The following is a 284,273-nucleotide window of genomic DNA, read 5'->3' as shown; positions in this document are numbered from 1 at the left end:
CAATGCCGCGAGATATGTTAGGGATTATATTGAAGACTGCGGCTGGGCCCGAGTGGCATGGTGGTAAGATGCTCGTCTACCACCATGAAGGTTGTTGTCAGAGTCCCGGGAGGATATAGATAAGATATTTTCCCTAACGAACTCGAGGCGACCACCGATAGACAGCGCCTTCACTTCCAACCCATCTCACTAATGGCAGTAAATTGCGATATGGCCAGAGTTGGTGTTTGGTGAAGTAGTGACGGGGCTGTGATTCCCGAATGGTGAGCCACATCATCTTGAGATGCCATTGCTATTTGTACTACAAATATTCTGCTGATACTTTTATTGAAACCCGTCTTATTACTACACATAGGAGTACGCAGGATTTTCCCAAGGGCTGGAGTCAGGGTTTCATTTTCATTCCCCATCACCTTTGCGCACGCGAATGTTGCTATATGCAATTACTACGTTTAATGCTTTAATACGTTTGGTTAAACCTAGGGTGCACAACTTCCGGCCGCCAGGGCCGGAATTGGGCAACTACGAAGGGTGCGATCGCACCGAGCCGCAAAATATTAGGGGCCGTAAAAATGGGTTTTACTGCAAATGCATAAATATTATACATTATGTATAATATTTATACATAACATAAATATTATACATTATGTATAATATTTATACATAACATAAATATTATACATTATGTATAATATTTATACATAACATAAATATTATACATTATGTATAATATTTTACGCTAACTACATACTTTAAAAAGTCAGAGCTTGAAATTCTATTGAATCCATTGATGAAAAATATGTCGATTTATTAAAAGATACACACATATGGTAGTGAATCAGCAGCCCCCCACATCCTTGGATGGGGGCCTTAATTTTTGACTAAGATTTTTATCTGGCTTCTTTGGTTGAAATTCAAGAAAATTTATATTTTTATTACCTACAGAGGGACATAGACTTGGTTGAAGGGGTGCAGAGAAGAGCTACGCGTGTCCTTATTGGCACACACAGGGCTTGAGTTATGAAGAGAGAGACTTCATTTTTTGAATATGTTTACATTGGATGAACGCAGGTGTCGAGGAGATATGATCGAAGTGTTCAAAATTTTCAATGGGATGGATAGGATGGACCATGAACTTTTAGTACACCGCCAATCGACTGCTTTTACAAGGGGACACCAGTATCGATTGGTGAGGGACGATGCAAGGTTATGGTGTCGCAGGGAATTTTTCTCTAATAGGATTGTTAATAAATGGAATAGCTTACCCCCGGAGGTAGTAAATTGTAACACAATTGACACGTTTAAAAAGAAATACGATAAACATGTTGGGGTAAATCGAGAAGCTATCCATACTTAGAATAAGACAACCATAAGTATTCTTTATGGGCATTGTATAATATTTTATCACGTGTATATATTGTTTATAATTTTTTTAAATTGCATTTTTAATTGGATTACTGTATTTTTGAAATATATGACATCCATATTTTTATGGGCATCTTTTTCTCAGCCACCTCGTTGGGCATTTTGCCTGTTGTGGCGTTGTATTTGTATTTGTATTTGTATATTTATAGATATAAGATAACTAAAGCCCCCTACAGCCCAGTCTGCCTTTCCCTTAAATTGGCCATGGCCTTAACACTGTGATGAGCCCTCGGTGCAAGGGACTCACATTATCAGACTTAAAGCGCCAGTCATCCCGATTCAAAATCTTATTTCACAGTATTAGACATCAGGGTCGCAACTAGATGCTTGGTCAGCCGGGGCAAGCATGCATTTTGGCGCCCCTCATGAGTGCCTTCTCAGTACTGCCAAGGCGGAGACCGCTGACGTCATACTCCCTCCAGTAATATAAGCTCGATGGTATCTGCTCTATTTCTCGGGGGTTTTTTATAAGGGATCATCAGGTAATTTCAAACTTTATGAATAATGTGATCACACATCCTGTATTTCCGAAACAGCCCTGATTTTTCACGTATTTTAAACGTTGCCAACTCAACACATTTCTTCATTTTATACTTCAAGTCAACGATTAAAATGCTGATTAATTAAATGATCCCAACTCAGAAGTTCCATCACAATAATAACGACTAAAGGCTTTTTAAATAGACGTCAGAATTATCATCAGCATCAATTTGAGGGACAGGTACAGGATGATCCCCATACACATCAATGTTAAAATTGCCGATTTCACTGTAGAAATGCAGAAATTTTGTGGGGTTTTCCACCACATCGATAATTTCAAAAAATTGAATTCAATTCTCGATTTTTGAAAAGTTTGCTAACAGATACGCAAAGCGCAGAAAATTATATATATAAAATAATTAGCCGGACCTACTTTAGAGTTGGATATCCATGCGACTGATTTCAACTTTTTATTTATGTATTCTCAAGCACGAAAATGAAAATTAATGAATCCGTATAGTGGCATCTCCCTTAACGGACAGATTTCTGTTCCCCGGTCCCGTTGAATAGGGCTTTAATGTACTTCACTGTTAGCGGACAGTAAAATCAGGCAAACTCTAATTTTTTTACAAACTCTAATTTGTGAATTTTTGTTCATAAATTTGGGAATTTATCATATTCAACGGTGATTATGTATTCCCAAACTCATATTGGTAAATACGATAATCCGTCAATCAATTACTTTATTAACTGAACATACCACGTTTTTCGTTGGGACAGAGAAGAACGTGTTTTTCCACCTTGATAACGGCACCCATGAGTGCCGAAACATATGTTGGTGTTATAAATTGTTATTTGTCCTCATCACGTTGTGAATATGTTCTATAATGTTGGTTTTGTTTGCACATGTTGATACGTGCGTAGAAAGCCAACATAACTGATTATGTTGTTTTGAACGTTTATTTCTTCTTCACACTTATTTTAATTTAATTTTTATTGCAAAATGTATGTAGTGCACGTATCATGTATGGGAAAAAATAATTAATTGAAGCTACCTAAAAAACAGGTTATAAATTTTTCTATATTTATCAGACTTTCCAACTTTATTTGGGAATTGTCCATAATCGCTGGTAAAAGTAATAAATTAGTTATTTTGGTGATTTTAGCACGAGTTGGCAACTTTGCTTATTTTTGGCATCATTTTTGGCGGAAATTGACAAATGTGCTGTATTTCGAAGCTTAATATCCTGTATTTCTTTTCAAGCAAATATGTTCAGCCTATTTATGAAGCTCTGAAGAAAACATTTTCAAAGATGTTGCCAATTGCAAACAAAAAATCTAACGTAGAACTAATGTAGTCAATAACTTCTAGAAAAATTATTTTATCCTACAATTGCATAGTTCTTATTTACAACGCTTGACAACAAGTGTCTTATAAAACCAATGGGGGGTCATGGGGCATTGCCCTCCTCCCAGCGTCAATGACTGAGCCGACTGATCTAATGTACATGTATATATGAATTGACATAAATCATCCTGCCCCTGGGTATCAATAAAAATTTGTAATTTTTTTTCATCCCACGCATCTTCGATTTTTTGGTTAATTTTCCATAAGCGTGGTGACCACCAACTGGGCGACTTTTTTCCGCGCCAAGCAATTGCAGGTCAATTTAAGATGGCCGACAAAGAACACAAAATGGCACAAAAAATTCAATTATATGAAGTAAATTTAATATGCGGTAATGTGCGATAATCAATCGAAATATGTGGGATGTACGGAAAACTACAAAGAAATTATACACAAAAAAATTGATTTTCGAAATGTGCGATTAATTAGTGTGGTTTGATAAAGGGTTGCCAAATCTAGCAAACAATATCAGCTGACAAGGTTTCCAATTTCGGTGAGAAAAAGTCGGCACATTGGCGCTGACCACGCTCATGGAAAATCAACCGATGTTTTTACGATTTTTGATTTATTTTTCTTCATCGTGTATTTTTTTAAACCGTTGGGCAAGTTTTGTTTTTGAACTGAACATTTATCCACAACCAGCGGGTGAAAAAGTTCCAGAGTAATTTTTCCATAGTTGAGCCCATGCATTAGCCCGTCCAATGTTTCTCACGTGATATTACGTCGGAAGTTCTATGAAAGAAATACAAACATCATTCTTTCGCTTACCAAGGTATGTGCGTCGATTTGAGATAAGAAGGTAAACTTGAGAATTTTTGTGTGTTGAAAAAACACGGTTTTTTTCACTAGAAATCTTCCTTTTTTTTTTCTATGATTGTCTTTGCTTGAGGGGTAGTACATTAGAATAATTTCGTAGAGAGAGGATTTAAAACAGACTAGTGCCTCATCAAATTAGAAATGGTATCAAGTAAAATATGCATAGGCGTGAAGTTACTGAAAATACGGGAAGGGCTCAAAAAATATTGAGCACGAGGGGGGGGGGGGAAACCAATATTTTGGATGTTATCGAGATGGTGGCAACACAGGGCCGGATTAACCATTAAGCAAAATAAGCACGGGCATCAAGAGAAAAGGGGCACCACAAAAAGTTGCCAAAATGTTTTTTGTTTATGTACAATTTTTTTCCAGCATCAAGCATCCCGCAGAAAATCCTAAAATATTCGATTGATTGTATAGTTGAAGATATCCATCAAAAGAATGGCACAAATACAGAAAAACTGATAATATTGCAAACTAGGGATCACGTTAATGCTTAGTTTTTGGAATGAGATTTCGTGCAATTTCTATAAAATTAGCTTCAGTCATTTTAACAGCATCATGGGGGTGCTTTGACAAACGGATTTTTCTGAGTGGCCCTGTTTACCAGTTAAAAATTTCTGCCTACCAATTTGCATACTAACTCTCGCAAATTGTAAACAGATCTACTTGTCACGAGGTCCTTGGGTTGTATCCGGGTGAGACCCACGCATTAATAAAACAAATCATTATTATTCCCAACCAATATGATAAATACTAAATCAATACAAAAATGACAAATTTAAGAGTATGTATAAGCCAATAAGTTCTACAAACTAAGGACGTGAAGTTAAAAATGCTCAAATCTGCGAGTCATTAGTGGATCGACTGCATGGTTTCTGGGGTTTTATCTTATAGTTAATAATTATTAACCGTGCGCCTCTCTGGCGTATAAGTCGCACCAGTAAAATAACCCCGAAAACTCACTGCTGTATTCCCAGACAGATGAAATGCGTCAAAAATTGTCGCGTGGCAGTTCAGTGGTTACGGAACTAGCCTCTGATTGTCTTGATTCAAATCCCGGTTCTTCGATGTCTACTAACATTTTTCTGACAGATCTTACAGGCCTCTTGGGAATGCGTGAGGATTATGTTTAAAAAAAATCATGGGTTTCTCTGCGAATCATTCAGTTCAGTACGCTCATAGTTTGAAATTTTGCATAAAAACATTCAATTTTTTTTTTGCTTCTGTATAGGCTACACAGCCTAGAGAAACCCTTTTGTAGTTGGATCTAGAACTCATAGAATATAGGTATGAAGACGCTTTAGTTCGATCTACCGTAGAAGTAAAAGAAATGCCAACAGGTTGCAACTCGAAAATGCATCTGAAAGAACATGTACCCAATGATTATGGTTGACGAAAAATAATGAAATATCGGCCATATCAAGATTCAGTGGCTGCGTTTGAAGCCACTTTGTGAAATCTTAACAAGTAGTCGATGGGAGAAAATATCTTTAAATGTTTTTAAAAAATTTTGAAGAAAGATCTAAAAATTTAAGGTCTGTCTTTTAGGGAAATGTGAAAGAAAAATTCCAAAAATGTTCAAAGATGTCCCAAAAATGATCCAAGAGATATTATCAATGATTTGCAAGTTGCCCCCTTTTTTTTATGTTCGTGATTAAAAATATTCAAATCAGATCATTCTGCCTTAGATTAGTTACTCCTGAAATATAAAAAATTTCATTTTATGTTTTTCACTTATATATATACGGGTTGATTACAAAAAAACTATCCAGACATATGGGCCCCTAACTATCATACCATTCACAGAAACTGAATGAAATTTTGGCATAAGGTATTTTGAGGTATGCGCTCAAGAATGATATGGAAAACAATAGTGTCACTCTAACAGTTACGGTTACAGTGAGAAAATTTCGAAAATATCAAATGGCAACACCATGTTTTTTGTATTGGAATGCGATCTCCATACTGAAAAACACTAAATAGCGTTGGAATGGCACCTGTAGCACGAAAATCCCCGGAGCTAGGCAAGGAAAAAGTAAAAAGGACTTTGCCGTGCACCAGAGCATTAATGTTCGTTTCATTCATCACACCGTTTCTTCGGCTGAGATCCCAGCCTGATTAGTCCTCCACAAGGTCATGTGGAAAATTTGTGAAACACAATAAAATGCTTTATTTTATGCTGCTTCTCTGTCCTTATTGGTTGTCCTCACTTTTAGCCTATCTACCGCCGGTGATTTTCATGCTACAGTTGCCGTTCGAACGCTATTTAGGGTTTTTCACAATGGAGATCACATTCCAATACAAAAAACTTGGTGTTGCCGTTTGATATTTTCGAAATTTTCTCACTGTAACCGTAACTGTTAGAGTGACACTGTTGTTTTCCATATCATTCTTGAGCGCATGCATCAAAATACCTTATGCCAAAATTTCATTCAGTTTCTGTGAATGGTATGATAGTTAGGGGCCCATATGTCGGGATAGTTTTTTTATAATCACCCTGTATTATAAAATTCAATGTGTTTAATTGCATCTCCACCCAGTGCCGTCTTAATGCACGGCCCGGGGGCCTCAAGAGAAGAGAGGGCCTCACAAAAATGAGATCTGGTTGAAATTTTCGAAAGAATGACAGGTAGGACAGCAAAAAAATCACTTGACCTGGGAGCCCATGATGCTCTTCAGACGGCCTTGCCTCCAACGTTAATAAAAAAATATTTCAATAACACTTGAGGGAAAAATAATTAAATCGAGCATTTCAAATCACTTGGAGCATTATCTTTGCGGTACGACAGAGGGTAAAAAATAGCAACAAAATCTTCTCGACTTGGGAAAATTTCTTATCTTGTACTCTCATTTTTTTGGCAGTAGATGATTTGCAACCAGCAGCTTGGCCTTTGATTTTGTTTCTCTGCTTTATAATCGTTTTCAAATTCAAAGTTGCCACAGAGATATTCAACTGTTTTGCAAGATCAAATTTTTTCATGAATTAAATTTCTTGTTCCAAAATTTCCCGTTATTTTTTTTTTAAAAGAAAGCACTTTTCGTTTTGTCAACATTATGAACGGTGGATTTGACACAGCCAGCAAGCACAGCAATTCCACAGGAAACGATCGAAAGAACTTATTGTGTATGTGTACCGTATGTGTCTCTTATCGGCAGACCTGTACCCTCCAAATGCTTACAATGTGTGGACTTTCTTACACTTTGAGGATAACGGTGAAAACATTGGAAGAAGAAAAAATTTGAAAAGACATATGGCCGTCAAAACAATTGTAACCCGTTTCTTTTGGACTCATTGCGTCTGCATATTCCCAGAAACAAGCAATAAACAAATCACTTAAGAGTTCACTCTAAATGACCATCAGCTACTATCATTTATGGCTATTGCGGTGACAACATGAAAGAAGAACTGTTACAGCAACCAGTGCCGTCTTAACGCATGGGGCTACCTAGGCACGGCCCGGGGGCCTCACAAAAATGAGATCCGATTGAAATTTTCTAGAATTTACGAGGTAGGGCCTCAGAAAAATCAATTGGCTTGGGGGCCCATGATGCTCTTGAGACAGCCCTGGCAGCAACGCGTTTTCACTGTATACAAAAATTGCGCGCATTCGATGGAAGTTTTCTCAAAAGATTCGGTGTGCGAGTCAGTGAAAACGTCCAGTAATTGAGGTTTTGTGGCGAATAAATTAATTATTTTAACATTAAAATGTATAGGAACATATTGCGACGGAAGTCAAACGTCGTATAAACGTGAATGTCCTATAACCGTATACCGAGAGACGTATAAACGAGGTTCCGCTTTATTTTATTTTTTTCTTTCTTTCTCTATCTGTGAAGTGCCTAATCATGTTGTTTGAATGACGTCACTCGGCGTTTTCGGAATTTTTAATTTCATTCTTGGCCTGTATTAGCATTCAAAATATTAATATTTACAATTTTTTTTGAGTGACCCATTATAATTCTGCCGGATATTTTTATGTTGTTGTGCATATTTAAATGAGTAGAATTAGTGGTAATTTTTTCGAAGCTTTTTGAGGATGACACCTTCCGACCCTTTCCTTGTTATTGCCTTGCATTGCCTCTGTAAGGAAGCTTATCGCATTGCACTTTTGTGTCGTGCACAGAAAGTAGCAATGGCAATAACTTCCTTTAGCTTCCGATGATCCTTTAGTGCAAAAGAAGTAAAATTGTTCATAAGAGTTCTGTACGGCGCTCAGTGCCATAAGCGAATAGTTATGACACAGAGGACGCATGTGGATGATTTTTTACGTGGTAGAATTATCAGCCGCCTAGAATGTGGGCGTACTCAGATGGAAGTATCCGAGGAACTTGGAATTGCCCAAAGTGTCATCTCTAGGCTTTGGCAACGATTCCAAGATAACGGAAATGTCAGTAGACGTTACAATACAGGTCTCCCCCGAGTTACAACGCCGAATGAAGACCAGTATTTGGCAGTAACTGCCAAAAGAAGCAGACGGAGCACAGCATCTGACCTGTCTCGTCAGCTATCTGCAGCCACGGATACCACAGTTTCAAGGCAAACCGTGTACAGACGTTTGGGAGATATTCGTCTATATGCTCGCAGGCCTGTCAGATGTGTTCCGCTGATTAGCCTGGAGTAGAGAACATGCAATGTGGACATCGTCACAGTGGGCTTGTGTGATGTTTTCCGACGAGTCCAGGTTTAGCTTGCAGTCTGATTCACGTCGGACTTTCATATGGAGAACGCCAGGTACCCGTTACCACCAAGATAACATCATTGAACAACACCGTTACGGTGGTGCAGCATTGCTCGTTTGGGGTGGAATCATACTGGGTTCCAGAACAAATCTGCATGTTCAAACCGGAACCATGAAAGCCCAAATTTATCGGGACATCATTCTAGAACATGTACGTTTGTTTAGGGGTACCATGGGCGCAGAATTTGTGTTTATGGATGACAACGGCCGTCCTCACCGAGCAAACATCGTAAACGAATGCCTTGAATTTGAGGATATAACCCGTATGGAATGGCCAGCATTCTCACCTGACTTGAATCCGGTAGAGCATGTGTGGGACATGCTTGGCCGACGAGTTGCAGCACGCCAACCACCTCCTACATGTGTACCGGAACTTCGGAGAGCATTGCTTGCTGAGTGGAGTGATCTTCCCCAAGATCAGATCGATAATTTGATACTAAGCATGCCTAGGCGTTGTACGGACTGTATTTCATCGCATGGGAGACATACCATGTAATATTAAGTTTTTGTAAAGGAGATATTTTTGAATAAGTAGCGTTTGTTTTGTTTCTGAACCTTTATTTGCCGGAGCTGGCATTATCCTCAATTTGTGGACATGAGTGTATATAAACAATATTTATAAAACTTATCAAAAGGGACCGACCATTTCGATGAGTTTTATAAATTTTGTTAATTATTTGTTATCGCCAGTTATTCATTTTCAATAACAACTGGCGATAACAAATCATTTCCGGATTATCACTTTCACCGAGGCACATATATGTAATATTTTTATGAATAGCATAAATGATTGAACAAATTTTCATATCTGTGCGTATATTTCATGCTATGTCACTTTTAAGTAGTACTCAGTCTCGATGCACTCCAGCTGAGCAATGTTAAAATGAGCATTCAATTATCAAAAAAAGAGTAAAGGAAAAACAGAATTTTCAACCTTTTATTAGTCTTTAAAAAAATTGTTGTTTAACAAATTGATCGAGGAAAGTAAAGTCTGACTTGTAGAATTTTTCCAAACTAAATTTTCTCACACAAAAATCATTCTTTTTTCTCCCTCCAACTGCGAATTATGTAAAATATTCGAATAAAACAAGAAATTTTAACATTGAAATAAGAGGGGAGTTCGTAAAAGTTCGAAGTGAAATCGTTAATTAATCAACCCTGGCGTTTAGCGTAGATAAGCAGCCGAAGACACTTTATTTGAAGAACTCGCCTTCTCTCACATTAAGCATGCGTGTTACGATATGTGCAATCCAGCCATGGGTCTCTCATTTTCGACTGAGCCATAGGGGCAGAAGCAACACCAGCTAGAGCAGACTGCTCCAGATGGAGTTAGCACAGGCCAGGCATATAGCCAACATCTTCTATAGCAAAAAGCCTCCACGCGAAGCTTTGACGTAACTGAAAGTCGTTCATTTCAGCTGTAGCCATTGGATAATAGCAGTCCGATGTATTCGAAATCTTTACCTTTTTTGCAGTATATTCAATGACTAGGTGAAATGGATGACTTCAGTGACGTCACGAGCTTCGCGCGGAGGCTTTCTCCTATAGGTGTAGATAGAAGGCCCCCGCTCGCTGCTCGTGATGTTAGCAAGTAGTCCATTTTGCCTCAGAATATTCAGGGAAAAAAATTCCCCTGCTCGTGCCAGTGTCATCGTTGTGTGTGTAGACCTGAATTGTACTCGGTATGAAAGAAAGAAAAGTATCATCGTTGTGTGAAAAAGAAATGATCAGGCTCAGAATTAGCGATTTCTATGCCCCACATCCAATCATCATGCAGTATTTGTGAGTCAACCAAAGATTCTATGCCAAAATAAGGAGAAACGAAATAAGATGCTGTGGTTCAAAATGTGGCAAACTTGCTAGGTAGTCTTAATGACATTACAGATGAACTTGGCAACCCGTGCGGAGGCCTATCTCTAGGAGGTGCTGATATAGCAAAGTAGTTGTCAAATTTTTTGTCACTTGCAGCTTCTTTGCCCTATTCATGATTCATCTGCGGCTCCTCCAGAATAGTTTAGTAGATATTGTGAATTCATGAAAATATCACTTCAAAGTATAATTGATCACAATAATTCCAGCTCGTCGCAAATTCCGCCCACTTTAAAAAACACCGGTATAACCCTTTATAAATACAGTGGAACTTGGTTAACTAAAATTTTGGATAATTCAGACTTTTTCTTAGCTCCCCTTAAGTGTTATGTCTAATTTAACTTTAATATCTTTGGTTTTATTCAAATTTTTTTTCAAATGTTTTGGATAATTCGTAGTTGGAAGGGGAAAAAAAATCTTGGTTTTTGTACGAGCAAATTTAGTTTGGAAAATTTCTATCAGCAGTCAGACTTTGTTTCTCTCGACCAAGTTGTTGTTATACAACAAATTTTTGAAGACCAAAAATACATAATTTGGAAATTCTGGCAAACTTTCAGAATTTCTGAACACTAAATTCACACGGAATCAGTTCTTTCTATTTTAACTTCTGGGTCGAACTGCCATGCTAAAATTCTGTCTGCTGAGCAACATGAAAAGAAATGTAAAGTCAGCCCTGAAAATATAACCCAGGTTTTATGACACACTTTTGACAAAAAATGAATACTTCTTTCTTTAAAAACGGCACCCTTTGTATGCTAAAAGGTATGTCAGAATTTAATTTGCTTTTCGAGCATTAGATTCATTCTTTTAGCAACTCAGTTCGACCAAAAAAAAAAAACCATTGTTGATAGAAAACTCTGGCAATACCGGAGTGCAGAGCACTCGTCCGGCAAGCGAGAGACCGGAGTTCAAGTCCCTGTGGGGCCAGTGATGAATTTTCTTCCTTGTAATCTTCATCTCCACAAATAACCAGTCTCTCAATGAATCTTGTATTGAAAAGAGGAGAGGACATTTCTATATACTCTAAAATGTTCAGAATTCCATGGCTATTCGCAACTTTTCATTCTACGCATGCTAATTGAAGTTTCTCAACAGTGCTATATTGTAAATGATGTCAGTGGTATGTGAAGTGGAAATAAAGCAATGAATTACATGAGTTCAAAGAATCACTATCAAAATATTTTTTGCATTAACAAAAAACAGGCGGGGGCAGCTTGAGAACAAACCTCTACCCGTGCTGGACCAATTTTTGGCACCCCTGACAATGGTTTTTTTTGATAGACAAAGCTTCTTTTCACACTTTCAACTCAGATTTGGCACCTCTCTTAGGGAGACTCCCCCCCCCCCACTGTGTTGCTGCCCCTGAACACAAGATTAGTGTTTACCATGCAACAAGTCATTATTTTGTCAGAAACCCCACAAAAAATGGTGCATGAAAAAGGGTTTATTGCAAAAATGCATTAGAGAAACTTAATAAATGCTGTTTTAAGACAAGTAAAGAGAAATAATTTATGTTGAATTTTTCCAATTGCTGTCAAAATGACTGCTCTATGCAGTCCAACTCGATGTGCAATAACTTGATTTTTTAGTTTGATAAAAAAATTCTCAAAAAAAGATTCAAAATCTAAATCAGTAAAAGCTAAATACTTGGTCTTTTGAAGTCATATGAGATCACTTTGGGTGATAAATGTCATAGAACATGCCATGAGATCTTCAAACCCCTTGATGCCCCAAGAAAATTAATTATTTTGAATTATGATATTGTGGTTTTACTGAATATATATAGCTATGCAATTTTTGGTATAATATTGAATGAATTTGATCAAGAAATTTAAGTGATACTTTTAGAAATTGGTATGATTTAGAAATATTATGCGCAATAAATTATGCTATTTGTAAAAGATTGATGTGAATAAGAAATGTCTGCATGAATGTCAGTCAACTGAACTGAGCAGCTGTAAGAATAATGAAGCATACCTAAAAGAGAGAAAACAGTGCTGGATTTAAAAAAAAACAAACTGATTTGCTTAGTGTGTGTTTTATTATTGCTCAATGCACGAGAATTAATGCTAGAATGAATGCAATCAGATAATTTTTTAATTAAAATCTCAGCAAATATGTTCTTTTGAAATATTTAGAAAAAAAATTTTCTATGGTGTCAAAGTCCATTTCATGTTCATCTTTTTGTCATAAATCAAGTTTGGCACTCTAACACACCTCAAAAATTACATTGAATGTAATATACATAGAAAGACATAGTAGCATATCTTTAGCCTAACAAAAAATACTGCTCTGTGATATAAATATGAAAAATAAATATATTTTTTTAAACAGCCTCAACACACACACATAATATTTATACAAGGAATGTGAAACATGCGCTTCACATATCAAACATGAGGATCAGTTCCCCAATTGCTTTCAGACCAACCCATTTGTAAATATTCCCTGAATAAAGCTCGAGCCTGATGGAGAACTCTGTCCACATTATGTTTACGCACCATTTTATCGAAATGCATAGCTAATTCATTGTAATCCATATGACTTTTCATTATAATATCTCTATGCTGCAAAAGCAATGTAAGACACAAAAATAACATGAATGGATTACCACTCCCTAGTTCATAAGGAGGTGGAAGAGCAGATTTAGATGCTTTACTGCTGTATTCTAAGGCTTCTTCACAAGAGTTGGTCATGACAGATTTTGAGCTTTCTACTACAGAACTTGCAAAATCATCACTTTTCTCTACTGATTTATCATTGATTCCTTTCAAGTTCGTCTCAGATTTTGATTCATCACTATTACTAACTGATGCAAAACTGATTTGGTCACTTTCAGTTCTTCCGGAAGAACTGTCAGACAATGATTCAGAACTATCACTATCACAATGTTGTTGTTTGCCATCAATTCCTGGACTATGAACCAACCTGATAGGAATGACAGACTTTAAATGACAAGAACAGCCATCTACATCTTCAGATTCTTCATTTTCAAATATTTCACCATTGCAAGGCAAGTCTGATGGATTTCTTTCCTGATCTTCAAATCGTAGTAATTTTTTATCATCTGAGTTGCTGTAAGAATAATAAATAGGTTTCATGTTTCTATTCCCACTGGCAACAGGTTCTGGCACCTTCTTACGATGTTTTTTTGAAGATCCTAGCCTACATATTTGGTCAATTCCTGACAAATCACAAGTCCAGCTTTCAGAAGCATCATCTTCCAATGACTGATCCACATTTTGTCTTGCGACTACTGCTTCAATTGAAGACTGACAAAAATCAGGTGATCGTGGCGAGTCTAAATCTTCTGAATCAACTGTTATTGATCTTTGTAAAAATGAACAGGGTAATTGTCTATTGAGATTTTCCAATTCCATTCGTAGCTCTCTGGTCATAGAAGTTGTCATTGGAAGATAATCTTGAGGATCGTCCCCATTTGATTCAGAAAAACTATTTTGACGACTCAAAATTGTGCTGCTGGTTTCATGTTGGGCTAAGACAGAACCACATGTATTTTCATTACTTACAGACTGTAATGATGAACACTTCAGTTGACTAGATTCATTTTCGATTTCTTCAATATTGAGTTCTTCCTTAGTTTCATGATCAGGTATTTGAGAATCTTCTTTTTCCTTGCTACATTCACTTACTAAACCTCGAATGGATGATGCTGAGTTCTGTTTGCGAATAGCCCTGACTTTGGTATATGGATTTTCTCTAGTTTTGAAACGAGGTGATGGCATTGATGATGTATTGTATGAATAGAGTTCTTCAAACAATACAAGTTCTTTCTCAGGAGGTGAAGGAGGTATTGAACTCCATAAAACTTCTAACATTCGTAGGGCATCTTCAAAAGCAAATTCTCTTTTCAATTCTAGCAAAAGCCATCGATAGCAGAATAACAAATCATCAGCACCTTGATTTTTGAGGTACGTAAAAAACTGTGGGTCATAATGTTGCAAAAGTTCGGACAACTGTTGAAAATTTGAAGACATCATTTTTCCATCCAACTGAAAATTTGGTTTTAATCGTTCCATAAGAGCACAAAAACAGACATAAGCATGTGCTTCATCTTTCATTGTCACTAAAATTGGTGATGCTAAATCACTCATTCCTTGACAATATGAAACACTTGGGTGATTCAAGGCATAAGTAATAAGGATATTAAAAAGAGAAACAACATTCTTGTTATCATCAGATCCTGCATAGAACTTATGAGTTCTGTCGGTGCGAAGAACATCTTTTCTAACCATACTAGTAATGTAACGAATCTCCTCAGTCACATTACCACTTGCAACTATGTCTTGCCAGGTTTGTCGTAATTTTTCATATTCACATGACATTTTTTTCATATAAGATATGCGTTCTTTAGCTGTCAACCCTGAAGGATACACATTTAATATGTGCTTCCACACAACTTTTCGTAATGAAGGCTCTATTCCACCTTGATAAACTGACAGACGTAATTGTCTGGGCTTTGCTAGGCGTCCTTCGACATCTAAGAAATTGTGGAATTCAGTATCTCCCATGGGAGACTTGGGAGGCTTGTATTGTTCTAAATTATTCTCACCATCTCCAAAGTTGAAGGCTCTTTGAACCATATTAATAGTTTTTTCCATCTGAAAATCATAATATATATTGTTAATTCAACTAGCTGTAACTTAGTTTAACCTTCCGTCGGGCACAACCAGCCTGACAGGCACAGTTCGAAGGTTTATGTTCCCACCTCCACTCATAGTAAAATGTCTTTTAAGGTTTTATGAATAATAAATGTTTTTTTTGCAACAAATTTCTTTCTTCCTTTTTTTGTCTAAACATCCCCATGGAGGTCATTACTTTTAAAATACTAAAATTAATATGTATAAATTTGCAATTGTTTTACCTGCACCCATCAGGAGCATTGCACCCAAACTCATTGGTTCCAATATAGTGCCCGACAGAGGATTAAGATTCATATATATGAAAACTCAACACATAATAATAATGATTAAAAAAATTTGGGTACTTTTAAAACGCTTCATTTCAATCTGATGGGGCGGGGGACCCAAAAAAATTAAATGATTTTTAGTTTTAATAAAAAGCTCTCTCCTAATACAATACCGATTTAAAAAAATCAGTTATGTCATCTTTTTTGATTAGCATTACACTACCATACTCTAAATTAGAGAAAACACAAAAATGATTAACATAATTAATAATCATGGCAATGATACACTATGAAACATAACTGCTATCTTAGTAGAATGAGAATTAGGGAAATTTTTGCATGAATCCAAATTCTTCAAGAAAAAAAACTTACCACCCAGACAAACATAAGAGATTTTTATAAACACGATTACTCAAAATTTCTATGGTTTTCTCCTAATTATGAGAATTTTTTTTTTTGGCTTCAAAAGTAGGAATTTTTCCCAATTATGGTAAAAAAGTCAGGAGCTAGGACAAGAAATAAAATCAAAGAGACTTGACAGCTATGATGAAATACAAAATTATGATCTCTCATATAAATAACAGAAATATCATATACAGTTGAATCCGCTTATAACCAGGAGTTCATTTCAGCGAAAATACTCATTAAATCCGGTCATTCGCTAAATCTGTTTTCAAGTAAAACAACACAAAATTCCTAAAACTAACTGCGAGTTAGTATATACAGGGTGCATAGCTAGCTCTTTTCATCACAAATTACGGGAAAACTGTTGATCTCGAAGGCATACTTTCAATTAGGAAAAGTATCCAAATAATGTGTAGAACTCAAGATGTATCACCCAAGTAGCAAGTTATTAAAATAAAAAATAACTTTTTATATAGACACCCTGTCCACAAAAACCCAATGAGATAGTTGTTGTCCTGTCTCTCCTGAGGCGAGCAAAAATTTTCATGTTCAAAAGTGCAATGTTCACTGAGATATTTGAATTCAAAAACTGAAAAGTTGGGAAAGAACAGCATGAATGGACACCACATCTTTCCCTTGCTTATGCTGTTTCTTTTCCAACTTCTTTGATTTTTGAATTCAAATATCTCATCGAATATTGCAATTAAAAACATGGAATTTGTTTTTGCCTAGTGAGAGACAAGGCAACAACTTTCTGAGATGTCTGCATAAAAAGTTAACTTTCATGATAATAACTATACAACCCTTCTTGCAATATGAATGCCTTATCTGAGGTTTACACGTTTATTTACATAGTTTTATATTGGAAGTCTGTGGCTAGTATTAATGGTTCTCCAGTAATTCGCAGCAAGAGAAGTTAGCTATGCACCCTGTATTTGACTATATTAATATTTGATGCATAAAACATTTTTCTTTACCGTTTTCCAGTAACTTGATGTGAATTTTTTTAACTTTGACAGTGAAAACTTTGATTTTCGCCATCCCTCACCCCAAAAAAAATAAAGAATACACCACACAGGAAAGGAAAAATTCTACTGATGATCCTCACACCCAAACATATGGGATCTCTATTGGAAGTCGAGCAAGAATTGATGAATTGATCATTTGATTTTAAATTTTGATTGGTTAGTTATTTATCTTCATTTTCCACGCTGATTCCTCCCTTCTAAATGAAGTACTGCTATTCCTGCATGTTGACAACAAACCTAAAGGGGTAATAAACCTTTTGTTGAACAATTTTATTGATAGTCATCCCTCATGAAAAAGTAAAGCTCTCATAATCTTCATATTGTGAGTGTGGTGGAAGAAACTCAGTTTTGTTGTCCTTGGATTTTTTTTTTCATTTTCTCTTACATTTTTGTATTTGTTTTTAAGGTTTTCTTTTGAATCTCTTCTTAAATCCAAGCTACCATAAAAAACTGGCTCCCTAAAAATGACAGAATTGCTGTACAAACTGTACATTATTGCTGTAATTGCTGTACATTGTATCAAACAAAATGTATTAATTTGTGTATTATATCCAGACTCATTAAAAAGCAGCTAGTTATAAGAGGGTCCAAATGTATTTCTTTTAAGAAATGTAAAAGTGTGTCACCAAATATTTTTGGTTCCCAACAAAAGAAAATAATGAATCAGAAATAAGTGAATATTGTTGCCATGAAATACTGACTGGGTGCTCCCAAAAAGATAATTTTCTTAAAGCTACAAATTTATAAATTCATCACCGAAAAAATAGGTCAAAAGCAAAAAAAAATTAACACTACACCATAGAACTCAAAAAGTGTTTTAAGGGGATTAGGATCGAATGTTTTTTTTTTCTTTTTCATAACATTTTGAGATCAAAGATAACATTTACCTAATGCAGCAGTTAAGATTGACTGAAAATAATAATGTTAAAAGAATCGCAGTTGCTATAAAAACTAAACTATTGCTAATATGTACATATATGGGGATCAAGTATTTTCTGAACATTTTTCACAGTATGTCAATGACTGGAAGAAAAAAATTTTGAGGCTATTGAAAAACTATTGACAGATTTCAATTATTTTGCTACAGCAGCTCCAATTTTTTTTACAATTGGTCAGTGGTCTAGTGGTCATAGTGACAGACTTGCATAGCAAGGATCTGGGTACGAACCCCACAGTCGCCACAGTGGTGTCGGCTGAAGTTGGTTTCCTGTGGCTCCCAACTTCAGGGCACAAATGTGAGCTGATCTCCCCATTAAAAAGTCTCTCCACAGAAAGCACAACAGGCCTACAATGATAAATTATTTAATAATCACACTTCACTCATAGTTAGAAAAACTGGTGGCAGATCACAGCACTACACATAACAAGCATTACACAGAAACAAACTTCACGTCAGGTTTCACTACACGTACACGCATATTCCAACATGTACCAATTCATTAGAGGTTCCGTAGAGGAATATGCACAGGTGCATGTGTGGTTTAGTAGCTCTTTGCCCAGTATTGTATACATTGTTTATGCCTCTGCGTGCCATGGGAGGAGATACGGGAAAGGGACCTCAGCATCAAAGGTGGAGTGGACTGATACAAATACAACGAGGTGGCTGAGAAAAAGATGTCCATAATAAATATGGATAGAATATATTTCAAAAATACAGCAACCCAATTAAAAATGCAATTACAAAAAATATATATACATGATGAAATATTATACAATACCCATAAGAATATGTATGATCTAATGTATATGCGTATATATATGAATTGACATCTCATCATCATTGTGCCCCCAGCGATAATGACCGTGTCCCCCCCCCAGACTTTCAACTCTATCTCCACCTATGCTGCATGCCCTAAAAATACAGAAGACAATGGAATGTTATTGGGTAGCATCAGAATCACCAAACCTAGAATAGGCATATGTATCCAACTGCTTTGTAATGCAAACTGTTGTTTCACCTATATACAAAATGTGCACTATAATTTTGAATGATGACTGCTAGTTACTGTCCAAGACTGTGAAAAGTATATACAAAATTATTTTTTCCATCCAGACAGAAGTTTTTAATGACTACTCTACTTGTTGAACTCTCAGATTAAGCAAAAAAAAAAATTAATAAACGAAATATATGGTCCACATACCTAACCCATAAATAACATTAAAAATGGTACAATTTCTGCTTTGGCAGACTCATTGTAATCTACAACATTTGTACTATTTGGCAATATATCAATGATTCCCTGCTCAGTTAAAACCAATTACACGAATTTTGTAGATAGGATTTAGTAGGAAAAGTAGAACAAAAACTAGAAAGTAAGACAAAACCGAGAAAGTAGGGCAAAGGTAGGACGTTTTCCCAAAAAGTAGGACGAGTGGGAGCCCAGTAAAAAGCTTACAGACTTCCATCATTCATGTCATTTTCTACTTTCGAAAATTTTTTTCAGGATTGAAAACATTAGAATTAAATTTCAAAAAAACTTTATATATACAAATAAACTAAAAATATATAATGCAAGAGATACTGTATAAGCAAAAAAAAAAGAAAAAAGATTAATAGACTTGTTTGTTATTTTTTAATTAATTCACAGATTTTCAAGGATTACTTTATTTTTAATTTTGCAACAACTTTGTTCAGTTTTTACAGATTAACAATATGCATTTACTTCTTTTTGGGAGAGTGAATTTGACAAAGATGATGTAAAAAAATATACAGGTATTATAAAAAAAGTTGGAAAAAAATCATACATGATTACGGATTGTTCCTGTAATTGAGGATCGCTCAGGAAAAAAACTTGTACCACTATTCTGAGTAGCATCTGTGGGTACCATGAGATCCCAGTCTTCTAAACCTTGGAAGAAATATTATAGAAAATGTTGAATCAATGAAAAACAAAGCTATATGAATACAAATAATGTGTTATATAAATAGAAATATTAAAGATATTTTTTATATTTACACAAACTAGTGGGCACAAAAAAAAAAAGACTAATTTATTTCATTCAACTTTTTTTGGAAAACTGAAACCTGACTGCAGCATACTAATTCAAACACATAATGTGTACTTGTTAAAAAGTGTAGATGTTTCAAAAAGAATGTATAAAAATCTTTCCAGAACTTCAGCATTACTATCAAAAGTTAGTTTTTTTTATATACAGCCAGGCCTTGGTATAGCATTAAATCCTCAGAAATAAATAGAATGACTTTATAATCAATGCGACTTAATAACAAGTAGACTTAATTGGTCAATTACCTTTAAAAACTGATGTCACAAGGCAGGTTGATATTAAAAGATATAAATATTATATAGATCTCTGACTGTCACATTTCTTATCATTGGACCACTCTATAGGATCAGTCATTTTATGCATGGATGAGTTAGCTAGACACTCATAATTTATAGCTGATTCCAAATCACAATGCTTCCATTCACAGGAATTCAAATCAGAAATGTATTTAACTGCAGCAATTAACAGCATATTGGTGCACTGACCACTTTGCTGCTGGACAATTCTCATAAAAAAAGAATGTTCTTTAAAATATCTCAGCAAATAATATAGTGCACCATATAATTTCTTATGCTTTTGATACAGTGCATGATGACTGTCATGTAACTGTAAAATCCCGTGCACAAACTCAAAGATGTATTCATATGAACGAAGTACCATTACATTTTACTCAAGAAAGTACAGCTGACTTCTACCTGCAGCATATATTGGTGAGATATAAGTGTGCGACCAGTTTTGTGATGTTACAGCACATTATAACATGCCTAGTAATCAAACACAAAGACATTCACATGAATGGGGTACCATTGAATCTGGGCTACAAAAAATCTATTCATAGACAATATTTGAGTGAAGTAATGTTCAACGTTTCAAATTTGCAGCTGTTTATGGTACCCAGTTTTAAAGAGGTGATCATATCATTCTCATTCATGGAAAAAAATAGAATAAGAGCCATTCTCTGGGGGGGGGGGGGGTTAAAAGAGACAGCATCTTGAGATTGAAAAATTCAAAAACTTTTATCCCCTCACATTACACGAAGCATGGAACTGTTGAAATTCTATTGTGCTCGTTTTTAATTTCCTTCATATTATAATGCAATTTTTTTTCTTGCTGCACACAGACACTTTCCTACATAAAATTGCTGTAGCAAAAATGTTATTTAGATTGTAATTACAGTAGTCTCAATAATGTAGGAACAGAGACTACCTCAAATTACTGAAAACTTTATCTGAAAAACAGCTGTATGGTTCACCCCCTCAAAACGTATTACTTATTTTTTAACAAATACGGATGTAAATGGGTGCAGTTAACATATATTTAATTTAAAAACATCACACACCAATATGATTAATTTGAGTGTTGCAATTAAATAGCTGGGGTTGAGCATGAACACAGCAATTTAATTAATTGGGGCAGATTGATTTCTTTGGACATTTCAGTTTCTTCTCTAATTTATTATGTAGTGAAGCTATTAAGTCTTAGTCAAACTAAAAGTAAACGCATTCACGGAAAATATGAAACAAGATACATTCTTAAGTAAGGGGAGGGAGAATGAGTAAGATCATCTTGAGATTTGAGAATGAACTTCATAAAATTTCAGCTCATAACTAGAGTGACCATATGTCCCCTATTTCCCGGGACAGTACCGATGTTTTTACAAAAATGTCCCAGTTTTTCAAGTATTTTCAATGAAGCCAACTTGATCTTTTATTCTTCAAATCAACAATTACAATTTTCTTTCCAGCTCAGAAATTATATTACAATAGTTGTGACTACAAACAAGGATATTCATTTCACACACTTGTATTTTTTTTTTTAAATTCACTACAATTTGAAGTGATGCATCACTTCCACGATTGGTGACTTTTCTGTGATTTTAGCATGAGTTGGCGACTTTGCTTACTTTTGTTTTCAACAGATCAGGTATTTGCTATACTATACTTTACAATAGTCAAAGTTTATAAAATATTGGGTTCCCTCTTCAGTAGTAAAAAAATGAACACTAACCCTCCTCTGAACCCCGTTTACATACCACTAACTTATAGTTTTTACTGTTTTATAAATTCAAAAGTTTATAAACATGGTCGAAAAGTTATGTTTAAGTAATGAAGTATGTATTTTATTACATTTCTTTTTGAGTTTTTTTCTCTTCATTATAAGTGTGCTTATTAACTTGAACACAATTGGCCATTTACACATTATGAATATCAGTCAACTACATACTGTTTCAAGTCTATTTTCTTAATCAAATCATTATTTTGTCTGTGGCCCCCTTTGGCTTCCTCTTATCAATGTTAAACTTCACATAGATTTATAGATTATATCATCTCAATAAAGATAATACCAATAAGATACTGTAATATGAAAATTTTTTAACCTCACCTTCTTCGAAAGATTTCAAATCAACCTTCAATAGTAAGCAAGGTTCAGAAAACCCACGAAATGCATCTTCCAGATCCCAGTCTGAAAGCAATGGAATGTAAATATCTCTACCTTCTTCATCTTGAGCCAAGTAACTGATCGAAAATTCTCTGTTGATTAAAATTAAAAATGAGAAGTGTTAAAAAAGTGTGACTCCTATAAAATTAACTCTGAATTTGAACACAATAAGTATTAATTTGAACACTAAAATTATTTCAATAAAAAATGATTTTTCATCCACGCCAACGCTTTTTTCTTTTGTTTAACAAAAACTCAAAATTTATTGTGTGGAATCAGAGATCAATAATCATTAGAGGCCTGGAAGTTTAGGCATTAAAAATGGTCAAAATAGGCAGGCAAAAACACACTAAAAAAGGCATAATTTTTGAAAGGAAGAAAAAATAAATAAAAACAAAGGTATTAAGGGTCTAAAAACTAGCTGAAAAATCGATTGCATTTAATCCGTCTACTGTTTTAATTTTAGTTTCCAATAACTGCATTATTATCCAAGTTAAATTGATTTCAAGTTCAGTCAAATAAAATGTTAGTAGATCCTCAGAATTAGGCCAATTCCAGGGCCACCATTACCAGACGAGGAGTCAGTAGAGAAAATTATCTGTGGGGCTCACTCGAGTTGCGAATAATTCTTGTTTACTTGTTGCATTATATTTGGAATAATCATTATCCTTTCTATAGTTGAAACATGGCTATCTTTTTCTACTTTTGTAATATAACCACATATGAAAAACTCCTTCAAACAGGAGACCCTGTGTAGCCACATCTGTCACACCCTCTGAGGAAAACTTGTCAATTCAATTGAATACTAAATATGTATGTTTAATAAATATTCATGGTTGTTTGCAGTGCATTTATGGTGCAAAAAAAAAAAAATGAAATCAAAACATGCACCCCCCCCCCCCCAAAATTATGGCCTCTGAAATTCACTAATAAATTTTTAAACTATGTTAAAATAGGCATTTATGTCATGAAAATGTCAAAAAAGGCATTTTCCAAAAAGTTTGAAAATAGGCAACAAAAGACATTTATGGCATTTTGCCTGAACTTCCAGGCTCTAATAATCATTTTGTATCTTATTTGTTGGCTGAAGTTTTACTCAATTATATTTTCTAATGAGCCAGGTAATTATATAATAAAAGCAAATAGGCTTATCAAAAAAAGGGAAATGGGAGAAGTATTTAATACCTAATGCATCTTTTAGTTCTAGACAGTTTTCCTAGAATGCGGTTTGTACGTTCTCTAGTCCAATATTCTCTACCCTTTTTACAACTGCGGACAAGTGAAAATAGTTGAAACATTGAGACTGGTTAAAAAAGAAATGGGAGAAATTTTTTTCAAACGGCCAAAAAGTAAATAAATAAGGGAAATAACTTGAGGACCAGCAAAAAAAAAATAGATAAAAAGTAGGAATAAACTTTGGATTCGAAAAAAACACAAACAGGAGAAATGATTTGCAGACAGACAAAAAACATAGTGGAAATAATTTGAGGGCTGGCAAAAAGTACATAAATATGAGAAACAATGTACGGATTAGTCTACATACTGTTTATGTATTTCTTGCTATTTCATTTATTAAATCCCAACTTATATGTAGTAGCTACATGAATTGGGTAAAATGTTTCACAGACTAGGCACCGGTCTGCCAACCAGCTGTTGAAGAACACTGCTATCATTACATTTTGCAAAATTTTTTACGAATTGGCCGTAGTCTGAAATATACTAGCATTTCTGAGTCTCCTATGCTCCACACCTCCATTCTGTATACGTATCTAGCACTGAAACTTCAAGCTTTGGCCAATTTTTCTTGTTGCTTACTTTCTTAATTGGCCAGCTGAAGTTTAAACTAGTAGGAAATTTTCATTTTCAGTGGAACCTCATTTATATGAAATCCACAAATGATATGTGGATTTTTAAAAAAAAAAAAATTATATTAAGCGGTGTCATAATGTCATATCAATGTGAAAATCACACAATGGAAACTTCTTTGAAAAAATAACTTACTTCCCTCCATATACAACTCAAAAAAAGTATTAGAATAATTGTATGGTTTCAATTACATTTTAAATTGTTACATGAAACTCAAACTCAAATGATTTCAATGGGCTTTCCAAGAATAATGCTGTGGATATTAAAGAAAATCTAAACAGACATAGGTGGCCACATTTCAAATAATTTAAATGTTTCTTTGGGGCTCGCTATGTCTACTGAATTCTCAGAAAAGGTTGTTTGTCACATAATGTCCATTTTAAAATTGATATAGCCGGTCCAATGCTTATTTTTGTATCTGCCACTCTAGAGTTTAGAGCTTTTCTGATGACAATATGCGTGAAAAATATTTCAGTCATGTGTTTTTAAAATCTAAAAAAATTACATGGATCAAATTTGATGGATAGAAATACAGTTTTTCAAAGATTTGGAGTCCAAGTTGACATGAAAATATAAAATAATTTAGGTTGTAGGACAAATAAAAGATATTTCAACACTAAAATGATGGAGAAATCATGACTGAAGCAAACATTGTATAAATGTGAATGATATTGGTACATGTCGGAAAGTTTTGTGTGTATATTAATGACAACAGAGCATTTCATTACACACTGTCATGGACTATATATTGAAAACTATGGTAAATAAAAAACAATCATTTTTACATTACATAAATATGCAAAAAATTATCACCCTTTCATATCAAAAGCCCTTGCTAACAAACTTTGCAGAACTTCAAAAGAAGTAATCTGTGGATCCACGCTAAATTTTCTGTAATCTGGTGGCAACAGACCTTCATATTTCTAAAAAGAAAAAAGAAATCACAAAAAAATTTAGAAAAGGCAAAAAAAAAAAAGACAAATAACAGAGGGACGAGTTTCTCTTACTCTTAGGGGATTTCTCTTTCTCTCTCTCTCTTCTTATTTTAAGATGTTTCATAAAATAAAGTTGAACTTACCCACCCTATATAAAAATATGAAATATTCTTAATGGCATCTTACTCAGTGCCCAAAAACGAGAAAAACCCTAACATTCTCCCTATTGATAAGTCCCCTACTGAGCCTTAGTGATCTCTAAATGTTTCGCAGATCCCAGTGATCTGGAAATGTGTCACAGGCCGCTTACGTGCTCTAGACCTGTGTCGCACATCATAGAAGTAATCCGTGATCATGTTGCGGATCACTTAAGTAATCTTGGAATGCGCAGTGAGTAACTTGAGTGATGTAAAACTGCACTAGTGCTCTAAAACGGTGCCATGTCACTCAAGATATCTCTAAATGGGCTATGGATTGCTTAAGTGTTCTGGAACTGTGTCCCGGTCACTTAAGTGATCTGTGAATGTGCCACGGGCTTACTTGAGTGATCTGAAAATGTGCCAAAGGCTGCTTAAATGGTCTGGAATTGTGCCACAGGTCACTTAAGCAATCCGTAAATGTACCACTTAGTTCATTTTTACAAAATTACATTTGAGCCACATCATAACCCCAAGGGCCACATTTGGTCCACAGGCCAAGGGTTTACCATATATGGCTTAGAGGGTGGGTAGCAATGAATTTCTCAAAAAGAAATTTTGAGTTCTTAGCCTTCAAATAGCATGATCATCTGGGTCTCCCCCCCCCCCCCACACCCCACTACTGCATATGTCTCTGATCCCACCAATATGCGTTAGAAGGTAGGAAGCAGATCTGACAAAATTTTGCTGACAAGGGGGAAGGGGTCAGAGTTTTGCTGATGTTGGGGGGAGGGGGGTTAAAATTTGCTGACGCCCTAACTCGAAAATGGTTTGAGATAGGACAGGGTTAGTACGTTGTTTCATAATCCCCTTGAGCTCGTCTATCACCCCCTTTCGTTTGGCAGAATACATCGGATTCACCCTGTACATATATTTTTTATATCTTCATATATTAGAATGTGAAACATTTTTTTAAATTAGAATACAGAGAAACCTCCATATAACGATACTCAGCAGACTAAGAAAAAATACTGTTGTAGAGAGATCATTGTTATATAGAGAGGAAGCAGGCTAAAATTAGAGTGTAGAAATTTTCAAACAAGATTTGAAAAATATTGTTGTAGTAGGATTTATCATTATATCGGGTATTGCTATAGCAAGGTTTCACTGTATGTTGAAAGAAGAGAATGAATTTTTGTAATTTGCAAGAAATGATTGCGAATGGCGACTGCGGAACATAAGTGATGATTTTCAATGTTGTTAAGTTCAATGTTTCAATATCGGTTAGGCTTATTACACAAAAAATTTGTGTAAATGTTGCGTTGTCAGAGCATTAACATTTTGGAACTGCATAGATGTACAGATAAGGAGAAAAATAATTTGGTAAACAAAAATAGTAGATTACCGGTATCCAGGGCCCGATTTTGATTTCAGTGGGCCCTGGGCAAAGCAAAAATTGGTGGGGTGTCCTACAACTGGGGTCAAGATATTTGGGGTTAATCAGTAAATATATTTGTTTGAATTTGAGGGCCCCAAAAGGTCCACAGCAAATACCCCAATTGCCCATGTGTAAATCGGGCCCTGCCTGTATCATAAAACAATGCAAAATGATTTTGGTGCCCTCTCCCCACCAGAAGTTTTGTGACGCAGTGCCAAGCTGTTAATTTAAAAATATATTTCATAAATTATATAATATACATGATCACTTTTTGAAGGAGTTAGGTTACAAACTTAATAATATATATAATATATTTATGAAGCAAAAATGTCAATCATTTTTCTAAAATCACCTATTATTGGGGAAAAGAAAATTTTTTTAAATGTTTCTATGGACATGGAACAGTCCAGAAAACAGATTTTTTTTTTTTCAAATTTCTCAGTTCATATCGCTAAACTGAATGATCTTAAGAAGTAATAAAAGAAAAAAACAATGAAAATCAATCCAAATTTGAACTGTAAAAAAATAAACTTTATCAAGTCTCATATAACTTGAGGGATAAACATTTTTCTCAGAACGAGGAAGCCCTTTTATTCACTATCTTATTTTGGGAAGAAACATCAGACAACACACACACACACACACATATTACTATGAAAGTATAGCAGTCCTTAACCCATCCAATGTTTCTGACATAATATGACGTTGGAAGTTCTAAGGAAGAAATACAAACACTGCCCTTTTTCTTGCCGAGTTATTTGCACTAATATGAGATAAGAATGTAACCTTGAGAATTTCTCATGTGAGTAAATAAAACTAAATTTTTCACTTGAAATCTTCATTTCCCTTATTTTCTATGTCTTTGCATGGAGAGTTGTACATTAAAATAATTTCATAGAGAGGATTTAAAACTGACTAGTGCATGTTATCAAATTAAAAATGATAAAAGTACAATATGCAAAGCTGTGAAATTATTGAATATATTGGAGAGACTAATTCGGCATTGTATAGTTCACTAGCAGTTTATTGCATTATACAGTTGTCAGTCCATTATATTACACCCAATAGTTATTTTTTGACAAGATATTACATTTGAGAATAAATTTCTCATTTTGTATTTTTTAGTCAATAAACATTTCATTCCATGTCATTGATTTATACACGGTGCTAGAATCTAAATGCTCAGTTTAAGTGGAGGGGATTAAGGAGCATTATTATTAATTTTCACATTTTTATTCTTTCACAGATTTCCAGGGTAACAGCTAATACAAGCAGTGGCTTGACTTAATCACTTCTCATATTAACCAAGCTAGACTACTAATAAACTGTTTATGCATCTTATAAATCTGCGGGCCTGATTGCTCTCTGTAGAGAAACCTTTTTAAATGGGAGATTGGCTCGTATATGAGCCTTTAAGTTGGAAAATCAACTTCAGCCAACCACCCTTATTACATCAGCATAAGTGGTGATACCACCTTTACCCCCCACCTATGTTAATAATACAATTTTTCAGGGGGAGCGACCCCCTTCCAAACTTTTTAAGATAGAACTGCTTGCAATGAAAGAAATAGAAAAACTATGAAGGAAAGACTTCTTTCAGGATTTTATGCAGAGGTGTACTCAGAAAGAAAAGTCTACTAGTCTCTGCCAGGAATTGAACCCAATCCTCTGACAATCCTGGTAAGTGCACTATCAATATACACCACACGAGACATGAGCATTCCTTCCTTATTTACACTTTGGAGCATGACGTGTTCAAGAAGAGACATAGTATAGCCCACCCTCCTACAGCAAATGGCCCCAGGGTGACAAAAAAAAAATATCAAAAATCATCTCAAAGAGAAGAACTGTTGGCTCAATTGCAGTCACTCTTCTCACAAGAACAGTTCTCTGTCTAAGAGGCTCTGGTACATATATTGCAAGATATTGCTTATTTATCAAGTCAAAATTTATTAAATATAACTGCACTGCTCCATCTTGCAAAACACTCATAATACGAGACTTTCCTGCACTTGTCAGTGGGCTGAAACAAAACGTGAAATACTCTATCACGATTTTCAAACTGATATGCTAATACAGAATATTGATAAAATTGATCTATTAAATATGTAAAACAACACTAAAGTTATCAAAATAACAAACAAAAGCAAAATGATCGTTATTTTCAATAAAATTCTAAACTATTCCGTGTGCAATAAAAAATTTAAATTCCATTATACAGCTTTGAATCTTATAAAAGAAAAAGTTTACTTCCAAGTAAGTAACCATGTAATAAAATAGAAACTAAAAGCCAGATACAGCAGCAACCGCTAATAACACAATTAAAATCTTCCCACCTATAATTGAAACAGTGTCTTAATACTGAGAATAATTTGAAATAATCTAATATGAATTTTTTTATTAATTTCTAAAAGTTTTTCTTTGCATACTTTAACTTTGACACGAATCGCATCTCCTGCTGGAAAAGGTGAAATCGACGACATTTTCACTTCACACTAGTTCTAGTTTTTTACACTTAGGAGGAGAAATGGACATCATACGTTAGCTGACCACATTTCTCGAGAAAAATACGGAAAATTTGGTTCGGAAAATACGGGACATTGGTAATTGTCACCAAACAGTCGCCAAATTACAACGAAATTGCTAATTTTAGCACTAAAACTGTTCAAAGCTTTCTAAAATACCGCAAATAGTTGTTTTAAATCCCCAGGTTCAAAATGATTTTCAGAATAAGCTCGTTTGTGATCAAAGGCGTATCGAGAAGGACTTGGGGATCTGGTCCCCCCGTAATGTGAGAAAATGAGCGAAAAAAGAGAAAAAGATGGCCAAATCTATTGTTCTATCAATTTGGTCCCTCCCTCGAACGAAATTTCTGGCTACGCCCCTATTTGTGATGATTCGAGAAAGGGCGGATCAAACCTACCTGCGGCATTATTCGCAAGTGCCCTGCTATTCCGCAAGAGATTACACGATTTTTTCGTAATTTTTTCCACACAGCCAATCACGTTGCTTGGTTGCTTTAGATGAGCATCGTTGGTTTTAAACTGTTCAATACAAAAGCATATACTCTTTTTAGTGAAGCAAAAATTTCTCCTTTAAATTAAAGAATGCTTGTTTGGCTTACAGCGTGTTAATCTGTCAGAATGCAATCCAGTAATTACATAAGGAAGCCGCCTTATTACCAACAGATCGTACGATATTACGATCATTGGCATACGCAAAGGGGGGTTTTGGAGTTCTAACCCCCCCCCCAGCAGAGTATAGAGTTATTTTGCAGGAAAAAACGTTGCCCCCTCCCCCTTGAGAAGAAAAAAAAATTGAAACCCCCCTCTTGAGAAAATTCTGCTTACGCCTATGATTACGAACCAAGAAGAGACGTAATTGGCTAAAATCGTGTAATTGCGGAATAGCGGTGCATTCGCGAAATTAGCGCCCCGATGCAAAGCCTCATTGGCCACCCTTAAACACAATCCTGAAGCGAGAAGTACGAAGCCTTTCTCGCTTGTCGCGGAGAACCACGTCCGTTTAACCTCAGAAGATGGCTACCACAGATGTGGGCGAAACGTTACGAAGAAAATTTCCTAGACCATAGTTTCTCAAACTTTTTGTTCCATCGCCCCCTTCTTCAGAATTTTTTTTCTCTTACCTCCTCTCAACTCAAGTGAACCCACAGGATCCTATATTATACCCGTAGCCACTATCGCTCCCCCCCCCCCCGGAACATTCCATCGCCCACCAGAGGGCGATATTGCCCACTTTGGGAAACAATGTCCTAGATCAGTGATTCTGGGATATTTGAATGGGGCCACGGGAGAAAATGAAGAGGAAAGGGGGCCATAAGAGGTGATTTGGGGGACACAGAGTTCAGAAAAAAATTTAGGTGTGAAGAAGTGAAGCTTTTTAGTCAAAGGTGCTCAAACTTTTGAAGTGCACGGACCACTTCATTGGTTTGAAAATGTGCCAAGGGACAATCAAGTAATCTGGAAATATGCCGCAGGTCACTTAAATGATCTGTAAATGTATGATCACTTAAGTGGTCTGAGAATGTGCCTGGGTCACGTAGGAATCTCTGGTTATGTACTGCTTCATCCATTTTTGTGACTCCAAGGGCCACATTTGGCCCGCAGGCCATGGGTTGAGCATATATGTCTCAAATATACTATGGTGGGGGGGGGGGAAGTGTGACTACTTACAGAATCCAGCATCCATAAAAACCGGGTCATCTTAAGTCCCCCAGGCCTAACCCCCCCCCCCAATATTTTGCAACAGGGCCCTCAGGAGGGGTCTTTCGCAGATCTCCTGGCTAGATTTTTCATGGGTCCCTCTATATTAAATTTATAGTGTAAAAAACAAAAAAATTATGAAAATCATATTGGGCCCCCAGGCTGCTGCTCTGTTCTGTCAGTCCCACTCTTGTGAGGGGCCACGCCCAGGTGTCTCATGTCCATTAAGTGACCTCTCTTCATGAGGTTTTGTACATTACAATGACTTTTTGAAGATAAAAGTGGTAAATATGTGAGTTGTGTTGCTTCCAGCTAATTATGGGACTACCAGCACATCATTTTGCCTAGGGCCAATGACGTTGAGACAGCCCTGAATAGAAGTCGGATTAGAATTAGAGGGGAATTCAATAAATTCTAGCCCAGTGGTCTAGAGACCAATCTTATTTAGAAAATTTTTGTTCAGTATAAATTTACTGAAAAAATAATTTCAATACGTAGGAAGGATCTCGCTTCTTTATGAGGGTCGAAGACCCTGGGTAAAACAGGGAGAGCCACGAGAAAAAAAATGGTCTAAAGAGGGCTGTGGCTAAAAAAGGTTAAGAAACAATGTGTCCTAGATCAGCGGTTCTCAACCTTTTTTTGCCCATGGCCCCCTTTCAACCATTTCTCATTCCTGTTGCCTTCTTGCGACTATGATTAATTTCCTACCCCCCCCCCCCCGTTTTGCCGTTAAAAAACAATTGTTCAAATATTGTTTGACGTATAAATATAAGTTTGAATTTAATTTATTTTTAATTTATGAAAATAACGAAAAAGCAAAATAAACATAATACAACAGAGTAAAAAAAATATATGTAATCAATTTTTTTCAATCAAATGTGAACATTGCGCTTGAAGACGGCATCAAGTTACTGTACAAGATGAAGTTTGAATTTACAAATTAGTTTTTCTTGGGTAAATTTGAATTTGGGTAAATCAAAATTTCAAGCTAATCAGAAATCATAAATAATCAGATTTCAAATAAGAAAATTATGGGTTTATTGATTATCATTTTGATACGGTGAAATTTACATTCATCATGAAAATCTGTCTCGTTAAATTACAAGCTATCTCCAAGTGGCTTTTTGATTCATAATGTGGCCTCTGTCTCGCAGGCGAACAAAGCAACGTGTGAGTTTAGCTTACACAATATTTCACACAACAGACACTATTACATATAATGTACAGGGTGCATAGGTAACAAGACGTATGGTATTTTACTGGAAAACCGCGTTCACACTACAGGAATAATTTCAATTAGAAAAATTATCCAAATAACGTGTATAGTACTCGGATATGTCGTTCATGTTGCAAGGGGTTGTACAGTTATTAAAATAAAAATGTTAACTTTTTATACAGACACAGTGTGCTCAAAAACCCAATTACAAAGTTGTTGCCCCATCTCTTCTGATACCAACAAAACCGTTTTATCCGCCTTTAACGTTGTTTTTTTGGTTGGTTGTCTTCAAATAAATGTTACTGTCAATCACTGTCAATAAAGTGACACTATGCATATATACATTCATCTCGAAGCCATATAATTATTGATAACAAATTCATGACAAGGGCTCTGATTTTTATGACCTAAAGAAGAAACATAGTTGCTAATAACTTATCAGCAGAGCAACGACGTTTCATCTTTAGGTCATAAAAATCAGAGCTCTACTTATGAGAAATTGGTTACATACACGCAAAAAAATCATTGTTCTCATGAAACTCTTAAAAATTTTGATATTTCAAGTGCTAAATTTCATCTTTCAACTACTCAGATCCTTATTTATGCTCGTGATTGAAATATCCTGCCAACCAATCAAATCTTTATGTTAATGTTACTTAAATAGGGGAAAAATAGCGAAAAAAATATTCTATGCATTTTGTTTGAAATTAAATTTTCTTGGTCACTCTTTTAATAAATTTCTTCATGGCCCCCTTATCAGCAGCCATGGCTCCCCTTTTGCGATATTTTCCTCCATGGCCCCCCTGGAATATCCTAGGGCCCCCTTGGGGCCATATAGCCCCCGGTTGAGAACCACTGTCCTAGATCATGGCCTAATAGCCCGGAAACCACTTGTAAGTCATTTATGCAATAGTTAGCAACTTTGCTCAAGGAGGTTAAAAAAACAACTGATTCATTCAACTGAGGGATTCATAACTCCATGAACTTTGTTTACCTTTGGCATCACTCTCTCTCTTTTGGCAATAATTAGCGATTTCCCGCATTTTCCTGTATTTGGAATCTCAATTTTCCGTATTTTTCTCGAGGAAATATGGTCATCTCAGTGATCGCTAATTATAGTAATACCAGAAAAGTTGCCAATTATTACTTGATTCGCTAAAAATTTGCCAATGAAGGCAGAGGCGGATTAAAGTCGGTCGAGGCGAGAGCTTAACATGGAAAGAAATCAACATACAGTTTTTAAGAAACAACGACTGAAATTAGATCAAGGTTTTGTATCGAACCAATGGAAATATAGGCCTGGTGACCTCTGGTTGCAAACGTACTTCACTCAACCAGAGTATTTCAACAATAAAAAAAATCCAGGAAGATCTTTTGGAACAATTGTGGTACGCGTTTTTATATGACAAAGTTGTCAACACTAAACTTCACAAGAATGGCATATCCATACTTTGTCAATCTCAAATAGCACTGCAAGCCATTCAAGACGAAGTGGCGAAAAATTTCAAATTGAAATTTAATATATACACGCTTAATAAAGATTTTTGCTAACTTCAATTTCTATCGTCATTCTACCATCCAATTCTACAAGTCCAATTCAAATTTTCTTATGGCCAGTGTTTTTAAAATACTTCAATTTAACGCAAATAAATGCAGAAATGCAATAACACTTCTCTCCCTCCAGGCTGCAAAAAACTCTTGGGATATTTTGCTCCTACAAGAGTCGTTGGTTGGAAACAACAAATTACGTGAAATTCCAGCACATTGGCAGAATTGGATATCAAGAAATAATAAAGCTGCTATTGTGCTGACGAACAAAAACATCATTGGAGGAGTCTTTGCAATCTTGGACAACTGTGTAGCCATCAAAGTCAGCACACACAAAGAAGAGGTTACATTCGTATCAGCGTATTCCTCTCCATCCCAAAAACTGGAAGATACAATACTTGAACTTAATTTTATCTGCAATAAGGCTAAATCATCCCCAATTTACACCTCTGCAGACTTAAACGCCCACCACCAGAGCTGGGGATACAAGGATATTAATGCACGAGGCTGGACTTTGTTAGATTTCACCCGAGCAAATCACCTGATTTTTCACAACGACAAATCAACCACATATGAGCATTATGGAGCTACCGGAGCACCGGATGTCTCCCTCTCAAACAGCCTCCCACCCTTGGATAACATTCATTGGCATGTTAGAAAAGATGTGACACACAGTCCGCATTTTTTCATAGAAATCTCAATCCACGAATCCCCAACTCTGAACTTCACTACAAAATTCTCAAATTCTCGTCGTCGTATCCTAAGATTTCTCGATGCTCTTCAAGAAAATTTTGGAGCTCACGAACTGGATATTCGGGAGGCTCAGGATAGACACCATCTCGATCTGGCTACTAACCATCTTTTCGATAACATCACATCCAAGGGGAATAAATTGCTCCGAGTTTACAGAGCCAGGAAGAATTATTTCGACAATTGGTGGTGTAAGGAACTCGAAGTAACCCGAAGGAAAACAAGAGCTAGCAAAAAGAAGTTTCTTAGAGCAAATGATGATAACAGAGAAGTCCTAAGAATAATTTTCCATCGAAACAGAGCAATTTACTCAAAGCTCATTCGGAAATATAAGAAAAACTCCTGGGAAAAATTCTGCACCTTGGCCACAGATCCCTTTGGGACTTTTTATAAGGCGACGGTGAAACATTCACCTTTTTCCCCCCACAAATTTTTGTATCACCGGATCAAAATCTTTCCATACGGGAACAGGCAAAACTTCAACTTCAACATTTCTTCCCGAATGACTCAGAAAATCATCAGGACTCTTCACCTGACTCTACACGACAAAATTTTCACCAAAACGTCTTCTATCCGGATACGAATGAAATTTCATTCGGAGAGGTGTGGAGGATAGCTTCATTTCTTAACAAAAAGAAGGCACCAGGAATCGACGCAGTTAATAACGTTGTCCTTCAGGCTCTGTTGAAACGTTTTCCGACGATCTTCACTCTTCTCTTCAATAAATGCATCCAGCTCTCATACTTCCCACGGCATTTCAAGAAGAGTCATGTCCTCTTCTTCCTTAAAAAGGACAGAGATCCTTCATATGCTTCGTCATATCGACCGATCCACCTTTTGTCGACAATTGGCAAACTTTTGGAAAAAATTATATGTCAACGCATCTCATACTATTTGGACAAATCTAATGTACTCAGCCCTTATCAATTTGGCTTCAGACACGGAAGATCCACTGAGCAAGCGATGATGGCTATTAAAAACGAAATACTATGCCAAAAATCCAAACGCCATAATATCGCCATCATAACATTGGATATCCAAGGGGCGTTTGATAATATTAATCATAATATCATCACATCTCAACTTCATAATCTTCCAATTCCTACAAACCTAGCTGACATGATGACCAGTATTCTGAGTGATCGCACAGTGCAAATTGATACACCTGAGGGTCCAGTTCTCCATACAATCACAAAAGGTTGTCCTCAGGGGTCATGTTCTCGACCTTTACTTTGGAACATTTTTATCAATGATCTTTTGCAGCAAAACTGGCCAAAGAATGTAAAGGTTCAAGCATACGCTGATGATTTTATCGTGATTGTTTCAGGACCAGCCGTGGAAAGAACGGGCACTACGGCGACAATCACCTTAAATTCCATCAACACCTGGCTTCAACAAAGGGATCTAAAAATAGCAGCGGAAAAAACTTCCTTCCTCTGGATCTCGTCAAAACGACCTCCATCAATTAAGATTGGAGATCAATTCATAAAGAAAAAAATCCCAGGTTAAAATTCTTGGAGTATTTTTGACGATCAACTCAACTGGTACGGCCACATAGCAGAAATATAAAACAAAATTAATGCTCTTCTACCAAAACTTTGGTGCTCGGCAGGCAAGAACTGGGGCATTAATATGCAAATGAGAAGAACTCTGTACCTCGCGGTTGCTCAAAGAATCATCGTGGAAAAGCAATGGAGCTCGGTGGAAAAACTATATTTTCAGACTCTCTCTTATCCAGGGGCGTCGGAAGTGTTTCGAAACTGTGGGTGCTCGTCTTTAGTTTTATATCGGAAATTTTAATTTCTGAATCAATTCTGGGGGTGCCCGGATGCGTGCCACAAATTATCGTGGGTGCTTGAGCACCCACAGCTCCGACGCCACTGCTCTCATCCTTACACGCGGTCAAGGATCCCCTCTCAAGACATCTGGTCGCAAGGCAGGTCAGATCCTCCTTGTGTGCCAGCCCCAATATTAGTCTGGCATGGATAAAGGCTAACACTGGTACTCGAGGAAATGAGGAGGCTGACATCGTGGCAAAATCTACAACAGAAAGAGAATCTTCAGACTTTTCATTATTTCTTCCCAAATCTTGGGCTACGGGAATCCTGAAGAACGAAATGGTGGACAAATGGCAATAGAGATGGTCTAATGAGAGAAAAACAGGACGTAAAATCTTCGCTCTCATTCCTACAGTCAAGGCAAAATTAAGGAGATGGACCAGAGAAGTGTTTCTCTTCTTCTCAGAACACGGTTCATTTCCTTCTTATTTAGCTAGATTCCATCGAAGAACGGACAAATGTAGGTGTGGTGAGGAAGGCACAGTATTACACTACGCCACGTCATGTCCTCTTACAAAAGCTTATCACGTCTCTTCTCCACCTGTCAATGTACATCAGTGGAAATTGCATCTTCTTGGGAACCAAGAATTCCATCGAAAGATCAATAAATTAATTAACTACATAGAAAACAATAAAGACCATATCATCGTTCCTACTTTCAATCCGAAAGTCCGTTGAAACTTTTAAATGGGGGTAGATCGGATCGCATTCACTCCTCGAAGTTGGGAACTACAGAAAACTAACTTCAGCCGACCACCACTGTGGTTACGGTGGGGGTCGAACCCGTGTCCCCGCGATGCGAGTCCGTCACGATGACCACTAGATCACCACGGGGACCGTTCCAGACACTGCCTAAAATATAAAGATATGTTTTTTAACCACTTCGCTTACAAGCGAATTGGCAAGAAATTCGGATGCTCTCTATTTGAGGAATCGGCAATAAATATAGTAACCTTGTGTCCTAACCTAACAGTACGTTAGAAAAAGGGAAGGAAAAAAACACGAATAAAAGGGCCCATGCGTTAAGACGGCACTGCTTATTGCAAATCACAGTAAACCAAAATGTATTTCACGAAAAAGAAATACACACACACACATTCAAATCAAGGGCGTAGCGAGGGGGGGGGGGACTTGGGGGTCTGGTCCCTCCACCCCGAAATGTGAGAAAATGACCGAAAAAAGGGAAAAAGATGGCCAAATCCATTGTTCTGTCACTTTGGTCCCCCCCCCCGAACGAAATTTCTGGCTACGCCCCTGAGCTTCTCGATTTATCTCACTATGTCTATTGTACTTCTTTTTAAACATATCAATTGTGTTAGAATTTACAACCCCCAGAGGTAAGTTATTCCATTTATTGACAACCCTATTGGAGAAAAACTCCCTGCGACACCACAGCCTGGAATTTTCCTTTACTAAACAATACTGGTTTTCTCTTGTCAAAGCAGATTTTACCAAACATATGCTTTTGACTGAGCAAAAAAAAAAAAAAAAAAAAAAATTCAACGGTGGTAAGCAGAAAAATGTAGGTCTTGAGTACTATGCACACACAAAATTGATATTGCAGACAAAGGAAATCTCTGCCAGAAATAAAATTTTACTACTCTACTAATGAGTGTCAATGTTTTTGACACAATGAATTCATTCAGTGTTCACTTTCAAATTTTTACGCGGTTGTTAATTATTACAATTTTTTAAGATTGCAGGGTTTTTGAGTTCATCTGTAAGATTAAAAAAACTACTGCCACCCCAAAAATTCTGAAATTTGCTAAAATTTATAACTCGCCTTGTGTTAATAAAATGAACCTCAGAGAGATTTAGAAGTTAACCCAAGTATTTTTTTTTAAACAAATATTGTCAGATTTATATCTCAGATTTTTGAAATTTATATTTTTTCAAACTTTAAAATTCATAAAATTGTAACGGATGATCAGATATCGAAGTTCGAGGTTTCCCATCTTGCTAAAACATGCCGTATAAATATCTCTACAAAATTTGAGAATTTTTGGTGTTGTCACGTAGGCCTATATATATATATATTTATATATATACTATAATTCATTGATTTTTAATTTTATTTTGAAAAAAAGAACGAATTCACCCGATTGACACGAAATTTTTTGCATTTCATTTTCACAATTGAATGAAATATTTTTCAAGCCATGTTTGAAAAATTGACTTCAGGGGTCATGACAGCCCTTAAATGAATAAAGTATCACCAACAATTCTGAGATGAAATTTTTTTTCCAGTTCCAATTCAGAAGTTTTGGAAAATTTATATGTTGAATCACAGCTTTTGATTGTAATTCTGCAACACAGTCGACTTGAGTAAAACAATAAGCATAATGAATGAAATCAATCATAGTTACAAGTTATCAGAATGAAGTCCAACCAGGGGCGTAGCCAGAAATTTCGTTCGGGGGGGACCGCTTTCATTTTGGGGGGGGGGGGACCAAAGTGACAGAACAATGGATTTGGCCATCTTTTTCCCTTTTTTCGGTCATTTTCTCAAATTTCGGGGGGGGGGGGGGAACCAGACCCCCAAGTCCCCCCCCCCCCCCCCGCTACGCCCTTGAGTCCAAAGATTAGTTTGAAATTTTTAGTGCGTCTCATTTTATTTTATGAACGTATGTATAAACAGTAGGCCCTAACTCAAAACCATATTTGGAACTACAGACAGTAAAGACGGCTTTCATTTCAAAAATTGAGAACAGCGGGGATGGGTAAGGGCATGATTTTGCGGGAAAAAATTAAGAAACGAAATACACATATAAGAGAAAAGGGGCGGCAAGTTAGTAGTGCCTAGGGCGGTGACATCCTGAAGTCCGTCTCTGTTAACAGGGGGCCCGGGGCTCCTTTATAAATACGCTTCTTTCTGACATGACAAGCACAATTATTTTTAATTAGTCATTTGTTTTTGCGCAGTTTGACGTAATTGGTCCTTGCGCCACAAAAATCAAAATCCAATCCAATAAATAAGCCTCAGAATAAACCTTCATCTGAAAAATGACCAAGTTCTGCGCGAATCATGCAGGCTGGAATAAAAATTTCAAAATAGTCCAAATCTTTCTTGTGAAAAGGTAAATCAAAAATTTATTAATATTGCAGTGCGATAAAAATCAATAGCAGTCAAAATTAAATGAAAAATCTTCATTGCAACATGCAGAAATCGGTATGAAAATGTGACTCGATGAATAATCAATAGAAAATATCCGAAACCACGAATTATTTTGAATATGTCAATTCTTAAAATGACTAGTTTAATTGAAAGTTCTGATCGAATCGAATCGTTATTATTTTACTGTTTTCACCTTCATCAAGCTACCATATTTGCAATCTTCGTTGAAGTTTTTTAAACGTGACTGTGTGTGTTTCTTTTTGTTTCGACTGTTTATTGAATTTTAAAATAATTCAAAAAATATTGCATCGTTTCATTGATCAACATGCAATCTGATTAAAACGACAGCGTATAGAAACGATCGCGTAGTAAACACAACGCACTGTATGCACGTTCCCTCAAAAAATATAGCTTGATAGTGAAAGAGAACAAATTACCACATTTTGGCAAAAAAAGTGTGGATTTGATTTTAAAAAAATTTCAATTAGATCCTCATTTGGCAAACACTTCACAAATCTGGTGATAAATTTACATATATAGAGGATGAAACTAACACGTAACTACAGTAACAACAAGGTTATACTTATACTATCACACTACATTGAGGGAAACGGCGCCAATCTTGAAAGAAGAAGGTTGAACTTGGCTTCTAATGGGATTGAATATATATTTCAGTTCATTTTCGAGAAGTGGCAACCCGCTGCTGGCGGAAAAATTTACTTTCGTTAGGTGTTTGGCTCGTAACTGACCGTTAGAAAAATGACATCACAAAAATTCAAAGCATTTCATAACTCATTAAATATTCGTCGGATCCTGAAACAGAAAACGCTTTTCTATATTAGTTTTTCACAAGGAATCACGTGTGTAATTATTGGGCGGTCGATAGTTACCACCCTGTATATCTAAGCAAAGCAGATAATGAATTGAATCTAGCTCTTTAAAAGTTATCTAAGAGAAAAGAATCGAAATACCGGGCATCAGTGTTTCTGAAACCATGCGTCGCGGCTCTCAGGGGCATCGCCAACCTTTGTCAAAGGCGTCGCGGCTAGCTGTCAACATTTGCTGATTGCCTGTTTAGTGCTTTGAAGACTATTCTGGACAGGGGTTGCAATTGGGGGGGGGGGGTATGTCTGATGACCCGGCGCCGGACCAGAAGGAGCGCAAATTTCACCCTTTAAACCTCTCCTTCAACATTAAAGAGGGCTAAATTGCGTACTTGCCCCAGCTAAGTATCGAGTAGCGGCCTTGATACCGTATGTGTACCTGTCAACATTCAGTCAATTAGTTAATCATCAAAGTTTAGGGCTTTTGATGTGGCGATATGCAATGAAAAACCATTATAGCGACACATTTTGGTATTCTACAATAATTACATTGATTCAATGTATAGAAATGATAATTTTCCAAACATTGTGGGGGAGTTCGAGTTGAAGTGAAAACATCGAGTAATTGAAGTTTAGCCACTCATAAATGACCTGTTGTCCACTTTTTTTGCTCCTGTCCTCGTCTGTAAGGGACTCGAGTCATTTGAACCACATGAGAAGAACTCGAGAAAGGCATTGTGATATTGAACTGCATTTTTTTCTCCCAGTTATTCTTTGGTTTAATGTTGAACAAAAGCGTAAAATGAAAGTGGGAAATTTCTTACATTGAACAATGAAGGACCGGACACACCCCGCTTCCCATCTCAAGGAGATATCAAAGCGATCGGGAAATTTCCTACAAGTGACTATCATTGTATGTGGGTGAGTTCAATGAAAATTTCAAGATTCTGTACCCCAGTAACATGGCTCTCAATGTGCAATTAGTGCTGGTCATGTAACATCACGGTTATACTTTCGTGTGGGTAAGCAGCACCTCCTAGAGATAGAAGGCCTCTTCACGCTGCTCGTGAAGTCAGCAAGTAGTCCATTTTCCCTCAGAACATTCAGGGAAAAAATTCCCCTGCTCGTGCCAGTATCATCGTTGTGTGGAATAGGAATGATCGGGCTCAGAATTGGCGATTTCTATGCCCCACATCCAATCACCATACAGTATTTGTGAGCCAACCAGGAAGATTCTATGCCAAAATAAGGAGAAACGAAATAGGATGCTGTGGTTCAAAATGTGGCAAACTTGCTAGGTAGTCTTAATGACGTTACAGGTGAACTTGGCAACCCGTGCCAAGTATCAACTCGTGTCTTCTATCTCTAGGAGGTGCTGGTCAAAGATGGTAAAATTCTAGTGAAAACAGCAAACAGGTGATCGATCATTTCGCGTAGTGAATTCGGATGTATTGAAAAATTTGTAACTCACAGGTATGTGATTGTGTTTTTGTTTATTTTTTAAATGGATCAGAACTTGACATTTTCCACAATTGATGATTTCAACATGTTTTGTTATGACAATATTAAAAATCTTAGCATAGCCCGCTAGAATATACGTAGTTTACTTGAAAATGTTGACGTCTTTCTAGCATATTTAGATCAGCTTAATGTATATAAAACACTCAGGAATAATACTCACTCAGTGAAATCTGGATTTCTGAATGCGAAACTTATTTTTACAAGATACAAGGGTACAAAAGTTAATTTAAATGTGGAAACATAAATCGCTCTCGTGGAATATGTAGCATTATTTTTTTCTGATAGTACAATTTTCAATAAGTTGCATTCAAATGAGATGACGTGTTGATTCGTTGTTGGTTGATTGAACTTACAAATACAAATACAACGCCACAACAGGCAAAATGCCCAACGAGGTGTCTAAGAAAAAGATGCCCATAACAAATATGGATGTCATATATTTCAGAAATACAGCAACCCAATTAAAACATAATCACAAAAATTATAAATTATGGGCCTTATACATTTATTTACACAGTATTTATAGGTACCACATGTATTCTATTGTTACATTCTTAAACGAAATTAATTATTTGCTTGAATACAAACAAGATAAAGATATGTATTTGCTTAGTGACTTAAATATTGATATTTTAAGATGTGAAGACTTGAATATTTCTTCTTATGTGAATTTGATGTCAAGATCTGGATTTCAGTCTTTAATACTCTCCAACTAGAAAAACTGATGAAACGTCACCTTGCATAGATCATATATACAGTGGATCCCGCTAATAAAGTTTTTCAAAAAATCGTCATGAAAAACGTTGTAAGAAAACGCTTTAAACGGAAAATCCTAATGAGAATTTGTTAGAGTTAGGACCACAAAAATAAGTCATACTAAGCTGGAAAACGTTGTAAGTGGGAACGTTATAAGCGGGACCGACTGTTTCCAGAAATTTAATTTCGGAAAAAACGCTACTTTTTGATTTGTGCATAACTGATCATAAAATGGCTTTATTTTATTTAGAAACTACGATTACATGACAACGATTCAAATTGTGAAACAAGATGCTCTACCTATCTTGATGAAAATAGATTGATCGATTGATCTTGTAAAAATGGTTTCGTGCGATATTGTTTACAGCTGTGAATCTGTAAACTCGGGAATGAATACCTTCTTGGATTAATAATTAGGAATTGTGTTGATGCTTCTACTCGAGTAACGTGTAATAAAAGAATAAAAACCCTGGATTACGAAGGAAATTTATGAAAAAATTAAATTAAGCACAGATTATTGAAACAAATTAAAAAGAAACGTTTGATACCGAGTTGCAATACTATTTCAAGACTTTTAAAAATACGTTAAACAACGAGATAGAATAAAAGTGATTAATATATTAATTAAAAGTGATTATTGTGCTGCAGCGTTTATTCAAGCTAACGGTTACTCGGTTAATGGAAAAAAATCAGGATAAATGTAACAGCATTGACACAATTTTTACCGAAACAACTGGTGAAATAACGAATTCAATTGATATTGCTGAATATTTCAATAACTTTTTTTTCTAATTTTTGTACAAATGATTAGTAATTGTACTTCATTCAATTGTTCAAATTTAAGTTTTTTGAGAAATCTTTTATTATAGAATAAAAATGATTACATATCAAAAATTCATTGTGTACAATACTAAAATAATGATCACTTTTCAATATTGGGATACATTTCTAAAAAACATGAAATAAAATCTTCCCAAAAAATAAATAACAAAACAATAATAAATTACAAAAATTTTGAGAAATTTATGGTAAATACTATATAAATCGTAACATATATATATGAAGATAATGATATTTGCAATAAATGCAAACAATTCCATTATATTATTACGTTGAATTAAAACCTATGGTTAACAGAAAAACCTATAAAACGCAAAAATGATAAAAATTGGAATAAACATTAAATAAATAAAATTATTATCAAAGAAAAACTACAAAAAACATAAAAAATACCCATGTTAAGTACTATGAAGATAAGTATAAAAATTACGCGCGCGCGCGCGGAAAAGGTCTGAAATAGGAGATCAAGGTAATGAAAACGAATACATAGGAAAAGTTTTTTAAATTGTAATAATGATATTCGTAACAATGGCAATTTATAGACCAAACTATAACGAAGAAAAATAAAAAAATTACCCTGCCACAGATGCAACAAACTACAAAAAGTTGGCTGAAAACTTTAATGCATATTTTATAAATCGAAACTTAGGTATCGAACATTCCAATATATAAGAGCTTCTCCAAACTATTACAGCAATGCATCGATATCTTCAATGATGATATCTGGCATTGGGAAACAATGATCTACACAAGATAATATCTGAACTAAATGAACATGAAGCGGCAGGATATGATGGTATAACAGTAAAAATGATCAAAATCATTGCCGAATATCATAATGACTTGTTACTGTACGTAATAAATACATGACTAATCGAAGGAATTTTCTATCCCGAAATCAAAGTATCAATTGTGTACCCAATTTTTAGAACCTTCTAGCAAACTATAGACCTACTTCAGCTCTCCCGGTTTTTTCAAAAATAATTGAGAAAAGTATGAAAACAAAATTAGTTAATTACTTGAAACGTATAGACTTCTTCGCTGAGTATCAATACGGTTTTCAAACAGGAAAAAGCACTGAAATGGCAATCGCAGAAGTGAATGAATACCTAAACCAGAGCTTCAACAACAATTATTCAATACCAATTTTTATCGACTTAAAAAGCGCTTTTGATTATGTAGATCTAAATCTGTTATTACATAAGATGGAGACAGCTGGAATCCGTGGTAAACTTTTGCGGTGGTTCGAGATGTACTGTTATGGACGAATGCAGGCAGTCCATATAGAAAATGAAAAAAAGTAATTATCTTGAAATATAAAAAGGAATACCTCAGGGAACAGTACTCGGCCTCACTCTCTTCCTGATTTATATAAATGAATTATATATGTCTTCTAAACCTGCATGGTAGAATAATATCTTTCGCGGATGACACTGTATTACATGTTGAAGATAAAAATATTTCTCATTTGATAATTAAAGTTGAAGATGATCTTAGACAGATTAACACGAGGTTAGCAAAAAATAAATTACTTCTAAACGTAGAAAAAACAAAATTAATAAATAAAACCAGAAACATCAATAGCTCTAACATGTTTGTAAATACCCCTCTCAAAGCTGTTCTTGCAGTCGCATAGAACGAGAAACAGAATATACCTATTTAGGTGTAATTACACAAGACGATCTGAAATGGAATAGCCATTCTAACAATATCTGTAATAAGATAAGAAAACAGATTGCAGCTTTCTATAGATTAAGAAATATTACAAGTCCGGAACTCCTTAAAACAGTTTTCCATGCTTGGATCCAATCAAGAGTAACTTACGCTATTACAGTGTGGGGAGGTGCCTACCACGATAATATCGAGAACTTAACTAACATCTATATATAATTAATAATTAATCTATACATAATTAATTTCTTGCAAATGATATAGATAGTAAGTACGATTGCAAATGATAACGATAATAATAACCTCAAATAGATGCGAAAAATTTCTGCTATTCAACTCTAAAAACAAATAAATACCTTGTTCAAAAAGTATAAATTACCTAAAACTAACCATTTGTAACAAATTCGGAAAAAAAATTATCAGAATAAGTAAACGTCTCAAGAAAGCAATTTTTATATTTTCAAATGCTATAACGAAGGCAAAATTTTAAATACCTTTAAAAAAAACTGAAATAAATCAAGACCGTGCTGTTTATTGTATACGGAAATTTTTTTATGCTCTAGTACGGACCAAGTGGGTTCCTAAGAGCTGCATAGTGTATGTATTGTTTTGTTGTGTTGCCTTTCATTTGTATTTTGTTATTCATGGTACGGTGTATGTGTTGTTAAAATAATAATTAAAAAAAATTATATACCCCTACGGATGGTCATGAAGTATTGAGTATTATAAATTCCTTAGATTCCAAAAAATTGTCAGGATTTGGCAAAATTGATTCTTTAACATTGAACTGCTTCGCACCATATGTAAGTGATGTTTTATCCTTTATAATTTAAGTTTTATTACTGGTGAATTTCCAGAGTTCCTGAAACTTGCAATCGTTTCTCCAATACACAAAAAAGGGGACAAAAAGCATATTAATAATTACAGACCGATTTCTTTACTATCTGTCTTCTCAAAGGTCATAGAAAATATAATTAAATCCAGAATAATTAAATTTCTCGTCAGCGTTGATTTTTTTAGTGAGAATCAATTTGGATTCAGAAAGGTGAAAGTACAAACGACGTTCTTGTTAACTGACACATTTTTCTTTCAAATGTGTATATAGCAGGTAATAATAACTGTAAAGTTACATTATTATTTTTAGATATCAGCAAAGCTTTTTATACTGTGAATTATAGTATTCTTCTAACCAAACTTGAATATGCAGGAATTCGAGGTTTGCCACTTAAATTTTTCAAAACATATCTTACTAACAGAGCTCAAAGTGTGAAAGTAAATTCAGTTTTGAGTTCTAAAAGACAAATTACATCTGGTGTATCTCAAGGAACAGTACTTGGACCCACACAATTTTATTCCTAATATACATAAATGACCTAACTTTAATTTGAAAGGGAAAAGCACTGCTTTTGCTGATGATTTAGCTCATGCAGAATGATCTTAACTCCATAAATACCTGGTTTAAAAATAATAAATCAAAATTAAGTGTAGATAAAAAAAAATTTCATGTTATTTGGTTCTAGTACTTTCAATGATTTTCGTGTTCTAAAATACCATAGTATGACAGATGCTTGTATCGCGGATTGTATGAACACAGTTGTCAATAGAGTAGATACCTTTAAGTATTTGGGGATTTTTTAGATTCAAAACTATCCTGGAAAACACATATTAATTATTTCAGCGTAGAATTAAATCGAAACATTAGAATATTTTATTTATCATGAATAAATGTTTCTAGTCCATTTTAAAACTGCTTTATTTTGCCTTAGTAGAATCTAGATTGAATTATGGCATTACATGCTGGGGGGGGGGGGACATACTTCAACAATCTTTCGTCACACAGAAGTCTTTCATCTACATCATTCTGAGTAAAAATAGACTCAAGAGCATACATTTCCACTTTTCAATCAAAGATACTCCATCTACAACAATTGTATGTTTATAAATAATGCAATTTAGACGTCATACTATCCAAAAATTTCTCCTTTATTTAGCTCCTAAAATATTTAATTTACTTCCTCAGTTAATAAGCGAACAATCTTCATGTGTATAACTTTTTTTTTTAATTTTACATCTTGATTGTCAACTCAAAAAAATTTAAATTATCTATTTGACATTGTAGTGTAATCTTCTTTTATCTTGCACACGCCGCTAAATGACGATTTTTTTTTCTCTATTAATTCCATTCCTGTTGCCACTTATTTCTTATTACTGTATTTTATATATATATACTGCACGTGAATTTTTTTCTTTCGTTATTATTTGTATCAACAAACGTGCATCAATTACATAGGCGGAGATAAACTTGAAAGTTTGGGGGGCACGGTCATTATTGCTGGAGGAGGGCACGATGATGATGGTGTCAATTCACATATACACATATACGTTAGATCAGACGACTCAACCTTTGACGCACCCGTGCCTCCCGTATCTCCGCCCATGATCAATTATTGTTTTTGTAGGCTCATAAGATTGCTTAGCCCCTAAATGTTTTGTGTCTGTTTTTCAACTAAGTAAAATTATCTTACCTATCTTAAATTTAATTAATACTCTTTTTACTTCTCTTTGTCATCACTACTTCTGATCAGCTCTAGTGAATGTTATCTTTCCTGTAGAGCATAGTTTCCCAACCTTTTTTGTCCCATCGCTCCCATCTTCAGAAATTTTTTTCTTCCATCGCCCCCCAACGCAATTTAACCCATAGGAGACTATCTTATACCCGTATCTTCTACAGCCCCCCTGGAACATTCCATCGCCCACGTTGGGAGCCACTGCTGTAGAGCCTGGTGTGATGGGCTGATAACTTTTTTTATCGAAAAAGTCGAGATCATGGGCGGAGATACGGGGGGGGGGGATTGCCCCCCTGCGTCAATAGTGGAGTTGATTCATCTAATGTATATATGTATATATAAATTGACATCATCATCATCGTGCCCCCCCCAGGAATAATGACCGTGCCCCCCCCCCTCCAGACTTCCACGTCTATCTTCGCCTATGGTCGAGATTCAGCTGACAAGCAGTATTCTTCGTCTCTATTAAAACTTGAAGATTCAGAAGTGTCTTAAAAAAAGTTAATATGTCTTAAAATTAGGTATGTCTTTAAAAAAAGTTGAAGAGGACCTATTTAAGATATATATATGGCTAAATAGTAACGAATTGAAACTAAATACTCTAAAAACAAAATACATTTGATTAAAAACTAAAACTATCAAACCATATAATGAAACTGATATATATACACAAAAATACATAATCACTGCTTGTGCCAATTGAGCTTACTATGTAATTGTCAAGAAATTGAAAGAGTTTATGACTATACCTATTTAGGAATTCCAATACAGGATGATCTTAAATGGAATCTGCAGTGTGAAAAAATAGTTAAAAAAATTATAATATATGTGGCAATCCTATATAAACTCAAAAACAGGATTGATAAAAGCTTTCTAAAGGACATCTTTTAAGCATTAATTTATTCAATAATAAGATATGCAATTTGTGCCTGGGGTGGGGCGTATGATACAAACATACAAAGATTAAATAGCACTTATAATAAAATGAGATCACTAAAATAACAAGTACTAATAGAACAAAATGTCAACACTAAACATAAGACAAATCTGTATACAAATAGAATTTGTAACAGTAAATAATACGGGGCTGACATTGAAAAGGAGTAAAACATCTACTTGATATAGGAATATTTACCAAGTCAGTAAAACATTATTTAAAATGAGTTTTTTTATTACATTGCTTCAAAAATTCTAAATATTTTTCATACGCTGAACCATACTAGTAGTACTCAATATGAACTCAATTTCAACATTTACTCATTTGCAAAAGATATAAACTATGAAGAATTCATGTAATTAATACAGATGATTGATAACAGTAACAAAAGCTGATGTAATTGTTTTTCATCAATATTGATGAATAGTTTTGATTATTGTCAAAAAGTTCTTTGTTCTTTCTAAATATTATTGACATTTTTTGTTATATATTGCAAGGAATTGTCTTTTGGGAATTTGACCATTTTGGATATACATACTGAAGTTGATTTTTACAATCACTGCACAGTGAAAATATAATTATGCTGTGTGTTTGTTTTTTTTCCTCCTTTTTTTGTATGTTCGTATATGAATATATTTCAAACTTCATATATTGATCAAAAAAAGAGGGAGGAAAGAAAAAGAAATGTATATGTAATACCGATTACACTAAGAAGATAGAATGTAAATGTTACGCATAAATTGCTATTACCTAATTCATTGTGCTACTTTATATTAAAATAAAAAAGGAGAAAGATTACTTTAACAATAACATGAATTAAAAAAAATAAATGAAGGTTGCCCTGTGCCAACAGACAATAGATTATTTTTTGTAGACCTACTGGAAGGACACCTTAGTCCCTTGGGATGAAAGAGTGAATGTTCCTAATCTATGTATTTATGTGTTTTTTCTTCCTGTTTTGGTCTTTTTGTACCAGGTTTTTATTGTGTTTTTGTCTTTTTGTACCAGGTTTTTATTGTGTTTTTGTCTTTTTGTACCAGGTTTTTATTGTGTTTTTGTCTTTTGTACCAGGTTTTTATTGTGTTTTTGTCTTTTGTATCAGCTTGTACTTGCTGTGTTTCTGTCAAATAAAAAAAACTTTAGGAGCAAAGCTAGAGAACTATGAATATCCCTCGCAAATATGGCATTCTAGATCCATTAGGATCGTTTTCTTCAATCAAAATTCTGATGGCATTGTTGATGTGTTACCAGAAGTTGCTCATTAGTAAGATCTGGTGCGATAAATTTGAGCTCTTTTTCCATATTTTTTTCACCTAACTTACATCAATAAATCCAACGGATTTTGTCATTTTAAATATGTTGTAACTCTAATTTGCAAACTCATTTTCTGGACTAAAATCAAACTGCAGATCAAATTTTGCGGGTCGCTGTTTTTAAACTCAACTTTTCAAAATCGCGTTATAGCGAAATCGCGTAAAGCGAGGGATACCTATACTGTATTTTTTTTTTCTTCTTCGCTTGTTTAGGCGTTCTATAAGGCATCTTGTAAAGAAATCAACAAGAAAAAAAGTGCCATCAAAATGAAAGCACTTGTTTCTTTCACCACGAAAGTAAACGATAAACAGACACACACAGATAAGTTTTTCTTTTCTTTCCTAGGGGAGGGCGTAAAAGTTGATAAACTGCTTCGCACGTCTCGTGTGCGGTTAATTTAACAACAGTCAAACCCCTAGTAAAGAAATGCCAGCATGAACTTGCTCTTGTTTGTTTCTTTTTCTTTTGTGGTTCTTTTTTTCATTTTTTAACTTACTTTTTTTTTTTGCACTATCTTTAAATACGGCGACGAAAGCTCCGCCTTTTAGCAAGCTTGTCTCGTTTTTCTCCACCTGGAAGTTTGGCGAGAAAAAGAGGAGTTTTGGCCATGACGTCAACTTCTTCTTGTTCTGGGATATTCGAGCCACCATCTGGGTGAGGAGGGCCATCATCATCAGTTTACAGCAGCTGCTACTGCTGGCTACTGTCTCAGTAAAAAAGCATGGATGATCAATTGGCACTCGTCGCCATGTGAATTTTCGACCTATTCGGAAAAGAAAGGAAAACGGTTACAAGATTAGTAAACAATCTCGTGTTGACAGCGGTTTGTTTTTTTTTTATTTACGTGATGCTGCTTTTTTCCGAGTTTCATTTTTTTTGTTTTTTCTACTATTTTGTATCTTTATTTCCTAAGGAAATTTTGTCACATTTTGCTCGGAAGAACGATTTGTCTCTGTTCATTGACGAAAATCAGGTCCGCGAATTTTCCAGTAAGTTTTCCTTTTTTTTGTTTTCATTTTTAAGAAAAAAATTTCTTTTTTTTTGTATTTGTATGTATTTTTTTAAATCACAGCTAACTTTGAACATATTTACCGGTGGCTCTCGAACCCAGTTCGTGCAACTGAAAAGTTCAATATTTGTGATTAGAAGATTATTTTCGTTACAAGAAAAATTAGTGTTTCTTTCCGTGTGAAATCCGAATCGAGTTATTTTATCGTTTTTATTGATATAATGTATGAAATTAAACAGGGGAAAATGCATTCCATTGTGTTGCATGTTTCTGAATGTTAACGAGTTAAAAATGTTAATAAATCGAAAAGTTATTTGAGGCGCGCTATAAAGCTATTTATAGCGCATGGAATAACCCTTCAAATGCAAAAAAAACGTTCATGGTACAGTATCTTGATTGATTACATCCCAGAATTTTAAGCATGATGTAAAACTTTTTTTTTGTGTGTGTGTGATTCATTTTTTTTTTTTTTTTTTACAAATATCGAGACTTGAGAATTGACTGATATACTTGAAATTGAGTTTTTCTCGATTGTATCGGTTTATTTGATATTCATTTTGATCAATGATGCCATAAACTCGAAACGCGTTCGGGTAAAAAAATTATAAATTCGTGATCAATTATTTGTGGACGTAAACATATGAAAAAATTTTTAGTTGGCATTATTAATAATCAGGGCCACAACTAGGGGAGAGCAGTCGGGTCTGGTGTCCCGGGTGATGGATCAGATAGGGCGCAAATTTCACCCTTTAACCTCACTTCAATATTACAAGAGGCGCCAAAATGTGTGATTGCCCCGGCTGACCAAGCATCTAGTTGCAGCCCTGTTAATAATAATGAGAAGACGTCACAAAATTTAGCTCCGTCTGTCAATTACAGATAGAACTATCTTATAATAGAACATATAGATGGCAGCACATATTGACATTCATTTCTTTTTAATAATCGTACAATAAACAAGAAAAGAAAACTTTCTTACTATTTTGATTGACGAAAATATTTATTTTATGGAATTTTATAAAATATCAATGAAAACTTTTTTACTCTGAGACTTATAACAAATGACATTTTTAAAATAAAAACCATCATTTATGATAAGTTTTGAGACCCTTTGTTTATTTTAAGAACTGTAATAAAAAACTTCTTAGAACGTATATAATATTTATTTCATCTTTTAAATAAATCGTTTACCATTCGCAACACTTCGTAAGTATTTAAATTGAGAAAGGAATCCTGTCCCACGAGAATTTTTTTTCTGACTTGGAAGGTTGTTGAGCCCCCCCTTTTCTTCATCTATTTTTTCAAGTGCCTCAGACCACGTGCATAGTAAGTTAATAAATCATTAGTTAGTCAAGTGATTTCATGTTTTTTGCGACCATTTACGATCACAAATCAATGATCCCCTCCCTGAAACTACCATTTATCTCTTTAACTAATCGCTTTTCTACTACTCTTTTGATGTTGAATGTTAAAAAAGTACAGTGATACCTCGGCTCATTGCCCCGAAGCAGACTTTTTCTTGGAGCCCCTTGAAAAGGTTATTCGTATGGAAAATAAGCATAGGCGGAGATAGACTTGGAAGTCTGGGGGGGGGGCGGATGATGATAATGTCAATTCATATATGCATATATACATTAGATCAGTCAACTTCCCCTTTGGCGCTGGGGGGGGGGGGGCCGTATCTACGCCCATGAAAAAAAGTGTATATTTTTTTGTGAGGCCCCATTCGGCTCACGGGCCCGGCGCAGACGTTTCTTGGAGGCCCCTTGAAAAGCTAATTAAGCTGGGATCCCACAATGACTGGGTCCTGACGCCGGGCAAGATAATTAAGGTAAAAAATAATAAAAAATCTTTGTTGGACACATAGGCATATGCAGAATTTTCTCTGGGGGGTTTCAACTTTTTTCTTTTCAGGGGGGAGGGGAGTTTACGTTGTTTCCTGCAAAATAACACTATAATCTCGGTTTGGGGGGTTAGAACTCCAGCCCCCCTCCCCTTTTGCGTACGCCAATGGTTGGACATAAACCGCAAAATGCTATCGGCAACCGCAGCCGGTGTCAAGAAAAGACGTACTTTTTTGGAAATTTCAAGGGAAGACTCTTGGTGGGGAAGAAAAACCTCCCGTTCCGTCATTATTCTGTGGCCTTTGTATTGAAAGCCATAAATTATTACTTCTCCGAGGACGATGCCTGGACCCAGTCATTGTGAGATCAAATCTTTTAGTGTGCAAAATAAGTGTATATTTTATCACAAAAATGAGAAACTTTGCCTGGTTTTAATTTATACAAAAATTGCCACGTTTTTAAGACAAATAAATTCAATTGGTCGACGCGTTTCGGCAAAAAAACTAAACACTGAGAAATAATTGTGCGATACACAAAGTTGGGTTGAAGAGCCGAAACGCGTCGACCATTCGACCAATTGAATTTATTTGTCTTAAAAACGTGGCAATTTTTGTATAAAAAAAAAGTGTATATTTTTTGTAAGGACCCGGGGGCAATTCCCCGGTTGCCGCAACCTATTTATGGACCTGACTCAGCTAACGAACATAATCCGTTCCAAAATGACGTTCATTTGCCGAAATCTTAGTATGCCGAAACGTAATTTCTCATTGGTTTTAATGGAAAATGTTTTAATTCGTTTCAAAAACTGTCCAAAATTTGAAAATACGTTTTTTAAAACACCAAGAAGTGCTATAAAAAATAGAAAAACTGATCGGAGGAACGAACAACTTTAAAATTCGATAAATGAGAATTTATAGGGAGAGAGATATATGAGAGAGCATTTTATTTTACACTTATGTACACAACTAAGGTTACCAGATTCGAAAACTGAGAAACTTGACCCATGGTAACGTCACTTTTCCCAATTTCCACAACAGGTGCCGATATTGACACCAATATACTAACACAAAACTTCGGTGAGACGAGAATAAATTATTTCTACAAATCAATGTATTAGTCCTTCAAGATTTTTCAATAACAAATTAGTAAACAAATAACTATTAATTGATATTAGTTAATAGTTATTTATTTAATTAGTTATGTTCAAATATTAACTTTTTAATATTAACACTTTTCCTGTTAATAAACTACTTTAAATTTACTTAAATAAGGTCTGGACAAATCCCAGGTGTCAGTTCGCCATGGCGACTAAAAAATTGGTATTGGCACCTGAAATTTTCTTTCTGTAGTTTGTAGTTTTTATGTAAATTGCAGGCTGAAAGCGGCACAAAATGTTTGGAATTTATAGCAGCATATCTGCCAACATGAAAGCGCATCATTTTATGCCCCGAAAAAGTCAAAAGAAGCATTGTTTTGGACCTTTTTTTTCGGGTAAAATTTTTTGGTGGATCCTGGGATTCGGTTGTCGTAAATATTTGAGAAATTTATACAGGCTGGTAACTATCGACCGCCCAATAATTACACACGTTATTCCTTGTGAAAAACTAATATGGAAAAGTGTTTTCCGTTTTTTGATCTGACCCATAATTAATGAGTTATAACTCTTTAAAAATTGATGACGTCACTTCAAAATCCTGCCAAATTCACCAAACGTATAACTTGGTGTTTTTAGAAATGCTTAAAATGCTTAAAAACCACCACAAGGAAATTCAGGAAACGAAAGCGATACAAAAACTAGTTTTTTTCCTCGCACACTTTTCAGGAAACAGAAAAAAACTTTTTTTTACAAGTCAATCAGAATATGTTCTCTGCATCTCACAATGCCAGCTTTACAGCAGAAGCTCCGACATGAAAACATTGGGGGGGGGGGGATTGAAAGAGTTGCTGGTCGTCCCGTATATACGGGACTAAAGCCCGTACGCAAGAGAGGAAAGGTACATTGCATTGTTTTTCCCAGAAATTATTGGGGAGGGGGTTAAGACCTCTTAAAAACTTTATTGAGGAGTGACCCAAATGGCCTCAGCCCCTTGGTTCTGGCTCCTGTTCTTTACTGAGGTTATAGATAAGTGTTAGTAATTTTGTTTTATTCTCCAGTAAGTACTGCAAAAAGTTGTTTTTTTTTAATTTCTTGATTCCATGGCATTCGTCATACAAGAATATTGTGACATGCACTTTTTACAGGTGCGCCTCACTCTCACTCACTTCGTAGTAAATTTGCCATGGCGGTAGATCGAAGTTGTGCTCGGTTTGAAAGAAAGAAATCAAATCTCTTCCTTTTACCAAACCTACACTTAGAAAATTTTGAGAGGCATGAAGTTATATTCTTCAAAGTTATTTTTTTGAATAATACTGGCTCTAATAACTGTCATAAAACTAAACGTTTGTGAGTAGATTACAATAGCCAAGTTTTAGGCCAGAAAGAAAAAGATGTATTGGCGCTGCTGGTTTCAAAACTGGTGTTCGTTTTGCCGAATAGAGTTTTTTTTTGCACAATATCAATATTTTAATACAGTCTGCAGCCACTAATTTTTGCGTACAAAATTTTCTTTCAATTTTTTATTTATGCACACACTTTCCTATTTTATTCAACCACATTATCGCATTTATATCATTACCAGACAACAGTGATCTTTATGTATTAATATTGAGGTTATTAATGATTTATGCATTTCTCGCACAGTTTCAATGTGATTTATATGCTGCTTATGGCTTGAGCGAATCTAGAGAGCGCTGTTGGGAGGAGTGATTTTGCAAAAAAATAAATAAATAAAATGAGTTAGTCACTGTGAATATAATGTGATCATACGTCCTTCATTTTTTCCCGTATTGTCAGGATAGTCCCGATTTTTTAATCCCATCCCGAATTTTTCGAAAAAACATGTATTAGTTTTTCCTATTTTTCAGTCGAAATTTTCTTGATTTCGTTATCAAAAACGTTGATACAGGTAATTTTCAACGGATTGATTAATTGCAATATCGGCATATAAAAGTTCCGAAAATCTCATGAATCGCATTTTACATTTCCTTGGGGGGGGGGGTGGTGATCGGTGTGATACCCTTCCCCCCCCCCATAGCTACTCGTCTGGCTTATCACCATTGAAATTCAACTTTCACTCAAACTCAAAAACTAGAACCGATCTGATAAAACCAATGTCAGATCCTGAATCAGTGCCCTAAAAGCCCCTCAAATCAATGAAATATCTTTGAGAACAAAATCAGTGCTGAGTAGTGTAATCAATAGAAAAATCCGAAGCTAAAAAATAATTTTCAACTAGGGGGGGGGGGGGCTCTACCGCCTTTGGCGGCCAACCCCCCCCCCCCTCCTCTTCACAACATATCTTGTTTATTTCGTCCCACTTCATCAGCGTGCTATGGAAAGGGACATGTGAAAGCACCAGCTTACTGAGAGGGAGAGAGAGAAGCGAATTTTTTACAATAATAAAACAACAAAAAACAAATGTGATTCATCAAGTACTCCCAGAAAACTTGCCCATGGGGGTCCTCGGACTCCAATTCGCTGAATTTTAGTAGGGCCCAGACTGGATTTATCTCAGGCTACCGATGTGTTGCAAATTTTACAATGTTAAACAACAAAAATAAATTTCATCAAGGGACACCCAAAATGAAACCTGTCAACATTTCCATGGGGCCCCGACCTGGAGGCTTGTCGGACATCTCCCCGATGAAGGGCCACGAAAATTTTAAATTTTTATCAATTTTACAACGAATGAAATCCAGGGCCCCATTCAGTAGCGGGGACCCAATACTCAGATTTTTAGTGGGGACCCAGACTGGATTCTGGATTTATCTCGGGCTTCCGCTGTTGCAAATTCTACAATGTTAAACAACAGAAAAGAATGAAATTCTTCCAGGACCCCCAAAATGAAACGACCTATCAATTGCAATTGATAGGTCGCTAAAAAACAATTTGACAGACAACTTATATTCCGTATTACAGAACATACCAGTAATTTTCGTTTTTCCGACTTTTTTTATACATTTCTTCCGATTATTCAAACATACTTAATTGAATTTGTAATAATTACTAAAGTCGTATAACACACACAAATATCTTTTTCGTAATATGAATTATAAGGCGTATTATGATAATTATGGCAAAAATTCTAAATATTCTTCTCACATATTTGTCAGATGTTCAATTTTTTCCCCGCAATTTCTCAGCAATTTTAATTACGATCGGTGATTGTGCCTACTTTTTTTATGACAATTGACGATGCACCCATATTTTACGGATTATTATTAAAAAAAAAAAAAATTCCAGTTTACCGTATTTTTTCCTCAATGAATTATGGTCATTAGATCATTTGAATATTTTTTTTCGTGAAATACTGTTTATTTTTGTTAACTGAGATTTGTAGCAGCCCTTTATTTCCACATCCTTCAGCAATTATATCAGTAATTAGCAAATTGCATTTAAAGCAATAAATTGCAATTTTTGACGAAATTTTGTGATATCGCAATTTCCTGCATTCTCCTCGATGATGTATGTTGAACCTGAGTATGATAGTACAATTTTATTTGAACCCAATTATAATATATACTAATATAATTACAACGGGTGAATAATTTTATCAAATCTGCCTGCCGACCACTTATGTAACATAGCCATGCCATCGTCACGGACCATAGGTTGAGAAACGCTGCTATAATGGTCCACCACACTCGCTCAGATTGCGAAGGGGACTGCGCGTCTCCACAGAAGAAGTCAAAAAATTTTTTCTTAAAGTTCATTTCCGCATCACATCCAGTTATCAGTGCTTTGCGTGAATATGGAGTGACATCTCTCTCACTGTTGTTTATCTTAAACTACAAAAAGGACCGACCTTTGTGTGATAAATGCTAGTTCGTATTTTTGAGGGGTTAGAAACCCTGTTATTTCACAGAGAAAAAGATTAGAATATGTAAAAAAAAAGAGGAAAAAAGAGAGGAAACTCTCTGCAGTATCGTCAGTTTCCAACAATCGCGGTAACTTTTTCTAGTTCGAGACAACTTATATATTAAGTGTACGTTACTTTTCTACCGCTTTTTCAAGAATATCTCCCAAAAGTACAACGTTAGGAAAAGGTCATTTTTTTAGTGGCCTTTAAGGTTAAATTCCCTGTCATGTATAAATCAAGTTGTTTTTGTGTTGTATTGAAAAGAATAACGTTGTTTCTACAATTTGTCAGCTCCAGGTCTCTAGTCAATTTATTTTAAACTTCTGATGGAGTGTTTCAACAACGTGCGTCTTAATCCTGCGGTAGACCCTGATACAACTGACTAATGAAACTAATGAAAACGTGGATTTTAATGACATCACTAAATAATGTCACGCAAAGCGGGTTAAAGATGAGGGAGCTCTTCGAAATCACGGAGTAGAGCAATATTTCTCAAAGTGTGTGTCGTGGCTCCTAAAAGTCAGGAGCTTCGCGGTGAGCTGGAGATATTCATTTGTGTGCTTATTTATGCTTTGAAGTAGTTCTTTTATGAGTGAAAATATCTATTATGTTGTGTGATTTTAAATAGAAATGAATCTAAAAACTTTTGCATATGGAAAAAAAAGAAATACAAATGCAATAAATATGCATAAAGTTATTAAAATATACTTTTTTTCACAGTTGTAAAGGAAAAATCATTGTCTCTCATTTGCAATGAAACTGTGGCAGTATTCAAAGTACACAACACATTTCTAAACACAAAAATTGCAATTATGAATCAATGTCCGAATATGTCTGGCCTGCCAAAATTTTTTTATATTTTTTTTATCCCGCTCCTACAAAAGTTTTTCCATCACTGCACTGAACTATTCTGGGAAGCCGCAGAAGAACCATGAATCGGGCAAAGGAGCTGCAGATGACAAAAGTTAGAGAACCACTGAAGTAGAGGTTTCCTTCTCAGCGTTTGAAGTAGAAGTTTTGAGTATTCACACACACACACTGAAAATACACTGCCCATTCTTGAAAACGTGTGTCACCAATGCAAGAGAAATTAGTCATTTTTCCAAAAAAATTTAATTATTTATTGAAAAGATTAATTAATAGATCACATTTTTTATTTCATATTTTATTGAATATAAGATAAAATTTAATTTCCTACGCAGCTCAACCATATATTTCTCACAATACAATTGAATAATCGTCGTAGATGAACCCAAAATTCCAAAAAAAACCACGGCTATACGCGTTTCGGAACTATATGAAGTTCCTTCATCAGTAGCAGAAACAAAGAAAATATTGAAAAACTCTTTATAGTGGGAGTTACTCGCTGTTGTAGACAAAATGAACCGGCAACAAAAGAGTAGAGGACGGAAAAAGAAAAATGGCGGAGCCAATCGCAACCGAGAACGTGATAGTGATGCTGATGGAGAAGAATAATTATTGTAGAAACTGTTGCCAGATTTTTTAGAAGGGTGGTGTGCTAGATAGGTCGTTGACGAACTGGTTTGTGTTTTTGTTGATGTGGAATGATTCGAAGAACTCCAAGTCAGACGGTGAGGGGCATTTTTGAATGATTTTGGCAGAAGAGAAGTCAAATTTATGGTCAAAGGACCAGCAGTGTTGGGCTATGGATGAGCGGTTGAAGTCTTGGTTGCTTACGTATCTTCTATGCTCATGTAAACGGTATTTTAGGGCAAGTTTAGTTTTGGCCTATGATAATCCGCATCGGCATGAAATGCTGTAGATGCCCCAGTTTTTGAGTGTGTCAATGGGATCTTTTAGTTGAGAGAAGCGAAGTTTATTAACGGGGGGTGTAAACCACAGAAGAACTGTATTTTCGGAGGATTTTAGCGATGCGTTGGCTTTTTGAAAAACGTTATCAGCGGGATCCACTTTAGTTAAAAGTTAGGCGGAAATATTTATATATTTACTAATATAAATCAATCTATAAATTCCCTTTTGATTGATTTTCCTTTTCGTTAAAAAAACCTTAGCTCTTTCAATAATATCTTCTGATTAAATTTTAAGCAAGTGAGATTCTCTGACACTTATTATCTTCTGATTCCCTAATCATATAAATCCTTGCGAAGCTATTTCCTGGTGGAATGAATTTACTTTCCCTCCCTGTCGGTCCACCAGTCTGATCTGCCTTAACTGCCACATATTTTCCCACCTTATCTGGGAGCTGTGAGATTTGTGTTGATGAAACTTAATAGTGTGCTTGTGTGTGTGTGCCCAGCGTTTGGCGTGTTTTGTGTTCAATAGGTGTTGCCATCTATCCAGGGTCGCAACTAGATACTTTCTCAAACGGAGCAAGCGCGCATTTTGGCGCCCCTGTGTAATATAAACCTTGTAAATTATTAATTTTAATTTGATAATTAATTTTGCTTTGTCGGGGCTCCGCGGGCCAGCTCTTGATCACCCCTGCTGCCATGAAGTATGAAGGTTAGAGAGAGATCCGAACTTGTTATTTCTCCCATATACTCTGGACCCAGTAAACTCGCCTCGGGAAGAGGTTCAGTTAAATAAACAATAATACTTAAGTTAATGTAATAACTTTCTCTGTTAACCCCCTTCGCTTACACGAGATCGGCAAGAAATTCGGGTTATCTCTGTTTGACGAATCGGCGATAAATATGGTAACCTCGCCTTGAGGAAAGAGGAAAGAAAACAGAGAGGACGTGTTTGAACTTATTTCAATGGCGGTGGACGCAATATTACGTCTTTGATCGTAAAGTGGTTAATTAATGATGTTTATAGTCAATAATGAATCTGTTGAATAGATTTCGAGGAGGGGATTGAACTTCAGATCACGAAATGGATGCATGCCAACTGTAGGGCTAGTATGGTATTTACCTTTAATGGGTTTTTGTCGCCTTTGGATAAAAACCAAATGTAGTCCTAGTGTAATTATTTCATAACTATAAAAAAATATCTTGATTAAGTTCTTAACCAAAAAAAAAAAAAAAAACGTGGTGTGAGAGAGAGAGAGAATATCGTCATCTTTTCTCCTAACTACTAATTGATGTTGAACGATTCTCTCAATATTTTCAAATTTACCAAATTACCAATTTCAAATTTACCAGAGTATCAAATTTAAGTTTTCAAAAGGAAGTTGACAAATATCAATTTCTGTTAATCAATAAATCAGCATCTTCTGCCTCTCACAATCTAATTTAAATATTAATTCTACACTCGCGGAGGAATTTTCTGCTTCTCACAGCCGGTTTACGTAAAGCGGCGACATGCTATGCAAATGAACGGAGTGTTTCCCCGGATTGGTTCGATCGCCGCCGATCGTCAGAATCGAAAACACAAAGAAAATTTTTCGTTAGTCGTTCGAAAGTTGAAATTCAGGTTTTTAACCAATCAGAGACGACGCGGATTTTCAGAATCGGCAACATGCGTGCACTATGTCCATACCCTAACACTGCAATTCGTGGCTAGGCTCACCAATAAAATCCTGATGGTGCTCAAAACTCTTTATTAACCAGTTTACGATCAAAGACATAATATTGCGTCCAAACGCCAGTGGAATAAATTCAAACAAAAGTCTTTTCTTTCCTCCCTCCTCATCATAACGAAACTTTGTTGCGACCCTATGAAAAAAAAGTAGTTCTTTTACCTCTGTGATGTATCCTTCTACTATACACATTTAAGAGCGAAGGAGAACAGGAAGGCTAGGGTGAAAAGAGAAATATACTTCGTACCTACTCTATTATCTGTAAGTATTACACGGCCTTTATATCTCATCAACCGCTTTCGTAGAGGTATGATTCCAATTTAAAAAATGCTCAACGGGCGTTCAAAAATTGCCCTGTGCCAGTTTTAAGAGTGAAAATAGTGTGTAACAAAATGAAAAATCTAAATTTCGATACGGTCCCCCTGTGCTCTAACTTCCAATTAGAAAGTTGTTTCCCTGTCTCTCCTGATGTCCACAAAAAACTTCCATGCTCGAATTCGAAAAACTGAGGAAATTTGGGAAAGAACAACGTTAAATGCGGAAAACCCGTTTTACCCGCATTTATAATCCCGCATAATGCTGTTCTTTCACTAATTGCCTCCGTTTTTTTAATTCGAATGTCTCTGTGAATATTGTACTTAGAAACATGGAATTTTTTTTTTTTTTGGCCTCAGGAGATACAGAGCAACAACAACAGGTGCAAAAACACAGAGGATCTTATAAAAATTTAGATTTTTTATTTTTTTACACACTGTATTTTCGATCTCAAAATTGGTAGGTCTACATGGTAATTTTTGAGCGCCCGTTAAGCATTTTTCAAATTTGAATCATACCTCTACGACGGATGGCAGCCGCTCGAGGTAAATTAAAAAAAACAGTAAAATTAAAAAAATAATTATAAATATTTTTAAATAGTAAAAATAAGTTAGTAACTTTGATGAATAATTAAAAAATTGTCCTACGGGTTCTGCCATAGAATTTTTTACTAAAAAGGGCTCCGCGAGTCAAAAAAGGTTTAGAACCGCTATATTATACTGTTTTCCTTTCTCATTTGTTTTTTTTCTTCCTTTTTCTAACATGCGGTTATTTTAGGACAAGGTTACCATATTTATCATCGATTCGTCAAACAGATCAGAATTGCTTACAAATCGCTTGTAAGCGAAGCGGTTAATACATTAAAACTGTATGGTTACAAAAAGTAATTTGTAATAAGTTCAGGGCGTCGGAAGCGTCTCAAACCTGTGGGTGCTCGTCTTGAGCTTTATGTAGGAAATTTTTTATTTCTGAATTGATTCTGGGATTGCTCGGACCCATGCCACCATAAATTTCCATGGGCGCTCGAACACCCCCGGCTCCGACGTCACAGAATAAGTTTATAGGAGAAAACATCTAGAGAAAGATTTTAAAATTTTGTCCATTGTTTTTAAAAAGGACTTGACCAAAATCACTCAAAAACAACAGTTGTTATTACACTGTTCATTGATTCACTTCAAAAATGATCAGAAATCATTATCATTCAAATTACCATCACTGGACACCAACGACTGGCAGAAAGCGCTGCCACCAAGTGACCATATGTCGAACCAATTTGGTGCAAGCAACGAGACAGCTCTAGGCAGTGGCATCTTCACGGTTGGGTCCACCCGGACACGACCAACACCAGCTATAGTAGCCAAACACCATGTACTATAGTACAATGGATGGTGTTGGGAAGGGCCGGGGGGGGGGGTTCTCAAGAGAAGGGGCCTCACAAAAATGGGATCTCGTTGAAATTGCCGAGAATTTGCCAGGTAGGGGCTCCGAAAAATCAGTTGGCCCGGGAGGCCATGATGCTTTTAAGACGCCCTGGAACAGTGATTGATGTGTTGAGTCGGCCATGTCCCTCGTTCCAGGAAATGTCTTATACCTTAGAGTGCTTCTTGATCGCAATTTTACATATTTTTATTGTCTTGTTTCGTTTCTTGTACAGTATCAAATACCAATACAGCTTCTTTTCCTTTATATCTCTAAAGCCGTTGCTTAGATCTCTATGGTTCTTGCACCAATTGATAGAAGATATTTTAAATGATAAAATGAAAATCACAAAAGAGTGGAGCTGTCTGGTTTTTACACCCACGTCTTCAATTACGGGAAAATATGCGAGAATGTATCTTAATATACGTTCTTATAATCACCCTATGCTGGCAGAATCTGTTGCGAGTTTATAAACGTGGCTCTAAGGAGAGCGGGTTCGTCATCTGTTTTGAGCTAATAACAGGTTTGCAGCTCCAAATGATTTCTCAGAAATCGTTTAAAAAAGCGGGATAGTGAAAAGCGATTGGATGTAATAATACCGTGTAGTCCGCCAATTCAAACTTTTATTTTTATTTTATGTATTTGCCTCCCCCCCCCCCAATTCTTTATTTATTTTTTGACAAAAACAAATATTTAATTCAGAAAGATAATTTTTCCCCCTTTTTTTTTAAAAGACCTCAGTTGAGGTGCTTATTTTCAAAAGGGAACATTTCCACTTATTTCCGAAATGCGCTTTTCAACGGTTTATGAATCTTTGGGGTAAGGTCTGTCAAATTATGCAATCGGGATTATTCGAACAGGTATATTTTTGGTGAATGTGAAGTTAGTCGTTTCTATCAAAAGGGAACATGTACACACTTTTTTCATGCACTTCGGTATTTTTCATCTTTCGATAACGGACACCCATGGGGACCGAAAATTTTGTCCGCTAACGAGAAGTGTCCGTTAATGAATAGTAAGATACATTGAGTTCCGTCGATGTAATTCAAAATAATATATTGTGTCCGTCGCTGGAGGCGTCCGCTAAGGCGTCCACTGGAGGTGACCGTTGTGTGAGGTTCCACTGTAGAGTGATCGTGTTTATGTTAAGTATGAGAGGGCAGTAAGGGTACCTTCCTGGGCTAGCTAAAACCTTCTGGTGAATCAACAGGTGACGTAGAAACTTCCAATTTCTCAAACTTGACCAGCTCAAACTTTATAATCAAAAGGTAACATTTTCCCACTAATTTTCTTTCAAAATGGAACATTTCCAAAATTCAAATGTTGATAACTCTCTTGAATGTTGGTCAAGAAACATAGTATTTAAATATTTTTCTATCATTCACACATGCTACCTGTTGGGTTATTTTCTACTTTTGTTCAGCGTACGTATTAGTTAGTTTTTTACTTTTACTGTAAATTTAGCAAAAGTGGAAATAAAGTTTCTGTTACCCGGGGTGGGGGGGGGGGGTTGCAACAATTGCAACTTAGGCGGGTATAAGATAATAAAAGAGGGTGGGGTGCAAACATGAAAATTTAAAAATATATGAATTCAACCATTTTAGTGGCATTTACGAGCTTGACTTGATGTTTTGTATTTTGGCAATTACGAGATACTTCGCCTCTTTAAAACATGTTTGTAAATTTAGCTGCTCCTGAGTACACATTTTCCTCATCCTCAGGTCAGATCAACTGCCAGTGAGCGGAGCTAGCGTTCGTTCTCATTTTGATAATAGAAAAAAAGATTGCTTGAAATATACGTTTTTTCCCTCGTGGTAGCATAAGAATATGCGGACAGTATATATGACAGTATATATATGAATAATCTTTATATTCCCAGTAGCACAACGATATCGTTAGAATATCGTACTGATACCGTTCCGACGTAGAAACACCGAATGAACGTCGGAAAGATGTCGAAAATTTTTACGTGTCCGATATCGAACGATATAGTAAAAATGTATTCACTCCATAAACGATAAAATATCTTCTTTTTCCTCTAAAATAGTTTTACTCTCATTTTTACAGCATTTCGTTTTGAAGACGAATATCTTGTATGATAATTAGTCCCTTTTGAAATAATCAAAATTTCTCTATGTCGAACTACGTCGACAAATGTAGCCTATGCCATTTCTATGTCGAACAGTATCGAAATTTCTATGTCCTTCTATATCGGTGTGCTACTGGGGTTATAATATTAAAAAGATATTTTGTATATTATTATTATAATATGAAAAGATAGCGTATTTCTCTTCCTGGGGCTATTGTTGTGTTTTGTGTTCTAGTGGTGCTGCCATCTGTGTTTCACATTTTAAAGTGAAAATGAGAGATGCCTTAATTTTCGTGCCACGAAATTATTGTGTTGAAGGTCTGCCTGCTCACTGCAGAGAGACCTCTTCAAATGGAAGACCGGCTTGCATTCATGCCTTGAAGTGGAAAACCACTCTTCACAAAGATTGTAGTTTACCTGTTATCAGGCCTAATCCACACTTTGCAAAAAGAGACACTAAATTGTACTCAATATGATTCGCCTGCATTGCATTATTTCATTTCAGTGTTTTCACATCTATCAATTTGCTCTGACCTAAACTGTATTCCCCAATTTATCAAATAACTGGACAGGCAGGGCCGCAACTGGGGGGTGCAGGGGGGTCTGGTGCCCCGAGCGCCGGACTAAAGGGGGCATAAATTTCACTTTTTAACCTCTCCTTCAACATTATGAGGGGGGTGCCAAAATGCATTTTTACCCTGGCTGACCAAGCATCTAGTTGCGGCCCTGACTGGAGGTAAGTTGACAAAGAGTTTTGCAATAAATGAAATCCATTAAATTTCAATTACTGCAATGTTAAGTGCAATAACACATTCTAATCAAGCTCTGATAATTCCTGGGGAGTTACTACATGTGTGTGTGGTCAAGCATGCTTGTGAAAAAACACAATTCTTTTACGACTAAATAATTCTGAAAGTCTCTCTTGCAAAACATAATTTAATTTAGGGAGAAAGGTATCATTCTCTCTTACAATCCCTCTAAACTTATGACCTTACATCCTTTTGAAAATCAAAAAAACTTTCCATATATCCCAACAAAGAATTTCTGAGAGGCAGTAGTGCGCACTTATGACATATTTGATGTAGGCTATGCTTAAACTGTGACCCTGGGGATGTACCACTTTTTGATTCCTAACAACCACTCGTCTATAAGTGAGTCGAGCGTGGGGATGCAGCTAATTTTTTGTTTTCAATAATTTTGTGTGTGCATTGCATGTTATGAACTATGAATAACCTTAAAAATATATTAATACTGTTATGTGCAGGCTTTCCAATGGAGATCTTTGCTATTTTGAATGGAAATGTGTTGCCATACATATTAGACAAAAACTTCGAGCGATATTTGCCAATAATACCATCCGATGTCGAAAAAGTTAATTTCACCTGGCGAGCGGGGGACCATAAAGTAGGTATATTGTTGATATAAAAGGATTTTAAGTTATTTGGACTATCGCATGAAATATTCAACATACTCGATGTTTTGCTCACGCAAATGAGGAAAATATTCAGTATGTTGACTCTTTCTCAACAACCAAACATCTTTTGTATTGAATATAAAATGACCACAAAAGTCAATACAACATGTTTTACAACATGTTAAATGTAGTAAGATGTAAGTAAGCAAAAAAGTCAACCATATTTTATATATTTTTTAAGTGAGAATGTAACAAGAAATTTCAATGGCACCTATTGCAGGATCATCTTGAGAGCACCACAGGCCCCCATTCCAAGTGGTTTTCCTGAGGCCCTACCGGCAAATTTACATGCATACCCATCATTTGATCATTTGATCATTTTTGTCACACCACGGTCATTTTCTGCACACGAAGGCTAATTAGACCGGGACCTACAATTTATTGCCGATTCCGAACGGCAGGCTTGTTTTTCATACTCATCGAGAGGTTGGTGCGCTAACCCCTCGATGGGGGACTCCCTGCGGTAGCAGTTTTTGCTGCGGTCAAGTCGCCGTTTTTTTGTTGTACCCCTGTGTCAGGAAAGTTTTCTGACAAGGACGAACTGGGTATCGAACTCGCGACATCTCTATACATCCTTTGGTACTTTAGGCGAGCATCTTATACATGCATACCCCTTGAAAATTTCAACTATATCTCATTGTTGTGAGACCCCTCTTCTCTTGAGGCTTTTGTGGACCCATGCGTTAAGACAGCACTGGCCTATTCTTGCAATAAAATAACAAGCAATCTTAGTGAAGTTTGCTCATGTGGTGGGTGTGATGTTTGTTATCACATGCATTTGTCTGGATATGGAATGAATATTTCTCTACTTTTTAAACTGACATCTTCATCTATTTTGGAGTAGTAGCATTTATAACATAAAAGCAGCATATTTTCAATGAATACTACAATCAATATTTACTACAAATCTCAATGAGACTAATGCATACATTTATCATTTTTATTATTTTCACTATATGCTGAACCAATAACTTTTTTTTTCCGTCATGACCCCCATTAAATTGCTTGCTCAAACGTTTTATGTACCTTATCAACAACATAACTAAAAATTTGCATTTCTATGAATGATATTTACAAGACTGCAAGCATGAAAAGTATAAAAACTGCATTTTTACATACCCTCATTTGGTTTTTTTTTTGTATTTCAGTACTTCTATGAATTCAATGAGCTCAAAAGTTTCAACGAAACTATATTAAGCGACCCTCTGATCTCCATTGAAGTGAAAGGCAAAGTTCCCAGAAGAGCAAAAGGTAAGACCTCACCTAGCTAAATGAAATGCTCACAGAGACCTCAAAATTAGTTCTAGATGTTTTAAACATTTGGTATAGTAACTTTTATTCATGCTTATCTGTCAGAACAACCTAATTTTAGGCAATTTCACAGTTAAAAATAAATGTAAAAAACATAAAATTCAAAATTCAGAATCTTTTTTTCACTTCAAACATGTGTTAGTGTACATTAATGCTATCAATATATCTCATGTGCATAGAAACAACTAGAGTTTGAATGCTCTATAACTTTTTCAAGTAACAGGAAACAGAGCTAATTTTATTTACTCTTTCAGTTGACCATAGCATATATTTTTGGATTTTACATGCTAAAATAGAGATATTAAGTTTTTCAGATATTGCTACAATGTCGGCCAAAAGAGAGTGGCATTGCTTCTTTTGCAATCGGCTTGGGCATAACGAATGAAAAAGGACTACATTTACCTGGAACACCGCTCCGACTGAAGCTGAAGAAGATGTGCGCTGATCATGGTTGGTGCCCTTTATTTTTTTAAATAACTTTCTAACTATATCCAATTCCTTCTACCCTAATCATAGCTAGAAAACTTTACTACCTGGACATATAAGAGTCTTATTCTTTCTTTCAAAGAGTGTTGTAAATCTATGTGTATTGAAACATTCAGTCCACATCTGTTCCGTGAATAACAATTAGGATGTTGTAATAATGCATGTCATGATCTTAAAAGTTTGTGAGTTTGCTTCACAATGAATAGAAGCTATGATGATAATGATGAAACTCAGAATCATTTCATGTAAGAAAAAATGTTTTTTCCTAAAGATTATCTTGCCAAAGTTATGTAACCATTGATAAAATTTTATAATGCAAATACTTATTACCTGTTTTTCTGGTTGTATAAAATGCCCCATTCTCAATCAATGAGGTGGAAATACTCGAGTATGTAGTGATTGAGTGTGTTCACATATCTAGTACGCCTAAAGAAGAAAAGTTTCAGAATGTACAGAGCTGGTTCTGGATATTTTTCAAGTGTAAGTGAATGATATTTTGGTGATAGAAAATCGCCCCTCCAGTTAGTTGGTGCACTAAAAAGTTGCCTTCTTTCAGCTGGCATCCTAAAAAATTGTATCCTTTTCAGTTAGTGCCCTAAAAAAAATCGGTCACTTTCAGTTGGCACCTTCTTCAACTGAGTAGTCTGCAGGATTCAAGATCCGGTCCTGTGAATACAATCTGTCAACACCAACAGAATAACTGGCCAACACACTCTTGTCGGACACTCGGATACAGAAACACATGTCTTTTTAAAGCTATTCAGAACTAAATATATTTAATAAAATATTTTGTACATGTCTATATATGTATTTTGTTCTTTCAAGTAATGCATCAAGCACAGTTGTAAATATGAAAAACTTTAAAACACACAACCTGAAAAATAACTTAGAAATAATAAATAAATCCTTGTCTGCATGAACATTTAAAATTTTAAAAAAAAGTTAGCCATACAACAAAAGTAATCGAAATATAGGAACTTCCAGATATAGTGAACCAGAGTTCGTAACCAGAAATTTATTTCAGAGGGAGGGGGGGGGGGAAATGTGAACCATACTACACACATTTGCCAACTAATACAGAATGTCTTTAATTTCTATGGATCTACCCAAAAAAAATTTAATTGCGACAAATTTTTGTGAGAAATTATAGGTGTTTTATTTTTTTTTGGTTGAGGATTTCCTTGAACTCTACTATTTTATCAAGCACCAAATGAAATGTTACAGCATCACATCAGTAAGAAAAATAAATTATTGAGCTAAATTTTACGTGAAGCAATCAGATTATTATGGGGTTCTGCGGTATGTAAAAAGCAGCAAGCATTTGATTTGATGTTGCATAAAAGAAATATTTATGTTTGTTTGGATTTTGTTCACAGTCGGGTCTAGGTCAATTCGTCGCGCTACAAACTCGTCGCGGTATAAATTTGTTGCAAACTCATTCCGTCGTGGTACAAAGTTGTAGCAGAGTCAGTTCGTCACGACAAATTTGAATTGCTTAAATATTCAAATGCTTGTTGTGATCTAATAAATAGGGTAGTTGCTTTAGGCATAAAAAATGGAACTAATTTTTTTCTCATTTATTGGAAATGTTCCCCCCTTCCATCTCTATTCTAATTTTTAACAAATGAAGGAAAGTATTCATTGAAGTCATTGAGGGACATTGGAAAGTACACCAAGATAATAAATTGAGATCAAATTAATTTTGAAAATTTAATTCTCACCATAAAGCCACATTTCCCGCTCTCTGTCGGGTTTTCCATTTCTTGCAGTGAGGGGCGCTGGGGAGCTCACCAAGAAATAAAATGGATATCAAATAAATTTTGAAAATTTAGTTTCCATCATATAAGCCACACTTCCCGCTTTCTATCGGGATTTCCATTTCTTGCAGTGAGGGGCGTTGGGGGCGCACATCGAGATAATAAATTTGGATCAATGTGCCCACCTCCCAGCACAATTTCCGTAATTCACTATTGAATATATCCATGCAGAGAATATAGCTTTGAGGAATTTTTTATCGACAATGTATCCAAGTTTTATGTATAACAGCTGCGAAAAGTCTTATTTTTAAATTATTTTTTTGCAATGCAATGTACATTTCAAATCACTTCGTATTATTACACCGAAATAATATTCAAATACTCCGACCAAAATCTGGGGGCTGATGCTATTTGAGTCCCCCACTCCAATAAATCATGAATATACAATGCAATGCACCATTCCGCCTCCTGAGTACGGGTTTGAATCCCTTATATATGGAATAAACCGCCATTCCCCCCTCAATGTTTCCTTCATGGCTGGGCCTTTGACTGGCTGAGGGTGCCGGAAGCGTTTGGAACTTGTGGGTTCTTGTCTTGATCTTTAAGTAGGAAATTTTCATTTCTGAATCATTTCTCTGGGTGCTCATACCCATTTAATAAAGTACCGTGGGCACCCACAGCATCCCCGTCTCTGACACCACTGCAAATGCCAATTGATTTTTGATTGCTTTTTTTTCAACTCTGAAGTAACAACTCACAAGTAAAAGGAATAAAATCAGACTTTTTAATTAGCCCATTGTTTGTACCTTCATGTACATGACACTCATACTTTTACGATTAGTAAAAATTTCTTCTTACAACACAAGTGAATCAACATTAGGGTATGCGGGCTTTATCCCAAGATGACAAGTTCAAGCGAAAGGGTGTAACCAAAATTGAGTAATTGTGATCAAGAAACATGAATTAGAAAGGGAGAAGGGAGGCAAGGTTTGAATAGCCCACAGGTGGGAAAACTATAAATCTGCCTCTGATTATAGCCTACATTTATCAGGATAATTTTAATTTTAAAAACAATTCGTATCGTATATATAAACACTCCACAATATCTAAACCTTTACTTATTTTCAGTACCTTTGAGTAACATTTTATTTAAACAACTATCTAACGTGAATATCACAATAGAAAGCCTAATGATGATTAATAGAATAAGTGATGCTATTTTAAGCTACCATAATTTTTTTCTTTTTTTCCAACGATGCGTAGGAGACTTCAATTTATTGCAATTTAAATTGAATTCAAACAATTTAATTTAAAAAGTACTACATTATTTTTGTCATCCGTATAATCTGTATCTCTATTTTATGATACAACAAAAAACTCAAATAAAGAAAATTAATTATAGGACTGATTCATTCAATTGCATTAAAAGTTTTTCTAATTTTGGAACATGAATTATGTGGGAAAAACTTTGAAACGCACACACAAACCAACATATCATTTCCACGTTCGGTTTTGCAATATTCCATGTTTTTGCCAACAGAAAACTGTAGACCAGCGGTTCTCAACCGGGGCTCTTTGTGCACTCTCCAGGGGCTCCGCGGCCGCTCGAGGAAAATAAAAAAACAGTAAAATTAAAAAAAATAATTATAAATATTTTTAAATAGTAAAAATAAATCAGTAACTTTGATGAATAATTAAAAAATTAGCCTACGGGGCTCCGCCACGGAATTTTTTTACTTAAAAGGGCTCCGCAAGTCAAAAAAGGTTGAGAACCGCTGCTGTAGACTAAGCACACCAGCCTTGTACCAAAAATTTAGACGCTAATGAAAACTATGTGAAAATATTCAAACAAGCCAGCCTAAGATATTCGACTGACCATAGACATAAGATTAAACGCACTGTACATTTCTACCCTTGATCTGTGCCCAAGTCATAGTATTAAGTGTCGCAATACAAGATAATATTGGTAATTTCTGTGCTGTAAACAGATTTTCCGAATTTTATAATGCGCTTCCTCAACATCTGGATATTTTTCATTCGTCTGTTACCGACTTTAGAAGATTTTTGCTGTGATTGCATTGTATATATCTTTGTATAGAATTTTTGTATTTTGCGTAATTCTTTGTTACTTTTTATTTGTCTTTTGTGTACTTTATCATGTTGTTTTTTCTATTTTGTGCAAATTTTTATTTTTACTGCAAGCTGTAATTGGGTTTAAACCTGTAGCTTTGTTTTATAAAAAATAAATAAATAAAAGTCCTTTTGCTGCGAGAAATAGAAATCCCGACAGAAAGTGGGAAGTGCGGTTAATACAGTGAAAAATTAAATATGAATTTAATTGAATTATTAATTAATTAAATATTTCAGGTTCTTATGGAGATACTGTAGTGGTAAATGTTGGTGACTCTCGGAAGGGAGGGGGGAGAAACTCTTGAGCCCATGGAGCAGATAGAAGTTTACAGTTGAAAGAGGCTCCACTGTTTAATTTGGGGAATATCATACAAACCGAAATTTTTCCACATGATATTGAAATTTTATCACAGCAAAAATTAATTAAAACATTTCAAATTTTTAATAACTGAATTTTCAAATATAATTAAATTTTTATTTGCAGTTAAATTTTTAAATGTAATTTATATGGTAATTACAATAATAAAATATTAATATCAGTTGAAATTTTAATTTTGATGACCTTTCCGCAATGACAAAAAAATAATTATTTTTAGTAAACTGCATGTACACTTTTGTTCATGTTTCTTATTTCACGTATAAGACAAAACCTACATCCAAGCTCGTGTAGAACATGTACAGTGAAGAATCAATGGTTCGACGAATTGATTCTGCGATAAATTGACATTACGACGAATCAACACGGCGACAAACTTGTACAGCTACAAATTGGAGCTGCGACAAACTTGTACTGCGATGAATTGGAGCTGTGACGAACTTGTACCGTGATGAACTGACACTGCAATGAATTTGTACCATGACAAATGAGGCACGATGAGTTGAGTGCGACAAATTGACCGGACACTTTACAGTCTTACAACCATCAAGGATATCATGGAAAAGTCTTGTATAACCATCAAGGGTTTTACACTAACCAAAACTTTGGAAATCTTTGGTTTAAATATATGAACTGCCAGATAATCAAAGTACAGTAGTCATTTATGAGAAACAGGCTGAAACACGTATAGAGACTTTACTAAAATAGATCTCATTAGTATTGTATTTTCAAATTTTATTTGATCCTTTTGGGGAGTGAATGGCTAAAGTTATTATTGTAAAATAAATTTGATTTTGGATGGTTATTATTTTCAATTCTTATTGCAAGGCCCAGATCCAGAATGTGACAATCTTTGTGCCAATGGAGGTCGATGCAATGATGAAAAAATTTGTCAGTGTGAGAAAGGTTACATGGGAAAATATTGTCGTTCGGGTGAGTAGTAGATTATTATCTTATGCAGAAAAATATGTAGTGAAACGAAAATTGCTAGCAAAAAAGAAAAAAAAAATCAGTATATTTTTTTCTATATTCAATTCTCCGTTAGTGCAAATTAAAATGTATAATTGAAACTATTTCTGTCAGATACATCATGCCAAATGGACAGTTAAATTAATATAAATTCAATCATTACTATTTACTTAATTGTGTATTTTTCATTTCTATACTTATGTATATCATAAGAGGCCATTTCAGTCAATAACCATAGAACATGGTGTGTGTGTAAGCATTTGATTTTGTGCTGTATTGCTTATAAAATACAATATAAGAATCTACAACAGGCAACAGCCTATCAAACTATCAAAGAAACCTCAAATGAAAGCAACCCTAAAAATAGTTGTACAAGAATAAATATTCATAATTAAAACTAGAATAAATAAACAAAAACTTAAATATATATCCATAACAAAAAATAAAATAAATAAAAAATGCTCACATTCATCACAGATAACTTACAACAATTTAAAACATGTCAATCTGCACATTAACAAATAATAGTGTTTCTTGAGTGGAGCAGCAATCATTGAGTTTCCCAATTTTTCAGGCAATGGATTTCACACAGTTACTGCTTCTTGGAAAAAAACTCCATTCGATGTCTCAATTGATTGTGAAATTGTTCAGAAAATTATAGTCATTTTTAAATTTGTTTTAGTGCTTATATTAAAGTTGATTAAATTAAGGTTAATGAAATTGAACCTTGGATGACTTTTAGTAGAAGATTTTGATTCATCAGTTAAAATCAATTGTAGAGTACACAAAAATGAAAAGTATCAATAATTTACCATGTACATGATAGCTAAAAATAATATATTTTCCTGCAAATAATCCACAGACTAGAGGCCGTTCAAGTATTACGTCAACAGATTTTTAGACATTTTTGACCCCCCCCCCTTGTAAACAAAATATCGTCATCAGCTCTGCCCCTCTGAATCCTAATGCATATTGGTGGGATCAGAGACATACACGGGGAGGGGGCATAGGGGGGCTCGCCCCCCCCCCGACAATCAAAAATTTATTTTTTTAATGCAAAAAAATATTTTTTTAATTGAAATTTCGGAAGAAAATATCTTTATGTGCTATTATAATCAATTTCTGTTAATTTAAATGCTATTTGAAGGCTCTAAACTCAAAATTTATCTTTAATAAATTCATTATGACCCACCCTCTAAGCCATATAATGATAAATCGCATGAAGTGCCTTGGCCCGCGGACCAAATGTGGCCCTGGGAGTTATCTGATGCGGCCTGCCCTCCTCAAACCTAATTTTGTAAAAATGAACTAAGCGGCACATTTACAGATCGCTTAAGTGTCCTGTGGTACAATTCCAGAGCATTTAAGCGGCCGTTGGCACATTTTCAGATCACTTAAATGACCTGTGACAGTTCCAGAACACTTAAGGGATCCGTGATGCATTTAGAGATCCCTTGAGTGACATGTGGCATAGTTTTAGAGCACTTAAGCTACCCCCAGTGTGGTTCTACATCACTCAAGTTACCCGTGGCACATTCTCAGATTATTTAAGTGTGTGATCTGCTGCATATAATTACGGATCACTTGACTGATGCGTGGCACAGTTCCTGAACACATAAGCGGCTCAGACACATTTCCAGATCACTTGAATTCACGAAACATTTGGAGATCACTAAAATGCTCTGTAGGGCACTTATCAATTGGAGGGAATGTTACTTCAAGTGCCCTCAAACTATCGGAAGGTTTGTCTCGTTTTTGGCGTACCGAGTAAGATGGCATTAAAAATATTTCATATTTTCATAAAGGGTGGCTGATGACGTAAGCATTATCCAAACCCACCCCCCCCCCTTGTCATCAAAAGCAAGCAAATTGGAAACCCCCTCCCCCCACCAATGCTGACGTAATACTTGAATGACCCCCCTACATGTTAAAAAAAATTTTAATGAGCATTTTAATTATGGAATTAAGGAATTTTTTAATGCACATTAAACTCTGTATTATCTGTAGCTATATAAATTTGTAAAAGTAATTTATTAGATGTGAGTAGAAAAATTGCTATTTTTCTGCAAAAACTTGACTATAATAACCCCTTCCATTTCTTAAGATTACATTACTGATGGAAAAGATTTAATGATTAGATGAATTAGATTAATTAGATTTCCGTATATAAAGATTATACAATGATACTTTTTCCATATTAGATAAATTCACATCCACGGATTATATACTGAAAATTGCAGTACATATTTGATATTTGCTTTTACATTAAAAAATTACACTTGTGTTCAAGTTTTCATAAAATAAGTGTTGTGTGTACAAAGAGATTTTACCTGCATTACTGTTAGTAATTTTTCATGGAGTGTTATTTATCATGCATTTACACCACAAAATGTTTCTAATTTTTCCTATTTTGCTACAGAATTTGTGAGTTTATGTTCTGTATTTTCAAAATTGTGAAATAGTTTACATAACAGTGGTTCTCAAACTTTTGATTGAGTTACTAAAACCTGTATGTGTTTATGGCTGATATCTTATCGTATTTTTTCATGAGAATTTTATTTTTATTTTTTAAGCATTATGCTATCCAAAATGCATGAATGGTGGCACTTGCATCTCACCTGGAGTGTGCCGATGTGTGGAAGGCTTTCATGGAGAATATTGTGAAGGGGGTAAGGTATTGAAATATATATTACAATATATATAAATATATATACATAGGTAAGTATAGTAGGAACAATAAATATGGGGGGGGGGGAGATCAAGAGATATGAACATAAAAAAAGAATGTTTTTAAATGACAAAAGCATTTGTGCTGCTTAATTGTTTATTCAAAAAATATATAAATAATGATAAGATCATATAGATAGTATATATACAGGGTGGGCAAAAAGTCTGTAGAAAGTTTAAAAATTCATAAAAACCGGAAAAATAACTGAAATAAAAAATGGTTTGCAGGGTTAGCATCGCTAGGTCATGAGAATTTTTTTAAGATAGGAAAAAAATATGGCTAAAAAGCAGCCGATAGGTGGCGCTGAAGTACACAAGTCAAGCCACTGTGGTGGTCGAGTGGTCATAGTGACGGACTCGCGATGCGAGGATCCGGGTTCGAACCCCACAGTGGTGGTTGGCTGAAGTTGGTTTTCTGTGGTTTCCAACTTCAAGGTGTGAATGCGAGCCGATCTCCCCGTTGAAAAGTCTCGCCACAGAGAGCAACAGGCCTACAACGTTACAAAATTCAATCATTACACTTCACTCACAATTTGAAGTATAGAAAGTATAGATGGCAGCACTGAAATATCATACACAACACTAGCTACACACTCAGACTGTTAGGTACACTCACTTTGTTCCAGACTCTGCCACGAAGCTGGGCTGGAAGAGATCTCGGCAACGGGATAAGTCCGGTGGCAGAGACCCTGGCGTTCATACCATTCAGTACACAAGTCAAAGAAAAGTGTATCAATCCGGTGCATCCAGTCTGTCGGAACTGAAAGATGCGATCCGCCGAGAGGTGTCATGTATACATTCAGACCTGCTGCATTTTGCCATTGCTGGATTTATGACTCACCTGCAATGTGCTATCTCCTGTGGTGGTGATCATGTGGAACACATACGAACGATTTGGAGGCATTCTGTTCGTTATTTGCTTATCTTTTCTTTGACTTTGTGTACGTCAGCGCCACCTATCGGCTGTTATTAATTTTTTTTTTCCCCTGTCTTAAAAAAGTTCCTGTGACCTAGCGATGCTAAAATTTGCCACCCCTAAACTTTGCTGCCAGGGCAGTTGCCCCCTTTGTCTCTTTCTCTAATTAATTCCTGCCCTGCTCAGCCTTGCGATCACAGAATGCACACAAGCTTGCATAGAATTTTACTACTCTTGCATATCATTTGGAAATTCAACCCTAACACTGATTTCTCCCATAGAAAAGCCTGATTTTCCGAAACATTTTGTTACAATTTCAGAAAGCAACTGTTTTACTACATATGGCTTATCAAAACCACAGCATCAAGTACAGAAATGGTTTTTGCTAATCTAAAGGAGGATGATGTAGTACTTGCAAGCATAGATTACTTAAAAAAATTTGATGGAGCACTTTAACATTTTGTATGATCCTTCGATCGCCAAACACTCAGTGTTTGTCAAATTTTCCATAAAAGGGTAAAATTTTTTTCCCGTTTCCATATCAAGATAGGTTCCATTTTATCTGGGTTTACTACGTATTTTGACATTCAAATTATAGGACCATTATTTTTTTCCATTAAAGACAGGTTTCTGCTTAATACAGGTTCTGTTAAAGGCAGGTTTTACTGTACTATGATTTATGACTCGATGAGCTCTTTGTACTTGTAAAATCACTTCAATGTCAATAATTTTAAAAGTATTTTTTGCAGAGAATTTTCTCTATTTTTCAAAGTACATTCCAAATTTTTCCTTGTAGGAAAATGCAGAGTTTTTAAATTACCAGATTGTGAAATAATGTATGATATACATAGGCTAATATGTTTATGCCACACCTTTCAAGTCCAACACACTTCAGTTCATATTTAGTTAATTCATTTATAATTAGCACATGTATAGCTAAAATGGTCAACACCACAGAAATTTATGACAACTTTAACACATTAATGACTGTTTGATTCATTGTGTAAATATTTCACTCACAAACAAATTAATTTCAAAGAATTCATCATTGAGATAAATCTATTTTTCTATATCTTTAAATTACTATATTTATGTATCTAAATCTTTATTATATCTATGATTTATCCAATAATAATTTTTTTCAATGATCAGCATAGCTATTTTTCCTTGCATGGGCGGAGATACAGGGGGGCGGGGGGGGTCATTGCCCCCCCCCAGCGTCAAAGGTGGAGTCGACTGATCTAATGTATATATGTATATATGAATTGACATCATTGTGCACCCCAGCAATAATGATGTTGCCCCCCAGACTTCCAAGTCAATCTCCGCCTATGTTTCCTTGATAGAAACACTGCCTTGATTAACTCATGCTTATACAGTCAGAGTCACATAATTTACATGGATATTATGAATTTGTACACAAAACAAAGCTTTTCCATGTCCTATGAATTTGGTATTGCTTATCTATGCTATTTCAATTACTTATAATGAATACAAATTCTAGCAAAATATGCCTATAATGAATTTTCAACTAATTTTAAAACATGGAATTGCCATGAATTTCTTTATAATCTTATCTTAATTTATCATATCTATGAATCTTTGTAGTTTCCTACATTGCATTTGCTGGTACAATGTCACACAATAAAAAGAATTTTAATTTTTCACAATTTTACTCATAAACAGAGCTTCAGCCCTGGGATCCAAGATGATTTTTATCATATATCACCAAAAAAAAAAATTATGTATACACTGCCCATAAAAAAAAATTATGGTTGTCTTATTTAAGTATGGATAGCTTCTCCAAGGGCGTAGCGAGGGGGGGGGGGGACTTGGGGGTCTGACCCCCCCCCCCGAAATGTGAGACAATTACCGAAAAAAGGGAAAAAGATGGCCAAATCCATTGTTCTGTCACTTTGGTCCCCCCCCCAAACGAAATTTCTGTCTACGCCCCTGAGCTTCTCGATTTATCTCACTATGTTTATTGTACTTCTCTTTAAACATATCAATTGTGTTAGAATTTACAACCCCCAGAGGTAAGTTATTCCATTTATTGACAACCCTATTGGAGAAAAACTCCCTGCGACACCACAGCCTGGAATTTTCCTTTACTAAACAATACTGGTTTTCTCTTGTCAAAGCAGATTTTACCACACATATGCTTTTGACTGAGCAAAAAAAAAAAAAAATTCAACGGTGGTAAGCAGAAAAATGTAGGTCTTGAGTACTATGCACACACAAAATTGATATTGCAGACAAAGGAAATCTCTGCCAGAAATAAAATTTTACTACTCAACTAATGAGTGTCAATGTTTTTGACACAATGAATTCATTCAGTGTTCAATGTGATCTGCATTAAAAAGTTATCTTACGTATATATTTTACATTGCTTGGGATTGTGAATTGTGTGGCCATTTTCATGGTTTTTCATTTTACATATGCGATCTCTTCTCAAATTTCTCAAGCATGTTATACTTCTAACATTCTCAGCGTACTGCCAGGTAAGAATGAAGCTACGCATTTCAAGAGCTCAAAAAATCATAGTCGAACAATTTTTAAAGTAACAAAAAATAGGATTAGTATTTATCATAACAAGCCCTTTTGTCTGAAATTCTAAAAAATTAGTACATGAACAAGAGTTTATTGTAAAAATAAGTCAGAGATGGAATAGATTCTGTTTTAAGAAGTTCTTGTAAAAAAAAATAAATTCCATGTGGATTTTTCCCTATTGTGGTCAAAATGAATGTTATCTGTCATTCTAGGTAGTTTGAAATTTCTGTCCTAGTGTTAAACTCAACAAAAGTTCTTTGCACAGTTAGGCTGGTGTAATATTTTTCCAATGTAGAAACGTTTATGAAAGACAATACTCACCTCAAAACCAAGCAAAATTCTAATAATAATTTAAAATTTGTGATGATCTTAATTTGAGCAATGAAGTTTAAGAAAAACACTTATCTTCACTCACAGCTACAGTAACTCAAACACAGCACACATTTTTGACATTACCTGGCAGTGGAAGAAACAGCTGTTCTAGTAATAGCAGCATAACAAAAACTGAGTAGAATGTTTTGATTTGCTAATTTTTTTTCTGCATAAAGTTTACCAAATAGATTGGCAAATATCATATGAATGTATTGATATATATTTAAGCAAACATAAAAGACAAAAAAAAAATTATGAAAAAATTTTCTAGGAATATTTTGGAGCAAAATTAGATTTTTTCTACACTCGAAAATTTTCAATCCATTTAACGGTATATTATAATTCTTTCTATTTTCTTTTCCTTTGTTTGTATCATTTGTTCCCTTTTTTCTATTTTCATTTCACTCTCTAAATCATATTTAATAAATTTATTGCATTTGTTTGAATAAAAAATTTTAAATCTTTTCTTAGGAATGTGTCGTGAAAAATGTCTAAATGGTGGCAAATGCGTTCAAAAGGATATTTGTCGTTGTCGTAGAGGCCATTATGGAAAGAGGTGTGAATATAGTAAGCGAGATCTTGTTTTATGTACCTTAGTTTTAAAGTACTAGAACACAATGGCAGACCAAGGTTGAGGAGTCCAAAATGTGTGGCAGAAAATAGCTAAACAAGTCCCATCTCAGTAACAAAAGGTGTAAGAAAAGGGAAAAAAATCTCTCCAGTTGACCAAAATAAGGTGCAAGTACATGAACAAGCAATCTTCAAAAAATCACAAAAACCATTTAAATGAAAAAAAATTTCTTGGAAAGTTACAAGATTTAATTTTTTATATGGTCCACAGGTCCTGTGTTGAAATTTTTCATTAAACAATAGGCCAAAGCCCTTTTTGCTAACAACCACACAGTCATGTAATCACACTCAAGACAAACTGAAAAAAGGGGAAAAATATGCATAGGCCTACATGTTAAATTGAACAAGTTGGTTATCTGAAAACAATGGTATATTATAATTAAAAAGATCATACATATAAAACACATCAAGAAAAAACATCAAAATTAATTTTTCAGTTGAACATTAACAAAGTTGACGGTATTGGTTAAACATACTGGCTCACGAGACAGAAATCATCCAACTAAAATATAGGCAAAGGGGAACTCGTGTGAAAGAACAATTTATTTCATACTTCAACAAAATAAGTACAGCTGGAAAAGACAATAAAAATCGGGAATGTACTAATGCTCACAGAAAGGATGATGTTCAAATGAGCTTGGAGCAGCATGTTAGCATTATTGCAGCTGTTTAACCACTTTACAATCAAAGGACGTAATATTGCATCCAAACGCCAGTGGAATGAATTCAAACAAGTTTACTGTTTTTTTTCCTCTCTACTGATCATCCCAAAGCTTTGTTGCAACCATACAATTTTTTCCCCTTTGGTTTTTTGTATACCCTGATAGTGATTTTTTTCCTCACATATGATGTATCTTATAAGAGAAAGAAAACAGGTAGGGTGAGGGTGAAACGAAATATAACTTTGTACCTACATTTTTATCTTATTTTTATATACTGTCTTACTCTTTTATTTACGTTTTTTTTCCTTCCCTTTTTCTAATGTGCGGTTAGGTTAGGACACAAGGTTACTACTATATTTATTACCAATTTATCAAATAGAGAGCATCCAAATTTCTTGCCAGTTCGCTTGTAAGCAAAGGAGTTAAGTAAGGTTCAGTAATGAAGTCATTAAAGTATTTCTAGTATACATTGAATTCAATAGATTTGATTTTAGAATAGAATTCTTTCACTGTAGAATGTGTTAAGAAGACAGACAAGAGATTGCGGTCTTAAATAGTAATTAAAAGGTTAGAAGATTCTCCAGGAAAATTTTTTTAAAGAAAAATAATACTTTCACTCCAACCCCCATTGGCATATCTATTCCACTGAAAATGAATCTTCAACAGTTCATTTGTTTTGACTCATGCATTGTTTAGAAAGCCAATCATTTTTTTGTTTTTTTTTTCAAAACATCAAGTGTCAATGGAAGTCTGCTGAATTCAATATAAAGTGTGTGAGAAGGTATATAAAATATAACATCTTTAGATAAAATAAAGTTGCAAATGGTCAAATGTGTCCGTACCTATACCCCAAACTTCAGCACCATAAAGGATAGCCGGAAGCATTCACATTGAAAGGTTTGTTTTTCTTTATAGTGAATAAGATAACGGATGGTTGAAGAACTTAAGTTGAAGTTTATCAATCTTCATCTGAGCATTTGCTATTGTATTCTAATAGGAAATTAATTTCCGCAGACCAACCCTAGCGTCTGCCAAAAGGACTAAATGGTCAGCATAAGCCAAAACATTTACTTTTGAGCAAGAAATATAAATTCTTGGAAGATCAGGATTAGAATGTTCAACTAGGTCATTCAGGAAAATATTAAACAATATCTGACTTAACACAGAGCCCTGTTTTATGCAAATTTGGATTGAAAAATGATCAGTGAAGCCCCTGTCAGTTGGTACTGTTCGATGAATGGAATTGTATAAGGCAACAATATCATTGACACAAACTTATAATTGAGACCAAGACAAAAGCTTTAAGAAAAGAATGCTCTATTAATAGGATCGAATGCAGCCTTGACTTCAATGCATGGGTGGAGCATTGCCCCCCCCCCCCCAGCATCAAAGGTGAAGTTGACTGATCTAATGCATATATGTATAGATGAATTGACATCATCATCATGCCCCCAGCAATAATGACCCTGCCACCCCCCCCCCAGACTTCCAACTCTATCTCCACCCAGGGCCGTCATTTCAACTTTTTCTAGGGGAGGGGAAACATTTTCCAGGGGGGGGGGCAAAGCTTACGTACTCAATGTATGTATATATACCATTTTTAGTGTATTTTCAAAAGCCAGGGGGAGCAACGCCCCCCCCCCCCCTAAATGACGGGCCTATCTCCACCTATGATTCAATGAAAAAAGCAAAACTTTCTATCCTTTCCTTGAGATTTGTTTAGTAATAAGGCAAACTGAAATGAATATATTTTCAATTGTTGATGACTTTTCTCTGCAACCGATTGGAGAGGGAAATAGAATATCTTTTACAGAGAGAGAGAGCCATGATTGAAGGATAAATAAGACAAGTTTTCCACATTTCAGATAATGAATTACCATCATATAAGTGATTTAAAATTTCAACAAGATAGGAGATCATGACACAGGATTTAAAGAACCCAACCGGTACCCCATTGTGTTTGGTTGACTTACCACTTTTTGTATACTGTAATCAACCTCATTGTGACTTATAGGGGCATCAAGAAAACTGTCACACCAGACCATACAATAATTAAAAATAGAGTTAGAAAAGGTATTCAAACAGGAAAAAATATTTTTGAATAATCACTCTATTTTATATTAGAATTAATTGTCTGTGGCCATTTGTGCTTTCACATTACATGATAAAAGTCCAAAAATTTAAAAAAACGATTCAACATCAAAGATTTCAGAAAATTTGTTTTTTTTTATTTCTACAAAGATTCCTAGCAGCATTGCAAACAATTTTGAATTCAATACAAACATTTCTATCACTGCATTAGTGAAGTTAGTTTCATATTCTATTGCAATGCCTAATAAGATTTGACTTCACTTCCCATTGAACCATGAATTAGGGTTTGCATCATGTTATATATAGGACATATTTAATTCCTTGCTAATCAATGGGACAGTCTCAAATAACAAATTTGTGCCAATACTAGTAATCTGTGATAAATGGATCTGAATTATTGAATCAAAAATGCAACCCCCAATCTGTGGATCAAAAGTATCTCTATAAAATCTCTTTTAAAATCCTTATGATTACTGTTTACCGAAAATTTAAAGTTCAGTAGGAAAATGATCGGAGTTGAATAAATTCAACCAACTATTAAGCAGAGATCATGTGGGCATAAATCATAATCAATAACTGAGTGACCATTAATGCCAATAAAATTTAGAGAGCCATCTGGATGACCATCATCATGACCATTTAACACAATCAGATGGAAGTTGTGATATAAATCAATTATTTTTAGGTCTCTTTCATTTATGATGTCATCTCTAGAATTTCTAAGAGAATCCCTATATTCCACCACTAATTTCTCTATAGTCAACATTATTCCTGCCGATTCTAACATAAAGAGCACATCACAAAAAAATTATGGTCAGAGGAGAGAAAAAAATAAATGCAATTAAAAATGACATCCCATGAAGAGGGGTTAAAATAAATGAATATTAAATTAGTTTTAACTTCCAAGATCTGGTATTCAACTGCTAAAAAATATTTTGCTATAATAACTAAAACAATATTCCTTTTAAGGTCTATTAGCCAACCATTTACACACAAACCAAATTTTGACACTTTTGTTGCAGCAGAAAAAATGAAATATGTTAAAGTATTTAGGCCTACATGTTTGCTGGTAATACATTCATCCATGTTCTTAACTTTCTTGGCACACTATGCACACATCATCAACTAATGAACAAAGGCATGCAAATGCACAGTTTTTCTGATGGAAACACTCAAAATTTGATACATTGATTGGAATTATAGTACTATTGTGATTATTAGCCATCACAGAAAATATATCATATACATTCAAAGTTAGATTCATGCCAAAACCTTTTTGATACTGATTTTGAAATTATTCAAAGTTTGCATTCTTTCAGAGAATAAAAAGTATCCATGCTTTTTAATTTATCACATTCTATTTATGTGCACTATAAAATGAGGACTGGAACACTCAAAATCTTAATAACCAAGTTTCTATCTTTTGAAGAATCAAAGATTCTATTGAAATTCTATAAATAATCTATCCCTGAGATAAGTCTATAGGTACTGAATGAGATGTTTAATATGACATTTGAATGTAATTTTCTTTTCACAATTGCTAGGTAAATGCCATGCAGTTCCATGTTTGAATGATGGATTCTGCGTTGGTGTCAATCGTTGTAGATGTCGAAAGCATTATACTGGAAGACAGTGTGAAAGTCTAATTAATGATGCAAAACAGCATACAAATGTTAGCGGTAAATATTTTGAAAATGACTTTTTTTTGAAGCTGTCGATTTTTTTGTGTGTATTGTTCCCACTGAAAAGTCATTATCTAATTTTAATGTTGTATATATACCAAACCATTATTTCAAACCCATTAAAAAAGCATTTTGTTTTTTGGGGATACTGAGGTTTCAATTTCATGACATGCCAAAAACTTCAATAAACTTGAGTATGAAAGATGATACTTCTATCGCACACACACATTACAATGTGATGCGGAAGAGGTGACATGAAGAAAACTTTGAGGGGGCTGAAAGTTGCCAGTCATCCGGTACATACAGTGAAACTTAGTTAATTTGAATTTTGAATAATTTGAACTTTTACAAACTCTCCTTGAGTTTTCTATCTAATTTAATGATGATAATTGATAATTTTTTGGATAATCTGAAGTTTGAGGGAAAAAAATCATGATTGTTGTATGAGCAAATTTAGCTTGGAAAAATTATACAAGTCAGACTTTGCTTTCCTAGATCAATTTCTTAAACAACAAATTTTTAAAGACAAATAAAAGCTTGAAAATTCTGTTTTTCCTTTACTCTTTGTTTTGATAATTTAATGGCCATTTTAATATTGTTCAGTTGGAGTGCGTCAAGACTGAGTACTACTTAATACCTATTATGCTTTTCAACCTAAAGATCAAGGTGTAACATTCAAAATATTGTAGGTCCCGGTCTAATTAGCCCTCGTGTGTAGAAAATGACCGTGGTGCGACAAAAATGATCAAATGATCAAACATTCAAAATATGATTTTTTTTGTTGTCATTAAGAGTATGGAAAATATTGGAATGTTCAGATTGTGTAATACGTTAATGAAATTATATTTTCTTGCTAGCATAAGAATAATAAGCAAAATTTGGGAAACAGTTTCATAATAGATGATCGATGATCATGAACTGTTTCCGTAAATCAGGCTTTGAACATGGTCAAGAAATTCTGCAGTGATGTTGATTCCAGAACAGTGGAATAATGTAGCAGCTAAGATCAATTATTATAATTATAAATTATTAAAATTTGGGAAAAGGCTTTTTAACTAAATGATAAAATTTTAATAATTGATTATCCTATGGGAATTTTGATGATTCATTTTCAATTCGTAATCATTTCATGGATCCGGGGCAGATTAATTGGATAATTCAAATTTTATGTGAAGAAGTGAAGTAAAGAAGTGAAACTTCTTTAGCCAAAGGAGTGAATTTTTGTGAGGGAAAGGAAATTCATCACAAAAAGTAAAACTTTCTTTTTCCTCAAAGCTCATTCCATAGAATAACTGATTGTATGATGCAGCGCCGAGAAGCAGATGGACTGTGGTGGTGGCGATGGGGAAGAGGGATTAATAGACATTTGGCCATATAAGAAAATAAAGTTGGGTGGGGTTTGGTTTGGACAGTTTGTGTCAGACAAAGACAGTTTATTACCTTTCCCTGCCCCCAGGGCCATCTTAAAAGCATCATGGGCCCCGAGCCAAGTGATTTTTCTGAGCCCTGCCTGGCAAATTGTAGAAAATTTCAATTATCAACTATTTCTGATTTTTTTAGCCCCTCCTCGCTTGAGGCCCCTGAGCTGTGCCCAGGTGGGCCTATACCACAACGTTCCACCCCCTGGTCACATGAGAGTATATTTTGCAGGCAAATGCAAGTTTTGTGATGTCACAGTGAAAGCTCCTATTTCGCTGCAGTCATAATGCAGAATACACCCAGAGTTCTTCACTTTTTTCTTTTTATTCTTACTCATCACTCCTGTACTAAAGTCCCCCCCCCCAGCTCCTCCCCCTCTGATTTAGAGCCAACCTTGATTATCCCCAGAAATTTTTAGTGAACAAATCTGCCACACGAGATGACAGCGGTTTCAATTATGATTCCATATGACACCAAACTCATTAGAATTCTATGGTGGATGGTATCTTGGGATTTAAAGGGTCAATTAGCACAAGTGGGTCAAGTTTAAGAGGAGGAAGGTTTGAGAAAGATAAGGGGTCAACAATCAATCTTATTTAAAATTAAAATTTCTAAATTCAATTTTAAACAATTGAAATTGAATTTAATTGAAGTGAATCCAGTCATGTGTCAAACTTAGAAGTTTCACTTCTGTTACATAAGATTCTCACATTGATTTTGTTCCAGTGACCTTAGACATCAAATTAACCAAGTTTGACTGTACATACACAAGCTTGTGTGTAGGGGAGATACATTGCATTGTATATTCATCAATTATTAAGGGGCCTCAACCTCCCTCACAGAATGTGTTGGGGAGGACCTGAAGCATATAGTTTCAGCTCCAGGTTCTGGCGCCAATAATGTGATGTGTTTCTGATTATCTGACTTTCATTCTTATTCCTTTTTTTTTCACTTACTCTGTGTGCATTGCAGTGCAGTTTTAGTCTGTTTTCTAAAACTGTGTATTACTAGTGAAAAAAAGTTAAAAATAAAGGGGTGGGATAATGGATCAATAGTAAGATTTTTTCCTTTTATGAAAAAATTTTCAGTCACTTTAACACTTTGAATTTCAACTTTGACTTTAAAAGTTCAAAATCTTAATTGGGGATATCATCATCTTTAATAAATAATAATGGAATTAGAGAGTAGTTGTTTTACAGCATGAATAAATCAAGCAGATGAATTTACACATTACTCAATATTTTTCATTCACATACTGAAATTTATCCAAAATAGCATAGATTAATATTTGCTAATATACACATTAGTAGCATACCTCAATGGTAGATATTTTGTATAATTTCAATGGCTTGTCCTGTAGTAAAAAAAACAACAACAAAACATCATTTTTAATTCTAAAATAATGTTAATGCTTTGATGGTTTTGAATAAACAAAATTACTTTGCAAGGTGTGAAATATTTATAGTACTTTTAGAGCAGTGGTTCTCAACCTTTTTAGGCCATGCCCCACTAAAGCCTCTCTGAAATCCTGATGTCCCCCTGCAGGACTGTAATTAGAACTTTTGTCAGGAGAGGCACCCTGCCCTCCCCCCCCCCTCCCTCCCTCCATGAAAATTCATAATTCCATGAAAAAATTTTTTTTTTGTTATGCAAGGTTGATAAAAATAAAATAAAAAATCATATTTTTTAATTTAAATCAGATGTTTTTGATTTTCAGCTTAAAATATGAACTTGTGAAGAATAAAACATTATCTAACTTTTATTATACCAAGAGTTAAAGGTTTAAATATTGTGTCTTTGAAAATATGACTGAACAATATGAAATTCTAATGTGTATTTTCCAAATATAGAAATAAGACTAACATTAATTCAATTTTTTAGACAATATTTAACTCATAAATACTAAAATAAGCACATAGTCATACATGGAATAGACATTTATTCATATGCATAGAAGGAAAAATTAGTATAAAATTTCTGCTTTGTTCAGTCTTTCGAAAAGAAACACAAGTTTAGCTGTTCTTTCATTCCCCAATCTGTTTCTTGAAGCTGATTGTACCAAGCCATACATGGAAAATACCCTTTCTACTGAAGCTGATAGGCAACAGATGTGAAAATTTGTATGAGTGCCTCTCTATAATCCTCCTTTTTGAAAACAATTGTAATTTATTCCACCTGAGTAGCATTTCCTCTTTTTTCCCCCTTTACTTTCACCTTTCTACTCTTACAATCAAACAAAAGGCAAAAAGTATATTTGAATGTGCTACAAGAAAATAAAAATCATGATTTGAATCAGTGACTTTTTTTCAAAAATCATTTAGTATTTAAATCAGTTTTTCTTTAAAAAAATCAGTTTATTTAAATCACTACAATCCTGCTGTTATGTAAAAATGTTTTTGCTTTACATCCTTATATAACTTTTAACTCTTTTTGCATATCAGAACAGAACAAGTCATATCATTCAAATATTTTTTTTCATTTTATATTTTTTTTCATTTTTGAATCAGTTCTGTTTTTCTGAATTTTGGATTAACTTCACCAAGGATTAATATCTTATTTTTTTTATCTGTATGAATTTTTATTTTTGGGTTTATCCTATGCAAAGTTTTGGTATCTGTTGTACCAATTCAAACAATAATAATGAAATAAAAGTAACATTATATAGAATATATGAGTTTGTAAATAAAATGTTATACAGGGTGAAAACTTGAGCATATTTTAGCCCAAATAATTTGTGAACCATTGTTATAAAAACATTCTTTCAATTAGAAAAAATATCCAAATAACACATGCTTATTTTAAAATGTCATTTATTTTACTAGAGACTATACATTACCAAGATAAAAAAACTTTTATTTTTCTATACAGTCCCTCTGTCTTCCAACTTCTAATTAATAAGTTCTGTCCCTGTCTCTCCCGAACCCAACAAATAAAAAAATGTATCCATATTTCTAAGTGCAATATTTGCCAAGATATTGCTGATTGAAAGTTAAGGGGACATTTTAGAATTCAGAAAAGTTTTAATAAATTGCAAAATAATGTTTAAAATTTTTTCTTGAGTTTGTACGACTCTTCAGTTAGTACACATACTAATATTTTGTGGAGTGATAGAAGATTATCATGGCCCCTGCACAAGGATGGCATGCAAAAGTGTGAAGCGTTATATATGACATCCACATTTGTTATGGGCATTTTTTTCTCAGCCTCATTGGCCATTTTGTCTGTTGTGAATGTTGTTGCCTTGTATTTCATTTATATAATATATGCTGCTCTTTCCCTCATTTTCAGCAGTTTTTGAACTGAAATATCTTGGCTAATATTGCACTTTGAAACATTGATTTTTTTGTTGGGTACAAGAGAGACAGAGCAACCAACAACTTTTCAATTCAAAGTTAGAGAATAGGAAACTGTATAAAAACATTAAAAAAAAATCTTAGTACATACATGGCTTATGGTTAAAAAATAATGTATCTAAAATTGGCACATTTAAATACATTTTCTAATTAAAAGTATGTTTCTTTAACCATTAGGTTTTCACCCTTTATGTATGTTACATGTTCAGAAATGGTTTGTATAATGTCAGAATTATATATATAAAATAAATCTAAATATCAATATGTACGGAAGAGTAAATAATCCTTTGCTTGATATAATCTCAGAAAGAATCAACACAGAAAATGAAAATATAAAGAAAAACCATGAAATTACTAACACGTTTCGACACACAATGGGTGCTGCCTTCAGAGGATAAATAGAATCGCTATCACTCTGACCAGGAATACCACTTGGGTTGGTTACCAAATCTCCACTCTGGGTTGCTCAGCAGAAAAAATATGCCTGTTCAATTCACGTCATGGTCATAACAAAGCTGAGTGCCTGCATGTAAGTCTAAAGCAATTTTCTGGTCGGTTGACGCCCAAGTAGCGGTGTGGTAAGTCATCTACAACCGTGAAGGTTGCTGTCACGGTCCTGGGTTCGAACCTGGGGAGGATATAAATAAGATATTTTCCTTAATGAACTTGAGGCGACCACCAATAGACAGAGCCTTCATTTCCAACACACCTCATTAATGGCAGTAAATTGCAATATAGCGATATGGCCAGAGTTGATGTTTTGTCTAGTAGGTCGGTTGCTTGCAGAATGGAGCTATTTGATTGGTCTATTAGAATTTTCTCAAAATCTATGTTCCTAATGAACCTAAGCCATGGCCACAATATAGTGATAAACAATGATAAATCAACGCCTTCAATTGCAGTGGCAAGGCTCATTACGAGTGGGAATTAAACATTTTTTTGAATAGACTAATCAAATAGCTCTATTTCAGAAGCAACCAATCAGAACGTTGCTGTAGAGTTGCATGCAGGCACTTAGCTTTATTCTTACCATGAGGTTTGACTTGAACAGACATTTTTTTCTGTTTAGCAGCTTGGAGTTAAGATGTGGTAATCAACTCAAGTGGGATCCCTGGTCAGCGTGATAGTGGTTATATTTATCCTCTGAAGATGGACCCATTGTGTGTTGAAAAACATTAGGAATTTCATGCTTTTCCTTTTATTTGCTTTCTTTATTGGTGTCTTCTGAGATATAATTATCTAAGTTATGATCCTGCTGAAATCAAAAACTGAATGTATGATATAATGTAATATGATCAGGAATCGTTTTGAAATATTAAACAAAATTGTGATAATCATTGCTAATTAAATTGTTGAAAGCATGGAAAATGCACAGCAGAAGCATATCATAAATATCTGTTATCAGCCTGCAAAATGCAAACAATTTAGTCCCTTTTGTTAAAAACAACTCCTTACTCTATTTGTTCATGCTTCATTCACTAGACAATAGCAGCCATTCTGTTTTTTCCGTTTCCGTTTTTTCTCTCTATAGAGAACCACTGGTATTTCCAACCAAGTATTTCTATTTACGTAGATCACACATATCTAGGCAAAAACAGTATCAGGATGGCCAAGGAGACATCACTAATAGCTGAATTGCTATTTCTGATATTAACCAATTTAAGACAAAAAGTGGTTGAACTTTCAGTGCCATATTTATTTTAGACTAATTCAATAAATATTTCCCATTCATAGATATGCACAAACTATTCATATTCATGATATCTGTGAAGTTCTAATAAGAATAACCAATTTATGATCAAATGAGTATTTTCATCAATTTTTTTTATGGGATGTACGGTCACTTCTCTTATGTTTGTGTATTTTTCAGATTCAATTAGTTATTATCAGAAATCTTGACTCCCAACATAATCACATTAGGACTTAAAGCAAATTAGGACTCACATGAAGTTGTATCCAGTGTATTTTAATACATAACACTTGCATCAAGCAAAACATTTTTATGTTTTGTTTGATGTCGATGTTCACCCTATTGCCAAAAATGTAGGCATTGGCCTATCAATCCATACTTCATTTCAATAACTTGCAACATTTTTTCTATATTGTTGTTGTTCTGCTAAATATATTTTTCAAGCTTTTTGCTACATATTTTTAAGTTATACTTTATTTAAATGTTGCACTTTAATCATTAATGACTATTAAATTCTGATTTGATATTTCAAACACAATTCATGATTATATATATTATATACATACAATATGTATATATAATATTATAATTATAAAATTCTACAATACATGCTGAGAGACCTTAGGGTGTCTTCTGTAAATGCACTCATTCTTTGGTACCATAAAATATGGGTTCACAAAAGTGATAAGATGCTTCTTAAAATTTAACACTATATTGACCTGTTGGTTCCAGAAGGGTGTAAGAAGAAATGTGTCCATGGAGTTTGTCAGCAGAAGCAATGCATCTGTGATCAAGGCTGGTATGGTAAAAAGTGCAGTCGCCGTAAGTGAAAGCTGCTCATATAGGTTCAGCTATATATTCCATTGTTTTTTTTAGAAAATCATCTCCATATGCTGGCCGGTGATTATGTTCTGTCTTTCCATATTTTTCCAAAGCAAGGAAAATAAAACTTATTCTCTTTGTTTCATCTGTTTCTATCCTATGGGTGATATGGAATCACTTCTAAAACTTTCATGAATTTCAAACAAATATCTTTAAATACTTTGGGGACTTTTGTTCATTAGCTGATTAGATAAATCTTATATTTTTATTACATACTTTTTACATAGTGTTCTTGTAAAAAAATATACAGTGTCTACTCTTATCATTGTCCAAAAGCTATTTTTTAAACTGTTTGTTTTAGATGACACTTGAAATTATCAAAAACGTTTCAAATGCTACCTATCGCCCATTATCCTAGAAGCTGTTAAAGTTCAAAAAATATTTCTAAAAAAGTTATCTAAATTAATTTTTTATTTGGTCTCTGGGGGTCACATACATAAGTCACACCTAGCAAGAACGTCTTCATACACTGACACATTAAACAAAAAAAATCATTCACTTCTTACTTAAATTGATTGAGTTATGGAACATTGAATTTTATGAATTTTAGGCAAAAAATGGAAGCAAATCAAACTTTATTCATCAGACAACTGTGTTGCTAAAACCTAATCAGAGACTTGGTTCTGATGACATTCAAGGGAAAGAAAATTTGTATCGCTATGACTGAGGTGTTATTGAACTTGAGATATATATCTCAAGACACTATATAGTGTCAGGTGCTATGAAATAGTTATTTCTTTCTCGCCTTAATGAAAATAATGTAGAAATATAATCAAAGCTTGTCCCACCTTCAGGACACATTTTTTGATCCTGCAATAATCCTAAGTAAGGCTTGAAGTTTTGAAACAGGGCTGTGGCATATAAGTATTTTGTGGCAAGCTGCAGAAATTAATTTTAATGCCCTTTATGATAGCCTTGCCAAAGTGGGGGGGGGGGATGTTGTAACAAAAATACCCCTCAAATACAGGTGGCACTTGAAGTTTCAGTAGTAACCTTAATGATTACATTGCATATAGGATCAAATAACGTTTCATCCCAGTGGCTTCATTTCTTCTCAACTTTTCAAACTGCACACAACCCCAGTCTACCTTCAAAGAGGTTTCAGTACCATTCCACCTCAGAAGAGTTGTCTATTTTGGTCATTATTTATTGTAGAACTGAACTGTGCGTAAATGTTTGTGTAATGTCCGTTCTATGGTCAGGTGCTGCTTGTATGTTCCGAATTAGAAGTGAGAAATTAGCTACAAATGTTTATTTTCTTCAGGGCCGTGTCAGGCATGAGGCGACGGGCCGCCATTTTTTATTACAAATTTTTTATGATGGTGTTTTCACTCTGGGGTAGGTGCTTTTGAAATGATTTTGATGCGTAAAAACCACATTGAAATCATTTCAAAAGCGAGAGTGAGTAAATAAAAAAGTACATGTAAATACAATATTTTTGAAATGATAAAAACTCTACTCTTTGCTATTCAATGCTCAAACTCATCTCAATATGCAATGCCCCCTTTCTTGCACTTTCAAAAAGTGTCACCAGTCTCTTCGGATATGCCAAACAGTTGAACTATGTTTTCCAGTTGCATACATAATTCAGGAAGTTTTGATGTCGCATAAGTGATGGAAACCTGAGTGCATCTAGCTCCTCAGGTTGAGGTCTCTATAGAAGCTTTCTTAAAAAGATTGTTTCATTCTCTTCTTTGTGAAGGGTTTTTTCACCCTTTGTCAACATTTTTCCGGTTGACTTTGCTTTCCGCCGAACCCCTCAGCAAGTTTGGATTCCTTGTTGATCTTCTGAGAAATGCCCCTTTTATCCAACACCATACTAGAGATAGGCCTATCTGTGTGTGTTGTTTCACCTCAGGAATGTTTTGACTGCTCGTTTTTGCATACCAGTGGTTCTCAAAGTGCACATCGTGGTTCCTAGAGGCATCTCCAACCTTAGTCAGGGGTGTCGCGGTAAGCTTGCGATATTCATATGTGGCTGTTCGTTGCCTTGAAGTGGTTCTTTGTTATTCTGCTCTGGGGAGCAGTGGATAAAAGTTGACTAGGGCAAGGAGAATCCGCAGGTGAGGAAAGTTTGAGAACCGCTGCTGTATACTTTTTTTCTGTTTTCGTTCACTCTGTTTTCGGAATCGTCTGACAGATTCTTCTTGCAAACAAGGTGTCAAAAAACCACTAGCTTTATGTTATTTTTCTGCAGCAGTTGTCAGGATACTTCAAAAATAATATTGTTTTGCTTGATTTGTGTGTGAGACCAGATTTATTCCCTTATTATAATCTGACAGCCCAAAATATCGCCAGAAACATTGACACTATTTTTGTACTAAGTTTTGTCTCGGACAAAGAATGCCTTCGTTTTTTTGGGTTATTTATTGTCTATCTTTTCTATGGGATTAGACCGGTGTGTGTTTCTCAAAGTATCAAAGTATGCACCGCAGTTCCTAGGGGTGTCTGAAACCTTTGTCAAGAACTTCGCGTCGGGCTGTTGACATTAATGATTGCCTCTTTGGTGCTTTGAAGTGGTTTTTTTAAGACAATTCTGGAGAGCCACAGATAAACATAATCATGGCAAGGGAACCACGGAGGGCAAAAGATTGAGAACTAATGCCCTAAAATTTATGGGTCTTCAACCCGTGGCCCACGGGCCAATATCATTCAAAAATAGGGTAAAACGAAGATTTTGGCAAAAAAAAGTCACCCAGCTTCATATAGACTTATAACAAGGACAGGCTGATCAGTGTAGAGTATTTAGCTTCTTAATAAGGCCTTTAACGCAAAAGAAACCACACCATAAATAACTTAGAGTACATCCCATTCTCCTTGAGTGAGAGAAAGCAGAAGTGAACGTAATTTCCATGGTATTGTATTTCTCGGGTGCATTTGGAAAAAAAGGTGGATGTCTATAACGTATGGGTTTAACTACTACTTTAGAATTTGCCCTCTGATTTTGCTGACAGATTTTACATCTATTGATGTAGTTTTCCACATCGTCATTTATTTTCAGCCAGTATAAATATTCTCTAGCTTTCAATTTGTAAGCAATAATACCTCGATGCGAGACATGCAGTTTTTCCAAGACTTCTGGTCTTGCAACTTGTGGCACGACAAGTCTCTCTGGCCTCTGCATATTATTCCTTCTTTAGAATAATACAGCTCATCTCTACAGTGCCAGTAAGGCTGAGCTGCTGTTCTGGTTCTACTCTTTTCTGGCCATCCCTTTTGAACATGATGAAGCACATCCTGCAGCTCTGCATCACTCGCTGTCATCAAAGCATATTTGTGCCACTTATTTGGTGTAGCACATGCAAGGAGATTAATCGAGACAGCTGCTTCTTGCTCGTAATCATCTTCAAATTTATCATTTGGCGATTGAGCTATTGACAAGGCGTCTGCAATCTTTAGCTCTTTACCAGATATGAACATAAGTTCAACATCATATTTGTTCAATCTCAACAGCATGCACTGAAGTCTGGGAGAGATTGTGTCATATTGCTTTTTACTTAACCCTAGAAGGGGCTTGGGATCGGTTTGAACAACTACTGGTCTTCCATAGGTGTAATAATTGAAATGTTCAAGTCCATAGATCACAGCTAACAGTTCTTTCTCGATCTGTGCATAGTGTGTTTGAGCTGCTGTAAGTGTAGCAGATCCATATGCAACTGGTTTGTTATCTTGTAGGAGAACTGCTCCTAATCCATGCTGGCTGGCATCCACTGAAACAGTCACTGACTTTTTCACATCAAAATATTGTAGATATGGAGCTTGCTCTATCATTTGTTTTAATTTGTCAAAATCATGTTGGGTATTTTCATCCCACAGCCACTCAGTATCTTGTTTTAATAGCTGATGTAGCGAGTGAGTTAAACTAGACAAGTGAAGAGTGAACTTGGCTAGATAAGTTATCGTTCCAAGAAATCTTTGTAGATCCTCACGACATTTGGGAACAGCAAACTCGTTAATGGCCTTAACTTTTTTGGGATCTGGAGTTATTCCAGTATCAGACATTATATGTCCCAAATAATTGACTGATGTTAAAGCTAATTGTGTCTTTTCAATATTGAACGTAAGATTAGCTTCTCTGGCTCGTGTCAGGGTTTGACGGAGTAACTGACAATGTTCTTGCATGGATGAAGATCCAAGGGCTATGTCATCAAAGTATGGATTTATTTCTGGATCATCTTCAAAAATTTCATTCATGGCCCTCTGAAACTCTTCTGGGGCATTGTTTAGTCCAAATGGTAAAACTAAAAATCTATATCTTCCCCGAGGTGTTGTGAAAGTTGTTGATCATTGATCATTTTTGTCGCACCACGGTCATTTTCTGCACACGAGGGCTAATTAGACCGGGACCTACAATTTATTGCCGGTTCTGTGCAGGCTTGTTTTTTTTCCATACTCATCGAGAGGTTGGTGCGCTAACCCCTCGATGGGGGACTCTCTGCGGTAGCAATTTTTGCTGCGGTCAAGTCGCCGTTTTTTTTTTTTTGTTGTACCCCTGTGTCAGGAAAGTTTTCTGACAAGGACGAGCTGGGTATCGAACTCGCGACATCTCTAAACATCCTTTGGTACTTTAGGCGAGCATCTTATCGACCGAGCTACCGCGCCCTGTGCGAAAGTTGTTAAAAATGACAATTCTTCATCAAGTGGTAATTGCCAGAATCCATTTTTTGCATCTAAGATTGTAAATACTTTACATCCTTGCAGCTTTGTTATCAGATTATCAGCTGCTGGTATTTGATAGTGAGGTCTTTGTATGGCATAATTCAATGGCCCTGGGTCTAGACAAATGCGTAATTTTTTGGATGTATTCACCACAACCATGTTGCTGACCCACTCAGTAGGTTCCTCTACTTTTGCAATTATTCCATTATCACTCATGCGTTTGAGCTCCTCTTTCACTTTGCCATGAAGAGCCAATGGCACTTTTCGTGGAGCTGCCACATTTGGTGCATAATTTTCTTTCAATTCAATTTTTACAGTACGTTTGAGTCGTCCCACACCAGTAAAAACATCTGAGAATTCTTTCATAACTTCTTCCGGTGTATCACTCTTATGTGAATTTATGTTCATTTTCATAAGGACATTCAATCTTTTAATTAGTCCCGATTCATTGCAAGCAACTAGGTCTAATATAGGGCAGGAGTTCAGAGTTGTTACAAGAAATTTGAAACTTTTCTTCTGATTCTCTTGACCTCACAAGTTAACGAACACTCACCCAATATTGGAACTACATTATCACTGTAGTCTAGCACTGGTTGTTTAATTTTCTTTACAGTTGGCTTTATTTCCCATTTTAGCAGTTCACTCTCAGGTATAATGTTCACTTGTGCTCCAGTATCCAGCTTAAATTTGACTTCGTTCCCATTAACTAGGATCTTCTGAAGCCACACAGAGTTTGGTTTTTCATTATCTAAGGTATCAATTGATTTTAATCTTGTTATTTTGGACCTGCTGATATATCCTTATTACTAATGATGTGTGTGAGTGTAAGTAATTATAACCAGAATATTCAATTGAAGACAGACACATATTTAATAGAGATTTAAACACTTAAAGTGAGAGACAACATCTGTTGCTGTTCAGACTTGAGCAGCCATGTTTTCTGTACTGTTGCCAAAACTCTGAAACTAAATGCTTGACTAATAATGAGTTGCCAGATACCAAAAACAGAAACAAATAAATTGTTTGTCCATTAACATAATATTCTAACATTTAATTCACCTAAATAAACAGTATCTGAGCCGCTGTCTTCACTGGTGCGATCTACTGTGTTAACTCGGCGAGTATTTGTTCTTTTATAGAAAGTTTTTTTTCTTTTATAGAAAGTTTTTTTTCCTACATACTTTGGCCCAGTGATTTTTTCCACCGCACTTGCGGCACTTACTTCCGAAGGCTGGACACTCTTTCCGACGGTGTTTTTTTTCCACACTGTTTACAGTCTCTCTGCTCGGCGCTTTCGTTGTTTGCTGGCCGCGACCCTGCTGTGTGGTGTTGGTTTCTCCTTACGGCGTCGACCGTTATTTTGCTTTCACCCATCTCCGTTGCCTGTGCCTTACTATGCTCGCACGTTTTGCACTCGCTAATGATGTCCTGCAGTGTTTTTGCTGATCTACTCGTTTCTCGGACCAGAGATGCATAAATCTCGTTCTGATAGTCCGAGAAATATTTGGCGAACTCTCGAAGGATTTGGCGGGCGCAATATTGAAGGATCGCAACTGCTTCTTCAATTCCTCTCCACACACATGACGAAAAAGAGCAGTTTTCGTAGTTTCTGCCTCCGAGCTGTATTTAAGCGCTTCTAAATAATCCAAGAAATCTTCCTTCCAATACCTCCATGCCTCGGACGGGTTTGCTCCGGCATTGAATGGCTGGATGGTCGGCAGGCTGTTCGCCATCTTTTTCAGATCTTTGAAGCGTAAATTCAAAAATACGTGAGTATTTCTCTAACTGACACCATGACATATATTGATGCTTGGCTATTTACTGTTTGGTCCACTAACTATAGCGATGGACATGGATTGCTACAACCAGTTAGCATCTTACAAGGCAGGTCGGTGCTGCCATCTATAAATGGTATTAAGTAGTAGATATATTGCAGTGGGAAGCCCTTCGTTGATGGAGAATTCGTTAAAGAATGTCTTCAGTCGATGTTCTTTGCCATGGCCGCAACTAGATGCTTGATCACCCGGGACAAGCGCGCATTTTGACGCCGCCTTGTAAAGTTGAAGGAGAGGTTTCAAAATGAAATTTGCGCCCCCTCGAGTCTAGCGCCCGGGGCACGAGATCCATCCTGCACCCCCCCCCCCCTCCCTCTAGTTGTGGCACTGTTCTTTTCCAATCACAGGCTCAAGCTGTTTCGAACGTTAGTTTGGTATAACAGTAGCAAGACGTGTGGAGGATCTGGCAGCAGATGTATTCAAGACCTTCAAATCCAAATGTGAGGAATTTTTGTTTTACTCAGTAGCTATGGATGAATTGAAGGATACAACAGACACCACGCAAGCAGTCATTTTCATTCGTGGTATTGACAAAAACTTCAAAATTAGGAGTTAGCTAGTACGAAGTTCGACTTATATTCACGTTTGGCAGAAACATTGGCCAAATGTGGACTTAGGCAACATATCTGCCATAACTACAGACGGTGCTCCCTCTACGACCAGTCAGAAGACGGGTAATCGCATTGATAACGCCAGATGCCGAAAAATGCGGAAATAGAAGATGATGGCTTTCCACTGAATGAAGAATACGAAATAAAAAACTAGAACACGTCTGACTGATCGGCATTTGGAGGATACTTCATGAAAAGCAACAACACTAATTTTACCTAACATTTAAGCTTTAGTCAATCAAAAACAATGTCAAATTTCACATTAATTTAGAAATTACATCCACTCGCATTCGTAATGCAAGCAACTAAAGACTTTTTTTTTATTTGGTGCGTAATTAATTCAACACATACATGTATAAAATCATCCATTTTCATTCTGTTTCGTACAATGTAAAAAATACCTAAAATAATTGGTCTTACTCCAATTCCGCTTAATTTTTTAAAACGAAAATGCTACACATAATGGAGTCATAAAATTTGTAGTACGCGTCGCATTTTAATTTGTCGTATCTGAGCGTAATGTAGGATCAACCTTGGGCGGGGCCTGGGACATACTGAGATTGATTGGAGGCACACGAAATCTCTGAGAAAAATTTAGATTTACCAACTTTCAAAAGCATTTTCAAGTAACAGAAATGTGTATTAATATAGCAAATATTTTTTTTAACTATAATTTGAAATGTTTTTTTAAATCATTCAAAATTGATATTTGTTAAAATTAATTGAATTGAATGTTTAAATTTTTAAAAATATTTTGAAACATATATTTTGTGATCGTTTTTGGGGGGTCCCCCCCCCCTACGCCGTTAATGAGTGGCCCGTGGAACGCCAGAAATGTTTCATGTGGCCCTCGAGCGTAAAACGTTGAAGACCCCTACCCTAAATCATCAGTATAACCCGCTCCTTCCCAGGGGTTCGCGATCCACAATTTGGGAACAACTTTATTAGGGGTAATAGACGTGAAGAAAGAAACTCTTTTCAGATACAGTGGACCCTCGTTTATACCACGTTCAAAAGGACGAGTCAAAACGTTGTGCAAATATGTAAGTTGAATAACAGACTTTTTTTAAAGGCATCAACAACAGACATACAAAATATTATAAAATTCAATGTGTTTAATTGCATCTCCAACTCCAGGGCCGCAACGAGATGCTTGGTCACCCGGGGCAAGCGCGCATTTTGGCGCCCCCTTGTAATGTTGAAGGAGAGGTTTCAGAATGAATTTGCGCCCCCTCGGGTCTAGCGCAGTCCTAAGGGCATCATGGGGCAGGGCCGCCCTAAAAGCATCATGGGCCCCCTGGGCAAGGTGGTTTTTCTGAGGCCCTACCTAGTAAATTCTAGAAAATTTTAACTAGATCTCATTTTCGTGAGGCCCCTCTACTCTTGAGTCTTCCGGGTCGCGCCCGGGTGGTCCCATGCGTTAAGACGGCACTGGGAAGGGGTTGTTTTTTTCTCTCTAGATTTTTTTTTTTTAACCTCAGGGACTTCGGCTTTAATTTCAGTGATAACGCACAATTCTTGGCATGTCATTTTATAAGAAATTTTCACTGGTGGGGCACTTGGGAAAAATGGGCACTCACAAAGAGGAATCATCTCCAGTCAGAGGCATACACGATGGGGGAGGCATAGGGGAGGAGCATACCGTTTCACTCTTTCCCCCCCCCCTTCCCCCGGAGATAATCAAAAATTAAAATATTCTTAAATATTTTCGTAAAAAAAATATCTAATGAAAATGTCTTTTGTGATGCTACCTTAACAAATTTTTGATTTAATATTATGCTTTTTGAGGTTAGAAACTCAAATTTTTTGAAAGAGATTACTTGTGGCCCTGGATATGAGGGGCAAGCGACAGTGTTAGCATGCTTCGCTGGAACACCTCTGAAATTTTCTGAGAAAAAAAAATTGAAACTCTGTGATTAGCTTTTATTTAGCATTACAGTGCCTTTATAAATAGATTTATCATATAAAATAGATATGATAAATAGATTTATTAAGAACTTTGCACAGTGCATACAGAGGGGCGAGAAAATTTCGGAAGCTCGTGGGAGCCATAGTTGTAAAAAGTTGGAAAACCACCGATTCAGATCATTTGAGATAATTACTGTCTAATTAGTGCTCTGCGGAAACCTGGTGTTCCGATTTTTTGGGGGAGGGGGTGATGGTGGGATATTATACAATACAAAGGTCAAACAACAGGCAAATTGCCCAACTGCCCATTTGTGCAGGAGCAATCTAGATAGTATTTGTATTAAAGAAATATTCATGTTTGGTTCGGCTCCGTGGGGCAGTCATCAATGGCTCTATGTGGCTAAACACGTTGGAAACACTGGCCAATTAATCAAACGTGACACATTAATGAAATTTGTATCTGTAGGCTATATAGTACTCAAAAATTTTGAATAAATTTTGAGAATTATATTTTCTTCTTCATTACGACAAAACTATACAAAATAAATATATGCATTCTAAAATAATAGTGGAACATCGATATATACCGTGGAAGTTGAGAATTTACTGATTTCTCGGAAAATTAAAAAAAATTCAGTAAAAAAATTATCTCTTTCGATAGAAGTGAAACTTCTAGGGTTGACATGACTAGATTCACCTCAATTGAATTTAATTTCAATTATTTACAATTGAATTTAGATATTTTAAATTTAATTAAAATAAAAAATAAAATAATAAAATAATTCTGTCCTGTAATAATCCCATAGTATGTCCCATGTGTGGCATATTTGTTCATTAAACATTTCTGGCGATAATCGTGGTTGGCCCTAAATCAGAGGTGGGGGGGGGGGGGCGTTTTTATCGGGACTGAAGAGGTACAGAGTAAGAGAAAGAAAAAATTAAAGATGAAAGATTAAAAAAATTGCAACAGATGTGACGAGCCGGAATCGAACCCATAACCTCGGGATTGCGAGTCCTACGCTCTATGGGACCATACAAGTATTACGTCAGCAGATTTTTTGTCATTTTTGAATTTCTCCCCCACTTGTCAGCAAAATATCGTCAGCTCTGCCCCCTACCTCCTAACGCACATTTGGATCAGAGTCGTACACAGAAGGGGAGAACGAGCCTTCCCCATGGCCCCCCCCCCCTCCCCCAGACGATCGAAAATTTATTTTTTTTATGCAAAAAACATTTAAAAGAAAAATTAAATTAAAAAATAAAACTATTTAAAATGCTCAGAAAAAGGAGGAGTTACAAGCGCCCCCCCCCCCCCAATTCGGCTCGGGGCACCGCCCAAGTTGCCTCAGTTATGGGCCTGCTCAAGTTGCACGGCTCGGTGCTTTAGCTGGTGTTTGCTTGCCCCTTCTGTTTCTTAGTACTGGGTCTGAAAGGGATAATTTCAAATGAAGTTCATGAGTTTTATAAATATGAAAGAAATCACACACACATACGGAAATATCACTTTAATTTAACCACTTTTATTATCAGCTTTGCCCGTACGTGATGCGTGCACTACATGAATTTTATCATAAAATTCAATTAAAATAAGTATGATGAAAATAGATCGTTTTTGTGATGAGTATCCTGCATAAATGCGTTTTGCTTTTTTAAATCTCATATTTAAATCATAAAAGTTGGGGTTTTATGCTTGTTTACTAGTTAAATAGCAGCAATCCCATTTTAGAAGAAGCTTTTCCGACTTATCCAACCAAGAGGTGGGGGCGATCACCACACCTAGTCTGATAATATGGTAGAATGAATCGGTCCCGTATTTTACGGGACGGTAATGACTAGCAAAAATTGCCTCTGACACATCACTCTGGATTCGCGCCTGGGGGGGGGGGGCACCTCTAGGTCTAAGACCGGCCCTGATGAAAAGTCTCAAAGTGTCCCCGGTGCTGAACAAGTTGATATCGTCAACCACATCTAATCGATGGGTTGATTCTAGCTAACCTCAACATTTGCCTTGTCACTACCTGACTCCAAGCCTCCTGCAAACCGAGTCCTTTGGCATTCTCTGAGCTGACGTCCGATGATCAACGTCTCGCCTACGGACTTGCATCACTTGCTACGCCAGATTCATTACTTGGTTCCGATGTTGTGCTAGTTTCAGACAGTGCGCCTTGATATGTGGTGATACGACCTCCAGCGTGTTTCATCCACTTCGGGACTATTGTGAGTCTGCCTCCGTCGGGTCTACTTCTCAGAAGACGTCCACCTGGAAGCTGTTGGACCTTGGAAGTCGCGTGGAAACGGAGTTCTAGTCGCATGCCGAAACCCCGTCCGGTTTCAGATAAGTGCAATAATGATACGTGAAAAAGTTTCAGTGATATATATATTCGTCATTTAATATTTTACTAAATTTTAATAACGTTAGCAAGGTCTTAACTAAATTTTGTAATCGTGTGTGTGTGTGTGTGTGTTTTTTTTTTTGTGATTGAATAAATGTCTTGATTTGAAATATGACGTTGAGTCGTTTCCTTTTTCTGTCAAAAAACTTCTTCTGTCAAAAACAGAAAGTTAAAAGTAGAATCTGGGAGTGCATTATATAGGTTGCACAATCACACTCTAAAAGTTATGGCTTTTGCGGTGACAATATGCAGGAAGAACTGTTGCAGCAACGCATTTTCACTGCATAAAAAAATTGTGCACATTTGATGGCTATGAATGACGTTTTTTATAGGCTTCGGAGTTTGAGTCGAGGTGAAAACGTCGAATAATTGAAGTTTTGCGTCTAATAAGTGTGTGTGTGAATTATTTTTACATTAAAATTTATAGGAACCGATTGCAACCGAAGCCAAACGTCACATAAATGTGAAAGTCGTATAACTGTATGATAATCGAAGTTCCACTGTAGTTGCAGCCAAAGGGCGTCAAAATTTCTAGGACCTGGTTTTCTGTGTATAATATAAATGCTTATGGCTACCCAAGATTTTTTTTTTTTTTTTGAAGGAAGACAAACCGGCTCGCATTTGTTGAAATAACAAAATTTTACAAAATCAACACCTACCACCACTGTGCCACCTGTGGAAATCGCTATGTACACATGATGACATAACATTAGCTGCCTAGTTACTTGGACACTTATATCAGTTACTAGGATAAAAAAAAATCAAGACCTCTATTTTCGTTATAAGAGAAATATTACCATAACTACATCACAACTTCTGGGTGTCTGAAAAGAAGACGAAGACTTTTCAGCCTTTAGCTTCTTCTGTAGTTTCTGTTACAATTATTATGGTTTGAAAGAGAGAGAGAGTGAGTATACACAGGAAAATTGCTGCCCTGGTTTTTTTTCTGAAGCCCTTAGCTCGTCTAAGAACGAACCGTCTTGGTCTGAAGTGATTTCTAGGAATTCCTTCTAATTGAACCTTGAAGAGATAATGAATGTTAGATTAGACAGAGTAAAGATCCCATCCCTTAAGCAATGCTTGTTGTTTATGATGTATCCTAAAAGAAAAGAAAAAACATATTAGTAGGGATCTTCAGCTTCTGGGAATTCTGCCAATGTGCCTATGTACGATTGATGGAAACTGAACAATTATTGGCAACCATGCAGTGAATCTGTTTTTATTGTAATACTAATTAGTTATCAATTGGAAATTGAGACGAACATTTCATATCTGTGTTAAGCTCTAATTTTCTAATAATTTCTTGTGGAAAAAATCACTAAAGTGAAGGCAAACGTGCAGAAAACTGTTTTCACATCAGTGCTTGTTGGACTTTGTTGACGTTAAATTGGGTAAATTAACATCAATCTTTATGTTAAGTTTCTTCCAAGACTTACCGTTAAAGAATTAGCTATTTGACACGATGATAAAGAGTGGACACCCTGTATAAATGTGTATAAATACGTATAAAAATCATGAAAAAAGGGGAACATATATTATTTCTGTCACTGTGTGTGTTTGCACAAAGAACTGAACTTTACAAAAAGTAAAATAGGTGTATAAAATTTTTATACAAATAAATTGACACAAAACCTAATAATTTAGACCATTCTGAAAATTGTGTTGATACGCAAAGTTAACGCATGAATAAGTTTTACAGGAAACAAAATTTCTGGGCTTTTTTTTGCATTATCAATGTTTGTACAATGTGCGGAAAAAAATAAGTATTTTTTAAGCATATTCACGAAAAATCACGTGAATTACTTGAAGATTTATTTTCAACTCATATTTCTTATTCCAGGGAGACCAAGGCACAGGAGACAAAAAAAGATGAAATATTGATCTCATTCAAGTTACACTTGTATTTTATACGTATGAACATTGCATGCTTATGTGTCTGCGGCAAGAACATGCCTTCGCGCTCTCATATTCAGATTTCATGTATCATGCCAAGTCATTCTTCGTAAGAGTTCTATTCATTTTTCGCTGTGCTATATGATGGATGTTTTTGTATTTATGTAAGTTAAATTGTTTTAAAGGCATTAAATGCCATGTTGATCATTTTGGAGTGTCATTTTATTGCCGATGCTATACCAGCTAGCAAAACACAAGCCAATATCCTGTAAGACCAGACAAAGCCCGGGCTCTCTCCCTTCTGGGATATTAGTCCTTTATCAGTGTGGGTTGGGCCATGCTGGGGAAAAATGTTGTTTTACGTCCGTGACAGTATAGACGAATATCCTAGCAACACGCAGGGCCGTCTTAAGAACCTCGTGGGCACCCGGGCCAAGTGATTTTTCTGAGATCCTACTAATTGAATTCCCAGAGAATTTCACCCAGATCTCATTTTTGTGAGGTCCACCCGGGCACGGCCATAAGGCACATGCCTTAAAACGGCACTGGCAACACGAGTAGAAAAGAAGTTTATTTATCTCTGTCTAGAAATACAGTCCTACAACGGTAGAGAGCAACAGTCCTACAACGGTAAATCATTCAACCATAACACTTCACTCATAGTTAGTAAAACTGGGGGCAGATGACAGCACTACACATAACAAGCATTACACAGAAACAAACTTTACGTCAGGTTGCACTACACGTACACGCACATTCCCGCATGTACCGATTCGTTGGGGGGTTCCGCGGGGGGGGGGTGCATGTGTGGTGTAGCAGTAGTAGGTAGGGGCTCGGGGATCCATGATGTTCTTAAGTCAGCCACCTCGTTGGGCAATTTGCCTGTTGTGGCGTTGTATTTGTATATTTCCGCGAATAAAAATATTTAGATATTATTCGTGAATCACACACATAAAATTGATAAAAAATTATCATTGACTATAAAAATACATCGTCTTTGCAAATTAATGAAAAGCATGAATTGCTGTCAAGTACATTTGATGAGATGGAGTATCAAATTTGTGTGGGTCAAAACAGTCAATCAAAAATGAGTTTTTTTTCTTGCCTTCAGTGCTGCAGTCTCTTTGTAAATTCGAAGTAATGCCACTTTCAAATGAACGTACTAAAAGTTTGTCTTGACCCAGTACGGTTCTTAGGAAAGATCTGTCTTTTCAAAAGGGAAAGACTTTGCACAATTGCTGATGGGAACAGTCAAAAAAATTTTAGCGCAGTCTCAATATTTGGGAATGTTGCTCAAGGTTTATGCAACTTCTGTAAAATTTCGCTGGGGTTTTCTATTCCCTCTTTAATTGACAAAAACTGCTGGAACACTTGAGTTTTGTGAAAGACTTCATTTGTTTGGAAATTTAAAAAATATATAAATTTGCCAAAATACATTGATATTGAAACTTTCCTTGATGTCAGTTGCAATATCAACGCATAATATAATACAAAACGACATGGTACTCTAAAATTGTCCCTAGGACAAGGATCTACAAAAGCAGAATCCCCACCCAGTGCCGTCTTAACGCATGGGCGCACCCGGGCCTCAAGAGAAGAGGGGCCTAACAAAAATGAGATCCGGTTGAAATTTTCTCGGATTTACCAGGTAGGGCCTCCGAAAAACCACTTGGCCCGGGGGTCCTGTCCCCCCACCATCAAGGAACCTTCTGCTCCTGGATGCTTTTCTTTTTCTTGGGGTATCATACATTGCATTAGGATTGACTAACCTCGCTACTTCCTGAAACACATTAGAATGTTTTCTGACTGTATTCTATGAAAGGAAGGTAAATAACTAAAATACAAAAGACAAATTTTTGAAACCCCTGAAAATTAGTAGGCCCTGGCCACGTGCCTCGTTTGACCATGTGATAAACAGGCCCTCTGTTTATCACATTTTCTCTGTTGCCCCAACAGTAAATTTTCGTTTCTAGTTTCTGCCCTGACGCCCACATAACTCGTGCGATGCTATAAGCTGATTGTAATGTTTGTATAACCACACACCTCACAATCGCAGTCACTGATCAGACCTACTTAAATTTCAGGGACTGTAACTACTCATGGTCAAATAGTTTACGGATTCGGGACGTACGAAGTCATGACGGTATAACCATCATGGTGCCGTTCCAGAATTTTTCATTGGCCCCCCCTCTAGAATAAATTTATATAGTGTAAAAAAAATAAGATTGAGCACGAAGCCCGCAAGGTTGGAGTACTGTCAGCTTCTCCCACGGAGGGGGGGGGGTCATGATAATCACACTGTCGCACAGAAATACGTCGCGATGTCAGTTGTCAAGCCGGGATTTCCTAGCAGCACTTTTTTTGCGCCGCGTGTACCCAGCAGGGCCATTTCACGTGTGTAGAAATGATTTTTCAACATTTTATGTTGCGCGTGCAAGGACGGGCTGAGTTTGGGCCCTTTCACACGGAGCGGATATGTGGATGCGAGTACGGATACGCATACCTTTTCATACGACCACATATTTGCGGACTTTTCGCCCGCATTTTAAGCCTGATTTTGTTTTCACCCAATGAATGCCGTACGTGGATAGTGTTGTTTTAATAACAGTATTTAGTATTTTTTTCTTTAAACGTTTCATTTTATTATTTAAGCATAAAATTATAAAGTATGGACAAAAGGAAGTTGCGGTTGCTATATCTCCTTATTAGAAGGAAACGGAGAGATAGCCGTATGTTGGTACGCATCTCCTATTAATGAACAGAAACCTTCATATGGTGTTTTTAAGGGGATTTACGGCAATCTTCGAGCAGAGTCACCCTTAGAGGTGTGCTACAGGTGAGGTCGCACCGGGCCCCGCGTTTTGGGAGGCCCCGAACTTACAGTAATAATAATAATAATTCCTTTCATAAATTCCGGAATTCTGCATTTTCATCTAGAAAGAAATAATTCTGAATTTTCATCAATTTCTGGAATTATTTATGGTACTGGAATTATTTTTGCATTACTTTTGAATTTTCGATTCCCATCTCCCAATATTATAATTATAAATTATTAGAATTTGGGAAAGTTTCGTAACTGATGATGAAATTTTAATATTGGATAATTAGTATCCCATGTGAATGTTGATGAATAAAGTTGCAATTTGTAGTCATTTTACAGATCCATGATAGATTTAATTGGATGATTCGAATATTTTGATAATTTGAACTTTTTCCAGTGATTTTGGACTTCAAATTTACCATTTAGTATTCGACTGTACTTCAAGCATCCGACAACTTATGTGAGAAATGTTATGCGGGTTAAAAATTTTTTATTTATTATTATTATTTTTTTGCTCTGTACAAAATATAAACATGTAAAGAAAAACAACCAAGGAGATCGAAGATGCCATACTGGTTGTTACAAAAAAGTTACAATCTGTTATAATATAAGTTCAGTAAGTTTTCAAAATAAAATAAGACTTCTTGTTAATTAAAATTCAATGAAATCAAAATTATACAAGATGAATCCGACATATTCTTTGCCAAACGAAGGGAGAGTGATAGACGATCCCAAGTGGATCACGAAACACCCCACCTACCTTGTCCTATCTCGAACCGTTTTCGAGTTGTAGTGGATGATCGATTGTGGAAAAAAAATGCGTGAGGTCTGAAATAACCCCAGATTTGTGAAGTTTCTGTGAGAGACTTAAGCCTGGTTTTCCTAGGAGCAGGTTATCTGCACCGTGTGCAGCGTGAAAACGCTGATTGGTTAAAAAAACCTCAATTTCAGGTTTTTAACCAATCCCCTTCTTCACGCTGCATACGGCGCAGAAATTCCACTCCTAGGAAAACCCGGCTTTACACGCAAACAAAGCACATATTTGAAAAGAGCAAAAAAAATCCTGTAAGGTCACACCAATGTCATTGAAATATCTGGATTTAATGGTGAGCTACAGGCGCTGAAAGATTGGCAACGTTCACAACTGAATTGTCGCCAAAAGTTTTAATTGCCAGTTCCACAAACACCCTTCTAGCTAAAATCAGCCAAATTTGCCAAAAACTTGTCCATTCTACCAACTTTTGAAAGAGCTTAAAAAACCAAATTGGTTATCTAGTTCAGGAGAAATTTAGTCGTTTGTTTGCAATATATCACTGAAATCTGCATTCCTTGAAGTAATTTTATTTGCCGCCTGTCAGTCGAGTGGTTAGGGAACTAGCTTCTCACTGTGCAGGTCTGGGTTCGGGCATGGCTGTCTACTAACACTAACAAATTCCCTGGACGGATCATTCTGATCCCTTGGGAATACGTGAAGACCACGTTATTTAAAAAAAAAAAAGGTTTTGGCGACAATTCGATTTTTCACTTCACCGATCTCTCAGCGCTTGTAGCTCGCCATTAAATACGGATATCTTGTAGATAGAGGTAGTGCCATCTAATAGGATATTTTGTGCAAAATCAAATTGTCGCCAAAATCTCTAACCGCCAATTCCGAATTTTCTCGTCGACTATCTACTAATACAAATACAAGGCCACAACAGGCAAATTGCCCAACGAGGTGGCTGAAAAAATGATGCCCATAACAAGTATGGATGTCATACATTACTAAAATACAGCACCCAATTAAAAATGCAATTACAAAAATTACAAACAATATATATATACATGATAAAGTATTATACAATGCCCTAAAATGTATTTATGGTTGTCTTATTCTAAGTATGGATAGCTTCTCGATTTACCCCAACATGTTTATCGTATTTCTTTTTAAACGTGTCGATTGTTTTAGAATTTACTACCTCCGGGGGTATAAGCTAATCCATTTATTAACAAAAACGTCGTCGTTTTTGTTAAATAATAGACGTCGAATATCTACGACAAACGCCGATTTCAGTGTTGCAAACCAAAGGCAACCGCTGTGGTGGTCGAGTGATTATAATGACGGACTGGCACCGCGGACCCAGGTTTGGGCCCCACCGCCACCACGTCGGCTGAAGTTGGTTTTCTGTGGTTTCCAATTTCGAGGCGCAAATGCTAGCCGATCTCCTCGTTAAAGTCTCGCCACAGAGAGCAACAGGCCTACAAACAGTACAAGTATTCAGTCATTACACTTCACTCACTTCACTTCTGAAATATAGATGACAGCAATGAGAAAAATAAGACACAACACTAAATACACATAAAATGAGATACGCACTCAGAGTGTTAGGTACACACACTTACACTGCCGGCACAACTTAATGGGTAGTGAGTTGCCCATGGCGATAGACCTGAGTTTTGACCAGTTTGAAGAAAAAAAAGACAAAATATTTCTCCTGAATCAGAAAACCGAGAACGTTAATCTATCTGTATCTGTTCTGTTCAGAAAACCGATATGGTTTATTGTAAGCTCTTCTGAAGTTGGTGGAATGGACAAATTTTTGGCAAATTTGACCGATTGTAGCTAGAAGGGTGTTTGCAGAACTAACAATTATAAAAAATTTGGCGACAATTCGATTTTGAACTTCGCCAATCTTTCACGCGCCTGCAACTCACCATTAAATCCAGATATTTCAATGAAATTGGTATGAACTTATAGGTTTTTCCTGCGCTTTTCAAATATGTCCTTCGTTTGCGCGTAAGTCTCTCAGAAACTTCACAAATCCGGGGTTTTTTTTAAACCTCACGCATTTTTTTTCCATAATCTATTATCTACTATAACTCGAAAACGGTTCGAGATAGGACAGGGTGGGTATTACCATTTTAACCACAGACATCCACAGTGAAAGGGCGTAAGTGTGGGAAAAGAAATTTGTCTTAACCAAGCAATTACTTATATGAACAATGATTTGGTTCATTAAAAAAAAAATTAGGTTTCAGGTCACTGGACACATTTGACCCGCGGGCCATGGGTTAAGCATGTGTGTTGCAGACCCTTGATGAATTATGAAGGGCAAAAAAAAAAATGGTGATAAATTTCCGTTATGTAAAAAGAGTCGCGTGCTTGAAAACGTATGCGCCACCTTGAATGTGAACGGAAGGCTGCATGTAATCCTAACAGGTGAATAAACACAGCAAACGAAAGGGTCTTGATCATTTGGGTTGCTCACTTCCAAAATGAAAACAAACCAAAATCTCGCCGTTTTATACTCTTTGGCTTCGGAAAATATTTCGTGAATCGAATGTTTCTCATTTCTTAATCATTATACAGTATTTAAAGGATCAGACGTTTTTAACCACATAAATATGCAAAATATACGACCACTGGAATACGAAAATACACACATACTGAATAAATTTATTTTTCCATCATTTTTACGATCATGCAAGCAAATACGTAGTTTAATAATTTTTCTGTGTGTTTCATTGAAAATATTTCTTTTAGTTTATTTTTTCGTCCTATGTCAAAAATTGAGAGAAGTTTACATTTTAACTCCTCTGGTCCACCCACATAAAAACGTAATGAAAAAAAAAAATTACATAAACGGGATGTAAATTGGTTTTTGTTAGCATATTTTTAATTCAAAAAGAATACATCGACATACCAATTTAATTGATTTGAGTGGATTGTTTAATTATCTAAAATGGTTAATTAAGGGAAAATATACAGTTTAACTTGATTTAATGTAAAACCTATAAAGAGATGCATATAAAGTTCTTGCTTAGCAAAGTTGAATAGTTTTTGCTTCGAATTTTATTTCCAGTCCCCCTCTATTTGGTGCGCTTTTATAAATCTCTGATCACGTAACATTTTAGCAGTTTTTGAAAAATGGCACCGACAAGGAGATTGAAATCTTTTTAGATAAAATACCAAAAAAAAATTGAGAAAATAAATCGGTTTAACGGGTTTTTTTACCTTATATTTTCTATTTATATTCAAATAGAGGCTTAAAGTAAATTTTAATTATATCAAATTTAAATATGCAGATACGAAATTACGTATTTTCGATGATTCAATATACGCTGCATATCAAAATGATACTTTACTTTAATCGGTATAATAAACCGTGTATATAATATATAAAACGTCTTAAAACTTTTCCGAGTAGTGAGCACTATTAATGCCCAGAGTCAGAAGAAAAGCACCGATATGGCACCTCTGACATATGCTCGACACCACAACTCTGATATGTCGCACCACGGTCATTTTCTGCACACGAGGGCTAATTAGACTGGAACCTGCAATTTATTGCCGCTTACTAGCTTTTATAGCAACTGCTCTCTTCCCTGTCCCAGCTTTCTTCATCACGTTATAAATTAACTATTCTTACCGCGTCCATTCAAATATAGTTTTTTATTTCTCTCCTTGTATTTTCTTTCAAATATTGCAAAATATGTAATCTAATTGTGAACTTTAATTTTTATAGTTTTATCTTGTAATTGACTGGGGGCAAATAAATTATGTTATGCTTCTGAACAGCAGCGTTCGACATTTTGCCTTTTTTATATTCACCGAAAGATTGGTGCGCTATCCAACACACCCTGGGTGTTCGCTAAAGCCTCAGTGTGGGATGCCCTGCGGTAGCAATCTTTCTCTGTTGTCATGTTGCTGTCGTTTCTCTCTCTGTTGCACCCCCCGCGTCAAGAAAGTTTCTGACGAGGAAGAATCGGGTATCGAACTCGCGACACCTCTAAACCTCCTTTGGTATTTAGGCAAGTATTTTATAGATCTTTAGGCTACCGCACCCCATGCTCAAATAAAGATTAGCGTAAGGTGACAGAGCTTTGCATAGGATGGTTAAATTAGTGTTTGTGTCAAGGCCTCGAGAGCACGAAATCGAGCAGACTTGGGTACTTCTAGTACCCATTCTTCTAGTATATATTCTAGAAACCTTGCTTCTAGTGAGCACTTTTTCATGAGCCAGGCCCATCATTTGGGGGATCAGGGGAAAGGGGGTGGCAATGTTCTTTGTCCACTCCCCCCGGAAAAAGTTGAAATGAAGGGCCTGTCACGAGCATCAAGTTAAAGAGGTGTTTAACAAAGGGTGCGAAAGAAATAAAAATTCTACAGTTTATTTTAACATGTTAAAAAATATCAGTAAAACAAGGTAAATTTGCTATTTGTGCTAGCAGTCCCGTAAAAAATGTCAGCAACTAAAATTTGCTCTTCTCTTTATTTCACTGAAAAAAAAAGTAACATTTGGGTAAATAGTGCGTCCGTTATGGGAGGTTCCACTGTAGAATGATCGTGTTTCTCATGTTAATGACGAGAGCGCAGTAAGAGTACATTCCTGGGCTAGGTAAAACATTCTGGAATCAACAGGTGACGTAGAGATTTCCAATTTTTCAGACTTGACAAACTCAAATTTCAATCAAAGAGGTAACATTTCCACTAATTTTCTTTCAAAACGGAACATTTCCACTAATTTTCTTTCAAAACGGAACATTTCCAAAATTCAAATGTTGATAACTCTCTTGAATGTTGACCAAGAAACAAAGTATTTAAATATTTTTCTATCATTCCTATATGCTACCTGTCGGGCTATTTCCTATTTTTGTAAAGCAAACGTATTCTGGAGAAATACGTTTTTAACTTCTACTGTAAATTTAGCAAAAGTGGGAATGTTCCTTTTTGAAAATAAGCTCTTCAAATAGGCACAGAAAAGTTGCCAAAGGTGATAGCCTGAACGAAAACGATTTTCAGGTGGGCTCATGCAAAGCATACAGCTGAAAAAGTTGGCTTAGCGTGAGCAGACGCGAAATGTGAATGGCGAACGAAACGTACCAGCCACCCGTTCGGCTGCATTATTCTCCCATGAAACTATTTGTTGTCGCTCTTCTGTCCAGTCTTCAGGACATGGACAACAGCACTAGTAAGTACGATACTCTATTACCACAATGGTGGTTTCACTATTATGATAGAATGTATTGGGGGAAAAACCCTGTGAATATTGATTGGCAACATTTAGATGAAGCTATGTACTTATTTATTGCATCAGCTGTTTCCTCGAAATTTGCTTTTGAGCATTTCCAAGAAATTTACAAGTTGATACGAAGTAGCTGCGTTGTTCCCGAAATTACTCCGCATAATGTTATCCTTTTTCTTTCGTCTTTTACCAAATATCTTGTGTGTGATCTAGACCGTGATTCCTAACGTGGAGCCCATACCCCATGGGGGGAGGGGGGGGGGCAATCAGGATTTCTGAAAAATCATATTTAATGAAAAAATAATTTCTGAAAAATTCATATTCAGTGGGGAAATGATTTCTCAGAATTGAGGAATAATTCATATTTGATAAGAAAATAACTTAAGAGTTAATGAAAATTCATATTTAATGAAAAAATACTTTTAGAATGAATGAAAATTCATATTTAATGAAAAATGCTTTTAGAATGAATAAAAATTCATATTTAATGAAAAAATACTTTTAGAATGAATGAAAATTCATATTTAATGAAAAATGCTTTTAGAATTAATAAAAATTCATATTTAATGAAAAATACTTTTAGAATGACTGAAAATTCATATTTAATGAAAAAATACTTCTAGAATGAATGAAAATTCATATTTAATGAAAAAATACTTCTAGAATGAATGAAAATTCATATTTAATGAAAAAATACTTCTAGAATGAATGAAAATTCATATTTAATGAAAAAATACTTCTAGAATGAATGAAAATTCATATTTAATGAAAAAATACTTCTAGAATGAATGAAAATTCATATTCCTTTCAATTCATTATCCTTTTTTTGTCTTTTACCAAATATCTTGATCTAGTCCAGACTTAACTTTTTGTGTAAGATTTCGATGTATGGATAGCATTCATCTTTATTAAGTTCATTTTAAGGTCTCGTACCTTTCAACAGGTTTAAAAACTATACTCTAGTAGAAATATCATAAAAAATATTATTTAACCATTGATTCATTTCAAATTTGTAACACGTATATTTGATTTTGTATGCTATCCTATGCTCTCAGAGTGTGTGTGTGTTTTATATTTTTCTCTAATACTTATTTTTCTGCAAATTAAAAAAATATTGCATTATTAACACTTTGCACGTATGATAAAATATCATGATATCAATGCAATTGAATGAAATTGATTCAAAGGAAAGAAAACTGTTCAGTTCATAAAATGAATAAAAACATTTGAGATCCATTGATACATACTTCGTTTATAAAAAGAAAAATATTTAATTTTGTTTTTACTTTTAAAATTTAAATAAAATTGAGTCAATGAAAAATCTTTTGCATCAATTTATGAATCGAACAGTTTTCTTTATTTTGAATGAATTTTTATTCAATTATATACACTGATGTCATGCTATTTTATCATGTCCGAGCAATGTGTTATTAATGTATCTTTTTCAAAATTTGAAAAAAATTAAATATTAGAGGTATATAAAACTTTGTACTGGCATAGGATATAGCATATACAGTGCAATCAAATAGATGTGTGCTAAATTTGAAATACATCAATAGTTAAGTAATATTTTCAATGATATTTTTCTTCTAGAGTATAGTTTTTCACCATGTTAAAAGGGGTATTAGACCTCTTAAACATAAGCTTATGAATTAAATGAGGGGAAAAGAGATTTATTATTTTAAATCGGAAGAATTTGAGTTAAAAAAGTAAGATTAACTTTTATTCTTTATTTTGTGCACGAAATGCATTATGTAAATATAAATTACACATATAATATTTATCACTGAGTGTCGTCACGTTATTTTACTATTTCACATAGTGAGTGACTATTTAATTTATTTTTCTCATCGGCGGTTGTTAATGGCTGAATTTTGTATCTGTATATGTAAACATTATGTTGCGGATTTCTGTGATGGTATATCATTTTAAGCTGAGTGAAATAGCAAAAGTACCTATCACGTTAAAGCCAGACACGGATACGGCCTGGGTATGAGATCTTTTGGTTAAAATTTTCGGCAGTAAGCATGTAAATTGATAGGCAGACATTTCTAGCCAGGTATGGGCTTCAGAAAAATCCCCTTGCCCGGAGCTCTACGAAGCTCTTAAGATGGCTTTTTCCTAGGGTGCCCAATATTAACCATTTTCTCTCATCTATCATTGAGCCTAATAGGTTTGGGCCAATAATTATGCACAATGGCATATCATACAGTTATTTTTTATTCAAGAGAGTCTTCCGTCTGATATATATACTAAATTTTTAAATTTTTCCGTACCACAACATAAATGTAAAGTTATTGGAAACATTGGGAGGGCTCGAAAATATTTATGGTGGCTCTGAGAGCTCCCGTTATCAGAACTGGAGTACTAAGCATCCCAGTTTAAAATATTGTTTGTAGTATTAAGGTTCATTTTTTTCTACATTATACTCATGATTTTTCCAAAGACTAAATTAAAAAAAAGTCCATTTAACCTCTGCATTAACCAGTTGATTTTAAGAAAATAATTTGGCTTAAAATTTTTGGGGGAAATAATTCATAATTAACCAATGAACAGCAAAAAAACTCGGCAAAAAAAACCCGATATTTTTCGTATCTGAAATGAATAGATTTTGAAAATCGTATTTCAAGTAAAAAGTAACGATGATAAGAGCAAGAAACGAGTTGGTTTCGGTTCCTTAAAAGGTCACAACGGATGCGCTTATGTTTCTGTATACTTCTCACCACATGTAGTTTAGACTTTGCTTATTTTAACAGACCCATGGTCATTTCAATCAGCCAAGTTGCGCTTGGGGGTGCAACTCGGGGTGACTTTCGTAAACACTTGAGATTTTCTTGAAGCTTCCTTTGGGCTATTTTTATGCAAACATTTTTAAGAGTTTGGTCGAGAACTTCTCATCTCTGTGATTCATCAGTTCTCAATAGGAATTGCTCTACTTCACAAAATGACCACAGTGACAGATAGATTATGCATGGAGCATTGAAGGAAGTCGGCAAACGGTCAAATACAATATTTTCTTTGATCTCGCTATCGACAATAAGGAAAAGAAAATGTAAACTTTAATCTAGTGGGTTCAAAAATAAATGGATGGGAATAAGCAAACTTTTTTTAGTACAATTAATTTTGATTTATGGTCACTGATGTCGAAGTGTATCATGTCGTTAAGTGTGAGTGTCGTGATGTTTTCTTTAGTTATGTAAAATAGCTTATCTTCGAAATATCACTGGCCATAACGTGAGTGTTTCATATAAAACACTGTTTATTCTGAATCGACAATCCAATTAAAAAATAAGGAAGTGAACAGCACAGAAAGGAGGATATTTCCACTTGATCCATTCGCCAATTTCTGTTAACTGAAAATTTCAAGTTCATTTTAAAGTCAAGTACTATGGTTAAAGTTCAATAAAAATCATTTGCAAGACTTGTTCAATGATAAGATATCGAGAAATAACGAACTTCATTTTTGGAAATAAACATATCACTTCTACGGAACTATTTGAAGGTTATCCTACTTGAGAGATTTTGAAATATGCAACTTTGATATTAAAATGAATGTTGAATTTAATTTTGACGAAATTAAAAGGAAAAACGAAAATTTAATAAAATAAAAGAAATTTACAATAAAAAAAGCGAAAAAGCATAAAAAATCCATTATTGTTTTTTTATCCTAAAGATAATCTAGAAATCAATTATAAAATATGAATATTAGTACACTGTACTAGGTGGCCAACTGGTGTTCCGCGGAACAGCAGTGGTTCTCAAATTGTGGAGAGATTCTCCAAAATAAAAACGTCCAAATAAGAAATTCATTTTTATTTAAAAAATATGTCAAAACTAAAAAATACCTTTACTCAGCTGAACTAATTACCATGTATCATACAATGTAATTTTATCAATGTCTACTTGTATAATAATCAATATATCCAAGTTAATACTTATACAGGATGACTCAGAAAAAATGAATAAAATGATCGTTTACATTCGAGCAAATGCAAACGATCAGTTTATTGGTTATATTTTGCAAGTTTTATAAAAACATTTTTACAAAACTTGTAAAAACAACCAATAAGCCTACATTTGTTACATTCGCTCCAATGTAACCTAAAACCTTATTGGTTGCATTTGTAAGGTTTTATAAAAGAACTTTTATAAGACTTTTGTAGTGTAATCTCGGCCTAAGAAAAACTTTAAAACTAGAGGTAGTAGTCACACATAGGCACCAGAACCTGGGGGCTGAGACTGTTTAAGCCCACTCCCATCCCAAATAAATTTTGTGACTAAGGATGAGCCCTTCCAATAGTTAATGAATATACAGTGGGGAACTTCTGTTAACAAGCGATTCGGTTAACGACCAATTCGCATAAGGCCGGATTACACTATAAAAGTTCGATAAAAGATCTTTTACAAAGATTGAAAAAAACAACCAATAAGCCTATTTTTTTACATTCGCTCGAATGTAACCGGGACGCTTATTGGTTGGATTTTCGCATTTTCATAAGAGAACTTTTCTACAATTTTTATAACGTAATACCGTCCTAACAAGAAGAAAAATTTGAGAAAGTTTTGACTCGGTTAACGAGCGATGATTCGCATTACGAGCAACAATTTTGCGCTTTGTTCATTTATTTTCACGTTATCACAACTGAGCTCATGGTTTTTTTACTTTCGTCCACACACTTACTGTAGAATTGTGGGTAATATTCTCCCCTATATAGTCTGCGGTCAGCGTGCTTCACTCGAAAAATGAACACACGTGTGAGAGTGACTGTTTACGATACGAAACTAGATTTAGCATTGAAACCATGCGTATTTGAGCTTGTAGTTTTTTTTTTTTAAATTCTGATTGGAGAAAACTGTGGGTTGACTGCATTATTCAATGTGACTTTGAGCCATTTTTTGTCCAAGAGATTGTACCCTTGGAGAAGACCATGGGCTGGAGGCGCGTGAGGATGACATTCAAGAACTAGGGATAGAACACGGCTAAAAGTTGACCGCATATGAACTGATGGATCTCCTTTGCACGCAACAGCAAGAGTATAAAAACGGTGTCTCGTCTGAGGAGGGAAGTGAGAGAGGGAAAGTCTCTCACTTTCCAAATGAGATTAGAGAGATCTATAGAATGTGAGACTATGTGCAAAATTTTCTAGAAAAGACCCGCCCCCCCCCCCCGGCCCACTTCCCCAAATAAAGCAGTTGCAAAGAAAGCAATGAATCTGGCCAACGGCAACGCAATTTGCCATTACCGAAAAATCCTGGAATAGGAAGCAAGAGCAAGTGTCATTGGATAGGTTCTTTTTCTAAGTCACACGAAAAAGAATAAGTTTGCAAACAACAGAGTCCATAAATCGTCCTATAAACTCCTCTCTCTAGTGTTTAGGGTAGATTAATTTGTAAAAATTATCATATTGTATGTTTATTTATGACGTTATATACTATATATATTTATTGCATTATTTATTATACATATTTTATTGCGTTATTGATTGAAACGTATTTATGTGAATGAATAATTGTGGAACGAGTTTCCGTCACTTCTTATGGGGAAGCTAGCTAGATTGGATGTACGAGTGATTTTTGGATAACAAGAACGTTGATGGAACGAATTAAGCTCGTTCACCGAAGTTCCATTGTCCACACTCCCCCCTTCCCCGCACAAGAGCTTGAGTCCCGTATATATGGGACGGCTGGCAACTTTCAGCCCCCCCCTGAATGTTTTCTTTATACGGGTGCCTCTGGTAATACCAGCTTTGGGTATCTTGTAAGACGAATAAAAATTGGGGGCTATGGAAACTGAAAGAAATAACAGTCATCCAAGTTTTTAAAACTGTTTTTACAGTATTTATTTGAGCCATTTGTGGAGAATATATAAGCAAAACTATTAATTCTCAATTTTAAAATGACACCTCAAATTAAAACGAAAAGGTAAATCCCAAATGAACCTGTTATGGCAAGGTATAACTGATGTAAACCGACGAGTCAAGTCTGCCGACAGATCTTATTCAACACCTGTTTAATACAAATACAAAGGCCACAACAGACAAAATGCTCAACGAGGTGGATGAAAAAGATGCCCATAAAAATATGGTTTTCGAAAAATTAGAAAGCCTGCGCTTGAGATCACGTCATTGGCTTGATAATTGTTATTATTATATAATGTGATCTTTTACCTACGGTAGTGACCTCTGTATCACTATATCGCTTACATCGTAGGGCTTTTCAGTATATAATTTCAATGGCGGAGCACCTTAGACCTGTTTTTTTATTTATTTGTCATATTTAATGATTTATTTTATTTTCATCGAGCGGCCGCGGAGATCCTAAGGAGTGCACAAAGAGCACCGGTTGAGAACTGCTGTCCTAGGGAATATCCTGGGGTACTAAGTAGTTTTAAATGCTCAGACTTTTTCATTACCTGAAAGCGTAAAAGACGTCTATTAAAAACAACCGCAATTGATAAAGCCTTGTATTTTTAAAGCATTCGTGGATGTTCAAGAATTTTTGCACGATTAAAATCTCTCGATGGTCGAAAATACACCAATGTTTTATGGCCGGTAATAAAAAAATGATCGTCTAAACCAATTATACATCATACATCCTCCGCTCTCGAAAACCAAACGAAATGACATCTGCGTTAGGAATTTGAATAGCTACTCAAGAGGTACTTGTATACATACATTATATATAGTATAATTTTTCTTCATTGAAATCATTGATCAAAGCAGTTTGCTGGCAATAATACTTTATGTTAGCACTAGTGCACGTGTGAGACCTACTTACAGGGTGTTCCAATAGGTGCGCAGCGTCACATTTGTGGAGATTTGGATAGAGATTGTCGAGACGAGCGATTTGATAAGGGGTCATTAAAGTATTACGTCAGCATCGAGGGGGGAAGGGGGTTTCGGATTTGCTGACTTTTGATGACAAGGGGGGAGGGGGGGGGTTTGAAGGTTGCTTACGTCATCAACCAACCTTTTTGCAGATATGAAATATTCTAAGCTGCTGACGATATTTTGCTGACAAGGGGGGAGGGGGGGGGTCAGTGTTTTGCTGGCTTTTGCTGACGGGGGGGGGGTCAAAAATTGCTAAAAATCTGCTTACGTAATACTTGAATGGCCCCTAAGACATAATACATTAGACTAATACATTAGGGGATTACTGAATATAGCGTCATAGTCTATATTTAGACTATAACGCTACATTCAGAGACACACCGCTTCTCCGGTTACATATCAAAATGCTCGTCTGGATGAACTCTATCAAAATTTGACGCTACATACTCTCTATATACATAAACATACGTATCATATAAAGTATTTCTATACCCTTTTTTGATTATTATCACAGTAGGATATCACAAAGGCGGATGAAAATGGCGGGTAATGAAGAATTAAAACATCAATACAGCTCTTTACGCAAAAATAGATTCTTAAATTCTATATTGGAGGTTTAACCCTTTAAGTGGCTTAGCCGAAATCACTAAACCCCCTATAAAATGTCACATCTCTTTCAATTAAGTTGGCTTTTTTCCGATTTTCCTTAGGTGCGAATTAAGAGGTACCGGGGAAAGTTTTCCATTCCATTGAGAAAAAAACTAACTAACTAACTAACACTAACTAACTTTAAAAAATATCTGGGCTTGTTAATGCTAAAATAAGAGGTATTTTAGGACGCGAGATATCTCGTCAGTGCCACCCTTGAACACACACGAAAATTTTAAATATCTCGCCACACTTTAGAGACACCTTAAATTGTTGTGGCACAATAGCTGGAAATGACATCCCTGTTAATACATTTAATATAGCTTTAAATATATCCCTGAAATATCTCGCGGCATCCTGAGGTGCATTGGCACACCCTTTGGGAATGAAGTTGTTTTATTAAAAACGTTTGCATCCTATCATTTATCATAATCTAACACTGTTTTATATTCGAGATCATGTATTTCCCACTGTTCCGCGGAACCTCAGGGTTTCGCTAAAGCTTTCCAGGGATGTCTCGGTATCAAAAGCTGTGAACTTTTCATTGGTGTTAAAACGAAAATACCTATTTTGGAGAAATACAGTGTACAAAAGTGACTATATATTTCTTAAAAATTAACAAAATTGGAAAAAATTGTCGTAGGAGTACGTGGTTTGCTCCGAAATTCGTGACATGATTTCGGATTCTATTTGGAAACAAAAATGTTAGTTCAAAATTTCATAAAAGCCTACACGTGAAAAAAACCACCCTTTAACCATTCATCTACACATTATGAAAAGAAGAAAATGATAATAAATATAATTACAGGGTGAGAAAAGATGGGAAAAACTTTAAGAGATAAGTACACACCAATGCAAATAATTGTAATCAACGAATGTATGGTCGAACATGAAACGCAAACGCGCTAGCGCGTTTCGGAACGGCCGCTCCGCAAACGTTAAAACGACATGCCTGTTGGAATTTATCGGGAGAAAAAGAACACCGTGCATGCAAATGTAACCTGGGGAAGAAGAAGAAACCGTATGCAAATCTTCGTCACAGTGAATAAAAGGCGCGGACACCAGCCCTGTCAAGTTATTCCAGCGTTTAACCGTTCTAACAGTTGTAACGTACGGGATAATGGCGCATTTTAATAATACTGAAAAAGCAGACATGAATTTCCTTTACGGCGCTGCAAAGTACCACAGAGGCAGCACGAATGTACGGTGAACGTTTTCCTCCACAGGCGGTTGCCCAATCCGAAAACATTTGCGCGCTTGCATCGGCAGCTGTGTGAAACGGGATCCTTTCTTGCTTCCCGGTCTGATGCAGGTCCACGCCTTTTATTCACTGTGACGCGGATTTTCATACGATTTCTTCTTCCCCAGGTTACATTTGCATGTATGATGTTCTTTTTCTCCCGATAAATTTCAACAGGAATGCCATTTTAACGTTTGCGGACGGCCGTTTCCAAACGTGTTTGCGTTTCATGTTAGACCATGCATTCGTTGATGACAATTGTTTGTATTGGTGAGTACTATCACCTTTTAAAGTTTTTCCTATCTTTTCTGAATTACCCTATATAATACCACTTGACAACAATGAAATTGCGTCCGACAGGAAAATATACAATCCGAATAGTTTTGACCTGCTAAACACGAATGAACCCCATGAAAAAGTTTTATTGGCTCTTGTTTTTGAGATATTGCCATGCTAACAGTTAAAAAAGCTTTACGGCCATTATTATATGGTGAAGTGGTAAAAAAACCATAAGAGAGAGAAGAGAGAGAAAATGAATTTAATAAATTCAAATAAATAAATTGAGTAAATTTAAGTAAATAAATTCAGTAAATTTAAATAAATAAATTCAGTAAATTTAAATAAATAAATTCAGTAAATTTAAATAAATAAATGCAATAAATTTAAATAATTAAATGTAAAATAAATTTAAATAAATGTGAAAATTTCAAATAAATAAATGTAATAAATTTAAATAAATAAATGTAATAAATTTAAATAAATAAATGTAATAAATTTAAATAAATAAATGTAATAAATTTAAATAAATAAATGTAATAAATTTAAATAAATAAATGTAATAAATTTAAATAAATAAATGTAATAAATTTAAATAAATAAATGTAATAAATTTAAATAAATAAATGTAATAAATTTAAATAAATAAATGTAATAAATTTAAATAAATAAATGTAATAAATTTAAATAAATAAATGTAATAAATAAATTTAAGTAAATTGTTTGAGCAGTCTAATTTTACTTGAACGAGTATTTTCGTACGAAAAGTTTCGTACAGAGATGCGGATTAGGTGACATCAGAAAAGAATGATATATGTGCAGCAAAATTTTAAACTAATGTTGGTTTCTAAGAGCAGATTTTACCAATTTACATGCTATTTTTTACCCAATCAAAAAACATCTTTTTTGACTGGGCCTCCATTTTGCCAACAGTCAAAAAAAACATTTCCAACTAGATTCTTCGTCAAAAACAACTGGAAACCGGACCTAAACAGCCAAACTAAATTTTAGCCATTATTCATTATGGAAATATGGTATATTATGTTAATACAAAATTATAAAAAGTTGGTAAAATCACATAAAAGAAAATGTTTAATATGATTTCAGCTAAAGTTGATAGAGAGGTTGGAATTCAGTGCAACATTTGCATTTTGCATGTCTTAGTTGAATTTTTTTTCAGGATCAATGCAGAAAGTCCAAAATTATAACACAATTTATTTCTTCAAGGTCAGCACGGATCTCAAAACAGTATTAGCCATGTCTGTACTGATTCTGTTTCTTGATTCTGTATTAATAAGATTTAACTCTGACTGAAAATTGTGACTTTCTGCGTAGGTCCAAATTATAAAAAAACCTTGGCATTCCTAACTCTCAATTCCATTTAATGAAAATTTATCAGAGTACTTTTTTTATAAAGGGATTTACATAGGTATTTGGAAAGGATCCACATTATTGGAAAGAAAACCAAAACTAGACTACACAGGAAAATTTCCAAAAAAGACTAGATCTCCCACTAGCAGCTGAATGGCTATTTTTCTGACTAAACGCCTCTGAAAAAAGACTAGTTTTGTTTTAAATTGGTAACACTGTATAATGTAATAATTTTGATGATTTTTATATTTTCGGAAGTTATCATCTTACAGGAGTGAAACTACGTATAAGAGAAAAAAATTTTCCTCGTTTTGCTAAAAATTTCCAATATTTTATTAGAGCTCTAGAACGAAGCGTAGTGTTTTTATTTCTTTCCGACGCTCTTCGTAAAAGACCTTGTGTATATATACTAAGATAGAATTTTATATATTTCAATATCGTTCTCTTCACAGAATCTACAATAAATTTATTGAAGTGTGAATTTTCATTGCAACAATTCGAAACAAAAACCAAACAAAGACTACACATATATTTCGCCTTAATTAGTTAATAAGTCCAGCTCCTAGATTGATATCAACTCATTTAGTCCCGATTTCATTTTAATCGGAAAATTTAATTCTAATTTTCCCTTTTCGAAAACTTATCGATTATTCTGGAAAAATCAGTACAAATATTTCGCGTAATGTGCAAAAAATATTTTTATACACACGAATTCAGGAATCTTCTAAATTGCTCGAAATGAATTTAAAATTAATTTTTCAAATGACGTGATTACGTCGGAAAATTATTTTGGAAAGTCTGGATGGTTGTTTAGAAAAAATAATTCATACTAGTATTATTCAAGTATATAATTTATGCCATTTTCCCATGAAAATTTCTTTTATTTCTTATTATACGGTCGGATTTTTTCACTTATGTATATTTTCTGCTGTTTCGGTAACATCTTTGAATTGATCGGAGAGGGCAAAGAGCATATGAAGAGACTATCGTATCCATGAAAGATCGAAACATGTTCTCATTGTAAATGCCGAACACATGGTATGTTTCTGTCATCGGCTATTGATAAGTTCTTCAAAGAAACTTTAGCAGAAGGATTTATCAATCTCGTCAAAAGAAAAGACATTAATTTTTTTTCTTCCATGATTGTAAGACATTTTCTTTCTCCTTTGAATCTCAGTTTCACCCAATCGTGTGTTGGCCCTTTACCCCATCGCGCCCTCTGCTCGCTTTTTTCAAAACTTCTCAGTGAGACACAGTATATAGGGATCAGCGTGACAGATGCCCACCAGTTATTCAAGAAGGTCTTACTCAGAAAGATCTCAAGTGGCTGCTTGAAGTAACAGCACGTGGTTTTTCACCCTTACTGCCGTCTTTTTCGGAAGGCCATTACGGGTTGTCCGCGGTTTCTTCTCATTTTTTGATAGTTCGCGACCAGACAGCGACTCTCGTTACTAGTCTTGAGGTTTGACAGCAAAAATCTAAACGCGAATATCATAGCTCAACTTCGTGCGATGGATCTAAGCTTTGTTGTTCTCCTGTGTCTTCAACTAGATATGGTGATTGCTAACAAAGGTAATTACAGTACTTTGTTTTCCTCAGTGTTATTTTTTCAGTTTTTCTTCAACCTAAAATTTACAATTTGTGCTGTTTATGGAGTGTATTCTCAACTTGCCATCATCACTTATCGAATAGGTTGTGTTTAACATCTTCATTGTGAATATTGTGTCAACACGTGCAATAAGTTTGACTTATTTGCACGTGTTCAGAGAATTCAGAGACAAATTTTCATACAATCAGGTTTCATTTTTCTCATATCGTTTATAATTTTGTAAGAAAGGAACATGATTTATTATTGCTAAAATCATCGTGAGATTTTGAAGTATATTTATACCCAATTATTTTTTCTTTTGGCATTATATTTTAACCTTTCACTCTTTCACTGCATTGTGTATCTGATAGGGTAAAATTAATCAATAGTCGCCCTTAATTGACATCAGAAAAAAATTGAATAATATTTTTTAGTATGTTCTATTCCGTAGAGGCTGATAGTAAATTTTGAATTAAAAGCATGATTAAAAAAAAAAAGATAATCAATGACCACGGTAAAACATGGTAAATTTCATTGCCGAATGAAAATCTCACACTAAATCAAAGCTTTTCTCTATCGCCATTAACATAAATCTCTTTTTGGATTTTGCGCGTATATCTTATCATTAATTTTTTGAAGAATTTCTTGCGATCAAAATTTCAATGTACCAATATGATGAGTGAAATTAGACATTGGTAAATATACTTCAAAATGCATAACGGTAACTTGATTTTGATAGTTAAGTTAAAAATATGTAAGGAATATTAAAAAAAATATTTTCAAAGTAATTTTAAACATTCAAAATACAGAAATTAAAGAAATACGCCAATAAAAATACGTGTTAGGAATAAATATATACCGTATTACCCCGCTTATCAACCGACATGCCGAGGGAGACAACATACCGGAATTCGAACATACAGGGAAATTCGAATCAGATTCTGTAAAATTCTTAAATATCTTTATTGTAAGAATCCATTGAATTATCTGAATGAAATCTGTTGTCCTTATTAAACCTCGCTTTCCCCGACATGCCGGGAACGGACCAGACTCCAACATTCAAAAAGCTGTGTCAGCGAGTTTTACGGCATGCCGGCTAATTCAGGGAATACTGTATTTTCAAAAGTAGACTTGAAGAGTTTCACCATTAATATGCTTGTTTTAGATGCTCTTGCGGAAAACACTTGGATTTTAAATTTTTATGGTGAATGTGTCCTCTGCAACGAAGTATCCTTTTTTTGAATACAGTATTATTAATAATTTCTAAAAAAATTTCACTGCCGTTTCACTTATCGATGGTTCTAAGTTCTTCATTATAAAATTAGCAATTTTTTTTCCAATAATATAGCGAACTCGTAGTTCTTTGAAGGTGATTTTTTTCGTTCTATGATTATATGTAGCAAATGCACAATAGAAAGAAATACTTCAGGATTGGCATATAAAGAGTTATGGTTGGGGCGAGATAATGTGGTTCTCTGAAAGAGCAATAAGCTTTATTCTTTACTTCTGGACGTTGTTGTATGATGATAGCACGATTTAATACATTATAGCTTGCGGTTTACGGTTATCTTGGAACTCAAGGAGAATCTCGCATATAAGCACACGCCTTTCAGACCGCCATGTTTATTAGATCTTTTGAAACTGATTGTTTAAGATCAACAAAATATTCTCAATAAATGCACATCATTTGCATATAAAATAATTATTTTCATATTCGGAATGCTATACATCCTATCAGTCAGGAGATAAAATTCGATGCTAATTATTCAATTCCAGGGCTTAAAAAAATTGTCAAACCATGATCACATACATTTTTTGCTATACCTGTCCCATGTAAAAAAATTTCTAATAATAGAGACACTTTAAGTCTGGTCTGCATAAAATGTATTTACTATAGATCTACTTATATACGTATATTAGCTATCGTAAATCGAGGTAACTTTAAGAGAGGCGGGGTGACTTTGGACAAGCATTATTTTCATATTTGAAATTACGTGGCTGGCTGAGTTTTCGTGCTATCGTCATGCTCTTGATCTAAAAATGCTCACAACAATTAGTAGAATGCACTGAGACAACACCCCATAAAGAACACCTCTTTTTTTGGAGGGTGTTGGCTGAGGTGCTTAAATATATTCTGAGTAATGCTTCTGATTGTTTGGCGCCTTGTTTCTTCTATTTAGTGAGTATTATAACTTTGTGAAACCTCTTAAAACTAATGAGTTAAAATCGTACGTCAAGTGAAAAAAAAGTAATTACTCAATTTATAATTTATAATGATTAATTTACTTTATGAATTATTTTGGTATGTTAATTAGGTAATTTATTACGTAATAAAATGTAGACATATTACATTTAACGGGGTACATATTAGAACATAGATGTCCAAATTTTGGTAATTTTAGAACTTTTTTTTTTCGTTTGTTCTGACCTTCGAATCCGCAGTTAATTGTATGAGGATGACAGGAAAATGTTGGAATTGGTCAAACGAAAAGAACAAATTTGGTACCCTGCTACGAATTTAATAAAAGAACTTACTGTACCCCAAAAAATTAAAAGTGATTTATTTCTAGTAGACATGAAGAAATAGGTTTAATTTAATTTTAATTTATATTTGTAAAATTTCCACCTATTTTTGTGTTTCAATTAAACGTTGTAAATAAGTGAAGAATTGTTGTCAATCTTTTACAACTTCCCATCACCTGTATTTGAAAAAAAAGGTTAAACCTTGACTTGTAATTATTTATTTTTTCATTCAGATTCATTTAACTTTTTTATTCAATTGATGGATAAAAATAAAATTTCCAGTTCTTCCATAAACAGAGTAGAAAAAAAGGCTTGTCCTAAAGTTCCCACGGAATGCAGGGTAACTTTAGGACAACAGAGAATTGTGTGCCTCTCCCTATTTATTTCATAAATAATTTTAAATAATCGGACATGGTAAGCAAGCTGAGGGTTGTGGTTATATTTCATTTATTTATTTATTGATTGATAAACTCACACAACAGGCATAAGCCCAATTAGTGGAGTGAGAAAAAAGAACATAAACAGCACGTTGCAATACAGAAGGGCCAAGAATAATACAAATAGTAATAATAATAAAGTTCCACAAATAAATATAATACAAAAAAATGTATAGATACATGAAAGGAAAAAAAATAGAATGTACGATTTCATTTTCAAAAAGGTCTTTTCGCGTTATTCTAACGTCATTCTTCCGTTTTTCCGAGGCTTAGTTCGTCCTGGACTGGAATATGCTGTTAAGGTTTAGGAGAACGTACCTACAGAGGGACATAAACTTGGATGAAGGGGCGAAGAGAAGAGCTACGCGTGTCCTTGTTGCCACACGGGGATTGAGTTATGAAGAGAGACTTCATTTTTTGAAAATGTTTACATTGGAAGAACGCAGGTGTCGGGGGAGGATATCTTAGTGATGAACTCCTGGCCCACCCGAAGTTATATGGGTTGACTTTCGTAAATCAGACGCTGCAGTCTTGCCTAGTATCATACTTGGCAGGGCGAAACGGGAATAATCCCCGAGTCAAGTTCTGATTCGGGAAAGGGGGGGGGGTGCCGTCCCTCTTCCTCTTAATGTCCGTCGTGGGGTTTTTGTTAAAGATACAAATCCATAGTCTTCAACCATCAGGACTTAGCACTGCATAACGCTACTCCACCAAACACCAACTCTGGCTATATCGCAATTTACTACCATTAATGAGATGGGCTGGAAATGAGGCGCTGTCTATTATTGGTGGTCGCCTCAAGTTCATTAGGCAAAATACCTTGTCTATATCCTCCCTCGGGTTCGAATCCTGGACCGTGACAGAAACCTTTACGGTGGTAGCCGAGCATCTTACCACCACGCCACTTGGGCGCCCACAGCACTGCATAACGGCAATGTTAAGCTGAAGCGCTACCTTACACGCAAGGGCAAAATACACAACAGTAGGGTAAAACTAACCTCTCCTCACGATGTTCGGGTCGGGTGGATATGATTGAAGTGTTCAAATTTTTTAACGGTACGGATAGGATGGGCCATGAATTATTAATATCGACTGTTGTGACAAGGGGACACCAGTATCGATTAATAAGGGGTAATTCTAAGCCGTGGTGTTGCAGGGAATTTTTCTCTAATACGGTTGTTGATAAATGGAATAACTTACCCCCGGTGGTAGTAAATTCTGACACAATTGACACGCTTAAAAAGAAATACGGTAAACATGTTGGGGTAGATCGAGAAGCTATACATACTTAGAATAAGATAACCATAAATATTTTTTATGGGCTTTGCATAATATTTTATCATGTATATTACAGATATTGATTATCACAGATATTGTTTAGTTTTTATAATTGCATTTTTAATTGGGTTGCTGTATTTTAGAAATATATGACATCCATATTTGTTATGGACATCTTTTTCTCAGCCACGTCGTTGAGCATTTTGCCTGTTGTGGCCTTGTACTTGTATTTGTATAAAAAAAAAGCATGTCAAAAAAGCACAGGAGAACTTCCAGACCAGAGGAAACGAAAAAGAGAGGAGAACTTTCCAACACTTTAGTTCGGTATAGTGGGACGTAGAAGAGATTTCGGTTACGAAGATTGATGTTATTACAGTGAAAACTGATTTGCGCTAAAATGGCTGGAGCCTCAAAGTCGAAATGCAGAATTTTCAGAAAAAAGGTGATCAATTGACAATTTTTGTCGTACCACGGTCATTTTCTGCACACGAAGGCTACTTAGACAGGACCTACAATTTATTGCCGATTCCGAATGGCAGCCTTTTTTATGCTCATCAAGAGGTTGATGCACTAACCCCTCGATGTGGGACTCCCTGCGGTAGCAATCCTTTTCTGTGGTCATGTCGCCGTTTCTGTTGTATGCCTGTGTCAGGAAAGTTTCTGACAAGGAACTCGCGACACCTCTAAACATCCTTTGATACTTTAGGCGAGTATCTTATCGACCTGGGCTACCGCGCTTCAAAGAAGGTGATCAATGATGTATTCTGATGGCGGACTTCAAGTGATTCATAGTTTAAAGCCGATCCGAGTATTTCTGTAGGAATTCGAGAATCAAAAATTTGAAATTTCTTGAAATAAACAAAACGCAAAAGCCTATTTTGTGTGAGTTCAATCCTAACGTTATTGAATGAGTGTAATATATATTCCAGATTATCGAACAATACTCTAGAACTGATCTAACGTATGAATTGTAAAGAAGTAGAAAGGTTTCTGCATTTTGAAAAAATTTCCTGATGCGAATTATGAAACCGATATTTCTTGATGCTTTTAAAACAATGTCATTAATATGATGGTTGAAAACTTCTATGAAAAGTAACACCTAGATCCTTCATGTACTCTACTCTTTCGAGCGTTTGACCATCAATATTGTAATTATACAGGATAGGGCTATTTTTCTTACTGAAAGAAACACATTTGTAATTGTAAATATTTAGGTTTAACTTATTGGTATTACCCCATGAACTGAGTAGTTTAACAGAATTTTGTAGCGTCTCAGTGTCTTCTATATTATTTATGACTAGGAAGATTTTGATATCATCAGCATATATATCAAATAATTACAATTAACATGATTTTCCACATCATTGATAAATAAAATAAAAAGCAACGGGCCCAAAATGGACCCCTGAGGAACACCAGTAAGACAAGGATAACGGGAAGAGAGAGATTTGGCACTATTAAAACTTGTTGGTATCGAGCTATGAGGTAGGATTCGAACTAGTTAGTGAGGTGACCTAAAAAACCCAAGCCCTAATTTTTGAAAGAAGGATAGTATGGTTAACGCTATCAAACGCTTTGGAAAAGTCAGTGTAGGTTACGTCCAGTTGTTCGTTTCTGTCAATAGCTTGAGCAATAGCCTAAGATATTACCACAAAATTCATACTAGCAGATCGTATAGGCACGAAACCATGCTGATGAGCAGAGATCCGGGATCGAACAGGACTATAAATTATCTTATGAGTAACAAATTCAAATGCTGTGAAAATGGCACTCGTTTTGTAATTATAGGTCGATAATTCAATACATCAGTATTAGCCTTTTTTAAAAATAAGCGTAACGGTGCAGGTTTTCCAAAGGGAAGAAAACAGACCGAACTAATTGAAAGGTTGAAGGTAGTAGCGAGTGGATAGTCAAATAGGGGCACAGCCTCTTACACAAAAAGGTGGTATATAATCATCACCGCGGCCTTTATGACCCTTGAGTTTTGTACGTCATTCTCAGTAATAGGGCTAAAAAAACGGTTGTCTGCAAAATCACAATCATTGACATAATCAACACATATACGCTTAGAGTTACGGAAAACAAAGCCAAAAAAATCTTTGAAAAATTCAGCAATTTCAGAAGCATCAGAGAAATATTTGCCAAGGTAAGACATCTCATTTGGAAAAGTTTTTCGAAATTTCAAGTTTTTACAAAAAGACCAAGATTTTTTAGGGTTCCGGATAATGTCGCTTTCAAGTGAATTCATATAATTGCAATATTGAAAACGTATTTTCTTCCAGAAATCATACTAACACTCACAGTACGAATACCGTATTCAAAAATGTACAATTTTTGTCCTAAAGTTACCCCGGTTTATAGTTATACTATTAATTGATCTATTTTAAGAACAATAAAGAATCACAAAATATGGATTGAACTTCATTACTCAATCTTTAAATTTTACTGAATCAAACCTAGAAAAATGATATATTTATTTTTAATTTAATTTGAATTTTAGTTTATAAAGCTGCAAAATTTTTAAAAAAAATTGACAAAAATTTTTGGAAAATTTGAACAATCAACCTTTTTGAATTATATACTGTATTCGTACTTGATGTTTTATGAAGAGCGTAGGAAACTGAAAAGAATTCAACGGTCGATTCTAAAATCACAGTAAAATATTAAAAAAAATAATAAGCAGTATAGGAAACTCATCTACGACAGTGGCATTTCTGTAGGATAACAATTAGGAGAGATTTAAAAATCAAAATTTTTATACGGTATCCAATCAAAAAGGGTCAATTGTTGTAGTAAAATTTGCACCTCTCTTTATTATGCTAAAAGAAATTTACTCCGTAACAATCAGATAAAAATTCGCCATAAATTATTGACTCTTTGCTACTTAAAAAGTTTTGTGACAGTTTCTTTTGATACGTAATCATGTATTTCAATCGCCGATACCTCGGTGAATTTTATCCAAAAATATCATAATTTTTTTCAGTGCAATAAAGAGAGGCCAAATTTACAGATCACAAAAATCACATCGACAGGGCCGTATAAAATTTTTTATATGTTTCCGCGTCAACTATTATTTCACAGAAATGCCACTAACGTAAATGATTTCGTCTTGGTTTGCTAATCATTGCTCATATCTTTCAGAATCCATAGAATTTTTTTTCTGCTTTTGGAAACTCTTTATGAAACACTCCATGTATACGATAAATGTTTATTCATATGATATAACGTAGCGTATTTAGAAACTTTTGAAATTCGTCAAAATGCATTTGGAAGTATTAGTTCGTTTTGTTTAATCGAGGACAATAAAATACTATGCATTTAACAGGAAAATACGCACAATTACAGTTGGTAATAATCATTTCAATAATATCAAAATACGTATCTATAGGTATTGAATAGGCTAGATAAGGATCTCGTCGCTTTTAACTATTCGATAAATAAAAACGACAGACCATTCTTAAATATAATATTAATTTTAATGATTTTCACTGTGAATATTACACATACAGGTCGATTCCTTAAGTCCCTTGGCCGCAAATTACTGGTGAACCGTTGGACCTAGAAGCACACTTCCAGCTAGAAAAATTATCTGCATAACGTGTAGACTACATATTCGTCATTCATATCGAAAGGGGTTGTATAATTATTTAAAAAAAAATTAACTTTTCATTTGGTTACCCTGTCCTAAAAAATCCAATTAGACAAAGTTGTTGCCTGTCCCTCCCAAGGTTAACAAAAGAAAGAAAATTCATGTTTCTAAGTGCACTATTCGCTGAGATATTTGAATTCAAAAAATCGCTGATAAGAAGGGAAAGAATAGCATATAATGAGCTTGTCCATTAGTTTATGCGCTTCTTTCCCTCGTTTCCAGTGATTTTGAATTCAAATATTTCAGCGATAATTGCGCTTGAAAACTTTAATTTTTTTGGTTGGCCTCCGGAGAAGCATGGCAACAGCTTTTTAATAGGGTGTCCGTATAAAAAGTAATTTTTTTTATTATAATATACAACTTTTGCTTACTATATAATTTATATATATAAAACAACATGACCTGATTTACTTAATGATTCATCATCGCCAAGTCGAAACCACTGAAGTAATAGATATGAAATTTGGTCGGTAGTTTTATTTCATGAAGATACCAACTAAGGAAGGGTTTCTCGAAATTCGACCCCTAAGAAGGTCATAAGGGACTTCAAAGGTTATACACAAAAATCATGCCGAGCCGAAACCGCTGGAGCTATCTGTATTTATGAACTTTGGTCAGTAGTTTTATTTCATGTCGTAAAGGATCACCAAGAGGGGGGGGGGGGTTCGAAATTCGCCCCTAAAGTGGTCATGAGGGGCTCAAGGGTTATATGGGATAATAATGGGAGCCTAAATCGCCGAAGCTATAAATATAAAATTTGGTCAGTAGTTTTATTTTGTAATGTTAAAACTCACTAACGATGGATTTTTTTTTAATTCATACTGTAAGTAGGACATAGGGAGGGGTTCAAAGGTTTTATGGGGCAATCATCGCTGATCCCAAACCCTGGAAGCTATAAATATGAAATTCGGTCAGTATTATATTTTATAATATAGAGACTCGCCAAGATGGGATTTCTGGAAATGCAACACCCACGGGGATCATGAGGGATTCAAATGTTATTGGAAGGAATCATCGCCAAGCAATTTTTAGATTACCAAATCCACGCGAGCGAAGCCGCGAGTAACAGCTAGTTTACTATACCACCCTTTGCAATATGAATGACGTATCTGGGGACTACACGTTATTTAGATATTTTTTCCTAATTGGATGTATGTCTCTAGAATCAACTGTTTGCTAATAATTTGCGACCAAGGAACTTAAGGCATCACCCTGTATAATGTTAACACTCTCTCGGAAATATTTTAAAACACGTGTATGTACGAAAGCCTGGATAACCAAGCGGAGATCGAGATGTTGTTCGGAAAGAAAATTCACATTCCTCTGTGGGGAATCGAACCACCAATCTCTCACTGTCCGGGCGAGTGTTCTAACCATTGAACTACAGAGGACAGACATTTGCAATCCTTAGAGCATATGTATGAATGCTGAACGGGACTGCGCATGGACAGCCTCCAAGCTCAGCTAATAGCCCTTACGACGTTAGCCCCCAGATGGCGACATATAGAGAGAAACGATGTCACTCTCCGCTTTTCATACGAAGTACGAAAGCCTGGATAACCAAGCGTACTTCGTATGAAAAGCGGAGAGTGACATCGTTTCTCTCTACATGCGTATGTATTTCATATACGTCGATGTAATTATTTTTGACGGATGAAACGATAGGACTGATGACATTTTTAACATTTCCGTCCACTCTATATATTTTTTAAAATCTCACTCCTGGTTGTAAATACTTTTGTTTTTCCTTTTACATTTTATTATATTTCTATTTAACTGCAGTCTTCGAAAGGGTTGAAGTCTGAAGGCAAAAATACAAATGCTTTAAACATAATAATAAAAAAATAGGAAAATTAAAAAAAAGAGAGAGAGAGTGGTCGGAAATGTGAAAATTTCCAACACACATGGTGTACACATGGCTGTGCTACATGTATCTGTCATTCCGATTTTTTTTCCCGGATGCGCGTTTGTTCTTCAACTCAAAGTCCTAAACGGCGCCCGACGTTGGAAAAACCCTACCCAAAAGATAAGTCTAGACACCGCCTTTTCGCGTCCCCTATGATACTCTTTACAAAAAACCATCAAACGTTTTTTTGAGTGTGTGTCTTTTAATCTCTTCTCTCTTTTTATATATTTTCCACTTCCTCTACTAACATCATTCGAATGATAAATTGATATAGTTTTATCACTGGGAAAAAAAAACAACAACTGTGAATAATAGCATTTTTTTTAAAAATCTACGTATGTTTATATCCCATTTCTTACGGATCATGTTTCACTCTGAGATCACAACATACACATTTCAAAAAGAACTTTTCCCTCATGGGGGTTTTTTTCATACTTTTAATCAATTGGGAGATTATTATATTTTTTGTTCTCATTTGTATTCTTCAAATCTAATGAAAATACGTATAACCTTTTTGAAGAAAATTGCCATAAAATTCAAACAATTGCAATTCAATATTTTAGGGCTGTATATAAAATGAGATTTATCCGCGGTTCTCCCTCTCATACGATTGTACATCACGAATTTCGAAAATTTTAAGTTTTTGAGTAACAATGAATCATGCAGTAGCAGTTTATCCTGGAAATATAAAATTCCAAGACAATCAATACATATGAAATCAGTTTTTGATTTGAAACCGTAAACTATGAATTCACTTTTTGTTATTTGCACTGCTGACCAGTATTTAAATTAATGACCAGACTATTTAAATTAATGAAAAGTTAGATTTTTAATTTAAAAAAAATGCGAAAGGTTTATAATAATAAGTACGCAGTATATCAATCAGAATTAGCGTCATATTTAAAAGAAATTTATGTGCAAAAAAAGGAGGGATTTTCATGTATACATCGGTAATAAATGTGACAAAAATTAAATAGTCGTTTTAGAATTTTTGCCTGAATTGCAGAAAAACGTTCATAACATTCGGAATACTTCCAATTATCAGAGTTTCTTGGATTATATGTGTCAGTTCCTCTCTACAATCCTCTAATCGTATTAATTACGCACATTGCCGTACGCAATGAGCCAAGATTATAGTGTTATTTTGCAAGAAAAAAAGTAAATCTCCCCTCCAGAAGGAAAAAAAATCTTAAACCCCCCCTCGAGAAAATTCTGCGTACGCCTATGATTACGCATGCTCCTTACAGGATTATCCAATTGAACTTTAGTACTCAGATTAATCCATTTTTCTATACATCCTTCAGCTTTCCAGAACACCATTTTCGATCCGAGATCTCTAGATATCACTGATTCTACACATTCAATCAATTGTTAACTTACTGTCATTGTAATCTGAAATTTTATCTCTTAGGCCGAAATTACACTATTTGCTCGAATATAACAAATATGCTTATTCGTTGGATTTTTCAAGTTTTATAAAAGTGCTTTTATCAAATTTGAAAAATTCAACTAATAAGGCTATCGGTTGCATTTTCTCGAATGTAACCGATAACCTTACTGGTTAAATCATTCAAGTTTTATAAATTAACTTTTACGAAACTTTTATAGTGTAAACCCGGATTTACTGAATTTTTTAAGTTTTATAAAAGAACTTTTATAAAACTTGAAAAATACAACCAATAAGCTGAGCGGTTGCATTTCTCGAATATAACCGATCAGTTCATTGGTTGTATTTTTTAAGTCTTATGAGAGCACTTTTACCAAACTTTTACAGTGTAATGCCGTCCTTAGTCCGGGATTACACCATAAAATATAAAAATCCTTTTATAAAACATGAAAAATTCAACCAATAAGCTTATCGGTGGCATTTGCTCGAATGTAACCTACGAGCGCTTTATTGGTTGGATTTTTTAAGTTTTATAAGAAGGATTTTATCAAACTTTTACAGTGTAATACCGGCCTTAGTCAAAATTATGTCATAAAACTTGGATTTTGAATCTGTCAATCTTTACAGCGACATAGCAAAAGCGCTAACCCCCTTCAAAATGCCATATCTTTTTCAATTAAGTAGGAGTAGGCTTTTTTCCAATTTTCATCATGTATAAAGTAAATGGTATAGGGAAAAGTGTTTCTCATTGATAAATCAACTTGCAAAATACATATTTGGGCTTGTCAATGCTAAAATAAAAAGCCTTTAAAGAGGCGAAATATCTCGTCAATGTTGCTTAAAGGGTTAATTTATGATGACGTTGTATATACAGTATGATTTTTTTTTGTGATTCTTCATGATGACACTTTGAAGTTCATATAGTCAATTATTAATGCGAGATAATCGGAATATCCATTCATAACCATCGATATATAGTAGTTACTGTTTTAATATAGCTTCTTCTAAGTGTTGATAGTGAAAGAAGTTTCGAGCTTTGAAATGAAAAGAAATTAAAGGTGATCTCTTTAAGGAGTTGCTGACGCGAATGTTAAACCCCACACATACACAAACATGGTCAACATAACACACGTGGCTTTATTTCCCACGCCACTTTTCGGAAGTGTAATGACGTGCTCACCGATTTTCTCAAGGGCTTCTTTGAGCAAAACGTCGAGTAGATGTGGTTGAGCGATACGAGAACAAGCACTTCTATACTAATGGGGGTGTTTACACTTTTCCAGGTCGATTAATGCAATTCATTCCGGTATAACTTACCCAAAATATTCCGCATCCATCAAAAACCTAAAAAGCCTGAACATTTCATGTCCACGTACGATTTTTTTTTTTAAATCATAAACTCCTCATTCTATGCCGTATTCTTTTCATATGAATTTCGGAATATTATGTGATTCATTCGGGGGAAGACATAACTGCATAAGAGAACATATTTTGCGAAAGGTATTGATAATTATAGACAGTAATTTACTAGGCAATCAAATTACCATACCCGTGGTGCTTACGTTTTTAAAACAATAATTTAAGGGGTTTTGCGCCTTTTGATTTCACCAATGAAAAAATAATCAAGTATCCTCTGACTTGATTTTTTTATTCCAGTGTTTGCAGCTCTGTATTGTCATCTGATGAGCATTTTACAAATTTTGTTAGTACTGTAACATGATAAAAAGCATTATTTTGAACAACAGTGGTAGGGTGTTTTGACTGAAAATAATGAATTTGTTTTTTACCACTATTGCTGCTTATGAGCAATACGTAACATAAATTTGAACGGGTTCGAAATCGGTATGACATAAACCAGCAGCGTCATTTTGCTACTTCAATGTTTGTGATAAACAGATCCCTTGTATAAAGTGGAAATAGATGCTTAATGCTATGGTTGTGACCATAGAAAAAGTCCTAATACACAAGGCGTCCTGTAATTCCTAATTCGGCCTTTATCTCATCAACCTTTCGTCGTAGAGTTATGGTTTCAGTTTAAAAAATGCTTAAAATGTGTTCAGAAATCACCCTGTACCAGTTTTGAGAGTTAAAATAAAGTGTGCCACAAAGAAAAAGATGTAAATTTTTATATGGTTCCCCCCCCCCGTCCTCTAATGACCAATTAGAAAGTTGGTGCCCTATTTGTCATGAGGCCACCAAAAAAAATCCACGTTTCTAACTCCAATATTCACTGAGAGCTTAAAATTCAAAAATCGGAGAAAAGGTGGAAAAGAGCAGCATAAACTAACGGAGTCAGGAGTATTTTCACTGTCTTCCAATTCTTTTCTTTACTATTGATGAAGGAACTTCATACAGTTCTGAAACGCGTCTAGCCGTGGTTCCTTTTTCAAATTTTGGGTCTACACACGTTATTTTCCCCCTAGTACATTGAGTGAAATATAATTTCTTTAAAGAATATTTTTCATTCAAAATTGAAACGAAAAGGATTCTGGAACGATTGAGTTTGTTTTAATTTCCTGAAACTATGAAAAGGATTTTTACGCTGTGTGTAGAAAAATTTCGATGAATAATATTCGTACCGGAACGGAGATTTATAAAAACCGCTACTAATAAAAATTAGTTACTCATTTCACATTGAAAATGTTCATTGTGTTTGAAGATCGGCGGATGAAGTAAGTTGTCGAGTATATGTCTGGCGTTTCAGCGTATCGTTTATTAAAACATAAGTTTTTCTGTGATGTTTGCGATAAACATTTCATGTGTGTTCAGGCCATTTTGCCTCTTTTTATATACGAGTCTCGCAGACGCTACGACAGCACGCAAAGGAAACAGCTGCTCACAGAACGACATACGTGAATGTTTAAATGACTTTTAGACCAAAGTAGTTGCGTGCGATTCGATCGTATATAGATTTTACATTCGAAACATCACAGCTGTATGCAAAGAATTTTTACTATTTTACTTCCTTCACAGAATTTATGAGCCGATAGTAATACCATTATAAGAGCCTTTTCCAAGCAAATTGACGCGTTAAAATTTATCTCATAAGTGACTATGAGGTGAATCAATCAAGTATGTTTCTTCACTTTCATTTACACCGTCTGTATAAAAGTATCCGGTCTGCTAGTGGTGTCATGTGTTAAAAAATGATAACACCAATTATTATGAAATGTCATCTGGGCATCTTAATTCCTGTATTCCGTTATTGCCGTTTTTTTACCTCGTCACTTTTTTTGATGTGATCAGAGAGAAGGTGGCGTCAAATTTTGTTGTAAAAAGATTTTTTGCGTCGAAAGCTTATATGAGATGATGAAAGTAGCCATGTGTGTGTGTGTGTGTGCTCTCTCTTGGTGTTTTTAGTCATTACTGTGTTTTAAACATACAGCGTTTTTTTTTTTAGCTTTATCGGCTCTTCAATGAAAGCCAATAGACGAGGGATGTCCGGAAAAAAGTTTCACGAGGAAAACGTTGGCCATACGTTGAATTACTGTATTTCACGAAAGATTGGCATTTAACCGCTAAATGGATTGCTGAAAAGCTATATATCAGCAACGGCTCAGTCCATATAATTACTGATGTTTTTGGCAAAATAGAAACCGGTGTCAAATTTTTGGTCAGAAATAGAGCTGCCTACAGCATGCTCATCCATACAATTCAAACTTTTTCCCAAGTTCACCTCGGCATAATACCAAGAAAGTTTATTGATTTGAATTCACCAATAGATCGGTTTTTTTTTCTGGCATCTTCAGGCCAAGAACTTTTTGTAGAGGTACGCAGTTGGCTATTCCATTGTCAGAAAGTTTGCGTTAATCTCTTCAATATTATATAAACAAGCTTTCTAAAGAAATTGTCTATAACGAGATGACACAGTAGGTTTATATTTTTTCCAGGTAAGTTGGTTTTCCGCCCTTTGATGCACTCCCCACGTATATACGAAGGAGCACCTCCAGGCGTTCACGTGACAACGGTCCATGCTTATGATCCGGATAATCCCAGGAAAAAGGTCATCTACAATCTCCCGAATGTCTTAGATTTCGAGTATTTTGTGTTGGATCAAAATACGGGGAACCTTACAACTGCGAAGAATATCGAAAAAAAAGTCGATGAAGTATATCAGGTGAGTAACACAAAAAACCATTACATACAGTCATGGCCATAGATTGAACTGCGGTGCGGGGGGGTGCCCTGGGACCTCCTTGAAATATTTTATAAGTACCTTACCGTGGGGCAGAATAATGACATACGGGGCTCTGATTTTAAAACTTCTACGTATTATACTACTTACATATATACAGCGTGTCCTCTAAGTGATAATGAAGCTTTTATCTGATATCAACCGTTTGTCGTAGAGGTATGGTTTCAATATAAAAAATGCTGAAAATGTGTTCAAAAATTACTGGGTACCAGTTTTGAGAGTGGGGGTACATTGTGTACAAAATAGAAAAATCTAAATGTTTATACGGTGCTCTGTCCTTTGACTTCCAATTAGAAAGGTGTTGCCCTGTCTTTTCCGAGTCCAAAAAAAAAAGAGATCCTGTGTTTTTAACTGCAATATTCGCTTAGGTATTCGAATTAAAAAATTGGAGAAAAAAGTTGGGAAAGGACAGCATAAATGAGGGAAAGGAGCGTTGTCTCTTCGTTTTTCCTGTTATTTCCCAACTTTTCCCCAATTTTTGAATTAATATATCTCAGTGAATATTAGTTAAAAACATGGGATTTTTTTTTGTTGGGCTCAGAAAAGACAGGGCAACCACTTTCTAATTAGAAGTTAGAAGACAAGGAGACCGTATAAAAATTTAGATTTTTTATTTTGGGACACACTGTATTTTCACTCTTAAAACTGGTACAGGGTAATTTTTGAACTTCTTTTGAGCATTTTTTACATTGGAATCATACCTCTATGACAGGCGGTTGATGAGATAAAGCCCACATTAGCACTTCCAGGACTCCCTGTATAATACTGCTCTTATTTATCATACCTGATTCATTGAAGCACGAGGTTTCGGGACATTGCCTTGGTTGTCCCTACAATCAGTCGGCCGGGACCATCAATTTTATTCGTTAAATCGAGGAAATCGTTAAAAACATTGCCCGTTAAATAATCTGTTGTATTTGATCTTGACGTTTACTTTTCGCCAGCAGCCATATATACTGTATATTAATGCATTGTCTGTGTAATAAATTTTTTGTAAAACACATTACAGATAATGCAGATATTTAGTGTAAAGTACGGTAATCCGAGGCTAGCTTGCACCTACAGGGGTGATTTTCCACCAATGCTGTAAAAAGGATTAAACAATACCTAGCGACTATTCTAATGAATATTACAAACAGTTTTGATTCTGAGATATTCTAGTTATTAAATCCAACAATTCCACCAGAGGCGTAAGCAGAGGATTTTTAAGGGACCGGTGCCTTTTCCCAAGATCTAATTTCCAAAATTAGAAAAAAATGTAAAATTTCAGTGGAAAAATCTAAATATCGAATGAAAATACTCTCAACCGGTGCTCCGCGGAACCCTTAGGGCTCCGTGTGAACTCCCAGGGCTCCCGCTCGAGGAAAATAAAAAAACCCAGTAAATTTGAAAAAAAAAAATTATTAATATTTTTGAATAATAAAAATAAGTCAAACTTTGATGGATAAATAAAAAATTAGAAATAGCCATAGAAATTACATAGCGGAAAGGGCTCCGTGGGTCAAAAAAGGTTGAGAACCGCTGTGCTATATACACCAAGTTCTGTTAATTTGAATGCTTTTTGAAGGGTGGTAACTCAACATTTCTCGGGTAGAAAATTTTGTGCCCCTTTTAAAGGTCGATCCTGCTTACGCTCCTGAATCCAACTAGATATGATCTTCATGTAGGGCAGTGTGATAATGGTCAACTTACACAGGGTGGCCATAGTCAAAGAAAAGGCATAGTGGGATCGTATTCCAAAAATCTGATAAGTAGATTTATATGCATTAAATTCACCCAATTTAGCGTAATAGTCTAATATCGAACCCACTGCGCCTTTTCTTTAATGAAAAAATTTAGTTCCGAAATTCATTAGTGGGTAGTACGGTACCGAATGCTGAGTTATTGTTCATATTTGTACACTCAGCTAAATTATAAACTTGAAATCCACTCCTCTTCATGAAGGAATCCGTAACACACAAAAATGATCTATAACAGTGTACATATTTTACATAAGGTATTTGCCAAATAAATACGTATTATATATGTATAGATTTAACTTCTCTTTGCTTATGCTTATAGGTGATGGCAGCTGCAGCAAGCACTGGAGGATTATCAGAATTGGAGCACTTACAAATTATAGTAACCGAATTTAATCAGTTCGCTCCACGATTTGAAAAACAAGTATACAAAGCTGAGGTATTAATCTATTCCGAAGTAGGGACGCCAGTTCTGCAGGTACATGCGCTGGATCCAGACCCAGTTCCTCAGAATGCCGAGATTTACTACCGCATGGATCAAAATGCATCAACAAATTTTTTCAACCTCGACCCGATAAGTGGCGAACTAACAGTTGCTCAACCTTTGAACATTTCCGAGACATGCGAATTAGTTTTTGGAGTTTTTGCAGAGGATGGTGGATCACCGAAGCGTTGGGCTCGCGTACAAGTGGAAATCTCCATAAAGACAATTACAGGTGAGTAACTCATAACTTAAACATAAAAGATAAGCTGCATTGCTCAGTATTTTTGGTGCCTGCAAAATCAGATGACCTTTTTCTAATTTACGTTCTGGTGTACCTTTCGATTACACAGTCTTTATGACGCAATACAGTACACAACGAATTAGTAACTCTATTAGGTGGTTGCGAAAGAGAATTTCGGAGCACCTCCAAGGCCAAGAAAAAATATCTCAGGGCTCCCGTCCTAAAACACCTATATCAACCCCCCCCCCGTTCCTTGTGTTATGGAAAGTGAGTGACTCTGATCTCTCCACGAATTTTTTTAATCTCGCAGTCCAATTAATGAATGTGTGACTGGTTCAGAAACGTCAGAAATGTTTTAGACCTATTAATCGCTTTGCTTCAGCTTCATGTCTCAGCCACCTCGTTAAGCATTTTGCCTGTTGTGGCGGTGTATTTGTATTTATGAAGAGGATTTTGATTTCTGAATTTATTACGGGGTTATATACTACAAAATACTGTGGAAAACCAACAACAACCCTGGCTCCGACGTCTTTGGACTTATCACCATACTGTTTCGATCGAATTCATGTCTCTCGGCATGTAAGACTTCAGAACTGCTCTGCATATTCTAAACGAGATCTGGTCAAACCACGAAAAGATGTACTGTATACTATTGTCACCCTTGGAATGGGCTTTTCTTAAAATTAGGCCTGACATTCTATTATTTTTCTTAAAAACAACTGGACAATAATGATTAAAAAAACCGCAAATGCTTGTTCACAATTATCTTCAAATCAGTGACATTCTCAGTAACTTCAAAAATTATGAAAATTTATAATTGCATTTTATTCTAAATGAAGTAAACACTGTGCTGACCTGCATGCTCTACTCTTCAGTCCAGGATGCTGAAAGAAAGTCCAGGTTTGTCAATGCTTTCGAAGAAACCACCAATTTAATTATGGTTTTAATAAAAGAGAATCGGCATCCTTTCATATACTGTATTATTATGAAACTATTTATGACGCACGCATACACTACAATTCTATTCACAAAATAATTCACGTAATCCCCTTTATATGACACCTAGAATAAGTCAGGGCTGTCTTAACAGTTCCATGGGCCACCGAGAAAAGTGCAATTCTAGGGCCCTATCTAGCTGGAACCTGAAAGTACTTGTCTACACACAGTATACGTACTTGCTCTCAAAAATTATTATTCCAAACCTCATCATCACGAGGCCCCCTACTCCCTAGGACCTCCGGGTCAAGACCGAATGGACCCCATGCGTTACTCTGTAACAAGTCTTACCAATATTAAGAAGACACCAATGAATAAGGCAAATACACGAAAAACACAAAAAATACCAAATCTTAATGCTCGGTTGCTAAGCGGAAAAAGTACGTCTGTTCACTTCAAACGCCGTGGTTAGAATGGTCGTGGTATTCTGACCACGACGTTTGAAGTGAACAGACGTACTTTTTCTGCTGAGAAACCAAGCGTTAAGATTTGGTATTCAACCCAAGTGGGAAACTCTGTCAGCGTGTGATTATTGGTTAAATATTTTTCCTCTGAAGACGACACCCATTGGTGTCGAAATGCATTAGGATTTTTTTGTGATTTTCGTGTATTTGCCTTATTCGTTGGTGTCTTCTTGATATTCTTGGGCAAAGTTGATCAACTCTTCCAAGTCTCATCAAGTTTTAAAGGTCTCAAATTTAAAAAAAAAGTTTTTTCGTAAATATTATAAACAGATTATAGTTCACGACTTTGGTCAATTTAAAGAGAAAAATTGTCATTTATACTTACCAAGCTGTTATCAATTTTTAAGACAATTAATAATAAATTATACTTAGTTAATAGTTCATATATACGTGAAGTACACAATAAGTCTAATCAACTATCGTGTGCAATGAAAGGATTACGTTTCGACAAAATAATCAAATGAAGTCAGTCTTCCGTGTGAACGTGGTGTGGCAAAAAAATTAACAAGTTATATCAAATGATAATCCTTAACACGAGTTTTCCCATGTATTTTAAGTTCGCATCACACTTGATAAGAATACAGATATCTTTTGACCACTTGCCAACATACGCGGAGATAGACTTGGAAGTCTGGGGGGGCACGGTCATTGTTTCTGGGGGGGGGGGGGGAAATAATGATGATGATGTCAATTCACATATACATTAGATCAGTCAACTCCACCTTTGACTATGTGGGTGGGGGGGGGGCAATGCCCCCCCATGCCCCCCCCCCGTATCTCCGCCCCTGCCTGCTAAATGTCGAAGCGTCTGCGGGGCTCTTACATGGCTGCGACTGACTGATTGAGAATCACAAGCTCTATTACTAATTTTGATACAACTTCATCTTCGAAATAACTCGTGTCACTCCAGCTCTATCTCCAAACACACTCTTCGGTAATCACTTTCTTAACACGTAATACTTATTGATTTTATCAATTTTCATTTACTTATGAACTATCTCTGTTAATTATACCATATTGCCACAATTTGGTTCTTATTAGAATTGAAAGATTAATTTCAAATTAAATTTAGAAATATCAACATCACATATTTTTTTAGAGTTTCTGATTGTTAAATGCTTTTGCATTGAGAGTACATTTACGGGGTGATTATAAAAAAACTATCCCGACATATGGGCCCCTAACTATCATACCATTCACAGAATTCGAAATTTTCTCACTGTAACCGTAACTGTTAGAGTGACACTGTTGTTTTCCATATCATTCTTGAGCGCATACATCAAAATACCTTATGCCAAAATTTCATTCAGTTTCTGTGAATGGTATGATAGTTAGGGGCCCATATGTCGGAATAGTTTTTTTATAATCACCCTGTATTTCAGTTATAAGTTTGGAGTGCTTTTTGAATAAGAAAATATTTCTTTTTGCAGTACCTATTGATGTGCGAGTCGTGAACACATCAACTTCATCCGTAGTGGTTTGCTGGAAAAGTCCAGAATTTGGGTACGTCGATGGCTATTTTACACAATACAAAATGATTGGAAATGTCAAAAGTAATCAAATGAATGTTACGGCAAATAAAGGGCACGAAACATGCGCAACGTTCAAAAACTTGCAACATGGAAAGAAATACGAATTTACTATCGCTGGAAAAACATCTGATGAAATCGGACAAAAATCCCGTCTTCAGTATTTCGAGACAGTTGATAATCGTAAGTAATAATATTTTTGATATTAAGAATATAAAGATGCAGCGTAGTAACGAAATAGGCTACATTTACTAGGATACATTCCTAGGCTACATTTTATTTGCGAACCGTTGATCCTAGAGGCATACTTCCAATTAAAAAAGATATCCAAATAACGTGTAGACCTCAGATACGTCATTCATATTACAAGGGGTTGTGTAATTATTAAAATACAAAAACACTAACTTTCCCTACGGATATCCTGTTCTCAAAAACCTATTTAGAAAGTTGTTGTACTGTCCCTTCTGGGGCCAATTCCACGTTCTTAAGTGCGGTATTTACTGCGATATTTGAATTCAAAAATTGGAGAAAAATTGAGAAAGAACAGCAAAAGCTAATGGCCAACGCTTCTTTCCCCTATTTATGGTTGTGCTGTGCTTTACCAATTTATCTTCAATTTTGAATTAAAATATTTCAGTGAACATTGCACTTGAAAATGTAAAATTATTTTTTGTTGGCCTCAGAAGAGACAGGGCAACAACTTTCTAACTATGTTTTTGAGGACAGGGTGTCCGTATAAAAAGATGAAATTTGTATTTTAATAACTATACAACTCCTAGCAATATGAATGACGTATCTAAGGTCTATACGTTATTCGGATACTTTTTCTAATTGGAAGTATGCCATTAGGATCAACGGTTCGCTAGTAAAAAGTGGCCTATGCACTTTCCTTACGACCCTTTATATAGTTTATATATGAGCATAATTGTCACTAAGGCCATTTCAACAACTCGGAGCCCAAGCATTTTCTAAGATCCTCGAGCTCTGATTATGTACATTCTAAAGGGAAAAAAGTCAGTGAGTAAAAAGTCTACGTACACCACTAATGTACAAAATGCTAAAAAAATGCACAAAAAATACGCACAAAAAAAAATGCAGAAAATACAACCGGTGACCTTATTGGCTGCATTTTTCACGTTTTATAGAAGGACTTTTACCAAACTTTTATAGTATAATCCCGGCCTAAGATGTTTGAATTTGAAGGTCACTGAGAGAGAGAAAAGGAAGAAAAGAACCACTTTAAGTAACAAGCTTCTTCTATGCTTCATAAGCCTTTCTTTTCTTCATTTGCAGCAATTTTCAAATTCAAATATCTAAGTTAATATTGCATTTCGAAACATGTAATTTTTTTTGTTAGGCTCAGGAGAGATAGGACAACAACTTCTTAATTGGAGTTTTTAGGACATGGCGAACAAATAAAAAGTTAAATTTTTTATGTTAATTAATTAATAACTACTATACGACTCCTTTTAATATGAATGGCGTATCTGGGGTCTACACGTTATTTGTATACTTTTTCAATTAGAAGTATATTTCTAGGATCAACGGTTTGCGAGTTATCGTCATCAATCGTTGGTGTCCCAAGAGGGAAGTGCTTAGACAATTTTGCCCATTGCTCTGACACCAAGTAACACGAATTGTGAATCATATACATGTGAAGAAGTATCGTTCTGTGGAGATTTCCTAGAAGTTTTTGCAACAACGGTGGGAACGAAAAGCATGGTAAATGTTACCATTTTGTTAAATATTAGAACCTGTAAGTGGGACATAATGAGATACCTATAAATGATATTGGCCATATATAAATAAATGAGGAGGCTTCTTCTATCTGTGACGCCCTTTTAAGGGGAAAAAAGAGCAGAAAAGATCTCCTGGGAATACGGCCAGAAACTTAATATGAGGTTATTGAAAAAAATAAAACATGAGAGTTTGAATCAGAGAAGAGAATTAATACTCACCATGTGATTGATATTCACCGTTAAGATGTTTAGCATAAATGAGAAAATTTACCAAGTGGTAAATACTCTGTCTGGTTGCATTTATTACTTCACTTCACCTGATGATCACCAAAGTAGTTTCTTCTCGAGATAGAGAATGCAAGGCATCGTCCTACATAATGAAGTGGAGTTTCGTTTTCTCCGCACGCAGGACAAATAAACGAATCTGAACGGACTCAGAATAGTTTGCGAGTTCTTCAAGGACAGCCGTTCTGAACCGGTGCTCCGTATGCACTTTCCAGGGGCTCCGTGATCCCTCGAGGAAAAATAAATAAATAAATAAATCAGTAAGATTTATAAATCCATATACAGTCGACGCTCGATTTTACGAACCTCTAATTCACGAACTACTCGTTTTTACGAACTAATCTTCTGGTCCCAAAGAATAAACTATTCCTTTATAAACGCCTTTCCCATTTACGAACTTTTCATTCTACGAACTATTTCCCCCGTCCGTACAGGTTCGTAAAAACGGGCGTCAACTGAATGACATATCCTGACTGCCTGACTGATTCACTGATTCATCATCACCGAGCCGAAACTGCTGTAGTTATAATTATAAATATGAAATTTGGTCGGTAGTTTTATCTGATGACAAAGAAGTTTTTTTTTGTTTTTTTTTTAAACTCAACCTCTAAGGGGGGGGGGGGGGTTTAGAGGTTACAAATAGAAATCACGCCGAGCCGAAACAACTGAAATTATGAATATGAAATTTGATCAGTAGTTTTATTTCATGGAAATCACGCCAAGCCGAAGTTTTATCAGTTGTTTCATTTAATGATGTAAAGACTCACTAAGAAGGGATTTTTCCAAATTCAAACTCTAAGGGGGTTAAAAGTGGTTCAAGAGTTATATGGGTCAATCATAGCCGATCTGAAACCACTGAAGCTATTAATGTGAAATTTGGTCAGTATTATATTTTATAATGTAGATACCAACTAAGACGAGATTTCCGGAAATTCAACCCCCAATGTGGTGATGAAGCTTTCAAGTGGGGGAATTATTGCAGAGTAATTTTCAGACTACCAAATCCAATCCAACAGATCTGCGTGTAAAAGCTATATAAAAGAGGCCCCTCGGGGCTCTGCCGTAGAAATTATATACTGTACTAAAAAAGGATCCGCGAGTCAAAAACGTTTGAGAATCGCTACTTTACAGGATTCCCCATTTCATGACGCTTCAGTGTATTTCCTCTTTTACGACGCTTTATTTAATTCCTTATTATGTAACGTTTTATTAAATTTCTCATTTTATGACGCATTACTAAATTCCTTATTTAATGACGATTTCTTAAATTCCTTATTTAATGACGATTTACTCAATTTCTTATTTTATGGCGCTTCACTAAATTCCTTATAATATGAAGCTTTACCGAATTCCTTATTTTTTGAAGCCTTACTGAATTCCTTATTAAAGCTTCATAGCTTTACCGAATTCCCTGTTTTATGAAGCTTCATAGCTTTACCGAATTCCCTGTTTTATGAAGCTTCATAGCTTTACCGAATTCCCTGTTTTATGAAGCTTTACCGAATTCCCTGTTTTATGAAGCTTTACCGAATTCCCTGTTTTATGAAGCTTTACCTAATTCCTTATTTTATGAAGGTTTACCTAATTCCTTATTTTATGACGCTTTACTCAATTCCTTATTTTATGAAGCTTCACCGAATTCCTTATTTTATCACGCTTTACTAAATTCGTTTTTTATGACGCTTTACTCAATTCCTTATTTTATGTTATTTTATGACGCTTTACTCAATTCCTTATTTTATGCCTCTTCACTAAATTCCTTATTTTATGAAGCTTCACCGAATTCCTTATTTTATGACGCTTTACTCAATTCCATTTTTATGACGCTTTACTCAATTCCTTATTTTATGACGCTTTACTCAATTCCTTATTTTATGAAGTTTTACTAAATTCCTTATATTATGACGGTTCACTAAATTCCTTATTTTATGACGCTTTACTAAATTCCTTATTTCATGACGCTTTACTCAATTCCTTATTTTATGACGCTTTACTCAATTCCTTATTTTATGACGCTTTACTCAATTCCTTATTTTATGACGCTTTACTCAATTCCTTATTTTATGACGCATTATTAAATTCCTTATTTTATGACGAATTATTGAATTCCTTATTTTATGACGCATTATTAAATTCCTTATTTTATGTTATTTTATGACGCTTTACTCAATTCCATTTTTATGACGCTTTATTGAATTCCATTTTTATGACGCTTTATTGAATTCCATTTTTATGACGCTTTATTGAATTCCTTATTTTACGACGATTTACCGAATTCCCTGTTTTATGAAGCTTTACCGAATTCCCTGTTTTATGAAGCTTTACCGAATTCCCTGTTTTATGAAGCTTTACCTAATTCCTTATTTTATGAAGCTTTACCGAATTCCCTGTTTTATGAAGCTTCACCTAATTCCTTATTTTATGACGCTTTACTCAATTCCTTATTTTATGAAGCTTCACCGAATTCCTTATTTTATCACGCTTTACTAAATTCGTTTTTTATGACGCTTTACTAAATTCGTTTTTTATGACGCTTTACTCAATTCCTTATTTTATGTTATTTTATGACGCTTTACTCAATTCCTTATTTTATGTTATTTTATGACGCTTTACTCAATTCCTTATTTTATGCCTCTTCACTAAATTCCTTATTTTATGAAGCTTCATCGAATTCCTTATTTTATGACGCTTTACTCAATTCCATTTTTATGACGCTTTACTAAATTCCTTATTTTATGACGCTTTACTCAATTCCTTATTTTATGACGCTTTACTCAATTCCTTATTTTATGAAGTTTTACTAAATTCCTTATATTATGACGGTTCACTAAATTCCTTATTTTATGACGCTTTACTAAATTCCTTATTTCATGACGCTTTACTCAATTCCTTATTTTATGACGCTTTACTCAATTCCTTATTTTATGACGCATTATTAAATTCCTTATTTTATGACGAATTATGGAATTCCTTATTTTATGACGCATTATTAAATTCCTTATTTTATGTTATTTTATGACGCTTTACTGAATTCCTTATTTTATGACGCTTTACTCAATTCCATTTTTATGACGCTTTATTGAATTCCATTTTTATGACGCTTTATTGAATTCCATTTTTATGACGCTTTATTGAATTCCTTATTTTACGACGATTTACCGAATTCCCTGTTTTATGAAGCTTTACCGAATTCCCTGTTTTATGAAGCTTTACCGAATTCCCTGTTTTATGAAGCTTTACCTAATTCCCTGTTTTATGAAGCTTCACCTAATTCCTTATTTTATGACGCTTTACTCAATTCCTTATTTTATGACGCTTTACTCAATTCCTTATTTTATGACGCTTTACTCAATTCCTTATTTTATGAAGCTTCACCGAATTCCTTATTTTATCACGCTTTACTAAATTCGTTTTTTATGACGCTTTACTCAAATTCTTATTTTATGACGCTTTACTCAATTCCTTATTTTATGCCGCTTCACTAAATTCCTTATTTTATGCCGCTTCACTAAATTCCTTATTTTATGCCGCTTCACTAAATTCCTTATTTTATGCCGCTTCACTAAATTCCTTATTTCATGCCGCTTCACTAAATTCCTTGATTAAAAACTGTTTACTAAATTCCTTATTTTATGCTGTTTACTAAATTCCTTATTTTATATGACGGTTTACTCAATTCTTTATTTTATGACGATTTACTCAATTTCTCATTTTATGACGATTTACTCAATTTCTCATTTTATGACGATTTACTCAATTTCTCATTTTATGACGATTTACTCAATTTCTCATTTTATGACGCTTTACTCAATTCCATATTTTATGACGCTTTACTGAATTCCTTATTTTACGACACTTTACTCAATTCCTTATTTTATGAAGTTTTACTAAATTCCTTATTTTATGACGCTTTCGTAAATTACTTATTTTATGACGCTTTCGTAAATCCCTTATTTTATGACGCTTTACTCAATTCCTTATTTTATGACGCTTTACTCAATTCCTTATTTTACGACACTTTACTCAATTCCTTATTTTATGCCTCTTCACTAAATTCCTTATTTTATGAAGCTTCACCGAATTCCTTATTTTATGACGCTTTACCCAATTCCATTTTTATGACGCTTTACTCAATTCCTTATTTTATGACGCTTTACTCAATTCCTTATTTTATGACGCTTTACTCAATTCCTTATTTTATGACCTTTTACTCAATTCCTTATTTTATGACGAATTATTGAATTCCTTATTTTATGACGCATTATTAAATTCCTTATTTTATGTTATTTTATGACGCTTTACTGAATTCCTTATTTTATGACGCTTTACTGAATTCCTTATTTTATGACGCTTTACTCAATTCCATTTTTATGACGCTTTATTGAATTCCTTATTTTACGACGATTTACTCAATTTCCTATTTTATGACGCTTTACTCAATTCCTTATTTTATAAAGTTTTACTAAATTCCTTATTTTATGAAGCTTCACCGAATTCCTTATTTTATGACGCTTTACTCAATTCCATTTTTATGACGCTTTACCCAATTCCATTTTTATGACGCTTTACTAAATTCCTTATTTTATGACGGTTCACTAAATTCCTTATTTTATGACGCTTTACTAAATTCCTTATTTTATGACGCATTATTAAATTCCTTATTTTATGTTATTTTATGACGCTTTACTGAATTCCTTATTTTATGACGCTTTACTCAATTCCATTTTTATGACGCTTTATTGAATTCCATTTTTATGACGCTTTATTGAATTCCATTTTTATGACGCTTTATTGAATTCCTTATTTTACGACGATTTACTCAATTTCCTATTTTATGACGCTTTACCAAATTCCTTATTTTATGACGCTTTACTCAATTCCTTATTTTACGACACTTTACTCAATTCCTTATTTTATAAAGTTTTACTAAATTGCTTATTTTATGCCTCTTCACTAAATTCCTTATTTTATGAAGCTTCACCGAATTCCTTATTTTATGACGCTTTACTCAATTCCATTTTTATGACGCTTTACTAAATTCCTTATTTTATGACGGTTCACTAAATTCCTTATTTTATGACGCTTTACTAAATTCCTTATTTCATGACGCTTTACTCAATTCCTTATTTTATGACGCTTTACTAAATTCCTTATTTCATGACGCTTTACTCAATTCCTTATTTTACGAAACTACTCAATTCCTTATTTTATGACGCATTATTAAATTCCTTATTTTATGTTATTTTATGACGCTTTACTGAATTCCTTATTTTATGACGCTTTACTCAATTCCATTTTTATGACGCTTTATTGAATTCCTTATTTTACGACGATTTACTCAATTTCCTATTTTATGACGCTTTACCTAATTCCTTATTTTATGACGCTTTACTAAATTCCTTATTTCATGACGCTTTACGCAATTCCTTATTTTATGACGCTTTACTCAATTGCTTATTTTATGACCTTTTACTCAATTCCTTATTTTACGACACTACTCAATTCCTTATTTTATGACGCATTATTAAATTACTTATTTTATGACGAATTATTGAATTCCTTATTTTATGACGCATTATTAAATTCCTTATTTTATGACGAATTATTGAATTCCTTATTTTATGACGCATTATTAAATTCCTTATTTTATGTTATTTTATGACGCTTTACTGAATTCCTTATTTTATGACGCTTTACTCAATTCCATTTTTATGACGCTTTATTGAATTCCTTATTTTACGACGATTTACTCTATTCCTATTTTATGACGCTTTACTCTATTCCTTTTTTATGACGCTTTACTCAATTCCTTTTTTATGACGCTTTACTTAATTCATTTTTATGACGCTTTGCTCAATTCCTTTTTTATGACCCTTTACTGAAAATTCCTTATTTCATGCCTCTTCACTAAATTCCTTATTTTATGAAGCTTCACCTAATTCCTTATTTTATGAAGCTTCACCTAATTCCTTATTTTATGGAGCTTCACCTAATTCCTTATTTTATGAAGCTTTACCAAATTCATTATTTTATGAAGCTTTACCGAATTCCTTATTTTATGGCGGTTCACCCAATTACTTTTTTATGACGCTTTACCCAATTCCTTTTTTATCACACTTTACTGAATTCCTTATTTTATGACGCTTTACTGAATTCCTTTTTATGAAGCTTTACAGAATTCCTTATTTTATGACGCTTTACTCAATTTCTTATTTTACGACGCTTTACTCAATTCCTTATTTTATGACGATTTGTAGCAGCGGTATTCAACCCGTGCTCCACGGAGATTGATGCAATGCACTGCCATCATAAATTCAGCACAATACTCGATGCGCCGTAATACATACGTGATACACCACGATAGGCAATACAGCACAAAACGCATAGCACCACCATTGGCAATACAGGAAAATAAATAGTGCCCCATGATAACGAATGCACCACAACACACCGCAAGTATTGCATTACAATAAGCACAATACAGCACAATATGCAATGCACCATAGTACGTAATGTATCGCATTAAGCAAAGCACAATAATGCGCAATAAGCACTGCGTTGCAATAAGCAATACAGCACGCGATGCACCACAAAACGAAATGCACTACAATCAATAATGCACCACTATTTACAATGCACCACAATAAGCAATTCAGTACAATATGCAATCCACCACAATACGCGATGTATCGCATTAAGCAAAGCACAATAATACGCAATGCACCACACTACGCAATACACTGCGTTACAATAAACAATACAGCACGTTATGCACTACAGTACGCAATGTATAACAGTACGCAACCAATAAAATCAACAATGCGCTGCAATCAGCGAAGCATCACAATAAGCAATTCACCACAATACGCAATACAGCAAAATATGCAATACCGACTGCATTATAATAAGCAATACAGCATGCGATGCACTAAAATCAGCATTATACCACTATTTGCAGTGCACCACAATAAGCAATACAGCATGCGATGCACTAAAATCAGCATTATACCACTATTTGCAGTGCACCACAATAAGCAATGCAGAGCAATAACAATAACCACTGCATTAGATTAAGCAATACAGCACAATACGCAATGTATTACAATAAGCAATACAGCACAATACGCAATGCACCGCAATACGGAATAAGCACTACATTACAATAAGCAATACAGCACAACAATACAGCACAATACGCAATGCACCGCAATACGGAATAAGCACTACATTACAATACGCAATACAGCATGCAATGCACTACGATACGAGATGCATAACAATACGTAATACACCAATCAGCAATTCACCATATTGCAGTGCACCACAATAAGATATACAGCACAATAAGCAGTAGGCACGGCATTATAATAAACAATACGGTGCACGATGTACTGCACCGATGCATAACAATATGCAATGCACCACAATCAGCAATTCACCATATTGCAGTGCACCACAATCAGCAATTCACCATATTGCAGTGCACCACAATCAGCAATTCACCATATTGCAGTGCACCACAATCAGCAATTCACCATATTGCAGTGCACCACAATCAGCAATTCACCATATTGCAGTGCACCACAATCAGCAATTCACCATATTGCAGTGCACCACAATCAGCAATTCACCATATTGCAGTGCACCACAATCAGCAATTCACCATATTGCAGTGCACCACAATCAGCAATTCACCATGTTGCAGTGCACCACAATCAGCAATTCACCATATTGCAGTGCACCAAAATAAGCCATGCAGCAGAATAAGCCGTAGGCATGACATTATAATAAGCAATACGGCACACGATGTACTACTATACGTAATGCATAAGAATACGCATTGCACAATACGCCATGCCGCACAAAACGCAATACCCCACAATACGTAATACGTACTGCATTATAATAAGCGATACAGCACAATACGCAATACACCACAATACGCAGTACATACAGCATTATAATAAGCAGTACAGCACGCGATGCACTACAACACGTAATGCATAACAATACGCAACTCATACCACAATAAGCAATACAGCACTATACATCGCAATTAAGCACCACAATACACCATAATCACTGAAATACGATAAGCAAGCGAAGCACTATAATCAGCGATGCACAACTATTTGCAGTGCACCACAATAAGTAATACCGCGTAATGCGCAATAAGCACTACATTGCATTGAGCAATTGCATAAGTATATTGCATAATGCATAACAATACGCAACACACCACAATAAGCAACACGCCATAATAAGCAACACGCCACAATAAGCAACACAGCACGATACGCAATACACACTGCATTATAATAAGCAATACAGCACGATACGCAATACACACTGCATTATAATAAGCAATACAGCACGATACGCAATACACACTGCATTATAATAAGCAATACAGCACGATACGCAATACACACTGCATTATAATAAGCAATACAGCACGCGATTTGTACCACAATACATAGCAATATGCAATGCACCACAATACTCAATACCGTACAATATTCAATGCACCACCGTACAATACGCGATGCATCACACGACAAGAAAAGCACCATAATAAGCAATACAGCATGCGATGCACTACAATACGCAATGCACCACTATTTACAGTGCACCGCAATACAGCATAAATCGTAATGCACCACAATACGCGATGTATCGCAATAAGCGAAGCAACATAATATATGCAAAAAGCACTGCATTACTGCATTACAATAAGCAATACATCACGCGATGCGCTGCAATGCGCAATGCACCACCATCGGCGATTCAGTACACAATAAGCAATGAACCATCATAGGCAATACAGTACAATAAGTAGTGCACCCTTATATTCAGGGCACCACAAAAAGCAATGCACCACCATCGACAATACAGCAGAATACTTAATGCACCACCATCGACAATACAGCAGAATACTTAATGCACCACCATCGACAATACAGCAGAATACTTAATGCACCACCATCGGCAATATAGCACAATACTTATTGCACCACTATCGGCAATACAGCACAATAATTAGTGCACCACAATAAGCAATGCAACACAATACCCCCATTCACCGCAATACAGCATAATACGCGATGCACCGCAATAAGTAAAGCATCATAATACACATTAAGCAGTGCGGCACTCCATACACTACAGCACGTAAAGCATCACAATCAGTAATGTGTGTAATCAGTAATATAGTAACAATAACAATAAACAACGCAGCATACTACCCAATGCACCACAATTCGCAATACGGCACATTATGCGATGCATTGGTGCCGTAAATGCAAAGCACTGTAGTACGCAATGCACCACAATACGCAATAAACGCGGCATTACAATGAGCAATGCAGCACAATGCGCAATGAAAAGCAAGAAAACAATCAGATTCATCATCGACTCAAAATGAAACCTGTCAATTTCCCCCATGAAGATATCTGTCCAATGCCCCGCCCTGGGTACCCGGACCCTGTGTGTTGGAAGCACTGGTGATGTATACATACCTCTGGCTACATGCACAAAACTTGGTCCTTACATTGGTCCCTATGTTTTGCTTCATAAATTTAAGACAAATCCCACCGAGCTGAAACCACTGAAGTTATGAATATAAAATTTCGTCATAGTTTTATTACATGACGTAAAACCTTACTAACAAGGGAGTTTTTGCAATTCAAATTCAACCCTTAAAGGGGTCATGAAAGGAGGGGTCTCAAAGTTATATAGAGAAATCACGCCGAGGCGAAACCGCTAAAGCTATAAATATGAAATTTGGCAGTATTTTTATTTTGTAATGTAGAGATTCACTGGAGGATTTTTTAAAATTTGACCTCTGAGGGGGTCATAAGGTTCAAAGGTAATATGGGGCAATCATGGCCGAACCGAAACCGCGGAAGCTGTGAATATGAAATTTGGTCAGTATTATATTTTATAATGTAGATACCCACCAAGACAGGATTTCAAAAAATTCAACCCCCACGGTAGTCATGAGACGTTCAAAAGTTACATGGGGAAATCATCGCCGAGTAATTTTCAGATTATCAAATATACGCGAGCGAAGCCACGAGTAACAGCTAATAAATAAATAAAAGAGTCGCACGGGGCTCCATCATAAACATTATATGCTGAAAAGGGCTCAGCGAGCCCAAAAAGGTTAAAAACCGCAGTTTTATAGGATTCCTGATAGGATTTTATGGCGCTTTACGAGATTCCCTATTTATTGACGCTTTATTAAAAATCTTATTGTCAAAGGATAATTTTACCGGTTCCCTATTTCATGACACTTCAAAGGACTCCTTATTTTATGACGCTTCACCGGATTTCCTATTTTACAATGCTTCATTCAACTCCTTATTTTATGATGCTTTATTAAATTCCTTATTTTATGATGCTTTATTAAATTCCTTACTTTGTGAAGCTTTACTGACGTTCTCATTTTGTGACGCTTCGAAGGGTTGCTTATTTCATGGCATTTCATAGAATTCCTTATTTTTTGACGCGTTATTAAATTCCTTATTTTTTGACGCGTTATTAAATTCCTTATTTTTTGACGCGTTATTAAATTCCTTATTTTATGACACGTTACAGGATTCTTATTTTATGACGATTTACTAAATTCCTTATTTTACAATGCTTTACCGGTTTCATGTATTAAACTCGTCATATCAAAAAATGTTCGTATTTTGTGTCGTTGTCTTTGTGTAATTTATGTTCGTATTTGTATATTGTATTACATTTTGTATTTGTATCTTGTAATTTGTTGTTTGTTTTAATTTAAAAAAAAAACTCTGACCTAAAGAGCGAGGGAGCAGGCCAGTGAGTAAGCAAATGAGATTGTGCAAACATGTAAATCAAAGGTGCTTAATGTTTTTGGGAGTGCGGACCATTTCATTGGATTGGAAACGTGTCGCGTTCCAATTGAGTTACCTGGAAATGTTCCACGAGTCACTCGGGTGATCTGAAAGAGCGCCGTGGACAATTTAAGTGATCTGGCAATGTGCCAAGAGTCACTTAAGTGATCTGTTAAAATGCCGTGGGCCGCTTAAGTGATTCGTAAATTTGCTATGTGCATGATTTTTTGCAGAGTGTCGCGAGCCACTCGAATTATCTGAAAATGTACCACGTGCCACTTATGTGCGACCCATGTGGCGCGGGTCGCACAAGCGATTTGGAAGTGAATTGGGATCGCTTAAGGAATCTGGCTATGCACCATTGACAGTTTAACCCTTTAAACGGCATTGACGAGATATATCGTCTTTTCAAATCCCTCTTATTTCAGTATTGACAAGCCCAGATATGTTGTAAAGTTGATTTCTCAATGGAAAACCTTTTCCTATACCCCTTAGTTTGCACCGACTGAAAATACAAAGTAAGCCTACTTCATTAAAAAAGGTATATATTTTGAAAGGGGGATAGTGATTTCTGCTGTGCCGCTTAAAGCGTTAAATGATCTGGAAATGTGCTACGGGCCAGTTAATGGATTTGATAATCTTTCATGGGCCTATTCAGTGGTTTAACTATTTGTCACGCTCCACATCAGATAACTTCGAGTACTAAATGTGGCCCTTGAGCCATGGATTTAGCATGTATGATCTAAATTATCAAAAGAGAGATTTAGAAACAGAAGCGTATTTACAGGGGAAGGGGAGAAGCGGGCTATAGCCCAGGGTGACGAATTTGAATAAGGAGTGGTTAAAAAAATTAGACTAGAATGGGAGAAGAAAAAAATTTGTATAGCCTATATACAGGGTGATTATAAAAAAACTATCCCGAGATATGGGCCCCTAACTATTATACCATTCACAGAAACTGAATGAAATTTTGGCATAAGGTATTTTGATGTATGCGCTCAAGAATGATATGGAAAACAACAGTGTCACTCTAACAGTTACGGTTACAGTGAGAAAATTTCGAAAATATCAAATGGCAACACCAAGTTTTTTGTATTGGAATGTGATCTCCATTGTGAAAAACTCTAAATAGCGTTCGAACGGCAACTGTAGCATGAAAATCACCGGCGGTAGATAGGCTAAAAGTGAGGACAACCAATAAGGACAGAGAAGCAGCATAAAATAAAGCATTTTATTGTGTTTCACAAATTTTCCACATGACCTTGTGGAGGACTAATTAGGCTGGGATCTCAGCCGAAGAAACGGTGTGACGAATGAAACGAACATTAATGCTCTGGTGCACGGCAAAGTCCTTTTTACTTTTTCCTTGCCTAGCTCCGGGGATTTCCGTGCTACAGGTGCCATTCCAACGCTATTTAGTGTTTTTCAGTATGGAGATCGCATTCCAATACAAAAAACTTGGTGTTGCCATTTGATATTTTCGAAATTTTCTCACTGTAACCGTAACTGTTAGTGTGACACTGTTGTTTTCCATATCATTCTTGAGAGCATACCTCAAAATACCTTATGCCAAAATTTCATTCAGTTTCTGTGAATGATATGATAGTTAGGGGCCCATATGTCGGGATAGTTTTTTTATAATCACCCTGTATATACATATAGGCAGAAAACCAAACATATCCACCACTGGCTAAAATTAACTTTAATAGCTATACAGGGTGCATAGTTACCATCACGCACCGCATTTTACTGGTGAACGGTTGATCCTAGAGGCATAATTTCAATTATAAAAACTTTCCAAATAACGTGTACAACTCAGATGCGCCATTCATGTTGCAAGGGGTTGTGTGTATAGTTATTAAAATAAAAAAAATAAATTTTTATACGAATACAATGTGCTTTTTCAAAAACCCAATTAGAAAATTTTTTCCCTGTCTCTCGTGATGCCAACAAAAAATTTCACTTTTCTAAGTGAAATATTCATTGGGATATTTGAATTTGAAAATTGAAAAAAATTGGTAAAGAGCGGTATAAAAATAAGGGTTAAGAACGTTTTCCGTTAGTTTATATGATGTTCTTCCCCAAAAAAGTACGGAGGAAAGTTGGAAAAAAACAGGAAAAATATGCAATATACCCGATAAAACACAACTTTTCTTCGTTTTTCGAATTTAAATATCGTCCCCCGCATGCCAGAAGCACGAATGTGCAAATTTTTCATTTCTTTTATCAGCTGGGTGGATACCTTATTTTGCCTGAAATGTGTATTCCTATTGAAACACATGTTACAAAACATTTTAGCAAAATAGCTTCCATAGATGGAATAAATGCATCTGAGTTCTACACATTATTTGGAAACTTTTTCTAATTGGAAGTATACCTCTAGGATCAACGGTTCGCCAGTAAAATGGAATTCGTGGTGGTAGCTATGCACCCTGTATAAGCCACGATTTTATTACGGAAAATCACTATAATTAATTTTTTTAATCATTTCTCGTAAATTAAAAACTCCAATAAACTCTTGTTCCGTAACTCAGAAACAAAAAGAATCTGTTTAAAACCACATTATATTAGAGTAGCCATCTTTGAATGTTTCTTTTCTCTGGCTGTCATTTTGTTCCGTTATACTTTGAGCTTAATTATTTTTCACCCTCCATTTTTATGGAAAAGAACAGAAGCTCTAACTCTCTCTCTCTCTCTCTCTCTCTCTTTCTTTCAAGGTCTTATTTCGTCTTTTAATCACATTCGATGATAATTATTCGTGTAGAAATATCTTTTTCCGCGTTGAATGTTCTTTGTTGTTCGCCTTTTTCCTATTCAAGAAACAACACATTATAGATATGTGCTACTATAATGTATGTATGAAAGAGAAGACCTGCAAACAGGAAATCGCGCCATCAAAACAGTCATGTCTTTTCTGAGGCAAAGAGAGGCAAAAAAAAGTGACTCATTTTTTTTTTCCGACAAGGGTACATTAACACTAGCCTTCAGAAAAAGAGTAACTGACACTATTCATGTTGTTCATGCAACAAAAATGAAAGGACAAAAAAGAAAGAGGCACGCGTTCAGTCATTAGCCTACGATGACTGGATGATTGCATCGCATTGCTGATCTGATACGTATGCGTAAACACACTGACGAGCGAGTCATTTTTCAAATATGAGAGCAGGATACCCGATGAAATAACGTTCAGCTAAACGTTTCTAATGTACACGTTGTAGTTTGATTTATGTGTGAACCAAACTCTATAAAAGCAAACTCTATAGCTTCTACTAGAAGCTATTGCGAGCAAAAACAAGTGTGTATGTGCAACACCGCTATAGTAGTCTTGTGCATACACATGGTCCAATCAAAGATTATGAGGAAAAATTTATAAAAACACTGCATTTCAAGACCGGTCGTGTATATGCTCAAGACTACTATAGTAGTCTTGCTCATACACGCGAGTTGTTCTTCGACTTGTTTTCGTTCTTAGTAGCTTCATGCTAATTTGCACACGTCGAGTAATTTATTAGTCAAGTGATCTAGTAGTTAAGTAGTCGCCCAATACTAAAATCTGTTCCAATGTAAGTAATCAATTAGTGAATGCTTATTGGATAATACGAGGCCACGCATATGTGTGTATGTAAACGGCCCTTAACTTCTGCAGAGGGCCGGATCTTGAATCCTGCGATCTACGCAACCGCAGAAGGCGACAACTGAAGGAGGCCGATTTTTTAGGGCACCAACTGAAGGGAGGCGATTTTTTAGGATGCCAACTGAAGGGGAGGGGTGATTTTTTTATACCACCAAAATATTATTCGCTTACACTTGAAAAATGTCCAGAATCGGCCCTGCGTGTGCATACATTTTAAAGTACTTGACGACTTTAACTACTAGTCGTAGTAAATATAGTAGTTAACTACTAAATTATTTGACACGCGTGAATGGACCTTAAATGTCGATTGATGTATTTTTTTTTTTTTGCACGCTATACGAGTAGTTCCCAAAGTGTGCATCGCGACTCTTTGGGGTGATACGGTGAGCTGTCCTTATTAATGTGCGCTCATTCAATACCATAATGTGGTTATTTGTTAGACTATTCTGCGGAGCCCCGGATACATGTCCACTAGGGCAAGGGAACCACTGTGTTGTATGGATAAAGTTGCCAGATTTTAAAAATTGAATTACAGGACACGTTTTTGTTTTTTTCTCAACGTGCTCAACGTTGCCGCTGTGGTGGTCGAGTGGTTATAGTGACGGACTCGCGATGCGAGGATCCGGGTTCGAACCCCACAGTGGTGGTGGGCTGAAGTTGGTTTTCTGTGGTTCCCAACTTCAAGGCGCAAATGCGAGCCGATCTCCCCGTTAAAAAGTCTCGTCACAGAGAACAACAGTCCTACAACGATAAATCATTCAATCATAACACTTCACTCATAGTTAGAAAAACTGGTGGCAGATGGCAGCACTACACATAACAAGCATTACAGAGAAACAAAAAACTTCACGTCAGGTTTCACTACACGTACACGCACATTCCCGCATGTACCGATTCGTTGGGGGGTTCCGCGGGGGGGGGGGGGTGCATGTGTGGTGTAGTAGTAGTAGGTAGGGTCTCCAAAAAATGGCTCGGAGATCCATGATGTTCTTAAGTCAGCCACCTCGTTGGGCAGTTTGCCTGTTGTGGCGTTGTATTTGTATTGTATTAGAACCCTCAATGGTTTACTCTCATGAAGACGTATTAAAAATTTTTGACACGAACGGATGTAAATTAGTGCTGTTAGGATATTTTTAATTGAAACATACTCATTTAATTGATTAGCGTGGATTTTTTGATTAGTTACAATCGCCAATTAAGGGTAAAATATACAGTTTTACTTTATTTCATGTTCTTATCTATAAACAGATAAAATCTTACTTAGCGAAGTCGAATAGTTGATACTCTAAATTTTATTTCTAATTACTTCAATTTGGTGAGATTTTTTAAACGCAGCATTTTTCACACCACGTGCTGAACATTTCCCCGCACACACTTCGGCCAGTTGTGGAACATGCCCTCTTGCGATATCACATGGTATCTGAAAATGATGGCCATCATGTGGAACATGTTTTGTTGCAGTAACAATTGTAAAAGTGTTTAACAATTGTTAAAATTGTAAACGTTTGCCTAAATGTGTAATTTTTTAATAAAACGCCCTCCAATGGCGGCATGTGCAACTAATTTTTTTCCTCCTGAAACAAATTTCGATCACTTCATGAAGTCCTCCACAAAATTTCGCAATTTTCTGATGACTGGTTTCGCCTGTAGGCTATTTTAAAATAGGGTCTTTCAATTATGGATGCCCTGTATTTGCCATGTACGCGTATAGTGTATTCGAATATACACCGGACCATAGAGGGTTTACTTGATAGGTTCATTGCAGCGCCTACTAACCTACAAATACAGGGTGGGCAAAAAGTCCGTAGAAACTTTAAAAATTCATAAAAACCGGAAAAATAATCGAAATAAAAAACGGTTTGCAGGGTTAGTATCGCTAAGGTCACGGGTATTTTTTTACGGCAGGAAACAAAACACAAAAACAGCCGCTAGGTGGCGCTGACGTACACAAGTCAAAGAAAAGATACGCAAATAACGAGCAGAATGCCTCCAAATCGTTTATTACAGTTATGTGTGCTACATGACCACCACCACAGGGGATAACACATTGCAGGCGAGTCACAAATCCAGCAACGGCATAGTGCAGCAGGTCCGGATGTATACATGAAACCTCTCGGCGGATCGCATCTTTCAGTTTCGACAGATTGGATGGACCGTATCGATACACCCGGGATTTCAAATATGCCCATAACCAGAAGTCTGCCGGTGTCAAATCTGAAGATCGAGGAGGCCATGGGAACCTGCAACGCTTGCTAATGATTTTGTCTTCTCCGAACATCTGTATCTGGAATGCCTTGACAGGAGCAGCAGTGTGACTAGTTGCTCCATCCTGCGTAAACGTGACGGTAGAAAGCGCATCTCTCACCCAAACATGGCACGACCTTCTCGCGCAGAAGCGTTAAATAACACTGCGTATTCAACGTAGCAGTTTTCCACCCATTTACTGGACACTGCGTTTCAAAGAAGAAGGGTCCTATGATGAACGAACCTGTGAACCCACACCACACTGTCCTTAGGCGGAGATAGACTTGGAAACCTGAGGGGCTCGGTCATTATTTCTGGAGGGCACGATGATGATGATGATGTCAATTCATATATGCATATATGCATTAGATCAATCATCTTCACCTTTGACGCTGGGGGGCAATGCCCCCTCACTCCCCTCCCATGACACTGTCACTTTTGGGGAATGCAATGGTTTCTGCGTGTACTCACGTGTATTAGACGTCGCCCAGATGCGACAGTTATGGTTTCGCCATTAAGCGAAAAATGAGCTTCATCTGACCACAAGATGTTGAAGACCCAGGTAGGGTTCTGTTCGATTTTGGAGAAAGCCTACCTCGCAAATGCTTCCCTATGTACGCTATTCGCTGGTAAAAGTTCATGGCACGACTGCAATCTGTATGGGTACATATCAAGGATTCTATGAAGAATATTGCGTGGCAAGGATCGTGGTAAGGCCAAGCGTCTGGCAGCTTCACGAGCACTGCTGGTCCCTGCAGCTGATTCGGACGCAAACGCTTCCATTTTGGCTGCAACATTTGGTGAACGTGCCTTCCTTAAACATGGTCGTCCGGCTCTCTCACACGATCCTCCAGTGTTCCAGTTTCCTCAAACCGCTGAACAAGCTTTATGAAGCCTGTCGCTGTTAAAGGCCCTTTTCCGGTCCTCACATTCTTCTGAACTCGGAATTTACGCAAGGCAATGGTCGCTGATTCCTGGTTCACGTAAAACAACTTCATCTATAAAACTTTATACTTCGCACTCAGCATTCTTGTTCACATACAAGGTTTTGCAACGGTGAACTGGTTGTGGATTAGAACGCCAGTTTTTATAACCGTCTCATTTGCATATTTCCGCCGAAGTCGCTCATACCAGCGCCATCTATTGGCTTTTTTTTAGTTATTTTTTCCTGGCTTAAAAAAATTCCGGTGACCTAGCGATGCTAACCCTGCAAACCGTTTTTTATTTCGGTTATTTTTCCGGTTTTTATGAATTTTTAAAGTTTCTACGGACTTTTTGCCCACCCTGTATAAACATCATTTATAATCACAAATACTTGAGTGAGATGTTCCTATGATAATTATTTAAATTCAAATGTGTCTTCACCATCTGTCAATTGAGAACATAATCCTTGTTCTGTTGCTGTCATTATTTGCATTTTACAATATTTTTTTCATTCGAATGAAAAATAGTACACAAAGTACAGTAACGGAAGTTTTTTGAACTTATGATTGAAAGTTTCATTTCAATAATTATTTAAGAACGAAAATACCGTATTTTCCTTTGTACAATATGCAGATTATACGTTGAAGAATTTCTTAATGCGGATTATGTACCGCTGCGTCTTACCTGTAGTTTTTTTTTTTTTAAGTGAAACTTCTATAGCGATATAAGAGTGAATTTCTGTGAGGGGAGAGAAAATTTATCACAAAAAAGTGGAACGCTTTCTTTTTCCATTTTTGTTGAGCATATCTGCCACACATGGGATTTACGGTGGGTTTAATTATGATTCCATATGACGCAACTCGTTAGAATTCTACGAGGTGGATGGTATCTTGAGGTTTAAGGGATCAATTAATGAGTCAAGTTCAAGTGGGGGGGGGGCGGAGTTTAATAAAAATAACGGCCAAGATCCATCTTATTTAAAATTTCTAAATTCAATTTCAAATGATTAAAATTTAATTCAATTGAGGTAAATCTAGTCATGCCAAACTGAGATGCGCGAGATTCTCACGCAGATTTTTTTTAAAGTTTTGAATGGAAATAAATATTTAAAAAATTTTAATAAAAAATTTTAAATACGTTACACTATAAACACACACACACACATATTATTATTCGTTATATTATTTACATGTAAGTTATTTTATAAACACGTTTTTACAAAAATGTGACGAACAACCCTATCCATTTAGGATTTCATAAAAACTGCTCTTATTTTGGTTCCCTAAATTTTTTAATATATTTGACATCCATATTTTTATTGGCATTTTTGCTTTTTTTCAGCCACCTCGTTGGCTGTTTGCTTGAGCCTTTGCCTCTGTATTTTTAATTGAATGAAATTTTCACATGCGGATTATACGCTGCCGTGGACTCTATACAATAATACGATGATATTTGTTTCCCAAAATAGTGAAATTTCCATCTTCGGATTCACAGTTACTTCAGTCTAGTTTTTTATTCGCGCGCGCGAACTTAGTTGAATATCATTAATACCGTATTAGTTACATAAAATTTAATAATTTTTATTTAATTGGAATTCGATTTTCAAGTATGCCGGCGAACCACGTGTTCCATCTTCGTGGACCATAGGTTGAGAAATGTTATTCAAAGACAACAAAAAGCCCACGAACCCCTTGGGAGTCCTTGGAGAGATTTCATGGGGTCCGTGAGCTTAGATGGGGAAAAAGTTAACCCGTTTTTTTACATTGCTCTATATTCTGAATATTATTTTCTTAAGGGGCCCGTAGCCATTTCATTTTCATAGTGGGGTCCATAAAATTAATCTTATTGGCACAAAAAGTCCTTGGAACACAAAGGGATTGCCTTTGTGTTGGAGCAGCGTTTCTCAACCAATGGTCGGCGGACTAGAGGTAGTCCGTGAGGATTCAACAAGTGGTCTGCAGATAGATGTGGAAATATAATTTAATTAAATAAAAATAATTCAATAGAAAAAAATCTTTACATGCCAAAAATGGTGTTTATATTCACATGGATTGAAATGAAAAATTAGACCCTTATTCAGTGAGTTAGAGGGTCAGTCGAATTTTTTCAGGCATTCTACTGATCCTCAAGACAAGAAAGGTTGAGAAACGCTGTCTTAGATTATATCCGTATAAAAAATTATATGTGTATAATAACATACCAATACGAGTAATAACATGCATAACACTTACGAGTAAAGCGCATTCTTGGTGTTCCACGATCTCAAAAACGTTAAATATCCTGAGATATCACAGTATTCTTATTTTTTATAACAGTATTTTCCTGAATGAATGCTCTGCAACGCTTGTGCGTTTAAGAAAATGTAATTGTCTAGCTTACGGAGCTTACCTCTGATGTGGCGCATATATGATACGTTAAAATTAACTTCAAAAATGGGGAACTATAATTTAACCGAGCAGTTCAGCTTATCAAAGTATAACTCTTCAATTTTTTTAATGGTCTTAGACTTGAAGTTCTACCATTAAATATACAGGGTGGTCATGAAATAACTTTGCCAATGTATCAGTCCCTAGTGGAAGCAAAAATCAACGAATGTGAACGAAGTTCGAGATATATAAGTTTCAAAGTATGCTCTCGAGAATGAAGAGAAACTCTATCTCTCGTGGTTACGATCACACTTCTTCTGTAGTTATTCTACAACAAAACTTCAAAAAATTCAAATGGCAACACTCACTTTCATGTATTACTAAGTAATCGGAGCAATGAAAAACCATGAATGGCGTTGGAACGGTACCTATAGTGCCATAAATGCCGGCGCAGGACGCAAGCAATCGTATATCGGCAAAGTTTATTTTGTGACCACCCTGCATTTAAAGAGATGGTGGCATATCCACGGTGACTTCCGGACTCCTGGTAATTTTTGCATCTAACTTCTTTTCCTATTCTTTATACTTTATATTCTGTCATATATATTTCCTGTATACGATGATTGGGGGCATAAGTCATGCGACAACTATTTTTTGTCAAGAGTATGTGAAATTTTAGAATAATATAACTGTATACAGGATGCATAGCTAACAGCACGCACCGCAAATTACTGGCGAACCGTTGATCGTACTTCCAATTAGAAAAAGTATCCAAATAATGTGTAGACCTCTGGTAAGTCATTTATATTGCAAGGGGATGTATAGTTATTAAAATATAAAAATTAACGCTTTATTTGGTCACCCTGTCCTCAAAAACCTCAAAGTTTTTGGTCTCTCTTGAGGCCAACAAAAAAATCCAAGTTTCTGAGTGCATTATTTGCTGTTTCATTTGAATTTAAAAACGGAGAAAAGTTGGGGGGAATAAGGATATAAGATTAATAGGATAAATGTGGGGGAGGGTATAAGAATAATAAGATAAAACGCGTTTTACCCACCTTTATGCTGTTTTTCCCACTTTTTGCGTTTTTTGAATTCAAATATCTCAGCGTGATTGAAATCAAAAATCACTTGGAAACGTGGAATTTTTTTGCTACGTTATTTGGATACTTCTTCTAATCAGAAGTATGCCTCTAGGATCAACGGCTCAATAGCTACAGAAGTATGAACAATGCAAGTTATGTGTAGTGTACGGATGATAAGAGAGTCTGAAAAAGTAATAATTGTATTATGCTACTTGTGCGCGTATTTGTGTAGCACGGTACGCAAAATGGTTTCAGACACATAATTTCGAGGTCCCTATTTGACTCAAGTTCCTGAGCTCAGGCCCCGTTGGTCCACCTGTTACGAAACCACGACTTTTAACGGTGGGACTGCTTTCTTTATTTGTATGTTTCGAAATTTGATCCAGCATTATATAACAACTGCTGCCATGACTTATGCACCAGCTCTCCTAAAATAATAGTTGAATATATTCATTCAAATAGTTATTTCATTATATTAATGTGAAAATTTCTATTTTTACAGCGTGCACTGAAAATATGTGTAACACCGGTGAATGCATCGTCATTGGCAAACAGCCGTGGTACCGATGTGACTGTGAATCTGGCTTCTACGGAAATCACTGCGAACTCTACAACTATTGTGTCCAACAACCATGCAAGAATAATGGAATATGCAAAAACATCACTCATAACGAATACATCTGCATTTGCAATGACGATTTTACGGGCCATAACTGTGACATTTACAATCCTTGCATGCGTAACAACCCTGTGTGCAAAAACGGGGGCACTTGTGAGATGATAAGCGGTGGAAGTTATCTTTGTATATGTCCAAAAGAATACATTGGTTCACATTGCGAAAATGAAGCCTCGTGTGCTTTGAATCCATGTCTTAATGGGGGAACGTGTAGTGTAAGAAATGACATGTACACGTGCATTTGTCCTAAGGGTTTCACGGGGAAAATATGCGATGCAGCAGACCCTTGCTACTCAAATCCATGCTTTAACGATGGAGTTTGTCGAACCGTGAGTGATTTTCGGTATATTTGTGAATGTCGTACCGGGTATTCTGGGGATAACTGTCAGATCGCACAGCCGTGCTTTGATGGTCAGTGTCAAAATGGAGGCATCTGCCATTCGGTGAATTTTACTGTTTTCAAATGTTTATGCCCAGAGGGGTTTACTGGTGAGTATTGTGAAAATATTGATTATTGCTACAAAAAACCATGCTACAATGGAGGTACGTGTGCAATGAAATCACCTTATGAAAATTACTTGTGCATATGTCCTAATGGATATTATGGGGAGCAATGTGATTATGAAGATCCTTGTGCGGAAAACCCATGTAAAAATGGAGGTACGTGCGAAATAGAATTAGAAAATATCTATTCATGCGTGTGTCATGCAGATTATTATGGAAAGAGTTGTGAGTTAATGACGGTAAGTCCAGATAAAAATCCATGTATTGTACAGCCTTGCCAAAATGGGGGAACCTGCAAAGTTGATTTCAACCACGGTTATTCATGTCTATGTGCCGCTGGCTATTATGGACCTGATTGTACAGAGAAAGATCCTTGTCTATCATTTCCATGTAGAAATGGTGGTTCATGCAAACCTCTAAATGGGAGTAGTTTTTCCTGTTCTTGCCCAAAGGGCTTCAATGGAGACCGATGCGAGAATGAGCAAAAATGTTCAAAACCTTGTTACAACGGTGGAACTTGTAAAATCACCGAACTCCTAGATTACGCATGCTCGTGTCCACCCCCCTATTTTGGCCCATTTTGTCAATACACAAACAGCTGTCTGACAGATCCATGTCAAAATGGAGCAACTTGTGAAATGGATGATGATCACAATTCTTTTTGCTCATGCGTTGAAGGATACTGGGGGCTTTTATGTGAAGATAAAGACCCTTGTTATGGTGATCCATGCGTAGAGGGAGAAGTATGTGAACGAACATCACGAAGCACCTATGTATGCATGTGTGAAGGAATACAAGGTTCGCATGGACTCATGTGCGCATCAGAAATAAATCCTTGTAATAGAAACCCTTGTGGGGATAGAGGCACTTGCCAGCGTATTACGCACGTTAAATATTCATGCAAATGCAATGATGGATACTATGGTACCAACTGCGAGTATGTGGACTATTGCTCATCTAAGATTTATTGCAAGAATGGAGGAACTTGCATAAATTCACCTACGAAGCTTTACTTTTGCCAATGCGCCAGTGGATACACAGGTATGGTCAATTTATAGTACAAATTTACAATTTTTAAATCAACCAAGCAGAACTTTCTCTCCAAAATAACGATAAATAAACATACTTTTCTAAATAAAATTTAAATCATACTCATAACCTTTTAAATCCATTGAAATTTTGATGAAATATATCTGTATAACGGAGGTAAAAGGGCACTATGTACATTTTCATCAAACTTGAGATAACGCTATTGACTTACAGTACTTCCGTTACACTACACATTGGTGTTAAGACACTAAGTCGTATTTCAATAAATAACAGAGATATTCACTTTATAGAAGAAACGAGCTCCATAGAAAGACATACCATAAAAAATCTTGAAACGCTGTAAGATTTCCCCTTTGTGACATGGTGCCATTCACCTCCAACATACAGATACATTAAAAGTAAGATGTTTTTTAGACTAAACACTCACAGGCATAATAGCTAACGTGACGAACTTGATTCACCTAAAGTATTATCTATATTCAATTAAGACATTATTTCATACACAGCATTAGGTATTTTTTCTAGTCCTGTTTGCCAATCGGAAGAACATCATTCTATGTTTATCATTCAAATTTTATCTTTATTTTCAGCTCTATGAGCGCTGGGTCGAAATAGAAATCGCACGATCTAACATATCATTGGATCTCCAACACCAATTAAGCATACGTCCTTAATAGCATTAATCTTGTGAGGATATGCAATATTTAAAAACTTATTTTCACCTAAATTCGCATCAATGCAAAAAAACAAACATTTAGCTTACTAAATTTCGTATTTAAGGATTATTATTATTTATTTAAATTCAAATAATTCCTATCCCTGTTAAACTATATTTGACGTAAAATTCGCAAGTCAATTCCCCTGATGCAAAAATATCGAATGAAATAGCAAAGGAAAAATCCATTCAGATATTCAAAAAAAAAACTGCATTTGGTGTTCATTTTCTAGAAATAAAAGTGATATTCATCTCATTTTTTGTATGAAAGATGCTGTTGTGTAAAGATCAAGTGTAGCTCGAGGCGAAGATAAGCTCATGAAAGCTGAACATTGTACTGAAAACTCCCAAGAAAATATGAGGCTCTCGAAAGTTGGAAGAGTCATCAAGCAAATAATTCTGATCTCTTTCAACTTATTTTTTTGTCTTGTTTAAAAAAAAATGCACCATGATTTACTGCTTTTAGATTGTACTATTCCGGTCACATAATGAATAGTATAGACATGGCTCACCCTTAAGAACTATAATAATTTGCATAATCACTAGAAAAGGCTGACGTTGACAGATAACATTCGCTCTGACCCAAAATTCTTTTTCAGGTACGCCAATAATGTATATAAGGGGACGGTTGGTCTCCTCTCGATAGAAGGCTCTGGGGCAGAAAGCAATGTAGCTACGTGTAGTACTTGTCGTATGATGATGACTTTTTCGCGACTATGACTTTTTGACTTTTTGACTTTTTCGCGTTGGACTTTGACTTTTTCGCGTTTGACTTTGACTTTTCGCTGACTTTTTCGCGTCTTTTTAATAGTGAAGGCTTTGAAATGACTTTTTCGCGTCTTTTTAATAGTGAAGGCTTTGAAATGACTTTTTCGCGTTTGACTTTGACTTTTCGCTGACTTTTTCGCGTCTTTTTAATAGTGAAGGCTTTGAAATGACTTTTTCGCGTCTTTTTAATAGTGAAGGCTTTGAAATGACTTTTTCGCGTCTTTTTAATAGTGAAGGCGATATTCAAAGTACCGGCATTTCATGGAGTGACGAAGTCCTCAACGAAATTCAAGTGAAAAAGGGAAAGTCCTGAAACTTCTAAAAAAATGTATGTGCAAGAAAAGCACAGGGATCCTAGAGTCCTTAGGGAATGTGCTAATGAACTGTTGGGGACAGTTACACGGATTTACAGAAGTAGTGTTGCTGAGGGTATCGTCCCAGAGGATTAGAAGCTTATTACTGTTGTTCGGATATTCAAATAGTAAAGAAACCGTGTCGAATTATCGTCCAGTGAGTTTGACGAGCTCTCTCTCGAAAATTTTGGAAATTATTATCCGAAGGCAATTGGTGAGGTGGATGGACGAAAATAGTGTGATGTCGGAAAACCAGCATGGGTTCAGGAAGCGGAAGTCATGCGTAACTAACCTCCTTTGCTTCTATGATCAAATGACTCTAAAGCTTTGGGATAAGACAAAATTTCGACGCTCTTTATCTTGATTTTCAGAAGGCATTTGATCGGGTCCCAACATGGTCAACTCTTTAAACGTTTGTACGGGTTCGGGATTGGGAGCAACTTGTTGAATTGGATAGAATGGTGGTTGCAGGATAGGTCACAGCGGGTTATGGAAAATGGGAAATTTTCTGATTTGACAGGTGTGTTAAAAGTGGAGTCCCACAAGGAAGTATCCTTAGTCTCATTCTTTTTCATTTCTTTTATTGATAAGCTCGATCAGGGTATTAATGGGATTGTGAACAAATTCGCAGATGACATGAAGCTTATGAGAGGTAGTCGGGAATCAAAGCGAAAGGAAGAAGCTCCAGATGAACTTGAATATGATCGCAGCATGGACTAATAATTGGAGTATGACCTTTAGCGTTGACAAGTGCACGGTCGCTCATTTTGTGTTCAAACAACCCACGTCTCACTTACGAGTTGGATGGAGGTGTCATTCTGGATGCCACTAGGGTCACCGATTTGGGAATCCTCATTGACGAGCGGTTTGGGTTTTCTGAACATTGCTCAGCAGTGGTTGAAAAGGGTACAGAATGCTCGGTTTCGTTCTTAAAAGTTCTCTTTGCGTTCTCTTACCCTTTTTCCGGGGCTTAGTTCGTCCTGGATTGGAGTATGCCGTTAGGTTTTGGAGACCATACTTACAGAGGGACATTCACTTGGTCGAGTGGGTGTAGAAAAAAAGCCACGCGTGCTCTTGATGGAATACGGTACTTAAACTATGAAGAGAGACTTGATTTTTTGAAAATGTTTACATTGGAAGAGTGCAGGTGTCAGGGTATATGATTGAAGTGTTTAAATTTTTCCACGGTATGGATAAAATGGACCATTAATGGATAAATTAACCACTTCACGTACAAGCTTTTGGCAAGAAATTTGTATCATCTCTATTTAAAAAATCGGCGATAAATCTGGTGACCTTGTCCTAACGTAACCACACGTTAGAAAAAGGAAGAAGGGGGAAAGAAAAAATATAAAAGGAAAAGGTATAATAGATAAAGTATATAAGAGAGTTTTTTTTTAGAGTGCTCTTTCGCCGATACACGTATATAGTAGAAAGATGCTTTATATGTGTGGGGGAAAAAATCGTTATCAGAAGAAGAGAAAGAAAAGAAACTTCCATAGAGATAATATGGTTACTATAAAGCAGAGGTTCTCAACCGGTGCCCCGCGAAGCCCTTGGGGATCCGAATACACTCCAGGGGTCGCTTCAATAAACTAAAAAAACAGTAAATTTGAAAAAAAAACAAACATATAAATATTTTTAAATAATAAAAATCTGTAACTTTGATGAATAAATAAAAAATAGGCTTACGGAGCTCCACCAAAGAAATTTTTTACCGAAAAGGAGCTCCGTGAGTCAAAAAAGGTTGAGAACCGCTGCTATAAAACTTTGTAATGGTGAAGAGAAAGGAAAGAAAACACAGAGAACTTGTTTGAATATATTCCACTGGTGACGTAATGTTACGCCCGTGTTCGTAAAGGGGTTAATACATCGTCAATTAACTACTTCGACAAGGGGACACCAGTGTCGATTGGTAAAGGACAATTCTAGGTTGTGCTGTCGCAGGGAGTTCTCTAATAGGGTTGTGAATAAATGGAATAGCTCACTTCAGGGGGTCGTGAAATCTAACATGATTAACACGTTTAAAAAAATACGATAAACATACTAGGAAAATTTTTTATGGGAGTATATTTATATATTTTATAAAAATTATTGGGTTTTTTTATTGCTCTTATTGGGTTGCTGTATTTTTGATATAGTTTACAGATATATATTCGACATCCATATTTTTAATGGGCATCATTTTTCAGCACCTCGTTGGCATTTTGTCCGTTGTGGCCTTTTTATTTGTATATTTGTATGTTGGAAAAGGAATTCCCTTACTTAAGAAAGTTGAATTTTTTTATACGTAAAAATTGAGAAAATCGATTAAAATTCATTTGATATGAAACCAAATTTTTTTATATTCAGTAGCAGTAAATCTATATATAATGGCATGTCCTGAATGACTGATTCACTGATTCATCATCGCCGAGCCGAAACCACTGGAGTTATGTATAGGAAATTCGGTCAGTAGCTTTATTTTAAGACTTAAGACTGGGGGGGCATGGTCATTATTGCTGGGGGCACGATGATGATGATGTCAATTCATATATACACATATACATTAGATCAGTTGACTCTACCCTTACGCTGGGGGCAATTTTTCCCCCGATTCTCCGCCCATGTGCAAGAAGAACAGCGATGAAGGAGGGATTGGCGAACGCTCTGGAATATTCCAGGCATATCCAGTGCCGTCTCAAGGCATGGGCCCAGCCGGGCACGGCCCGGGGGCCTCAAGAGAAGAGGGCCTCAAAAAATGAGCTATAGTTGAAATTTTCGAGGAGTATACATCTAAATTTGCCTGGTAGGGCCTCAGAAAAATCATTTGGCCCGGGGGCCCACGGTGCGCGGCTAAAACTGCATATCGCGAACTTTCCCAGCAGCAGCCGAAAGTCTTGCGATTATGTCCAGTCAAAAGGAGTCTCATCAGGGGCATGGCCAAAAATTTCGTTTGGGGGGGGGGACCAAAGTGATAAAACAAGAGATTTGGCCATCTTTTTCCCCTTTTCCGGTCATTTTCTCACATTTCGGGGGGGACCAGACCCCCAAGTCGTCGTCCCCTCGCTACGCCCTTGAGTCTCACACACCAGACTCCTCAGCTGTCCCCACAAAAAGAAATCAAGACACGACACATCGGGCGATCGTGGTGGTCAAGATACAGGACCACCTCGCCCGATCCATCGGTTTTGAAAAGTGACGTCTAGATAGTGCCGTACCTGTCGCTCAAAATGGTCTGGAGCTCCATCGTGCTGGAACCACATACGCCACCGGAGGACAGTTGGAACATCTACCAGCAAGTCTGGCAGCACATCTTGCAGAAATGTCCGATATTTGTTCTCGTCGAGGTGTTCCGGCAGAAGATACAGTCCTATTAGATGGTCGCCGATGGTTCCTGCCCAAACGTTGATGGAGAAGCGTCGCCGATGCGCGTGTGGATTTACAGACGCCCAGACATGTTTATTGTGGATTTTAAATGCAATCATTTGGAAGAACAATATACCGTATTTTTCTCAAGTAAGTATGGTCAGCGTCCCCATATGTGTCCCAGCCACTGAGCTCCAGCAAGCAACCTCTGGCTCCAGTGGTCTCAAATGATTTTTCTTCATTCAGCGAGGTTGCTTGCTGGGACACATATGGAGAAGCTGACCATACTTACTTGAGAAAAATACGGGATATTGTTCTTCCAAATACAGGAAAATACGGGACATGACCAATTGTTGCCAAAAGTAAGCAAAATTGCCTAAATATTGCTAAAAATCAAACAAAAGTCGCCAATCATGGGAAACGAAGCCCTACAGCAAATTACAGTGAATTAAAGAAAAAAACATGACAACAATGTAGGATGAATATTTTTTATAAAAGTCGTAATTCCGGACGTGTCGTAATTCACTGTATGACTTTCACTTGTTTGGCCCTTCAAGCAGTGGCAGTCTTAAAGTTAGGAAAAGGCAGCATAAATGAGGGAAAGAAGCGTTGTCCATTAGTTTTTGCTGTTCTTTCATAACTTTTCTCCGGTTTATGAATTCAAATATCTTTGCAAATACTGCATGTAGAAACATGAAAATTTTTTCGGTTGACCTCAGGAGATATAGGGCAACAACTTTCAAATTGGAATTTATAGGACAAGGGGACCGTATAAAAATTTAGATTTTTTTTTTTTTTTTTTTTTGTCACACTGTTCTCACTACGGTGCAGGGTAATTTTTTAACGCTTTGAGTATTTTTTAAATTAGAATCATACCTCTACGACGGACGGTTGATGAGATAAAGGCCGCAATTAGCACTTACAGGACACCCGGTATATCGATATAATTGTAGGGGCTGAAGAAAGCCTGAAATTCGGACATTGGTCGGTTCAATTGGGCCGGCCACTTCGCGAACTGGCCAATTTCGAGATTTGGCAGTAACATACACATGAAAAATGACCGATATGAAAAAATAATTGTATGTTTGAGTATAGAGTGTTGATTTTTTAGGAAAAGAATCTATGAGCAGTGCACCCATATCGATTTTGATCAGGATTTCGATCAGATAAAAACACACACATTTAAAATCTTTTCTTTTTGTTCACCCCTCCAGGAGATATTGGACAGCTTTCATTTTCTTTTTTTTTGTTCTGTGAAAAATGAAGAGAATGGGGAAAATCTCCCTCTCTATCACCTCATTTTTTTCCCAGTGTTTCCCTGCGTTCCATGCACTTCGGCACTCCAGACCTCTGTTCTGTCTCCGGGCTCCTCAGACTTTTCTAGTAGTGCAGCCAAAGGCAGCTGGGTCACACTGGTTGTGCTCTAGAAGGAGCGTCAAATCTGAAGTGAAACAGCGAATTAAAAAAAATTTAATGATTTCTGTGTCCACTCTCGAGGGGGGGGGGGGAAATCCAAGGTAAAAGTTCGAAGAAAAATTAAAATATGTTATGATATAACATCTTGCTGTTCCTTTAAATGTATATAAATGAAGCAATTAAAACAAAAAGTTTTACTTTCGAATTGGAGGGGGCACCAAAAATTGGTCCCACACTGGTAGAGATTTTGTTTCGAGCTGCCCTTGAGTGTGATGTGTTTCTTTAACACTTTGTTAGCCGAGTGGATAACACGTGGGTATTTATTTTGATGAGTATTTATTATTAGGTGAGACTTAGATACATTACATACATATAGATAGGAAGAATTTATAAAGCGGAAAGAGCAGAACATTTAGACATCTTGTCTACTTCATGTCCGAGGTGGAACTCTCTAGTTCCCCTTACACAACACTAGGTGGCGTTGTATGTTCTTATCAGTTTAGTTCTTTTAGTCATTTCTTATAAGGACACCATATTCCTCTCCGCTAATTTAAAGATCCAACCGGACAGGAGCTTTCCTGGTTCGTTGGGAACGTCGCAAAGGAACGGGAGTACTGGACATCGCTGTAGGCTTGCTGGACGTCGCTGGTGCCTTAGCTGGTGTTGGTAGATCGCTGCTGATCTCTTTCGGAGTTGTCTGTTCTTCTGGAGCAATCTGTACCTCGGAGTTAGAAGCGACAGGAGTTGATGAAAGTTTGCCTGAAACTCTGGGTACCACCAAGGTTGGCTGAACTTGATTGCCAACTGCTCTCATCTGGTCGATGTGACGTCGGAAGAGAGTTCCATTTACATCTACAGTAAAGTTCGGTCATAGAAGTCTGTGACCTCATTTCTGATTCTTTCTTGAACCCTGTTCTTGATATTTGGCAAGACTAGGTCTATCTTTGTTCGGATTTATCTTTTTAGGAATAGCATTCCTGGGCTTTGCATGGTAGTCGCATTTGGCACTTTTCTGTAATTCAACAGAAACGTGCTCACTTTTTGGTAGATGTTTCCGGGAAATCTTTGCATCGCTCGAAGGGATTGTTTTAAGGTGTGAACGTATCGCTCTGCCTGCCCGTTGCTTGATGGTTTGAAGGGAGCACACGTTTTGTGCTTTATTCCATTATTCCTCATGAATATTTCAAACTCGTGTGACGCGAACTGAGGACCATTGTCACTTACTAACACTAAAGGCAGTCCAAATCGAGAGAAACAGTCCCGTAGGCATTCAACTGTCTTGAACGTGTTTGTTGATTTTCATCGGGTATACTTTCATCCATTTAGAATGAGCATCGACTACGATCAAAAACATATGCTCGAATATGGGACCTGCGAAATCTACGTGAATTCTCTCCCATGGAGCACTCAGGTATTCCCAATGGTGTACCCTTGCTTTCACCGGATCGGACTTGAATCTGGAGCAATCTGGACAGTTTTTAGCAGCTTTTTCTATGTCGCTATCAATGTCCCTCCAGTAGACATAGGATCGAGCAATTGCTTTCATTTTAACAATGCCCAGATGGCCTTGATGGAGTTCATCAAGAATTTGATTTCTAAATTTCTTCGGAATAAAAACTCTTTGGCCATGCATTATACATCCATCCTGCAAGGTGTACTCGGCTTCCTTCCCTCCTAAAGGTTCACCGAATTTCAATTTCCTCAGCAATGGACTCAACTCTTCATCATTTTGTGTCTCTTTTGCTAAATGTTGAGCTTTCACTGGTAGTGTTTCGATTTGATTCAACTGGAAGAGTTCTATGTCATCCTTGACAACTAAGTCTTCCGATCTTATAGGTAATCGGGAAAGACAATCTGCATTCCCATGGTTCTGTGTGTTACGATAAATGATATCGAACTGATATGCTTGTAAGATCAAGGCATAATGCAGAAGTCGAGTAGCCGTCAACACTGGTAGACCTTTCTTCGAGCTGAATATCGCTACCAAAGGCTTGTGATCTGTTATGAGAGTAAATCTTCGGCCTTTCAAGCAAAGCATAAATTTCTTTACTGCCCAGATAATTGCCAAAGCTTCTTTGTCAATCTGGGAGTATCTCTGTTCCGTTTTTGTCAGCGTACGAGAAGCGAAGGCAATTGGTCTTTCTGTTCCATCTGGTAAGACATGTGATAGAACCGTTCCCATTCCCATTGGAGAAGCATCCGAAGCAAGAGTAAGAGGTAGTGTAGGATCATAGTGCATCAAGATTCGCTTTGAGCAAATTTCCTTTTTGATCTTTTTGAATGCAGTCTCACACTTTTTAGACCAACGCCACGGAACGTCCTTTTTTGTCAGCTCATTGAGAGGATAGGCCATGGTTGCCAGATTTGGACAAAATTTCCCGTTGAAATTCACCATGCCCAGAAAACTTTTTATTTCTTGAACGTTTTTCGGTGCGGGAACTTTCAAAATTGCTTCAGTTTTCTCATTTGTTTCACTTAGGCCATTTTCATCAATTTTGTGACCTAAGAAATTTATTTCTTTTTGAAAAAAATGTGCTCTTTTTCAAATTTAACTTCAGCCCATGCTCCTGACATTTTCTGAAAATTTTTTCCAAAGCCCTGAGATGTGACTCGTCATTTGTTCCGGTCACTATGGCGTCATCCATAAAAACTTTTACACCATCTATTTCTTGGAAAAACCCATCAATGTACCTCTGACATATTGTTGGAGCTGCATATAGGCCGTACATCAATCTTTTACAGGCGTATAACCCCTTATGAGTGTTTATGGTTAGGAGTCGTTGACTGTCAGGGTGCACTTTCATTTGCAAATATGCATGACTGAAATCCAATTTTGAAAATCGTTTACCTCCATTTAAACATGAGAATATTTCCTCAAACGTTGGTAAGGGATGCTGAGGCACCTCTAGCTTAGGATTTAATGTGACAGAATAATCTGCACATAACCTTATGGATCCGTCTGGTTTCACCACGGGAACAACTGGTGTAGCCCAATATGAAGTTTCAACTCGCTCGATAATGCCTTCTCTTTCAAGCCGGTCTAGTTCTTTTTCAACCCGGTCTTTTAATGCGAAGGGCACAGTTCTCGCTCTACGAAACTCTGGGGTTACATTTGGTTTTAGCTTTAGTTCCACTTCATGGTTATTTATCTCACCTAATTTGTTGTCGAAAATCTCTTTATAATCATCCAAAAAAATTTAAGATCCGTGTCATTAGCGGTCCTCACAGCCTTAAGAGAGTTCCAGTCTAGATTGATTTTGTATAGCCATTCACGGCCAAATATCGTGTCTAAATTTTCCCTCACCAAATATAAGTTTAAGTGCAACTTTTGTTCTCCGTACTCCACTTTCACAGTGACATATCCCGCTGAGACAATTTTTTCTCCATTGTATGTCCGGAAGACTAAATTCGTAGGTTGAACTTTTTTCTTCGAGATTTTTCTGAATCTCTGTAAGCTCATTACTGATATATCTGTTCCACCCGTATCAACTTCCATACTCACTGGTTTATTGTCTATGTTGACAGTAACCATCATCGGAGGCTTTTTCGGCTCTTCACTCAATACCATCTCTAACCCAAACATGGTAACGTCATTTTCGTTTTCCTCAACTGAAATCTGTTTCTGTTTGTTAGGTGTCGATTGAGTCTTCTTTGCCGCGTAGCAGGCTTTTTCAATATGCCCGATTTTTTTACAGAAGCGACATTTGCTAGCAATAAATCTGCAGGAGTCTTTATCGTGATTTGTCCCTGTTCATCGTATACACGGCGGATATTTGACAACCCCGGCAGAGTAGTTTCTGTTTTTGCGCGTGGGCAGTTTCGTTTTCCTCTTCCCCGCTTTCACTACCTTCAGTTCTGCCTGCTTCTCGATAATCTCATTCGCCCCCTGAACAGCTTCCTCCATTGCCAGCGCGAGCTTTATTGTTTTGTCTAGCTCGATGTCGTCTTCCTCAAATAAACGATCGAGGATCGCTCTATCTCGGAGCCCACTAACGAAAACATCCCGAAGCATGGTGTTCAACATCTCTTGTTTATAATCGCACGCGATTGCGGGAAGTTGCAATTCGGCTATATACGAACTGATGCTTTCGCCTTCGTTCTGCTTAAACATGTGCCTACTCAGTATAATCAATGCTTTAGGATTCAAATGGTTCTTCCAAACATTCTTTAAAATGGCGAATTCTCTCTCTGATGGATTGTCCTGAGACAGTAAATTTTTCAACAAGTTGTAGAGCTTTGCAGAAATGGTCGAAGTTAAGACTTTAGCACGTTTTTCTTGTGGGACATTTTTAATGTCTAAAAACGTTTCGAAACGTTCTATAAACGAATCGAAAGTCTCTGAAGCTTCATCCTATTTATCGAACGAAACCATCACTTTTGGTTTCTTGACGTTGAGCCTTCTTGCTCTTTGAGAGCTTCCATTAGAGCTTGATTCTGTCTTATTAACTCTTCAACTAAATTTTCCATTGTCAGAGATGTATGAAAAACTTTTTCTCCTACCTTTTGCAGTCTTCCAGTAAATACTCTATCCAACTTTTAAGATGGGCCTCGTCGCCACTTGATGTGTTTTCTTTAACACTTTGTTAGCCTAGTGGATAACACATGGGTATTTATTTTGATGAGTATTTATTATTATGTTGGTAGACTTAGATAGATTACATACATATAGATATAAAGAATTTATAAAGCGGAAAGAGCAGAACATTTAGACATCTTGTCTACTTCATGTCCGAGGTGGAACTCCCTAGTTCCCCTTACACAACACTAGGTGGCGTTGTATGTTCTTATCAGTTTAGTTCTTTTAGTCATTTCTTATAAGGACACCACAGAGTGCAACTCATTTGTGTGGACTGAAAAATTCTAACAAACCTCACATATGCAACTGAACATTTTTTTGGAGTTTCATGTGTCTACATTTTAGATAGGAGTCTCATAGTCTTTTATCTAGGAAGCTTTGGTGAGGTGCAACCACAGTGAGTCGCATAAAGGAAACCCCTCTTTTCAAGAAACTAACTTCTTCGTTCCTTCAAAGCCAACTTGGAAGGGGCAGGCATGGAACCAGAGGAGGGCGATTTGGATGACCCTCCCCAAGAGCCTGATAATATAGGAGAATGACTTTGTCCAGTATTTTTTATGGTACAGCATCACTCTTTGTGGAGGTGCCGGCTGCTGGTTTTGAACATTGCGCATGTGATCTAATGCTGGTCCTGCTTTCAAAGAACATCCATAAAGGCGAGCTGAAGGATTAGCTACTTTCACTGCTCTATAGTTGAAATTAGGGTGACCAGGCATCTTCCTTTTTACTGTCATTTCAAGCATCCTCCAACGTTTTACAAAATTTGCCCTTTTGTCCTTTTTTTTTATAGGTTTCCATATTTTTTTCCTAGGGAAATTCTTCACTCTGAAGCATACAGGATATATCTCTTGTTTCCCCCCCCCCCTCTCATTTTTACACGCTTTGACCAGTTACCGTAGAAAGTCCCAGAATATGAGAACCCCAGTTGTTCCCTGAGCAGGGCAGATCCTATTTTAACCATGGCTCAGCTTGCTCCAGGATAATATGAAGAAGACAATCCCAAAAACCACTGGAAGAGCTAAACCTCAACATCCATTTTAAGAATATTGTACGCTCACCAACAGCTAATGTTGTATACAGTTGAACCTCATTAACGTGAAACTCAAGATGCTGCCAAAATGTTTTATGTTAACCAAATTTCATGTTAACCAATAAGCAGTGACAGAAAAGGAATTTTTAACTTTCCATTTGCGTTAGTCTTAAATTTAATACAGTATAAATTTATACAAATATAATACTCTGAATTTATCAAGTTCTTTTTTTTTAAATGCTCTTTTTTCACCATTTTTAAAACAAAAAATTTGCATACCAGCAGCATTCAATCATTTTTTGAAAAAGTCTGTAATAGCTTGCTGCTTCATTTTCTTTGTGGTACACAGTTGCAAAAACTTGCACTGGTCCCCATTTCAGTTTCATCCAAATAGTTCAGAGTGGAGGAAGCATTCTCTTGGTCCATTAAAAAGTTCCTAATGGTTTTCAAATCTTCTGAAGCTTGATTTCCCGAAACATTGGGTTGAACGTCAGCTTCTGGTTCATGATCTCATTCTGCCACAGCGCCATCTGTGTTCTTAAATCATTACAACAGCTTTTGAAACAAGACAACAACGAGCCGACTCACAGATAAGAGTGAGCACGTCATTCCCGTCTTCCCCATCACACACTCAGGAGCAATAAAGCCCTCTCCTCAATGACAAACAATGTCATGGCCCCTGTTGTCAAGCACATTAACAACATTCACCTTTTTTTATTCAGGTTGACAAATACTTTCACTTCAAGCAATTTTCCATTCAAAAAGTTCATGTTAAGCATATTTTTTGACATTATAAAGTCACTTTTAAACATTTTATTTAGACAGGAAAAGATAATACCTCCAAAGGTAAAGACAAAAAGAATACAAATTAAAAAGGTAAACAAAACAAAAAAGGACGTTGCCACACATATGTGACATAATATACACTCTGAGGGGTGCACTAGATTAACAACACATTATATTACCATAGAGAATGATGGGACCAAGAATTATTTCACGTTAACCGGAATTTCATGTTAACGAGGCTCGACTGTACTGAAGTGAGGAGGGAGAGAGGGAGGTGTTTCCCCTTCCTTTTAGAAATGAAGAAAATAGGATGCACAAACAACACAATCTAATTCCTGTGACAAAATCACCTCTGGCAAAAAAAGTAATGCTCCAAAATACAAAAAAGAACCTTCTGAGGGTAGAAGAAAAAAAAGTCCTCTCGCCTTGCATCAGGCAAAGTAATAAAACTGACCAGACTGTGTGAAAATTCATTAAAAGTGAGGGAAGACAGATTGTTATTTTTTATTTTCTTTCTGATTTTTTTTATATGTTCTGTTTAAGTTAGAAAAATTATTGTGGCAGCAGGTGCCTTCTGTTATCTGTTGTGGAAATTGGGGAAAGTGACTTTGCAAATTGTGCTTGTGTGTGTGTGTGTGTGCGCGCGCGTGCGCGCAAGCATCCTCCTTTCTCGGTTTTCAAATCCCATAACCATAGGCAGAGATAGACTTGAAAGTCTGGGGGCATAGTGATTATTGCTGGGGGGGGGGGAAAGATGATGTGATGGTGTCAATTCATATATACACATATAGGTTAGATCAGTCATCAGTCAACTCCACTTTTGACACTGGGGGAGGGGGGGGCAATGCCTGCCCATGCCCATAACCCTGGAAGAAATACAATTGTGAAGTAATGGATCTCTGTTCTCTGCCTTACTTTATGTCTATGGTTGTTTTAAGAAATGCAGTGTTTAGTAAAATTTCTTTGGTTTTTATTAGTTTTATTGCTTTTTGACAGGTGTGGAATGTGAGCATATCAATGCATGTGCTTCGAATCCCTGCCATGAAAATTCCACTTGCATTAGCAAGAAAGGTAATTTCTCTTGCATGTGCCCACCTGGACAAAGAGGTAGAACATGCAGTATTTTAGGTACGGTATTGCAATGAAATTCAACATGTACATTAATAGCTGTGTGCCAACTATTGTATAAACATTTCAGTTTTGAAAAAAAAAAGAAAGAAATGTCAAGTGATTTTATTTCTTGTAAATACGAAGAGCGTTTTTCACCTAATTTCTTACTCTGGATAAACTTTTATGCCAATTTATTTTTTAATTTTTGTTTTAATCTTTAATTTCTATAACAATCTTTTTTTCATATAGGCTTATTAATTTTTTTTTATTTCAAAAAAAATATTGTATGTATTATTTGATATTGTACCATAATATTCAGCTTGCTATGTGCTAAATAAAATCCATGAACAATGATCTCTCTGAAATAAGGCTTTGAAATTTTGAATTCTAGCTGTTTACTGTAGAAACAGTCCTGTAATATCAGCATCTCTCTTTCTAAACTAGCATAATTTCATTTTGGTCAGTCATGGTCATTTCATGCATGTATTTCAAATGGTCATTTAGAACTCATATCTGACGAAACTGAATTGAAAGCTGAGTTAAAAGCTGTTTCAGCATTGAAGCTATTTGGCTAATTTTACAGAATTATTTTGACACTATAATGCAAATGTTGAGCAATAAATCGTTTATAGAATACAGAAAAGGATGTTACACATGCATAGGGTATTTGCAGGGAACACTATATCACAGGGCAGCAAGTTTAGGGAGAGAATGGTTTTTGTAATTGATGGTCAAGAACATTTAAATTAGAGCAGAAGAAGGGCAGCAAAATATAAATAGCCTCATGCAAAAAAGCTGTAAATTCGCTTCTGCACAGAACCATTGAAAAATTGTCAAGAAAGAGGCAAATACTGCTGAGAACTTGAAAATACCAGCTGAACAGAGTTTGATTAGACAAAACTGGGATATCTAGCAAACATGTGCAAAACATCAATTCCCGCCAAATACCTATTGTCAATCTACGATCATTAATATGACCAGGTATAAAAAATACTGCATTATGTCACTAAACCTCTTGTGAAAACTCAAAATTCTACCGGGTTATTTGGCCACTCTACATAAGATGGTTGACCTTCGACATTTATTGAAAGCATCAAATTTGGATGGGCAGGAAATGAGAGACATACACCCAGACAAATACACCCAGAGGTGCCAACATGAAGAAAACATTGAGGGAGCTGAAAATTGCCATTCGTCCCATATATATAGGACTCAAGCCCATACCCAGGAGGTGGAATGGTGCGTTCCATTGTATATTCATGAATTTTGGGGGGCCCAGATCCATCAAAATATATTAGGGGGCTGAAATGGTCTCAGCCCCCAGGTTTCGACACTTATGCATGGTAATTCAAATAGCATCAAAGTGCTAGTTTGGCATACAAATCGGTAGTAAAAACTAGCCACTGTGCAATCATTATCGGTTCGCATTGTGAAAAGCTAAAGTTTTATAGCATGAATTAATAGCACTCAGCTGAAGTTAGTTTTTGTAGGTTTTCCAACTTCTGGACATGAATGAAGCCAGCTTTTCATGGGCGGAGATACGGGCGGTGTGGGGGACATTGCCCCCAGCGTCAAAGGTGGAGTCGACTCATCTAATGTATATATGAATTGACATCATCGTGCCCCCAGCAATAATGACCGTGTCCCCCCCAGACTTCCAAGTCTATCTCCGCCTATATGCAGCTTTTCTTTGAAAAAAGATCTCCCCGCAGAGGGCAATAGACCACTGCAAAAAAAAAAGTAAACACATTAAACTGTTACATGCATTCTCCAATTTTCTCATTTTTAATTTGGAAAATATATGAGAGCACCCACACCCCAAAAATGTACAACCCTGAACATGCACCTACACTGCGAGGGATACCTTGCTCCATTATTTGTGAGATGTTCCCCAGAGGCAATACATACACAATATTTTTCCAAGGAATGTGGGCTTCATCATTTTTCTTCTTCCCACGGGGTGATTCTCCACTTTTTACTGCAAAAAACCCCACAATAATCTCAGCTCAACCCCCCACCTCGTTGAGTTCTCAGGGGAATGCTGATGTGAAAGAAAAAGGATTCTTTTTATGAAGCGCATGTGCAGTGTATGAAAAACTTCAGTGAGTAGTTTGAAACAACTGAAGTGGAGTAGTTTGAAACAACTGAAGTGGAGTAGTTTGAAACAACTGAAGTGGAGTAGTTTGAAACAACTGAAGTGGAGTAGTTTGAAACAACTGAAGTGGAGTAGTTTGAAACAACTAAAGTGTAGTAGTTTGAAAAACTTCAGTTGAATTGATTTTCTGTGGTATTTAAATTAAAAGACGCTTATTTGAGTTTTCATCCCAATCAAAAAAGTAATCTAGCCACATTGAACAATACATTCATAATACAATTAGTATTTATTTTACAATTTATCAAAATTCACATGCATGGAAAGAAAATTCACATGCCTCTGTGGGAAGTTGAATCACCAATCCCTCACAGTCGAGGAGATCTCCTGGACCCTCACTCTAGAGTGCTCTACCGTTAAGTGACAGACAACTGACATTCTCTTTTCTTAGAGCATATATTCTTTATCTCCGCTTGGTATCCAGTCTTTCATAGTTTGCATTAACAGCAGTGAGTGACATTTTTTCTCTTTATATGTTGTCATATGAGGGTTATTGTCATAAAGAGGTAAGAGCTGAGTTAGGAGGTTGCCATGCTTGATCCAATTCAGCGCAACCATACGATCTAAGGATAGAAAATATCATTCCTCTGTAGCCTGATGGTAGAGTACTCACCCGGACTGTGAGGTGTTGGTGGTTCGAGTCCTCATAGAGACATGTGGATTTTCTTAACGAACTTCATCTTTGCTGGGTATCCAGTCTTTCTTAATTTGTATGAATAGCGAAGAGTGATACTGTTTCTTTCTACATAACACATACACTACTGAATACACACATACTTATAATGTTAAGTATCCCGGACACAATTTACTTCTTCTGGTGGGAAAAGGTTGCCTCAAAGGCGATAGACTGAGGTTGTGGGCAGTCAGGAAATTGAAGACTACAGAGCCGAAGAAATATTCTGGGTGAAGACTTATCAAGCTTTGCATTTACTAACAATTCATTTCATCAACACTTCACAAATTGTTTTGCGGCGTGTCCTTCAAACAAAGAGAACTTAACATATGTGGTCATCACCCTGATATTGTTGGGAAGAATAGATATGTAATCGTAATAAAGTTGGTGACAGCCTTTTTTATAAGAAATTCAAACTGGTGGCCCAGTTTGAAGAAAGGGTATCCAACAGCGTCACAGGAGAAATTATTCACAAAAAAAAAACAATAGGTTATTACCCCCAAGTGAACATTTTTTCTCTCTATTGGTGGGCCAAAAAACCCCACCAGTTAACATGTTAAAAAAAGGCTTGCTTGGTAAATTTTTTTAATTATTATTTTGTGCACATGAAACCAAATGAGACTGCAACTTTGTGGTAGGGGTTGATTGTCGATCATAAACACAGTAGCTCTACACATGGATTCATTCATCGTCCCCACCAAGCAAAAGCATGAATCAGCACTGTATACAACATTTTGTCATTCTGGGTGGCTTTATGACATTCTGGCAAACAGGGTGGACTAAAGTGTCCCCCAAATAATTTGAGCCTAAATTAAGGAGGATCAGGCAGGTCATGTGCTCCAGGAGCCGAACTTCACAATTTGTTTCCCTTTGACCATTTATTCAACATCACAGTGGTGCTAAAATGCCTGCTTACCCCAGATGACCAAGTATCTAGTTGAGGCACTGAAAATTATATTGAAGACTTTATTAACACACATAAAATTTTAAATCATATAAATTAGAGTCAGAGAAGCCCCAAAAAATGATTGGGACATCTATCATTCAGATTTTGATGTACCATCATTAAGATGGTCCTAGGTACGGCATCATTGCAGCCATTGGAAGTGCATTACCCACGGTACTCAATAGAGGTCGCTTTGTGATCATGTGGGTATTGTTATGACCTCGCATCATGGAAAGCCTGGGTATGATCCCTTTCAGGTGGTCTCTTCTTTGAAAAAAAAAAATCTTGTGTGACAGACCTACAATGTGTAAATTACATTCAGAAAAAAATCATGCAATGTAAGCTTCTCACTTCTAATTTGGAAGATAGCTTTACAGTACCCAAACATATAACATGCAACAGAAGCGTCTGAAGTATTTCAAATCTATAAGTGCCAGGGTCGTCTTAAGAGCATCATGGGCCCCGTGCCAAGTGATTTTTCTGAGGCCCTACCTGGCAAATTCTTAAAAATTTCAACCGGTTCTGATTTTTGTGAGGCTCTAGGACAGCCCAGGTGAGCTCATGCATTAAGATGGCACAGATAGGTGCTCTGCTCGAGTGCTAAATTGGAAACTACATACTCAGCCTTTTCTACAATATACTGTGTGTGCTCAACTATCCAGCAATCCCAGTTCTGACACCACCGAACATGCATAACACTTACATAAATGCAAGGCCACTACTAGATACTTGGTCAGCCAGAGCAAGTATGCATTTAGGCACTCCCTCATAATGCTGAAGAGAAGTTGAGAGGGTTGAATTTGTGCACCCTTCTGTCTTATGCCCAGAGCACCAGGTTTGCCTGCTCCCCCTTAGTTGTAGCCCTGCATAAATGTTCATTTAGTTTCAGCAAAAAATGCAATTTCGACTCGGCCACCTGTTCTAAGGTCAAGGCTACAACTATTGGGGAGCATGCGGATCTAGTGCTCTGGGTGTGCCGGACGAAAGGGGATGCCACCCTTTACACCAAACTCTCCTTCAACATTACAAGGGGCGCCTAAATGCATTCTTGTCCCAGCAACCAAGTATTTAGTTGAGGCCCTGTCAGAGGTTATTGTAACCACAGTAAATTGCTTTTCGGTGATAGATCGAGCATCAAGGTTTTGTAGTAAAGCGAAGTTTTAATAAAGCAACATTTTTTGGGTTTTTTTCGTGAAAGAAAGTAGAGATAACATTACAACAATAAAATAACTTGCGGCTTGCCTAACATCTGCAATCATAGCTCTTGAGTCATTGTGTGCAATTCCAACAAACCATCAGTTTCCATTTGCAGTGGTTTGTGTAAGTCTCCTTCATAAGTCGCTTGTGAGAGCTTTCTTCTAGACCAGTGATTATGAAATGATATACCTTTTTTTACTTTTATTACGTGACGCGCCCCGCTTTCCATCCAATACAGACATCAGTGTGTTCCCAAGGTCAGCCACACCTGATGTACCATGCCACATGCGCAATATGTTTTTGAGAAAAAAATTATATTGAATTGAGTAATGAAGCTCTGATTCCCAATGAGTATGTCACAGCAATTTAAAGCACTGTTGAAGTGACTCAAGATATGCCAGGTATGCTGTGATATATCTGAAATTACCAAAGGGCTCTCTCTCCAAGAGAGTAAAAAGTTTGGGAAATCCTATTCTAGGTAGTGCCACTAGCACTATGCTATGCAGGGATGTGATTAGGGAGGAGCAGTAGGGTCTGATGCCCTGGGCACTGGACTAGTGAGGGTGCCAAAATGTGTGCTTGCCCTGGCTGACAAAGCATCTAGCTGCAGCCCTAGTTCCATAGGCGGAGATAGATTTGGAAGTCTGGGGGGCATGTTTATTATTGCTGGGGGACACGATGATGGTGATGTCAATTCATATATACATATATACATTAGATCAGTCGACTCCAACTGTGATGCTGGGAGGGGGGGCAATGTTCCCCCCCCCCAGTATCTCCGCCCATGCCTGGTTCTATAGGAGAGGTTTTCGCAATGCAATGTTTTAGATCGCGCACAACCTTTAACGGTTATAAGGCTTTCTTGGAACCCAAACAGACATAAATACTTTTTCAATATTATGCATTTTTATTGAAAAACCAATGAAAAGTTTTGATACTGTAGAACCACAGAAAAACTTTGTTTGAGGGAGCACCAGTTGGAAATCAGTTTCATGATAATATCTCCACATGGATATTGAGTGAATTATGTTGACAATTTTCGGAAGCGTTTTCCTAATCAACATCTTCAACCTGCTCAAATCACATTCAAACTCTTCTCTGCAGTATTCTTCACTTGGAACCATTATGATAGCATGAGTCTGAATAGGAGCACATCATTTTCACTCTGTTAAAAAATAGTGGCTTTATGTGACAAAATCTTACAGCACTATGGATTCTTATAATGAAACTTTAGCTTTCAAACAATTTTACCATACTTGCAATGATACTTGCACAGATTTGAAAACATTTTGGCAATTTTAATTATTTAAATATATAGTTAATGCAAGAGATAGAAAGTATGCTAAAAAAAATTACTGTGCATATTCTAAATCCTACATGCTCAACAAATTGCCCACAAAGTCACAAAGTCTTACTAAACATACTAATTTATTGAATCTGAGTTAAGAAAATATGAGATAAAACCTGAAGTACAGTCTGTTACAAAAAATTAAACGTGATTGGGCTTTTGATAATTGGTGGAAATATTTGTTTCCTTTGAAAAATAAATTATCTTAATTTTTGTTCTATAATAGCATTTATATATATATATATATATTGTCGCTAAACCATATAATTATTTTTAAACCTCCAGTGCACAGGTGAGAAAATGTTCTATGAGTGCATAGGTTGAGTCTCACAGACCCATACTGAATTATATATTACACATAAAATGTTTATACACTTCCTTTTTTTAGCATTTTGATATATTTATTATTGCGTCATTTTAGCTGCAATATGAACATAAAATGAATGTAATTAACCATTGCTGTACTATTTTATAGAAAATTTCAAATTAACAGTTCTGGATTACTCATAACATCATACTAAAACAGAAACTCAATGATAAAAACAATAAAATGATTTTTTTATATATGTGAAATAAACCTTATAATATGGAAAAAAACATTCATATATCATTTTTACAGTCATTTTAAAACAACCATATCAATTAACATTAAAAAAATGTTTCTTCACTGCACTGGTTGGCTCTCACAGACCAAGATATAGGTAAATCTTTCAAAAGTTCCGGGAAAAAAATTGCTCCCAAAGTTGCCCCAGTAGATAAATGAGTTTAAATAGGAATTATATATATATATATAGCAAGAACCTCAAGAAAATTGTTCCTGCCACCTGTTGGTAAATGTGAGAAATGCAAGTGCATGGATCTTACAGACCTGTGCACTCGAGGGTTAATCAAAATGATAAACATTTAATTTCATTGGGGCCCATAGGCATGAGCCCCTCCCCCATATTTGCAACCATCTTCATAATACCTATAGAAATATTGTTTTATTGCCCCCCCCCCCCCGAGTATTTCCAATACTTTTATGCCTGTGTTGGGACCCACAACCAGTTGAAAAATCACTCTAGTGGCCCTAACCTTTTATTGAATAAATATTTTTCGTTATCCTTCTCTGACGTTTTGATCTATCCCCCATTCTGAGTCATAATAATAATCTTACACATAAATGTAGCACAGCCCCATCTCAAAATCTCAGATGTTTGATTATCCATATCATTAGCCTTGGTATAATTCAGTTTTCATAAAAACCTAGGGAATAACTGGATCTGGGCAACCTTACTGCATCATATTTAAGAGGAAATGCCTTCTAAATGTTTATGTAAACTGTGCTACATCTAAGCTAATGGTACCGATATGCAGTTTTGATCTTAGATTTTGGGAAATGGCCATGATGCATTAAATGTACGAATGTACTCATTATGTAGCTATACATGCTCACATAAGAAAAATTATTTACAGTTACACAAATTCACAGAACATAACCATCTATATTTAATATCTTATCTCTATGTGGTGAAATAAATATAATTTATGTTATTTTGTCGGCAGAAAAAAAACTTTTTTACCAACAGTTAATACATAAAGTTATTTATTACTAATATTAAAATATGAGTAAAAAAAGCATACATTAGATTTATATATTTTCAAGTGATGTATTGCGCAATAAATCTGGCATGAACTGAAACAGAATAGATTAGATACTTTTCTAAAATAGATTATGTAATACTAGAGATTTTTATTTCTTACATTCATCAACCACACATACATCTCATGTATAGTAAAACTTTTCTTAAGTTTAAGAGTAAGTTCTTTTTCTTTAAGAGTAAATCCACTTAAATGAAAGAAATCAGAACCAGTGAAAAATCTGCCTGTACTTCATCAAGAAATAATATGTTACATGAATACTATTTAGATTAGGTTAATAAACTATAATAAAAAAATTGTGAGACTGTTTTATAGAAACAATAGAGACTTTGCATACTACAAATTACTGCATACATATACTGTAATAGCATAAGAACACTTACAAGAATAAGATTTCAGAGGCCTGTGTGAAAAGACCAGTTAAGAGAGGTTTTACTGAAATTTGGTTATTATAAATTGTATGAAATTCCCTCATAGATTCTTTGTGTTTGTGAAAACATTCTTGATCATAAAAAACAAGCTTGTTCAGCTAGTGCATACTTTTGACCTTGAAGTTTGTTATGTCTCAATACTGATAACTTACTGAGAATTTTATAAAATAGAGCTTGTAATTGAGTTATGTAACAATAAAACTTGTTTATATCCAGTGTTTCCTCCTCCTTACCAAATCATGGCCCACCACTCTGTCGCAACAAAGAGAGATCCAGTGTCTGATTTTTCACCTAGCTGTTTCTTATAATGGAATTAAAAAATCATAACAATAATAAAGTCTCCACATTTACAGTAAAATGCTGTAGTAAACATTTCATAGTTATAGGAGATTTAATTTTGAAAGTCCACTATTTTTTGCATAAATGAACAAGCATTTACATTTCCTTTTCAGCTTTAACATTTGATTTAGCCAACATATTTTCCATAATCTAAAAAATGAAGACATTTGTTTTGAAAAATACTAACACGAATTCAAAAAACATTGTACTTGTAATACATAAAAATGGTTATATATCCATTAGATGGATACATTCAATATGCATAAAATCAAAATACATGAAGATAACTTGAAATAGTGATAAAATGCATAAGGCAGTGTTTCCCAAAGTGTGCTTCGTGACTCCTAGTGGCATCGCAGACTGCTGGGGCTATTGATTTGTGTGCTTATTTATGCTTTGAAGTGGTTCTTTTATATGGGAAAATATCTACCAAAACAAAAACTATTTTTTAACAAAAAGCATTTTATTATAGTGCTACACTCAATTTAAAAAAAAACCATTTTTCAAACTAAAAATATTATACACATCAACACACATAAATTATAAAAAATTAATCTGAGATTTTCCTCATAATCTATATTTTACTATTAATTAGGATAGTACTATCCCAATGTAATGTTAATGAAAAATTGTTAAGACTTGAAAAATCTTCAAAATAAAAACTGAGGAATAAAATAAGAAAAAGACATCTTCACTTTAAAATATTTTTTTTTCACTTATATCAAGAGATAGATTTGAAACCACTATCATTGTCAGGAGTTTTGTTGGAAGGGGAATATAAACTGGTGGGGTCAATGATTTGGCTTGAAAATTTATCCTTTTTTATATTGATTCCTTAAATTCCCTCTTTTGGCAATAGCCTTGTGAGAAAATTAGGGGAATTTTATAAACTTAATAGAAATAGATGCAAGTTAAAGTTGAATGTCCTCATTACAAGTGATTTGCAATGCCTTCTTTCTTTCTATCTGAGCACAACTCCGGCCTATCACCATGGGCAATTTACTACTAATTGAGTTGTGCGAAGTGTGAATATGTGTATCTAACAGTCTGAGTGTGTATATAGTGTTTTGTGTGAATTTATTTGCAATACACCATCATTAAACTAATGTTAAAGATACTTATTATGAATCATAAGAAATTCATTACAATGATGATTTTCATCCCTCGTTTTGCTGGCTTATGAGATCCATTTTTTCTTGCTGAGGAAAAAAAATTTCATGTACATGTTTAAAACACTGTGTCTCTCACCACAGTGATTGAGTGTGAAAAATAAAGAAGGCATTGCTTATATGCTAGTCAGAGGTGGATTTGATGCTTATCTGCTATTTTTAAATTAAGTCCTTCTTCCTTTCTAATTTGATGTTCGTGATCACCAATTACTAAAATTTGCCACCCTGGGCTTGGCCCTCCTGTAAATGAGTGTCTGATAATGGTGTGCCTTATACACAGGAAAATATGGTAATTCAAGTTTGACTTAGTTTTATGACAGAATTATTTTGTATTTCAATTCAGCTATGATACCAAATTAAAATTTATGTACCTTGGAGTAAAAAAAATTGTTTAGATAGTTAATGGTATAGCTGTATAATCATAGCCCCAACAAAAGTGGGGCTGACAGGGCTCCAGTGCAGGAGCCTGGCGTAATTCTCATGATTTTTTGTTTTTTCATACTATAAGTAAATCACTATAGAGAGAGGCCCATAGCTGCAGGATATGGGGGGCCATGTATATAATTTAAAATCATCATGTTCATGTAATTTTGCTGATGATTAGCTTGATAAATATATTGTTATAATTTTACAGTAGTGGAATAAAATTACATCCAATTTCTATTGTGACATTCTGAGAGGCATAATAAAATAGCCTAGAATGGTGTTTTCCAAAGTGGGCAATATTGCCCACTGAGGGGAGATGAAATAGTGTAGGGGATGATAGAAGCTACAAGTTTAGTATAGGATTCTGTGGGTTGACTTGAGTTGGGGGGGGGGGGGCAATGGAACAAAAAGTTTGGGAAACTATGGCCTAGAATAATGATTAACTACTATTTATTTTATCATTTCAAATTATTCTTTCGATGATATTTTCATTGAAAATGAATTTAGCAAGTCAACATAAATATTTGTAGGCGTGAATTTCAATCCAAACAACTTAATCTGTCGATTTCAATAAAATGTTCAAAATCATAATTTTTAAGTGCTATGGAGTTATACAGTTTAAAATTTAATTTTTCATATTTCTTTACAGAACAATGTGGAGATGAAATAACAGAAACTGATAAAGGACTATTTTACTGGAATAAAACAGACCATGGTATTACTGTGCAGCAAAAATGCCCCCATGGCTCATCAGGGCTACTTGATCAAACTGGTTTTGCTAAACGAATATGTCTTCTCTATGATGATGATACTGCTGTCTGGAGTCCGGTGGATGTTTCTCAATGCATGAAAAGGGTAAATAATACTGATTCTATAAATAATAGGAAAAAATTGGAATATAATCTCCTAAAGTGCTTTATATTGGATGTTTAAAAGATGTGCATACTGCTTTATATAGATAAATGTGATATAAATCTGGTTGTTAAGAATAATAACTGGTTACTATGCATAATTGTCATTTCATATTGGTAAATATTATAAATTGGTCCCATTATCATAATAAGGTTTATTATTTATATATACACTGCTGGCCACCCAAATTGCAACACCAAGAAAGACAAGAGATATCGCAACAATATTTATTTTGTAGATAACATGTTGACAAAGCATCAAATGATTAAATTTATAGACTTCTGTGAAGTGTGGTTCCTGCCAAAATCAGTAGCCAGAGTAGCCGCCATTGTTGGAGATTACTGCTGCCACACGCCTCGGCATTGATTCAAAGAGACTTTGGATGTGTTCATGGGGTACAGCAGACCAAGCAGCTTCCACGCGTTGCCAAAGTTGATCTGGTGTGGCAGCTGGGGATGTAATCTGGGTCAATCGTTGAGCAACCATGGACCACATGTTTTCTATCGGCGAAAGATCCGGAGAGCGAGCTGGCCAGGGAAGCAATTCAATCTGGCGATTGACGAAGAACCTTTGGACAATGCGTGCCACGTGTGGTCGCGCATTATCCTGTTGAAATATGGCTGTGGGCAAGCCCTGAAGGTAAGGAAGGACAACTGGCTCCAACACCTCGGAGATGTAGCGCTGGCTTTTTAAAGTGCCGGCAATGCGTACTAGAGGAGTGCGAGAGTGATATCCAATACCGCCCCATGCCATAATACCCGGTGCAGGACCAGTGTGGCGGTGCATAACGCAGCTGTTCAGGATCCTCTCTCCAGGCTCGAATGTCTCCAGACGGTGTCTCCAGACTCGAATCCGACCATCGTGGTGTTGCAGACAGAAGCGTGACTCGTCAGTAAAGACAATTTCATTCCATTGTGCCGTCCACATCCTTCTTTCATCGCACCATTGGCGGCGGAGACGTCTGTGGTTCTGCGTCAAGGGTAGACGAAGCAATGGACGTCTTGCGGACAGACCACTCTGCTGTAAACGGCGTCGAATGGTACGCGCAGACACTGGATGATGCGGTACAGACTGAATGTGCTGTGCTATGGTTCGTGATGTGGCTGAGCGATCCGTCACTGCCATACGCACAATACGCCTGTCATCACGTGAAGTGGTGCACTGAGGTGGATGCGATCGAACACGTCGGTCCGTCGTACCCTCCTGCATCCAACGATCACATATCCGCATTACAGTTGTTTGGTTTCGTCCAACACGACTACCGATTTCCCTGAAAGATAATCCACAATCTCGGTAGGCCACTATCCTTTCTCTGTCGAACTCGGATACTTGATCAAAAGATGATCGCTGTTTTCTACGAGGCATAATTGATCGTTTTTTTGAAAAAACCACAAGAAAAACACAATTGCCGTACTTGAAATCGTCGAAATCTCCAAGCCTTAAATAGCGCTTTGAAGTGGCGCCACAGGCGCGCGTAATGTGCGTCTGCGCTGAAATTCTAATCATTTGCATATCTCACCTCCGCTAATGCATGTTGTAAATTTCATATTATTTTCATGCTTCCTTCAGGGTGTTGCATTTACGGTGGCCAGCAGTGTATATACAGTATATTTAGATCATAGTTTCCCAAACTTTGCATTCCAATATTGCCAACGTTGGGAAACACTGATTTAGATGATTGTACTTGTGAGCCAGAGTCTGAAATAATTGAACTCTGATTAATACTTAAATATAATTGAACTCTGATTAATACTTGAATATAATTGAACTCTGATTAATACTTGAATATAATTGAACTCTGATTAATACTTGAATATAATTGAACTCTGATTAATACTTGAATATAATTGAACTCTGATTAATACTTGAATATAATTGAACTCTCTGATTTAAAATTTTCCCACATATTCCCCAAAATAAATCCGATTTGATGGATTCTGAAATCGGACCTCTTAAATTCTATGTAACAAATTTTATGATCGTACCCTGATATAACGTGCTCTCATTCATACGAGGAGATAGACTTGAAAGACTGGGGAGCATGATGACGATGTCAGTTCATATATACGCATATACATTGGATCAGTCAGCTCCACCTTTGATGCCCATGCTCTCATTTAACAAATTTTTAAACGTTTTTGTGCATGCGCACAATCAGATCTTAATATAACAAATTCCCATTAAACAAATTCTACAATCGAACCCCTATATAATTAACTACTATTTGACAAATTCTACAATTGGACCTTGATATAACAAACTCCTATTTGACAAATTCTACAATTGAACCTTGATATAACAAACTCCTATTTGACAAATTTTGCAATCGTATCCCGATATTATATATCATTTTATGAAACTATTATTACATAAAATGTTTTAGTATTTATCAAATTCACCAAAGATTTTGTATTATCCATAATCACTGGTAAAAATGATAATTTATCAAAGATGATTGGACAAATTTTCAAAAACGATTGGTGATTATGCATAATAGCCGATTTATCACATTTACCGCAACATATATATATATATATATATATATATATATATATATGCATAGTAAAACCTGCCTATAATGATACTCTAGGGAACTAGAAAAATATTGTCGGGCAATGGTCTGTGTGCTTGCTGGGTATGCAAGAGGTCTTGGGTTCAATTCCCAGTGGAGAGAAACAACACTTTTTCCAAAGTTCACCTCAGAATAGTATCCAGAAAGCGTATTGATTTCCTGTATCTTAGTTGAGCAAAAATCATCATCCAGCAACATAATTTCACATCTTTCAATATCTTGATAATTGAAAGCCTGAAATTTTTTGTGAATGAATTTTTGGAGCAGGTTCTACATTTCATTAATTAAAGGATTGTAGCACACAGGGTTTGTATAAAATATAGATTATTATTACTTTTCTGTATACACCCCCTCAGAAAAGTTATGACATTTAAAAAGAACAGCACATCGTTTAAAAAGTTTTTATAAAGCTTTCCAAAATCACAAAATTGGCTTTTTATCACAGATAATGATATAACTGACTCACTCACATAGCCTACAATTCAGTTTATGGGAATCTTTCTTATTTTTATGTGAAAAGATTATTTTGAAGTCCCATTGGGAAAATTAAAGGAAATCATTTATGTTGTGCTTTTTTTTTTTGCTCTGTTGGACAGAACAGAAAAATCGTTGGACAAGCCATGGTAACACCACTTTTCTTTTGGGTTGTCAAAAAAGGCATTATTGACAAAAAAAAAAAAAACCACACCATGACATGTGATTTATTTTATATTAATATTTATTTTTTTTTTGTTTTGTTTATGGGCCCAGCTTCCGGATGCTCAGGCCAAAATACTTAGGTACATTAAACAATTAAACCTTAACACATATGGCGAAAACTTTATGATGTTTGGAACTTAATTAAGCATACATAAGTATGATTCACTGATTCACATGTATTTTTTGTTTTTTGTTTCAGGTTGATATTATAGTAGAAGAAATAGCTGATGACTTGAATAATCTGACAAATAAAGCTGAAAAAATAACAGAAGAAAAGTTGTTGAGTACAACAAAAATGATCAATTCAATCATTTCTGTGGCGGCAGAAGACAAAATGGTGCTCAATTTTCTATGCTTTGTGTATCTTATATTAAATACATTTATATTATATGCAGCAGGATCTCTATTATACCCTAACACACCATTTACTACACTGGTGTGATAAATTAGGGGATAATTGAAAAATTTGGTATACCTGTAAAAATACTCGGTAAAAATGTAATTACAGATTTCTTCTTAAATTTATATTATTTCTATTTTATTTTTACTCTTAATATTTTACTTATACTAGGATATTTATTTCATTCACAGTATTCACACTTATAGTTTAATGTCTGTACAATTAAAAAAAATGTCATTGATAATACGTTCTTTCTGAAAATGACAATTTTCCAACTACCTCTGCTCGGAGGAGTTTTGGATAGTCAGAAGTTTGCTCCACGTACATTATTAATGTATGTATTGTATTAATTGATGATACATACACTGTATTATTAACCTCTTTTGCTGGAAAGACATGCTATGCACGTCTCTTGTTATCTGCTTCTAAAGTGGCAATGACGTGCTATGCACATCTACTGAATTTACTGTTTATAATATAAGTAAGTAAGTATTACAGCAACGCTATATTCGAGCATGCAATCAGTAGCACTATTGCAGAGAACTGTGTTTGTTGTAAAATTTTATTTGTTTTATTGCGGTACAATAAATAACAACCAAGTCAGTAACAGTACATTTATTATTTTTTATTAAGCATTATTTTTATCTATTTATTATATTTATTCAGATCCTAAAATGGATCGTTGAATTGCATATCCTTCATTGTTTTGAAGTTTATCATACTGTACAGAACTATTAATAAAATGCTTTAAAACATTGTAAATCTTATTTATATTTATCTAAATAGTGTGACTATATGCATTTCTTACACTCGCAATCTGCTTAAAACTTTAATAGAAATTATTATAAGTAGAAACTCGCTTTAGACAAGTTAATTACAGGCTTCTGCCAATTAATTTCCAGCACAAGAGGTTAATATATGTACCATTCTGTACCATATTTTAGCAGCAATGTTGTTTAAAGTATCAGAATATTTAAAATTTTTACAACCTATTATTATTGTAGAAATAGACACAATATCTTTTTGATCCATGAAACATTGAATCTGGCTGTATTTTTCTTCATATAATATGATGGTTTTTCCATCTCAGAAAAAGTTTTATTGGTTTTGGTCAAATATATCTTTACAGCTTGCTCAAAAAGTGGCAAATGTCTTTAGTCAGGTACTTGATGTTGAGCCAGAAGTTGTACAATATGATAAAAATGGAACATTTAGAAGCAGGTGAATATTTTTGTATTTAGCATTTATTCACATAATATTTTTCTATTATAAAGAAGACTTGAATATATAATGTTGTTTATTGTCAGCAATTGCAATAAAGTAATCGTAGATCAGAGTTTTCCAATACTTTCCAATTCACAAGACAACCCTTGACAGTTACAAGTCTGTTCTATGGAAAACAAGAAACACAAATATTTCTTCCAACATAGATATTTTTATGGCATCACCAATGGAAAATTTGAGGTTTTTTTACACCTTGGAACTCCAGAAATGAACTCTAGAATGACAAAACTAGTTAGAGACTCATTCCCTAGAACAGAGGTGACCAACATGATGGTCAGCTGCAGTGTCGCGGGCCACACCAGGGGTGCCACTCCTTCATATAAGCCGCACCATTATTTAATTATTTAACTTAATCAATTAATTAGCAAGTCATTTTTGTCACCAATAAATAGTGTGCAAGCAGTTGATCAAGATATCTGCTGTTGGAACTGACAGTACAAATAATGATCATAAATTTAATTTAATGCACAGTACTTTTACCTTGATGGGGGTCGCACAAAACCACTTCATAGGTCAGCGGCTGACCATACCTGCCCTAGACCATTTTAATTTTTCATAAAAATTTTTTATGAACTCAGACAAATTTTCAAAACACTTCCTATTTTCACTGAATGAAACTGCACAATGCCTGTTATTATGTTTATCTGCATGTATAACCTCTCTCTGAACAAACTTATTCATCAAAATCAAAATATTCCAGCATTTTGAAGATGGTAGATGATTTTGCATCAAGAATACCCTTGAAGACAGGAGAAAGTTCAGTTATAGAAACTGAGAATATTCACATACATTCATCAAACTGGCATCCTGGAAACCTTCAAAATGGCACGTATGCTAATGTGGAGAGTGATGACAATTATGCCGGGTTAAAATTTGAAATACCAGCATCATCATCCACTACATTCAAAGAAGAAGTGATGACAACTTTAAAGCCTATCTCAACAGCATCAGAAGATGTTAAAAATCTTAGTACAGAAAATATTCCAAAACCTAAAGAAAATATCAAACCAGTAAGAAATAAATTATTTAGCATGTTTTCACTTGACCTCAGCTTTGTGTATTTAGTGTTTAATATAATTCATAATTTATTTTATACAACCTTCTCGAATCTGATTGAAAAAATTGATCTTTTTCAAAAAATGAAACTGGAATCACTATTTTTAATCCATCAAAATCTACATTGTCGTATTTTATATCTTTATAAATTTGTTGCTATTACATGAATTCATTATAGAAAGATTTTCTCTTTCTTTTTACAAAGAAATATATTTTGTATCGTGTATGCTTTATTATAAAATTGATAAAGAAAAATGCTAACATGAATTAAAAAAAATAAACTGATTGCTATGAAATGAGTAATAACGTCTATATTTTCCAGAAATCCTATAAAACCTATTTTCATATGCATCCCAATGCAAAAGCTTGAACACTCGATAAAACTGTCCTATTTTTGAGAAATACTGAACACCAAATTCGCTCTTATATATTATGTGCACCCACTTAAAAGTATAATAATGGAGATTTAGATTCGTGTTTCTTAACCTATTTCTTCTCTACCATATTTTTTTCTCATTCCTGGATAAGGGTGGGGGACCATGGATAAGACAGGGGGCTATGAGATGTTTTTCACTTATTGAATTGAAGTAAATTTATAATAAAAGTTTTATAAATAAGTTTGACCGATCTGGACCCTTGAGTCAGGTGTAGATCCAAAGTGGAGGGACACTGGGGACAAGCATACCTTTCAAGAGCCAAATTTATAAGGGAAAAATCTGTCTGTCCCATAAAAATGGGATGATCCAATGAACCTACAAAATGAATCACCCTGGATCTGTGCCTACCCTGTGCTGCAGTTAATTGGGCTTCCTACTTGTGTGGGTGCTGTACAAAATCATCAGCCCTGGGCAAAGCTGCTTTAAGAGTACCTTTCAACCAGCTTTTACCCAGGGCAAAATGATGTTCCTTGCCTCCATACTTAACTGAAAGAAACAGCTTATATATGTTGTGTGTTTACATACTTACTCGCGAAAATCATAGAAAGTTACCAGGTCTCATCATATAGGTCTTCTATGGGGATGAAGCTCCCGGGTCATACTCAGACAGGTCTACATGTTCAGATGGTCCAGATTCTATGGCAAGCTCTGCTGGATCTGAAAGTAGTTTACATTTTTTCCCACCATATTTCGCATAAAAGCTTTATTTTTCAAGTGAGCTTTGTTTACTGAGGAAATAAAGCTCTATTTCCTTACAGCTGAATTTTTTTTCAAAGCTCTCTTCGGCCTCCTTAGCCCCGGCTCCCACAAAGATGGGGCTGACAGGGCTCCAGCCTTGGTCAAAAAACTCCTGTCATTTCAACTGGAATGTGCCTTACATTAGTTTTATTTAAAATCGCATTTCCTTAAATTTCATACCTAATTTCTAAAGCAGTGATTCCTGATGCACCACAGTATCATGAGACATGCTGGGGAAAAATATACATGGCTGTGATCATCAACTAATGTGCCACAGCATTTTGAGTACCACCAAAGTTTCTCAAGATCGCTTATAGTGGCATAAGATATTTAATGTTTCTACTTTCGTTCCCAAGGATGCTGCAAATGTTGAAAGTTTAAAAAGTCATACTGTGAAGCAAGAGTGAAGTGTGAATATCATATGATTTGCAAAAAAAAACCAAAAAACACACACAAACCTTTTTCTTTAGCCCTGAATTGCGTAATATAATGCAAACTGAAATGAATTATAAGAAAGAGTGTAAATAACAAAATTTATTTCCTTTTTTTTTTTCAAGAATGAAGTTGTTATCAAAAAATCAAAATGACCAATCATATCAAATAGTTACTTTGTTCAAATCAAAAGTATAATACAAATATTTAAAAATACTATGAACATAGTGTATAACGAGGGGAGAGATTCTGCATAAATTAAAATATTCAATCTTGGAATTTAGGAATGAATAAAAATGTTTTTTTTTTCAAACTTGAAAAAAATCAGTTTTACTCATCCATACGTTCAGTTGGAGTTTGTCTCTGCAAAAAAAATTCACCAATGATAATCAGTGAAGAACCTTATATGTATGATACTATGCTATTCATGTAATCAAAACTATGAGATTTTTTTAATGTGCAAAAACTGAGACCTAACAATAATTCTCTAGAAATAAAGCAATGTGCTGTAGTATTCAAAGAAATCAGAATATGCAGTTGAATCTCATGATAATGCCATTTCAGAAGATTTAGCATATCTGACTTCAACTTATGAATGATATTATTTAATTCTGAATTATCAAAATTAATTTTACATGCAAAGATTGTATAAATTGTGTGAAGTAACCTCATTTATAAGCAAGATGACTTTATAAGAATGACTTTAACAAGCTTTGACTTTAATTACCAAGTCATCTACATATCAGATTGCATTAAATTTTGAACAGAATTTGTTAATCGATGCATGATGTGATATTCTAATAAGTTTATTCAGTTATATGATTTCTAATCAGGTGATGCAAGTATATGTGCCCCAAACTGCTTTGAGGAAAGCACACTGTCACACTCAGAAAGATGTTCGAGTGAATGTTATGGTTTACTATGATGATAAATTATTTCAGCCTAAAGCAAACAAGACAAAATTTGATAAAGGAACAGCGAAGAGTACTGCTTATGGAGTTCATAACCCTACTTTTATTACTAGTAGGTATTTAATATGTGATACTAATGAAATTTGTAGAATCAATTTGTTAATGTGATTATTCATTTATTGAGATCATAGAAAAAAAATTGCATGCAGTTACAACTAATATTGATACTTCTATAATAGATTTGCATGCCCCATAACAGAATTATGACCAGTAGTAGGATTCGGTTGCTTTACACAGGTTTGACAGAATCTATACCTAATTTTCAGTTGAGTTTGGTGAAATGGTTGTTAAAATGACACATTTAATCAGGGTTCTCTAAGGTGAATGCTTAGGCAGCCATTCAATGCATTTGCAGAAACAACCATTTTAACAACCAGTTTGCAACAAATTGACAACAAAAATGATATATCATTCACAGATTTAAATATGATGTATTCAAATTCAAAACATTTAGATTTAAATACATCATTTTTAACATGAATTACCAAAAAATATTTTATATATAATTATATTAATATATATATATATATATATATATATATATATAATATATATTTTCTACCACTGTGTTTGTATGTTATGTTTTTGTCCGGGGAAAATATGTTGTAAAACTTTTTTATGTTATATTTTTTTTCTTTTTTTTGACACAAAATAAAGTGTTCCAAACTCTGTCATGAAGCTGGGCTGGAAGAGATCTCGGCAACGGGATAAGTCCAGTGGCAAAGTTCTGGCATTCATTTTGAACTTTAATAACTCGTGCTATTATTGCATTTAATTAATAATTCAATATTTCTATTTACAACACTTATTAGTAATTACTGCTACCATTATTATTTTATGATCATTTTAAATGTACAGCGAAGAACATGATAAAATCAGTTTTGATATTTTCATAAAAAATTCAATCAAAAAAAAAATATGTTAATTAATAGCTTCAAACTTCCAAGAAAAGAGAAAAAGTGCATGCATTTCCAAAAGAAAGAGGGTACCGTGGGTAGCACTCAGAGAAATTAATTGACCCGATACTGGTTGAAAAGAAATACAATAAACATTGAGATAAATTGAGAAGTCATCCATGCTTAGATAAGACAACCATAATCTTTTCTATGGGCAGTGTATTTATTATATATCACTAATTATTATTATTTTTCATACTCTTATATTGGGTTGCTGTATTTTAGTTATATTTGACATCCATATTTTTTTATGGGTATCTTTTTTTAACCCCCCCCCCCCATAGGACTATTTGTCTTTCGTGGCCTTTGTATTTGTATTTAATATGAAAAGTTTGTTTAATAAATTTCAGATTTAAGACATTTTAATTGAATTACTACTCCTAATGGAGAATTTTACAACTACCCCAAACCATATATCCTACTAACTAGAAAAATGAAATATTTACTTCACAAAAGTCAGTTTTTTTCCTTCTAAAAAAATCCCTAACTTTTAATATCTTTTCTTGTATAGAAGTGCCAGTAATAAAGATAAATGTTGGAAATGTATCTCTATCTAATTTGACCCAACCACTTGTCTACATTGTTCCTCTTCAATCAAAGCAAATAGCAAAGTGTGTCTTTTGGGAAGAGAAAGGTATGTGTGTGACAATTTATCTTGGTTCAATCAGTGACATACAACTCTATATTCTCATATTTGTATTCACTTCTTCTGTAATAACTGTTATAAATGTGTGTATTGTATGCCTCAGAATATATTATCTTTTGCATGTGGAGCTTAGTCATACTATTTACAGAACAAAACATTTTAAATGAATTAGAATGTTTGAATGACTATAATCTGGATGAAAGTTATAATTTGTAGGCATTGATTGTGCATTTGACTGGAAGTTAAATAAAATTTTTCATAATTATGCTGAATAGCACACTCAAACATTTTACAGAAATGCTATGGCTACTCTAGAATGATGCTGATTTGTTTTCCTGGTTTTCTGATTGAAGGACATGTTAATTTGAATCATGCATTGTGTGTGTCCTCTTATAACATGCTTACAAATATTTCTTGACTTAGTGACAGTGTACATTGAACTGATCACACAACCTCATTATAGTGAAAAATATAAAGTTTAATGTGCTAGAGGTGATGGAGAAGTTTGCATGTTCATAATTCATTAACAACATTTGGAACTGGGTTTATAAGTTCTGAGACACTACTGCTGTTACAAAGACAACTCACTGTTACTTCAGTCAATTTCAAATTACATTTTATGATAGATATGATTATATCATAGCAAAAAATGGAAATGTTGTAAATATGTAATTACCCTGCATTGCAAAATTTGAACAAAAGACTGAATTCTTTTCTTAGAAATAATGGTTTAACACAAAAAAAAAATAAACGCTGTCTCTAACTGGAACTTTTATAACTCTAATTTTTGATATCTCAAGCAGTAGTTTTAACATCCTGTCTCTGGATCATATGTAATGATAAAAAATGAAAATATATTTACATAAACACTTAGAGATATCTGAACTTGACTATATGCAGCAGGGGGGGGGAGGGGAGAGGTCAGGTCTCCCTGGGAAATGATTAATTCTATTGTATTGCCAGTTCGATCTCCTCACCCCAAAATACCGGTCCTCTTCCCCCATAAAAAAAATTTCTGGCCATGGCCCTGGTGTATATATATATATATATATAGTGTTTTATTAAAAATCTTCAAAAAAATCTTCATGAATAAAATCTTCTTTATTCATGATTACCACAAAATACAGACATTCAAATCTATATCAGTGCATTATGTTCAGATGCATGCAAGGTAAGATTTTACCTACATTATTTTTGCACTTATCATGAAAGACTGATGTAAATAGTTGCTTTGCAGATCATTCCTGGTCTTCACAAGGGCTCAAGACAAAGCAAACAAAAGACATGGTGATTTGTGAATCAAACCATTTAACAGCATTTTCTGTACTGCTTGTAAGTGAAAACTTTCTATTTCATTTTAATTTTTTAGGATTGTAAAATTTTTGCAAGAAAGTAGTAGAAAAATGTCTAAAATAATCTAAGCAGGACACATATATAAAGTATAGGAAGTTTAGCAATTTTAAGTTTAATTATATTACACGCTGAGGTTGGATGCAAAGCTATCAAGGGCCATGCCTCAGTTCTTGGGCAACTAGTTTGTGACACCGGTTTAAAGTAAACTACAAGTAGTCTGCATACATTAAATAAATATAAATACTGCTACATATAAATATAAATATACAAAAATACTTGTAAAATTATGTTCAAAGTTTAAAATTCATTCATATGTTACATATAATCACATAATCATGTGAAAATCAAAAACCTTAGTGCCAAGAAAATAAGGTTTAAATTTTTTTGGCACTTGCAATAGACATCATATTTTGTCTTTTTTTGCATTAATTTGCTGAATTAAAAAAAGTTGAGTTTATTTATTTGAAATCCTATAAAGAGAAAGATTCAAAAGAAAATTTAGTTCATCAGTAATTCATAACTAACCCAGAACTCACCACATGAATTATTGACTCTTCTTATACTCATATACTTCACAACATCATAAATTCAGTTGTACATATCATTCAAAACATTATCATGTTATGAATAAATCTTACTTGTGATATAGGTTTATGTTTTGTATCACAAAATGATATAGACATTTTCATTTTTACTTCTATAATACATAGGATCCAACTCCGGAAGTTACTTTTTCAGAGGAACATAAAGAAGCATTATCAGTTATTTCATATATAGGATGTACACTTTCGATTCTTGGACTCTCGCTGACAATTCTAACATATTCACTGTTTAGGTAAGTGAGGCATACTATTCTAATAACACAAATAATAACACTATAACAAAAACTTTCACATAGTTCTCTAATCTTTCTAACCATAAATAAAAAAAATTTGAATTACTGAAGTGAATTGAAATCAACATTATTTTGTTATGACTGAAAATAATGCCATGACAGAAATAAAATTGAAATTATAATTTAGAGTCGTACTTTAGGGTATCTAAAACGTATTGCTTCACTTTGCGATAAAAACACAAAGTATTAAAACCAAATTTCATAAAACCAATACACATTGAAGAACACTATATCACTAATGGAATATTGATTGATCATGAATTACCCACTTCGAAAAGAAACCATCAGTATTATGTAAAAATTTAATCTGAAAATTGTATTCAAAAACTGATGAATTAATTTCTCAGTTTTCCTTGATACATGAGTAAACAATGTATAAATTAATATAAGTTTATGATTGCAATCCTCACTGAAAGATTTTTTTTAATGAATACTTTTAATTCTTTGCAGGTGCCTGAACAGAGATCATTCAGGGAAAATACTTCTGAATTTATGCCTGTCTTTATTATTACTGAATCTTGTTTTTCTTATCGGGGCCATGAGGCCTGAAAATGGACTAAGTGTTTGTGCAGCAGTAGCATTACTACTGCATTTTTTCCTTTTGACATCCTTATCATGGATGTGTGTTGAAGCAGTGAATATGTATCAGTTACTCGTACATGTCTTTGCTTCATCAGAAACTCACTTTCTTTTAAAAAGATGTCTCCTTGCATGGGGTAAGTTACATGAAAACTGAAACTATCCTTTCATACAATAACTATTGCATATAATTCAAAATCAAGAATTGAATGGATTTTCATAGCTATATGTGTACCTTTTCTCATGCTGCTCGTAAAGTATATCCATGTATATTTAAAGTTGAGTAAATGATAGCTGTTATGAGCCTAAAATATTTTATCTTAAGTCTTACTTTTTTTTGGATGCTGTATTTTATTTTTGTTTACTTTAAGCTTGAAAAGTTTTTCTCTTTTGTTGACCAAATCTATTTTGCAATAATATATATTTGAGTACTATATTTGTTCTGAAACTGGCATTAGATCTGGGGAATTGAATTTTTTTTTCTCTTCGAGTATGAATTAATAATTTTTTTTATGCAGAAAAAAGTAATGTGAAACTGTTCTCTCACAATTTTTCACATTTTATTCATAATTTTATTCTCAGGTTATAAAGAAAGTGTATGAAAAAATCTTTACCTACTTAATATCAGAGTAACAGTTTTATGATCCAGATTTTAAAAAATCGTTAGTTGCAGATTTTCTGGTTTTTGAACTTTTATGATGACTTGTGCAATTTAAAAACTATTTTGATTATTATTCAATAAAAATATGAATATTTTTCAGCATGTGAATTTGACAGATAAGCTATTCCATATAGTAGTTTATTAGTTTCTTTCTTTTTTTTTTTTTTCATTCTCAGAACATTAACTGCAGATTACAAACCTTTCAATTCTTGAAACAAGCGGCTGTAAACTGTAGATTAAATTTATCTTGTGTTCAATAATTGAGCTATAAATGAAATTTTTTTACCCTTAATTATAATTGATGACAAAAAAACTGAATGATCATAGACTGAAATTACTTTGAAAAAAAGTAATGCTCTGCAGGTATGAATCCCAGTGTAAGCATGGTTGTTTCTTAACAAGCCCTTCGGAATCAGCTCGAAACTGTAGATGCTTATTTAATAGGAGCAGTGAAAATATGGTGGTCACATCAGTATAAAAATCATAATAGTAAATATGTGTTCTGTGAAAGAAAAGAAATGTATGTATCATTATAAAAAAAGACTCTCAAGTTAGTCATTGTGACTCTCATAAAGATTCTCAATAGGTTTAGTTAAAATTTTGTTATAAAAAATACTCAATCTTGAAAATAAAATTTCATGTATGGAAAAAATAATAATACTGAAAAGTCAAGAGAACAAATGTCAAAACCTGATGTTATTCATCTTTTTTCAGGCTTACCATTTCTCATTGTGGGAATATCGGTTTCAACAAACTGTCAAAGTTACCTTCACAGTAACCCAATGTAAGTAAGCTAGTTACAATTCTGGTAAAAATTATAGTTATCAGAGCTAGTTCTGGACGTTTTTCAAGTGTAAGAGAATAATATTTTGGTGGTAAAAAGTTGCCACCTTCAGTTGGCCCCCTAAAAAAATCAGCCCCTTCAGTAAGTACCCTCTGCGGCTGTGTAGTTTACAGGATTCGATGTCTGGCAATCGTTGTTATGAAATTTCTTTCATTAAAAAAAAAAGAGAGATTTTTTTAAAAGTTTATGTTAATTTGATACAATTTTATCACAGAAAAAGTACAGAATTTAGTAATTAAATTAATTTGTTTATTAACTTTACCATTCTCAAAACTTTACCTATACAGAAAAAAACTTTTTGATTCTTGAAACACAGGCACAGGCTGTAGGTTTAATTTATTTTGCATTCAACTATAGTTTTCATACACACTTTGTTTCATCTCATGACCAGAGATATGTTCAAATATCAAATATACAAATGGTCTGATTGTGATCACTTCAAGTTGTCTTTGGGGTCATGTTATGATAAGTTATTTGAAATAAAAATGAAAAATTCAGCAGATTTTTAGTTATATTATGAGTGATATTTGAAAAAAAGACCTTCTGACACCACTTTTGCAACCTGTTTCATGCAGCACACAGAGGAATATGTGGTTTTAACATGTTGAAGCCCTAACACACCTCAGCACCACTGCCTCACACGTCCTAAGTGCCACATATCCCGGATGGTGGATTGGATATGTTGGGCCTGTGGTGTGTCTCCATGCTCACTGAACTTGTTCTTGTGGGGGGCACATGGAAGTATTGATGTAGAAGACACCTGTAGACTCTATAGAAGATCTTGCTGCAAGAATCTTTATTGCTATGGACAAGATCAATATGACACCAGGAGTCTATGTAAGGGTGTTGTAGTCTTTCATTCGCTGATGTGAACCATGCAACGACACCTTTGGAAGTCACTTTGAACAGCTCCTTTGAGTCTTTTGCTGATATGCACAGGATTGTGTAGCTTATGATTTCATTATGTCTCTTTTTTCAAATGTTGGTATTTCAGTGTAGACAAATGATGCTTTTCTGACACTGAATATATTTTTACCATAGGTTCCAGTATAAATAAATACTATCACCCCCCTCCAATTTTTTCTAAACAGAGAACTCACAGTGTGCATATATACTTCTCGAATTTATTCAGCTGGAATCCAATATCCAACAAATAGTTAATTTTCACATGCCCTATTAGGGTGGGTTGAGTAAAGCTTGAGTATATAGATGTTAGGTATATGCTTGTATCACATATTGCTATTACTTGCTCTCACAAAATCTTATGTTTTGAAACATTGGGCCTATATACTTTTGAAAATTACATATTATTACATTTATACATTACTACATTATGCATAAAGTATTATAAGTATAATGATGACATTTGAACATTTATCAATTTTATACTGACATAATTTATTTAAAATTTTTTTTTATTTTCAGCTGTATGCTATCACCTAAACATCCATGGGTTTATTATAGTGCTTTTCTTGCACCATGTTGCATCATATTAGCTGTCAATGTTACAGTCTTTGTTCTAGTGGCTCGTGTCCTGTTTGGTCCTCGTTTGGTTTCACAGTCAAATGATAATGGAAATCATCTTGTAACTGCAATACAAGTACGAGGAGCTGTTACTGTTTTAATATTGCTTGGTGTGACTTGGGTATTTGGAACATTTGCTGTGGGGGATGTCAAATTAATATTCCAGTACATTTTCTGCATAACTAATTCATTACAAGGATTTCTAATTTTCCTTGTGCGATGCTTATTATATCCAGAAGCGCGTGGAGCATGGATGCAACTAATAAAGCATGGAAAATTCAAAAAATATAGAGGTGGAATGCCTACTGCAGCAGTCAGTTGGTCAAATAACTCCCATTCAGCTGGAAAACAAAGCAGAAAGACTACAACAAGTAGTACTATAGGAAAATACAACAACGAAGGGATTGCTGTTCTTGTTAATGCCAATGCTTCAAAAAGGTGAGTTTTTTTACCATTTATTTCTTTCTGCAAGCATTTAGCAATGAATTATTTGTTATAAATCTGCCACACACCCCAAAGAACTCCAAACAATAAATCACAATTTAAACAACTTTGAGTTAAATAACTTTCACGTCCAACTCTCAAAACTATATTTTTCACTACCCTGTTTTGATCATCATGCACTGAATATATAGCTGCACAGGGTACGTGGCATTTTGCTGGCAAACAGTTGATCCTAGAGGCATACTTCCAGTTAGAAGAAGTATTCAAATAACATGCAGTACTCAGATATGTCATTCATATTGCAAGGGGTTGTACAGTTATTAAAATAAAGATGTTAACTTTTTATGTGAACACCCTGTGCTCAAAAACTTAATTAGAAAATTGTTGCCCTGTCTCTCTTGATACCAACAAAAAAAAATTCCAAATTTCTAAGTGGAATTTTTGTCAATATTCAATGAGATATTCAAATTCAAAAAAAGCAGGAAAGTTGGAAGAAAACAGCATTAAATATGGGTAAACCCTTTCACCTTCATTTTTTGAATTTGAATATCTCAGTGAATATTGCGCTTAGAAACGCATAATTTATTTGTTGCCATCAGAAGAGACAGGACAACAACTTTCTAATTGGATCTTTGGGAACAGGGTGTCAGTATAAAAAGTTTTTATTTTAATAACTATACAACCCCTTGCAACATGAATGACATATCTAAGTACTACATGTTATTTGGATACTTTTCTAATTGGATGTATACCTCTGGGATCAACAGTTTGCCAGTAAAATGCCATGCACCCCGTATATTTTTAATACATGGGTATACAGTGGAACCTTCCCTAATGGACACCTCCCGTTAGCAAACACTTTTCTGATTCCCGGTCCCATGGAATAGGGCTTCAATGTAGTGTATTTCACTCCCTCTTAGCGGGCACTCCCGATAGCGGGCAGTAAAATCAGACAAACCCTAGTTTTTTCAAAATTCTAATTTATTAATTTTTGTCCATAAATCGAGAATTTATCATATTCAACAGTGGTTATGTACAATCCCAAGCTTGTATTGGTAAATATGATTATCTGGCAATCAATTACTTGATTAACTGAACCACTGAACTATGGTTCCGGATGGTGATTCCAAATGTTAATGTTAGTTTTGCTTGCACACGTTAATACGTGTGAAGAAAACCAACATTACAAGACTGTTGTTAAGAATGTTTTTATCTTCTTCCATCTAATTTTAATTACCAACAAAAATAATAACACGGGTAAAAATAATTCATTGGGTTAAGGAAGAGAAGAAATGTTATAAATTTTTCCATATTTATCAAACTTTTCATTTTTATTTGGGAATTATGCATAATCGCAGGTGAAAGTGATAAGGTGAGTACAGGAAACCTCTTCCAGAGAAATTTTTAATTGTTAACTTTCAAAAAGCATTTTTTTAAATCTAAATAAATCAATTAAATCAGCACGCTAAGATTTTTTCTCTATTTATTATACCTTGAGGAAGGGAAGGGGAATTTCCCCCACATATGCCCTTGCTGTTTAAACAATAAAATGCCTTTACTTTATTCAGAAGAGATAGGCTTCAGCTCTCCCCTTACAAATTTTGCTTAGTTTGCCGCATTTGAAATGTCAAATTTGATGGTGGAACTTAGAAAAAAAGAGGCATAAGGAAAGGAAAAGAAGAAAAGATGCATAAGTAAGAAAAGTACGTATAGAAAAATTATGAAGAATGCACTTTAGAAAGAAATTCTAGCATGAATGTTGACTGAAGTAACCATGTATAAGTAACATATAGGTACTCTATAAATAATTTTAAATATAGGAAAACAAGAATCAGAGCTATTAAATTCTCGAGAATTTGTATTACATGACAGAAAATTTCTACAGTATTTTCTTTCATTTTTTTATTTTTTCAAAGTAACTTGCACTGAAAAGACAACTTTTATCACAGTCTATTCCAATAAAAAAAGTTTAGTTCATGAAGTTGAGGAAGCTGCGCCCTTTTTTAACACTCGATATTGATTCTTACTTATTCCTCTCAGCACTTCAACACTTAAGGCCCATTTACACGCGGTAAGTGATTGGGGTAACTAAAGTGTTGTAACTAAGTGTAAGTTGGTGACTACATTTTAAGTTACCGATTGTTCTTGAAAAGTGTCCACACGTAAGTCATCAAGTAAACGCTCATTGGATAATTTTTATGGAGGCCAAGAGCAACTAGTGCATGCGCGCTTCAGTCTACTCAAATCCACGGAAGGAGAGAGATGCAACGCGTGGGAGAATAATAGCAATAATTTTTTATTTATCTGGCATTCAGAGAGGTGTGTTGTTTAAAGCTCATAGCTTTCATAACAATGAATGAAGATGATCTGAGCCACATTATACGATATTTTTTTTTAAAGAATATAAATTTATTCACTCACTTACACAAGGGGGAAAAAAAGAAAAAATACACAACATATTATAAACTTATGTAAATCATCGAGAAGTAATATAAGGTTTCTCAATTTCTCCTCTAAGATGTAAATATCGATTATATGATATTTTAATTGAAAAGTTAAAGAGGAGATAAATTATAAACTATGTAAGCCGAAAATATGGAAAAAGATTCTTGGCATTCGTAGGAAATTCTAAGGGTTAAAAATTAAATAATAAAAATTCATTAAACAAAAATTGTTTCCAAATTTTCGAAATTATTTTTTTAAATGTAATCTAGATGCTATCTTTATGTTAAATATTTGATTATGTATTTTTACAACAAATGGCAGCAACTTCGTTCTGGACGAGAGAAATATTCGAAACCCCCCTCCCCCATCCAGTTTTTAATATATAATAAATCCTCCACACCAGCACCCGATATATTTTTGAATCTTCAATTTTTTCCAACTCCTGACATCACGTCGACAGAATATTCCATAGCTTTTTCCAACATCAAGTAATTTTTAGCTTGTTTGTTAAGGTAATTTTCATTTCTATAGTTCAACAAACATTCATGGCAAAGATATTCTTCAACAAACTTGAAGGTTGTGTCCATTTGGCCACTATCCTGTATTTCCGTGGAATTCTAGAAAAACGGTAGGAGACAATGGAGCATAAACAGGTTCAAGCTTGAGATCAAAATAATCCCCCCCCCCCCCGAGAGAGTGAAAAGACCCTCTGAGTGGCAGACCACTCCCACTGGTGCATGCGCATAGGTCTACTTAACCGGAAAAAATAGAGCCGTTTTTATTTCACTTAACCACTAAATCACTTGTGCACTTGCCAACTAAAGCCGTGTAAACAGCCTGTAACATACTTGGCAACTTAAAATTTAGTTACCAACTTAATCACTTACCGTGTGTAAATGGGCCTTTAAGGCCTGTTTACAGATGTTAAGTGATTAAGTAGTTAACTAAATTTTAAGTTGTCAAGTACTTTACAATATGAGCGGATGATAAGGGCAATTTACATGGGTTTAGTTGGTAAGTGGTTTAGTAATTTAGTGGTTAAGTAGAATTGAATCTGATCTATTTTTTCAATTAAGTAGGCATGATGCGCATGTGCTAGTAGGCATGGTCTCGCATTATCTAATGAGCATTTACTATATCACTTAAACGTGTGGACACTTTTTTGAGCACTCAACAACTTATAATTTAGTTAACTACTGAATCACTTAACGCGTGTAAATGGGCCTTTGCTGCTTCAGTTGAAATTCCTCACACCCTTAGAGAGGTATGATTCATCACAAAAGAGAAGCTCTACAGAAAAGAATAGAAGATAAACTCTTTAACAAAAATGCAACAAAAAGTAGTACAGTTGGCCCCTGTATTTGCAAGGGTTACGTTCCTGGGGGGACCGCAAATAACCGAAACCGTAGTTTTTCTTGTGTATTTCGTTTATTGAACAGCATGAGAAGAGCAGGATAATGCACAGGGCCGTCATTTCAACTTTTTCCAGGGGGGGCAAAGCACATGTACTCAATGTATGTATATATATACTTGTGTATATCTATATATATACATCATTTTTAGTGTATTTTCAAAAGCCAGGAGAGGGGCAACGCCCCCCCCCCTGCCCCCCCCTAAATGACGGGCCTGGTAACGCAGAGGTATAAGGGAATTCAAAAGAGTGTGCAGCTATTATTGGCTATGTTTTCTGAAAGAACATTATGATTTATGTTTGCCGTTTCTTCTTCATATCATCAAGTATGTTGGAATATGATGACAAGGCTTCCTCTACCAATTTTTCTACATGTGAAGAGCGTACCATAGAGGGATCTATGCCATGAAAACAATCTATTGCTGATTTGAATGTGCGAAGCCCTTCTGCTGTGTTACTCATGGTGAACTTGTCTTCTACTTCTTTATCTTGATGATCTTCATCTGGTACCGCTTCAGTTTCAGGAGCAGTCAATTGCATTAATTCCTCCTCGATCAATACCTCTGAATTGCTATTAATTAGCTGTTCGACTTCTACATCCATATCATTGAACCCTTCTCCACCCACCTGTTTGGCTAATATGACAATATCTTTTATAGTCTTCAGTTAGCTCTGTCTGCTTCCTTTTGTCCTTTAGCGCACATTGTGGCCAAAGGTTAATCCAACCCGAGGTGACTGTTTCTTTCTTGGGAGCTGCATGGCTCTAGTTATTACAGTAATGTCATTAGCGAGCCATCCAAAAATGAGCTATCCTAAACATGCATAACTCAAATTTTGTAAACAAAACACATGAATGGCGATTTCTGAGTGTTGCAAAAAAAAATCCAATAAAGGAAAAAAACCCATGAATAAAGACACAGCAAATATGGGGGGGCCGACTGTATTACATCAGAGAGTTCCTAACTTTCTGTGTTCCATGGAACCCCGTGTCAATAGGATAAAGGCCACAGACCTCTTTACAGAACGATATTCAGTATACAATGATGTAAAAACAATTAGGTAATTGTTCATTCTTGCAAGCTCACGGACCCACTTTAATATCAAGATCTCATCAATTCCTAAAGTCTGTGAATCCTTTGGGTTAGAACTCTGGATTAAAGTTTTTTGTTGATAAATCTTTTAACCTATTAGTTTATTTTATAGGTGCTGGTATTGACTTTCTTTCTGTCAAACTGAGCACAAATCTGGTCTATTGCCATGGGCAATTTACTACCGAGTGAGCTGTGCGGTGCGGGAAGTATGTGTACCTAACAGTCTTAGTGCATATCTAGTGTTGTGTGTGAATATTTAGTGGCTAGTATTGACTTTGTCCAGAAGTGGATGTGTGGTTGTTCCACATGAATGCTAACGCGCATCTTACACACTTTTGTTTGCCAAATGGATAACACATGGGTAGGTAATGTTGGATATGTATTTATTATTATTGGAGAAAATTATTAAACATAAAAACACAGAAAGGCATTATATAATAGGAGCAGAAGATCTTGACATCTTATCTGCTTGATGTCTTGGATGGAATTTTGAGAATTCCCCTCACAACAATAGGTGGCACTGTGTTTTACACAATAGTTCTTATCAGTCCTTTTTCTTGTAAGGACACCACGAAGGCTAAACCAATTTTGCTGCCTTTCTCCCACTCTATTCTAATTTTCTTTCAAATCTAATTTAATCTAATTTTCTATTCCCAAAATCTGGTGCCCACTTAAACTTTCTACTTAGGGCTATAGCTCACTTAGCCTCCCCCCAGTAAATACATCTATGTCACGAACCCATCATTTCATAGGTTGCATAATGATAGTGCATTAATGCATGTCTACTATAAGTTAGGGGCAGCTTAACCACTTAACAGTTTCTTTTTCTGACATATTGTGGCTAAAAATAAGCTCAATTTTGGAAAACTATTTTGTGTTCATATCAATTATATAAATTCAAATTGGTAGTCAAAACTGTTACAAGTATTGAATTTATTAATTTATGATAATTTTTAATTACAGCAAAAAAATTGCAGAGCTTTACTTTTTTCCGAAGAACTTACTGAACTGGAAAGTATCAGAATTATTATTCTGTTATATATATGAGCCTCTCACTTCTTTCATTCTTGAAAAAAAAATAGTAAAGAAATAGTATTCGTAACACGTGCTACACTGAACAAGTGCAAACAAAATTCACTCCTTTTCCTGCATAAACGAAGGGCAGTAAAACCTGACTTGAAATCGGTATACGCTTGTTTTGCAATCCAATCTTGGTCATTTTTGTTGCACCACTTTCATTTTCTTCACACAAGGGCTAATTAGACCCCCTGGGACCTACAATTTATTGCCGATTCCGAATGGCAGGATTGTTTTTTATACTCGTCGAGGGGTTGGTGCACTAATCCCTCGATGGGGAACTCCTTGCGGTAGCAATTTTTTTCCTGCGGTCTTGTCGCCGTTTTTCGTTGTACCCCTGTATTAGGAAATTTTTCTGACAAGGACGAACCGGTATCGAACTTGCGACACCTATAAACATCCTTTGGTACTTTAGGCAAGCATCACACCTGAGCTACCGCGCCCCAATCCAATCTTTACTGGACTACTAAAGCTACCTATTAGAAACACTGCAAACTAAAAGGGTGAGAAAGCTGGGCTAATCAGTGGATTGGCATGGAAAAATAAGCTGCCCGAGCGGCGAGGGAGGAAATTAGGAAAGTCCCTTTTCGCAGCACCCAAAAAGTGTTTGGGCAAAACTGTTAAGTGGTTAAGCAAGGGGGGTGCACCCGGACAGAACGCTGTAAGGAGCAGCAGCTGAGGCTTTCGTTTAGATATATAAGTTTTTTAAAATAATGGCTAATAGAAATTTATAGGACATGAGAGCTGTCACTTTTTTTGAGCCATGCCTTAACAACAAAGATGTTGAGAAAACTTGAAGGAACAGACAGAGCATAGTGCTATAATGCCAGAAACAAGAAGGGACTCTATCACAAGGAGTAAGTGTGCATTTTTTGTCTCCCCCCCCCCCATTAGGCGGTGAAATAAAGGCAAAGAAAGAGAATTCGAGTTCTCTCTTATCCAGGGCCTGCAGCACCAGAGAGAAACCCCCCCCCCTCCACTCTCCCTATTTTCTGCTTGGGGAACTTCTTGGAGTAAGTATTTTGGCATAATAAAGTTCGATTAATCTATGATGGAGATTTGAGATTAATTAGAAACTTCAACCTCAAAAGGGGACAGGGAGGAAAATATAATGGCTTATCATTGAGAGCTGTACTGTGGAAAAAGTTATCTGGTATAATTGAAAGCAGTGAAATAACTTTAGACCAAAAAGCGAGCCAGTTTATTTAAAAGTGGGACACATGGTTAGAGGAATTTTGGTGGATAAAAAGAAATTTAGATTTCTTTCAGCCTCCCACCAGGGTCGTCTTTAAGGGCAGCACATGAAACTTTGCATCCGGGCAGCAGGTGAGCTTGAGTCGCCCCTGATTATGGCACAAAATAAATTTCTTGAATATCTGAAAGAATAGATTTATTTCTGCTGTGATTCATCCTTGATAACCCAATCTTTCTCTCCGTAACCTCATGTTCTAAAACTAAGAAATTTTGAAAAAAATGTATATTGTAATTTCTCCTGCTTATAATCTGCACAAATGTAAATTTCGCTACTTTGTGACAAAACATCATTATATAGTCTGCAGTGGTGCATAATTTGCATGTAAAAATTTCATTCTTGAATGAAATGGTTGTTTGTCCTGGTTTTTTTTTAATGTTGATTTTTCTATTCATAGCTATACACCACCTATAAATATGATTTAAAAAAAAATTTGATTATTATTTTTTAATTTATTTTTATTACAACCTCTCAGAAGAAAGAAAATTGGATTGGAAGATAAGGCACAGTGGTAAATATTCCACACTAAGAAATTCGGAGGGTTTTTTAACATGGAAAAAAAATCTACAGATTATATGCAGAAAATTATGGTAACTTAGTAAAATTCACGTGGAACTACTTATTATAAAGTAAACTTTCACTAGCTTTTTCACAAAACTTTTTGACATCTACAAATACTTTGATGTAGAGAATGGAGTTGAATGTGGGGATACATTTTTTTAAGTTATTAAACTTTTGACTGCAATACAAGCAGGCAATGCAGATCCAGAGTGGAGGGCAATCCCCATTCCAAAAAAAAAGCTTGATAATATGGGGAAAATTTTCCTTTTCTCTAAAATATGGAACGATCCCACAAACCTGAAAAATAAGTTGCCCCTCCCAATGCATTGTCCTGGATCTGTGTCTGAATGCTCAAATGTCTTAATGGCAGATAACATTGGTTCTGACCCAAAATCATTTTTTCGATACGTCAATAATGGATGTAAGGGGACAGTTGGCCCCCTCTCGATAGGAGGCTCTAGGGTAGAGAGCAATGTAGGCATGTGTAGTGCTTTCAATGACTTTTTCGCGTTGGTTTTTAATAGAGATAATGATATTCAATATACGGGTGTTGCATGGGGTAATAAAACCCTCAACGATATTCAAGTAGAAGAAGTGGAGGTCCTAAATATTCTAAGAAATGTATGTGCAAGCAAAGCACCAGGACCAGATGATATCTATCCCAGGGTCCTCAGGGAATGTGCTAATGAATTGTTGGGGCCAGTCGCACAGATATACAGGAGTAGTGTTGCTGAGGGTATCGTCCCAAGAGATTGGAAACTTGCTAACGGTGTTCCGATATTTAAGAAGGGTAGTAGAGAAGCGGTGTCAAATTATCGTCCAGTGAGTTTGACAAGCTCCCTCTCGAAAATTTTGGAAATTATCATCAAAAGGTAGTTTGTGAAGTGGATAGACGAGAATAATGTATTGTCGGATAATCAGCATGGGTTCAGGAAGGGGAAGTCATGTGTAACTAACCTCCTTTGCTTTTATGATCACGTGACTAAGGCTTTGGGTAAGAGCAAAAACGTAGATGTTGTTTACCTAGATTTCCAGAAGGCATTCGATCGGGTCCAACATGGCAAACTCTTGAAGCGTTTACACGAGATTGGAATTGGGGGCAACTTGCTGAATTGGATAGAATCGTGGTTAAGAGATAGGTCGCAACGAGTTATGGTGAACGGGGAATTCTCTGGTTGGACAGACGTCACAAGTGGAGTTCCTCAAGGAAGTGTCCTTGGCCCCATACTTTTTTCCCTTTTTATCGATAAACTGGATCAGGGTATCGATGGGATTACTAGCAAATTCGCAGATGATGTGAAGCTAATGGGGTAATCGGGAATGAAAGCGATAGGGAGTTGCTCCAGACCAACTTAAACAGGATTGCAGCATTGGCAAATGAATGGAGCATGACGTTTAGCGTTGATAAGTGCATGGTCGCTCATTTTGGTTCGAACAACCCACGGTTCTCTTACGAGTTGAATGGTGTCACTGGATGCAACTAGGCTCACCGATTTGGGAATTCTCATTGACGAGCGGTTTAGGTTTTCTGAACATTGTTCAGCGGTGGTCAAAAATCAAATAGAATGCTTGGTCTCATTTTCAAAAAGGTCTCTTCGCGTTCTCCTAAAGTCATTCTTCCGCTTTTTCGAGGATTAGTTCGTCCTGGGCTGGAGTATGCTGTAAGGTTTTGGAGACCATACCTACAGAGGGACATAGAATTGGTTGAAGGGGTGCAGAGAAGAGATACGCGTGTCCTTATTGGCACACGGGGCTTGAGTTATGAAGAGAGACTTCATTTTTTTAATATGTTTACATTGGATGAACGCAGGTGTCGAGGAGATATGATCGAAGTGTTCAAAATTTTCAATGGGATGGATAGGATGGACCATGAACTTTTAGTACACCGCCAATCGTAAGGGACAATGCAAGAATATGGAGTCGCAGGGAATTTTTCTCTAATAGGGTTGTTAATAAATGGAATAGCTTACCCCCGGAGGTAGTAAATTGTAACACAATTGACACGTTTAAAAAGAAATACGATAAACATGTTGGGGTAAATCGAGAAGCTATCCATTCTTAGAATAAGACAACCATAAGTATTTTTTATGGGCATTGTATAATATTTTATCATGTGTATATATTGTTTATAATTTGTGTTAATTGCATTTTTAATTGGGTTGCTGTTTTTTTTTTTTAATATATGACATCCATATTTTTATGGGCATCTTTTTATCAGCCACCTCATTGGGCATTTTGCCTGTTGTGGCGTTGTATTTGTATTAGAGTATTATTGAGACAAACATGGACAAAGTAGAAAGTGAAACTTTCAGTTATTTCATTAACTTTTATCAATATCATGGAATCATTGCCTATTTTAGGCAGAGGTCTTGACACAATTTAAATCAACATGGGGGAGACTAGGATTGCTAAATGTCCTGTATACATAGGATTCAAGGATGCATGCCATGGGGGAGATCTGCTATATTGTATGTTCATAAGTTATTCGGGGAAGGACTCAATCTTCCTTACAAATATTATTGTGGCAGTTTCAAGTACCATGAGTCTCGGTTGTTCTGGGGTCTGTGATTGTGTATTCACATTAATCAATATCAGATGAACAAAAGGCTTTGATTGCAATTTAAAAATTATAATGTTGCCAGACATGAAGCAAAATAAGGACAGGTTGTGCCTCAAATTGTACATGAATTGATTACATCTCGTTTTTAGTCCTGAATTAGCAATGTTGTTTTAGATGGAATTTTGTTTTGTGGTGATGAAAAGGGTAAACCATTGCTTATGCACCGATCACTGTTGATTGGCTGGATGACCTACTTACTTATGAAATATGGTCACCTGTATTAGATAAGTGGAAAATCTGGTAACTCAACATGGGGTAGAAAACTAGTGTCTGTGATGAAGTATCATCTCCATGTCCACTTTTTTATTGATAACTGGTAAACATCCAAAAATTTAATGATAATTTGTAGGTGATTTCAGCATTTTTTGTCATTATGACTCATTTCTCTTGCTTTAAATATTTTTCCTAAAGTAGAAAATATTTTTCAAAGATTCTCTTGTTAGACGAAATATTCTTTCATCATCATTGTTTTTTCTTTGTTTTCCAGGAGAGATCCAAAAAGCCGAAATGATCAAATGAATACTATAAAAAACTCCACGGATAATCAGCAGCATATTTTTAGAGGTGAAACTTCAACCGTTGATCGACATTCAGGAAAACAATTCAATAGAACATTTAACAGAAGAAGCAAAAAGTCACTCAATGGTTTCAGTGTTTTATGGCAAAAAGATAAGAGTCATGGTAAATATCCAGCTGACAATGACCAGAGTGCAGTGAAAATTGAAATCCAGTCTGGAGAACAAAATGACCACATTTCAAAAAAGCCTAAAGAACAACAAAGTTTTTCTGTGGATATTATCTGCTCTTCAAAAGACAAATCAAATTCCATGGTGAAAAATTCTCTTCCAAATCAAGCTGATGGTTACAAATTTCTCCAACCTGAGATGCTTAATGAGTCAAAACTCAAGAGCCTGAAGGAACAAAGAAGTGCTTCATTAGATGCAAGTATAAATTACAAAAACATTAAGACCCATAGATCTTCAGTTGATGCATCCATGCAAAGTAGTCAAAGAGCATTTTATAGATCCAGTTCAAAATTTAAAAGAAGAAACCAAACAGTCATTGAAAAAAAAGAACTTCAATCAGATGATTCTGACTCAACAGATGTAGATGAATGTCCGTTAGAATCTCCCGAACCATGTTATTCCCAAGAACACTTTCAAACATCAATAAACATTAGCAAAGAATCAATAAGGATATGAAGGCATCCACGACTTTGATTCAGTTTTTGGACAATAGAAAAGTAATTTCATCTTTCATATCAGAAGCTTTGAAGTTTTTGGTATTAAAAATAATATTTTCATTGAACCGAATAAATTTTGGGTGTTATATCTGTTATTTATAGTTTAGCCAGTGGGCTGACATGTGACGAATCAAGGAAAAGGAAAGAAAATAATTGACAGTGAAACTCACTGGATAGAGTAATGTAAACCTTTTGTGAAATGAGAGCAACAGTAATTAAGTACTATCAAATCCTAAAAATGACATTCAATAACTTTAAATAATGATCCAAAGGTGACTTGCTGAAGTTAGGGAGGGGAACCTCAGAATTTTAACCCTTCATTCAAATTGGGTAATGGTGATGGTATTTGCTGTTGTTTCTTAAAATGTAATGAAACTAATGCAATTTTTATAATTTTCAACTCATGATTTCTCTATGCATTGCAATCTAGCTGAACATACAGATGGACAGCCAGATATGAATATAGTAGTGTATCTTCCCCTTCTTAATAGTGATACATAAGTCCAGGGTAGAAAATTGAAGGATTAAATTACCTGTACCATCTTTTACAAAATAATGTGTGACATATGCAAAGCTGTGAGTTTTTAATGTATTTTTCTAGGTATATCTTATACACCAAAGGAGCACCAAAAAGATGTCTTGCACAAATGAAAATTTTGTCTGGAGCCACCCCTGGCATATCCGAACATAAAAAAAACTGAAAAACAGACTGAAAAGTTATTTTGGAAAAGAAAAGTGTTATCTCATAAAAAATTAAATTAACAAGAAACTGTCATACATATTGTCCAATAGACCCTTTCCAAAACATTCAACAATGCTGCAAATTAGCTTATAAAAATTTACTTTCTGGTACTTTACTTTATCACACAAATTTATCAGAAATCTGTCCTAAAAAATTTCATTCTCCTTCAACTTTTTTTAACAAAAGAGAGACCAGTATTTTTCAAAATAAACTGTTTTTAAAAAGCAGTCAGATATATCAATATAGCTGCAATATTGCGATAATGGTAAGCATTTTAATAAGTATTTATTTTCATTATGTTCATGAATGCTAGGGAGTTGCATGTGGAAAACTAGAGAATATTACATCCAGTGATAAGATTTTTATAATACTATATGAAAGGAAGTATGTGTAAAAGTATTTTAGGCTTGTTAATGTATATATGACAAGAAGAACTATTATTGTATATCTTGGATTAAGTGCTATGTATGTACTATTTTGTTATGCATACTAAATCTATTCATTTAGAATAGTTTATCCAGGAACTCGCAGTAGTAGTTGATTCTTATTTATATATCCTCTGTAAAGCAATTTTTTATGAACAATGCTCAGTAACATAACAGCGGCATCATAACTTACTTTTCCTTTTTTAACCTTTGATGATTTTTTTTTGTTTTGTCATCTAGCCTATTACTTACTTTTTATTTCATCAACACTCATTTCAATCCTCTTATTGTAAATATTCTTTGAGCATATTTCATTTCATATTTCATTTAAAAAATTGTATGATATACGCAAAAATTTATCATTTTCTTCTATTTCTTCCAATTATCTCCATCCCTCGCACCACCAAGAGATTTTTTTCTATAGCAGTCTGGAATAAGGCACAGGCATTTGTTCAGATTTTGAAACTAGTTGTGATAAAATTAACTCTGTACAATCAGTTTCATCTCAACTTAGATGGCCGTGAACACTTCTGTAATAAGAGGTGCTGAGATACAAATAAAAATTGGGGGGAATGGTCAAGAAAGTACCGGGGAAAGTGGATTGTTATCGCAAATTATTGGGGTAAGACTCAGATTATACCATAAGTTAGGACAGTGGTTCTCAAAGTGTGCATCACATCTAGCCACCTAGGGCTTCTAGCCAACCATTGGCAAGTTTGCCACGGTGAGCTATCAATATTGATATGTGCCAGTTCAGTGCTTTGAAGATTGTTGTTCTTATTCTTTGTTAGACTATTGCGGGGAACCGTGTATAGATGTTAACTAGGCTAAGGGAGCCGTGGGTGACAAAAATTTGAGAGCCATTAGCTTAGGAGAGGTCCTATATGTTCCCTGTGTTCAACCAAGGTGCCCTCGGGTAAGTACAAATTGAAGAGCACAACTAGTTGGTTACAAGCAGATAAATTTTACATAAAATTGTATGTGCGTGTGAAGCCTTTAATTTTAGAAAAACAATCTTAATAAATGAGAGAAATTGAGGAAAAACTAATAGATATTAAATAATACATTACATATTGGTATCAGGTACAGGAATTCATTCTCATGTGTATTGTCTTACAGAATTTTATCAGTTTTAGTTGTAAGATATTTCAGTCATGGCACATTCAGCTAATAATAAATGAACTTAGAAAAAATTAACTTTTTTCTTTACTAAGATGGTTTATTTTTCTACTCATTAAGTATCTTAAAAATGGAGAAGTTTGAAGATATAGTTTTAAAATGATATATTGTAGATAAAATCAACAAAAGAAAAAAGTTGTTCCTGTAAATAAAGCTAGTCTCTATTTTATATGTATATAGTTTTGTGTGTGCCTGTGTATGACAATTATTTGTTCATTGTTTGATATATGTCACATTTCAGCTGTTTTTTTATGGCTATTCAATATAATTGAATATAGATGAATTTGTTTAGTAATAAAGTTTTTGAACAAGACAGTTTTTGTTGAATTAATTAGAAGGGATTCACTCACTCACATGGAGAAAATACAAACATGGTTATAAATTGAAATGCAGGCCTATAGTGTGAACACACCTAAGAACTATTCAATCACAATTCTGGAAGGGGGAACGGGTTCAAATGAAGATCTTTCCAAAATTGCATGATCCAGCTTGAAGTGCAAGAGATTTTAGGATACTGTATAAGTATGTTCACACAGTTTCTGTATTAGGCTGGCAGTAATTTACATTAGAGTGATAAGTAAATGCTTAATTTTCATTATTCAATACCAAATTCCTGCATAAAACTAAATTTGTTAAAAATTAGTAAATTTCAAAGTATTTTTGAAAATGTGTTTAAGATTTACATTAGAAGGAAAAAAATTGAATTGTATTGCAAAGCATAATATTGTATTACAAAAGTGGCAGCATATATGAAATTAATGTTTCAATCTCTGAACATGCAGGAAAAAAAAACATGCAAAACACAGTATCTTTATTTTGTATTAGGCTGGCGATAATAATGTTAAAGCAACAAGTAAATGCTTAATTTCCATTATTGAATTCTTGGACAAAACACATTTGCTATACAGTGAAACACTATTATTTTATTACGATTCACATATGTATTTAGCTCTTGATATGAAGGGACATGGGTCTTAAATTGTCTTTTAATTTAATTAAAACAGTCAGGGCCGCAACTAGGGGGAGCAGATGGGTCTGGTGCCCCAGGCGCTGAACCAGAAGGGGCACCGAATTCACCCTTTAACTGCTTCCTCTACATGCAAGGGGCGCCAAAATTCCGGCTTGCCCCAGGTGACAAACTATCTAGTTGTGGCCCTGAAAACAGTAGAACCTTGATTATCCATCCAAGTTCGGAGTAACTGTGCTAAGAAAATTTTAGTTTCTTTTTTTTTATTGTACGGTTTTGGAGACCATAACTACAGAGGGAGATAGACTTGGTTGAAGAGGTGCAGAGAAGAGCTACGCGTGTCTTTATTGGCAAACGGGGCTTGAGTTATGAAGAGAGACTTTATTTTTTTAGTATGTTTACATTGGATGAAAGCACGTGTCTGAGAGATATGATCAAAGTATTCAACGGGAAGGATAGGATGGACCATGAATTTTTAATACACCGTCAATCGACTGCTTTTACAAGGGACACCAGTATATGATAGACCTAATATACTTTTGAAGGCCCGAATATATGTGCCTTCATAGAAGTTTAAATCAGCCGTGGACTTTACTTTGTGAAAAACTCTCACTTCCTGAAATTTGAATCGATGGCCCTATTGCCAGCAGTGAGTGCCGATGGTCGATTTTTTGCATTCTTAACAAAGCAAACACGGTTGTTTAATACTCTGATGGCACCTCTGGAGTAACACCAATGGTGGCATCAGATTTGTGAGATCCACTACTGGATATTGATCACAAATACATATATTATTTGGGAAAAAGGGATAGAATATAATGCAGATGTATTAAAATATAAAACTCTTATATAAGAAATATATATACACTCATGTCCATAAATTAAGGATAATGCCAGCTCCGGCAAATAAAGGTTCAGAAACAAAACAAACGTTACTTATTCATAAAGCCCATTTATTAAACAAAAGATAAAGAACAAAAACGATGGTGTACGTATGATACCATTCATAAAAACTATGATTTTTGCTCCCTGGAGCAATTGTAAAAAATATCTCCTTTACAAAAACTTACAATGTATTAACCATCATACCAACCATGTAATAGTATGTCTCCCATGCGATGAAATACAGTCCGTACAACGCCTAGGCATGCTGAGTATCAAATTATCGATCTGATCTTGGGGAAGATCACTCCACTCAGCAAGCAATGCTCTCCGAAGTTCCGGTACACATGTAGGAGGTGGTTGACGGGCTGCAACTCGTCGGCCAAGCATGTCCCACACATGCTCTATCGGATTCAAGTCAGGTGAGAATGCTGGCCATTCCATACGGGTTATATCCTCAGATTCAAGGCATTCGTTTACGATGTTTGCTCGGTGAGAACGGGCGTTGTCATCCATAAACACAAATTCTGCGCCCATGGCACCCCTAAACAAACGTACATGTTGTTCCAGAATTATGTCCCAATAAATTTGGGCTTTCATGGTTCCGTTTTGAACATGCAGATCTGTTCTGGAACCCAGTATAATTCCACCCCAAACGAGCAATGCTGCACCACCGTAACGGTGTCGTTCAATGATGTTGTCTTGGTGGTAACGGGTACCTGGCGTTCTCCATATGAAAGTCTGACGTGAATCAGACTGCAAGCTAAACCTGGACTCGTCGGAAAACATCACACAAGCCCACTGTGACGATGTCCACATTGCATGTTCTCTACTCCAGGCTAATCGCTGCCGACAGTGAGTTGCCGTGAGCGGAACACAGCTGACAGGCCTGCGAGCCTATAGACCAATATCTCCCAAACGTCTGTACACGGTTTGCCTTGAAACTGTGGTACCCGTGGCAGCAGATAGCTGACGAGACAGGTCGGATGCTGTGCTCAGTCTGCTTCTTTTGGCAGTTACAACGCCGAATGAAGACCGGTATTTGGCAGTAACTCGGGGGCGACCTGTACTGTAATGTCTACTGACATTTCCGTTATCATGGAATCGTTGCCAAAGCCTAGAGATGACACTTTGGGCAATTCCAAGTTCCTCGGATACTTCCATCTGAGTATGCCCACATTCCAGGCGGCCGATAATTCTACCACGTAAAAAATCATCCACATGCGTCCTCTGTGTCATAACTATTCGCTTATGGCACTGAGCGCCGTACCGAACTCTTGTGAACAATTTCACTTCTTTGCCACCATTCCTTATATACCCTCCTTTTACACTCTCGTCATTGTGACGTACTATCGGCATCATCTGGTGGCTTCCTGAAATTTGCATATCATTCTTGCAGATGTGTGTGATAACTCTACAGGTGAAATTTTTACTTTAGATTTCGATTTCCGTGTGATTCTGAATTATCCTTAATTTATGGACATGAGTGTTTATAAACATACATATATATACAAACATAAAAAAACATTTTCTTGAACAAAAACTTTAAAAGTTGCTTTCAAAATGAAATAATTGTATTTATAAAATAAAAACTGCTTTAAAAGTTACTATAGAACACTGGAATGACTCTCTCACCTAATTACACTTAATATTAACAATATCCTTATGACTATCTATGACCAAATTAAAAAATTTGAAATTATTGAGAATATTTTATTTTACTTATTTGGTGGCAAGGGGAACTCGTAGATCCACCAGCCTTTCAACAGTGATACACACCACATGGTAGTGACCAATGCAGTATAAGGTGGCCTCCTAGTAGGGAAAAAAAAGATAGGAGAGGACACTCCAACACTCTTAAACTCAGGGAACAGCCATAATAAAACAGCTCTCAGATCCAGAGCCATAATTGGAGTGCTAATCTTGTTTTTATGGGTCGCCTTGTCTATCATATATAACCAAGAGGGTAATCTCTACATGAATGTAATACATAAATGCTCAATTGCTTATTTTGTGGTACAGCATGTTTAGGGGCTTGAAACCTAAGATTTCAGGAGGCACATCTATAGTTGTTAATAATAAATCACAACACCACTGATCGCAACCTCATGGTTTAGGTTCAGTAGGAGCAGGAATGTCAGGAAAATTTGAATAGACCAATGGGATAGCTCCTTTTCACAAGTAGCAAATCGGAGAACTGCATTAGACTTTTACGTTGAATCTCGGCTTCATTCTGACCACATTTGAAGCATAGGCGGAGATAGACTTGGAAGTGTGGGCATGATGATGTCAATTCATACGGGGTGATTATAAAAAAACTATCCCGACATATGGGCCCCTAACTATCATACCATTCACAGAAACTGAATGAAATTTTGGCATAAGGTATTTTGAGGTATGAGCTCAAGAATGATATGGAAAACAACAGTGTCACTCTAACAGTTACGGTTACAGTGAGAAAATTTCGAAAATATCAAATGGCAACACCAAGTTTTTTGTATTGGAATGCGATCTCCATACTGAAAAACACTAAATAGCATTGGAATGGCACCTGTAGCATGAAAATCCCCAGAGCTAGGCAAGGAAAAAGTAAAAAGGACTTTGCCGCGCACCAGAGCATTAATGTTCGTTTCATTCGTCACACCGTTTCTTCGGCTGAGATCCCAGCCTGATTAGTCCTCCACAAGGTCATGTGGAAAATTTGTGAAACACAATAAAATGCTTTATTTTATGCTGCTTCTCTGTCCTTATTTGTTGTCCTCACTTTTAGCCTATCTACCGCCGGTGATTTTCATGCTACAGTTGCCGTTCGAACGCTATTTAGGGTTTTTCACAATGGAGATCACATTCCAATACAAAAAAACTTGGTGTGTCCATTTGATATTTTCAAAATTTTCTCACTGTAACCGTAACTGTTAGAGTGACACTGTTGTTTTCCATATCATTCTTGAGCGCATACCTCAAAATACCTTATGCCAAAATTTCATTCAGTTTCTGTGAATGGTATGATAGTTAGGGGCCCATATGTCGGGATAGTTTTTTTATAATCACCCTGTATATACACATACATTAGATCTCCGCCCATGGTTTGAAGGGGTTTTCTGAAGCACAGACGGTTATCTTCCTACCCTTCGGAAAAGTAACCCTTTTTGTCATCCTTTTCAGGTTCCCTGGATTTTTTTTTTTACACTTTGAAACATTCATTGACACAAGTGTTTGTTATGGTTTTTTTCCATTCACCAATAGCCATTGAAATTCCCAGAATTTTTTCTGTTTTGCGATTCTGTTTTAGTTGAGAAAAAGTTAGTTGTGACTGGTTTTATTGGTCAGAATAGTGGCACTATCTGTTGTGAAAATTGAGAAAAGTCCCTAAGGGTGTGCACAGACATCCTCCTTTCTTTATTTTTGAATCGGGTAACCGTAGCACAGACATACTTTTTTCTGCTGAGCAACCAAGAGTTAAGATTTGGTATTCAATCTAAGGGTGGTACACATCGCATGGTTTTAAACTATATATCCAAAAACTGTGTGTGACTATAGATTAAACAATGTCGGTGAATACCACCCTGAGAGTGGAATCCTTGGTCAGCATGAGTAGGAATGATGCATGTTTCCTCTGAATACGACACCCACTTTGTGCTGAAAATGCATTAGGAGTTTTGTATTTTCCGTATATTTGCCTTATTCATAGGTGATGTTTGAGTATTATTGGGCAAAGTATATCTGCTTTCTTCCGTATTGTAAATCTACAAAAAAAATGTTCTATCTGACAAACTGGTTCAACTACAACTGTAGCATGAGCTTTATGTGAAGATGGTTCAGAAGCATAAGCGTAAACTTGCATTCTGCCCATGAGCGCACCCCTCTTTTATTATGGGCGGAGAAACTGGGAGGGGGAGTGTCAATGACTGAGCCAACTAATCTAATGTTATATAAAAAAAATATGAATTGACATGATCTCTGCCTATGCACAATGACAGCTCATCTCCATAATATCTATAGAAACATTGGGATTCTAGCCCTCTCAATATTTTTCAAAGTATGTACCACTATCAAAATGTCATAAGTACAGTTCAACACTGATTTATCACTACCATTTATTTTGAAGAATACTAGTGCTATAAACAAGTTTGGCGTTATATCTCCAATAACAGTTTTTTCATGTAAGGTGTAAAGCCTAGAAACGTAAGATTTGGTCATTGAAAATTTCTGGCACCAACCGGGTATGATGTGACATGGGGGGCTATAAATTTCAACTGCATCGTACAAGAGTATATATAACACACACACTTTCCATTATCTTTGTCTTTATTTAACTTTGTAAGCAAAACTTTGGTGAAATCTGAAAGTATGACAATCCAGTTTAATTCACCTTGTTCACAGCATTAAAGTTTTTATTTATGAATTTTTGTTTTATGTTTCAAGTTCATAAGTCAAATACTTGCTTTTAAGTTAAAGCGTTTTCACCAAACATCCTTTGCCTATAACTTAAGATACTATAGTAAAATTCATTTTAATAGATTTATCACAGAGAGTAGATTTGATTTTCAAAGCTGTCATTCAAAAGTCACGCCCCCTTCAGTTGGCACCCTAAAAAATCTTTCTTCACTTGGGGCCTTCTGTGGCCGCGTAGTTCGCAGGATTCAAGATCCGGCCCTGGCTATGCCAGAAAAAAAATCGGATGCAGTCTGTTTCCAAAAGTGCATAATACGGTCTCTTGGGGGGGGGGGGGGGACATGATAGATGCTACAAATGCACCATAGGATCTTATGGCATGGATCTTATGGATCTTATGGCTTAGCAATGGCCCACAATGAGAAAAAATTTTGAGGGAGTGACGAGACATAAAAAAAATGTTTGGAAGACCGAGCTATTGTTTATCACAAGACTAGTTTCAAACAATATAAACTAAAGTGGTGATAGATATCACATTATTATTAACTTTATCTAAATGCATAAATTTTGATATAAAATGAAAAAAAAAAACTTTTTTTACTAATTTTATTTTAAAATCTCAACAATATATATATTTCATGACAAGATTTTTCCAATACATGTACATGACATATTTCCACAAATACATACATCTAAACAGTAACTATTTTTTTCCCTCGAATAAAACATTTAGCATTAAAAAAGGAAACATTCTTAAACATGCCAAACTGGATTGATATTGAAAAAAGAGGTTCATACTATTCAGGTTGTGTATGATAGCATATCTAGTCAGTGTTTTCAAGCACTAGAAATTCATATATTTTTTTAAACATGCTCATTTCCAGAAGCTATTCACAATTTTTATTGTTTAGCATTTCCATAATTACATTTTTTTTTCATGTGACGTCATTTGGAAATATTCAAGATTTAAGTCACTTGATGCAAGTGATTTGATAATGACCAGTACATAGTTAAAAACCATCGATATAATATAACAAAATAAAAGTAAAAAAAAATCAGAATATGACTATTTCTAAAATAAGCTGCATCCGGGGGAAAAAAATCATCTATTTTCCCATTAAAACACAAACTACGTTTATGTTAAATACAGTAAAACCTTGATTATCCAAAAAAAAAAAAAATCTGTTTAACTGACAGCAGTTTCCTGGGCAACAATTCGATTCCTTAACAATAGAAATCACAAATCTGCAATTGTACAAACAATGATGGAGGCTAGAAAGCTTAGTAAGCTTAAGTTAGTGTGAGTGTATAACAATGTTTTTAAACATTTTTCAAAAGCCACAAAGCAAAAAAAAAAGGCAGAATTTACATCTGTTGGGATAATTGTGATGAACGCTAAATCAGTGACATTTTCAAAATTCTACAATCGCTGAATTCAGGAATGACTTGAGACAAAGTTCTTACTCTCTCTCGTGCCAGCCATATTTTCCAGTGCCCCAGCACAACACCTACTAGAGAACAAGGCCTTCACATGAAGCTTGTGATGTCACTGAAGTAGGCCAGCTCACCTATAGCCATTGGATATAGCAGGCCAACGCATGTGCCATATTAACCCTTTTTGTAGCATATCCAATGGATATAGGTGAGATGGCCTACTTCAGTGACGTCACAAGCTTCATGTGGATGCCATGTCCTCTAGTACAGTGTTTCTCAACTGCAGGGCCCTAACACTACTCACACCGGGTCGTCAGTAGATTAATTTTCCCATTAATTTCTCGTTAGTTGTGTGAATGACCGGGCCTTTCACTTACGCAAGCGATTTATCGGGCTGCAAGCTTTCAAAGATTGAGAACCACTGCTCTAGTAGGTTTTGCTCCGCAACACCAGTAAAATGACATGGAAAACTTGAAGATTTGTATAAGCCATACATATGCATCAAAAATTATTTCGTGTAAATTATTTCATCCAATACATCCAAAGTTTGAATTTTAAAGGCAAACAATTTTTCAAAGTTTTTTGCTATTATTTTTTATAATCAATGTCGCTCAAGATTTCTTTGGAAGAGATTTTCGTCTCTCTCCCAAAGGCAGGTATTGCAGGGCCGTCATTTCAACTTTTCCAGGGGGTGGCAAAGAACATGTACTCAATGTATGTGTATATATACATACCATTTTTAATGTATTTTCAAAAGCCAGGGGGACAATCCCTGACCCCCCCCAAATGACAGGCCTGAGGTATTGCATATGCCCCCGATACTGAACTCTGACATTCATATACCTATATATATTTGATTACCAAGGTTTTACTGTATCTAACTCCCAAGGTAAATCAAAATGCATTTTATCAAAAAATATAAAAACATCATACATCATTTGATTAAAAAAGTTCATTAGAATGAAGGAAAAAAAAAATTCAAAAATTATGAGTGAAATTTTTTTCAAATATATTTCACAGGGTTTTCAAAAACTGATAGAGCTACCAATCAAATTAAAAAAAATATTCAGTACCAAGTTTGTCAAGAAGTTTTTCAAGCTTTTTCACTCAGCTATTTACCGGGTTGACAAATCAAATAAACTAATATATCAACCAATATCTCTCTTCTTCTTCCAAAGAAAAACCTATCCAAAACCAACTGTTTTCAGCCATATGTTGCCAGCACAATTTTCTCTGGTACATATTAAACATTATAGAGTGTTCCTATCATTCCACCACTAACCAGAGAGAATAGCGTCCAATCGGGTCTAGCAATAAAAAAAATTTGCCAAAAAGCAATAAACAGCACATTAGGAATTTACCTCCAGACTTTTCTTAGACTTGCCAACCCTTTTCACTGTTAGTAGACACTGACATAAATCATGGAAACTGTGCTGCAGGTTCAGTTCTAAGGTTCCAATTTAATAATCATTATAGAAAATTTTAAGTGCCAATTACATTTTTTTGGTTGTTGCTATGATGACCTAGCCCCCAGAATTTGACAATTCTTGCTAATTACCAGTTGTAAATATAATTAGAAAGAATAGCGCTTTCATTGTCACATTCCCTTTGTACAAGGCCGGATAAATCCCAGGGCGCTTAAAATTTTCTATATGCCATTACTAAATTAGACACACAAAATTTTTGGAATTCATGTTAGTCATAAGCGTAGGCTTGGAAGTCTGGGGGATGGGGGGGGGGCAATGCCCCCTCACAACCCTGTATCTTCGCCCATGATCAGAGTATCTATCCACATGGAAGGGGACTGTTGTGTCCTGGAATAGTTTACATATTTTAAATCTTTTTTTCTTTGAAAACAAAAAATGATGGCTCCTAAAATTTTCTGGTTCCTACATTATTTTGTCATGTCAAGCCCTGCCTTTGTATATACAGGGGGTTCGTTTAGACTTTTTCTTTTTAGGGTACTGTTTTTGTAAAAATTTTCCTTATTTTTGTGAAAAGGATCATAATTTTATGGGAAGTGAAATAATCTAGTTAATCACAAAAGAAATGGAATGCCAAATTTATGGTTTCCTTTTTATTTTGTGAAGGGTCCATTTATCAAATCCAAAATGTTGTGAAGGGTCCATTTATCAAATCCAAAATGTTGTGAAGGGTCCATCTTTTCGATTCAGAATTTTGTGAAGGATCCAGAAACCAAACCGAAAAGTTATACAAGCTTGGGACAAAGATACAGATACATATCATCCTCACCAGGGCCGTCTTAAAAGTATCATGGGCCCCGGGCCAAATGATTTTTCTGAAGCCCTACCAGGCAAATTCTCGAAAATCTCAACCAGATCTCATTTTTGTGAGGCCCCCTTTTCTCTTGAGGTGCCCGGGTGGGCCCATGCCTTAAGATGGCACTGATCCTCACAGGTAATTGTCAGATTGCAATCACTAATATTAATCAATATAGGAAACAATAACTCAGTTTTTCTGGAAACAATGACACTTGAAAATACCATAACACTTATTAGCCATGGATGAAAAAGCAGTATAAACAATTTCCACACAGAACTCTTAAGTACAATGAACATACATATATCCTGTTACTTAATTTTCATTTTTTTATAGCCAAGTTCAATGGCATGTTTCATAACAACGTTCCTTTCAAATTGATGAAGGTTAGAAAGGAAATCAAGCTCCAAATTCAGAAAAGCGCTCAACCTCAGCACGAGAACAATATTTACGGCATGCATTTCTCGGCAAAGACCTGCAACACAATGTGCAGAGTTCTTTCAGACGAACACATTTTTGAATCAGGGCCACCAGAACAGAAAAGCTGACATAACTGAATGAAATATCGATCGATTCAATAGGTGCAACTGGGATAGATTGCGATAACACTTTCATCGCAGCATCAACAGCTTCTCTGCCACCATTATCATTGTGTAGAATGAGATTTTTCAGAGACAATTTCCATTTTGTCAAAACACTCTGGAGATCAACTGCTGTCATACCCGATAAAGACAGTTTTTGCAATTTCGACGACGGTATATCTAGAATGCTCTTGCTTGTAATATGGGGGCAGTCATTAAGCTCTAACTCTTTCAATTCAGCTGAAGAATGTAGTATCAACCTCAAATCCCCATCTCGAAGATATAAAATATCAGCACGGAATGTTTCCAAATGAGGAAATCCTCTTGTTTCGGTACCTCTTCGAGTGGAGCAGTAATCGCAATAGCTCAACTTCAGCTTCAGAACTCTCATTCGAGGACAGCCTTCTTGGAATTTGGCGATAGGAAAATGAAATTCAAAATGATGATCCGGGCGTACATAGAAAAAGAACTCTTCCAAAGCGTGACAAGTCTCTGCAATTCGTTCCATCAAATCCCAATCGAAGCTATCGATGAGGATATTTCCAGACAAATCCAAATACTTCAAATACGACCCACGAACCTGAAGAAAAGGATCCAACAAACTACTTGTGCAGAAGGACGATCCGCCTTCTTTGGAAAGCCCAAACAACCACAATGTATCAAGTTTTGGGCACTTTTTCCCAATCGCTTGAAGAGCATCACTGGTCAGCTTGTTGTTGACTAGTTTCAGAGCTTGCAATTTCGGACAATGTTCAGCAATATGGGCAATATCCCATTCAGACAAATGCTCAGCTTGATGACTCAATTTCAAGACTTGAGTTGATGCCAGATATCCGGCTTTACTCAGCCACAATAATTGTTCTCGATCTAAAGTGGGATCGTTGATTGTTCGCCAGAATGGACCATACTGCGAAGCTATCCTCCATTTCTTGCATACTACGGCCACATTTTTGAGAAAGTAGCCGAGTCCTTCAGACTGTATGTATTCGGCGAAAACCAGGACTAGAACTTCTTCGGGAAGATCAGTGATCGACGTTTTACGATTCATTTCTGATATCAATTACATCTAATATCTTACACGAGTCGAATCAAAATTTATAGCATTTCTCAATTGGATTGTCTCTTTCACGATGATTATGACGTGTGTGGAACACTAAAGGTAAAATTTTATAAACTTCCGGTTAACCCTTGCCTAAGAACCAAACAGACAGAAAATTAAGTTGAGACTTTACAATGGCTTATGAAAGGAAAATTCGTGGAATAACCATTTGTGAATGATGGTAATCGATATTAAAACATCGGTTATGCCTTTGACTATATCACCACAATGACCATATGACTTGAAATCAAGATTGTTGACCATTATAGCGACAATCCCGAGATATCTCGTCTAACTTGATCCACTTTATTTTGGAAATAGGACGCGTTATAGTGGTGACGTCACGGCTGGCAGCGCTGATTCCAAACAAACATGAGCTGAGCTAGATTATAAAGGAAAACGCCATGGGACGTATATGAGACAGGGGCGTAGCCAGAAATTTCGTTGGGGGGGGGGACCACTTTCATTTCGGGAGGGGACCAAAGTGACCGAACAATGGATTTGGCCATCTTTTCCCTTTTTTCTGTCATTTTCTCACATTTCGGGGGGGACCAGACCCCCAAGTCCCCCCTCCCCCCCTCGCTACGCCCTTGATATGAGAGCCTCTGTTTAAATTATTTTTCTAAAAAAAATATGACCAAATAAGACTTGCGAACTCTTGAAATGAAAACTTCAAACTCTTGTGAACATGCAATGTTAAATATAATAATAGTTCGTCTCTAATTACAGCTATGAGTGCTTTTTATTTCTCGCATGCTATCCGTTCACGTGCGTTCGGCCTAATTGCTTTGAATATACAGTAGAACCTCTCGATAACGGGCACCCATGGGACCAAAAATTTTGTCCGCTAATGGGGAGTAACAATATATAATGGCACCTCATTTATACGACCTTTTTCTTCTTTGCTATTGGTTCCTATGCATTTTAATTACTGCAAAAGTGATACACCGGTGGTTATGCATAATCACCAATCGTCTCAACAAAGAAAGTGATTAAATTTCACTACATTTTTATCACTTTTACCAGCGAATATGTGTAATTCCCAAATAAAGTTAGAAAGTCTGATAAATATGAAAAATTTACAACCTTCGTATGCTAATTATAAGCTTTCATCTCTTCATTAATTATTAATTAATTTCAATTAATTATTTTAATCCATACATGAAACGTGCGCCAAACATATTTTTTTGTTATTTTGAAACACATTTCACCAAACATATATAAATTAAAATTAAAATAAGTGTGAAGAAGATAAAAACATTCGCAACAAAACATTATCAGTCTTATAATGTCACAAGGTATCAACAAACAAAATCAACACATTACCATTCGAATTCACCATCCTAGAGCAATCAGTTAATTAAGTAATAAATTGATGATTTATCATATTTACCAACACGAGCTTGGGACCTAATCTTGTTGAATGTGATAAATTCACGATTTATGACCAAAAGTTAATAAATTGGAGTTTTCCTGGATTTTACTGTCCGCTATCGCGAGTGCTCTTTCTTTCAAACCGAGCACAACTGAGGTCTATCACCATCTATGGGCGATTTATTATCTAGTGAGTTGTGCTGGAAGTGTAACTGTGTGTGTACCTAACAGTCTGAGTGCATAGTGTTGTGTTTGATTTTTCAGTGCTGCCATCCAGTGGCGTAGGAAGGCGGGTGTGGGGGTGCGGCCGGCACCGGGTACCAGCTCTGAGGGGTGACAAAAAATTGCAGGTTTTGTATTAATGCGCCTTTTTTGTTACATAAAATAACATACGAAGGTTTTTAACAACTGGCTGTTGCGAAGATATATTTTGAAAAGAGAGAAAATTCAATTGCCCCTGCGTGGAATCGAATCCACGTCCTTTCACTTTCTGGGTGAACGCCCTAGACCACTAGACTATAGAGGCACCGAATCTCTCAATCTTCCCTTGGAGCTCGTGTACACTGAAAGAGACCGTACATGGACGGCCGGACCAGACTCAGGCCAAGCTCACAACTGCTGACGCTGCCACCAGATGGCGACTTATACAAGGATGGCGTTTACCCGGAAAGTGAAAGGACGTGGGTTCGATTCCCCGCAGGGGCAGTTGAATTTTTTTTCTTTCCAAAATATATTTTCTCAACAGCCAGTTGTTAAAAACCTTCGTATGGTAGCGGAGAGTGACGTCATCCTTGTATAAAATAACATGTCAAATAATGTGGGGTAATAACATGGGTCTTTACAATCGCTAAATGCAGCAAATTGCGGGTTAACGATGTGATGCTGTAATAATTTAGTATTATTGTGCGATGCGTAGGGGAGGGGAGGAGGTGTTCTGTCTAGTTTCTTTTGAACTGTGTTGGTGCTCAAGTAAACAAACAGCCGGTCCCGGTGACCCATCATCTCATCCTTCCCACAAATATCATTCGCCCCAAGTCGTTCTCAATATCATATTTTTAACCCGAACATCATAATAATATTCAAAAAATCGTCAACGAATAAGGTAAATACCAGGAAATACTAAAAAAATTTTCATCAATTATGAAATTATTTCTTTCGAAAACTTAATTTTTTTCATAAATTATTACTTTTAACCAAGGCCGTAGCGAGGGGGGGGGGGACCAGACCCCTAGCCCCCCCCCCCGAAATGTGAGAAAATGACCGAAAAAAAAAGAAAAAGATGGCCTAAATCTATTGTTCTATCACTTTGGTCCCACCGAAATGAAAGTGGTCTTCCCTCCGAACGAAATTTCTGGCTACAGGCCTACTTTTAACTATTCTGAAAATACCCTTTACAATTCGTAAGTTATTCTCAATAATTCTGATTTCTATCAGTAGTTCTGCAATTATTGCTTTCAGTAATTGTGACTATTTTTTCGTTAATTGTAAATTTTCATTTATCCTAAAATTATTTCTTCAATTCGATTGAGTACAGGATTCATTGATATGATTCAATACAGGAATCAAAAACATACTAGGCCGCTGTGGTGGTCGAGTGGTTATAGTGACGGACTCGCGATGCGAGGATCCGGGTTCGAACCCCACAGTGGTGGTCGGCTGAAGTTGGTTTTCTGTGGTTCCCAACTTCAAGGCGCAAATGCGAGCCGATCTCCCCGTTAAAAAGTCTCGCCACAGAGAGCAACAGTCCTACAACGATAAATCATTCAATCATAACACTTCACTCACAGTTAGAAAAACTGGTGGCAGATGGCAGCACTACACATAACAAGCATTACACAGAAACAAACTTTACGTCAGGTTGCACTACACGTACACGCACATTCCCGCATGTACTGATTCGTTGGGGGGAGGGTGCATTTGTGGTGTAGCAGTAGTAGGTAGGGCCTCCAAAAAATGGCTCGGGGATCCATGATGTTCTTAAGTCAGTCACCTCGTTGGGCAATTTGCCTGTTGTGGCGTTGTATTTGTATTTGTAGGCCAAACGCACGTGAACGGATATCATGTGAGAAATGAAAAACCCTTATAGTTAATTAGAGACGAATTATTATTATATTTTTAACATTGCATGTTCACAACAGTTTGAAGTTTTCATTTCGAGAGCTCATAAGTCTTATGTTTAGGTCCTCTTTTTGCCTTTTAATATTCAACTGCATCAATTGATATGGGTAAAGTTTTTTTTAAAAATTAATAATGGCTCATAAATTACATTGAAATAATTCTGCAGCAGTTGAGATAATTAGACACAGGTAGAGATAGATAACTTTAACTTTAAAAAAAATGGAAATACTGTAAAAAATCAAAAAAATATTCAATACCTATCAATGGAAAAAAATCTATTTCATTTCTACATTTCTTTAATTTATATTTGTTCTTTCAATCTTTCATGAGCTGCCGAAGAAGTCGCCATGTTGGTTGCCTTGGATACGGTTTGTATGTTCCCTCAAATAAAGAGGGAAACATCACGTGATCCAAAAAGCCTCATTTATCAGCTCACGCAAATCGCAAAATGAAATTTATTCTTGAAAATAGGTGGAAATCTCTAGAAGGTTTAGTCGATTTCTACTGTGACAGTTATAATGCGGATCAGAAAAATTTTAAAAACCGCTTAAAGGATTGATGCGAGAAAATACTGGAGATCACAAATTATTGCTAAACAAGGAAAACACTGTGAATTATGCCAACATCACCACCAAGCCAAAACAGCTCCCGCTCTGTCAATTATGCCAGAAATCGCAAAAAAGTGGGAATTGAAGGACTACACTGTAAACCAGAGTAAATTCAATGCATTATTAAGTGAATAAAAAACGTTGAACATGCAAAATATGCGCGACAAATATCTACACTCAACCCTCGATTTACGAACGGCTCGGTTTGCAAACAATTTAGTTTATGAACAATTCACTCAAACAAATCAACTCGGACTAAATCTCGCCGGAAGCATATTTCAGAAGCCTGTAGTCATATGACGATTTTTTTTTTGTTTGACAGAAGAATTGGTTCAAGAATTATATTTCATCAGAGGAAAAAGTTCCCACTCCTAAATACGACTCCTCATATCCAGCTCATGAATCAGCAGGTCATTTCAAACTTTAAAAAGCACTACACCAGGGGTGCACAACCTCCGGCCAGCGGGCCAAATGCGACCCTCCAATGAGATTCATCCGGCCATGGTCCCCCACAAGGGTGGGGCTGACAGGGCTCCAGCCCTGGGGTCCGGGACGATTTTCATCTTTTTTTTGTTTTTCACGCTATAAATTCATCATAAAGGGGCCCGTGAAAGTCTGGATTTGGGAGGCCCACAAAACATTCCAGCCTAGGGGCCCTGCTCCAGGATGTGGGGGCCATGCATCCGACCCATGCCCACGAAAGGTGTTCCCAACAGAAGGTATCAATTCACGCAACATTATAAGCATACCAGTTTGTGTCCCATAGCGGTAGCTATCTTGAACATTTGGCCCTCAGGCCGAAAAGGTTGTGCACCACTGCACTATATGAAATTAATTTTTCACAGATGTTTGGCAATAAAATTTTACACAGAACGAAAACTCTCTCTCAATAAAACTTGTGAAAACATTATTTTAATATCTTACATTGCATAGTTCTCATTGACAAAGCTTGGCAGCAAGGGTCTTACAGAAACATCAATTTGAGGGTTTTGACACTGAGAATGTAGATGATATTAATGAAAACACACATAGTCCTGTCATCGTTTTTATTTCATATCTTTCATATTTTTAGGGGAATTTTTTAAGTGTTATTTTAATGGTTTCTATTGGTTTTACGTTGTACACAGGAGCTGTATCAAAAATTCACACTAGAAATCTTCGGAATGGATTTAAATTCATTTTGCATTACTGTTTCGGTTTGCGAATGGACTTCAAGAAAGGAATAAGTTCGTAAACAGAGGGTTGACTCTGTATGTCTATCTTTTCTTTTTCTTTCCTTCCCACCTCTGGCCAAAACTTTCCGCTTCAACCCATCCCCTCACAGGGTATCTCGGCCGTAAAAAGCGATATGCCCCGGTTGCTGTCGGTGTCTCCTGGAGTTGGTTTTCTGTGGTTTCCAACTTCGAGGCGTGAATGCGAGCTGATCTCCCCGTTGAAAAGTGTCGCCACAGAGAGCAATAGTCCTACAACAATACAATTATTCAGTCATTACACTTCGCTCATAGTTAGAAAAATTGATGACAGATGGCAGCACTAGATATAACAAGCATTACGCAGAAACAGACTTCACGTTAGGTTTACAACACATACATTCACAGCTTCCAAAATGACTTAGGGGTCTATTACGCTCATGTCGTTATGCCCGCGTTTCAAACGTGTTTGGGGTTTGTGGTGCATTGTGCATTGTGGGATAGATTTACGTTACTATCGTTAAAGGTTGATTTTTCTCACAGCGTTACTAGCAATCTTGGTTATCGTCATCGCTACGCGAAGCGTTAGCTAACGAGGACTGGAAACAACTCGTTGAGTTTATGTTACAGAAATAAACATGGCCGCGCGCTCGCGCGTACATTTTTTGATGAAGGCGAGAGCAACGGAGGCAGATTAGTGGAATTGAAAATTATTTAGTCATTATTAATTCATGAAGTTGTTCATTATAATGAATAATAATTCTCTAAATTACGTTACTTAATTTTGAAACATGTTTCAGAGACAGCGTTATCATTTAAAATGTTATTTAATTACACATACTGATTAGAAAAATTATTCACAGTGATATATATACCTCGTTATAAAAGTACTCGGTGCTACGATAAATCTCTACAATATTTTTCTGAAATATTGCTCGGAAATGCCTTTATTCTAATGTTAAACTCATCTCAATATAAGGATATCATTTTACTGGTAAATACCGCGGTAGAGATAACTCTCTATCGCGATATATTTTCAAGACATTTTGAAAAATCGCTACAATATATATATTTTTTTATTTCTCGTTCAAAATCGACGTCAATATATTTTTGAACTCGTCTTCAGATTTTTTCTTCTTAATTCGTTTAATAACATCGATATTTTGTAACACATAATTTTTACCACTGATAGTGTTAATGTTGTCGGTGTTGCTACTTTCTGTGCAGTACGCAGAAGTGTAATGCAGTAAACACCCTTACACACACACGCCCACACAGTACACTCTGCGCACCAAGTACAGTACAAAAAGTCTAAATAAATTTTATATATATATATATATATATTGTCAACAAATACATTTTTTCAATCCTTGAGTGCATTTTCTGGTCGGAGTAGCAACACCGATTTAAAAGACATGTCAACAACAGTGTAAAGTTTAACCAAAAATTTTATCGGCGACCCCTACATAGACTGACCATATGTCCCTGGGACATTTCAATTTTTTTTGCCAATAAACGTGCTGTCCCGAAAGCCCTTTTCGGAACGCTTGTTCCGATTTTAATTAGGCGATATTGACGTCCAAAGATATTCAATTTTTTTTAAAAATATCATATAAATGAGGCGTTCCATTCTAAAACTCACTCATCATGTTTTGGTCAATTTTATAGGAACTCAATAAAATGTTTCTTTGTTGTATCCCATGCATAAGTCCTCCTAATATTTAACATTAAATTAAAATAGGAAAGAGGAAGTTTTTTGGAAAGGATTAAACCTTGAAAAATGTGCAGCTTTTTCCTTAGAAACGAGTGGTACCAATAACACAAATTATAAAAAAATGTTCATGAGTGAGTTATGGAATGGAATGCCTCAAATATTTATTTTGTTTTTTGATGTACTGTGTCCCTTATGCAAGATGGAAGTGTAGCGAGGTGTATGGTCCTTGATTTTCGTATACAAGGTGATTAAGAAAGAATCATCCAATTGCAAAATTATTCTACACTTGAAATCGACCATTAAAAAAAATTGTTCATAAAGCGTAGACACATTCCCCCCCTCCCCCGTATATTTACATATTACTTATCATTCTATTCTGTGTTCATAATTTTTAAGAAATACAAAATTTTGAAATCGGGTGATTCTCCCACGTACTTTTTTTTTGCCAGGACATTGCATATTCGTGATTCTGGCATGACGGAGCCGATATATTCATTATTGTACAAGTAGAATTTGATAAAATCACATTGTATGATACATGGTAATTAGCTCAGCTGAATAAAGTCATTTTTTAGTTCTAACATATTTTTAAATAAAAATGAATTTCATATTTGGTAGTTTTTATTTTGGAGAATCTCTCTCGACCCTCCTAGTTCATTTCTAGTGGGACCCACGGTTCGCGCACCGCTGTCCTAGAATGCCTGCCACCATATTCTGATCCTAATGCCACAGGTCCAGATGCAAGTGCTATTTCAGACACCTTTATAAAATATATTGAAATGACGAGGAAACAAGCAGTAGGCTAAGAGACATCCGTAAAGAGAAGAAAAAAGAAGCTTGATGTAGAGCCAGGTTAAAGTATTTCAGCAGAAGAGATTGAAAAACTTAACTTGCAATCTATTTCTCAAGTTACAATTTGCTTAAAAAAAAAAGTTTCTCGTAAAGCGAAGAAGATGAAGGTGGATATTCCTTGGCTTTTGATACTTCACTGAACTTGTCAAACACTGATGAGGCCTTCGAGGACCCAATAAACCATGAGCTCCGGAGTGATAGTTATATGGCTCCAAATGATGAATTTGTAATTGTAAATTATGAAGAGAATGCGAGCCTGATCAAGTTGTGGCAGTGGAGGCCAATGGAGCTCATGTTAAATGCATGACAAGATCTGGCAACCTCCGCATGAAAATGTGGAGACAAGACCTCCTAGACTATTGTCTAGGAGGTCTTGGGCAAGTATTTTGGTTTCCCAGTGTAATGTTAAAAGAGCTGTGTTTAAATGGTGAATTCGAATCCTTTCTGAACCGATCCCGGATCACTAGATCAACACCAGCTTTGGTTGACCAAATCTGGTGTTGACTAGATCCGCTTTCTGCCCCCCTAGTTGCGGCCCTAGTTGTGAGAGACAACTGAAGATCATCTTTGCCTATTATGTCAAAGCAATTACTCGTTTGAATGAATAAATTTTCCATACAACAAAAACCTAGTTCTACTTAATAAAATGAAAAAGGAATATGGAAACAGCAATGAAAAATAAAACGCTTAATCTCAAAACGCCGAGAACACTTTAAACACTGTAATGTATGTTCAGAATATCTATATTTTAATCTAAAGATAATGTTTTCTGTGACTGAAATATATATTTTGGTAACTATATTATGTTTTGTAGGTCAATGTTGAGAACTTCTTAAAAAGAAGAATCAACGTTTGCACCATTGACAACTAATTTCCATCTCGAAGGTTGGAATACCTATGTCCAGTTAATCATAGAAACAAACTTCCATAACATTATGAAGCTGTTTTAAATGCTGCATGTTCCGATGACGACCACTAGAAAGCTTAGTTATATTCTTCAATTTCATTTACACACACACGTGCAGACACATTTTTGAATGAATTAAAAAAAATGTTATTTTTATAAAACTTTTTTTTTCATAGGTTTAATTTATTTACATCAATATGACCATGACAGCATGGATCCATAAACAGCGTAGTTGTCAAATTTATAGCGAAAAATTAAATCTATGCTCTTCGAAATAAGAACAAAAAGTTGTGAATACGAACAAAGAGTTCTCAAACCATATAATGTTTAAGGGAAACAAAAATAGAATTTGTTGACAATCGACTGATGAGCGATACACATCTATATGAATTACAGAGAGAGATCTAGCAATTAGGATTGTGTTGATACATCTAGAAGAAATTAACTATTATTCACGCAGGTGATTTAAAACATTCGTTCAGTGCATTATTTGATCATCTTTAATAGATGCTTCACGAGGGAAAGTTCGTATACCGGTAACTAGTTGGTGAGGTGAGCATTCAATTCTTTTTTTTAATACTTCTAAGAGGTCCTCTGGAACCACCCCCCCCCCATGGAACAAAACTCGAAATATTTCAGAGGACAATAGAAATTTCCGAAATTGTATAGTCAATTAAAATAATAACTCCAAACTCTCTGAATCCATAACATCACATGGTTCATTTCCGTAAGGATCACATTCACTGTATAGGCCTACGCAATGCTGGTGCCCACAGGGAGGAACACTTGAATGGTTTATCCAACCAACGGTATGAAGTTAAAAGATACCAATATTCCAGTAAACAGATTTTCGGTATTTCGTTAGTTCAGCAAGTCTTATAAATTTTGGCTTATTTCTCTCGGGTTCTCCTTAAGCCCCGCGAAGTTTGAGGTTCCTCTTCTTCTGTTGGTTCAGCTCTCCATCTCATTCTCCTTGGCTGATTCGTTTTCTCTATAGCTGGTTTTTCTGATTCGGCTGGTGCTCGTGTCCTTTTGCGACCACTACCAGTAGATTCTTCAGCTGCAGGCTTCTTTTCAACTTCGGGTTCTGTTGATTCAATTGGCGGAGTCTCTGTTTCGTCTTCGACTTCTTTTTCTGCAGATTCGGAGGAATCTTTGGTCTCCACAAGATCTGCACTCTTTGGAGGGACTTCTGGAGAGGCAGAATCATCATTTTCTTCCTCTTCTTCGTCATCTGCTTCTTCTGTTTCTTCCCCTTCTTCTGACTTTTGTTCTTTCATTAACCTGGATTCTCTTTTCTTTTCGTAATCCACGGCCGCGTAATCACGTCCTTGAGCTGTTTCAGTAGTGGGCACATCTGTGAAAAGTCAATAAAAAATATTAAATAAATTTATTCCACGAATTCGAGTGCATGTCAGTTTTAGTATTCAATAAAAATTTCACGAAGTTCATAAATATTTTTCTTGCTTCACAGTTAAAACCCATTTGGCTGATTTGTTTCTAGCATTTGGTATCGTGACAATAGAGGTTTAATTTACTGTTAGTAGAGCGATTCATTTATTCTTTACAAACAGCGACAAAGCGACAAATGGCAGCTTATAAGAATTACATCAAAGTAAGCAGCTTACGAATAAAACTGTCGAAAATTCAAACAAAATATAAAAAGAAAAGCTGCTATCATTTGGTGATCATGTTATAATCACGCGGAGGTTATCAGAATTGGTATTGAAAAGATATTTCTAAAACAGTAGTGAACTGTTAACAAGGTAATAATGAAAGGTCTTTCCTGTAGGAGAAAGTAGCAGAATAGCAGTGACGGGGTGCTCGATACACACACGACTTGAATTTCTTTTTCTCTCCCCCTTGTTGCCGCTACTAAAGGTAGTTATACGAATGTACTTAGTATGATTAGATTACCATGCAGTCTTTGATAACATCAAACGCGAAAAGCCTATTAGTTTATGACACGGAGTTAGAATAAATGGTAAAAGGTGTTTTCGTTGTATTATTTTGATTGAGAATGAATCGTGACCTGTAATTATTTATTGGGAATTTTATATTTTATGCCTGCTTTTACTTCAAAATTGCTAAAAAATGTTTTTTCAATTAAGTGCTGTTTATAAAGTTGTTCCTCTAGTGAATTCGAAAACGGTACTAAATTTCACGGTAAAATAGTCTTTCCTACGGGGGAAAAATATATTTATTTTGAAGGAAATCTTGTGCTCTTCCTGGGATCTGAGGTATCTCGAGCTCACCTGCCACCAGGGTGAAAAGCCTCATGTGCTGCCCCCAAAGACGACCGTGGTGGAAAGCTAAAAAGGCTTTGGGGTAATTCTGGGATAAACTTGATTTTTTATCCTCCTAAAGCCGCAAACCATTGTTTTCAACAAAGTGCTCTTGACTAGGGGCCTTCAACCCGTGGTCCGCCGACGACATTTTGGTGGCCCACCAAGACGCCAATTAGAAAAATGAAATCAGCATTCCACTATCTGAAACTATGATAGTAGTTCTTATTCATTTCCGATATTCTTTCTATTGTGTGGACAATTGGTATATCTACAGAAATATCAAATCTGACCTGAATTCTTATACAAATACAAAGGCCACAACAGCCAAAATGCCCAACGAGCGTGCTGAGTAGTTTCCACTTTGAAGCAATAAGAGAAAATTTCCTGAATTACATCAGAAAATTTTCTATCAATAGTGGTAGAGGGGTTAAACCTTGGGATAAATTTGCTGAGGAATTTACTATTCCAAGATAAAAGCTTTTTTTAATATCAGACTAATTGTGTTGGGTATTATTGGACAAAACCGTCAGAGCGAGCGAGCGAGCTCTATATGTGCCAAATTAATAATTACCTAATGATTTATGTTCACATATATCACTTATAATTCTATTTCATTCATATTATATATGCTATATTTTTTTTGTAAAATAAATTCACAAATTCTATAACACCACCATAATTTTTTCATTGCATGGTCATCAAGAGGGAAGGGCGATGCCCAGTCCCAATGATTCACCCCTCCCATTGAATTTGTCCCGCGTAACTTTAGGAATCTTTTGATGTGACCCTCGGACCCCCTACGCTTGGCAATACGTTTCGCTTTTAAAGAAACTGTCCGGCTTTTTTTTGGATCCAGACTTATTTCACCGTTCTTAATTATGCTAGATAAATTTTTCCACATCACAGCTCTTATGGATGAGCCACCATATTTTCCTTTCCATTGGGGGTTGCATTTTTGAATTAACCTTCTAAGGCCAAAATCAGATTTGAATCGATTTTCCTAATTTTTTTTCCTTTTATTTCCCCTTCTGAGCCTTTAGTTTAGAGATTAACCAAAACTTTCATAAAAAAAAAGTTCCAACATAGACTTAAACGTTGTAAACGCTAAAAAAACATGTTTCTCCATGGTTCCCAGAAACAAGGGGGTTCTGGTGCTCCATGCATTGGATATATACAAGCTATCCCAAATTGTTTGCACAGCGGATATATCCGTAACCGTTGATTTAACAGACAATTACAAAAATTTTTCAAGTGACGTGTTGTTACTTAAAATCTGAAAATTTATTTTAGGGGTCGTACACATAAGAAAATAAAAGAATTACTTTTTTATAGTCCCCGTGTGCTCAAAAACCCAAATACAAAGGTCACAACAGACAAAATGTCCAACGAAGTGGCTGAAAAAACATGCCCATAAAAAATATGGATGTCGAATACATCCAGCAACAACTACAGCAACCCAATAAGAGCAATAAAAAACCAATAATTATGATAAAATATAAATATACTGCCTATAAAAATTATGGTTGTCTCATCTAAGTATGGATAACTTCTCGATTTATACCAATATGTTTATCGTATTTCTTTTTAAATGTGTCAATTGTGTTAGAATTAACGGCCCCCAGAAGTAAGCTATTCCATTTATTCACAACCCTGTTAGAGAAAAACTCCTTGTGACACCACTACCTAGAATTATTCCTTACTAATCGATACTGGTATCCCCTTATCGAAGCAGTTGATTGACGATGTTGATTGACTCACGGTTCATTTCATCCAACCCGTTAAAAATTTTAAACACTTTAATCATATCCCCCCGACACCTGCGCTCTTCCAATGTAAAAATTTACAAAAGATCAAGCCTCTCTTTATAGCTCAAGCCCCGTGTGCCATCAAGAGCACGCGTGGGTCTTCTTTGCATCCCCTAGACCAAGTCTATGTCCCTTTGTAGGTATGGTCTCGAAAACTTGACGGCATACTCCAATCCAGGATGAACTAAGCCCCGGAAAAGTGGAATGATCACTTTTGGAGAGCGCGAACGAAGGGGCCTTCTTGTGGCCTTTCTATACAAGGACGATGTCACTCTTCGCTATTCATATGAAGGTTTTCAATAGCTGGCCGATGCAATGATGAATTTAGGAAAGATAGAAAATTCAACTGCCTTTTTGGGGAATCTAACCCACGTCCTCTCACTTGCCGGGTGAGCGCCCTGAACTATTAGATGTTGTTCTAGGGCGCTCACCTTCGTAACAGCTTTTTGATTGGGTCTTTGAGCACACGGGGACTGTATGAAAAATAATTCCTTCATTTTCTTATGTGTACGACCTTAAAATAAATTTTCAGGTTTTAAGTAACTGCACGTCATGTGAAAAGTTTTTGTAAGTATGTTTGAAAGTATGTTTGCATGTCAACGGTTACAGAAATATCCGCTGTGCAAACAATTTGGGACAGCCTTTTAAGTCAGAAATCGAATTTTTTCTAATCCTTTATTTGACCGCTACCGGGAATTTACTGATTGGGGCAGGGGCGTCGGAAGTGTCTTGAACCCACGGGTGTTCGTCTTCATCTTCATGCAGGAAATTTTTATTTATCTGAATCAATTCTGGGGTGTTCTCAAACCCACTTCACAGATTTCCGTGGCTGTTCGAGTACAAAGGGCCACAACTAGGGAAGAACAGGAGGGTCTGGTGCCCTAAGCAATGGACTAGGTAAGGTGCTCAGTTTATTCTTTTTTGCGTTCAAAAATACAGGGGGGAGGGGAAAGTGCCAAAATATGGATACTGGCACCGGGCAACAGTAGATTTTCGTTTCTGGTTGCGGTCCTGAGAGCACCCACAGAACTCCCGACTCCGACGCCACTCCACGCTTGCCTTGGTCTGTTCTTCAAGTTTTCTCAAACATCTTCACTGTTGCGGTATGGCTTAAAAGAGTGATAGCGCGTGGTGACTTGTGAATTCTTATTATTCGAAAATTTCAAAAAGTTTTGTGTCTAAACAAAAGCCCAGGCTGCCGCCGCTCACAACTTGCCGCATGGGTGCACTGCACTCCTTGCACCCTTGCAGGGCTGGCGCCAGGCATGAGGCAATGAGGCAGCTGCCTAGGGCAATACCTCCTAGATACTACGTCTAGTAAGTATATGTGAGTACTACGTCTAGTAAGTGTATGTAAGCTATCTAGGAGGTATTGCCTAGGGTGGCATGTTTACATGGGCGGTATTTTTTTTATGACAGATTTGTTATGACGGTGTTTTCACTTTCGCGTATAAGTGCAATTAAATACAAATAGGCCTGCTTTTGAAATGCCTGCTCATCTCAAAACCTTCATCTCAAAACAGCTTGCCTGCATTCCCAAAAAGTGCCGCAGGTCTCTCCAGATAAAAAGCCGGACTATATTTTTTCCAGTTGCATCCATCCTTCGGTAAGGTTCGATATCGTATAACTTATGGGAACTTGGGTGCATCTGGTTCTTCAGGTTCAGGTCTCTACAGAAGCTGGTTTCTGAAAAATTAGGTTCCTTCTCTTTGTAAAGAATCTTTTCGTTCTTTATCAACATTTTTCCAGTTGACCTTCCTTTTGGCCGAATACCTCAGCAAGTTTGGATTCCTTGTTCATCTTCCTACAAATGCCCCTTTAGGCCAACACCATACTAGAGATAGGCCTGCCTCTAGCGTGGTGCTGTTTTGACTCAGGAATGTTTTGACTGCTCGTTTTTTTTGTATACCAGTGGTTCTCCAAAGCTTGCATTGCGGCTCCTAAGGGTGTCGCGGTGAGCTTGCGTTATTCATATGCGCCAGTTCATTGCTTTGAAGTGGTATTTTGTTGGGCTACTCTGGGGAACCGTGGCTGAACGTTGACTACGGCAAAGAAGCCGTGGGTGAGGCTGGTTTTGATTCGACTATTGTAATTTGACAGCCCAAAATATCGGCGGAAACGTCGACATTATATTAATGCCAAGTCTGTCTCCGACAAAGAACACCTTAAATTTGTGGGTTATTTATTGTCTCTTTTCTATGGGATTGGACCTGTACTTCTCAAAGTGTGCGCCGTGGCTCCTAGAGGAGTCACCAACATCTGTCAAGGACACCGCGGTGAGCTGTTGACACTGATGTTTGCGTATTTAGTACTTCGAACTAGGGTGTGTATTAACTATTTAGTGTCGGTACTAGGGCTGTGTGATCTGTGCGGCCGCACGAGGCATTGCTATAGCAGGGGCGTAAAATCACGGGTAAAAAAAATAGTAATAATTGCAGAAAAATTTGAAAGAAAATGTTTTGCCTATAAAATTATGAATGTATTGAATAGAATAATTTCTCATATAAATGATAATAAAAAAATTCATGCATTCCATCTATCTGGGAACACAAGTAGACAGATAGACACCAGATATACTATGAAAAGGGATTAATACATCAAGTAGTTGGGGATTATAAGCTCTAAGTAAGAACTTTTTGACAGAATTACCGTGATATCTTTTGCTTTATTACGCATGACATATACAAATCTACGGTTTTTTGGGTCATTTTTACCGATGTAACATATACAGTATGCCAGAGGGGAGCCGAAAAGATGTCTCGCACGGGTGAGAATTTTGTCTTGAGCCGGAAAGTAACCCGTAGCTTCATGCATAGCTGTTGGTAATTCACTGACATTCATACTATATATTGTGGAGCCCTGATTATTTTTAAATGCACAGTAGACTCTCGACTATCCGGCCTCCGTACTAGTTTAAAAATAATAATACATTAATGAATTACAATATTACCTTCTCAAATTTGTGTAATCATTTATCAACGAACAGTAAAATGAGTTTAAATAATTTTGTAAGAATTTAGCCTACGTTTTATATACGCTTTGTTCATTTTGAAAGTGTGTGTATTTGCACTGTACAGCAGTGTTTCCTAACCTTTTTGATATAGTGGACACCCCTTAGGTCAAGGCACCACAGACTCCCTGTAGCGAAGATCAATTTCCACGCTGTCTACCAATGAAATCCAAAATGTGTTGTTTTTTATAAATTGCATATCATAAAAAATCAAAGTAGTAAATTACAATTTGACAACACTAAATGTCCTTCATGCAATAATAATAAATAAAAGAGGGTCCCACACACTGGGGTCCGTTGAAAAACACTGCTGTACAGTGTATATGATTTTGTTTCCTGCACAATTAAGTTAGACATTATAAAGTATATTTTGAAATATGTGCAATATTTTTAGTCTTGGACTTTTTTTGCAGTAAATTTTTAAACCATAACAGTTCAGAAGTACATAACAAACATTTATTAAGTGTACTCGCCTCTACTTCGAGGTCCGAAAATATGAATAAGAGTGGGTTTTGGTATTTTTTAAAAAGGATATTCTTGATGGTATGAGGGTGTAAGAAGTGTATTTATAGAACTCCGGTTATTCGGCTTTTATGTTATCCTTCCCGCCCTTCCGTCACAATAGGCCGGATAGTCCGGAGTCTATTGTAATTTTAGAGTAATGTACATAAAGGATTTTTTTGGTAAGGTTGATAATTCGTTGTGTCCCTGGTTGCGTGAAGAATTTCCCTGATCATGAGTCTTTCGGTTGACTGGGATAAAATAAAATGTCGTTTTTGTCTATTCCAAAAGCGATGAGTAGAAAATAAGGAGATTATTTGAAAGAAATCTTACTAGAGAGAGAGAGAGAGAAAGCTACAAAAAAGTATATATAAAGAATAACAAAACACAAAGAGAGTTCAAGGAATAAAACTCACCAGTTGAGTCTTCCTTTTCGTTTTTAGCTTCAATAGTTTCTGGTTCTTCGTTTGCATTTTCATCAATATTAGGCTCGTTAGAAGCACCTTCAAGTGCATCAGTCTCTTGTTGGTCGCCCAAATTCACTTCAGCCGTGTCTTTTTCATCTGGCACCTTTGCATAAAATGCTTGATCTAATGACGTAGCCCTATTTGGAGAACTCTCTGGTTGAGAATACTGATTATCATCAGATTTAACGGGAAGGCTTCGGGTTTTCCAGTGTGATTCGTTTTTCTCCACATCGGGTTCGGGTTTCACTGGCTTCGATTCTCTTGCTGTCATGTAGTCCATCAAAGCTGAAGTGAAAGGCATTTTGCTACGGGGCGGTGGTCTTGGTGGAGCCTCCGGCATTTCAATTTGTCGAGCTGGCAATTCTGGCTTGTTTGCATTGCGCCTAAGATTAAGACAAAATATCAGCTGATCATCATGAAAGTTTTTATATAAGCTACGAAATGTGGTCTTGAATCATATTGTGAAAAACAAAGAACTCTTAAACGATCGATTAAGATTATGGGAAGAAATTTTTACGTAAAACAATATTAAAAGGCAACGAATACTGAGAAAAAGGTTATTTCACTCTCCCCCATTGATATGCACTATACAGTATAGATTGACTGGATGCGATGCGGAGATGAATTTTCGAAAGAAAACTCATTCGCCCAGAATGGTAAGGGTTCGATTCCCCTGTGAATTTTTTTTCAAAATTCATCTTTGCACCGTATCCAGTCATCCGTATTTTTTGCAAAGAATACCGGTATTTTTTTGCTTCCATAGAGTAAGAAAACTGAAAGTTTTAAGAGATACTCGCCTTCTCTGCATGACAACATACAGAGACACCAGCACAATTGCAACCATCACTGCTGCAACCACCATGCCGAATATAATAGCTGAAAAAAGAATAATAAATTGTTGATTATTGTCGAAAATATATTGAGAAATTTAAAAAATAGCATATATAATGAGATACACGTGACACAAAATCATGAGTTTGTAAAATTGACTTTATGGGAAGTACTGTACGGTATTACGGTGTGGGCAAGATAATATTTATTAAATCTTCCTTCCTAAATAAGGCTTATGGAAAATACAAAAGTTCTTTGTGAATGGTTCATCAAGATTAACAAGACGATTTTTCATCTTTTTTGGACTTTATACAGAAAAAAGATGCAGTCTTACTCTCATAGTGGATAAACATAATTTAATCACGTACTTTCTTCAATCATTTTTATATCTGTTGGGGCATAACTGCATTCATATTTCGCAGTAAAGAGCCAATTCCTTGGGTCATGATTTTTTTTTTGACAACGAGCGTTTTTGACAAAAGCCGTAATCAAAGGTTTGCTGTTGATAAAATGATAATTTGAACCATAAAAAAAAATCAGATTTTTTTTATATTTCAGGTTGGTTTTGGTTTGTTTGGAAACTGAAATTTATAGACTATCAATAATTCAAGCATTTCTACAGATATTACTACGCGTGTTTCGATATGACGTGGTTTTGTGGTTTTAGGGGTAATAAAAGTGTTCAGTATGCTGACGTGATTATTTAATATATGTAACACAGTGTCTTAGCATGCGCAATAAGTGTAAAATAAAATGATTACATACTAAATTACGATGTTCGTTCACATTCCAGACAGCCATTAACCTTGCTACAAAATAAATAATTCATACGGGTCCTCTGTCAGCCGTATTGTATGAAAACATTTAATGTAGTGTTTCTCAAAGTGTGCGTCGCTACTCTTAGGGGCGTTACGGTGAGCTAGAGATATTGATTTGTGTGCCTATTTTTGTGCTTTGAAGTGGTTATTTTATAAGTGAAAATATCTACTAAACTATTTTGGGGAGCCGCATATTAACCATGAATAGGGCAAGGGAACCGCGAGTGATAAATGTTTGAGAACCACTGATTTAATGTCTTAGGCCGGTATTACACTATAAAAGTTTTATAAAATCCCTCTTATAAAACTTAAAAATCCACCCAATAAAGCTCATAGGTAACATTCGAGTAAATGCAACCGATAAGCTTATCGGTTGAATTTTTCATGTTTTATAAAAGGGCTTTTATGAGACTTTGATAGTGTAATCCCGGCCTTAAACATTTTTGAATCATCGAACGAAACGCTTCTCACCCATTTTCTCCTACAGCTCCACACCTTGATTTATATTCACTGCCAAAGCTCAAAGTGCGGCCAATTTGCGACGGGGCCGGCCATTTCGTGGAGTGGCTGGAGGTCCCTGGACAAAGCTCGATGTGTTGATGTAAGACGGCCAGATAGGAGCCAAATCTATTTTTTTAATCGCCAACGTGTGATACATGTCTATGTATAGCAGCTGTATTGAATTAGCTCCATGTTACGAGAGAAAAAAGTTAAATTTGAGGGGAGAAAAACAGTAAAAAGAATTATAAAAATATATAGTTTTTCTGCCAAGTTTTGGAGAAAAAAAAATGATTACCGCATCGTGACTGCAGTTTGATGAGCTTCCATAACTAACATGTAGATATTTATCACAAAAAATACGACAACTTTACGATGATCCCGAATCATGTCTTTTGTTATCGGACTTTAGCCAGGCATCACCAGTCACTTCGCGAAATGGCCGGCCAATGTCCGAAATTTGTACATTGGTCGGGTCAATATTTAACAAAATTTTCCAATTTCAGGTTTTGGTTGTAACATATACATTTCAAGACTTGTGCATACTAGACACGTTAGTTGTCCTCACAGGTTTTACGTAATGAACTTTCGCCAGTTAATTCGGGGAAGTATTGAACCTTCGCTTTTGGTCATGAATGATTATTGCAGATCACCATTTTTTTTATAACCACCAATATCCCCAATTCTTACAAATATGCATAAATATTACTAATTCTTGCACATGAGTATAGATATCTTTAATTTTGTTCATGAGTATAGATTTCCCACACACACACAGTATGAAATTTTCTATTACATGCACTATATAATCACGTAATCTTTTTTTTTTAAATAAAATATACACATATCTGTATTTGAAATTCAGTTCCTATTTCTCAAATGCAGTTCCCAGAACAAACACAGTACAGTCACGTATCGAATATACAAAAATCACTCAATAAAAAATATCGAAGTGATACTTCACATCAAGTGACATTATTTGCCATGTCGGAATCATAGGTGTTTTAAAATCACAAATATAACACAAGTAAGTTTAAAATAACAATTAAAATAACAAGGCTTGTAAAATATCGCGGTATTTTACAAGCATTTGCGGGAATATGAAGTCATAACACGATATCAATAGAAAAATGGTAAATTTCAAGCAGAATGAGATAAATACAGCGATAAACAATTTTGAAAAATTTACCTTTACGATTTCCAACCAAGTTTATTTGAAAGGAAAGCCTCTTGGTTGTTTAGAGGCTGTGTTGGATTTGAAGACAGAAAATTTCTTGTATTGTGATTACTGTCTTTGTCTTACTGTAGCATTCGAAGTGTTGCCAAAAAACCAGGTGCTATTTTAGTCTCGAGCTCGTCCGCTAGAACATCGTGCTTGTGAAATTTATCACCGCGTGCCGTGAGTTGAGGAAAAACCGACTAAAATAGATATTGGGAAGTGGCAACACTTTACTTAGAAACATCGAAGTCCCTTTATCCTACTAATTATCCGATACTGGCAGCCTTTTGCCACTTTATTTTCAACTGAAATTGCCAGACAGAATTGAAAATGCAAATCACATTTGTGTTCTCTACTGTATTGTGTTCTCTCTACGACAGTGGCGTCGGAACCGGGACTGCTGTGGGTGCTCTTTGTGACATAGGCCCGAGCACTTTCAGAATTGTTTCAGAAATAAAAATTTCCTATACAAAACTAAAGACGAGCACCCACAGGTTAAAAACACTTCCGACGCCCCTGTTCTATATATATATATGACATGAATATTTTCAGTAAAAATTATGATTTGCTGATCACATAATACCTTGGTTCACAGCAAATAAGAAAATTAATTAACATTAAATAACATCGCTTTATACGTATCAGTTTTATTTTTCCTTGACAATTAAAGCAATATACAGTGAAACCTCGCTACGACGATACTCGATATAACGATAAATTCCTCTACAACGATTTTTTCAAATCTTGTTTGGGATTTCCTTATAGTCTAATGTTAAACTCCTCTCGATATACAACAATATCTTTTACCCTTCTATAACAATATTTTTTGAGGAGATTTTGAAACAGCTACAAAGCTATTGTTTTATATATATTTTGCTTGAAATAGCCTTCAATATATTTTTAAACTTGTCACAAAATTTTCGTTTTTCCGAGGACGTCTAATAATATCGGTATTTGACACCACTTGATCACCGAAAGTGTTGATGAAGTTTTTCGGTGTTGCTACTTTTTGTGTGATACATCAAAGTGTATCATGATAAACCTCTTTGCAGGGGCAATAGACCCAAATTAATTTTGTTTATCATCTAATCAATTAAAAGCAGCATAAATTTAATGTCACTTGATGATAATGTTGCCTCTCGATATAAAGATAATCCCCTTCAACGATATGTTTTCCTGATCCACAGAATATCGTTATATCGAACACACACACAACATTTCATCAAATGAATCAACATATCTGAACCCCAGCAATTTCATCAGTACCATCTTCTTCAACAACACTCTTGGTCATTAAGTGATTGCAAAACACTGATGTGTGTGTGTGTTAGATTTAAAAAATATATTGTTATAGAGCAGTTTCAAAATCTCTTCAAAAGATACCGTTATAGAAAGATTTATTGTAGCAAAGATTACCAGGAGGAGTGCAACATTAGGCTATAGGCAATTCCAAACAAGATTTGAAAAAATATCGCTGTATTATCGTTTTAGGGAGGTTTTAAAACAATAGGGAGGTTTTATTGTATTTAGCTGGAGCGACGGAACCCTATGAAGTGTTGTTTTTTGTCATGAATATATCCAAAATGAGAATCGCACATAAAATTTACTGTGAGGGCATACATACCCTTGATCAGGACAGTTGTATATTTTTGATGGAGTGATCTTATGTTTGGCAATAAAGAATTTCACTAAATATTTCACTATTATATATCTAGGTGGATCTTATCGAAATTCGCATTATATTCATCTTAGTTGCTATGGAAACAGAAGTTTTTGCAGAATTATCACATAGCCAATCTTTCTATTCAGTTGACTGAGAAAAAAACGCAGTTTACTCTTATGACTCTGTGGATGAACACTCTATGAGGATTTTGTACGAAGTCAACCTATGTAAAGCGCAGATTGATTGTGATAGTAAAATTATAAACGCTTTCTAGAATTGGTTGAAAATTTTACTACAAATAACGTACAATATCAAAGTCCATGCTTCGTAAAAGTCTTTTATTGTAAAAACCATTTTTTTAAATTTGTTTTCAGTAAAATAATTTTTCATATTTCTCAAAATAAAACCACTACAACTTGTTTATGCCAATACCGTTATTCCGTTACGTATGTTGACCATACGTTGAACGAAATGTTCAGCAGAATATAATGTTACTATAACCATATCATTCTTTAAAATTGTAGGATATGGGAAGCTCTATGATTTTTTCATTATAAATTCTATGCGAGGACATAATTTGGAAATCATTACTAATTGAGCTATTTTATGAATAAAAACTGAAATTTACCTGCTTTATTTACAATCCGTGGTCCCTCAGATGATGCTACCATAGACTTTGCAGCTGAAATCAAGCGAACAGATAAAAAAAACAAAGTCACATATTTATACATAGTAAAGACCAAAAAAATTAATATTCAAGGGACGAAGAAATACAGTATCTCAACTAACGAAATTAATTCGTCCCGGAAAACTTGTATGTTCAAGCAAATTTCCCCATATAAAATAAAGGTGATTCTATTAGTTCGTTCCAAAATATTAATTCTCGTATAAAAATGAATTAGCACATCGCGCAGTACAATTTATTATAAGTCCAATGAAAGCCGTATCGCTTAAAAGATGAATGATATGTGCACAATAAGGAATGAATGAATGACACTGTACACAATGCATTCTAACATCACTGTTGATTTTGACTTATTTAAAGTGCTCAGCTTCCTTATGTAAAAATGACAATCTTTTGCCGTGCGTTATGGGCTCATGAGTCGAATATTTGTTCGCTAGTCGGAGCTATTCTATCAAATATTTTTTGGTCGTAACCTGAATTTCTCGCAATCCCAGTCCTACGAAGACGTAGTAGTTCTGTATGGTATTATGAACCAGTACCATTCGAATTAATGAACTAGTAAATTAATAATAGTTTTTAAAACAAACTGAAATTGATGACATTATTTTCTGAATTCAGCCAAAAAGTTTCAACTACAATTCATATTCAACAAAAAAAAAGCATTTTCAAAATAACTGGACATATTCTTCAAAGATTAGCGAAAAATCGAGTAAACGCATTATGTGTGTATCAAAAACATAGCATTATTTTTAACATCATTATTAAGAGAAAAAATTCAGGAAAATCTCAACTGGTGTTTAGAGATGATTAATAGATGCTCTAAGCGCATGCTATACGTGAAGGATAAATCTAAGGTCAGCAGAGAATAGATGATTACCCTTTCAGTATTCTAAGAATTTCTTTGATCATCTTAGTATTCCCTCACTTAAAAATTTACACGTGGCATAAAGTTATGGTTCTTGAGAACTAATTCTGAGCCACACAAAAAATATGTTAAATGTAGATGAAATGGTTAGTGATAAAATTAAGTGTGAAATATCAAAAGAATATCGTTTTATTCCTTGCTAGCCATACAATTTATAGACTTTATCTGTTGATAATCTTCTATTGTTTGAATACTTATAGTTCTTTTGTAAAGATAATATTATGCCTTATTCTTCCGCGGCCCAAATAACATTCTGTTAACACCATAGAAACGGGGGACGAGGAAAATAAACCACTGATCCTGTATGTGTAATAAATTCAAATCGGACACGCATATTGTTATTTATAGAGTAGGTAGTAATTGATTGGTCTTCCCTACTTAACTGCTACTTTAAAGCGTTTAATCGATCCACGAAGTTAGAGGGAGAGCAGTAATTACTTCAATTCGATAAGGACAGATTTTATCCAGTTCATCATCGTTGATCATCATCTTTTGTTCTTAAAAAAAACCAGCAAGAAAACAATTTCATAAGTATGCTGCACTCACATTGATATGAAATTTGAAATTTTTAAATATTTTAAATTTTAAGCTTTTACGTCTAAGTTGCAGAGGTATGATGTTGTTTTGAAGCTGAAAGTGAAATGTTATATAATCATTACCTCAGATTATTTTTTTCGCACTTCAAAATTAGTTTTCATGAAAAGAATGCATATATTCATATGATCTGTTTTTCATCAGTTTCACGAATGCACATGAAAGAATCAAATGTACAATTTCAGTGTACGTTCTAGACTCATGTTGAACCTACCGGCAAGGTGACCGAAAGTTCACAGTTTAGTCATTTAATGCAAATCCCACTAAAAGGCAAATTTTCTCATGAAGAAAAAAAATCAGTGTCGACTGAAATAATGAATTAAGAAATTTAACTTGAATATTTAAAATGTTACACTTTCAAGTAATTTTTGGGTTATTTACCTTCGTAAGTAAGAGAATCAAGCGTAACATATTTTAAACGTGCGTAAGAAAATGGACTTCGATGAGCGATATTTTAATTACTTTGAAAACAAAAATATTTTCAATGTTGTGAAACACAATTTTGTAGAAGTTAGTAATAATTAGAATCAAAAAGTTATCCAACGTGAATCGCTTATGTTTGCATAGTAAGTTAAAACTGCATGCCAGTGGTAATGAATGCATGGAACACGAATCTAAGTGTACATACGTACGTATAAGGCAGCGAGCATGCGATTCTGTCCATTCACCTTCTTCAGAGCATATGATATATGGGTCATCTCCTTCCATTTTGCCTTTTCGACACTTGAGTATAGCCATACTTCCCATTCGGGTTGTTTTATTCACCAAACGATAGATGCCACCCAATTCCTTTCCATCTGGTACATTACAACGAACAGCTTTAAAAGAAAATTATTCAAATATTTCTCTTTCGTTGAACGGACAATTTTGAAGTTTTCAAAATTGAAATGCAGAACATTATGAGGTAAATCAAATATGCTTTGAGATGCGTCAGTATGCATATAGAATGCCCGGGCACAGTCTGAATAGTCCAAACAAAAGGTGGTGGAAGGGCATCTTAATACATGGGCTCACCCGGGCACGGTCCGAGATCCTCAGGTGACTTTGAGTAGTAATTAACATCAATTGTGTCAGAGGTGTGGGGCCCATGATGCTATTCAGATGGCCCTGGATGGTGGAAGTTGCAAATTGCACCTTCTTTTGATCAATAAAGAATATCCCAAGAAACTTACAGAGTTGTCCTGTAAAAGTGTCTTTCTGCAACACAATAACGAACATGAGATCTTATACGGCTACGAAAACTGAAGCTGTGTCTAATCAGTTGCACACTGGTCAATAACTGCTTCCCCTACAGTGCATGTGATTAATCATTTAAGCAGTTCTCTGATGGTTCAGGGACAAACCAACTGAATTCTACGCATACGGAATAAAGAAGCTCATACACGGAATGAAAAAAAAATGCGTTTCAATGGCGAGAAACTACGTCAAAAAATAGTTATCGAGTACCATATAGTTTCCATTTATTTCTTATAGTTGTTAAGAAATTAAATCAGTCCAAATATTTACTGGACGCCTCTTGAACTTATTCTTTTTTTGCTTTAATCCTTAGCACACATTAAGAGTATCGTATGAGTTTCTAAATTTAGAAATTATAACTTTTAATTTCTTAGAATTTTATCTGCATATGTACGTTGGAATCAGAATGACCGATTAAGCACTTGATAAATGTTATTAGCTCATTTTAAATACTCTTACCTTCACAATGGGGCTCTTTGCCACCCCAACTTCCATCCTTCAAGCATATTCTACTAAAATCACCAATTAGTCTGTAACCTTCGTTGCATTTATAATTTGCTATCGTGCCCTCTAAAGGAGAATCGCCATTAACTAACCTCAGTTTCATTTGCCCATTTACCAGTGGAGGCAAACTTTCACAGATTATAGCTGTAAACAGTATAGAGAAAGGAGTTATTAAACTTCTAAATTATACAAATGATTTAATAATAATAATAATATAATTTAATATCTTTCTGTTCATTTAAATTTAGAAAGCTTAATAAAAGTTTTTTTAATTAAAAAAGTGGTATTGAAATTATTAGAATTCAATATCACCTTCACATAAAGGTGCTTCACCATCATATTGCCCTGTGTCCAAACATCGTCTCGTTCGTCTTCCTTTAAGTTCATACCCAGTTTTGCAACCATAATCCACTTCACCATTTTCAGGATCAAATGTAATTGAATGTAGTTTTCGATCAGGTCTTCCACATTTATATCCTTTTTCTGCTGTATTAAATGAGATATTAAAAGAGAGGGGGGATATATGTGTTTGTGAATGAATCACACACAATAATTTATTCCTATCAGTTAAACATTTTATTTTCTCACACACACACCTTGATTCTTATTTTAGTTAACTTTAATAAAGTCTAAATTAGCTTTATATTACTAGACTTCGATTGGTATGTGAAAAGTGTAATTCTCATAAATGATGTTTTAAAAAATAAATAAAAATATAAGCACACCATCAATATATACCAGAAACATAAATGTGCAAATTTCAAGAACTTGGAAAACGACGTTTGAATGTTTACTCTACCCATGTTACTCAATGGAAGTGGTTTTCCTAAAATGTTTTGTAAAATGTGTTTCAATAGGGGATACACATTTGCGTTTCTGGCAAAACTTAGATAGCAAAATAAGTGATCCAACCAACGGATAAATTCAAAAGTGAAACTTTGCACATTTATGTCTCTCTAGCATAAGGGGGATGATATAGCAATACGTACAGTATTCGCCAATACGCATGTAGATGCGAGATTCACGCATCAAAATTCAATTTTACTCCTCTAAATTTCATTAAGAAGATTGAAAATACTTCTTCAAATATTTGGTAATTTTTTTATTCGAGTGTTTCTCACTGATAAAAAGAACCGTATCTCTCTTTTTAAAAACTACCCCCTAACATTTTGGAGAGGAGTAAAGTTATTCTTCAAAATTATTTTTTTCGGATAACACTGAATGTGTGTACAATGTTTTGATATCAATGAAGATATTGTATATTTAAAATGTTAATATTAACGGCATTGAATTAATGCGCCAAAATAATACTGACAAAATTTCAATTTTTTTCTTATCTATCTCCAATTAAATGTTCTATTATACATGCAAACAGATACCTTTTTCAACTTGAACTTCTACTTCGCATATATCAAATAAGCCATCTGTTTTCATGTGGTCCTCTATATGAACTTGTTCTCCTTCTATACCTTTTCCTTCCGCACAAATTAGGAGTATCGTGTGGGTTCCTAAAATTTAAAATTAACATTTTATACTGGCATTTAGCGATTGATGAAAATAAAGAATGAATATTTTATGGTTTGAAAAAAAAATATATAGTAGACTCTCGATAATCCGGCCGTGCGTTAATTTGGCCCATCCGGGGTTTTTAAGCGGGTTTTCTTCACGCATAGAAGAAAGCATGTCACTGTATGTCTGTGCGCAAAAGTTTTCATCATTTAAATAGGCTTTTTCAATTGACTTCCAGTAATCCGGCGATTTCGATAATTCGGCACACCCTGGTCTGATATGTGCTGGATTAGCAAGTGAGTCTACTGTAAATTTATATCACAGAAAATACATTGTTTTTCGGCTAACGCGGTGATTCCCAACGGGGGGGCCCATGCCCCACAAGGGGGCAATTTGAGTTTTTCTATGAAGGCTTGGAACCTTCCGAACTCTATTTTTTTTATATCAGTTCAAATTTTTAATTTTAAACAATTTGTTAATGACTTCCTTGTTTTATTTTTCTCTTTCAGTGGAAGGGATTAGACTAAGGGTTCTTGTGTTCCACGGAAAATTTGAGCCAGTAAGATGAAGTCCACGTACCCCCGTGCCAATAAAATGAAAAAAAAAATGAAGGCCATGAACTCCTTTAAAAATTAGTATTCTGTGAATAGCAATGCGAAACAATGAGTTAATTGTTTTCTCATACAAGCTAACTGACCTCCTGAAGTCTCTCCGAGGGCTCCTGATTAAGAACCGCTGCTTTTAACTAATTAAAAGTAGACAGATAGGGGGAACAAAGACCCCTGGATTTAAAATTCAAGGAGGCAAAGTCAAAAATAATGGTTCTTACTAGAGCCCGGAAGTTCAAGCAAAATGCCATAAATGCCTTTTTTTGCCTGTTTTCAAAAAAAAATTTCCTTTTTGAAATTTTCGTGCCATAAATGCCTATTTTAACATAGAAGTAAGTTCAGTGAATTTCAGAGCCCATAATCTGTAAAACTTGAAAATTTTGGGCAATGAGAACTTCACAAAAGAGTTGTTCTTTTAGAAATTTTCCAACACTCGGTATTAATTATCATCAGAAAGCCCCCCCCCCCCAAATTTTGTAGTAAAGATTTTTTAGTAAAGTTCCATACGATATGCATGAATAGAAAATTGTATACGTTCTAACCAAGTACCCGCGAAGTCAACTATGGAAAAGGACGAGATCGTCTCCTCCTAGTACGTGGTCTTCAATGGCGAGATCATACTCTTCCACTAAGTGATTGGGGCTATTTGATCGATGTCGATATCCCCGTTGAGAAAAAGGCCCACCGTGACGAGAGTCTGCTACGACGTGGCCCGGCTCTTCAATTACGCGATGTCCGTGGGGACGAGAAGGCCGAAGTCCTATAAGTGAAGGGGTTCCACGATGATGACTATCTTCGGGTCCGACCGCACTCTATGTCCTCTGAGAGACTTTTCGGTGCCTGAACTGCCTGGAAGATTCCGTTTGGGACCTGTGCATAGGCTCATCCTACGCAAGTTACGATAGTCAACCCTTAACTGGCGTTGCGGAAATTCTATGTGTAACTGGCGTCGTGGTGGCATTTTGACCCCAGCAAGTATTAATGAAATTTAAAAATAAACAAAAGAAATTTTCATGAAAGAAATGAGTTTTTTACATGATTTCATTCACCAATCAATTAATGCATTGAATAATTTTTCAAATTTCTTTAATTATTTTCTCAAAAATGGTCTTTTAGTATGACAAACATTCGAAAGAACTGGAGGGATACATGACTTTTGAATTGTTTAAAAATTATATATTAAATTTTTTGAACGCAATTTTCATGATTAAAAAATTAACAGATACGCTTAAAATATACCCATAAAATAAAATTTACAAATTAAAATAATATTTACTGTATTTTCACAAGCACCAAAATTAGTCTTATTCTAAGTCAGAAACACACTGCTTGCAAACAATTCCATGACACGTTGATCATACAGATCTTACTCAAAATTCACTAACAACACTCTCCTCATGCTCACTTTGGATATCCGATGTTTCACCATTAGTTTGAAACCGTTATGGAGAAAGCTACTACTTCACCAAACACCAACTCTGGCCATATCGCAATTTACTGCCATTAGTGAGATAGGTTGGAAGTGAAGGCGCTGTCTATCGGTGGTCGCCTCGAGTTCGTTAGGGAAAATATCTTATCTATATCCTCCCTTGGGTTCGAACCCGGGACCCTAACAACAACCTTCACGATGGTAGACGAGCGTCTTACCACCATGCCACTCGGGCACTTATGGAGATAACTGGCGCTCTTCTGATACGCCATTTCGGTATGACCATTCCGGCCGTTAGACAAAAAAAAAAAAAAAGACTCACGCAAGTGGTGTGGTGGAGTCATTTTGACCCCACGGAAACTTTGATCAATGATATAGAGGGAAGAAAAAGTAAAATAACATCATAAATTTGTCAAACACGTGTAAACAACTAGTTTGAAAGGTACTGAAAATAAGATGGTCCAAATGCATTTCTTTTTCAAGGCGTGGCAAGATAAAGAGTGCGTGGGATCAAAATGACTCCACCACACCAGTTAAGGGCTATTTTTTGGATTCTCGGCCGCTGTTGAATATCATGAACCGAACGAAGATCGTGCAGCAAAATCATTGACATTTCATGGAATTCAGAGCGAAGTACGAGATCCTATCAGAGTTGGAACAGTTTTGTAAATCTACGTTGACGTAGATAAAATGTAAATATATATTGGTACGGAGATGTTAAAATTTCAACTGCTCTTCAAAAGACAACCTGTTTCAGTCGGTTTGTTCTTCATCTTGAGTTATCGTTTACGCTTATTCGTCAAATTTGACAAAAATATTCCCCGCTTCTCAAGAACCAATGCCAGAATCACGCACCGCTTCTAAAATTAGTAACAGTAGTTTTTCATTCCTCTCAGAATCTGAGCGGAGATGAGAAAACCTATCTTGATGACCTTAAAATAGAATTATTTATGAGAGGGAAAAAAGAATTACTTGTTTATTCCTTTTTTTTGAATGTTTGTTTTTCGACCTGTCGATAGAACTATCAACATTGCGTTTTTTTTCTTTTCAAAAAGAAGGAAAAGAGATACGTCAATATTCATTTGATATGAATTAAAATATAATTCACTAAGTTAATATGATTAGATTATACTTAAAGTAAAGCTTACCAAATTTGCCGGTAAAAGAAGCACATCTCTTGTACGAAGCATTTAGTCCATTGAGCTTTATCACGAAAACAGTGAATTTCACAAATTTTTCTGCAATTGAAAGATGAAGAAATGGATTGTTTTTCCCGTAATGTTTTCGTAATTTGAGACCAATTTAAAAGTCAAATTTTGTTAATTTCTGAAGTCAAAAAAAATAAAGGTCACAATCAACATTTATTATAAGAAAGTTGATAAAACTATGTATAAACCATGGTACTAAAAATTCATAAGTTTTTATAAATATACATATATTTAAACTAGCACAAAATCATCAATTTTTTTAGGAAAACGAAATGCGGTTGTACAAATAAAAAAAAATTTAGCTATTTTCAAGTTGGTTCACTGTATTTCTGCCGCTCTCCCTCTACTGATTAGTTATCATATCATGTCCAGCATAAGCAGGTACAGGCTCTTCGAATGAGTAAGGCGGTCGCACAATCCGCCCTCCTCCTGTACCTGCCTATGATATCCAGATATAAAAATACAAATACAAGGGCCACAACAGGCAGACTGCCCAACGAGGTGGCTGAAAAAATTTTCCCATAAAAAATATGGATGTTAAATATAACCAAAACATTCAATGTAAAAGCATGTATCACCAAAAAAAAAATTAGTAATATGTAATACACTGCCGATAAAAAAGATTATGGTTGTCTTAAATTAGTATGGATAGATTCTCGATTTACCCCCACTATCATACTTCTTTATAAACGTGTCAATTGTGTTAGAATTCACGACCCCCGGAGGGGAGCTATTCCATTTATTGACTCCATTAGAGAAAAATCCCCTGCGACACCACAACCTGGAATTGTCCCTTACTAAACGATACTGGTGTTCCCTTGTCAAAGCAGTCGATTGACAGTGTATTAATAACTCATGGCCCATCCTATCCATCCCATTGAAAATTTTGAACACTTCCAACATATCCCCCAACATCTGTGTTCCTCAAATGTAAAAGTATTCAAGAAATTAAGTCTTTCTTCATAGATCAAGCCTTGTGTGCCAACAAGAGCACTCGTAGCTCTTCTCTGTAACCCCTCAACCAAATCTTCGTCCCTCTGTAGGTATGGTCTCCAAAACCTTACAGCAGTGTTTCCGAAAGTGGACAATATCGCCTCCTGGTGGGCGATAGACTGGGCCAAGGGGGCGATAAAAGCTACTGCATTAACATAGGATCCTATGGGTTCGCTTGAGTATGGGGGCGATGAGAGAAAAAGTTTCTGAAGAAGGCGATGGAGCAAAAAGTTTGGGAAACTGCCTTACGGCATACTCTAGTGCGGGACAAACTAAACCTCGGAAAAGGGGAAAAATGACTTTAGGAGAACGCGAAGATACCTTTTTTAAAATGAAACCGGGCATTCTATTCGATTTCTTTGACCACCACTGAATAATGTTCAAAAAACCAAAGCCACTCGTCAATGAGAATTCCTAAATCGGTAACTCTAATTGCATCCGGGATAGTGATACCATTCAACTCGTAAATGAAACATGGGTTGTTCCAACCAAAATGAGCGACCATGCACTTGTCAACGCTAAACGTCATGCTCCATTCATTAGCCCATGCTGCAATCCTGTTTAAGATGGTCTGGAGCAACTCTCTATCACTTTGATTCCCGATTACCCCATTAGCTTTACGTCATCTGCGAATTTGCTAACAATCCCATCGATACCCTGATCGAGTTTGTCGATAAAAAGTGAAAAAAGTATGTGGCCAAAGACACTTCCTTGAAGGACTTTACTTTTTGACACCTGTCCAATCAGAAAATTCCCCGTTCACCATAACTCGTTTTAACCTAGATCTCAACCACGATTCTATCCAATTCAACAAGTTGCCCTCCAATTCCAATCTCATGTAAAAACGCTTCAAGAGTTTACAAGTTGGACCCGATCGAATGCCTTCTAGAAATCAAGATCTACGTTTTTTCCATTTTCCAAAGCCTTAGTCACGTGATCATAGAAGCAAAGGAGGTTGGTTGACTTTCTCTTCCTAAACCTATGCTGGTTTTCTGACAATACGGTTCGATCTCTTTTACTGTATTAGTATTACGCACAATAATAATACAGTAAAAAGAGATCGAAACGTTTCTTCCAACAGTTAAAGCTTTCAAGTAGTATTTAACACTTTTAACCTACATTTGAAAAAATAAAATTACCAGGTGAAGCCATTGTTACAGCGACTGAAAGTACTTTGTGAATTCCTCCAAGATGTATCCTCCACCATCTCGGATTCTTTGGAGATAGATAAGTACAAGTATCTTTGTCTCTATCAATTGCCATTTGCGGAGGGTGGCCCGGTACTGCGGCTGTCGAAAATGCAGTTCCTAATGTTGTCATGCTGTCATCTGAAAGAAAAAAAAACTAATGTTGTTTTGTGTTATCTGAAGAAGAAAAAAGCATGAATATTACACTTTTGCCGGAGCTGAGAATTCATTCACATATACAACTTACGTATTATATATATGTTACGGTAAATGTGATAAATCCAGTGGTGATTATGTTTAATCACCGACCATTTTGTAAGTGTCATAAACATTACAAATTTATCACATTTACCGGTGATTATGTATAATCCCAAACTATTGTTAGTAAATATGATGAATCGTCAGTGAATTATTTAAATTTTCCGTACATTATACATCAACTTCAGTCTAGGATCTGGGAGGACGAATTCGTTTGGTAATTTTGGTTGTGTTTGCACATGTTGATAAATTTGAAGAGAACTAACATTAAAATCACTCATATAAAAAAATTTATTTTATTTTTATCTTCTTCACACACTCATTTTTAAATAATTTAATTTTTATATCAAAATCCGTGAAGCACACAAAAAAATTATAAGTTGATAAATCAAATGATTTATTAAACTTATCAACTTCATTTTTGGGAATTATCCATAATCACTGGTAAAAATGATCAATGCAATGATATTTATCACGCTTACCGAAATGATAATGATTATGCATAATATATAACCGATTTATCACATTTACCGTAACATATACAATAATCGTAAATTAAAATAAAAACTGATAACAAATCTGTAAAATATTGCTTATCTGTTTGATTCTATATATGCATGTTATATTTATTATTTTATTTTTTATTAAAATTAAATCATAGATTTGTACGTCTAAGTTTCAAAGCCTTATACTTTCATAAATATAATCAAGTCCGATTATTCGTCAGATATCCGGATTCGTAACCAGTGAAGTTATATACTAAAATGGTGCTGTCTGATGAAAACTAATAATCTAATGGAAGTGATACAAATGGAAAATATTTTATCAGCGCAAAACACCATTCAAATAGAAATTCACAAATACAAGAATTTATATAGGGTTAAAAGCGCTATTTCACCTGATAAAATTGAACTACTAGTATCATAGTAAACAGCATGGGCGGCTCAAGCTTACTTGCCGCCCGGGTGCAAAAAGCATGTGTCGCACGACAATGGCAGGTGATTAAGAGAGCTTTAGCCTAGAGAGAGGTATGTGACCCTGGGGTACAAACCTGATTTTTTTTTAATACGAAGCCACACACAATTGTTTAACCAACAAAATGTCCGTGACCATACGTCCCCTTTGAAAGTAACCGCTCCGCATGTCGGTTCAGGATAGTTTTATCGTATAATTATGCCAGATAACTTGATCCACATTACAGCTCTTATTGATGAGCCATCATTGCCATGTCCCCCCCCCCACACACACACAACCTACAGCAGAGCCCCCTTGGCTGGGACATTTGGCGGGCCCCTCTATAGTGATTTCATATCGCGGAAAAACAAAAAAATGACGAGAATCATCCCTGGCTGGAGCCCTATCAGCCACGCTCTTGTGGGGCGATGATCATTACTTACACTCATCACTTAAAGAGGAAGTATAACTAGGCAACTTTTATTGAGAAATTTATTTCAAATTCATTTCTCCGATGCTCCAGAGCTACGAATACTAAAATACACTCTTACCCACCTCCACCACTTATAACAGAGTACATTTTTGTTTCTGCTATTAAGGTTCCAGGTATTGTCTGTTCCCCTAAAAGTTTTCTTAACATCTTCACCGTCAAAGTATGGCTCAAAAGCGTTGTGTTATGTGAGCTTTTACTATTGGAAATTTTAAAAATTTTTGGTGTCTAACTAAAGCCTAAGCTGCCTCTTTTTTCAATCTTCCGCCCGGATGCACAGCACCCTCTGCACCCTCTCTTAAATTTAAACGGCTCCTGGTAAACAGATGTGCAGAGTTATAGACATTTAAGAAAATTTAAATTAGTCGCAATTAAAGAAATAACAAACACCTCTTACCGCATATTGGCACTTCACCTGACCACGTACCATCTTCTCTACATCGCCGTATAGGATTACCAAGTAAGATATATCCAACTCGACAAGCATATGTCACAACATCTCCTTCCTCGTATGCATCTGCATCGGGATTGACGAAGCCAAAAGCCGGTGTTCCCGGAAACCCACATTCGTGTTCCGATCCTGATGCTAGACACAAATTATTTTCCATAAAAAAATGATAAAATTAATTTACATAATATATTTATCAAATTGAACTTTCATATATTTGATCAATTGTGACAGAAAATATGAAAAAAATTATTTAACGCAAGGGTGTTCAACCTTTAGGAGAGAGCCGGACACTTTATTATTTTGAAAACGTGTCGCGGGTCACTTCATCGATTTTAAAGCGTGTCGTGGGACATTTGAGTGGTTTCGAACAGCATAGAAGGTTACTTAAGTGATCTAGAAAACGCTTGAGAGACCTGGGTCTGTGCAGTGATTCACTTGAGTGATTTGTGAATGTGCCGTGGGACACTTGACTGATCTGAAAATGTGCTGCAGGCCGCTTAAGTGCACTGAAACTGTGCCGCGGTGATCTTTAAATATGCCATGGGTATATAATGATCTGGGAATGTGCTGCGGCCAATTAAGTGATCTTTTGTAATGTGTTGCGAGCCAATTAAGTGATCCGTAAATATGCAACGTGTCACTTAAATGATCTGGAAATGTGCTGCAGGCAGCTTGAGTCATCTGTAAATGAGCCACTTAAGTGATCTGAAATATGTCACGGATTACCCAAGTAATGCGGAACTGCACTGCGGGTCACTTATGTTTCGCTTTGTTCATTTTTAATAAAACTTTTAATCATAAAAATTTTAGTCATAAAACTTTTTAATTGGGTATAAAAAGTTATAACTGTATAAAAATTTAATGTTAACTGTATAAAAGGTTAATGTTTTTATTTTTTCAAGTGTTGATCCTCAAATAAAAATTACGTCATTTAAAGAAACTTCATGCCATTTAAAAACTTGAATTTATATGATTTTCACAATATTGCACATTGAAACTGACTATACTTCGCCGTCACTCCGCTTAAACCGTCATAATTTTTCGATAACGTGTGAATGACGACTTATCGTCAATAAAGCAATTATTATCGTCAATGTGTAATTATTCTTACACTACCTTCACACACTTGTTTTTAATAAAATTTATTTCGGAAGGAATTTTTATGAAATATGTGCTCAAAGCAACGAAAAACGAAGCGGAGAGAGAGATGACAATGTTAGAGAAAACACATGGAAATGAAGGTCCACGACCTGCTAGAATCCATAAACGCGAGACACTAGAAGAGGGAGGAAAAACTAGGCTGAATGCTGTCGTCTTCTATTTGCCAAGGATATAGGGAATGTAGGTTAAATATTCCAAGAGAAAAATAAGGTAACTAAAATTAGCTTCATTGAGTGCATCCGTGGGAGATCGACACACACTTGCACCTTTCTTGCCGAAGTGAAATTTACGCTCAAACCGGTAAATTATGTACCGATTTTTGATGATGATGTTCTTAAACCTCCTCGCGAATCAATAACCAAACTCAACAGATTAATTAATATATAAAATACTGAGTACTAGATACATTTTATAAAATGTCATTGATTAATCTTCTTCATACGGCCGGAATTTTCACTTGTAATCAAATTTATCAAATGGGTATTTTTTCCCTCGTCCAAGTGTTTCTCAAAGTGTTCGTCGGCCAACCTTTTTGAGGGGAGTCGCAGTGAGCAGGAGATACTGATTTTGTGCGTGCCTATTTATGCATTAAAATGGTTCTTTTATATGGGGGGAAATATCTACCAAAATATCCTGGGGAGCCACCGAAGAACCATGAATTAGGCAAGGGAGCCGCGGTTGAAAAAAGTTTGAACCACTGCCCTAGCCCAATCATGATTATTTGAAGAGAAATTTAATCATATGATCTGTTCATTATATTGCGATGGTATATCTTTTGATTAAGATATGTTCTTTTGCAGTGTGAAATGCTGAACATTGGAATCGAATATGCAAATTATTTCACACACACACACATGGCTTTTTTTTAATTAATCTTCATCATCACGAAAAAAACATTGACCTATGAAGCGCTGCAGTTAGTGCTTGATGAAGACTTGAGCGGGCTCTGACAACACCATCTATAGCAGAAGGCTTCCACGTGAAGTTCGTGACGTCACTGAAGAAGGTCATCTCACCTATAGCCATTGGATATAGCAAGCCTACGTATGCGTCATGTTACTCTTTTTTGTAGTATATCCAATGACTATAGGTGAGATGACTTCAATGACGTCACGAGCTTCACGCCTCTATATGGCTTCTGCTATAGATGGTGTTGGCTCTGAACAGTGCAAGCCCTGGATAGACACATCACTTGATTACGCAGAAATAATGCCAGGTTGCAGCATCATGCTGCACATATTTTTGGGGCACTTCCGTCAAGCGTCGTTGATATATAGTGCTGGGAAATTACTTTTATTCATTATTGAGCGGACAAAATTAAGTTTACATTTTTTATTACTTATCAAAAAAAGTTAAATGCATTGAATTTTTTAAGAGCTTATCAATGGTTTAACTAAGATAGTTTGTACGTAATATTGCATACGTTCAACTGTTTTTGCAAAAGTGAGTTAAAAAATGAAACCTCCAAATTAAAAAAAATTTGCAAATGCCTGCAGTCATATTGAAGTTGCGAAGATATGTTAATATCTTTTATAAATCATTTATTACAAATAAATGATATAACATATCTGTATATGAGTAATGAAGAAACATTATACTTATACATGCAGTGTGGTCTTTGTATTTATCATTGTACAGTACATGATAAAAAAAAAAAACTTTTTTGTAATAACGCTGAAAAGATCATTATTGTAATTTGAAAATTTTCTGTAAATCGAGAATTAAAATAGACTATTTCCTTCATTGATATTTAAGTAAACCAAAAAAACCACATGAAACACTAAGATTCGTAGCCAAACTAAATGTTTATGATTTTTATGAAAATGTCTAAATTTCTTACCTTTTGAGTGCTGAAGAAGGAGAAGAAGTGACAAACGGGCTAACGTCATGATCACCATTTCTTTTTCTGAGTTGATTCACGAACAAAACACCAAATATTAACAGTATAGAACTGACCCAAATAGAAACATGTGAGTAGATATTCACAAAATCTTAGTTTTTAACTTGATGAACATCCAAGTCAACGATTCGAAAATAATGGGGATAATTTCAAAATGTGCCTATCAAATGAGAGATTCGATCGAAACCTATTATTTCACCAAGTAGTATGAAATTCGTTCGCTTCAAGAATAGATGAGTTTAAATTTAGCACAGCTGACGAGTTTGGTTTAAGAGGAATCCCACCGCACAGCCAAATTTTACAAGTTTTACCACAATTTCAAGGAGATTGGAATGTTGCCGGTTTATGAAAGCTCTTGAAAATATTAGAATAAAAGCTTCTATTGCTCTTTACGTTTGAGGTCGTCATGAATTCCTCGATGAAGATTCCTTCTGGAAGCGTGAGCGTGTTTCTGGAGAAAGCGAACACACTTTCACTGCATCCCTAAATAAAAACTTCAGACCATCTTTACTCCCTTTTCTGCTTCCATTGGAGGTTTTCCAAAACGTTAACGCTGTGAAAGCACTCTGGCGTTAAACCACTTTTGCATCATCTTCTCTCTTTCTCTCTCTCTCTCTCTCTCTCGAGTAAGAGAAGCTATACACTTTCGTTATCGTTACTATAAAGCATGTGTGTTTATTTGCTGTTGTACATAATTATACTATTTCATTTTGTTGCACTGTTGTCATTTTATGTACTCAAACGGATTAATTAGACCGGTATATACGGTTCGGGCCAATTACGTAAATATAGGGTTGGTAAAAAACGGGTTTTTTTTAACCAAATAAATTTTTAATTTTATTAAAATAATTTTAAAAAAATTTCTGAAAAATTATTCAAACTTCTAATAATTAATTACATAAAATGTTTATTAATGTAATTAACATTCTTCCCATATTAATTAATCTATAAATATTTCATATATTTTAACAAAAACCAACTTTTGCAATTCAATTATGTTATAGCTTAACTCAAGGAACTATTTCGTGTTTGAAAATTCTCTCTCTTAATATTGTTATTAACCATATCATAAACATGTTTTCTCCAGTTACTTTAATATGCTTAATTAGGGACCTATTTTGCAAAAACTGCGATAAAAGCTAGATGAATACAATGTGTTTAATGAAGCATAATTAAAACAGATTAATTAGCGATGATTTACTCTACAAAGGGTGATTATAACTAAAGTTCTGATTTTAAAACACTAAAATAAGAACCACTGGTTAGAATGACTTGAAAATTTGCATGAATATTCCTGAGACAATAGGATTTTTTGTATGGTGAAAGGAGGGAGGGGGGAAACACTCAAAAATGTAAAATAATGATGGTATACTCATCCAACACATAGGAAATTTGCTTTCAGAATGGAAACTATAGCCAGTCAGGACAAAATGATAACTTAATTAGCAATTTGCATGATTTCATAACTCATGGAAACATCACAAAAATGAAATCATTAAACAAACAACTGCAGCTTACACAAGAAATGCTAAATATGTTGTCCACCGTGTTCTGGAAATGAGATAGAAGCGCAAAAATGCTTGTTCAACAGCAGATCAGAGTAATGGCGTGGATATGCTTTCAATTCACCGAAATTTGAAATTGAGGGGTCTATTACGCTAATGTCGTTATGCCCGCGTTTCAAACGTGTTTGGGGATTGCGGTGCATTGTGGGATAGATTTACGTCACCAGTGATATAATGGTTGATTTTTCTCACATCGTTACTATAATCAATCTTCGTTGTCGTCATCGCTACGTGAAGCGTTAGCTAACGAGAACCGGAGACCACTCGTTAAGCTCGCGTTACGGAAAAATAAACATGGCCGCACGCGCATATATACATTTTTCGATCAAGGTGAGAGCAACGGAGACAAATTAGTAGAATTGGAAATTATTCATTCATTATTAATTTATCCAGTTGTTCATTATAATGAATAATAATTCTCTGTGAATTACGTTACTTAATTTAGTAACATGATTCAGAGACAGCATTTTTTTCGTTTAAAATGTTATCTGTACATTTACTGATTGGAAAAATTATTCATAGTGATAAATCGTTATAATTTATTATACTGGGTACAAAGATATAAATCTCTCTACAACGTTTTTTTTTTTTTTCAAATCTTGCATGGAAATGCCTTTATTCTAATCTTAAACTCATCTCAATATAAGAATATATTATTTAACAGCAAAATCTCAATCGCGATATGTTTTCAAGGCATTTTGAAATTGGCTATAATATTTTTTTTACATCTCGTTCAAAATCGACGTCAATATATTTTTAAATGTCTCCAGATTTTCTTTTCTTCGTAATTCGTTTAATAACATCGATATTTTGTAATATCACTGATAGTGTTAAAATAATTGTATTGCTACTTTCCATGCAGTACACAGACGTGTAATGGCGTAAACACCCTTACACACACAGTACACTCTGCGCACTAAGTACACTATAAAAAATCGAAGTAAATTTTATTAATCAACAAATAAATTTTTTCTAATCCTTGAGTGCATTTTCTGATTGGAGTATAAAAGAGATGTCAACAACAGTGTAAATTTGGTGGCACTTCATTTTTATGTTGTGTGAAACAATTAATTAAATTAACCAATTGTCTAATTAATGATGTAAATGAAAGGTTACTTGTACTTAGCACTATTCGGAACTAATTGAAGGGATCAAGTGCGACTAACTGAACCACCTATTATAAAAAATCAGGAAATGAACCCACAAAAATTACCTGAACCTGCTTTTCCATCTATACCTAATTTTCCGTGTCACACGCAAACAGTTGAACGGTTCGTACGACTCGTAACCGAAGCATCTCTTGCTGTATCAACAACCGAGAGTCGTGAAGGCTTCATTCAAGCCAGAATAAAATCAAGAAGTACTCTTCCATCGTTTGAAAAAAAAAACTGACTATTTTGCAAAAAAGTGAAATGTAATAACAGTGTGATAACAGAGGGAGCAATATAGTGGCATTCAGTTTTGCCTCATGTACTGAATAACTTTTAAATTGTCTTTCTTTTTTTAGAGAATGCTTTTTAAAAATCATCAACTTCGTTTATGCTTAAAAAGATTTTTATAATGTGTACTTAGAAAAGTCTTTTTGCTTGAAATTTAGTGTGTGAGGAATATTTTAATATCTTGAGGTTCCTCACAAACATGTGTGACCACACGCCCAGCATTTTGCCCCATATGTTCCGTGGCCGTCCCGTTTTCCTGTTTTTTTCCCTCTATAACGACTTTTTTGAAAAATGTCCCAGTTTTACCCGTTTTTTAGTCGAAGTTTTCTTGAATTTATTGTTTAATTTCTTGTTGCAATATTATCATATAGAAGTTCCAAAAATTTCTTGAATTACCGCATTTCGCTTACGGGGGAGGGGACCCCCATCCCTATAAATCCACCCCTATCATGAGTGGTACGCGAACACTTTTCAAAAATTAATGAAATTCCATTCCATTTTTCAATCAAAGAAATTCCAAACCTATATTTAGTGTGGTAAGGACCTCTTAAAATAGTAATTATGTAATGTGAAATGCATGCATGCAATGAATGTATGCAATGCGTTTCTGTTCGGTTTTCTACCTTCGGGCATAGTTGCTGAACAGCCCATGTGTACGAGATTCACGATCGTCCACATGGAGGGTGGTCTGGGGAGCAGGACTATATATGTATATAGGGCTTTTTCTATATAATGGCTTTTTCATCTCCTTGTAAACACGCTCGCCACCCTGGCTCAGATGGGTGTGGTATCGGAGCTACTGCTTCACCTCATTGATCAACCACTTTGTAACAGACGACAAGCAAACGAAGAGCAAAGAGCCGCAGCCCAGTGCCGTCTTAACGCATGGCCCCCCTGGGCACGGCCCGGAGGCCTCAAGCGAAGAAGGGGCCTCACAAAATGAGATCTGGTTGAAATTTTCGAGAATTTGCGAAGTAGGGCTTAGCAAAAATCACTTGGCCCGGGGGCCCATGATGATCTTGAGACGGCCCCGTCGCAGCCTACTGCATTGAAGAGGATTATTTTAATTTGTAGTAGCTTATTTCACTATTTCAATTGATTGATCTCTCGTTTATGGTGTTGTTTTACACTCATGTCCATAAATTGAGGATAATGCCAGCTCCAGCAAATAAAAGTTCAGAAACAAAACAAACGTTACTTATTCATAAAGCCCATTTATTAAACAAAAGATAAAGAACAAAAACGATGGTGTATGTATGATACCATTCATAAAAACTACGATTTTTGCTCCCTGGAGCAATAGTAAAAAATATCTCCTTTACAAAAACTTACTATTACATGGTTGGTATGATGGTTAATACATTGTATGTCTCCCATGCGATGAAATACAGTCCGTACAACGCCTAAGCATGCTGAGTATCAAATTATCGATCTGATCTTGGGGAAGATCACTCCACTCAGCAAGCAATGCTCTCCGAAGTTCCGGTACACATGTAGGAGGTGGTTGACGGGCTGCAACTCGTCGGCCAAGCATGTCCCACACATGCTCTATCGGATTCAAGTCAGGTGGAATGCTGGCCATTCCATACGGGTTATCTCCTCAGATTCAAGGCATTCGTTTACGATGTTTGCTCGGTGAGGACGGGCGTTGTCATCCAGAAACACAAATTCTGCGCCCATGGCACCCCTAAACAAACGTACATGTTGTTCCAGAATGATGTCCCGATAAATTTGGGCTTTCATGGTTCCGGTTTGAACATGCAGATCTGTTCTGGAACCCAGTATAATTCCACCCCAAACGAACAATGCTGCACCACCGTAACGGTGTCGTTCAATGATGTTGTCTTGGTGGTAACGGGTACCTGGCGTTCTCCATATGAAAGTCCGACGGGAATCAGACTGCAAGCTAAACCTGGACTCGTCGGAAAACATCACACAAGCCCACTGTGACGATGTCCACATTCTCTACTCCAGGTTAATCGCTGTCGACAGTGAGTTGCCGTGAGCGGAGCACATCTGACAGGCCTGCGAGCGTATAGACCAATATCTCCCAAACGTCTGTACACGGTTTGCCTTGAAACTGTGGTACCCGTGGCTGCAGATAGCTGACGAGACAGGTCGGATGCTGTGCTCCGTCTGCTTCTTTTGGCATTTACTGCCAAATACCGGTCTTCATTCGGCGTTGTAACCCGGGGGCGACCTGTACTGTAACGTCTACTGACATTTCCGTTATCTCGGAATCGTTGCCAAAGCCTAGAGATGACACTTTGGGCAATTCCAAGTTCCTCGGATACTTCCATCTGAGTACGCCCACATTCCAGGCGGCCGATAATTCTACCACGTAACAAATCATCCACATGCGTCCTCTGTGTCATAACTATTCGCTTATGGCACTGAGCGCCTTACAGAACTCTTGTGAACAATTTCACTTCTTTGCCACCATTCCTTATATACCCCCCTCTTACACTCTCGTCATTGTGACGTACTATCGGCATCATCTGGTGTCTTCCTGAAATTTGCATATCATTCTTGCAGATGTGTGTGATAATTCTACAGGTGAAATTTTTGCTTTAGATTTCGATTTCCGTGTGATTCTGAATTATCCTTAATTTATGGACATGAGTGTAGTTGTGCTTGTGGTGTTTTCATATTTTTTTATGATTCTCATGCAAAAATGAGAAAACAAATATAAGTTCTTGTTCGATAGCAACGTGCTATACGCAGAGGACAAAGAAACTTGGGATTCACGTTATTTTCATTATAATTCCTAAATACCCAGAGGCTTGCAACATATGGATGTCGATTACGATATGTAAGAGGCTCGATTATGTAAACTGTAAGTACGCTCATATTTGCAGCAATCATTTTCACCCT

At 35.6% G+C, this 284,273-nt stretch overlaps 5 protein-coding genes and 1 non-coding gene across 13 annotated transcripts; 3 read left to right on the top strand and 3 right to left on the bottom strand.

Moving 5' to 3' along the window:
- Window positions 1-12,765: 12,765 nt before the first annotated feature.
- LOC149080073 (uncharacterized) lies at window positions 12,766-29,462 on the bottom strand. 2 transcript variants are annotated; one of them, XM_089239033.1, is made up of 5 exons: window positions 29,354-29,462; window positions 25,228-25,337; window positions 22,492-22,640; window positions 19,849-19,952; window positions 12,766-15,362 (listed from the first exon to the last, which is right to left on the bottom strand). In XM_089239033.1, exons 1-5 carry the CDS (start codon window positions 29,405-29,407, stop codon window positions 13,131-13,133), a joined length of 2,649 nt encoding a protein of 882 aa, XP_089095159.1. In that variant the 5' UTR covers window positions 29,408-29,462; the 3' UTR covers window positions 12,766-13,130. The 2 variants fall into 2 exon arrangements, with proteins under 2 accessions (XP_089095159.1, XP_089095160.1); XM_089239034.1 differs by having other exon boundaries at window positions 12,772-15,362; window positions 29,261-29,381.
- Window positions 29,463-50,406: 20,944 nt separating this feature from the next.
- Window positions 50,407-106,163, top strand: LOC149080071 (protein shifted-like). Of its 4 annotated transcripts, none has more exons than XM_089239029.1 (10): window positions 50,407-51,033; window positions 66,445-66,584; window positions 67,803-67,905; window positions 68,272-68,415; window positions 73,543-73,647; window positions 76,257-76,352; window positions 80,720-80,815; window positions 85,176-85,310; window positions 92,508-92,597; window positions 105,904-106,163. In XM_089239029.1, exons 1-10 carry the CDS (start codon window positions 50,892-50,894, stop codon window positions 105,942-105,944), a joined length of 1,092 nt encoding a protein of 363 aa, XP_089095155.1. In that variant the 5' UTR covers window positions 50,407-50,891; the 3' UTR covers window positions 105,945-106,163. The 4 variants fall into 4 exon arrangements, with proteins under 4 accessions (XP_089095155.1, XP_089095157.1, XP_089095156.1 ...); XM_089239030.1 differs by having other exon boundaries at window positions 50,701-51,033; window positions 85,176-85,303; XM_089239031.1 differs by lacking the exon at window positions 92,508-92,597 and having other exon boundaries at window positions 50,693-51,033.
- Window positions 89,796-89,904, top strand: LOC149080072 (U6 spliceosomal RNA). The gene has a single exon (XR_016193624.1). It is a non-coding gene; the product is annotated as a U6 spliceosomal RNA (small nuclear RNA).
- Window positions 106,164-114,601: 8,438 nt separating the features above from the next.
- On the top strand, window positions 114,602-229,110 carry LOC149080070 (uncharacterized). 3 transcript variants are annotated; one of them, XM_089239025.1, is made up of 19 exons: window positions 114,602-114,728; window positions 141,806-142,032; window positions 144,172-144,565; window positions 147,465-147,746; window positions 171,202-172,920; window positions 186,918-187,049; window positions 198,003-198,208; window positions 201,736-201,873; window positions 203,066-203,157; window positions 203,921-204,230; window positions 206,717-206,906; window positions 208,322-208,444; window positions 209,694-209,788; window positions 210,520-210,644; window positions 211,155-211,420; window positions 212,659-212,728; window positions 214,214-214,750; window positions 225,701-226,456; window positions 227,058-229,110. In XM_089239025.1, the coding sequence occupies exons 1-18, from the start codon at window positions 114,623-114,625 to the stop codon at window positions 226,413-226,415; spliced, it is 5,727 nt and encodes a 1,908-aa protein (XP_089095151.1). In that variant the 5' UTR covers window positions 114,602-114,622; the 3' UTR covers window positions 226,416-226,456; window positions 227,058-229,110. The 3 variants fall into 3 exon arrangements, with proteins under 3 accessions (XP_089095151.1, XP_089095150.1, XP_089095152.1); XM_089239024.1 differs by having other exon boundaries at window positions 225,701-229,110; XM_089239026.1 differs by lacking the exon at window positions 114,602-114,728 and adding an exon at window positions 126,461-126,719 and having other exon boundaries at window positions 225,701-229,110.
- Window positions 229,111-239,159: 10,049 nt separating this feature from the next.
- On the bottom strand, window positions 239,160-240,389 carry LOC149080069 (F-box/LRR-repeat protein 6-like). The gene has a single exon (XM_089238604.1). The coding sequence runs from the start codon at window positions 240,387-240,389 to the stop codon at window positions 239,160-239,162; it is 1,230 nt and encodes a 409-aa protein (XP_089094730.1).
- An 8,976-nt stretch (window positions 240,390-249,365) lies between these two features.
- LOC149080068 (uncharacterized) lies at window positions 249,366-278,884 on the bottom strand. 2 transcript variants are annotated; one of them, XM_089239023.1, is made up of 12 exons: window positions 278,336-278,884; window positions 275,281-275,469; window positions 273,134-273,322; window positions 270,942-271,031; window positions 267,627-267,755; window positions 266,560-266,733; window positions 266,203-266,391; window positions 265,140-265,325; window positions 262,932-262,985; window positions 258,072-258,150; window positions 257,224-257,657; window positions 249,366-250,560 (listed from the first exon to the last, which is right to left on the bottom strand). In XM_089239023.1, the coding sequence occupies exons 1-12, from the start codon at window positions 278,391-278,393 to the stop codon at window positions 250,094-250,096; spliced, it is 2,238 nt and encodes a 745-aa protein (XP_089095149.1). In that variant the 5' UTR covers window positions 278,394-278,884; the 3' UTR covers window positions 249,366-250,093. The 2 variants fall into 2 exon arrangements, with proteins under 2 accessions (XP_089095149.1, XP_089095148.1); XM_089239022.1 differs by having other exon boundaries at window positions 266,560-266,730; window positions 278,336-278,519.
- Between the last annotated feature and the right edge of the window lie 5,389 nt (window positions 278,885-284,273).

This window comes from Pholcus phalangioides, unplaced genomic scaffold (assembly GCF_987345545.1).
Source record: "Pholcus phalangioides strain wild (caught in Gottingen) unplaced genomic scaffold, Ppha-v1.0 ptg000011l_1, whole genome shotgun sequence".
Lineage (NCBI taxonomy): Eukaryota > Metazoa > Arthropoda > Arachnida > Araneae > Pholcidae > Pholcus > Pholcus phalangioides.
The sequence above is the reverse complement of the archived record's forward strand: the minus strand, read 5'-3'. Positions and strand labels throughout refer to the sequence as shown.

Excerpts from the sequence above, each read along its gene's own strand:
- LOC149080069 (XM_089238604.1), bottom strand. The coding sequence starts at position 240,389 with ATGAATCGTAAAACGTCGATCACTGATCTTCCCGAAGAAGTTCTAGTC.
- LOC149080073 (XM_089239033.1), bottom strand. The coding sequence starts at position 29,407 with ATGTCGTCGATTTCACCTTTTCCAGCAGGAGATGCGATTCGTGTCAAA. Across the intron at positions 25,338-29,353 it reads CGATTCGTGTCAAAGTTAAA|AAATATGAAGGTCTGTTGCC; the intron begins GTATGCAAAGAA and ends TTTTCTTTTTAG. Across the intron at positions 22,641-25,227 it reads AGGGCTTTTGATATGAAAGG|AGAATTTTCGATCAGTTACT; the intron begins GTGATAATTTTT and ends TTTAATCAACAG.
- LOC149080070 (XM_089239025.1), top strand. The coding sequence starts at position 114,623 with ATGGCGAACGAAACGTACCAGCCACCCGTTCGGCTGCATTATTCTCCC. Across the intron at positions 208,445-209,693 it reads TGTCTTTTGGGAAGAGAAAG|ATCATTCCTGGTCTTCACAA; the intron begins GTATGTGTGTGA and ends GTTGCTTTGCAG. Across the intron at positions 210,645-211,154 it reads CTAACATATTCACTGTTTAG|GTGCCTGAACAGAGATCATT; the intron begins GTAAGTGAGGCA and ends AATTCTTTGCAG.
- LOC149080068 (XM_089239023.1), bottom strand. The coding sequence starts at position 278,393 with ATGGTGATCATGACGTTAGCCCGTTTGTCACTTCTTCTCCTTCTTCAG. Across the intron at positions 266,734-267,626 it reads AGAAGTTCAAGTTGAAAAAG|CAGAAAAAGGATATAAATGT; the intron begins GTATCTGTTTGC and ends CATTTAATACAG. Across the intron at positions 265,326-266,202 it reads CAAAGAGCCCCATTGTGAAG|CTGTTCGTTGTAATGTACCA; the intron begins GTAAGAGTATTT and ends TTTCTTTTAAAG.
- LOC149080071 (XM_089239029.1), top strand. The coding sequence starts at position 50,892 with ATGCTGCTTTTTTCCGAGTTTCATTTTTTTTGTTTTTTCTACTATTTT. Across the intron at positions 66,585-67,802 it reads GGCGAGCGGGGGACCATAAA|TACTTCTATGAATTCAATGA; the intron begins GTAGGTATATTG and ends TTTGTATTTCAG. Across the intron at positions 80,816-85,175 it reads TGGAAAGAGGTGTGAATATA|GTAAATGCCATGCAGTTCCA; the intron begins GTAAGCGAGATC and ends CACAATTGCTAG.